The 255,782-nt window shown below is 40.8% G+C and overlaps 3 protein-coding genes and 1 non-coding gene across 13 annotated transcripts; 2 read left to right on the plus strand and 2 right to left on the minus strand.

Annotated features, from left to right (window-relative positions):
* Nucleotides 1-12,624: 12,624 nt before the first annotated feature.
* Nucleotides 12,625-101,110, minus strand: LOC136312099 (methylcrotonoyl-CoA carboxylase beta chain, mitochondrial). Of its 3 annotated transcripts, none has more exons than XM_066241555.1 (17): nt 100,852-101,110; nt 94,050-94,116; nt 87,270-87,354; nt 84,516-84,617; nt 79,358-79,485; nt 75,835-75,947; nt 66,039-66,152; nt 56,131-56,195; nt 54,914-55,013; nt 54,710-54,805; nt 50,249-50,321; nt 35,589-35,665; nt 25,476-25,542; nt 22,419-22,575; nt 21,472-21,586; nt 19,091-19,176; nt 12,625-14,932 (listed from the first exon to the last, which is right to left on the minus strand). In XM_066241555.1, exons 1-17 carry the CDS (start codon nt 100,978-100,980, stop codon nt 14,815-14,817), a joined length of 1,692 nt encoding a protein of 563 aa, XP_066097652.1. In that variant the 5' UTR covers nt 100,981-101,110; the 3' UTR covers nt 12,625-14,814. The 3 variants fall into 3 exon arrangements, with proteins under 3 accessions (XP_066097652.1, XP_066097662.1, XP_066097671.1); XM_066241565.1 differs by having other exon boundaries at nt 25,476-25,538; nt 35,585-35,665; XM_066241574.1 differs by lacking the exons at nt 35,589-35,665; nt 50,249-50,321.
* A 5,157-nt stretch (nt 101,111-106,267) lies between these two features.
* BDP1 (B double prime 1, subunit of RNA polymerase III transcription initiation factor IIIB) lies at nt 106,268-233,183 on the minus strand. 7 transcript variants are annotated; one of them, XR_010726895.1, is made up of 40 exons: nt 232,699-233,183; nt 228,327-228,603; nt 220,256-220,365; nt 212,231-212,290; nt 208,385-208,513; nt 207,094-207,227; nt 206,424-206,518; nt 200,737-200,791; nt 196,050-196,193; nt 192,115-192,402; nt 190,807-190,954; nt 179,740-179,899; nt 177,620-177,711; nt 175,517-175,712; nt 174,268-174,404; nt 167,692-169,930; nt 164,588-164,775; nt 163,535-163,754; nt 160,329-160,504; nt 159,198-159,405; nt 157,605-157,744; nt 152,264-152,465; nt 151,818-152,002; nt 149,932-150,316; nt 148,228-148,350; nt 143,510-143,546; nt 142,571-142,663; nt 140,920-141,148; nt 140,283-140,443; nt 138,513-138,663; nt 137,115-137,295; nt 134,018-134,081; nt 133,485-133,671; nt 132,519-132,723; nt 128,696-128,735; nt 122,346-122,610; nt 120,726-120,975; nt 118,926-118,960; nt 117,532-117,666; nt 108,755-108,889 (listed from the first exon to the last, which is right to left on the minus strand). XR_010726895.1 is itself a non-coding variant. In XM_066241625.1 (39 exons), the coding sequence occupies exons 1-39, from the start codon at nt 232,932-232,934 to the stop codon at nt 108,758-108,760; spliced, it is 8,244 nt and encodes a 2,747-aa protein (XP_066097722.1). In that variant the 5' UTR covers nt 232,935-233,183; the 3' UTR covers nt 106,268-108,757. The 7 variants fall into 7 exon arrangements, 6 of the variants coding, with proteins under 6 accessions (XP_066097722.1, XP_066097702.1, XP_066097710.1 ...); XM_066241625.1 differs by lacking the exons at nt 117,532-117,666; nt 118,926-118,960 and having other exon boundaries at nt 106,268-108,889; nt 167,692-169,398; nt 169,477-169,930; XM_066241605.1 differs by lacking the exons at nt 117,532-117,666; nt 118,926-118,960 and having other exon boundaries at nt 106,268-108,889; nt 220,256-220,362.
* Nucleotides 182,807-182,882, plus strand: TRNAA-AGC (transfer RNA alanine (anticodon AGC)). Its single transcript has one exon. It is a non-coding gene; the product is annotated as a tRNA-Ala (tRNA).
* Nucleotides 233,184-237,374: 4,191 nt separating the features above from the next.
* On the plus strand, nt 237,375-241,941 carry LOC136320382 (small EDRK-rich factor 1). 2 transcript variants are annotated; one of them, XM_066253579.1, is made up of 3 exons: nt 237,375-237,573; nt 238,309-238,417; nt 241,738-241,941. In XM_066253579.1, the coding sequence occupies exons 1-3, from the start codon at nt 237,567-237,569 to the stop codon at nt 241,808-241,810; spliced, it is 189 nt and encodes a 62-aa protein (XP_066109676.1). In that variant the 5' UTR covers nt 237,375-237,566; the 3' UTR covers nt 241,811-241,941. The 2 variants fall into 2 exon arrangements, with proteins under 2 accessions (XP_066109676.1, XP_066109675.1); XM_066253578.1 differs by lacking the exon at nt 237,375-237,573 and adding an exon at nt 237,590-237,781.
* Nucleotides 241,942-255,782: the final 13,841 nt, after the last annotated feature.

The raw sequence follows: 255,782 nt of genomic DNA on the forward strand, positions 1-255,782 counted from the left end.
GGGATTTTTCTGAAGTTGGAAATGGGGAGGCAGTCAGACAGACTCCCACATGCGCCCAACCGGGATCCACCCGGCACGCCCACCGGGGGCGATGCTCTGCCCATCCGAGACGTCGCTCTGTCGCGACCAGAGCCATTCTAGTGCCTGAGGCAGAGGCCACAGAGCCATCCTCAGCACCCCGGCCAACTTTGCTCCAATGGAGCCTTGACTGCAGGAGGGGAAGAGAGAGACAGAGAGGAAGGAGAAGGGGAGGGGTAGAGAAGCAGATGGGCACTTCTCCTGTGTGCCCTGCCCGGGAATCGAACCTGGGACTCCTGCACGCCAGGTCGACGCTCTACCACTGAGCCAACTGGCCAGGGCTTAAGGAAATTCTTTAAAGGAGATACTCGTGTAACAAAACTTTCTTACTCCCCTTCTACATCAGGTGCTCTTCTTCCGCTGGGGATGCAGTGTAGAACAAAGTGCCTTCTTTAATAAAGCGGAAAGATCATAAACAAGTGAGTGTAGCATCCACCGGGTACGAGAACAAACGGAGACTTTCAGGAGTTAAGATGTTACTTTATTGGCCAGTTTAACCTGCATAGGGGCGAACTCCCAAGATGTCTGGAGACACCGTGCCCACAAGGAGCTGCAAACGGAAGCTGCACCTGGAGCTTACAGCCAGGCCCTTATATATCCTAAGTGAGCAACATAGTACAGAAGCAGATGTGGCAGTTTAGCTATTGGCTAGGGAGGTCACACGCAGCATAGCAACAGGGGCCGGCATAGCAACAGGGGCCGGTTTTAGCTTAGTGGCGAATTTCAAACCTAAACTTCTGATAAGGGTCTCTGACCTTCTTTGTTCCCAGCCTTACAGGAGCCATATCAGCACTTACTGTTCCTTCAATAGTTACACTCTTTGCAGCACTCCCTGTTCCTTCAATAGTTACACTCTTTGGCAGCCCCAGTACTCCCTGAATCTAATAGTGACCAAAAATATAAATTTGAATTGTTATAGGCTGCAACTAAGAGGTACGATTTAAAGCACTTCAAAAATTTTGCCTATAACAGATCTGGGCTTTCTCACAATCCCTCACCCACTGGATAATGAAAAAAAAAATTATCTAGTCCAGTTAGGGCTTTTTTTTTTTTTTTTTTTTTTTAAGAGAGAGACAGAGAGAGTGACAGGGACAGAGAGGAGAGGAGAGAGATTAAAAGCATCAATTCTTCATTGCCTCACCTTAGTTCATTAATTGCTTTCTCAGAGGTGCCTTGACTGGGGTGGAGGACAAAGTGGAAGTGGGGGTGTGGGGTGCAGGCGTGCTCCAGCCCAGCTGGTGACCCCTTCCTCAAGCCAGCAACCTTGGGCTCAAGCCAGGGACCTCAGGGTTTTGAACTGGGTTCCTCTGCGTCCCAAGACCGCCCCACCCACTACACCACCTCTTGATCAGGGCCACTTAAGTCTTTGATTTAATTATTACATACAGTATTAGATAAGGGCCCAATTGTATTCTTTTGTAATTGTGTAGTCAATTTTCCTAACATCGCTGTTCAAATACTGCCCTTTCCACATTAATCGTCTTGGCTTCCCTGTCAAAAATCATTGACCACAGTATATGCAACAGTTTTTTTCTGGGCTTTATATTCTAGTATGTTGGCTTATGTGTCTGTCTGTATGCCAGATCCACACAGTGGTGATTACGGTAGCTTTGTGGTAAGTTTTGGAATCAGTAAACGTGAGTGTTCAAGCTTTTTTCTTTTTTTCAAGATTGTTTTTACTATCCAGGGTCTGTTGAGATTCCATACTTATTTTTGGATGGGTTTTCCTATTTCTGTAAAAAAATCTCATTGGATTCTGATAGGGATTGCATTAAATCTGTAGATTGCATTGGAAAGTACTGACATCTTAACAATACTGTCTTCTAGTCCATGAACAAGGGGTGTGTCTCCATTTATTTATGTCTTAATTTCTTTCATCAATGTTTTGTGGTTTTCATTGTGCCAGGCTTTCACCTCCTTGGTTAATTACTATTTTATTTTTTTTTATCTCTTTGATACCATTGTAAATGAAATTGGTTTTTGTGATTACTTCCTCAGCTTGTTATTAGTGTATAAAAACGCAACTATTTTTGTGACTTTGTATTTGTTACTTTGCTGAATTTATCTATTCGTTCTAACAGATCTTTCTGTGGGGAATCTTTCGAGTTTTCTACATGTATCATTTAGAACAGAGCTAATTTTATTATTCCTTTCTGATTTTCATGCCATTTCTTTCTTATTCTTGTCTAAATGGTCTGGCTAGAACTTCCAGTACTATATTGAATAGGAGTAGCAAAAGTGACCATCACCCTGGCTGGATAGCTCGCTTAGTTAGAGCATCATCCTGAAGCACAGAGGTTGCCAGTTCAATCCCTGATCAGGGCACATACAGGAACAGCTCAATGTTCCTGTTTCTCTTTCTTTCTCCCTTTCTCACTGAAATCAATAAAAATATTTTTTAAAAAAATTTTAAAGTTAAAAAAATAAAGTGGAAATTCTTACCTTGTTCCTGGTCAAGAACATGTCTAGAAAGGAAGGAAATAAGTTTCCATATTTAAAAAGCCCATGAAGTACTCAGGAGCATGAATGTGGGAGCAGGAAACACAAGCAGGCTTACACCAAGTCATTATTGCATAGAATATCAGGGTCAATAAATATGTAACTAGGCAGCCACATTCAAAGGATAGGGACTCAGAATGGCACCCAACTTAAATTCTGAAAAGTGGAAGACAACGGACCAGTGGTAGTCAACCAGGTCCCTACCGCCCACCAGTGGGCCTTCCAACGTTCATGGTGGGTGGTAGCGGAGTACCCAAAGTATAAATAAAAAGACAAATTTAACTATAGTAAGTTGTTTTATAAAGATTTATTCTGCCAAACTTGGTGAAAATCCAACATTAGATACTTGGTAAGTAATTATTATTATATGCTTTAACCTGCTATCACTCCGCTTTAGAAATTTTATAAAGTAAAGTTAGTTCCCTACTTTATAAATCACCATTACTGTGGAACCAGTGGGTGGTTAGAAAATTTTAGTACTAACAGAGATACAAAAGTGGGCGGTAGGTAATAAGCTGGTTGACTACTCCTATAATGGACCCTGCCTTCAAAATGATGCAGCAATTCTTTTCAAATATTCAAGAATTCTATTCAGAGCCCAACTAAAAGAGTAGAATAAAGAAACTTTCAGACATGTAAAGTGTCAAGTAATGGTATAATCCATGTACACTTTTCAGTAAACAATGGGACATGTAATTATTCAAACAGAAAATGCTGATGTGGCCTCGAGAAACAAGGTACCCAAACCAGAAAAGAGGGGTAGGGAATTGATAGACTAATGACAGAGGAAGTCCAGGACGACACCTGTACTGCACGTGGAGAGCAATGATTAAAGAGCTCCAGAAAGTTTTCTTCGGGAAAAAATAAACATTTTATCTGACAGTATAACCATATGGAAAATTAGAATCAGAGACATTTTACAGGCTTGGTGGAGGGTTTGGTATGTTTAATCATGGGTAACTTTCCAATGCAAAGAGAAAAGTGAAGCAATTACTTCAAGAAAAACAGAGTGCAGGCCCTGGCTGGTTGGCTCAGTGGTAGAGTGTCGGCCTGGTGTGCAGGAGTCCTGGGTTCGATTCCCAGCCAGGGCACACAGGAGAAGCGCCCATCTGCTTCTCCATCCCTCCCCCTCTCCTTCTTCTCTGTCTCTCTCTTCCCCTCCCGCAGCCGAGGCTCCATTGGAGCAAAGATGGCCCGGGCGCTGAGGATGGCTCTGTGGCCTCTGCCTCAGGCACTAGAATGGCTCTGGATGCAACAGAGCAACGCCCCAGAGGGGCAGAGCATTGCCCGCTGCTGGGCGTGCTGGGTGGATCCCGGTTGGGCACATGCAGGAGTCTGACTGCCTCCCCGTTTCCAGCTTTGGAAAAATGCAAAAACAAACAAACAAACAAAAAAACAGTGCATAATTCAAAAGCACAAAAGTTGCCAGTTCAATCCTCGGCCAGGGCACATACAATAGATTGAGGTTCGTGGCTCTCTCTCTCTCCCGCACTAAATCAATAAATAACTTTTAAAATGATTTTAATTATATCAGAAAGAAAGTATCTTAGTATATTATGTGATACAGCAGTGAATAATTACAATTATTCAATGAAAGTAGTAAATATAGTTTCACCCCAAATTGTGATTAACACAGTGGGAGAAAGCAGGAGGGAAGTGGGGAGCGGAGAGTTGTAAGAAAGCTAAAATTCTTACCATAAAAAAAAAATCAATTGACAATGTCTAAAGTTCATAAATTAGAAGTAGAATAATCAGTTTTAGAAATGTGTAACGGCCTGACCTGTGGTGGCGCAGTGGATAAAGTGTCGACCTGGAAATGCTGAGGTCGCCGGTTCGAAACCCTGGGCTTGCTTGGTCAAGGCACATATGGGAGTTGATGCTTCCAGCTCCTCCCCACCTTCTTTCTCTCTCCCTCTCTCCCTCTTTCTCTCTCCTCTCTAAAATGAATAAATAAAACTTAAAAAAAAAAAAAAAAGAAATGTGTAACACCACCACAGCTTAAGATCTTACAGCAATATTTACCATTTTTTAATGTTTATTTTTATTGATTTTAGAAACAAAAAGTTTATGTATCTAGAGAAATGACTAGATTACCCTTCAGGATAGTTTCCAAAAATATTTCTCCCAACTAATTTTTTTGATGATATTCTGTCAATATCCACTTCAGAAGTTCAGGATTGTAGAAAAAAAAAGTGGGACATAAAAAAGAATAAAGAGATTCTTATACCTCAAAAGTCATACAAGGAGTAAATAAAAAAGCAACTTTATAGAGGTCTCAAATATAGGAGAAAGTCTATTCTTTGTTTGCAAGATGAAAATAATATTCTCTGCATTCATGTAAGAAAAAAGATTAGTTCTTGCAGTTATACAGTTGGCCCTCCATATCCATGGGTTCCACATCTGCATTCAACCAAGTTCATATTCAACCAACCACAGATCCTAAATATTAAAAAAAAAAAAATAGTTACATTTTGCTGACATAGCTAGGCCTACCTACAATGGTTGTGTCTGTACTGAACATGTACAGACATTTTCTTGCCATTAGTTCCTAAATAACAATTATTTTTAGCATTTTCTATGTATTACAGATTATAAGTAATCTAGAGATCATTTAAAGTATACTGGAGGATGTGCATAAATTATAAGCAAATACAAGGACTTGGGCATCCACAGATTTTGGTACCCAGGTGGGTCCTGGAACCAAGCCCCACAAATACCAAGAGCTGTTGGTACTATATTTTTATGGAAGGAAGAAAGTAAGTATAAGCTGTAGTTGAAAAACTACCAGTTTTGCCTGGCCTTGGTGTCACAATGGATAGAGCATTGGCCTGGAACACTGAGGTTGCCGGTTCAAAACCCTGAGTCTGCCAGATCAAGGCACACACAACAAGCAGTCAATAAACAACTAAAGTGAAGTGAGTATGAGTCAATACTTGATGCTCCTCCCCCTTCTCCCATCTCTCTGTAAAATCAATAAATTAAAAAAAGAGAGAAAAAAGAAAAGAAACCAGTTTGGGTTATTGAAACATTAAGAAAACAAAACAAAAATAGTATAAAATATCTTTTATTTACATAATTTATATCTATAGAACATAACTGCTTTCTTTAGAACAAGAAAATTTACAAATGACAGATATTGATTTTTTCAGCGACTTCTTCAAGCAAGATAGTATGTACACATGGTCAGTTCTATTTTAGATCATATAGTGGTAAACAGTGGATATTCATATTTTTATCTGTGCCTTAATCATTTACCAACAAATCAGGCTTTTAATATTTCTTTGTGTCTGAGTTTACAAACATATTGCCCATCATTTTTTAAACATGGTTACAACATTTAACTTTTTTTTTTTTTACAGGGACAGAGAGAGAATCAGATAGAGGGATAGATAGGGACAGACAGACAGGAACGGAGAGAAATGAGAAGCATCAATCATCAGTTTTTCGTTGCAACACTGTAGTTGTTCATTGATTGCTTTCTCATATGTGCCATGACCGCGGGCCTTCAGCAGACTGAGTAACCCCTTGCTTGAGCCAGTAACCTTGGGACCATGCTAGCGAGCTTTTTGCTCAAGCCAGATGAGCCCGCGCTCAAGCTGGCAACCCCTGGGTCTCGAACCTGGGTCCTTCTGCATCCCAGTCCGACGCTCTATCCACTGCGCCACCGCCTGGTCAGGCCAAATCAGGCTTTTAAACCATCATGTTCACCATTTCCAAAGACAAATATTCAGGAGGAAAGGTCAAGAAAAAATAAAGACCTTGAATCATCTCTCCTTTAAAATTTATATAACACAAGTTCTTCCTAACGTCATCTTTACATGAGTTAAATTAAACACAGGTGTGAACAAATCTTTGCACTTTAAAAGGTAAATAAATACAATAATTTTCTTTTTCCCCAAGATTAGTTTTAAGAATATAACAGTAGAGTAATTGAGCTGGGTGACTTGATTCTCTAATACAACAGATGTCCAAAAGATAAAATTATTCTTTATACAGTAATAAATTACATCTTTCATAGAATTAATGCACTGTAGATGAGCAAAACAGACATTAACAAAGTTTAAACATATATTATACAAGAGATAAAATAATACTTTAATTGTGGCAACCTAACATCCAAATTAACATTAATCAAAAGAAACCTTTTCAGGCCCTGGCCGGTTGGCTCAGTGATAGAGCGTCGGCCTGGCGTGCAGGAGTCCCGGGTTCAATTCCCGGCCAGGGCACACAGGAGAAGCGCCCATCTGCTTCTCCACCCCTCCCCCTCTCCTTCTTCTCTGTCTCTCTCTTCCCCTCCCACAGCCGAGGCTCCATTGGAGCAAAGATGGCCTGGGCGCTGAGGATGGCTCTGTGGCCTCTGCCCCAGGCGCTAGAATGGCTCTGGATGCAACAGAGCGATGCCCCAGATGGGCAGAGCATCGCCCCCTGATGGGCATGCCGGGTGGATCCCGGTCGGGCGCATGCAGGAGTCTGTCTGGCAGCCTCCTGGTTTCCAACTTAAGAAAAATACAAAAAAAAAAAACAAAAAAAAGGAACCTTTTTAGAATGAGACTTTTAAAACTTTATAAAAACAGGGTATTAAAATACCAATGTGACTTACTACCATGATTCTTGTAATCACATGAAATACACACCTATAGAGAATTTCCACTGGGATTTATAGATCCTTATGACAAAAAAGTTCAACTGTAAATTTCATGATAAAACAATGGAGGGGGGAAATGCTCTAATATAAATTGTTTTAATAAATTAGCATTTCTATTGTACTTCCTCCTGAGCCATGTCTTATTTTACTAATGAACTTGAAAACTGCCCACCATTGTTTCTTCAATATGCAAACATAACTATCTAGAAAATAAAATATCTTCCCAATTGAAATACTGACCAACAGTTTTATTTTTTTTTACTTACAGAGACAGAGAGAGGGATAGACAGACAGGAATGGAGAAATGAGAAGCATCAATTATTAGTTTTTTGTTGCACGTTGCAACACCTTAGTTGTTCATTGATTCCTTTCTCATATGTGCCTTGACCGTGGGCCTTCAGCAGACCGAGTAACCCCCTGCTGGAGCCAGCGACCTTGGGTCCAAGCTGGAGAGCTTTGCTCAAACCAGATGAGCCCGCACTCAAGCTGGCGACCTGGGTCTCAAACCTGGGTCCTCCGCCTCCCAGTCCGACACTCTATCCACTGCGCCACTGCCTGGTCAGGCCTGATCAACAGTTTTAATTGTTAGGCACAACATATCACTTTGATGACAAATATCTCATAGATAAAGCATCAACACCTTAAGGTAAGAAAATTACTATCTCACGTTGAGGGTCAAACTAAAAGCACAGTTCGGCCACGTCCATCATTTAAGTGTAGTCTGTGGCGGTTTTCCACTGAAATGGCAGAGTTCAGTAGTTGCCACAGTGTCCAGCATCCATCTGCCCCAAAACTCAAAAATATTTCATAGAAAATGTTTCTGACTTCTAATGTAATGTGTTATCAACTCAGGATAAATCTTCCTTTGAGAAGTTTAATTTGAACCACATCAAAGATCTGCTTGGGTGAATAACAGAATTATATGTGTAAATCACAAAATTGAAAACAACTCTTAAATTCACATTGATAATCACTGACTTTAATAGTCTTATTTCCTGTTTTTAATATCACAATTATGTTCCATACTTAATGGCCTAAGTGTTCCTTAAGCAGAATTTAATGGGGATAAACTAACAAGAAATTGGTTCTTATAAAAAGGAATGTGTGTCTAAGTGTATGTGTGTGTAAAGGAGATTGAGTTTTGTATGGGTATGGTCTCATAAATGAAGGTAAGAGTTTTCCCCCATACAAATCCTGAGATTATCCAAGAAATAAGAAAAACAAAATATTCACAGTACAAAGTGAATATACTACACAATGAGGAAAAAAGTATTAAAACATGCACACTATCCAAATACTTTTAGTTATATCACTTTAAATATCTTTAAAATTAAAGAGGGAAAGGGGACAAACAAAATTGTTAATATCTTCTTTACCCATAATCTGAGGGATGAAAATAATTAAAACTGAATATTCTTTTAAATAAAAAAATTAAAAATAAATAAGCTTCTTGATGTTTCATCTTTATAAGTAAGTTCAAATACTAGTTCTTCAATTGGACTAATTTTAACATGAATTAGAAAAATACATATTTAAAGTCAAATAGCTGATAATAGAAAAGATTTTAACAATTCACTTTCATATACATAGAGGCAACTGAAATGGCCTTAATCACCCAAAGAAAAATCCAAACAAACAAACAAAAAACCTTTACAAAAGTAGTTGGCTAAGTGTTAAATAGAATCCACCTCCAAATACATCTGGCACTGTGATTTATACACACATGATCCAAAATTTCCAGGTGTTTTCAGCACGGGAAGAGTCAAAATGTTAACAAGATTTGCAGTTTCTGTGTGAGAAAGCAGTCTTAATTGCATGACATTTCCAAAATGCTGACTCAATCAGAATAAAAGGAACCTCAGCGATGTTTCCCACTGATTCTAAAACTTCAAGCTCATTAATATTCAAAATCAACATAAGAAAACCAGACATGACACTCTATTCTAAATACTCTTTTGTTGGTATAATCAACTGTAGAAATTCTAACTAAAACAAAAGACTTTCATTCTATTTCATCCACTTCGATAAAGATATTATTAAAGAATTATTCAGAAGCTGTGGTTGGCTCCTCTTCGAGTGCCTGCTTTTGGACACGTTTACCTCCTTCTTTTGATAAGGAACGATCACAAGAAACCTAAAAAGTTAATAAAAGTAAGTAATATAACATTTATATATTGGTAATGGTAATCTACATTGATATCTGTTTAAAAAGCAGTATAGCACAGGGGGGCTTTATATATATATGTTCATACTCACTGATCCAATAATTTCCATTCTATACTACTATTTTAAGGAAATAACCCAAAAGATGGTAAAAGTTTTATGAATATGATAACCCTTATAGAATTAGTTATAATAAAAATGGAATCAATGTTAGCAACACTAGACATATTAAGTTAACAATAGTGTATCCATGACCCATTAAATCACCCTAATTTCCCTGAAAAAAATTTTATCAATAAAAACATAACATTATTCAGTCTACAATGAAAATATTTTAGTAAGCAGTAAAAAAAACTGGTAGACACATGGAACAGAACAGTACCCAAAGAAATAATCAAAAAGTGAAATACAGAAAAGCTCTCAGCATGAGTAATTTTTGGCAGAACTTATTTCTCTAAAACAGAGAGACTTTGAGCAGAACTTACTTTTTCTAAAAAGACTCCCTACCCCTGGCCTTGAGGTTGATTTCCCAGGCTGTGGCATTGGATAGTTCCGCAAGGTTGCAGATGTTCCCAGAATGTTTCTCCCTGAATTAATCTTATAAACATTGTAAGAAAGCTTGTTTCACTGCTTTGTTTTACCGCTTGCTTCTCCTCCTCCCCATTCCCCAATCGGCATGTAATTTTGTCTTTAAAAGCTAACCCCAAACTGTGTTTGGGGGCGCTTGATTTGAAGACTTAGGTCTCCGTGCAGTTGCCAGCTTTAAAATGAAGACTCCTTAATTAGGTTACTTAATTGTGTGGCAAGACATCTGTTTCTCACTGTTCCAATACATTTTGGAAGCCCCAGAGAAATCATGTCCTCTGGACACATTTAGTTTATGCCACACATGGGCAACTGGCCTCCTCAGCCTGACTACTGGGAATGGAAACCCAGCAGGAGTGGCGCCACCTGAGATGTTCCAGGGCCCCACTGGCCTTTTCTGTCTGGCCGACAGCCGTGGACAATCGGCATGCCCATCCACTCATTTGGATTCATCAGGAAAGCCTTCGGAGGTAAGTAGAGCAAATTTGCAATTTGCTCAATCTGTAATCTGTCTGTGGCTAGCCAGTCTGAACTATTGTGACCAATGATCAGACATGATCACACTCACACAATAGGCTCTCCAGAGCCAAGACGTTGGCGGAGAGTAATCTCAAGTCTGTTTTGGCAGAAGAGTCCCAGGACACATTTAGATTTGCTCTCTCATATGTTTATCCCCTGCTTATCTTGTCGCCTTTATTTTTACAAGCTATCCTCAAGGACCTTTATTTTCAAGGGTCCCTCTCCGATTTTGCTCCTGCCGAGATCTCGTCCTTTGCTTTTGCTTTGTTATTTTGTCTCTACACCAAAAACCCAAGTGAATCGTGTGTGAATGAGGATCTCAGGTGCATGTGCCTGAGTTTCCAGTTTGTGGGTCCTCATGGGGCACTCTACATTGCCGATTGACTTTTAACAATAACATTTTTGCAAAAATACTCCTACAGATAGAAAAAAAGAATAGTATGCAAGAAAAAAAAATTTTTTTTTTTTTTTGCATTTTTCTGAAGCTGGAAACAGGGAGAGACAGACAGACTCCCGCATGCGCCCGACCAGGATCCACCCGGCACGCCCACCAGGGGGCGATGCTCTGCCCATCCTGGGCGTCGCCATGTTGCGACCCTCCTGGGTGTCGCCATGTTGCGACCAGAGCCACTCTAGCGCCTGGGGCAGAGGCCACAGAGCCATCCCCAGCGCCCGGGCCATCTTTGCTCCAATGGAGCCTTGGCTGCGGGAGGGGAAGAGAGAGAGGAAGGCGCGGCGGAGGGGTGGAGAAGCAAATGGGTGCTTCTCCTATGTGCCCTGGCCGGGAATCGAACCCGGGTCCTCCGCACGCTAGGCCGACGCTCTACCGCTGAGCCAACCGGCCAGGGCCAAGAAAATATTAATAACAGCAGTTATCTCTGGTTAGTGGGATTGTGGAGAATTTTTCTTTTATTTCCTTTACTCTCTTTAAAGTAAAATTGTTGGATTTTAAACTAAAAGTAATGTTTTAACAATAGTTGTTTTGAATGATCCTACAGTTCTAGAAATGTGATGAATGGAGCTGTGGTTAAAAAATATCAAATACGTTCTCTACAGAAACCTCTTATATTAGCCCAGTACAGAGTCCTCGCAATGGTTTAGTAGGTTCCTGGAAACCATGACCAGAAGCAAAATGACACAAAGGTGAACTGATATCACAGTTCCTCTGTACATTTCTGGTCACAAAAACATCACCAAATTGCTAAGCAAAGACCCAAAATACTTCTCATATTAATCATTTAAACAAAGATGAATTATGTAAGAATGATTAATACAAAGCAGTGACCATATTCCTACCTCTTATGCAGCTCAGGGTTCGGGCAGAGCCTGTGGACGCTGGAGCAAGGGCTCCCCTGCATGACCCGTCCTGCCCGACCCCCCTTGCTGACAACCAGGAACTATGGACCCTGCAGAAAACCAGGGCAGTCACCCTGGCCAGGAAGGAATTCCCTTTTTCTCTCAGCATGTCACAAGAACACAAACAAAAAGAGGTAAAGTGATGTAAAATTGTTATCCCAGGACCTGCCAATACTCCAAAATACTGACTTGTTCACTTCTTACAATTAAGAGTGGATTACACTTTTTCCCTCCAGTTTACCTCTAACAAGTAGTTCTGGTCATACTTTCCCTTCACTGAGTTCTCTATTAAATCCGCTCATTCAAAGACCCTGTTCTCCGTTGACACTCTTCTCCTTCAACACAGTAGAAGCACAAACCTGGGACTCCAAGTCACCTTTGAGAAAAAGCTGCCAGACACATCGGAATACTGGGTGCCCCAGGAAATAAAATCTCCCTTGCACTATGGTAAACTCTTCTCTAGAGTCAAGTAAATGGCTCTCTAGAGTGCTAACGCATATTATGTATTTGCTGTTATACTGAAATCTATAATAAAAGTTACACAGCAAAAAGGAGGCCTATAGAAGCTAAAAAAGGCAAAAAAATTAATTCCCCTTCAATGTCCAGAAGGAAAGCAGACTTGCAGAATGAAATTAAAACATTTTACATGCTCATGATGGCCTTCAACATCCTTCTAAAAATAAAACTTACCTCTGAATTGAAATTATCTATCTGTACACATCTCAAAACACTAAATTGACCCGATACACAAAGGCAGCCTAAAATGAACACCACACACAAATGTTTGAAATACTAATTTTATTGGGAAAGCATTTGATAATTATAGTAAGAGCACATAATCAATCACTTAATTTTAAAATAATGTGACCTAAGGATGTTAAAATAGTTTTCCATTCATTCCACAAACATATGAGCACCATCAAGTGTCAAAGATTGGAGATACAGGGTAACAGGAGGATCCTTGCTCTGATAGAGCGTACATTCTAGCAGGAGAGCAGTATTACAGAAATGTTTATATTTCCTATAAACATAAGACAGACAGAGGGAGTGTATGGTGCTTTACAAAGGCACACTGTAGGTGAGGTGACTGACCCAGCCCAGGGAAGTCAGAGAAACAAAGACACGTGTTTAAGAAGATGAGAGAGAAGAACAGTTCAGGCAGAGGGAAACTTATAGACCCTAAGGCGGAAAAGGACTCTGTAGAAGTCTAGAATGGCTGAAGGACCAAGGGTGTAAAGAGGAGCCAAAAAGACGAAACTAAAGAATGGTCATGTAGGCCATTAAGGGTCTGGCAATTCTATAGAGAACCAGTGAAAGATTTAAGTAAGGGAGTAGAAGGACCAAATATGCATTAAGAATGGTCATCCTAGCCTGGAAGTGGCACAGTGGATAGAGCATCGGACTGGGATGCCGAGGACTCAGGTTCGAGACCCCAAGGTTGCCAGTTTGAGCGCAGGTTCATCTGGTTTGAGCAAAGCTCACCAGCTTAAGCCCAGGGTCACTGGCTCGAGCAAGGGGTCACTCAGTCTGCTATAGCCCCACGGTCAAGGCACATATGAGAAATAAATCAATGAACAGCTAAGGTGCTGCAACGAAGAATTGATGCTTCTTATCTCTGTCCCTATCTGTCCCTCTCTCTGACTGTCTCTGTCACACACACAAAAAAGAATGGCCATCCTAATTCCAGAGTGATGGAGATTAGACCAGGTAAGACTGGAAGCAGGTAGACCGCTTCTAATGCCTGTGGCAGTGAAAGGAACATAACCGGGGAAACTCAAATAGGAGGAAGATCCATAGAGCTTGTTGACTGACTCTGCAGTTCCAGTTAGATCCTCAGTGCAGAACCCAGCATATCTGTCAGACACGCAGGTCTGATGGTCGGAGAACTGTGGTAGGAACTGTCAACGCCGGAAACATCCTCATTTAGATGTCAACTGAAGCTGTAAGAAGGGCTGAAATGATCCAGAAAGATTCAATGAAAAAATGAAAAACACGTACATTTAAGAATAAGGAGACAGGCCAGGGCTGGGAGTTGGAGAATGGGAGTTAACGTGTTAATGTTTAACAGAGTTTCAGTCTGGGACGATGAAGAGTTCTGGAGATGGATGGTGGTGATGGCCGTGCAACAATGTGAAGGCACTTAGTGCCACAGAACTGTACACTTGAAAATGGTAAAAATGGCAAACTTTATGTTAGGTATATTTACCACAATTTTTTTCAACGAGGACAAATGGTGAAGAGGGTTGGATCAGCAGAGGAAGAGGGGCCGGCAAAGAAAACTGAACAAATGGCCAAAGAGGTGGGTAGGAAGCCTACAGGATTATACCACGGAAGCTGGCACAGCATTTCTAGAGGAAGTGCTCAGGAGACCACAGAGAAATTAAATCAGATACAGTTTAAAAAGAACCCACCGGTTTCAGCAACACGGAGGCCAATGGTGACCCTAGCGAGGGCTGTTGGCAGTGGAAGCCAGCGAGGGGTTAGGTGAGGAGAAAATGGGTTGGAAATAGAGCCCCAAATGCAGACAGCAAGAGTCTGTAATGGGAAGAAAGGGGATGATGGCTAGAGGGAAAAGGAGGAGATACTTTTAAAAAATGTGTTACAATATCACCCATAATCAACAAAGCAACATTTCAGTGGTAATACAACTTTCTATTAAAAGTCTTGATGATACATGGATTTTATAGGTTATAGATCTTTCCGTTCCACTTGTGGGTTAGAAAGACTAACTGTAAATTATCTCTCCATTTTAAGGGTGGTAGAGCTGAGCCACAGAAAAATCTAAGAAAATTTATAAGTTCATGGAATAAATATCTTCATTGATTTTTTAAGGGAGAAAAGTACAATGCATTGTGTTAATGAAACTATTTTATTATACTAGTCAAATATGGAAAAAGTCTAAAAAATGTAATGCTACTGAAGTATCAAGTTCTGGTGCACGTCCCATGGAAGATGCTTTGACATTCCAGTTACATCCTAAAGATGCCGAAGTCAGTCTTCTGGATTGGGGCGTTGAGGGCCGCACTAATACTGAGACCCAGGACCAGTCTGGTGTCCGCTGGATCAATAATCCCATCATCCCACAGCCTGATGAAAGAACAAAATATGAGTTACTAGGAATCCGCCACCAAACTAGCATTTCTACAGTCCCTGCCCAGAAATGCTGAGCAGGTTTTTCTTCAGATAATACATGGATCTACTCATCAGCTTCCATGTAATATAATCTCACAACTGAAACCATGTTCAAGAGAGGGAGAAAAGGAAAAATGAAATGAGTTTCACCCCAGGCTCCCAGAGAACTTCATATTAAGCTTAGGATCAACTTGTTATAAGAAACCACAAAATAGCCTGACTGGGTAGTGATGCAGTTTATAGGGCAATGGACTGGGACATGGAGGACCCAGGTTTGAAACCCAGAGGGTACCAGCTTGAGCACAGGCTCACCAGCTTGAGTGCGGGGTTGCTGGCTTGAGTATGGGATCACAGACATGATCCCATGGTCACTGGCTTAAGCCCAAAGGTTGCTGGATTGAAGCCCAAGATTGCTGAATTGAGCAAGGGGTCCCTCGGTCTGCTGTAGCCCCCCCAGTCAAGGCACATATGAGAGAGCAATCAATGAACAACTAAGGTGACACAACAAAGAATTGATGCTTCTCATCTCTCTCCTTTCTGTCTGTTCCTATCTGTCTCTCTCTCTCTGATTCTCTACATCTCTGTAAAAAAATAAATAAAGAAAGAAAAAAAATTAAAGAAAAAAAACCCTGGAGAATTCTATTTTTTTTTTTTATAAAAGAAACCACAAAATAATACCTGGTTTAAAAATATTTTTACTTATTTCAGAAAAAACTTTCCTATCCCTCTTCTGCCCATACAAACATACAAATCAAGTTCATATATTCCTGTTTTTAAAATAAAAAACCAATTTACCCAAGTAATAGTCTCAAACTAAAGTTTCTACTTGAAAAGGCGGATCCCCAAAACTCCATCTCTTAAAAAACTATGAAAATTACTGAATAGACTTCAATACATTTTATTAATAAAACAGTACTTTCATATGTAGTTCTTTATTTTTTGCTAAAATAGAAGAAAACATAGCTTTAAACTTCTTTCAGAAGAAACTTTATTAAGTAGAGTTGGCTCTTGAGATCACAAGTTTAGAAAAATGAATGAGAAATATTGCTTCTTTAAAGATCATTGTTAGGTGGGACTTTTGCTTATTTAAACAAACTGCCTAACTACCTGGACACATAATCAATTATATATATATATTTTTTTAAATCAGGCAGGCATCTTTTTTTTTTTTTAAATTTATTTATTTATTCATTTTAGAGAGGAGAGAGGGGGGAGAGAGAGAGAGAGAGAGAGAGAGAGAGAGAGAGAGAGAAGGGGGAGGAGCAGGAAGCATCAACTCCCATATGTACCTTGACCAGGCAAGCCAGGGTTTTGAACCGGCAACCTCAGTGTTTCCAGGTTGACGCTTTATCCACTGTGCCACCACAGGTCAGGCTAATCAATTATATTTTTAATCAGAGAGAGGGACAGATAGGGACAGACAGGAAGGGAGAAAGATGAGAAGCATTAATTCTTCGTTGCAGCACTTTAGTTGTTCATTGTTTGCTTTTTCATATGTGCCTTCACTGAGGGGCTCCAGCGGAGCAAGTGACCCCTTGCTCAAGCCATAACACTGGGCTAAAGCAAGGAATCATGAACCATGGGGTCATGTCTATGATACCACACTCAAGTTGGTGAGTCTGCGCTCAAGCCAGCAACCTTGGGTTTCAAATCTGGGTCCTCTGCGTCCCAGTCCAATGCTCTATCCACTGTGCCACTGCCGGGTCATGCTCCCTTCCTCTTACTTAAAAAAATAAAGAAAAGACTGCTAAAAGTTCTTAATCAACTGCCTAGAAAGTGTGATTATAAAAACAACTCAGCAGAATAAAACTGACTTGCTGCATATGTAACATGTAAGGATTAAGAAAATCCTAGGTTACAAAAGCAAACAATAATAGCTTTCTCTGTAAAGACAGATTGAGCCATGTGAAAACCTAAACAGACCACAGAATTTTACTGTTAAGTAGAGATTTTTGTTGCTCTGGCCGGTTGGCTCAGTGGTAGAGAATTGCCTGACATTTAGAAGTCCTGGGTTCAATTCCTAGTCAGGAGACACAGGAGAAGCACCCATCTGCTTTTCCACAATTCCCCTCTTCTTTCTATCTTTCTCTTCCCCTCCCGCAGCCAAGGCTCCACTGGAGCAAGGTTGGCCTGGACGCTGAGGATGGCTCTATGGCCTCTGCCTCAGGCGCTAGAATGGCTCCCACGGCAATGGAGCAAGACACCAGATGGGCAGTGCATCACCCCCTGGTGGGCATGCCAGGTGGATCCAGGTTGGGCACATGCAGGAGTCTGACTGCCTCCCTGCTTCTAACTTCGGAAAAATACAAAGAAAAAAATTTTTTGTGTGTGAAACCCAAGAATGGTCCTATACACCACCTTGAAAACCCTTTTATCTTTGAAAGTTGCTGTCCCCGTGCCACACAAAGTAATAGAAAAACTCTCTTTCAATATTTATTTACACAGATAAGTCTTCCGGGCCATCCACTCCCCTACCTTAAATATAATTCATTAAAAAAATAATAATGTTAAGTATAAAAAAAATCAAGGATACTCTCTCAAAACGTGGCTTAGCCAGGGCTGAAATGATTCACACAAAATATACTATTTTTCAAATTTTAATATTTCAGCTGTCCTTGTGAATTTCAGTCAAATTATTATGTTAAAAAATATAAGTGTGCTAACAATATTTATTGTCTCTTAAACCGTTTAAATGGTTTTATATTTCCTCTTTGCTTCTACTGGCTACTTCAAAAAGAACATGTTTATTTCTCAAATCAAAGACTATAAAATAATTTGTTCTTTGTTCAATGAATCAATAACTCACCCAACCAAACTCTACCTTGGAAACTATTTATTAAAATATTCTTTTTTTACGTGTGATGAAAGAAGCACTGACTGGGATCCACCCGGCAATGCCATCTGGGGTCCATGCTTGAGCACAGAGCTATTTTTAGTGACTGAGTCTGATATGCTTCAGTGGAGTAATCCTCAGCAACCAAGGCCACATACTATTTGATCACTGCCTGCAGGATGGGAACAGGAAGAGAAGGAAGATGCTTTTCCTGTGTGCACTGACTGGGAATCGAACCCGGGACATCCATATGCCGGGCTAACATTCTATCCACACAGCCACCGATCAGGGCCAAAACAGGCTTTTTAAAAATCCCTAATGGCATCATCTGAATTCTGAGACTAATTGTGCTCTGGAAAATAAGCATGTTCACTCTCTGAACTTCCAGCACTAGAAGCAGTGCCTGCAACAAAAGATGTGCTCACATCTCTGAAATGGATTCTAACGTTTCATTTTCTTCTTTTCCTCCTCTCTAGTAAATGGCATAAATCACAACATAACCTAACTTTAAAAGACACAAATAGTTATTTTCTTTTTTCCCATCTGGACAAGGGATGAAATGAACCCATGAAGCTTATCCTTCAAATACAAAACATGAAAGTTGTTGACAACAGGAGACCTGCAAGCATGTGTCAGCAGGTCTCCAGCTGGGACAGGCCGGGATCACTTACCAGCTTATTCAGTGGCATGAGAAACAAGCAGAATAAGATCTGCACAGGAGTGTGAGGGGATTACTTGGGGGACACACGGGCTCTGGCTGTGCCTAATCACCTTCTCAATGAACAAGCACTTGTTAACAAGTGCCAAATAGTCTGCAATCGCATTCTTAAATGGGGTAAAAACAAAATAAACAAAGAGAGGGGGATAATCAAAGAGAGGGGGACCACAGGAGTCCACGGGTTTAAGCAAAAATTATAACAGAACTGATTCCGGAAAGTTACACAGCCAGGATTACAGCCCTTCACTTCCCTGCCCAGCCTGGCCCGCATCTGGCCGCGGTGCCCCTCTCGGACCCAGACACCTCAAGGAACAATGGGAAGAGGGCTGGAGGCTGGCAGAATCAGACCAGTGGCGCTGGATCCATAGCCCAGCCTGGGAGAAGGGACTGTGTTTCAGCAGCAGGCATTCCCATTACAGAGACAGCAGGACTAAATTGAGTCCTAATGTTATTTTTTGGTTCTCATAGTGGCTGGACCATCCTGGCTGCCCAACCCTGTGAAGCTGCTGCCCTGACTGCCAACACGCACGCAGCAAGGAGTTAGTCATTCTCTGGCTCCCACCTTGCACTGGAATAGTAAGGGTTGCCCTCCTCTTCAAACCTCTTAATGATGGGCTCTTTTAAAGCTGCTTCATCAGCACTGGAGAACTGAAAGAAAGGGACCATGAGTAAATACACTGCAGTGAACACGGATCCACCCAAGAGAACCTCAGAATAAAGGGATACAGGTGGCATGAATAATACTACAACCAACATCTCAGGGAGTACAGCTTACAGGTGATGCTTTAACAAGCGTCTCTCACCTGAGACACGGCTATCGAATTAGTGAAGCGTACATCTTCCTTATCAGGGACAACAGTCTGGGCTGTTGAATGATAGGTCAAAACCAAAGGTGTCATGTATTCCCGCACGGTCAGCCATACAAAGCAATTCTAATATATAACAAAAGGGCTACACAGCATTTAGCAGCTTTTCTTTAAAAAGGTGAAGAAATAAGGAATTTCTCTTCCAAAACAAACAAAATTTTAAACAATTTAAAGCCAAAGGGGAAAATATATCAACCACACCCAGAATAACCTCTTCAATTTCCTAAGTAGTTCAGATATTTTTCCCTAACATAAAATTTAATGGCTTGCCCATCAGTATTGCCACAAACAAGGAATAATCACTTCAAATGTAAAAATCTTTATGCAAATTGACTTTGAAACCCTAAAACATACTTTCAACTTAAAAAATATTCTACAACAAAACAAATGACTTATTTCAAATAAATTCAACCTTATGTTACATATTTTCCTAGTTTTTTTTTTTTTCTATTTTTTTTTTTTTTTTTCATTTTTCTGAAGCTGGAAACAGGGAGAGACAGTCAGACAGACTCCCGCATGCGCCCGACCGGGATCCACCCGGCACGCCCACCAGGGGCGACGCTCTGCCCACCAGGGGGCGATGCTCTGCCCATCCTGGGCGTCGCCATGTTGCGACCAGAGCCACTCTACTGCCTGAGGCAGAGGCCACAGAGCCATCCCCAGCGCCCGGGCCATCTTTGCTCCAATGGAGCCTTGGCTGCGGGAGGGGAAGAGAGAGACAGAGAGGAAAGCGCGGCGGAGGGGTGGAGAAGCAAATGGGCGCTTCTCCTGTGTGCCCTGGCCGGGAATCGAACCCGGGTCCTCCGCACACTAGGCCGACGCTCTACCGCTGAGCCAACCGGCCAGGGCCTTTTCCTAGTTTTGATATCATTTATAGGTCAAGAATTTAGAGGGAGAACCACTAAAACCCTGTACTTTCTTATGTAAAAACAGATGAATTCATGTATCTGTATCTCTACATAATCAAAAAACAACTATTTAGGAAGAGATAATCATGCTGGGATAGAATTTAACACACGTCTTCCAAATAACAGGTAGAACCATTTCCCCATCCTCCCCATTACCCCTCAACGCGCGTGTGCGCGCACGCACACACACACACACACACACGCAGGCACACACGCAGCTACAATACACACAGGTGTAAGCTTTCCTTTTACTTGGACACTGCTCAATACTCAGGTGAATCTGAAACCTCAGCTGGTCTTCAGAGTTCCTGCTGCTAGAAGACAACTGAGGGTGTGAGGCACGGCGGGATGCGTTCAGGGAGGCAGGAACCACCCTGGCTCTTTATTAGCTACACCACCAAGTAGGCGCTGGACCAGCTGCTCCCAAAAGGGCAGGACTGACAGCCTGAGCAAACTGGCCTCCTCCATGTTGCCCCTTGTTAGGAAACAGTGCACCTAGCATTCAGGAACATGCAATCATTTTCAGGTCTCGTGCTCACACAGAATAGTTAAAAGCTGTAACTAGTAAAAATTAATGCAAACTTTCAGGTGACTCTACGGAGACACAAACAAAAGAATTCACTTGAAAAGCGGCCACTTGCTGATCTCCTTTGCATCAGGCTTCCAGCCCCTTTCCATCTGACTTCATTTACACCCTCACCCTTTAATACTGCTGATCAATTCCCACCAGAACCGAGCCCTCCCACGCCAGGTTTCCTTAACAACAACCTAAAAGTGAAAGAGGAAAACCTATTCTGCTGCTTTAGGTCATAAAATCAAAGAAGAAAACCAAATTCTATTTAAAGCTCACTAACTGTGAAAGACTAAGAACCAAACATCTTGATGCCTTGGCACTCGCAGTTTCTGAAGAGTTTCTTTGGGATTCTGAAACATCTGCACATTGCCACAAGAAGGCACCTCAAATGAATTGGCGCTAAAAAAACAGACAGAGAATGCGAAAGTCTCAACTCCTGAAACACTTCCAGGGCAGCGTCTTCTAAAGAGGGACCCAGCACATTGGACCCTGGCGCCCGACACGGAGGGCCTCCAGATGCGGATGCGCTGCTCCCTGGTTCAGGGTGTGCGCTGGTGAAAGCCAGACCTGGGGACCGAGAAGAAATGGCATTTACCTCCTTCCCTTCCCGCGCTCTCTGGTCCTTGGCTACTGTTGCCAGCACAGTGGCCGCCTGCTCTCCGCCCATCACCGAGACACGAGCATTTGGCCACATGTAAAGAAATCTCGGGCTATGAGGGAAAACAATGAATGACCAAATTAATCAACTGTACAACACAGATTTTCAGGGGCCCATGCTTACCTTTTAAACTTCTAGCTGCACATGAAATCAGCCGGGAATTAAAAAGATGCCAACGCCTGGAACCCACCCCAGGCTATCTCCAGAGGTGGGGCCTCAGAACGGTGACAATTTCTCAGTTCTCTAGGTGATTCTGATGCTGTTTGCATAAACTGTTTTTTTCCATTTCAAGGAGATTTACTGGGTACAGAAGTATTCCAAGCATGCCCTGTTATCTGTGGTCACGTCCTACTGTCCTGTCTAGAGCTGCTCACTTGTGCCTTCTCACTTTATCTTTTAGTTTCACCAGGGGAGCATCGAGTTTGTCAGCCTTTCAAACAAAGCAACCTTGGGCTTTCCTGATTCTTCCATCTTATGTTTCTTCCTTATTATGTCCTATTTTCTATTTTTCTTGTGCTCAAAATGCTGTTCTTGATCTTCCTGAGCTAGCTGCTGGCTCATTGATTTTCAGCCTTACTTCTTTCCATGGCATATTTATGTCTACATGCCTTTCTCAAAACATCTGGCCACATCACCGTAGCTATGACAAGTAGCATTTCCATTATCAGCCATTTCAAAATGTTTCCTGATTTCCGTCAGGGATTTATTCCCAATAGTATCTTTAATATTAAATTCCATTTCGCTTCCCAGGATGATACAAATTACGGTATAATTGCTCAAGACCTATGAATGCCATTCTATATTTCAAATAAACTGGATAACTATTTATAATTGCAGCTGAGGGACGATGCTTTCCTTCAGAGAAAACTGTGACGATCACGTACCTATATGCTCTGCCACACATGCCGTAGTTGCCAGCCCCGTAGGATCCCCCAATGATGACAGTTATTTTAGGCACATTGGCACAGGCTACGGCAGTCACCATCTTGGCGCCATCCTTGGCAATTCCTTCAGCTTCATAGTCCCTACCAACCATAAATCCTACGAGAGAGAACAGAAAGACAGCTTCTGGCTGATGGATTAATGTGCAGAAGTCAATCCCACCAAGGCACTGGAAGGACAGGCACCTCGTCAGATTACAGTTTACTATAGGCCTCTCAGCCTAACTAAAGACTGATAACGTGAAATAAACCCCCAGAAAAGATTGCTTTAAAAATAAAATAAAATGTTCTTCAAATGGCCCGGCCAGTGGTGGCACAGTGGATAAACATCAACCTGGAATGCCGAGGTCAGCGGTTCAAAACCCTGGGCTTGCCCGGTCAAGGCACATAAAGCAAGCAATCAATGAACAACTAAGGTGAAGCAACTATGAGTGGATACTTCTTACTCCCCCACACCTTTCCTCTCTCCGTAAAGTCAGTATTTAAAATAATAAATACATTTTCTTAAAACGGTTTAAATGGATGCAGAGATCCTCCAATAAGGTAAGGGTTCAATTTAATTTATCTTTAAGGACTTATCTCAAACCAGTAGCTTGGTGATGACCGAATGTGACATGGCACACTAAGGAAAAATACTGTAGTCAGCCGAGCAGGGAAGGTTCAGTATTCAGTGACCTGGTTCAAAAATACAGAGTGTTCCTTCTGAAGTGCTGCTTAAACTTTGATGAAATAGAGATTAATGTTTCATAGAGCTGCTAAGAGTCCCTGTCACTGCCTCAACAGCAAAGTGAAAGAAGTTTTCATTGTAATTATGGGATCCTTCTGCTTCTTCAAGCTCCCATCTCTGCTAAAACTGGTCTGCAGCTGCACTGGCCTCCCAGCTGGGGGCTCCTCCCTCTTTGCCTCATGACCACCAAGTCAGGCTTCACGTGTCTCCCTCCCACCTGGAGACTCACAAGCCCACTTGACTGTGACTGTTCTTGCTTCACAAACCTCCAGCTTCAAATCATCCCATTCAATCCGACCCGTTTTTATGCAGCACCTGTACTGCTGTGGATACAAAGGTAGTGACCGGACAGCCCTTTTCTCATCGGGCACCGTCTGCTTCCACCAGCTACGCCTCCGAACCTGCTGGGCACTCAGAATATATCAAACCTCCTTAATCTCCACTCCTGCAATATTCCCCCAATAGCTCTCTCCAGTATCAGCATGCTAAGCTCTCACCCTGCACCAGCCACTGCCCTTTTATTTGTTTGTTTTCTTGTTTGTTTGGGTTTTTTTTTTTTGTATTTTTCTGAAGCTGGAAACGGGGAGGCAGTCAGACTCCCGCATGCGCCCGACCGGAATCCACCTGGCATGCCCACCAGGGGGCGATGCTCTGCCCATCCAGGGCTTCACTCTGTTGCGAACAGAGCCACTCTAGCGCCTGAGGCAGAGGCCATGGGGCCATTCCCAGCGCCCGGGCCATCTTTTGCTCCAATGGAGCCTCCAAGGGGAAGAGAGAGACAGAGAGGAAGGAGAGGGGGAGGGGTGGAGAAGCAGATGGGCACTTCTCCTGTGTGCCCTGGCCGGGAATCGAACCCGGGACTCCTGCACGCCAGGCTGACGCTCTACCACTGAGCCAACCGGCCAGGGCCCCACTGCCCTTTTAATACCTGTAGATGACTTCATCCTCAGAAACATAAAAAGACCCTGCATGAGCAGCTCAGGGTCTATTATAGCATCATCCCCACAACCCAAAGTTGTGGGTTCGATCCTCGGTAGGCCATACACAAGAATCAACTAATGAGTGCATAAATAAGTGGAACAACAAACTGATGCCTCTCTCTCTCCCTCCTTTTCTCTCTAAAATCAATAAATATATTAAAGAACAAGACTGAAGCCACTTCAACTGGCTTTTTCCTTCCTTCTCCCTTCCCCCGTACAAAACAACATAATCGTGCCCCGTTTCTCCTTTACTCTCATCTTTGTGAAAGAAAGCAGTTATTCACAGATTGTCCCTGAGCCCTCTTCTCTCTTCAAGGTATTCTCTATTTACATAGCTTCAAATTCCGTCTCCACATTCTGATGATCCCTCATTTCACCTCCAGCTAATACACCTCTTCCGTGCTCGAGATTTTTCAACTGCGTACTACATGTCTTCAAATGGATGTCACACAGGTCCCTCAAGTGCAATGTAGCGAAACCAAACTCAGTCTCGTTCTTCTGCCCCCAACCCAGCCAAAAATGGAAAAATACAACAAAACAAAAAGTTGGAGTCCTCCAAGCATACAGTTTAACTTATCGGCGGCTAATGAGTCACAGTTCATTATTAGACACAAGACCCTGCCCTAGTGAAGTTTCAGAATTTTTATGTGCTGTTTTTACAAGGTTTGCCACATAGGGCCCTCTCAGGCTGCGGTCTGGATGTAACTCCTCTCAAAACTCATCTAACCAAGGATCTTAAAGTTAAGATGAAGATGTTTTAGCACCAGTAATATTTAAAGCTCTGTTGACTCTCAAGAGCCAAACTCCTTTTCATGAGGGTTTGCCTGATCCGAACAGCTAATTAATAAGGCTCTTCTTCCTTTAAAATGGAGAAAATGATGGACGAGTTCGAAGACTGAAGAAAAAAAGTTTACAGCTAACCTGCTTATCTGAGTGTCTCCTGTATGTCAGGTACCATACAACACACAAGAAAGGGTAAACAGGAAAATCATGGAGTTCTACAAAAAAGAACTCCTGAACCACAAGGGACTTTAAATCATTTCATCCATCACGTTAAGATCATCTATAGAACATGAAATCCAGAGAGCTGTCAGAGATAACACCATTCTTCGGAGTCAAAGTCCCCCCTGGGGATGTAATGTACAGCATAGGAAATACAGTCAATAATATCGCAGTAACGATGGACAGAGACAGACGGTTCACTAGACTTACTGTGGTGATCACTTCTGAAGATATGCTGGACAGTGCAGCCCTCGAGTAAGTGTAACCAAACTGAATACACTATTTTCTTACCAGTAATGTTCTGAAGGAACAGCAGGGGGATCTTCTTTTGGCAGCATAACTGGATAAAGTGAGCTCCCTATAAGCAAGAAAGATCAAAGTCTTTTCAAAAGGGGGGTTAACCAATCTGGGTCATCATGCCTCCTACAAATGCCACACTTGGGTCAAAGAGAAGAATACCGCTATTTGGCTTTTCTGACTGTAGTAACAGTAACAATAATATGCAGTGCTACCCATTATCAATGGACATGTGACTGTGGTTATACAGCACATGTATTGCAGTCACCTGTGTCATTAGGGGCACATGGCTGTAGGAAGCTGCTGTGACACGGTTGAAGTCAATCACTAACGTTCCATAGAGGAAGTAAAATTTATGTAACAAAAAAGGACTGACTGCTTGTCTGTGAGACTTTCTGAGCCTCACTATGAGATAACTATCTAGTTCTCCACTTTAAAAAAGATAAAATATAAGCCCTGTAGGGAAATCTATGATATTTATATTTAATGCTCACCTGAAATTCTTTCATACACCAAGATTATATGTACTAAAGTACATCTCTCTTACCAATATACCCCAAATAAATGGGATTTTAGATGAAACTAGAGATCTAACCCTGAGATTAAGACATTTTTTTTTAATTTAGAAAATTAAATTTAACAGGGTGACAATGATCAACAGGAGTACATAGATTTCAGCTAAACATCTCCACATCATTTGAACTGTTCATTATATTGTATACCCATCATCCAAAGTCAAACCATTTTCCATCACCTTGTATTTGTCTCCTCTTTACACCCTTCCCACCACCCCTCCCCTACATGTCACTCCCCCTGGTAACCACTGCACTCTTATCTATATCCACAAGTCTGTTTTGTATTCCACCTATGTGTGAGAAATGATATACAAGAGTTTTTAGGCCCTGGCCGGTTGGCTCAGTGGTAGAGCGTCGGCCTGGCGTGCAGAAGTCCTGAGTTCGATTCCCGGCCGGGGCACACAGGAGAGGCGCCCATCTGCTTCTCCATCCCTCCCCCTCTCCTTCCTCTCTGTCTCTCTCTTCCCCTCCCACAGCCGAGGCTCCATTGGAGCAAAGGTGGCCCGGGTGCTGGGGATGGCTCCTTGGCCTCTGCCCCAGGCACTAGAGTGGCTCCGGTCGCAACAGAGTGATGCCCCAGAGGGGCAGAGCATCGCCCCCTGGTGGGCGTGCTGGGTGGATCCCGGTCAGGCGCATGCGGGAGTCTGTCTGACTGTCTCTCCCCGTTTCCAGCTTCAGAAAAATACAAAAAAAAAATTTTTTTAACTTTTTCTGGTTTACTTATTTCACTTAGTATAATGTTCTCAAGGTTATCCATGTTGTCATCAATGATCCGATGTCATCCTTTCTTATGGCTGAGTAGTATTCCATAGTATCTATGTACCACATCTTCTTTATCCAATCCTCTATAAAAGGACACTTTGGTTGTTTCCATTACTTCACCACTGTGAACAATGCTGCAATGAACACAGCGTTATATGTCTCCTTATGTACCAATGTTTTTGAGTTTTGGGGGTATATCCCCAGTAAAGCGATTGCTGGGTCATATGGTAGTTCTATTCTTAACTTTTAGAGAAACCACCATACTTTTTTTTCCATAATGGTTGTACTATTTACATTCCCACCAGCAGTAAATGAGGGTTCCTTTTTCTCCATACCCTCTCCAACACTTATTACCTCTCTTGTTGATAATAGCTAATCTAACAGGTGTGAGGTGGTATCTCATTGTAGTTTAGATTTGCATTTCTCAAATAGCTAGTGAAAATCAGCATTTTTTCATATATCTGTTGGTCATTCGTATTTGTTTAGTTTTTTTTGTGACAGAGACAGAGTGAGGAACAGATAGGGACAGACAGACAGGAAGGGCGAGAGATGAGAAGCATCAATTCGTTGTTGCGACACCTTACTTGTTCATTGATTGCTTTCTCATATGTGCCTTGACGGGGTGGGGGGCTACAGCAGAGCAAGTGACCCCTTGCTCAAGCCAGCCACCATGGGCTAAGGCCAATGACCTTTTGGCTCAGGCCAGTGACCTTTAGGCTCAAGCCAGCAACCCTAGGCTTAAGTTGGTAAGTCTGCCCTCAACCCATTATGAACTTGTGGTCAAGCCCATGACCTTGGGGTTTCGAACTTGGGTTGTCTATGTTCCAGTCCAAAGCTCTATCCACTGTGCCATCACCTGGTCAGGATGTATGCCCTCTTGGGGAAATTGTTTGTTCAGGTCCTCCCTCCATTTCTTAATTCGATTGCTTGCTTGTTTGTTGCTGAGTTTTGTGAGTTCTTTATGTGTTTTGGGTATTAACCCCCTATTAGAGCTGTTGTTTGCAAATATCATCTCCCATTTAGTTGGCTGTCTGTTTGTTTTGTAGTCAGTTTCTTTTTTTTTTTAACTGTTTTTTTTTTAATTTTATTTATTCATTTTTAGAGAGGAGAGGGAGAGGGAGAAAGAGAGACAGAGAGGGAGAGAGAGGAGAGAGAGACAGAGAGAGAGGAGGGGGGAGCTGGAAGCATCAACTCCCATATGTGCCTTGACCAGGCAAGCCCAGGGTTTCGAACCGGCGACCTCAGCATTTCCAGGTCGACGCTTTATCCACTGCGCCACCACAGGTCAGGCTGTAGTCAGTTTCTTTTACTGTGCAGAAGCTTTTTAATTTGATATACATTAGTCCCAATCATTTATTTTTGCCTTGACTTCCCTTTCCTCTGAGATCAAATTCATAAATTGTTTTCTACGGTCACAGCCTATGAGCTTAGCACTTATGTTTTCTTCTATGTAATTTACTGTTTCAGATCTTATATTTAGGTCTTTGATCCATTTTGAATTAATTTTTGTGCAGGGGGACAAACTGTGGTCAGCCAAATTTTTGTGCAGGGGGACAAACTGTGGTCAGCCAAATTTGAAAACTTGGCTTTCAAATTTTCCCAGCACCATTTACTGAAGAGCCTTTCTTTTCTCCATTGTGTGTTTTTGGCTCCTTTGTTAAAGATGATATATGTGGTTTTATTTCTGGGCTCTTGATCCTGTTCCATTGGTCAGTGTGTCTATTTTTCTGCCATTACCATGCTATTTCAATTACTGTGGCTGAGTAGTATAATTTGAGTCAAGTAGTGCAATACCTCTGGCTTCAATATTTTTTCCCAGTACTGCTTTGGCTATTAAGGATTATTTATAGTTAGTTCTATACGAACCTGGTTATTTTTTGTTCCATCTCATTAAAAAGTAATATTAGAATTTTGATGCAAATTCCATTAAATTTGTATCTTGCTTTGGGTGATATGGCCATTTTAACTATGTTTATCCTTCCTATCCACGAACATGGAATATTTTTCCATTTCATTGTGTCTTTTTCAACTTCCTTTAATAATGCTTTGTAGTTTCCAGTATATAGATCCTTTACATTCTTTGTTAAGTTTATTCCTAGGTATTTTTTGTTGAGGTTGTTGCAACTGTAAAAGGGATTATTTTTTTGACTTCATTTTCTGAAGTTTCATTGTTGGCATATATGAAATCAATAGATTTCTGTAAATTGGTTTTGTTTCCTGGGAGCTTACTGTATTGGTTTATTGTTTCTAATAGTTTTTCAAAAGTGGAGCCTTTAGAGGAGAGCAGAAAAAAAAAAGTGGAACCTTTAGGGTTTTCTATATACAGGATCATGTCATCTGCAAAAAGTGAAACCTTTACTTCTTCTTTTCCAATAGGAATACCTTTTTATTTCTTTCTCTTGTCTGATAGCTCTGCCTAGAACTTCTAGCACTATGTTGAATAAGAATGGAGAGAATGGGCAACCTTGTCTTGTTCTTGCTTTTAGAGGAAAAGCTTTCAGTTTTCACCATTTAGTATGATATTAGCTGACGGTCTGTCATATATGGCCTTTATTATGTTGAGGTACTTTCCTTCTATACCCATTTTATTGAGTGTTTTAAACATAAAGAGTGTTGTATCTTATCAAATGCCTTCTCAGCATCTATTGATAGGATCATATGATATTTGTTTTGTTGATATGATTTATTACATTGATTGATTTCCATATGTTGAACTATCCTTGTGCTCCTGGAATGAATCCCACTTGATTGTGATGTATTTTTTTTAATGTGTTGTTGTAATCAATTTGCTAGTATTTTGTTCAGGACTTTTGCATCTGTATTCATTATAGATACTGGTCTCTAGTTTTCTTTTTTTGGATTGTCCTTCCCTGGTTTTGGTATGAGGGTTATGTTGGGCTCACAAAAATCTGTTTGAAGTATTGCTTCTTCTTCAATTTTTTGGAAGATTTTGAGAAGGACTGGAACCAAGTTTTCTATGAATGGTAGCACTCACTAGTGTAGCCTTCTAGTAATGGACTTTTATTTTGGGGGAGGTTTTTAATAGTTGTTTCTATTTCCTCTCTGCTTATGGGTCTATTTACATTTTCTACTTCTTTGTGACTCAGTCTAGGGAAGACTGTATAGTTCTAGGAATTTTTCCTTTTTTTTTTTCTCCTTACAGAGGCAGAGAGGGATAGGTAGGGACAGACAAACAGGAAAGGAGAGAGATGAGAAGCATCAATCATCAGTTTTTCGTTGTGGCACCTTATTGCTTTCTCATATGTGCTTTGACCGTGGGGCTACAGCAGACCGAGTAACCCCTTGCTCAAGCCAGCAACCTTAGGTCCAAGCTGATGAGTTTTTGCTCAAACCAGATGAGCCTGTGCTCAAGCCAGCGACCTCAGGGTCTCGAAGTTGGGTCCTCTGCATCCCAGTCCAATGCTCCATCCACTGAGCCACCACCTGGTCAGGCATCCTTTTCTTGATTGTTGAATTTGGTGGCATATTCTTTTTCATAGTATTCTACAATGATCTTTCGTCTATCTATATCTGTGGTAATTTCTCCTCTTTCATTTCAGATTTTGTTTATGTGATTCCTTTCTCCTTTTTCCTTAATGAGTCTAGCCAATGCTTTGTCAATTTAATTGATCTTTTCAAAAAAACAGCTCTTTGTTATATTAATTTTTTCTATAGTTTTTCTGTTTTCTGTTTCATCTATTTCATATGCTAATTTTTACAGTTTCCTTTCTTCTGCTAATTTTGGGTTGGCTCTGTTCTTCTTTTTCTAGTTCCTTAAGATGTGATGTTAAGTTGTTTACTTGGGCTCTCTTGTTTCTTGATATAAGCCTGTAATGATATAAACTTCCCTTTTATTACTGCTTTTGCTGCATCCCAGAAATTTTGATATGTCGTATTGTCATTTTTGTTTCTCTGTATATAGCTTTTGACCTCTGCTTTTACTTCTTCTTTGATCCAGTCATTTTTTAGAAGTATGTTGTTTAATTTCCATATTTTTTGTGGGTTTCTTTACTTCCCTTTTGCTGTTGAATTCTAATTTCAAAGCCTTATTTTAAGAAAATGTGCTTGGTATAATTTCAATCTTCCTGAGTTTGTTGGTGTTATTTTTGTGGCCCAAAATATGTTCTATCCTTGAGAATGTTCCATGTACACTAGAGAAAAATGTACTCTGAAGTTCTGGGATAAAATGTCCTCTAATGTTTATTATGTCCATTTGATCTAGTGTGTCATTTAAGGCCAATATATCTTTATTTTTGTGTTTGGATGATCAACCTAAAGCCACCAATGGTATGTTGAGATCTCCAAGTATGATTATGTTGTTGTCTGCTTCTATTTTTAGATCAGTTAGGAGATGTATTCTTATATAGTTTGGTGCTCCCTGATTTGATGTATACATATTAAGAAGTGTTATGTCTTTATGATACAATGTCCCCTTTATCATTATGAAATGACCATCTTTGTCTCTGGTTAACTTTGTTGTCTTGGAGTCAGCATTGTCAGATGAGTATGGATACACCTGCTTTTCTTTTTGCATTATTTGCTTGGAGAATTTTTTCCAACCTTTCACTTTGAGTCTACTTTTGTCTTTACAGCTTAGATGTATCTCTTGAAGGCAGCATATGGTTGGCTATTACTTTTTGATCCGATCTGCTAAGCGGTGCCTCTACTGGTGAATTCAGTCCATTTACATTTAGGGTAATTATTGACACTTGAAAATTTCCTATAGCCATTTTATATACTGCTTTCTTATAGCTCTGTATTTCATTTGGTTCTTCTGTTTTTCTGTAAGTTGCTTTGTTTGCTGGTACTCCATACTTCATTCCTGTTTCTTCTCTTTTTAAGCTATGTGTTTCACTTGTGGCATTTTCAGGGGTTATTAAAAGAAAAATGATCATATTTACAAAAGTCCATTATCTTATGAGTGCTTCTGCTCTCCATCCTCCTTTGCTACAGTAGATCTTTATCTTCTCCCCTTTTATGTCATTGTTGCCACAGATTATCTTTCTTTTTATTGTGATCTTGCTGGAGCTTTTTACTTGTAGTTTTGTTTTGTTTTGTTATTTGTATCTTGTCAGATAACCCCCTTTAGTATTTCCTGCAGTGGGAGTTTCTGGTGATAAATTCACTCAGCTTCTGTATGTCTGTAAAATTTTTTTTTTTTGTATTTTTCTGAAGCTGGAAACGGGGAGAGACAGTCAGACAGACTCCCGCATGCGCCCGACCGGGATCCACCCGGCACGCCCACCAAGGGCGATGCTCTGCCCACCAGGGGGTGATGCTCTGCCCCTCCAGGGCGTCGCTCTGCTGCGACCAGAGCCACTCTAGAGCCTGGGGCAGAGGCCAAGGAGCCATCCCCAGCGCCCGGGCCATCTTTGCTCCAATGGAGCCTTGGCTGCGGGAGGGGAAGAGAGAGACAGAGAGGAAGGAGGGGTTGGGGGTGGAGAAGCAAATGGGCGCTTCTCCTATGTGCCCTGGCCGGGAATCGAACCCGGGTCCCCCGCACGCCAGGCTGACGCTCTACCGCTGAGCCAACTGGCCAGGGCCTGTCTGTAAAATTTTTGTTTCTTCTCCATATTTGAAGGGTAGCTTTCATAGATATTGTATTCTTAGATAGTAATTCCTTCCTTTCAGTATTTTGAATGTTTGGGTCCACTCTTCCACTTATAGGCTTCTGCTGAGAAATCAGGTGAGTATCTTACTTTATATATTATAGTCTTCTTTTCCCTAGCTGCCTTGAGAATTCTTTCTTCATCATGGATTTGTAAAAATTTCATTACAATGTACCTTGGAGTAGGTCTGTTTGGGTCAAGGTAACTCAATGTTCTGTTTGCTTATTGGATTCAAGGATCCAACTCTTTCCATAGGCTTGGGTAGTTCTCATCAATTATCTGTTTGAATAGGCTCTCCTTTTCCTTCTCTTCTTCTTCTGATATACCCATTATTCTTATATTAGTCTTTCTGATGGAGAGAGACAATTCTTGTACAGCTCTCTCATTTTTTTAAGTTCCTGAGTCTCTCTCTTCTTCTCTCTGTAATATTTCTAGTCACCAGTCTTCAGTATCACTGATTATCTCCTCTATCTGGCCTGTTCTATTAGCTAAACTTACTACCTCATTTTTCAGTTTATGTATTGAGTTTATTTCTGTTTGTTTCTTTTTTATAGTTTGAATCTACTTTGTGAAGTACTCTTTTTGTTCATTAATTTGTTTTTTGAGCTCATTAAATAATCTATCAGTGTTCTCTCGCATCTCACTGAGTATTTTTAGAACTTCAATTTGAATTCTCTGTCGCTTAACACCATGATTTCCATGTAATGGAGATTTTTTTTCTGGAGATTTTTTATTATGTATCTGAAGTACGTCTCTGTCTTCTGTATCCATATTTGATTTCCTCTTCCTTGATATCATTTGAGAGTGGTATTGTTAAGAACCCTAACAAGAGCCCTGGCCGGTTGGCTCAGTGGTAGAGTGTTGGCCTGGCGTGTAGGAGTCCTGGGTTCGATTCCCGGCCAGGGCACATAGGAGAAGCGCCCATCTGCTTCTCCACCCCTCCCCCTCTCCTTCCTCTCTGTCTCTCTCTTCCCCTCCCACAGCCAAGGCTTCATTGGAGCAAAGTTGGCCTGGGCGCTGAGGATGGCTCCATGGTCTCTGCCTCAGGTGCTAGAATGGCTCTGGTTACAACAGAGCGATGCCCCGGATGGGCAGAGCATTGCCCCCTGGTGGGCATGCCGGGTGGATCCCAGTCGGGCGCATGCGGGAGTCTGTCTGACTGCCTCCCCATTTCCAACTTCAGAAAAATACAAAAAAAAAAAAAAAAAAAAGAAGAACCCTAACAAGAGGCAACTAAAAATTGAAAAATAAAAACTGAAAAAATGCAATGAAAAAATAATTCTAAAAATAAGTAGGAAAAAGAAACTACAGAAAACAATGAGCAAGAACCAAGAAAAAAAGGAAAAAAGAATATAAAAAACACCACAAAAAAGAGTAAAATATATAAAAATTTGAAGAAAAATGATGTTAATCTGAGAAAGAGAAAAAAGTAAAGGAAGAAAAGGGAAAAAAGAAAAAAGAGTAAAAGAAAAGGTATCAAAAATAAAACACTAAAAGTAAGAATAAAAATTATAAAAACTAAGAATAATAAAATTCAAATGAGAAAAAAAGAAAGAAAATTAAAAAGACAAAAAACAAGAAAATGAATATTTTTTTCAGTTTTGAAAGGTTACTTTTTTCTTTTTCCAGTAGTTGTCACTGTATTAAAGTTTTGGCTCTGTGAAATTCTTGGGCAGAACTCTGCTGAGTCATTGCTATCGTAATGATGTATGCAAGGCAACAATATCCTTGGTGGGTGGGGTGTGATGTGACAGCTTTAGTTTCAGTTTTATGGCTTTGCAACTTTATGGCTTTGCAGTCTTATGGCTCTAGCAATGGCCGTTTCAGGTCTCTGAGCACTCCTCTTCACATCTCAACAGGCCAGGGGATCAGATGCAGAGCACCTATGCCTCTCAAGGGAGAAAATACACCCAGAGTCAGCTGTTGGGGGTCAACCATGGCCAATCTTTGTACTGTGCAGGGAAAGAGGCAGGATCTGGGAGGCTGAGGGGCCACACTTTGGTCTTCTTCAACACTGCACAGTGTGGGACAAGTGCACTTTAGTGCGTGCAGGCCAAACTCTGTCGGCTAAGCGTGTGTCGAGCACTGGCAGATGACAAGCGGAACCAAGTGATGTGGGTAGATCATGGGCACCTGGCCATGTACTTGGTTGCACCCACCTTAATTCAGCTATTTCCCCTCTGCCCCTCAATCTCTCTGTCTCTCCTGGCTCAACAAAAAACCCAAGCCAAATAAACCTCCCTCCCTCAGTCCATTCGCTCCTTTGGCTTCTCTCCTTTCCAAAGCCCACTGCAAAAGTATTTTATCTTCCACCCACTTTCAACCCATCCTACCCTCAGTCCCTTTGGTGCAAAGATCTTTAAGGCGCATGCTGCATTACAGTTGCAGAATTCGTTGAAATTTTAAGAGGAGAGACCAGAAGTATCTCTCACATTGCCATTTCTCTGACGTCACTCAGGAAATTGTTTGACACAAAAATATAATTATTCCTTTCCCTGTCCTCTAAACATGTGAGTAAGGACACTCTTATAAATCATTTCCTTTATATTTTGCCCTCTATGCACAGATCCCTTTAACTCTGCTGGAAATGCTTGGCAGGTACAAAATCTCAAAGCATTTGCTCAACCTCAAATACAAGAACGCTGAAATCACAGACCTTTGGGGCTTACTTCTACAAATTAAATGTCAGACTGAGCCAGGCATAACTCCTCCATGTTTATTTGTGCCAAGCCACCAAATATAGCTAGGTAGTGTGTGCTGGCCTCAGCCTAACAGTTCCTTTATTGAAATAAATGTTGTATATATTCATTAAAAGCCATTAGTTCAGAAATGTTTAATATATTAGGAGACATTCCCTATATATACCATTAAATAAAAACAAGCAATACCTTGTCAGCATGGTCCAACAGGGAGACCATGCCTGAACTTTTACTAGTGTTCAAGATAGTTCATTATGTTCGTGTAAACCTTCACAAAAACTGTTTCAAACACTAACACACACACATACATGATCGTGTGCACACACACATTGTTCCTTTTTCCAAAGGCATCTGGTTAAATATCTTAAAGCTTTTATGCAATAAATTTTCATGCATTATTTGGTCTTGAAAATTCATGAACTTAAAAACAGAAAATCTTGAAAAATGTTCATTAGTACTTGCCTTTTTTGCAGATTCAGAAAAGAGAACTCCATTATTTCCAATGATACCAATTGGGTAGCCAAATATTCTTGCAAATCCTAAAAAAATTTGAAATTTATGTTTATGTATTTCACAAGGCTTTTAATTCATAATGAGCAGATAGATATATTTAACATTCTTTAATTTCAAATCAAAGTTTAAAATGTAGATATTCTGCCTAGGGTACAAAACAGCTCACGCCACAATTTATTTCGAAACTCTGGGTTTTTTATTTTCTTGAAATGGTTGTGTCGCATGTAATGGGACCCATTTCTCTGACTGGTTAATATGGTTAGCATAATTGCTTAGTGTGTTATCCATTCATTCATGTAACATATATCTGAGTGCTCACATGTACCAGACCTGAAGGATATTCTAAAATAAATCAAAGACCTTTAAAGGCCGAGTCCAATTGGATTGGATACCAGATGACATCAGAGCAATCACAGCGTGAGAGATACTCCTGATCACTTCGCTTGAAATTTCAACAAATTGAACAACTATAACACAGCAAAGGAACCCCAGCTGGGCTTGCAGGTGCGCCTGAAAGATCTGCGCACCAAATGGACTTGAGGTGGGATGGGGTGAAAAGGCGGGCAGAAAATAAAACTCACTCATGGTCAGCTCTGGAGGAGACAAACCCAGAAGGACTGGGGTTTTTTTTTCTCTGCTGGATATGGGTAGGAAGGAAGCTCAGGCTGTTTGAAAATACCTGAAGGGTATATAGAGGGAAACCCAGAATAACTGGGTGGTCTTCTGCTGAGAGGAGTGGTGAGACAGAGGGATGAGGGGGAGATAACCAAAGCAGCCAGAATGCAGGGTCACAGTGATGTCTGCAGCCCAAACTTGGCAGACACAGAGACAACAAAAGTGTGGACCCTAGCCTCCTAGATCTCACCTCCCTCACCTCACAGTACAAAGGGTGGCATAGACAAACCACACGGCTAGCTCTCCAGAACCACTCTCTGCCCTGAAGAACAGAGGTGCTCACCATCTGATCCCCTGGTTGTTGAGACATGGGGAGGAGTGCCCAGAGGCCTAAGATCACCATTGCTAGAGTAAGAAAGCCTAGGCCATAAACCCAAACCCCTAAAGCCCTTACAACACACACTCCCACCAACATGACTGCGGCTGCACCTATGTCATTGCAACAGCAAAATCACAGCAGAGAACAGCTCACAAACATCACAGAGCTAAAAGTTATACTACAGTGACACCTACTGGAAGAAACTTCTCAAAACCAAAATTATTCCTTTTTTTATTCATTTCTTTCTTTTCCCCTTTTTTCTTATTCTTTTCTTCTTTTTCTCTTTTGAATTTCATCCCCTTTAATTTTTATATATTTTATTTTTATTTTTGAGCTTTTTGTTTTTTTCTTCTTTCCTTGTTATAATTTTTTTTAATTTTTCCTTTTTTTGGTATTTTTTAATTTTAATTTTTCATATCTTTAGTAGTTTCTTTTGGTTAGGATTCTTAACAATACCACTGTAAAATGCCATCAAGGAAGAAGAAATCAAACATCATGGCTACAAAAGACAGAGATGTAATTCAGAAAAAACTCCATAAAATATCTCAATCACATAGAAACCTTGGAGTTAAATGATAAAGAATTGAAAATTGAAGTTCTTAAATACTCAATGAGATGAAAGAAAACACCAATAGTGAACTTAATGAGCTCATAAAACAAATTAATGAACAAAATGAATACCTCACCAAAGAGATTGAAATTTTTAAAATACTGATGACCTCAATACATGAATTGAAAACTGAAGCAGCAAGTTTAGCTAACCAGGGGTCTCAAACTCGCGGCCCGCCAAACAATTTTGTGCAGCCCGCAGACTAATCCAGGGGCTTACTTAATTTTATCCAAAATATTTTGAACTTCGTGGATTAGTCTGCGGGCCGCACAAAATTGTTCAGCAGGCCGCGAGTTTGAGACCCCTGAGCTAGATAGAGGAAAGAATCAGTGACATCAAAGACAGGCAACTAGAGATGCTACAGACAGAAGAAGAGAGAGACTCATGAATTTAAAAAAAAGAGAGAGCTGTACAAAATTGTCTCTCTCTCCATTAGAAAGACTACTATGAGAATAATGGGTATATCAGAAAAAGAAGAAAGGGAGAAGGAAATGGGGAGCCTATTCAAACAAATAATTGATGAGAACTTCCTAAGCCTATGAAAAGAATGAGAGCCTTGAATCCAAGAGGCAAACAGAACGTCGAGTTGCCTCAACCCAAACAGACCTATTCTAAGGCACATTGTAATTAAACTGTCAAAAATTGATGACAAAGAAAGAATCCTCAAGGCAGCTAGGGAAAAGAAGACCATAACATATAAAGAAAAGCCCATTAGGTTATCATCAGACTTCTCAGAAGAAATTCGACAAGCCAGAAGAGAGTGGACCCAAACATTCAAAGTACTGAAAGAGAGAAATTACCAGCCAAGAATACTATATCCATCAAAGTTATTCTTCAAATATGAAGGAGAAGTAAAAACTTTTACAGACATACAGAAGTTGAGGGAATTTATGACCAGAAAACCCCCATGGCAGGAAATACTCAAGGGGGTTATTCAACCAGATACAAAGAACAAAACAAATCAAAACTACAAGTAAAATCTCCTACAAGGTCACAATAAAAACAAGGATAATCTGTGACAACAATAACACAAAATGAGAGAAGATAAAAGATTTGTAGTAGCAAAGGAGGATGGAGTGTAGAAGCACTAAGAAAAAGGATTCTTGTATATATGAACATTTTTCTCTTAATAACCTAATGGTAACCACACACAAAAAAGTCACTACTGGCCCTGGCCAGTTGGCTCAGCAGTAGAGCGTCGGCCTGGCATGCAGGGGACCCGGGTTCGATTCCTGGCCAGGGCACATAGGAGAAGCGCCCATTTGCTTCTCCACCCCCCACCGCCCTCCTTCCTCTCTGTCTCTCTCTTCCCCTCCCGCAGCCAAGGCTCCATTGGAGCAAAGATGGCCCCGGGCGCTGGGGATGACTCGGCCTCTGCCCCAGGCGCTAGAGTGGCTCTGGTCGCGGCAGAGTGACGCCCCGGAGGGGCAGAGCATCGCCCCCTGGTGGGCAGAGCGTTGCCCCTGGTGGGCGTGCCGGGTGGATCCCGGTCGGGCGCATGCGGGAGTCTGTCTGTCTCTCCCCATTTCCAGCTTCAGAAAAATACAAAAAAAATAATAATAAATAACATCAACAAACTGAGGAGAACTGAAATTATACAAAGCATTGTTTCTGACCATAAGGCTTCAAAATTAGAATTCAACAGCAAAAAGGAAGTCAAGAAACCCACAAAAATGTGGAAATTAAAAATATTTCTAAAAAATGACTGGTCAAAGAAGAAATAAAAGCAGAAATCAAAAGATACACACACACACACATACACACAAACAAATGAAAATGACAACACAACATATCAAAATTTCTGGGATGCAGTGAAAGCATAAGAAGAAAGTTACAGGCTTATATCAAGAAACAAGAGAGGGCCCAATTAAACAACCTAACATCACATCTTTTTTTTTCTTTTTTTTTTGTATTTTTCTGAAGCTGGAAACGGGGAGAGACAGTCAGACAGACTCCCGCATGCGCCCGACCGAGATCCACCCGGCACACCCACCAGGGGGTGACACTCTGCCCCTCCAGGGCGTCGCTCTGCTGCGACCAGAGCCACTCTAGCACCTGGGGCAGAGGCCAAGGAGCCAGCCCCAGCGCCCGGGCCATCTTTGCTCCAATGGAGTCTTGCTGCAGGAGGGGAAGAGAGAGACAGAGAGGAAGGAGAGGGGGAGGGTGGAGAAGCAGATGGGCGCTTCACCTGTGTGCCCTGGCCGGGAATTGAACCTGGGACTTCTGCACGCCAGGTCGATGCTCTACCACTGAGCCAACCGGCCAGGGCTAACATCACATCTTAAGGAACTAGAAAAAGAAGAACAAAAGCAACCCAAAGTCAGAAGAAAGGAAATAGTAAAAATTAGAGCAGAGCTAAATAAAAGAGAACAAAAAGAACTATAGAAAAGATTAATAGAGCAAACAGCTAGTTCTTTGAAAAGAGCAATAAAATCAAACCACTCGCTAGACTTACTAAGGAAAAATGAGGAAGGATTCATATATACAAAATCTAAAATGAAAGAGAAGAAATTACCACAGACATCATAGATATACAAAGGATCATAGCAGAATATCATGAAAGATCATATACCACCAAATTCAACAACCTAGTGGAAATGGATAAATTCCTAGAACTATATAATCTTCCTAGACTGAGTCACAAAGAAGAAGAAAACCAAAATAGACCAACAAGCAGGGAGGAAATAGAAATAACTATAAAAAACCTCCTTAGCCTGACCTGTGGTGGCACAGTGGATAAAGTGTTGACCTGGGAACACTGAGGTCACCAGTTCAAAACCCTGGGCTTGCCTGGTCATGGCACGTATGAGAGTTGATGCTTTCTGCTCCTCTCCCTTCTCTCTCTGTCTCTCTAAAAAAAACTGAATAAAGTTAAAAATAAAATATTTAAAAAAAAACCTCCTTAAAAAAACAAAAGTCTAGGACCAGATGGCTACACTAGGGAATTCTACCAAACATTCCAAGATTTGGTACCTATCCTTCTAACGTCTTCCAAAGTATAAAAGAATAATCAACACTCCCTAACACATTTTATGATCCAACATAACTTGCATACCAAAACCCAGTAAGAACAACACAAAAAAAGAAAACTACAGACCAATATCTCTAATGAATACAGATACAAAAATGCTAAACAAAATACTAGCAAATTAAATACAACAACACATTAAAAATAATACATCACGATCAAGTGGGATTCATTCCAGGAGCACAAGGATGGTTCAACATATGGAAATCTATTAACATAATAACCACACCAACAAAACAAAGAACAAGAATCATATGGTCCTATCAATAGATGGAGAAAAGTCATTCATACGATATAACATCACTTTATGTTTAAAACACTCAGTAAAGCCTGACCAGGTGGTGGCACAGTGGATAGAGCATGGGACTGGGATGCGGAGGACCCAGGTTCGAGACCCCAAGGTCGTCAGCTTGAGCACGAGCTTATCTGGTTTGAGCAAAGCTCACCAGCTTGGACCCAAGGTTGCTGGCTTGAGCAAGGGGTTACTCGGTCTGCTGAAGGCCCACGGTCAAAGCACATATGAGAAAGCAATCAAGGAACAACTAAATTGCCACAATGAAAAACTGATGATCGATCTTCTCATCTCTCTGCCCCTATCTATCCCTCTCTCCAACTCTCGCTCTATCTCTGTAAAAAAAAAAAAAAAAGATTTAAAACACTTTAGTAAAATTGGAATAGAAGGAAAGTACCTCAACAGAATAAAGGCCCTATATGACAAACCGTCAGCTATCATACTAAATGGTGGAAAAAATGAAGGCTTTTCCTCTAAAATCAGGAACAAGACAAGGCTGCCCACTCTCTCCACTCTTATTCAACATAGTTCTGGAAGTTTTAGCCAGAGAGATCAGGCAAGAGAAAGAAATAAAAGGCATCCATATTGGGAAAGAAGAAGTAAAGGTATCACTCTTTGCAGATGACATGATCCTTTATATAGAAAACCCCAAAGACTCCACCAAAAAAGTATTAGAAACAATAAACCAATACAGTAAAGTCAGGATACAAAAGCAATATGTAGAAGTCTATTGCTTTCATATATGCCAACGATGAAACTTTAGAAAATGAACTCAAAAATAAGAATTCCTTTTACAATTGCAAAAAAAATAAAATAAAATACCTAGGAATAAACTTATCAAAGAATATGAAGGGTCTATACACTGAAAACTACAAAACACTGAAAGAAATTGAAAATGACAGAATTAAATGGAAAAATATTCCATTCCAAGTACATGGATTGGAAAAATCAACAGTTATTAAAATGATCATACTACCCAAAGCAAAATATAAATTTAATGTAATCCCCATCAAAATCCCAATGTCATTTGTTGTTGTTTTTTTGTACTTTTCTGAAGCTGGAAACGGAGAGAGACAGTCAGACAGACTCCCGCATGCGTCCGACCGGGATCCACCCGGCACGCCCACCAGGGGGCGACGCTCTGCCCACCAGGGGGTGACGCTCTGCCCACCAGGGGGCGATGCTCTGCCCCTCCGGGGCGTCGCTCTGCCGCGACCAGAGCCACTCTAGCGCCTGGGGCAGAGGCCAAGGAGCCATCCCCTGCGCCCGGGCCATCTTTGCTCCAATGGAGCCTTGGCTGCGGGAGGGGAAGAGAGAGACAGAGAGGAAGGAGGGGGTGGGGGTAGAGAAGCAAATGGGCGCTTCTCCTATGTGCCCTGGCCGGGAATCGAACCCGGGTCCCCCGCACGCCAGGCCGACGCTCTACGGCTGAGCCAACCAGCCAGGGCCCAATGTCATTTTTTAAAGAAACAGTACAAAAAATCACCAGGTTTGTATGAAAACATAAAAAAAAACCCAAATAGCCAAAGCAATCCTGGGGAAAATGAATGAAGCCAGAGGTATCAGACTACCTGACTTCAAATTATACTATAAAGCCATGATAATCAAAACAGCATAGTATTGGCATAAAAACAAACATACAGACCAATGGAACATAACTGAGGTGCCCAGAAATAAAACCACATATATATGGGTAAATCATCTTTGACAAAGGAGCCAAAACACACAATGGAGAAAAGAAAACTTCTTCAATTAATAGTGCTGGGAAAATTGGAAAGCCACATGCAAAATGAATCTTGACTACAGTTTTTCCCCCACACAAAAATAATTCAAAATGGATCAAAGACCTAAATATAAGATTCAAAACAAAATATTACATAGAAGAAAACATAGGTACGTTGGCTGTAGAGAATAATTTATAAATTTGACCTCAGAGGCAAGGGAAGTCAAGGCAAAAATAAATGAATGGGACTACATCAAACTAAAAAGCTTCTGCACAGCAAAAGAAACTGACAACAAAACAAATAGGCAGCCAGCTAAATGGGAGATAATATTTGCAAACAACAGCTCAGATAAGAGGTTAATATTTAAAACACATAAAGAACTCACAAAGCTCAGCAACAAAAAAGCCAACAGTCCAATTAAAAAATGGGGACAGGACCTAAAGAGACACTTCTCCCAAGAGGACACACAAATGACCAACAGATATATGAAAAGATGTTCATCTTCACTAGCTATTAGAGAAATGCAAATCAAAACTACAATGAGATACCATCTCACACCTGTTAGATTAGCTATTATCAACAAGACAGATAATAACAAGTGTTGGAAAGGCTGTGGAGAAAAAGGAACCGTCATTCACTGCTGGTGGGAATGTAAAGTAGTACAACCATTATGGAAGAAAGTATGGTGGTTCCTCAAAAAATTAAGATACTATTCAGCCATAAACAATGATGACATGATGATATTTACAACATGGATAGACCTTGAGAACTGAGTGAAATAAGTAAATCAGAAAAAGCTAAGAATTGTATGATTTCACACACAGGTGGGATATAAAACTGAGACTCATGGACATAGATAAAAGTGAAGTGGTTATGGGGGGGACGTGGTGAAGGGGGACATGGAAGGGGGTAGGGGCAAGGGTGTAAAGAGGGACAAATATAAGGTGACAGAAAATAATATGACTTTGGGTGATTGGGTATACAACACAACTAACAGTTCAAATGCTATAGAAATGTTTACCTGAAACCTATGTACTCTCATTGATCAATGCCACCCTGTTAAAGTTAATTTTCTAAATAAAATTTGAAAATTAAAATGCAGTCATTCCTCGCCATATCACAGTTCACTTTCTACAGTCTCACTGTATCATGGATTTTAAAATTATATATATCTAATTTTGTATCGTGAACTTTTTGCTATATTGTAGCATTCTGCAGTATATAAGTATTTTTATATATCTATTATTTTAATTACTTTAGCAGTAAAATAAGCAAAATAAGTGTGGAGAAGGCTAATAACAATGTGGGGAAGGTTTATAAGAGTGGGGGAGGGTTTATAAAGCCTTAAAATATATATAAACAATAAAATAAATATAAGGTCATTACTTCACAGATTTTCGCCTATTGTGGGGGGGTTCTGGAATGTAACCCCCGTGCCAGACCAGGTTCCACTGTAAATAAATAAAGGCCAAGTCCTCTAAAAGTCAACTTTCAAAGCTGTTGACAACTTTCAGGTAACTAGCTTGCCTGAAAATGTAATAATAGGCCCTTGAGATAAAGGATATATTCAGCAAAGGCAATTAAAAAAAAAAAATCAGAACTGGCCTGGCCAGTTGTGACACAGTGGATAGAGCATCAACCTGGAATGCTTAGGTCACCAATTCGAAGACCTGGGTTTGCCCAGTCAAGGCACATATGACAAATAATCAATTAACAACTAAAGTGAAGAAACTGTGAGTTGATACTTCTCATTCCTGCTCCACCCCTTTCTCTTCTCTATGTAAAATCAATAAATAGAATCTTTATAAAAAGCAACAAACAAACAAAAAGGAATACTGTCAAGCCTGGTGGTAACCAAGTTTAAAGTAATAAATCCAGTTAAACCTAGAAGAATGAATTATTCCCCTTTCATTTTGTTTGCATCCTTTTCTTTCTCCTTTCCAAAGTTCTGTTTGTACCTCACCACCACTTCCACTAGCACTCTAAACACCCATTCTCCACACATACACACAAGAAAGAAAGAAGAAAAAGATGAGGGAAAACATTTTCTGAGGTAGACTCTTTGGATGATTTCAGGAGGTTAAGTATTTTGTGAACCTGAAGAACTTGACTGGAGAATCCTTCCCAAGAGTTATTCTCAACAAGTCTACTTGTGACTATTTATAGATGTCAAATACCTAGAACCTAAAAGTCAACAGCGGTGCTGGTTGAAGTGGGTCAAAGACAACGCGCTACCAAAGCTCCTAGAACTGCTCTGTCTTCAAGCTTAAGCTGGACAGGCTGCTACTCAGGCACTCATGGGTAATGCCTGACATACAGCAGGTGGTCAAAAAATTAATAAGAGAGAATGTCAACCTACTGATAGCAGAACACTTAATTTTTAAAAATTTATTTTTGTTCTTTACCCTGACCTTATCTTGATTTATCATTTTAAATTATGTTTATTTAATGTGAGAAAATGAAACACTGACTAGATGGTCACCTAGATTTCCCTTGGTGTTTCAGGCCTAAAATCCCACCTAAAGCTTTACTGCACACCCTCAGAGGCACTGCCACTTACAGAGTCAATCCAGACAGGGGTGAACTTTGGGAGACGTAGCAATCCAGAGTCCTGCCCACAAAAAGAGTTAGGACTCTCTCCCCTCTCTCAGCAGTAAGGTGCTGCCCCTCACGGTATCCTGCTCTCTTTGCTATTTTAATCCCTCTTGAGCCCTGTCTGGGATCCAGGCAACACGACCTGCTACAGGTCACATGCCCCACTATAACAGGGACACCCACGAAGGGAGTGTCTTCACCAGCTTCCTAGGGGCCAAACAGGAAAGTAAAATACCCAAGAAACTACTAGGGCAGACAATTGGCCAGTGCAGAGGTAGGAGGAAATCCTTAAGAGCTGCCAGGGACACCTGATCTTCAGAAAAATTGTTCTTCCACATTCCCTTCTTCCATATGACCCCCACTGTGTCAAGCTTCCTCCTGTTCTCCCTCTCACCCTCTCATGCTCACCCATACCCTCTATTCCTCTCTCCTTCTCACTCCCTTCTCTTTCCTGAACCTTATCTGAATTCTAGTAGAGTCAAGAACAGACGGAGGAAACAGGATATATCCCCAGTGTTGTAGGGAGCAAGGTTTGAAACCCCGAAGTCGTCAAATTCAGCATGGGCTCATCTGGCTTGAGCACAGGCTCACCAGCTGGAACTCAGCGTGACTGGTTTGAGAGCAGGATCACCAACATAATCCCGAGGTCACTGGCTTGAGCAAGGGGTCACTGGGTTGGCTTGAGGAACCCCTGCAGCCAGCATCAAGGCACTTATGAGAAGCAATCAATGAACTAAAGTGTTGCAATTATGAGTTGATGCTTCTCATCTCTCTCCCTTCCTATCTCTCTCTTTCTCTAGAAAAACAAAACAAAACAAAACAAAAAAATGATGAGGACAGCCCATCCACCTTTGAGAAAAAAGCAAAAACAGCTTTGACTTGCTTTAAACTGCTGCACAATGAGGGTTATATCCTGACCTAGTAAGTGACAAATCTTGTCCATGTATCAAACAAAAATTCTTAACACTGGGGAACAAAATTTTTGTAGCATCCACAAAAACACTTGTTCTTACCTAAATCAAGTGTGCTGATCTCAAATCTGACATTAGTTTTTCTCTGTAAGCCACAATTTTTTTTGCAATTCAAGATTTTAGATTTTCATCTTATTGTAAAATTTTCAACATTTAGTTTAACATAATGAAGTAGAATGTCTTCTTGGGCATCATCTTTGTGAAAATATAACTTATATAATGCAGTAAATACACTACTACACTAAAAGATATGATTGCATCAGAACTTGTCTACAATTTTGAAATAGAACATATTTTTTTTATTTTTTTAAGATTTTATTTATTATTCAATTTCAGAGAGGAGAGAGAGAGAGAGAGAGAGAGAGAAAGGGGAGGAGCAGGAAGCATCAACTCCCATATGTGACTTGACCAGGCAAGCCCAGGGTATCGAACAGGCGACCTCAGTGTTCCAGGTCGACACTTTATCCCACTGCACCACCACAGGTCAGGCTAAATAGAACATATTAAAACACTTATTTTAATCATAAAATTTGCGCAGAACTTATTTAAGTTCTATTCAGGCAAAAATCTGCATTTGTAGCTCTTGCATTTGTGTACTTGTTGAGGACAATCTTGATTGATACTCCAGCAGTAGTCTGCTTATCACTAACAGCTCCAAGATTTTCGGGAAACTTATCAAGGTGACTGTTCAGGAAGTGAATCTTAACACTCATGTTACATCCAATGTTGCAGAAAGCCAACAGCATCCTTTGAACCAGAAGTTCATAGTTTTCTGTTTTGTTGCCAAGGAAGTTCTTTGTAACTGCCACAAAAGACTGCCATGATGCTTTCTCCTTCTTATTCATCTTCCTGGCAAATTCTTAGTCAACTATGAGGGTTTGAATTTGAGGTCCATCGAATACACCTACTTTTATCTTTTCAAAAGACACGGCAGAGGCCCTGGCCAGCTGGCTCAGTGGTAGAGTGTCGAGCTGGCGTGCAGGAGTCCCGGGTTCAATTCCCGGCCAGGGCACACAGGAGAAGTGCCCATCTGCTTCTCCACCCCTCCCCCTCTCCTTCCTCTCTGTCTCTCTCTTCCCCTCCCATAGCAGAGGTTCCACTGGAGCAAAGTTGGCCCGGGCGCTGAGGATGGCTCTGTAGCCTCTGCCTCAGGCGCTAGAATGGCTCTACTGGCAACAGAGCAACGCCCCAGATGGGTGGAGCATTGCCCCCTGGTGGGCATGCCCGGTGGATCCCGGTCGGGCACATGCGGGAGTCTGTCCGATTGCCTCACCGTTTCCAACTTCGGAAAAATACAAAAAAAAAAAAAAAAAAGGACACAGCAGGAAAAGCAAAAATAATATGTTAAAAGCATTCACTTTCTCTATTCAAAGCCTGAATAAACTGCTTCATTAAGCCAAGTGTGATGTGAAGTGGGGAAAAAATGATCCTGCCTCGATTAACTATAGGTTCATTCATTTGCATCCCTACTTCCAGAGCTTCACGTTTCGGCCACTCCTTCTGTGTCCAGTGTTTCTCCCGAGCTTGGCTGTTCCACAAACACAGAAAGCAAGGATTCTTCGTGAAACCTCTGTTTTCCTAGCAGGAAATTTACCATTTTAAGATCCACACAAATGATCCAGTTATGCTCCTCATACTTCAGAAAGTCAAGGACAATTTTTATGTCATTATAATCTTCTCGCAGATGAGTTGAATAACCAATTGGAACCGCTGCATAAACATTACCATTGTGTAGGAGAACACATCTCAGACTTCGTTTAGAGCTGTCAGGAAATAGCCTCCATTCTGTTGGACTGTAAGTGGTAACATCATCTGGCTGAGAAGACTACTGATATCATGACAGTAAACAAAGTGTTTGTCTTCGGGAAAAAAGCCCACAAAAACTTGTTCACGCTTCCTGAAATGGGATACTTTAGCTGACCAGTGAAGTACATTCTTTTCTTTTTTTTTTTTTTCGTACTTTTCTGAAGTTGGAAATAGGGAGGCAGTCAGACTCCCGCATGCGCCCGACCGGGATCCACCTGGCATGCTCACCAGGGGGCAATGCTCTGCCCATCTCGGGCTTCGCTCTGCTGCAACCAGAGTCATTCCAGGGCCTGAGGCAGAGGCCACAGAGCCATCCTCAGTGCCTGGGCCAACCCTGCTCCAATGGAGCCCTGGCTGCGGGAGGGGTTAGAGAGAGACAGAGAGGAAGGAGAGAGGGAGGGGTGGAGAAGCAGATGAGCGCTTCTCCTGTATGCCCTGGCCGGGAATCGAACCCGGGACTTCTGCACGCCAGGCCGACGCTCTACCACTGAGCCAACCGGCCAGGGCTTACATTCTTTTCTTGAAGCCTGGAGGCTAATAACTCAGCTGCTTTCTTTGACAGGCCCAAATCTCTTACTAAGTCATTCAATTCAGGTTGGCTAAATTGCTGAGGGGTTAATGACTGCTTGGCATGAGGGGTTAATGACTGCTTGGCATCAGAAGAAGACCCTTCAGATTCTACAACCATTTCCTCATGCATCTTATCAAAATACACTTGATCACCATATTCACTTTCTTCATCCTTACAAGAAATAAAACCATTGAAAACTGGAACCGGGAGTGTCTCAAAGTGTGGGGTAGGTCGTATTGCTGAAGGAATATTAGGATATGTGATCATATGCCATTTTTTCTTGCCAATGCCCTTTGTATGGATCAGACAAATAATAGTCACTGCTGTGGTCATTAGGTTCACGCCAAATCATGGAATACCAAAAGATATTCCTTTGCGTTTTCCTTTTGTCCAGTCACGAAGCATTTCCTCCCAATTATGACACACAATATGAGGAGCCCAATTCTTGTCTTGATCACCAAGGGAAACTTGAAAATAGGCAATATATGCACGTGTCACAAATAATGAAATATTGCACCTTTGACATCGAAGTGTGTAACAGCCACATATTTAACAGAAGGTGTCAGGACTATGATTACATTTATGCCTACTCGAAGAAGCCATGATTCAATTTTAAAACAAAATAAGAGGGTGTTTTTATTAGATAATAATTTTTTACATTTAAAAACAATTACAATTATGTAAAAGTGATGTCTGTAAAACATTAATTGCCTTGTGGTTATGTTCAATCCAAGAGTCACTGCCCTTTAACTCCAATTTAAAAACCAATGCATGCCATTAACTGTAACAAAAAGAAATTAAAATTGCATAAAAACTAGAGCATGCATCAAAAAACGAATTTCAGATTTGGAATCAGCGATGCAGAAATATATAGAAACAGTTCTAAAACCTCATGCAACAGAACATAAGAAAGAAAAGTTGTTCCCCAGTGTAAATATAAAAACATAAATTCCACTCCCAGTGTGAGCCTTTCTCTTATTCATAAATCAAACCAGGAGAATCTTAAGCCCCAATGTATATTTGCAATTTGGATTTTTGCAGACAGTTTTTTTTCTACTCTGAAATGTTGTCTTCAGACTAACTACTACATTTGTAAGCTTGTATAAGACCAAATAAATGCCCACATTTGTTTTGTCATTTGTTCAAGATAGATTATGATGAGTCTAGCATCTATATTTCAAATACTTTTCTTTAAAAGGCCTATAATATTAACACTTGAGATGAATGAATTAACTTTCATAAATATCCCTCTTTTGTTCTTTCAGATGTGGTATTGTACAGCATTCTCAATCTAGTTTTGCAAAACTCAACATATAAGACCTACACAGAGGCAGTAAGAAGGTTTAATTCAGTCTACAACATCCTGGGAAGGTTAAACATACAAAATTTATCTGTTTATTTAAGAGATTAAATAATAAAAAAAAGTGCTGAAATTTTCAAAATAATTATAGTCATCCAGGGAAACAAAAAGAACTACAAATATTTCTGCTAATTTTACTATGATAAGAAACTTTTCATACAGCTAATGCTGCTAAGTCACCAGAGGTGGATTTAATGGTGGGTGCACCAGGCACACACCATGGGCTCAAACTTCTGAAAGGCCTCGCAAAACTCCAATTTTACACATTTTTCTAATGACACCCAGTTTGCTTTCATATGTGAAATTTTAACACTAATAGTATATAATATTTTTTATTTATTTAAAAATATGGTTAACATGTATTTTCATTTTCACTGTCTCTTTCCTTTTTTTAAGGGACCAGGGCCTCAACTGACCTTAATCTGCCTCTGTAAGGACCTACACCTCAGCATCGAGATATCATCATTTTAAACTCTGGGTCCATGAAGCCATTTAGCTACAAATGATCTTTACAAAACAGCTCCCTTTAAATATAAACTCACACATTTGTACTGCTCTAAATAACAAACCTCATGCCAAATGCATCAAAGCCTTGAGGTAAGACATCACTTATTTTCCAACATCAGATAATTTCATATTCAATTCTTCATCTGTATACCTGTAACTAATGTGTCTCCATATAAGGCTTTGAACTCATTGAATCTGCTCCCATCCACGATTCTAGCAATGACCTAAGAGGAAAAAATAACAGTGTCTCTCAGAAAATGTATTACAAAAGAACTGTTGCAGTAAAGTTATTTATAAGGAAAACAAATTTGTAATAAAGTCGTCACAAAAAATTTCATTCTACACACAAAAATCTTCTCACTAGAATTTCAATTTATACGCATGAAGTCACTCTGGACTCTGATTGTACACTTCACCATAAAGCAATAGCACCACGTTGCATACCAGAGAAGCAGAGACTCCATGGGCTGGTTGCTAGACTCAAAGCTTCACTGGCTGTTCAAATCTACCAGCCCAGGGTCAGGGATTCAATCAGAAAGCAAGGTATAGAGCTAGGAGTCAGAAGACTTAGTTAGGCGCCAACTTTAAGTATCACATGATTTGTGTACCTGGAGTAAGACACTTCAACCCTCTGATCTCAGCTCTCGCTTCTGCAAAGATGAGACAAAGCTATGAAGATGTGAAGACCTAGTAGTAAAGTAACCTAATAAAATAGTGCTAAGATGAAGAACAAGCTCTGAGTCTCAGCCCACCACTGAGCAATGAGTCACAGTCTGGTTATCCAAAATCCTCTAGGCCTCAATTTCCTTATCTGTTTTTTCAAAAAAGGGTAATACTTTAAAGTGCTAACTACAGCTCACTTTCGGGTTGTCATTAAAAGGTAGCTAGTATTATTAAACCTTTGAAGGGGTTCAGAACAGGCCTTCCCAAGATGTGCTATTTTCATTTGGAGGTTATTTTGAGCTAAAGAAAACCAAACCCTGCAGGCTCACAAGAAACTTGTACACCTCCACTGAATAATTGAGATTAGCAGCCTTGCCCACACTGAGAGTTATCACTGACCTACCTCCAAGACGGAGCAAAATTCTAATTACTGAACATCTGCTCTTGTTACCATCCCGCAAACGCTTTCCTCCCCTCTGAGGTTCCGAGACACCTTTCCTCATCCTGAGTTCCGAATGCCTTCCGTACCTAATTCTAACTTCCCGTCTCCGAACCTCTCGTGTCTTTGCGTCTCCCCCTCTCGTACATGAGGGGGGCCCATACACACACGCCTAATTAAATTTGGCTGCTCTCTCTTATTAATATAATCTGCCTTGTGTAGATTTAATTATTAGACCAGACTAAAGAACCCTGATGGGTGGAGGGAACTTTCTTCCTTCGCCATACCTCAATAAGGTTCACTGATTTTGAATCAGATATACTTAAAGAATCATCTCATAGATATGTGTGTGTGTATATTATGTGTGTGTGTGTAATTAACCTAAAGGGAACAGAAATTACTAAATAGTTCATTGTTGGGGATCATCATTATACATCAGGACTATTTCAAAGATTTCCAAACAAGAATAATATTCCAAATTGCTTCATGATACATGTCATTTTTCCCTCTAGTTCAAACTTTATTTTTCCTGTTTACCATATCAATCTAAGCCTCCTTTTGCAAGATGCAAGAGTTGAAAAAAATGAGTGAATGCTTGCTTCCCAATATCTTTATTTCCAAAAAGTAAAAGCTTACTTTGAATTATTTTTTAGTTATTTTCCTGAAAGATTCAATTATACAGTGGAACTATGACAGTCATTTGTTCTGAGTTTGTACCTACAAAATGGTACCTATTAAAAACAATCAACACATAATAGCTACCATTCTTCCATATGAAGATGAAGGCACTCAAAGGGCACAACAGCAGAGGGTCACTTAGTATGAAACTATCTTCTATTTGCTTGACGACGAACATCACCAGCCACATAAAATACAGAAACTCACCTTCACAAGGATTCAAACTTCAGAAAGCAGACCTGTCATGTATAGTAGTACTACTATTTTGTATCCAGAAACAGAAATCAGTGCTCCGAGTATCAACCCCAGAAGCACTGACTAGGGAAACAAGGGCTAGAACCTGGGTTTTCTAGTTCCTATTCCGTGGTCCTGTCCCACAGCTCTGTACACTGCAAAGACTTCCACACAGGCCACTTTGCTGTTATCAAAAAATATAATATTTTTTATATTATCACCACAATGATGAACATGAGGTAACAAAAGGTAGAAGTCCAGGATACTATTTCAGAAGGCAAAAGCCTATCTTATAAAATAATCTCATTAAAATGAAACAGAACTACCATGAAATCAAGGATTTGCATCTGTTTGGCTCTTTTCTGTGCTCCTGGTACCCGAAACAATACCTTCATAGAACAAGTACTGAATAAATACTGTTGAATAAATAAAAACGTGGTTATTCTTTAAAATAATAAATTCTTAACCACGTAGAAAACTTTGCTATCTAGAACAAATCGTTTGTCAAGCATATCAGATGATAAGTACCATTTTTTCTGTGCCTGTAATCAATGGAAAAGTCAAACTAAAATCAAAACTAATTCTAAAAGTCAAACTAATTCTAAAAGTTACGCTTAACTAATTCACCATGGTAAACAGGAACTCCATGCCTGATCAGGCGATGGCGCAGTATATGGAGCGTGAGACTTGGACACAAAGGACTGGGTTCGAAACCCTGAGGTCACTGGCTTCAAATGGGCTCACCAGCTTGAGTGTGCAATCATAGATATGAACCCATGGTTGTTGGTTTGAACCCATAGGTCACTGGCTTGAAGCCCAAGGTTGCTGGCTTGAGGACAAGGTCACTGGCTTGAGCAAGGGGTCACTTGCTCTGCTGCAGCCCCCCTCCATCATCAAGGCACATATGAGTAAGCAATCAATGAACAGCTAAGGAGACTAAGGAGCCGCATGAAGAATTGATGCTTCTCATCTCTCTCCCTTCCTGTCTGCTGTCCCTATCAGTCCCTCTCTCTGTCTCTGTCACACACACACACACACACACACACACACACACACACACAAAATTGGAGCTCCATAAAAATCCAAGATTTAAGACCCTCTAAAAAAACAAAACAAAACAAAAAAGACCCTTAACAACAATAGGTTATTTCCTAAATAAATAATTATATACAGCCTGTGGTGGCTGTGGATAGAGCGTCAGACTGGCGGTGGCACAGTGGATAGAGCGTCAGACTGGGATGCCGAGGACCCAGGTTCGAGACCCTCAGGTCACCAGCTTGAGCACAGGCTCATCTGGTTTGAGCAAAAAGCTCACCAGCTTGGACCTAAGGTCACTGGCTCAAGGAAGGGGTTATTCGGTCTGCTGAAGGCCCGTGGTCAAGGCACATAAGAGAAAGCAGTCAATGAACAACTAAGGTGTCACAATGCACAACGAAAAACTAATTATTGATGCTTCTCATCTCTCTCCATTCCTGTCTGTCTGTCCCTGTCTATCCCTCTCTCTCTGTCTCTTTAAAAAATAAATAAATAAATAATAATAATTATATACATCCATGAGAGGAATACTTACTGAGTACCTACCACATTGCCAGGTACTTTTATATAAAGAATTAGGATCTAGCCATGAAAAACGTCTCATGAGGAACCTTTAAACAATGGGGAAATGTTTGTAATGTAACTGGAAAAGTATACTATCTCAACCATATAAAAATGTATGTACATACATATTAAGCCAAAACACCAAAATATTGGCTGCTTTCTCTGGATGGTGAGATTATAAGCAATTATATTTTATGTTTTTCTATATTTCTACACTTTCACAATTAGTACAATAGTTTTATAGTCAAAAGTAAAAGTAACAAAATAGTAGGGAAGACAAGCTGGTATTACAAAGATATTATAGCTTAAAAAGTATTCTGCTAAAAAAAAAAAAGTATTCTGGCAGATACAGATACTGAACAAAATAAAAAAAATGACATGCTATATGCAGACACTAACAACTGTCACTCCAGACCATACAAGGTTATGTCGACAATCTATAACCAAAGAAACACCCTCACCTGTAATCAAAAGTCTAATCTTTGCTAATGTAATATTGATCTAAAAAGGTATGTTGTTTTCTTTCAAAGGCTTACTGACACTTCATACATTTCCTCAAAAAAGAATACTGAAAAGAAACAGCTGAAAATTATGAAGTTACCCAACATCAATCCTAATCTACACATTACAAAGTACTATTACAAACATATTCCCCTGGCTGGTTAGCTCAGTCAGTTAGGAGCGTCGTCCTGAAATGACAAGGTTGCGGGTTCAATCCCTGGTCAGGGCCCATACAGGAGCAGCTCAATGTTCCTATTTCTCTCTCCCTGCCCTGCTCAAAAAATAAAAAAAGGCATTGCCATTGTGCAATGAAAATTTTCAGTAATTAAGAGGTTTACCCCTCCCTTAGTATTTGCTGTGTGCCAATGATACCTACCCTATGGGAAGACCTTTCCCTTATATTCACTCCTTACTGAGACCCAAACCAGTTCCTAGGCATGAGCATTCTAAACAGACTCGGGCTTTGAAACCAGATACCCACAGCTCCATTTCACAAACCTCTCGGACATCAAAGTTCCTCTTAAGGTTGGCACCAACTATTCCGTACAATTCATCAGCAGGAAATAAAGGATCCTCAGAAGGCTCAATGGTAACCTGCAGAAAATAGAAGAACTCTATCAGCCATTTTAAAGAATTGTTTCAAGATGACACACATCAAAATGCTTTTCAGGAAAATGAGATATAAGAACACATCCAACTCACATCCAATTTTTTCTGATAATTTAGACTCCTCACAATCTTCCTAGTTAAGTGAAGGGCATGATTATCATCCAAAGCATAGTAGTCACTGACTCCAGACTTTCTACAGAGTAGAGCACATAAAATAATTAGAATATTGAAAGGGGAAATAATTCAATATCTTAACCCCCAAATATCTTCTTTCTTTCAGCTAAGGATGTCATCATTTTGACTTCCTAACCACTTTAAGAAATGTCATTTAATCTGATCTTCATAATGTCCCTGGCAAACATGGGCACGTACCTGGTATTATCCTTGTTTTACAAACAGGAAAAACTGAGGTATGTATTAGAACCTCGCCCACAACCACCAGCAGCTGCACATAAACCGTGCCCTCTGTTTCCCACGCTGACTTTCTCTACTAGAGCCTGGGGCCCTGTGGATAAGGACTTCCAGTTAATGGTCAGGCCATGCTCCTCAAACTATATTCTATGTGATAAAGATGGCATGCTTTTGTGATGCTGTTGACAACAAAAAGTGTTTGTGCCTAACTCAGCTCCCAAAGAAGATGCCAACTAAGGTCTCTCACTTCTGAAAGACTGCTGAGCCCCCTCCCTACAAAGTTACACCTAAGAGCAAGCTGTCACAGGGTAACAAACACAAACGTATGAGGATACCATCCCTCAGATCATGAGTAAAAAAGGTATTGATAAAATGAAGCCTAAAACAGCAGACAGAGAACAAAAAAACTGTGGCAATTTTAACACTTAAAATAATACTGTAAGCCCTGGGCGGTTGGCTCAGTGGTAGAGCGTCAGCCTGGCATGCAGGAGTCCCGGGTTTGATTCCCGGCCAGGGCACACAGGAGAGGCGCCCTTCTGCTTCTCCACCCCTCCCCCTCTCTTTCCTTTCTGTCTCTCTCTTCTCCTCCCGCAGCTGGGGCTCCACTGGAGCAAAGTTGGCACGGGCGCTGGGGATGGCTCTATGGCTTCTGCCTCAGGCGCTAGAATGGCTCTGGTTGCAACAGAGCGATGCCCCAGATGGGCAGAGCATCGCCCCCTGGTGGGCGTCCAGGTGGATCCCGGTCGGGCGCATGCAGGAGTCTGTCTGACTGCCTCCCCATTTCCAACTTCAGAAAAATACAAAAATACATATATATATATATAATAATAATACTGTAAACTTTTAAAAACAAACAAGCAACAATCAATCCTGAAAAGATACAACCACTTCTGTTTCACCTGCAGTGAAGGTCAGCACCTCCAAGGTCCTCAGCTGACACGTCTTCTCCAGTTGCTGCTTTAACCTACAAGAGGAAAGGCATGGTGACATCTGTCCATCTGGAACAGACAACTGTTTTCCTAACACGCACATCTCCTATACTGACTATACGCACTGCTCTTTCTTCCACAGAGCTAAAGAATATCTTGGTTTTACATTCAACTGCCTAGCAAACCTAGATAACATGGTCTCTAGTCTCCAAATGAAAACTCTGAACCCAGAGTCATTAACGCACTTGCCCACAGCCCCTGAACAAGTGATGGAACCCAGGCATTTCTTTTTTTTTTTTTTTTTTTTGTATTTTTCTGAAGCTGGAAACAGGGAGAGACAGTCAGACAGACTCCCGCATGCGCCCGACCGGGATCCACCCGGCATGCCCACCAGGGGCGACGCTCTGCCCACCAGGGGGCGATGCTCTGCCCATCCTGGGCGTTGCCATGTTGCGACCAGAGCCACTCTAGCGCCTGAGGCAGAGGCCACAGAGCCATCCCCAGCGCCAGGGCCATCCCTGCTCCAATGGAGCCTTGGCTGCGGGAGGGGAAGAGAGAGACAGAGAGGAAAGCGCAGCGGAGGGGTGGAGAAGCAAATGGGTGCTTCTCCTGTGTGCCCTGGCCAGGAATCGAACCCGGGTCCCCCGCACGCCAGCCCGACGCTGTACCGCTGAGCCAACCAGCCAGGGCGGAACCCAGGCATTTCTGGCCTGAAGCCGGCACTGTCCCCTCCGTTAGGCCCCTCCCTCCATGTGCACATGTCTGTGCCTTTGGGTCTGGGCCCGCCCAGCGCCGGGGTGCCCTTCTCCCTCTCTCACCGTCCTGGTGACTCCTTGCCTATCCATCAACCCGCCACCCCCACACTGTGTGGCTTCCCCTGACCCACCCAGGCCTCTTCATCATTAATGACACTGCATGGTAATAATACAGCAAAGCCTGCTTATCGGTGACCCCAGAGAATTCCTCTTATACCTGCAACATGGCACTAGCCAGACTGCATCTCGGTAATTTACATGGGTCTCTGTCGTCTCCTCTATACTGTGATTTCTTTGATGGCAGGAACTGTGACTTGTGCATCTTTGAACACTCAATAAATATATGAAAGTAAGGCCTTTTATTTTAACACCTATGCTAAAACCTCCAGTGATTATTACAAACTCTTTGACTGGTTTCTTTCAAATATAAAATACAGCATAAAAATGACATTATTTGCTACCTCAAAAACAGCCTTAAAAATAAAAACAGCCTTAAAATTATTTTTCCACATGGATAGGTAATTGAAATTTTCACCATCAATTATTACAAGCCTAGAACTAAAGTTTTGGTTCTCTTCCCAAAAAACTTCAGTGTAAAATAGCATTCAGACCAAACAATAAGTAATTATGAGAGGTGTCTGGATATTTAAAGTTGTGTAAAGGAACAAACAACCAATATACTATGTTTATTTTCAGAGCTCTGACTAAACAATAAGGATTTGTCATCAGAGGGAATAAAACCAAATTTCCCCAAAAGGCAGATAGATGTTGTTCACTGCGGTATACAGGAACGCTACAGGCCAGAACTGTTTTTGATACCAACATTCAAACGATTTCAAACAAGAAAACTGCCAAGCCTTGAAGTTTTAACGAGGGAATAGAAACGAGGATGGGCTGAAGCACTCCTGACTATGAGTGAAGAGAAAAGGCTTGACGGGAGATGAACCTGACAGGCTTAGGGAAAGAACAGAGCCTGATGCCAGAATCCCAAGTGTAAAATTCACACTCAAAGTAGAGTTAGCGGTAGTTGATTGAAATAGCACTGCTTCAGATCTAAGGACATCAGTAATGGCCTTGATGAAACTTAAGTAACTAGTTACAGCTGGTTACCACCTAAAGGGAAAAAATAAACAAAAAATTCAAGGAGTTACTGTATTTCCCCATGTATAAGAGACACCCGTTTTCTGAAAATTTGGGGTCTAAAACTTGGGTGCATCTTACACAGTGGTTGTATTTTTTTTACTTGCACTTCCCACGTTTTCGCACTTGTTGTCCGCGCTCATTTTTTCGCACTTGTTAATGCAATTATATGGTAGGTTACGTTTTGTCACATTCTACCCCTAACACCACAGCGCTGAATTCAAGTTAAAAGTTATCCAGTTTGCAAAAGTGAATGGAAATCGTGCTGCTAAACATAAATTTGGTCCTTCTCCAACTGAGAAATCAATCAGAGACTGGCTACGGAAAGAAGAAATTCTACTAAAAATGCCACGGCAGAAGAAGGCCATTAGAGGCAAGTCAGCAAAATGGTCTGATTTAGAGAGGGAATTGATGATATGGATTGAAGAGCAAAGGGCAATTGGATTTCCTGTGTCCATAAAGATGGCTCAGCATGAGGCAAGAACTGCTGATGAAAAGGAAGTCACTGATTTCAAAGAAGGACATAATTGGTGCTTCAGGTTCATGAAACAGAATGGACTAAGCATGTGTACACACATCAGACCTGCCCAAAAGATGCCTGAAAGCTATGAGCAGAAGGTCCTTGAATTTCATCGTTTTATCATTCACTGTCGGAAGACACACCAGTTTGAGTTGGGACAGACTGCAAATATGGACGAAGTCCCCCTTCAGTTTGATATCCCAAGTAACAGAACTATTGATAAGAATGAGGTGAAAACTGTTAACTGTGAAGACAAGTGGACATGGAAAGAGTCATTACACAGTTGTTCTAGCTTGTTGTGCCGACAGAACCAAGCTGCCTCCTGATTTTCAAATGCAAAACAATGCCTAAAGAAGACATTCCTCGAGGAGTGATTGTCCACGTTCATGACAAGGGTTGGATGGATCAGGATGAGATGAAGATCTAGTTTGAGAAAGTTCGGAGAAGGAGACCAGGTGGGCTCTTACGCAAACCTGCCCTATTGGTGCTTGATTGGTTCAGGGCACACATAACAAAAAACACAAGGAAGATTGCTGCAGAGTAGAAAACAAAACTTGCCATCATACCAGAAGACTTGACATCCCAGCTCCAACCACTTGATGTCAGCATTAACAAACCCTTCAAAGCTGCCATGAGAGAAGAATGGAACCCATGGATGAAGTCTTCTGGGGACAATTTGACACCAGCAAGAAGAGTGAAGAAACCAACTATAGGAGAAGTTTGTACCTGAGTGAAAAGATCCTGAAATAATATCAAGATTTAGATCATTGCATTGATAGGAGTGTGGTGGTTACGGGGGGGGGGGGGGGGGGGGAATGGGAGAGGGAAAGGGAGAGGGGGAGGGGCACAAAGAAAACAAGATAGAGGGTGACAGAGGACAATCTGACTTTGGGTGATGGGTATGCAGCATAATTGAACGACAAGATGACCTGGACTTGTTGTCTTTGAATATATGTATCCTGATTTATTGATGTCACCCATTAAAAAAAATAAAATTATTAAAAAAAAAAAAGATTGAGATCATTGGCAAATCCTTTAAGAAGTGTGGCATTTCAAATGCCATAGATGGAACTAAGGACGAGGCCATATATGAAGACAGTGATTCGTCATCAGAAACAGATGAGGACAAGCTAATGAATGGATGGGAGTTCTGACAGTGATGAGGAGTTGTATGAAATTTATGATGAATAAAACTTGAGTTCAATAAATTTATGTAAACATTTTTGTTCATATTTTGGGTCCCAAAATTAAGGTGTGTCCTATACATGAGAACATCTTATACATGGGGAAATACAGTAGCTCATTCCTGTTTGACCACATGGTGGTAGAGTGAATAGAGCGTTCACCTGGGACACTGAGGACCCAGTTTTTAAACCCTGAGGTTACCAGCTTGAGCGCCGGCTTAACCAGCTGGAGTTCTGGGTTGCCAGCTTGAGCATGGGATCATAGACATGAACCCACGATTACTGGCTTCAGACCAAAGGTCGCTGCCTTGAGCCCAAGGTCACTGGCTTGAATAAGAAATCACTGGTGCAGCTAGAGCCATCAAGTCTAGGCACATAGAGAAATAAATCAATGAACAACTAAAATGCCACAACTATGAGTTGATGCTTCTCATCTCTCTCCTTTCTACCTATCCCTGTCTGTCTCTTTTTCTCTCTCTCTCACTAGTTAAAATAAAATAAAATAGCTCATTCTACTAAATTACTAGTTCAGAAAGTAATCAAAAAACAGGAGAACAAAAAGCTCCTTCACACTCTTGTATTATCACTATGCATTTTCCAAACCACTTAAAGCTACTGAAAACTATAGCAACTCAATCCCATATTATGTGTGAAACCTACAAAGCCTTTCCTCAATTTTCATAAAACAAGTGTCAAAATTTAGGTAAGGACACTGCTGCTGCTTCTGCTACCTGTGAACAAGTCCTTGGATGGTAGACTCCTGAACGAGGTTCAGTCTGTGACAGAGTACTTGTTAAATCTGAATCCATCAGTAACTGCCGACCTTTAGACAAAGTCTTCTCTCGAAAATAGTTAGCATTATTCTAGTATCATGATGCTGCCTTCATTCCCAAAAAGATGTTTTCAAATTTAAGTCATATCGTTACTCATTCACTAATGAAGAAAAATAAGAACTACTCATGAAAGTCTGTACCCTTTCTAAACAAAGGTGAATTTTGAGGGAATTTTCCTTTAATTAAGTGATAACTGCTATCACATACAGCTACAGAAACGTTAAAGAATAATAAACACCACATGCCTTGAGGCTGTTGTTACACTTGAAATGGCAGGCTGATCTGATCCTCAATAAAAGTTATTAAAAATTAACACAGTCATTTGGAAAATGCACTTACTTCACAACAAAGCATAAGCTCTTATCACATTTTTTAAAAAAAAACTCGTGTTATTATTCCAAAAACAAAGATGATTCACTGACAGACTTTTGAAGCAACAAACTTACTTTTTGAGATACAATTCTCATAACATAAAGTTCACCATTTAAAGTATACAATTCAGGCCCTGGCTGGTTGGCTCAGTGGTAGAGCATCGGCCTGGCATGCAGAAGTCCCGGGTTCGATTCCCAGCCAGGGCACACAGGAGAAGCGCCCATCCGCTTCTCCACCCCTCCCCCTCTCCTTCCTCTCTGTCTCTCTCTTCCCCTACCGCAGCCGAGGCTCCACTGGAGCAAAGATGGCCCGGGCACTGGGGATGGCTCCTCGGCCTCTGCCCCAGGCGCTAAGAGTGGCTCTGGTCGCAACAGAGCGATGCCCCGGAGGGGCAGAGCATCGCCCCCTGGTGGGCGTGCCGGGTGGATCCCGGTCGGGCGCATGCGGGAGTCTGTCTGACTGTCTCTCCCCGTTTCCGGCTTCAGAAAAATACAGGAAAAAAAAAAACTAAACATCGTTCAGACTTAAATATAAATAAAACGGAAAAAATGTAAGTTAAAGTATACAATTCAGGGCCCTGGCTGGTTGGCTCAGCAGTAGAGCATCAGCCTAGCATGTGGAAGTCCCAGGTTCAATTCCCTGCCAGGGCACACAGGAGAAGCACCCATCTGCCTTTCCACTCTTCCCCCTCTCCTTCCTCTCTATCTCTCTCTTCCTCTCCCACAGCCAAGGCTCCACTGGAGCAAAGTTGGCCCGGGTGCTGAGGATGTCTTGATGGTCTCTGCCTCAGGCACTAGAATGGCTCCAGCTACAAAGGAGCAACACCCCAGATGAGCAGAGCATCGCCCCCTGGTGGACATGCTGAGTGGATCCCAGTTGGGCACATGTGGGAGGCTGTCTGACTGCCTCCCTGCTTCTATCTTTGGAAAAATACAAAATAAATAAATAAATAAAATATACAATTCAGTGTTTTTAGAGTATTTACAAACTTGTGCAACCAGTACTGCTGCCTGCCTCCCTGACATTCATCACTCCCAAAGGAAACCCTGTGTTCATTAGCAGTCACCCCCTTCCACCGGCCTGGTCCTGGCAACTACTGATCTACTTGCTATCTCTACAAATTTTGCTTTTCCAAATACAGTGGTACCTTGACACATGAGCACTTTAAATCACAAGCAATTTGAGATGAGCAATCACTCGTGGAATTTTTTGCTTTAAGTCATGAGCAGATATTTGAATCACAAGTGTTGGGCTAATGAGTTTGTAAAATTTGTGTATTTTTAGTTTGCTCACTTTTATTGTTAAAAATGGTGCTGGGCAGTCACGTGTGTGCTTGCCCTCAGAGCAGGAGGGTATATTGCAAATTGAGGATTACCTTCCTCCTTGGGAAGGTCCACTGTTATGCTAATGTTGGCTAGAGAAGAGGTATTGGTGCCAGAAAAGTTTTAAAAAGGAGAGAAGGAGGAGGAAGAGAAGAAGCCATGATGGCAGAGTGAGAGCAGAGAGGATGCAGACTGCTGAAGGAGGAGCCAAGATGGTAGGGAAAGTGAGAGAAGCCAAGATGGCAGGGTACTGAAGGAGAAGCCAGTTTGTACAGAGAGGAGAAGGAAGGGAGAAGGGAGAAGGAGTGCAGATGGGGAACCAGAGGTGACTGAGACTGCTGAGGGCCTTTGATTCTAGGAAAAACCGGAGAAGAATCTCCTGGTTGTGGAACTGGAGAATGTGTAAGTGGCTTTGGGAGCCCTGCATGTATTTGCTCATTGGCCGGTACGAGTCTTGAATAAAGGAACGGCGCACCTTTTGGCTCCACTGTTTCTTTACTGTCTTCCCGAATCTAATGGAAACCTGCATGTGTACGGCCATGACAGCCTCAACTAATGGCCATACATTTGGAGTAGTTTGCAGCAGGATTCGGATCAGATCGGTATGGAGCCGCCACTACCCTTGAGGGGTTGGGTAGAGGACTGGTTGTTGTATGGTTCCCCAAAACTGTCCTTTTGGGGACCGTGGGCTGGCTGATTTTTATAGCCCTGTGAGAGGAAACTGAGAGCTCTGTGCAAGAGGCTGCCCAGGACCTGCAAACCAAGCACTGGGAGGAGTTGGAATGGTCATGGGAGAAAGAGATGCAGATCCTGGAACTGGAGCAAGCGCTGGAGAAGGAGGCCAATCAGGTTCGCGAGTTGCACTTGGAAATGGAGCAGTCTCTAGAGAAGGAATTGCAGGTTCATGAGTTGCAGTTTTCCCTGGAAGCTGTGGAGAGCCAGCAGCCGCAGGAACCTAAGGTGGAACCATGCTGGAGGAGTGACTCTGAGTCAGCAGGAACAGGCATTTCCCGCTCCTCTTCTAAGAATGAGGAGACTGGAGCTGAAGTTGCCGTCCGAAGGTAAAAGCCCAGAAGCAAAGAGTACCTACTAAGCTCCTGTTAGGTTTGCTACAATTATGGGACACAAGAGTGGATGGCAGCATGCTCTCTGGAGCAGAGGTGGAAATGTTAGCTGCCATTGCCATGTGCTCCCCCTTGGGGCAGCGTCTTTAAGAGCTGCCTGGATGACAGGGATAAGGAGGGAGGGCTGAGGCCCCATGTTCATGGACTGACCCTTAGACTGAGACCAAAGGAGCCACCAGCTCCCTTGTTGGATGGACATGCGGCTTTTGGAATAGGTCTGGTTGAAATTGTATGACTTATGCTGTTGTTGTAATTTGTTTGTGTGATGTGCCTAATTCCTTGGCCGGGAATGCTGTGGTGTGAATTGCAAAGTGAGCAAAAGGGGTGGAATGTTGGCCAAATGAGTTTGTAAAATTTGTGCTTTTTGAGTTTGCTCCCTTTTATTGTTAAAAATGGCACTGGGAAGCTGTCTGAAAAATTGCTAATTACCTTCCTGCTTGGGAAGTGCCATTGTTAAGCTAATACATCCTCCTCCTCTGCTAGCATCATTGCCTGACCTTGAAGGTAAATACACTTCATAAACCAGTTTATGTCTTTACATTCTCTCTTATTATGTGTGTATATATTTATTAGTTATTTATACAGTACATTTTCTTACTTAAAAGCATATAAAACAAAAAATTCGTGTGGTTTTGGGAGGCTGGAACAGATTAATTGCATTCCCATTCATTTAAATGGGGAAATTCGATTTGACAAATGACAAATTAAGTCACAAGCTCGGCCACGAAACAAATAAAACTAGTGTCAAGGTACCACTGTATTTCACAGAAGTAAACCTATATAATCTTTGTCCTTTTGTGTCAACCATAAAGTTCACAAGGTTCATCCATGTTGTTTCATGTGTCAGAACTACATTTTTTATAGCTGTATAATACCCCACTGTACATAGATTATAGTTTCACAATATGACATCCTTCTTTTCACCTATTTAGTATTCTTTTTTTTTTTTTTTTTTTTTTACAGAGGCAGAGATAGACAGGGACAGACAGACAGGAACGGAGAGAGATGAGAAGCATCAATCATCAGTTTCTCGTTGCGCGTTGCGACTTCTTAGTTGTTCATTGATTGCTTTCTCACATGTGCCTTGAGCGCAGGCCTTCAGCAGACCGAGTAACCCCCTGCTGGAGCCAGCGACCTTGGGTCCAAGCTGGCGACCTCGGGGTCTTGAACTTGGGTCCTTCCACATCCCAGTCCGACGCTCTATCCACTGCACCACCACCTGGTCAGGTTCACCTATTTAGTATTCTTAAATTTCACTTATATAATGGGACATTACGTTGTAAGGTGTAGGTATTACCTGTACCTTCACCCACCCTCTATCACGTTCAAGCCCAGGGCCATGCTGTGACGTCAGCACAGCCAGTGATGACTGCATTATTGGAAATCACTGGAATGGAGCTGAACAAGGGGAGAGGAGAAAGAGCCAGAAGGATATAATCCAGGCCTCGGTGCTGCATCACCGGCAGGTGACCAGAGAGGTTACACAGGGTCCCTCTCTCAGAAGAGCCCTGCGCTTCAGGTTTAATGCACACTGGTGGTCACCCTATTGTAATTCTGATTTATCTTTGAACTTGTGTTCTGTAAAAAAAGCTCTGAGAGGACATGGAGAGTGTGTGTTGGGGTTTACAGCTTCAGCTCTTGACCAGTCTGCCTCCTGCCACTCTCAGGGATGGGTTCTTGGCTTCCTGGGTCCCTGCTAACTGCTGCCTAGGCCTTTGGCCCTGCCCTACCTTCTCTTCCCTGCCCCCTTCCTAATGACTATTACATGTGCGCAAGTGAGAGCCTGGCATGGCCTGGGATCAGCGCTCAGGCACTCAACCCACAGCATCTCGGGGTAACGCACAGCAGCACCGTCACTGTCCTGGGCTGGAAGTGCTGAACCGTGTTCTCCAGCAGATGACCCGGGGGCAGGGGGCATGAGCTGAGGGTTAGCTTTTCACCCACTTCCCATCCGGGTACCAGGCACATCCTAGGATGGAGGCTGCCCACCCTTGGGAGTCATGTATACACTGGGGTTGGTCTGGTAGGCTGCTGGAAGAAGAGATAGCTGAAAGGGAAAAGATGAGAAGGTTCTGGAGATAGATGGTGGTCATGGTTGCACAACAAAGTGAATACACTTAATGCCACTGAACTTTACATTTAAAAATGGTAGATTTTTTTTTTTTTTTTTTTTTTTTTTTGTATTTTTCTGAAGCTGGAAACGGGGAGAGACAGTCAAACAGACTCCCGCATACACCCGACCGGGATCCACCCGGCACGCCCACCAGGGGCGACGCTCTGCCCACCAGGGGGCGATGCTCTGCCCCTCCGGGGTGTCGCTCTGCCTCGATCAGAGCCAATCTAGCGCCTGGGGCAGAGGCCAAGGAGCCATCCCCAGCGCCCGGGCCATCTTTGCTCCAAAGGAGCCTTGGCTGCGGGAGGGGAAGAGAGAGACAGAGAGGAAGAAGGGGGTGGAGGGTGGAGAAGCAAATGGGCGCTTCTCCTATGTGCCCTGGCCGGGAATCGAACCTGGGTCCCCCGCACGCCAGACCAACGCTCCACCGATGAGCCAACCGGCCAGGGCCAAAATGGTAGATTTTATACTACATACATTTTACTTCAGTCAATCAATCAATAATATATTCTTACCAAGGGGGGTCCAGCCAAGAAAATGGTACCCTGCTTGCGTACAATAATGTTTTCATCAGCCATTGCAGGCACGTAAGCACCTCCTGCCGTGCAGGAACCCATGACAACCGCTATCTGGAATACAAGCATAGAAGAAACCGTCAGGAACAGCCAAGCAGGAAATTATATGGTCTGTGACTATATGGTCCCATAAACGCTGCTGTACCAGCGATACTACTTGCTGGGCCCTCTACTTCATTTTCTTTTTTTTTTTTAGAAAATTAAATTTAATGGGAGTGACACTAATCAACAAGAGTAGATAGGTTTCAGATAAGCATTTCTATAGCATTTTAACTTGAGTTCTCTAAACATCTGCATTAGGTTTCTAACTTTCCGTATCAAAGCATTTTGAAGAATTTATGTCACACTTTTACAAAGTTTGTGGACAATCTCACTGTCAGAGAACAGAATGGCCAGAGAGACCATTAGCCTAACAATTAATGAAGAAGAAACTCACAACCAAACCATAAATTACCAAAACTGGGTACTTTCAAGTCTAATAATATTAAATTCTCTAAGCAACTGCCACAGGAATACTGAAAATAATTCTCCAAATGAGTGTTAACACTGTGGGTTACCCTGGATATCATATATTCTAAATATAAAACTAATATTAGCGTCACAATTAGCAATCTTGCTCAAAAGAAAGTCAACTGTGTTGAAGCTGGCTGATACACAATGGAGGGTTCACCAAACTATTTTCTCTACTTTTATATGTATTAAATTTTCCATTATTTTTTTAAATTTTTTTATTTTTAAATTTTATTTATTTATTTATTTTACAGAAAGAAAATCAGAGAGAGGGATAGACAGGGACAGACAGACAGGAACAGAGAGATGAGAAGTATCAATCATTAGTTTTTCATTGCCCGTTGCAACACCTTAGTTGTTCATTGATTGCTTTCTCATATGTGCTTTGACCGCGGGCCTTCAGCAGACCGAGTAACACCTTGCTCAAGCCAGCGAGCTGGTGGGCTTGGGTTCAAGCTGGTGGGCTTTTGCTCAAACCAGATGAGCCCGTGCTCAAGCTGGCGACCTCGGGGTCTCGAACCTGGGTCCTCTGCATCCCAGTCCGACGCTCTATCCACAGCGCCACCATCTGGTCAGGCTTAAATTTTCCATTATTAAAGCTTAAAAGATACTCTTTCTTAGAGATCAGTATGACACAAAGAACAATAAATATGGGTTTGAAGGTTACACCGAGATAAAAATAAATATCAAAAAGAAAAATAAGTGTGTAATAGCTATTTTCTTAAATTATCATATTAAAGCAGTTTCTGCAAATAATTCAAATATTCCATTACTTTTCCATATGGTCATGCTAGTACCTGTTTTAGAAAAAAAATTCCACACTAGTTTTAATCCAAAAGTGGGAGGCAGCATAAGTCAACATTTTTCCATCAAAATGGCTGTCACAAACAATATTTGTCCCTATTTCATGTATTATTTAATATGGCACAATATTTCTGTTAACATATCACAGCAATGTTTACCACTTACATATTTCCACTCATTTTTGTTTTCATTTTACATTTATTTATTATTTAGTAAGAGAGACAGAGAAAGGGACAGATAGGGACAGACGAACAGATAGACAGAAAGGGAGAGAGACTAAAACCATCATCAGTTCTTCATTGCAGTACCCTAGTTCATTGATTGCTTTCTCATATGCGCTTGATGGGGGCTCCAACTGAGCCAGTGAGCCCTTGCTCAAGCCAGCAACATTGGGCTCAAGCCAGCGACCATGGAGCCACATCTATGATCCCACACTCAAGGCAGCAACCCTACGCCCAAGCTGGTGAGTCCACGCTCAAGTCAGTGACCTCAGGATTTTGACTGTGTCCTCTGCATCCCAGGCTGACACTCTATCCCCCTGCACTACTGCCTGCTCAGGCTATTTTTATTTTATTTTTATTGATTTGAAAGAGAGAAAAAAACCCACATATTTGTTGTTCCACTTATTTATGCATTCATTGGTTGATTATTGAATGTGCCCCTGATAAGGAATTGAATCCCAAACCTTGGTGTACTGGGGTGACAACTCTAATCAAGTGAGCAACCTGGACATGGTTATTAATTATGGTTCTTACTTAGCAATCACCCAGAAGATTGTCTTCAAAATATCTATTAGAAAACTCATGACCCTCTAACTTCAAATATCTTCATAAAACCATAATCTTCAAGTATTTTCTCCACTTAGGAAAGCATCACCAACTGGCTAAATTTGGTATTGCAGCTCAGTTCTAGTAAATGCCCAGTTCTAAAAGAAGCAAAAGAAGTAAAAAGGGAAATTATTTCAATCACAAAATAATTTCTAATTCCCCATTACACCATGTTCCAGAAGTTCAGCCATATTTAAAATCTTTATCTTCTCTCAATTTTTCCATATCATTTAACTGCAGCATTCTTCTCTCCAAAATGTTTTGCTCTTCTGAGACTGCCTTTGATATTATAACGGATGCTAATGGGGGAAATAACGTACAAAAAAAAGAAAGAAAATTCAGGCCCTGGCTGGTTGGCACAGTGCTAGAGCGTCAGCCCGGCATGTGGATGACCTGGTTTCAATTCCTAGTCAGGGCCCACAGGAGAAGCATCCATCTGCTTCTTAACCCCTCCCCTTCTCGCCTCTCTCTCTTTCTCTCTTTTCCCTTCCTGCAGACATGGCTTGATTGGAGCGAGTTAGCTCCAGGTGCTAAGGATGGCTCCATGGTCTCTGCTTCAGGTGTTAAGAAGAGCCCACTTGCTGAGTAATGGAGTAATGCCCCAGATAAACAGAGCATCGCCCCCTAGTGGGCTTGCCAGGTAGGTCACAGTCAGGGTGCATGCAGCAGTCTGTCTCTTTGCCTGCCTTCCTCTCACTGAACTAAAAAAAAAAAAAAATAGAAAAAAGAAAAGAAAATTCATCCCCACAAGCACAAAAACATTCATTGTAGCAGCGTTCATCATAGTGAAAATATGCAAAAAGCCAACATGTTCATCAATACAACATTTTGAAAGGATAAATTAATTATTGATAACTAAGTTCTTAAAATTTTTGAGGCAATAACACTGAAAATGTTAATACTTCATAATTTCGAGTTGAGGGTAGGTTTTGTTCTATTATTCCTGTACCTTCTGCATGTCTGAAACACTTAATGGGATTTCCTTTAAGGTTCTATCAGGAGTAAAGGACCAGATTTCACCTTGTAGCCTGTTCTCTGTTCCAGAACACCGGATTCCGCTTAAACTAGTTCAGTGCTAAAAGAAAGCCAGGAAGCAGAGAACAGGTACGATGATGTAAGAATCTGAAAGAAGACATTTTCCAAAAGTAAGACCTTTAGGACTCAGCAGGCACAGCAGGGTTTCATGAAAACAACCAGGGACAAAAGGAGAGAAAAGAGCAGCACTGCCAGCAAGTATTCAGACACCAGGGATGGCGAGGAGGTGGGGGTGGAGGAGACAAGGACAAAGGAAGGAATTAGTGGGCCAAAATGTGGCAAGAAAAATTTGAGGGGAAAGATCTACTAATTTAGTAGAAAGGTCACACAAGTAAATAGTACATCTATATCAGGGAATTTTACCACATTCTGAAGGACACAAGATGCATTCTCTACACATCACTGCTGAAACCAAGAAAATCAACAACACATTTGTCTGACACCAGCTAATAATATGCCCCAATAATCCGATTGGCACCACACCCTATGACATCTCATCCTCTTAAGTGTGTAGTGGATCTGGTCGTGTGCTTCTACCAAATGGCAAGTGTCATGTCTGTGATCAAGTTATGAGACACTGATTTGTCGTCTTGCTGACTCTCTCTCTTACCCACCTGCTTGCTCATTCTGATGAATACAGCCGGCCCATGGTGAGATACTCTATGGAGAAGCCCACATGGGAAGAAACCAAAGAAGCCTTACAACCAAAGAACTGAGTGAGGCCTGCAAAGAACTCAATCCTGCCAACAACCATGGGAGCGAGATAGGGGTCGGAGACTTCCCCCTCGAGCCCTGAGATGACAGCAGCCACAGGAGAGAGCCAGAGCTAGAGGATCCAGAGGACTGTGTTCAGATTCCTGACCCACAGAAATTGCAAGATAATTAATGCTGATGTAACAAATTGCTCAGTTCTGGGGTCACCTGTCCTGCAGCGATACTTAACTAGTACAGGGAGCCAAACTGTCCACCTTAAGACACTGCAACTAGCTCACATCTGAAGACTTAGCACAGTCATAAGTCATGAGAAAGACGTGGGTAAACCCTGAAGCCATTATGCCAAGAGAAACCAGTCACAAAATACCATTTATCCTATGGTTTTCTCCACTTGTATAAAATGTCCAGAATAGGCCAATCCATAGTCATACGGAGTGGAATAGTGGTTGCCAGGGACTGAGGAGACTGGATAGAAATGGAGAATAACTGCTAACGAATATGGCATTTCCTTTTGGGGAGACAACAATGTTCAACAGTGTAAATATTCTAAAAAACATTGAATGGTACATATAAAATTGGTAAACTGTATGGTATGTAAATTAAATCTTAAGAAAGCCGTTATAAAAATATTTTTAAAGCAAGACCTAGAGTTTCTAAGTATACAAGAATCAAAATTCTCAAATTTTTCATCAATAACAAAGGCCATTCCAGTCACACATATCCAACAGGAACAAAAGTTGATATCACTAAAGCCAATTCCAATTAACAGAAATAAAAGTTACTGCCCTGGACAGATAGCTCAGTTGGTTAGAGCATCATCCTGAAGCCTGGTCAGGGCACACACAAGAACATATCGATGTTCCTGTCTCTCTCTCTCTCCCTTCTTTTCTCTCTCAAGCTATCAATAAATAAATATGTTTTAGAAAGAAATAAAAATTAAACAAAGAAACACAGGTAGGTCGCCACAGTCACACAATTTTCTCTTCTCATCATTTAAATTGAGACATTCCCTCAGTCACAAAATAGAGTGAATGTGCACCAAGAACAGCCCTGCCTCTATCTGCTGCTGCTTCTCAAAACCTCACCGAGGACTTTGCAAGTCCCAAAGCACTGGTGTGTGGTACAACAAGATCTGACACTGGGCTACGCTGGACAAAGGATCTGGAACCCCAGAAAGGAAATGACGCCGCTTTCTATACTAAAAGGACATTAAAAGGACATAACATGCTTGGCCATAAACTCTTCTGACCACACTCAGTGTTGCGTGGGAGGCTCAGTGCAGGAGAGACATCACAGCGACCCTCGGTACAATGGAGCACTCCCAAGGACTGCACAGAGAGGCTACGTCCACCCACTCACCTGAGATGGGTCTGCTCTGTGACACGGACAAACCAAGAGTCTCTCTTGCAGGGTGAGGAAGTTCAAGGTAAATCCAAGACCTGAACCAACAGTAAGAAAGACAGCAGCAAGAAGGCTAAGAATGATGTGTAGCTGACAGTATGGTACCAGTCATCACCAGCACAGAAGGCACAAGCTAAACTTTTGAGTAAAAAGCAAGAAAGAGAGATGCTATAAAACTGAGGTAACAATCTTAAAGAAAAACAATCTTACACAGAATTTCATTACCCTCCACATCTTGCCTACACAGAGAATGGTTCTCATTGCCCTGGCTGGGTAGTTCAGTTGGTACAAGTGTCATCCCAGTATGCCAAGGTTGTGAGTTCACTCCCCGGTCAGTGCACATACAGGAGTTAACTGATGAATGTATAAATAAGAGGAACAAATCAATGTTTCTTTCTCTCTGTGTCTCTGTCAGTCCCTTACTCTCTCTCTTTCTAAAATTTAACTTTAAAAAATTGCAGGTACTGCTTGTTCAAAATATATGGATTTTAAAAAGACCTGGTTTTTAAAGCACCTCAAGCTTTAAGGTCCACAGGAACCAAGACTCTCTCTCTCCCGCTCTGATTACCACTACACCCTTTTCTTCCATCAAGGCCCTCTCCTTTACTCTCTCTCCCCTGGGCTCCAAGGGCCCTTCTTTTGCCTGTATAACTTGTTCTCTGAGCCCAACAGCCCAACAGCCTCCCTTTTCCTACCTCTATGACTCTCTAAATAAACTTTCACCTATATTTACCAAAAAAAAAAAAAAAAAAAAGACCTACATAGAGATTGGAATCATGTAGCCACTAGGTCAGGGAATGCCTGAAGCCCCTAGAAGCTCAAAGAAGCAAGGAACAGAATCTTCCTGAGAGCATGTGAGAGAGCATGGCCCTGCTGCTACCTTGATTTCAGACTTCCATCCTCTAGTCTAGAACTTGAGAAAATAAATTTCTGTTGTTTTAAGCCACCTACTTGGTTATCTGTTACAGCAGCCCTAGACACTAATGCAAGTTTAGTACAGGTATAGAAATTATGACATACATTAAATGGACTCATTTCCCTAAAAAACAAAAGCTCACATTAAGAATTTCATACCAGACAATGCAAGAGCCATCTATGCAAAATTATATATTTCAGTGACAGAGGGGGGGAAAGAGAGAAAAGGAGAGAGAAAGAGACAGAGAAAGAGAGAGAGAGAGAGAGAGAGAGAGAGAAACATCGATTTATTGTTACACTTATTTATGCATTCATTGTTTTTTCTTATATCTGCCCTAATCAGGAATCAAACCCACAACCATGGCATATTGAGACAAGACTCTAACCAACTGACCTTCTCGGACAGGGCCATGTTAAATTTTGTTTAGATAAATAAGCCATAAAAATAGCTTGAGTGGTGGTGGTGTAATGGATACAGCATTCAACCTAGAACACTGAGGTCGCTGGTTTGAAACCCCAGGCTTGCCTAGTCAAGGCACATACAAAGATTCAATCAATGAAAAACTAAAGTGAACATGCTTCTCACTCTGTCTCTCTCTCTCTATCTCTCTCTCTCCCTCTCTCTAAAAATCAATAAAATCTTTAAAAAAAATTTTAAATAGGCAAGGTTGCTACATGAGAGTAAAATATATAATAATAATAGCATACTCTATTGATAAAAAATAGAGAGATAACACTGGTAAGTGAAAATTGTTTGTAAAAATAGTACAAACGTAAGAAATACAATAAACCATAAACAAAGTAGAAGCATCAGTATTATAAAGTATTTCAAATATTCAAATAAGATTAGAGAATTATAAAGTAACCTTTCACCTAATTAATTCACCTAATTCACTAATTCTTAATAAATCTTGATATTTGGCTAAAATTAATTCATATTCTTTTTTTTTTCAAGTTTTTACTTATTGATTTTAGAGAGAGAAGAGAAAGGTAGGGGGGAGGCATGGGAAGCATCAAGTCATGGTTACTTCTCCTATGTGCCTTGACCAGGCAAGTCTGCGGTTTCAAACCCATGAACTCAGCATTCCAGGTCAACGGTTTATCTACTGCACCACCACAGGTCAGGAACTCAGATTCTTTTCTAAAGGAAGAAAATATTTCAGTAGCCCGGCCAGACAGCACAGTTGGTTAATGCATTGTCCCAAAGCGCAGAAGTGGCCCAGGTTCAATCCTGGGTTGTGGCACATACAGGAATAGATGATGTTCAGGTCTTTCTTTCTCTCTCTCTCTAATATCAATAAAATAAACATTAAAAAAATAAACAATAAACATCAAAATAATAAAAGAATAATATATTCAGATGTACTGAAGCCTCTATATATCTCCTGATACATTCTTCTATTTGATATATTTGTTTTGTTTTTTTTTCTTTTTTCTTTTTTCTGAAGCTGGAAACAGGGAGAGACAGTCAGACAGACTCCCGCATGCGCCCGACCGGGATCCACTCGGCACACCCACCATGGGGCGACGCTCTGCCCACGAGGGGGCGATGCTCTGCCCCTCCGGGGCGTCGCCATATTGCGACCAGAGCCACTCTAGCGCCTGAGGCAGAGGCCACAGAGCCATCGCCAGCGCCCGGGCCATCTTTGCTCCAATGGAGCCTTGGCTGCGGGAGGGGAAGAGAGAGACAGAGAGGAAAGTGTGGCAGAGGGGTGGAGAAGCAAATGGGCGCTTCTCCTGTGTGCCCTGGCCAGAAATCGAACCCGGGTCCTCCGCACGCTAGGCTGACGCTCTACCGCTGAGCCAACCGGCCAGGGCTGATATATTTGTTTTAAAAATTGGCTGTATATATATATTTTTTGTGTGTGTGTGTCTTTCTGTGACAGAGAGAGAGACAAACAGAGAGAGGAACTGATAGGGACAAAAAGACACGAAGGGAGAGAGATGAGAAGCATCAATTCTTCGTTGTAGCACCTTAGTTGTTCATTGACTGCTTTCCATACGTGCCTTGACCAGGGGCTCCAGCAGAGCAAGTAACCCTTTGCTCAAGCCAGCAAACTTGGGCTCAGGCCAGTGACCTTTTGTTTTTTACTCAAAAGTTTAGCTTGTACCTTCTGTGCTGGTTTTGACTGGTACCATACTGTCAGCTACACATCATTCTTAAGCCTTCTTGCTGCTGTCTTTCTTACTGTTGGTTCAGGTCTTGCATTTACCCTGAACTTCCTCACCCTGCAAGAGAGACTCTTGGTTTGTCCGTGTCATTGAGCAGACCCATCTCAGGTGAGTGGGTGGATTTAGCCTCTCTGTGCAGTCCTTGGGCTTCAAGCCAGCGACCATGGGGTCATGTCTATGATCCCACGCTCAAGCCAGTGACACTGCACTCAAGTTGGATGAGCCCACACTCAAGCCAGTGACCTCAGAGTTTCAAATCTGGGTCCTCTGTGCCATGGCCTCATCAAGGTCCACTAATTTTTTTAATTAAAATATTTTGAGCCCTGGCCGGTTGGGTCAGTGGTAGAGCGTTGGCCTGGCGTGCAGGAGTCCCGGGTTCGATTCCCGGCCAGGGCACACAGGAGAAGCGCCCATTTGCTTCTCCACCCCTCTCCCTCTCCTTCCTCTCTGACTCTCTCTTCCCCTCCTGCAGCCAGGGCTCCATTGGAGCAAAGGTGGCCCGGGTGCTGGGGGTGGCTCTATGGCCTCTGCCTCAGGTGCTAGAATGGCTCTGGTTGCAACAGAGCAATGCCCCAGATGGGTAGAGCATTGCCCCCTGGTGGGCATGCCGGGTGGATCCCGGTTGGGTGCATGTGGGAGTCTGTCTGACTGCCTCCCCGTTTCCAACTTCAGAAAAATACAAAAAAAAAAAATTTTTTTGAAACTTATGTTGATATAAGCAATTATACTTCATTCACCTCAACAGCTTAGAACTGTATTTTAAATCTTCCATTAATGATCTTTAGGTTGCTCTTTAACTTTTTTGTAACAAACATGCTACAACAAACTGTCTTGTACATGCCTCTTTTTTTCAGTAGAAGCATATTCCTATAATAGAAAAATCTGACTGGAGGTAACCTTAAGATACTTTCTGTGAAAAAAGCCTCAACTCTGCCTGACCAGGTGGTGGCACAGTGAATAGAGCATCGGACTGGGATGCAAAGGACCCAGGTTCGAGACCCCGAGGTTGCCAGCTTAAGTGCAGGCTCATCTGGTTTGAGCAAAAGCTCACCAGCTTGAGCCCAAGGTCGCTGGCACGAGCAAGGGGTCACTCGGTCTGATGAAGACCCGCAGTCCAGGCACATATGAGAAAGCAATCAATGAACAACTAAGGTGTTGTAACGCGCAACGAAAAACTAATAATTGATGCTTTTCATCTCTCCATTCCTGTCTGTCTGTCCCTCTCTCTGACTCTGTCTCTGTAAAAAAAAAAAAAAAAGCCTCAACTCTGAATTCACTAGTTTTAAGTCATCTCAGAGTGCCTATGTAGCAAAATCATTTATAACAAAAAGCAATATATCTCACTCATGAGAAATTACCTGTGCGATATTTTGAGAAGACATAATCGCTTGATGATAGAATATGCGGCCAAAGTGATCTCGATCTGGAAATATTTCTGCTTGTCGAGGTAAGTTTGCCCCTCCTGAATCAACTGAAGAGAACAGAAATGAAAAACAATAAGGACATCTCTATGAACAAAATACACTACACTCAGAAGAGTTTATCAATGACAGCATCATTTCTTAACCACATTCACAAAAATTTGCCCTGTCTTTCTAATTGTTCTACAGCATCTTCCTCCAATCCAATGCAGCCTAAAGGGCTCCCTGTTCCCTCAAATCCATTAGGCTCTCCTACCCCTATACAAAAGGCAACTTGAAATGTGTAGGGTATTCTCTCCTCTGAGAACCAGCTAAAGCCCCAGAAACAGTTTAAGTGCTTAACCCATTCAGCTAAAAAAAGTGTCTTCCCCTCTTTTTAACCAATACAAAAACTACCTATAGCCTGACCAGGCTGTGGCACAGTGGATTGCGCACTGGACTCGGACGTGGAGGACCCAGGCTCAAAACCCTGAAGTCACCAGCTTGAGCGTGGGCTCACCAGCCTGACCATGGGATTGCTGGCTTGAGTGTGGGATCATAGACATGACCCTATGGTCACTGGCTTGAAGTCCAAGGTTGTTGGCTTAGCCCAAGATTGCTGGCATGAGCAAGGGGTCACTCGTTCTGCTGCAGCCCCCAGGTCAAGGTACACATGAGAAAGCAATCAATGAACAACTAAGGTGCCGCAAAGAAATACTGATGCTTCTCATCTCTCCCTTCCTGCCTATCTGTTCCTATCTGTTCTTCTTTCTGTCTTTCTCTCTGTCTCTGTCACAAAAACAAAAATATACAGATTTTAGTGAAAATTTAGCACATATAGACTCTGGTACTGTTTTTACAGCAGTTTACAGTGGTGGATAAGAATACATGATGAGTTAAAAACAGCTTGGTTACTTCATAGTTTTTGGTCACAGGAGTGTTTCCTAGCCATTCTATGCTTCAATTCCCTCACCTTGAAATGAAGATAACAACAGTAGCTACCCTGACTGACCAGTGGTGGCACAGTGGATAAAGTGTTGAACTGGGACACAGAGGTGACGGGTATGAAACCCTGACCTTGCCTGGTCAAGGCACATACGGGAAGCAACTACAAATGGAGTTTTCCTGCTCTCCTCTGACCTTTCTCTCTAAAATGAATAACTAAAATCTTAAAAAAAAAAACAGTAGCTATACCACAGAATTCTTATTGGGATGACATGAAATAATGTGTGGCTGACCAGGTGGTGGTGCAGAGGATAGAGCATTGGACTAGGAAGCGGAGAACCCAGGTTCGAGACCCCGAGGTCCCCGGCTTGAGCGCAGACTCATCTGGTTTGAGCAAGGCTCACCAGCTAGAGGCCAAGGTCGCTGGCTTAAGCAAGGGGTCACTCACTCTGCTGAAGCCCCCCTGTCAATGCATATATGAGAAAGCAATCAATGAACAACTAAGGTGCCACAATGAAGAATTAAGGCTTCTTATTTGTTTCCCTTCCTGTCTCTCTGTCTCTGTCACAAAAAAAAAAAGTGTGACATACAGTACTTAGTTCAGCACATACTATGCACACAATCATACTACAAAGTTATTAGTACCATACCTATTATCCTTGCCTCCAACCATAAGTCATCTTTTGTTGTTTGATACATTATATCTTGTCTCCTATCATTATAAGTAGAATGAAGACAAGGATGCCATAAAACTCTTCACTGCACCCCCTCTATTGTGAGGCATAGCACATGTAAGCTCATTTGCTGTATTGTAGATATAGAACAGGGGTCCCTAAACTACGGCCTGTGGGCCACAGGTGGCTCCCTCAGGCCATTTATCCGGCCCCCGCTGCACTTCCAGAAGGGGCACCTCTTTCATTGGTGGTCAGTGATGCATCCTGTGCTCCTGGAGTACTGTATGTGGCGGCGCCGCAAAACGCAGTGTCACTCACGTACAGTACTACTTCCAGTGACGTGGGACACACACGTCAGGGCTCCAGAAGCGCGTCATATCACTTGTTATGGCTAGCAGTGACAAATATGGAACCGGACATTGACCATCTCATTAGCCAAAAGGAGGCCCATAGTTCCCATTGAAATACTGGTCAGTTTGTTGATTTAAATTTATTTGTTCTTTATTTTAAATATTGTATTTGCTCCCGTTTTGTATTTTTACTTTAAAATAATATATGTGCAGTGTGCATAGGGATTTGTTTATAGTTTTTTTTGTTTTGTTTTGTTTTGTTTTTTCATTTTTCTGAAGCTGGAAACAGGGAGAGACAGTCAGGCAGACTCCCGCATGCGCCCGACCGGGATCCACCCGGCACGCCCACCAGGGGCTACGCTCTGCCCACCAGGGGGCGATGCTCTGCCCATCCTGGGCGTCGCCATGTTGCGACCAGAGCCACTCTAGCGCCTGGGGCAGAGGCCACAGAGCCATCCCCAGCGCCCGGGCCATCTTTTGCTCCAATGGAGCCTTGGCTGCGGGAGGGGAAGAGAGAGACAGAGAGGAAAGCGCGGCGGAGGGGTGGAAAAGCAAATGGGCGCTTCTCCTGTGTGCCCTGGCCGGGAATCGAACCCGGGTCCTCCGCACGCTAGGCCGACGCTCTACCGCTGAGCCAACCAGCCAGGGCTCGTAGTTTTTTTTATAGTCCGGCCCTCCAACGGTCTGAGGGACAGTGAACTGGCCCCCTGTGTAAAAAATTTGGGGACCCCTTTTATAGAAAGTAGTCAACCAGGTAAACTTACCTTCCAGAAACAACAACAAAAACACCAACAAAAATCCTCTATGTCAGTACCTGTTCAAATACCCACATAAATGAATGATATATATTGGCTTTTTACCAAACAAAACCAATATCAAGAAAGTGGTGATTTTATACTGGCTTGCTTTTGTGATCTTTTGAAAAATCCTTAGATTTAAATGTATTTTAATTTTAAACATGAATTCATTTTCATTGAAAATTAAATTTCCCTATTAGACTTAATAGAGTGATACTTTGTAAGGTATATAAATGTCTAATCACTATGTTGTACACCTGAAAGCAATATAAAACATTTATCAACTGTAATTGAAAAATAAATTTTAAATAATTAAAATTAAGATCTTAAAATTTTCTCTGCTCAAATTATATACAAACTCAAGCATTTAACATAGTATCTGACACTGAAAAGATCCAAAATTATTAGCTCTATACTCTTTTATAGTTTGAACCCATACGGTTAACAGAACAATAACATATATAGAAGAAAAGAAGCACACACAAGTAGAGAAAAAACTGGCAAAACCAAAATACTGTCAGGGGTTATTTCTCAGTGAGGTTATTATGGGTAATTCTATTCTACTTTTTGTCTCAGAGTTCGAGCCAAGACCATGCATTTCTTTTGTAATTACGGAAGAAACTAATAGTTTTTTAAATACTCATTGATAATGTCCTATACAGCCTTCTAAGCCGTCATGTATTTTACCAGGTTGTTTCATAAGTCTGTGACTTGCCCAGGTAGATGCAGGGGAGCCGGTTTTGCAGTGCGATTTCTTGTGCCCGTAAATGTTTTTTCACAGTCACTGGGTAGTAGGTACCTCCTTTGACAGTAGCATCATTGGCAAAAATCATGCATTCTACTCTGAAAGGCACAAATTTCATTGGAAAGAGAAGATGAGAGATTTCTTCATAGTTAAAGCCAATTACATCGCATTCTAAGACACTCCAATGTCACCTTCAACTTCTAGTACAGATGACCAATGACAGATACTACTAGACAATCTTATGATATAAAAGAAAGATTGAATCACAGTTCACATACTCATTTCTATAATAGAAAATGATTACTTTTAATAAGAGTTATCAGTCCTACATTAGTAGCGAAAAACTAACAACCTACGCCACATTTCACAATTGTTATTTAAATGAAAGGGTCCTAACAAGATAATAATAATGCTGCTACTCCCTGACTCCCCCCCCCCCCCAATCCAAATCTCAAGGGTGAGGAAATCCCTCATAATTAACTTCAAGTTTCCATTTAGGGCCTGACCTGTGGTGGTGCAGTGGGATAAAGCATCGACCTGGAACACTGACGTTGCCGGTTCGAAACCCTAGGCTTGCCTGGTCAAGGCACATATGGGAGTTGATGCTTCCTGCTCCTTCCCCTTCTCTCTCTCTCTCCCCTCTCTCTAAAAATCAATTAAAAAATCAATAAATAAAATATTAAAAAAAAAGTTTCCATTTAGGAAGGCAATTTGTAAAAATAAAAACTGGCTCATCAACATTATATATTTTGTGCCTGTCCATGTAGTGGCACAGTGAATAGAGCATCAGACTGGGATGTGGAGAACCCAGGTTTGAAACCCTGAGGTCACTGGCTTGAGCGTAGGCTCACCAGCTTGAGCGCAGGGTCACTGGCTTGAATGTGGGATCACAGACATGACCCCAAGGTCGCTGGCTAAGAGTACGGGGTCACTTGCTCTGCTGCAGCCTCCCCATTCCCAGTCAAGGCATATATAAGAAAGCAATCAATGAACAACTAAGAAGACTAAGAAAACACAAAAAGGTCCTGGCCGGTTGGCTCAGTGGTAGAACGTTGGCCTGGCGTGCGGGGGACCCGGGTTCGATTCCCAGGCAGGGCACATAGGAGAAGCGCCCATTTGCTTCTCTACCCCCCCCCTCCTTCCTCTTTGTCTCTCTCTTCCCCTCCCGCAGCCAAGGCTCCATTGGAGCAAAGATGGCCCGGGCGCTCGGGCTGGCTCCTTGGCCTCTGCCCCAGGCGCTAGAGTGGCTCTGGTCGCGCAGAGTGATGCCCCAGAGGGGCAGAGCATCGCCCCCTGGTGGGCAGAGCGTCGTCCCTGGTGGGTGTGCCAGGTGGATCCCAGTCGGGCGCATGCGGGAGTCTGTTTGACTGTCTCTCCCCGCTTCCAGTTTCAGAAAAATACAAAAAAAAAAAACACACACACACAAAAAAGAATCGACACTTCTCATCTCTCTCCTTCCTGTCTCTGTCCCTATCTGTCCCTCTCTCAGTTTCTGTCAAAAAAAAAAAAGATCATATATTTTTTGTTTTCAAAAGTTCTTCAACATTGCTGCCATATGCTTTGCTAAAAGAAGTTTAAAATACAACATTCATCTAGCTTAAGAAAACAACAGATGCAATCTTAAAACAGCATATTAAAAATGTATCCTATGCAGGACCTGCGGTGGTGCAGTGAATTAGAGCATCGACGTGGAACACTGAGGTCACCGGTTTGAAACCCTGGGCTGCCTGGTCAAGGCACATATGGAAGTTGATGCTTCCTGCTTCTACCCCCTTCTCTCCCTCTCTCTCTCTCTCTCTCTAAAAAATGAATTAAAATCTTTAAAAAATAAAAAAAGGTATACAATGTCGAGTTGGTGTGTAGACATCCCAAGTTTGATCCCTGGTCAGGGCACATATGAGAAGTGACCATCTCTCTCTCCTCCCCTTTTGCAGCCAATAGCTCAACTGGTTAGAGCATCGCTCTGGGCACTAAGGATAGCTCGGCTGGGTCTGAGCATTAGCCCAGATAGGGGTTGCCTGGTGGATCCCTGCTGGAGTGCATGCAGAAGTTGGTCAATCTCCCTTCCTCTCACTTATTAAAAAAAAAAAAGTATTCTACGATGAGTCATCACTGGTACACTTTCTCAACAAAACCAGTTTGTTTGTTTGGTACCTCAGCCCACAACGAACACACAGAAACCAGGGTGGTGAACACAGGTGTGAGGTTGAGGAAAGTGCTTGGGACTGCCAAGAAACCTGGTGATTAGAGGTTCCACTTAAAACTTGATAGAACTGTGTGTTGCTTACAAAATAATCTTCATAAGTATGAAGTTTTTGATACCTCAACTCTATATTCTCTAGAATTCTAAGGTAACACGCATTGAACCCCTGTTGAACACAGAGAGCAGAACTGCACACACAGCCTCAGGTAGTGCTGGGGTAGATGGGCAGCAGTGCTCACAACATGATAGGGCTCCTCTCCCTTGAGCATCTGTTTTGTTCACCTACGTTTGTGGATGAAAAAAGTTCTAGGCCCTGGCCGGTTGGCTCAGCGGTAGAGCGTCGGCCTAGCGTGCAGAGGACCCGGGTTCGATTCCCGGCCAGGGCACATAGGAGAAGCGCCCATTTGCTTCTCCACCCCTCTGCCGCGCCTTCCTCTCTGTCTCTCTCTTCCCCTCCCGCAGCCGAGGCTCCATTGGAGCGGAGATGGCCCGGGCGCTGGGGATGGCTCTGTGGCCTCTGCCCCAGGCGCTAGAGCGGCTCTGGTCGCAACATGGCGACACCCAGGAGGGTCGCAACATGGCGACCCCCAGAATGGGCAGAGCATCGCCCCCTGGTGGGCAGAGCGTCGCCCCCTGGTGGGCGTGCCGGGTGTATCCCGGTCGGGCGCATGCGGGAGTCTGTCTGACTGTCTCTCCCCATTTCCAGCTTCAGAAAAATGCAAAAATGCAAAAATGCAAAAAAAAAAAAAAACAAGTTCTATGGAGCCTCACCAGGCGATAGTGCAGTGGATAGAGCGTTGAACTGGGATGCAGAGGACCCAGGTTTGAAACCCCAAGGTTATAGACTTGAGTGCAGGCTCACCAGCTTGAGCGAGGGGTCACTGGCTTGAGCATAGGATCACAGACATGACCTCATGGTCACTGGATTGAGCCCAATGGTTGCTGGCTTGAGCCCAAGGTCGCTGGATTGAGCAAGGGGTCAGTCACTCTGCTATAGCCCCCCTCACCAAGACACATATGAGAAAGCAATCAATGAACAACTTAGGAGCTTCAACAAAGAATTGATGCTTCTCATCTCTCTCCCTTCCTGTCTGTCTGTCCCTATCTGTCCCTCTCTCTCTCTCTCTCTCTGGTTCTGTCAGAAAAAAAAAAAAAAAGTTCTATGGAACATAACCTCACAGGGTGATCCAATCATAAATTTCAAAGTGGGAAGGTCATGGTGGGTAGTGGTGACCCAAACATTTAACTTTTTAGTAAAGGTTTATCTTTGCCTCAAGCAAGCTGCCGATTATTTCTATATATCTAGAAACAGTTGAAGCCATAAACTGAAACCAGCTCAGGAGAGCAGAGAATCTTATGATCCTGTAATTCAATCCCCACCTCGTTTTTTTTCCCTCTAAAAGTCATCTTCTTTAGTACCTTCCTTAATTTCAAATGCTTAAAAAAAGATGCAAAACTGTTACTTTTTGGAGCATTTGTGATCTTACTCCCAGACATGTGTCTTATGTCATCAGTTTGGCTCAAATAAACTCATTAGAATTCTCTACAGGTTTGGATGTTTCTTGCACAGATAGGTTAGACATATAAAACTTCGTAATTCCAGCCTGACCAGGCAGTGGTGCAGAGCATCAGACTGGGATGCAGAAGACCCAGGTTCGAAACTCTGAGGCACCAGCGCTTGAGCACGGGGTCGCTGGCATGAGAAAGGGGTCACTCGGTCTGCTGTAGCCCCCTGGTCAAGGCACATTATGAGAAAGCAGTCAATGAACAACTAAGGAGCTGCAATGAAGGATGGATGCTTCTCATCTCTCTGCTTTCTTATGTGTCTGTATCTGTTCCTCTTTCTGTCTCTCTCTGGATCTTCTCTAGTTTTAATAGTGGGACTGACTCCAAAGCCCATCTTCAAAGGTGGGCACCAGAACCAGAGCTTTATACTCAGAGCTACACCGTGACTCAGCAATGGGCTGGCACAAGGCCTGTCCCCACAGGGGCTCCCCTTCTACTGCAGCTGCTACACTTACAGAATAGGAACCAGGAAAGCCTGCGGCCAGCTCTGAAACAATGACCAATGGCTAGAGCTGCACCTCCCCTGTAGGCCTGAGCTCTGGAAAAGCGGAGGAGCACACACCAATAACCAGTGTTGGTGGTTATTGAATCCAATCTACTTGTATCGGCTCAGAATCCAAATGCCTGAGGTCAAATCTGACCTTTGCCATTGCCTTGATCTTGGGCAAGTAACTTAACTCTAATTCCTTTTCCTTATCTTCAGAATATTTATGACAATAATAATACCCACTCTCACTGATCTGTGGTGAAGATTAAGACAACTAATCAGTGCAAATGCTACAGTGTCTGGCAGGGTAACTTCTTAGAAAATGTGAGATCATATAAAAATAAATATATACAAAAACACTCATCTTCTAGCAATCTAGAATTCTCTAAATCTAAAGTATGTCTCCAATATTCGCACTTGAGAATACTGATTGCAGGATCCCACCCCCAGAGGACGATTTAGTACCTTTGGGAAACCTGATGACCTACATTTCTAACAAAGTCCTTAAGTGACACTGATGCTACCTGAGGACCACACTAGGCGAGCTACTCCTCTAAGACAGCGGTTTTCACCCTAGATGTGAGATCACCTGTGGAACCTGGAAAACCACACAAGCCAAGTCCACCTGGAGATTCTGATTAAGTAGGGAGATCTGGGTTGGCTCCTGGGATCTTTACTAGGGTTCCTTCCCTTCAATTTTTGTCCCTAAAACACCACAAATGTATCTAATACATTCCTGTATAGAAAGCTGCAGCCCTATAAAATATCAATAGCATAAAACTTGCATGCTAATATACAAAGCAGTGAGTGCTGGATGCCGTGCCTTGTCAGTCTTGCTGACTCTCGATGTAGAGTGTAAGTAGAATACTCACCCTGATACTCTCCCAATGCCCGTAATAATGCCACCTGCAGGGACCTCCTCATTTCCATATAACTGGTAACCGGCAAACTGGGATAACTCCAGAAATGGAGACCTGAGGGAAAGAAAGGATGTTGTCTGAAATAATGTCATTTTTTATAAAAAAGCATAAACAGTTACACATAAAAAAATTTCTCTTTAATAAACCAGGGTTTCAAATATGCATATTTTATGTAAAATCTATTAAAAAAATTCCAAAAAAAATCTAGCATCACTGTTTTAGGGAATTGTACGGTATAACCATATAATAACTAGGTACTATTTTAAAAGGTGTTTAAGAATGTGTTTACTAATATAGAAAGAGCATCGCACCTAAAACTTATGTAGCACTTACTGTGTGCCAGGCTCTCTTCTAGAACTTTTAGAAATCTAACTCATTACACCTAAGAACTACCTTCTCAGGTAGATCCTATTATAAATTCCATTGACTGATGAGAAAACTGAAACACAGAGACTGAGTCACTAGTAAGTAGCAGAGCTGGCTTTTTTTTTAACAATATTTTTTTATTATTAATTTTCATACAGTGACATTGATAAATCAGAGTACATATGTTCAGAGAAAACATCTCCAGATTATTCTGACATTTGATTAGAGCTGGCTTTTAATAAGCAATCTGGAACCAGGCTTTTAACCACTCATGTATTTTAGCTCTTTCTTAAATGTTCAAAATACAGTAAGAAAGAAAAAAAGAGGATTAGAATACCCATATATTGTATGATTCCATTTTTCTTTTAAAAAATTTTGTATTAATAATATACATACTAATGAAAATGGTCCAATGGTTTAGAAGGATATATACTAGGTGTTAGGAGACTTGCTCTCCATTTGGGAGTGTGTGCATGTCATGAAAAAATAATTTTGCAGTCTTTCTGTTCTCTCCAATCCTCCACATCCCGCTAATCCAGTCCTTCAAGAATTCCTATTGGGTTAGCTCTGTCATAACAACAGCCTCAGAACCTGACATTCTCATCATTTCCACTACTAGGAAGTAGTATCCTAGTCCAAGTCGCCATCATGTCTGTCCTGAAATACTGCCATAGCCCGCTAAGTGGTCTCGGTGCTCCCAGCCTTGCTGCCTGCAGTCTACTCACAACACAGCAGCCAGAATAACTCTTTTCAAATGTAAATTAGAGCCTTGGCTGGATAGCTCCATTGGTTAGAACATCGTACCAACACCCAGAGGTTGCTGGTTCAATCAGATTGATATCCCTCTCTCTCTCCCTCTCTCACTAAAAATCAATATATACAAATAAAATAAAAAGTCAGATAGAGCATAACAGGCTCCTGTTCAAAATGCCCCAAAAAATCTTCCTATTTCCCAAGGTAAGAGCCAAAGTTCTCCTGGACTAAAAGGTATTAGGGAGTTTGATCCCATTTCTACTACTCTCCTTTTCATGCCCTCTACCCCAACCATACCGGCCTCCTTGCTCCTTGAGCCCACGAGCACATCTGGCACATTCCCGCCTCGGGGCCTTTGCACCGGCCATTTCCTCTGCCTGCAAAACGTTACCCCCAGATATTCACAGGGTTATCTCTCTTTACTCATTCAAATCTAGGCTCAAATGTCACCTTTTCATTGAAGCCTAACCTAACCACCTCACTTAAAACAGCATCTTTACCTCCAACTTCTCCTGACTCTCCCTTTCTTCCTCATGGGACAGTTACTACTTTCTACATACTATAAAATACATGATGTTTGTCATTTATTTTCAATCTTCTCTACTACAATGTAAACTCCAGAGGGCAAGGATCTTTGTGTACACTGTCAACTGATGTATCAAAAGGACCTGGAACAGTGCCGGACACACAGTAGCGTCTCAATGAACATCTGTTACTGAAACTTAGGATAAGATTGAAACTTAGGATAAGATTGAACAGAAAGACTGCAGTGGTGGCGCAGTGGATAGAGCATTAACCACAGACCCTAAAGTCCCAGGTTCTAAGCCCCAAGGTCACTGGCTTGAATGAGGGCTCATCCGACTTGACTGAGGGGTTGGTACCCAGCCTGACTGCTGAATCATCAATGTGATCCCATGGTCACTGGCTTGAGCCCAAGGTTGCTGGCTTGACCAAGGGGTCACTGGCTTGGATAGACCACTCGGGTCAAGGCACATTAGAGAAGCAGTCAATGAACAACTAAAGTGAAGAAACTTTGAATTGATGCTTCACATTCTCTCTCCTTCTGCTCTGTCTCTCTAAAAAATAATAATAGGCCCTGGCCGGTAGGCTCAGTGGTAGAGCGTCGGCCTGGCGTGCAGAAGTCCCAGGTTCGATTCTCGGCCAGGGCACACAGGAGAAGCGTCCATCTGCTTCTCCACCCCTCCCCATCTCCCTCTCCTTCCTCTCTGTCTCTTTCTTCCTCTCCTGCAGCGAGGCTCCATTGGAGCAAAGATGGCCCGGGCGCTGGGGATGACTCCTTGGCCTCTGCCCCAGGCGCTAGAGTGGCTCTGGTCGCAACAGAGGGGGAGAGCATCGCCCCCTGGTGGGCAGAGCGTCTCCCCTGGTGGGTGTGCCGGGTGGATCCCGGTCGGGCGCATGCGGGAGTCTGTCTGACTATCTCTCCCCGTTTCCAGCTTCAGAAAAATACAAAAAAAATAAAAAATAAATAAATAAAATAATCATAATAAAATCATTTTTTTACAAAGCTCTCTGAGAAAAGTCCCATGGAATGGAGAACACTGAGTTAGCACTTGGGTAGATACCAACCCTGGGTCCAAAAGACCATCGACTCTTTCTCTGGCCAGCAGTTTTCCTCTTGATATGTGGAGCTGTCTGGCTTTCTCGCTACCTCCTATGATAAAAGCAAGATTAGATTAGACTGACATGCTATAAGGTGTCCTTTTAATGCCTGTAAAATATAACACTTAGTCCAAAATATAGAGCTTTTAGAAGTTAAACATATCTTGTAAAATAGCTAATTTTTCAGGTCATTCACTCAACTTACAAGCTGCCAGTTTTCTGAAGTAAACAAACAGGTGTTTTTCCTTTTTAAGTCAGTCTATCCCTATTATAATATTATTGGCTATAACTATGTATGGTGTCATGTGGGTACAACACTTTTAAAGAGGATCACTTCATAAGTTATATAAAAATTTAATCACTATGCTGTACACATGAAACTAATACAAAATTGAATGTCAAGCACAATTGGAATTTTTTTTAATTTAAAAGAAAAGCAAAAATAAAAAATAAACTAAAATGAATCTATTCCAAATTTCACAGCATTTTATACATTTTCTGAATTCACTAGTCATTACTTAAAGAAATAACATGTTTTCTCTACAGCTCATGCAATGCAAAGGCTGCCTCAACTGTACCACATGTATTAAACAGCTACAACAAATACCCAGCACTGTGCCACGTGAAATTTGAAAAATTCCTACCTTCACGTGGACCAGGTAAAAGTATTATTTTAGATATGACTTCCATGACAGCACAGTAAAACTTATCTAACGGTGCCATTAGTGACCCATGACTTTGTCTGCTGTCTCCAAACAGAAGAGAGTTAAACACCTTCCTTATACAGCAATTACAACATCCTCTTTTGTTAGTATCTTGACTCAGAGGTTGTATCTGGTGTTTCCTGATGTTGCTCCAGATAAAAAAAAAAAATACAATTATTTTATTTTATTTTTTTCTGCACCACCCCACACCCCAAAATCACAATTATTGAAGAGTCTGCTGAGCTAACCTGATGAGGCAGCTCGAGGTGGGCAGCGCACCAAACCTCACCCAGCCCGAGGGCTGCTGGGCTCCAGGTCTGAATAGCAAAGCAAACTCTCCCCAAACCAAGGCAACTGATCAGAAGGATCAGACTGTACTTCTACTATGCTGATTTTCACTGCTGCCCAAGAATTTCATCTTAACATATCCTTTGTCTAACGAAATGTTCAACTATTTAAGAAAGCTATTTCTTTGTTTCTTTGGGTATGAAAATAGTTCATATCTATTTCAAACAAGCTTCCAAGTATAGCCTTATTTTTCAAACCAGGACTCTTTCCTGTATCTAAGGAGATTATTTCTGCTAAAGAGATGGATTTTTTTTTTTTTCCTGAAGCTGGAAACGGGGAGGCAGTCAGACTCCCGAATGCGCCCGACCGGGATCCACCCGGAATGCCCACCATGGGGCGATGCACTGCCCATCTGGGGCGTCGCTCTGTTGCAACCAGAGCCATTCTAGTGCCTGAGGCAGAGGCCACGGAGCCATCCTAAGCACCCGGGCCAACTCTTTGCTCCAATGGAGCCTTGGCTGCGGGAGGGGAAGAGAGAGACAGAGAGGAAGGAGAGGGGGAGGGGTGGAGAAGCAGATGGGCGCTTCTCCTGTGTGCCCTGGCTGGGAATCGAACCTGGGACTCCTGCACGCCAGGCCGACGCTCTACCACTGAGCCAACCAGCCAGGGCAGAGGTGGATATTTTTAAGATTAAATCTGTCTTAAGGTTACAAAGGAAACATTACACATCTACTTTATAAAAATAAAAATAATTCTGAACAGAAGCAACTTAGTTACACATGGTAGAATTAAATCAAACCGTTTTTATCTTTTCTCTCAACCACAGGGAACTCAGAGTTCCCTACCAAGCTGGCTTTAGGGGTCTGAGGTGGGAAAGGAGGGAAGAAGGGGAGGAGGCAGGACTGCCAAGGGGCAGGAGAAACTTCTGGGATGGACATGTTCATTACGCTGATTGTGGTGATAGTTTCATGGGTATATACATATTGTAGTGGAATAATCCATTGCATGGCCTTGGATGGGAACACAGCCAACAAGAAAAGAATGTTTTGCCAAGAGAATTGTTTTGTGACTTGAAGGCAGGTCACTGAAACAGGTCTATGTGACTGAAGGCAGTTGCTGGGCTTTTTCTCAGTAAAACATTCTCATAAGATTTCTGTACCTTCCAAGGTTATCCCTTGAGATAAAGAGAGGAATGTTGTGGAAACCATAGAAACAATAGCAATTAATGCCTTTTGATATTATGTTGTTATTAAGCTATCATGCAGGTGTACTCCATGTATCTTTAAGTAAAAGTTACACTTGAAGTTATGCCGCCCTGGCCGGTTGGCTCAGCGGTAGAGCGTCGGCCTAGCGTGCGGAGGACCCGGGTTCGATTCCTGGCCAGGGCACATAGGAGAAGCGCTCATTTGCTTCTCCACCCCTCCGCCGCGCCTTCCTCTCTGTCTCTCTCTTCCCCTCCCGCAGCCAAGGCTCCATTGGAGCAAAGATGGCCCGGGCGCTGGGGATGGCTCTGTGGCCTCTGCCCCAGGCGCTAGAGTGGCTCTGGTCGCAACATGGCGACACCCAGGAGGGTCGCAACATGGCGACGCCCAGGATGGGCAGAGCATCGCCCCCTGGTGGGCAGAGCATCGCCCCCTGGTGGGCGTGCCGGGTGGATCCCGGTCGGGCGCATGCGGGAGTCTGTCTGAATGTCTCTCCCTGTTTCCAGCTTCAGAAAAAAAAAAAAAAAAAGAAGTTATGCCAATTTCTCAGTAAAAAGCTTTTTGAAGTCTTGTGAATAAAAATAGGACACAGCGCAAACTCAGGGCCATTTGCCTGAGTGAGCAGTGGTCCTTTGCTAGTCCTTGATGATTTCATCTGCTGATCTCTCTCTCTGTGCCCCCGACTCACAACAACAACATATATATATGTCAAGACTCAAATTGTACTCTTTAAATGATGTGGTTCATTGTATGTAACTTATACCTTAATAAAGCTGTTGAAAAATACAGAAACAGTGAAAGAAAAATGAACCTAAAGCATCACAAGGTTGGCCAGGCCTTGGTGAGGGTCTCTGGAGAGTCAGGTGACGTAGGTGCCCACTATGGGGCCAGCAGGGGTAGGGGTGGCAGGGGAGGGTAGGATCTCAAGACACGATAGAAATGTTTAAGCACTTAAGACAGCCCAGTTTCTTCTTAATTCTGCCTACAGTTGAATCTGCAATTTGGAACAGCTAGTGTGCAGGACAGTAGCTGGGAATTACACTGTTGTCCTGAGACAAGTCTGTTGTGGACTTTGGATTGGCAAGTCCTGCGGGGACAGAACACTGCCCCTGCAAGCACTGATAGGATTGTTTAAAGGCAACAGCTGACCCCTATGGTCTTTTCCCTACATACCTGAAAGGTATTAGTTAATTACCCTTCTCTGCACCTGAACCCAGGCTCTGCTGATTTGCTTGATGAGCAAAGAGACCAATAAATACGATGAGGCTGCAGAGAGCTGGGCTCTCAGTCCTAGAGGCTGGGAGTCTCCTGTACCCATCTTTTCTGTATGTTGTGTCTTGTGTGTTTTTTCAAAAGTACTGCAGCACCCTCCTTTTGAGCACACCCACTGCCAAGCTAGTTGCAGCAGTAGTGAATTCTAGTTTAATTAAGAAAATCCAGAAAGAGGGCTATCCTGATACAGAGTCTCAGATCACAGAATTAAGCTTCTCTGACATTTAAACTGACCGAGGATATACGACCACAAATAGCTCGACACAGGATATTAGTTTTCCAAGAATTATTCTGACAGATTTTGTGTTAATTATCTCCATTCCCACAGACTCAGAGCCAGAAAAGCCTGTTTCCTTCTCTCCCATTTACCATATTGCATCATTTTTTTTTGCATTTTTTTAAATAAATTTTTATTAATGTTAATGGGATGACATTAATAATTCAGGGTACATATATTCAAAGAAAACATGTCTAGGTTATCTTCTCATTAAATTATGTTGCATACCCCTCACCCAGAGTCAGATTGTCCTCCATCACCCTCTATCTAGTTTTCTCTGTGCCCCTCCCCCTCCCCCTAACTCTCTCCCTCCCTCCCTCCTGCGTCCTCCCTCCCCCCACCCCTGGTAACCACCACACTCTTGTCCATGTCTCTTAGTCTCGTTTTTATGTTCCACCAATATATGGAATCATGTAGTTCTTGTTTTTTTCTGATTTACTTATTTCACTCCTTATAATGTTATCAAGATCCCACCATTTTGCTGTAAATGATCTGATGTCATCATTTCTTATGGCTGAGTAGTATTCCATAGTGTATATGTGCCACATCTTCTTTATCCAGTCTTCTATTGAAGGGCTTTTTGGTTGTTTCCATGTCTTGGCCACTGTGAACAGTGCTGCAATGAACATGGGGCTACATGTGTCTTTACGTATCAATGATTCTGAGGTTTTGGGGTATATACCCAGTAGAGGGATTGCTGGGTCATAAGGTAGTTCTATTTGCAGTTTTTTGAGGAACCACCATACTTTCCTCCATAATGGTTGTACTACTTTACATTCCCACCAACAGTGTATGAGGGTTCCTTTTTCTCCACAGCCTCTCCAACACTTGCTATTACCCGTCTTGTTGATAATAGCTAATCTAGCAGGGGTGAGGTGGTATCTCATTGTAGTTTTGATTTGCATTTCTCTAATAACTAATGAAGATGAGCATCTTTTCATATATCTGTTGGCCATTTGTATTTCTTCCTGGGAGAAGTGTCTGTTCATGTCCTCTTCCCATTTTTTTATTGGATTGTTTGTTTGTTTGTTGTTGAGTTTTATGAGTTCTTTGTAAATTTTGGATATTAGGCCCTTATCTGAGCTATTGTTTGAAAATATCAGTTCCCATTTAGTTGGCTGTCTATTTTGATATTGGTTTCTCTTGCTGAGCAAAAACTTTTTATTCTGATGTAGTCCCATTCATTTATCTTTGCCTTCACTTCTCTTGCCATTGGAGTCAAGTTCATAAAATGTTCTTTAAAACCCAGGTCCATGAGTTTAGTACTTATGTCTTCTTCTATGTACTTTATTGTTTCAGATCTTATATTTAGGTCTTTGATCCATTTTGAATTAATTTTAGTACACGGGGACAGGCTGTAGTCGAGTTTCATTCTTTTGCATGTGGCTTTCCAGTTTTCCCAACACCATTTGTTGAAGAGGCTTTCTTTTCTCCATTTTGTGTTGTTGGCCCCCTTATCAAAGATTATTTGACCATATATGTGTGGTTTTATTTCTGGGCTTTCTATTCTGTTCCATTGGTCTGAGTGTCTATTTTTCTGGCAATACCATACAGTTTTGATTATTGTGGCCCTATAATATAGTTTAAAGTCAGGTATTGTAATGCCCCCAGCTTCATTCTTTTTCCTTAGGATTGCTTTAGCTATTCGGGGTTTTTTATAGTTCCATATAAATCTTATGATTTTTTGTTCCATTTCTTTAAAAAATGTCATAGGAATTTTGATGGGAATTCCATATTGCATCATTTTGATACATACGTTTTGTTCACATTTTAAGATCCCTGAAATCAGGACTCAGTTTACAGCATCTTTCTATCACTGTCAGCAGCGGGCGATCGAAACACCGCTAGCAGCCTCTGCGTGCACAGCGTGCTGCTGTGGCTGAAACAAATCTTAAGAAGCCTCAGTTCAACAATCAATGAATCTTAATTTCTACTTTTCCCCAAATAGCAGAAGTGCTACAGGAGCAGGGAAAGGGCCAATAGGAACCAAAATAAAATGTCTGCACACCACCAAATCCACAAAAGCTTGTCCCTGGCCGGTTGGCTCAGCGGTAGAGCGTCGGCCTGGTGTGCGGGGGGCCCGGGTTCAATTCCCGGCCAGGGCACAGAGGAGTAAGCGCCCATTTGCTTCTCCACCCCCTCCCCCTCCTTCCTCTCTGTCTCTCTCTTCCCCTCCCGCAGCCAAGGCTCCATTGGAGCAAAGATGGCCCGGGCGCTGGGGATGGCTCCTTGGCCTCTGCCCCAGGCGCTAGAGTGGCTCTGGTCTCGGCAGAGCGACGCCCCGGAGGGGCAGAGCATCGCCCCCTGGTGGGCAGAGCTTCGCCCCTGGTGGGTGTGCCGGGTGGATCCCCGTCGGGTGCATGCGGGAGTCTGTCTGACTGTCTATCCCCGTTTCCAGCTTCAGAAAAATACAAAAAAAAAAAAATCCACAAAAGCTTAATGCTACTAGTTTTTCCCAAAATCAGTAACTATGAAGGGATATCATAATGAAAAGTGTGAAAAATAATACAAATGGACCCACTACCAAAGGAAGTCAGAGCTGCCATTTCAGACAAACTGCCTTGCACATCTTATTCCTCAAACTTCAGAATGTTAAAACTGGACAAAACTACCTTGGACTGGACCTAAGGCAGCACTGTATTCCTAACAAGTATTTGCAAAACAATCGAGAAAGCAGACATGACTACTGGACTGAAAACTAAAAGCATTCTTTAGACTTATCATCAATCACTGTTAGCTTATCTACAGAAATTCCTTCCTTAGTGTATTAATACTCATAGAATTCCTTCACTTTCTATTCATGTAATTATTCCACCTAACTTTCCCATAAATATACTATCTTCACCTCCTAACTGGAACACTATAGTATTTGGGTTCTGGCCTGAATCAGTGCTTCCGGAATAGCTATTGTTTTGGATCTCAAATAAATGCTTGTTGCTTCTCACTCTGACCTTTTATTTTTAGGCTAACAGCTGCATAAACTGAAGAATAAATAAGGGTTTACCTCGTCTTATTTTCTGAGCTCGTTCATGCAGTTGCTTTACTAGTGCTTTCATCTGTTCATAGTTTTCCTAAAACAAAGAAAATTATATTAGAAAGCAATTATCTTTTTTAACAAAATAAGGGTTAAGAAGAATACCATGTGCCAGCCCCATGTGGCTGCCACAGTGGGCGGGCCACCCCATCCAGTGGTCTCCATGCTAGGCCATTCCGTTGTACGGAAAGATTAATTCCTGCCTTTAGCGTTGCTCAAGCTCTTCACTACGCCACCCCTCCCTGATCCATCTCCCCAAATTGTACCCACTTTTAAAGCCAAAGGTAGTTCCATCCCATCACCAACACCACTTCTGGTCACTCCTACTCATTTTAACACCTTTCTTCCTAAACATCTACTGAACTTAACTGATCTCTATTTGTTTTTCTATTTTTAGAAATACAAGCCATACAGTCATTAATTTTTAAGGGTTAGAATGACATCTTATTTTTTCTGTGCCCTCTATAACTATTTGAGGAGAGGGATTCTACCAACGTGGAATTACTTCCTTACTGACAAATTACACTTAAAAACAAAGCCCAGGAAAAAGGTGGGTCCTACTGACAAATTACATTTAAAAACAAAGCCCAGGAAAAAAGTGGATTCAATTTTATATTTAAAAAGAAATAGAACTCTGTGGTAACATGTTTAGAAATTTTCTACAGTAATAGGCAAGAAAATATAAACAATAAGAAGTGAAAAAAGAGCAGAGAAACTAAGTTTTCACCTTTTTTTTTTTTTACAGAAACAGAGAGAGTCAGAGAGAGGGATAGATAAAACAGACAGACAGGAACAGAGAGAGATGAGAAGCATCAATCATCAGTTTTTTGTTGTGACACCTTAGTTCACTGATTGCTTTCTCATATGTGCCTTGACCATGGGCCTTCAGCAGATCGAGTAACCCATTGCTCAAGCCAGCGACCTTGGGTCCAAGCTGGTGAGCTTTTGCTCAAACCAAATGAGCCCCTCCCCCCTCAAGCTTGCGACCTAGGGGTCTTGAACCTGGGTCCTCTATATCCTAGTCCGACGCTCTATCTACTGCGATGCTCTATCTAATAATGCACCACCACCTGGTCAGGCTCATCTATCATTTGTAAATTTTGTTTAATCAGCACATTACTTTAAAACAATATTTACTTAGCTAAATATTTTTGAAAATTCAGTTTTTCCTGTTAACACATTTTGTTCTCTATAATGGGATTAATATATCTGATGATTTAATTCCCTTCGCATGACCCCTTCCAGCTATTCAAATTTAGATGAATTCATCTGAATGATACAACTCCAATCCTACTTTGTTTAACATTGAGAAAGGGTTTTTTTCAGGGATATCATTTGGGTCTAATTCCCAAGTAAGCCCCTCCAATCACTGTAACATACTTCTCCTGCTCATTCCTGTTTGCTCAACAGCACTAGGGAGGGAAGGAATAGGCAGGCTGCATTAGAGCAATTAAAGAGGGGCGTTCAGCAACCTTTAGTGTGGTTTGTTGTCATTGCTGTTAACTTTCTTTCATGCAAATTATCAAACATATACAAAAGCAAAGCACTAGTATGATGAAATGTACCCAATGCACTTCTACAACTATCCAGACATGGCAAAAGTTGTTTCCTTTATGCCCCTAACCTCAATTATTTTGAAGAAAATCCTAGATATAACACTTGTCCTGTAAGTATTTCCAATTCTCCAAAAGATGAGGACCACTATCGCCTATCACTAATCTGTTAATATCCTCAAATATCCAATTAGTAAAAACTTTTTCACAACTATCAGATATATTTGTTTTTTAGTTTATTTGAATAGGATCCTTGGGGAGGTCTACATACCCACCACACTGGCTGATATGTTTCTGAAGGCTTTCCTAACTGTAACTTCTACCATCCTTTTTGTCTTGAAATATTCTATTCATCCCATAGAATTTTCCCACAGAGCTAAATGCATCCCCAGTGTCCTTTCCAAGTTCTTCCCTTGCAGATCTAGAGACAATGGGATTCTGGTGTGCCTTTAGTGTTTTATTCCTTCTCCCCCCACACCCATCCTGCATCCTACCTGCTGTCTCCTGCCAACTTTGCCAACCACAGCCCCAAAGTTCAGAGCTGATAAAAAACAATTCACATATAGAGAAAACAAGTAATTATTTAAAGAGTATATACACTGCAGGGTACAACCACTGCAGCCAAGACATTGCCCAATTTAGAAAGCAGCAATCAAAGCTAAAGCTGGTTATGCAAGAGATCTTTACCCTAGCCAAGCTAGCCTCCCATTAAAAAATAAGAAAACTGTCACTACCAAGCCTGTCTGAAGCACACAGTGGTCGGAGAAGTGAGGGCCAACATTACATTACTGGTCTAACATGAGTGACTAGGAACATTAGGCAGGGAGAAAGTGGATTGTGGTCACAGCCCCTTTGTGCCATCTTCCATCTAAGGCCATCTGTACCCCTTTTATGGGTTGTTTTTTCTTTTTGGGTTTTCTTTCATTGTGTTTATGTGTTTTGCATCAGTTTATCACTTGTAGCCGAAAGTCCCAGGAAATATGGGTGCATCTAAGTGAAATCTTTTAACATATAATATAATTTAAGAAGAACACACCTACTCTCCCATGCTGTTATTTATATTTGTGGCAGACTATATTAGCTGCTTATCCACATCCATTCTTCCAGTCTTCCTTGATAGAACCTCAATTTTACTCAAAAAGGCAACAAGCCTAGCTGGAAAATTAATATATATCCTGGACTTATGTAGACAGGTGTGGCTGTGTGACTAAATTCTAACCAATGAAAAATGGGCAGAAAGTAAGACTTCTAGAAAGGCTTTTTTAAAAGAGCACAAGAAAAAATATTTTTAAATAACCAAAAAAATATAATAAAAATATTTTTTAAATGGCATGCAGTCCTTGCCGGGGGACACAGTGAAGAAAGCATTGTCCTGGTGCACCAAGATCGCAGATTTGATCCCTAGGTCAGGGCATGTACGAGACGCAATCAATGAGAGCACAACTAAATGGAACATCCAGGTGGAACACCAAGGTCTCTCACTCTTTCTTTCTCTAAAAAATCAATAAATAAATTAAAAATAAAGAAAGAGGGCAAGTAGATGAGGTTGTCCTTTTGGAACGCAGACATAATAGTTGCGTTCCAAGTATTAACAGCTCAAGGAAACATCTGAGACCATAAGGAAAACTGTATTACTTGTTCAAAATTCTTCCTTCCCTACAACTCTTGTCAAAGTTCACTGTGAGATATCACCCCATCACACAATCCATGACTGTGTTCCTATTTCTTGTTTTGTTCAGTGGATTGTGGACAAATGTGACAGTGTACTAATTGCAAGCTGAGGCATTAAAAGTGACAAGGTGTTTCCATTCTCTCCTCTGCTGCCCTGGCTTTCCATTATGAGAGAAGCATTCCCCCAGTAGCCAATGCTCCTTCAGTTTGGTCCTGGAATAAGAAACAAGCAGAGCAGACCTGAATCCAACGCACTGCTTACCGTAACTGCTACCATGAGCTCACAGATTCAAGAGCAAAAAATAAATACTTGTTATTCTGGACAATAAAATCTTGGGACTGTTCAGTACATTGCATTATTGAAAGAAAAGTTAGTTAAGGCCCTGGACAGTTAGCTTAGTTCAGGGATTGGGAACCTATGGCTTGTGAGCCAGATGTGGCTCTTTTGATGGCTACATCTGGCTCACAGACAAATCTTTAATAAAAAAAATAATAACGTTAAAAATATAAAACATTTTCATGTTTTACAATCCATTTCCTACAGCTCATGTTCATGGTTGCGGGTGGTTAGAGCCAATCACAGCTGTCCTATGGGACAACACTAAATTTTTATTGGATAATGCCTAACATACACGGGTCGTTGTATGGCTCTCACGGAATTACATTTTAAAATATGTGGCATTCATGGCTCTCTCAGCCAAAAAAGTTCCCGACCCCTGGCTTAGTTGGTTAGGACATCGTACTGATACACCAAATTTGAGAGTTTAATCCCTGGTCAGAAGCACACACAAGAATCAACCAATGAATGCAAAAATAAGAACAAATCAGTATTTCTTTCTCTCTCCCCCTTCCTCTCTCTCTCTAAAACCAATAAAAATAAAATTTAACAAAAAGCTGGCTAGCTTGACCTGTGGTGGCACAGTGGATAAAGTGTTGACCTGGAATGCTGAGGTCGCTGGTTCAAAGCCCTGGGTTTGCCTGATCAAGGCAAATATGGGATGATGCTTCCTGCTCCTGACCCTACCCTTCTCTGTCTCTCTCCCCCCTATACCCCACCTCTCTAAAATGAATAAATAAAATTTTTTTAAAAAAGAAAAAGAAAAAGCTGGCAAAATACAGATCATGAGATGACTTTGCGGAGAGGAGGTAATCATCAGAGTTAGTATTTTTTGAGGGTTTATTTATTATTGATCTAAGTAGTAACTAACCATCCTGATAACTCTTTAAAATAACCACAATTACACTGCTCACAAAAATTAGGGGATATTTTATAGCTTCATATACGTTCTGAAATATCCCCTAATTTTTTGAGCAGTATATTAATGCTATTATACAGCTGAGGTAACTGTCAGAGAGACTAAGGATATACTCCAGGATCACTCAGCCAACAGGTGGTATAGCCAGGATTTAAACCAAAGGTCTCGACCTCCAGAAACCACATTCTACTCTGCCTCTTCTGCCCACTGATTGGGCCTCTGTTAACATTTAGCTTATTTCCCTTGAGGTTTTTCCCCTCTATGGAAACACATCGTTAGATTTTTTAACATACATAAAATACAGAGCAGTGCTTTTCCCACCACACCACGGAGCTACTTCCCCATTCTAATTACTGGTGCACAGACTGGACCAGGACATAAAACATCTACACAGAGAAAAAAGTTACATTCTCAGGCCCACATTCCTTAACCCCTAGCTAATAGCCACCTTCAAGAACGTGGGCCCGCACCTGATGTCAAAAAGGTGGCAGACCAGAAAGCTCTAGGCCAGGGGTCCCCAAACTTTTTACACAGGGGGCCAGTTCACTGTCCCTCAGACCACTGGAGGGCTGGACTATATAAAAACTATGAACAAATCCCTATGCACACTGCACATATCTTATTTTAAAGTAAAAAAACAAAACGGGAACAAATACAATATTTAAAATAAAGAACAAGTAAATTTAAATCAACAAACTGACCAGTATTTCAATGGGAACTATGGGCCTGCTTTTGGCTAATGAGATGGTCAATATGCTCCTCTCACTGACCACCAATGAAAAAGGTGCCCCTTCTGGAAGTGCGGCGGGGGCCGGATAAATGGCCTCAGGGGGCCGAATGCAGCCTGCAGGCCGTTGTTTGGGGACCCCTGCTCTAGGCCCTCATTCTTGAACAGAGACATCACAAAACAACCAAAAACTCGCTCAAGTTTTCCAGAGAAAACAGTCAAAGGCCTATAGAAACCAGAACATTCAGACAAGAAGCAGCCATATTTAAATGGCAGGAAGTCCAGCTGCCACAATGCTGCCACGCTGAGATTTTACAACGTCCACAGGATCCGGCCACTTCCCTACTTTCACACCTTACCAGATAGCCTGCAAAATGAAATCTAAATGTGCCTTCTGCTGGCAAGGTCCTCCTTTATCTGACCACATAATCTCATCAACTCCAGAAATCGACACCCTAGCCATGACTTACAAATCCTCGCACCCACTGTACATTTTCACAACTTAGTGCCTATGTTCCTGTAACTCCCTTATATTCTATAGTCTTTTCTCTCATTCTCTACTCTGACCTGCTCAGCTCTTACCCATCTAAGTCCAACTTATTCATTCTTTCCTGTCTGTACCTTTCTGTTATCACCTTTCCAAGCTTTCGACACCCCTTACCACCGTGCATTCTAAGTACCTTTCTTGTCCATCCTCCCCACAAGATTATGCTCCCATTTCCACACAGCTATACCAAATACCTAAAACAGTGCCTAGACCACAGTAACCACTTAATGTTCCTGAATTAAACATTCTCTCCTGACCTCAGGAAACCTAAAGACTTTTGGAAGTCTCCCATTGGATATTGTTTTTCAGTCTACTGATTTTCTTTCAATTTCCCTGTTTTACCAAGGGCAGAATGTCCTTAAAATGTCTTCTCTGGATGCTATTTACACAATTCAAATGTTATCTGTATGAACTTAGAAACCACTGGACAGAATAAAATGTTCCAGCTCTGACAGTTCAGAAACTGCAAGTTTTTTCTTTGACCTTATAACAACTCCTAGTTCCAAGAAAAGCCATTCAAAGATACTGTGGGAGAAGTATTTTCTATTAACAAAACCAAATACTTAACTAAAGTCTGATAAGCACAACTTCCAAGGTTACCTGTCCTGAGCCAGTGGTTCCCAAAACTGGCTGTCACCAGGCCCCGAGGACTTTATTAACCGCGTGAACACCGGACCTCACCCAGAGACCCAAAAGGTCCAGGCGGGGCCCGAGTTCCCCAGCGACAATGTTAAGCACGGTTTTGAGAACCACTGATTTCAAAGATACTAAAACAAACGAACGAACAAAAACAGTGCCAAAGCTAAAAGTAAACTAAAATGTATTTGATTGAGAATTTGTTTTCAATCTTCACGACCCTAGTGCATCCCAGAATCATGGCTGAAGCTCCAGCTCTTAAAACGTGTCCACCTGCCTCGTAGACCGGATACACCTAGTCCCGCGGGCGCGGCACGAGCGACGCGAGGGAGGAAACCAGACTCCGCTCGGGGCTCCCGGCCCGGCCGCTCGCCCGGCCTACCTGGTACACGGCCGAGCCCGAGTCCGGCTGGGTGCCCAGCGCCGCCACCGAGTCCCCGTGATAGGCGCGCGGCCGGGGCGCAGCAGCGCGGCCGCACCGCCACAGCGCCGACCTCAGGGCGGCCCACATGACGGCGGGCCCACAGCGAGGAGGAAGCACGAAAGAGCTGTCCTCCCACAGCCGGTACTGCTTCCTCTATCCCGGCTTCGGATACGGCTCAGCCAGAGGCCCGCAGCCCCACGCTGCTTTAAACACCCAGTTGTCAGGCCAGCCCTGGCACGTGCTGAGAACCTCGCCCGTGATTGGTGGGGACTACCCAACTCAGCCAATAAGGGACAGCGGGGCGGCCCGCGAGACCCGGTCCTGTCGCGAGTCCAGAGCTGAGGGTCGGGCCGTCCCGCCTCCTCTGGCACCTGGTGGGTTTTCTGCGGGTGAATTTTCTGGAGTTCTGTCTCAGTTCATTTTCTCTGAGGTTTCTTCATCCCCGCTAACAGAAGGGGTATTCCAAAACTTGAAAAAGTCCGTTTTTATTTAAGAGCTGGGAACTGAGCAGACATTCCGCTTCCCTAAGGAAACTCTTTAAAGGAGATACTCATATAACCTAACTTTCTTACTCCCCTTCTGCGTCAGGTGCTCTTCCTGTACTGAGGATGCGGTATAGAACAAAGTGCCTTCTTCATTAACGCGGAAAGATCATAAACAAGTGAGCAAAAATATAAATTCGAATTGTTATAGGCTGCAACTAAGAGATACGATTTAAAGCACTTGAAAATTTGCCTATAACAAATCTGGGCTTTCTCACAATCCCTCACCCACTGATTAATGAGAAAAAAATTATCTAGTCTAGTTAGGGCTTGCATTTTTTTTTTTTAAGAGAGCAGAGAGAGGGACAGATAGTGAAAGACAGAGAGGAAAGGAGAGAGATGAGAAGCTTCAATTCCTAGTTGTTCATTAATTGTTTTCTCGGAGGTGCCTTGAGTGGGGTGGAGGACTAAGTGGAAGTCGGGTTGTGGGGTGCAGGCGTGCTCTAGCCCAGCTAGTGACCCCTTCCTCAAGCCAGCAACCTTGGGCTCAAGCCAGGGACTTCAGGGTTTTGAACTGGGTTCCTCTGCGTCCCAGGACCGCCCCATCCACTACACCACCTCTTGATCAGGGCCACTTAAGTCTTGGATTTAATTTTTGCATACGGTATTAAATAAGGGCCCAATTGTATTCTTTTCTGATTGTATAGTCAATTTTCCTAACATCGTTGTTTGAATACTATCCTTTCCTCATTAATTGCCTTGGCTTCCCTGTCAAAAATCATTGACCATAGTATATGCAACAGTTTTTTTCCTGGGCTCTATATTCTAGTATGTTGGCTTATGTGTCTGTCTGTATGCCAGAACCACACAGTGGTGATTACCGTAGCTTTGTGGTAAGTTTTGGAATCAGTAAGCGTGAGTGTTCAAGATTTATTATTTTTCAAGATTGTTTTTACTATCCAGGGTCTTGAGATTCCATTTTTATTTTTGGATGGGTTTTCCTATTCTGTAAAAAATCTCATCGGGATTATGATAGTGATTGCATTAAATCTGTAGATCGCATTGGGGAGTACTGACATCTTAATACCGTCTTCCAGTCCATGAACAAGGGGTGTGTCTCCATTTATTTATGTCTTAATTTCTTTCAGCAATGTGTTGTAGTTTTCGTTGTACCAAGGCTTTCGCATTGGGGAGTACTGACATCTTAATACCGTCTTCTAGTCCATGAGCAAGGGGTGTGTCTCCATTTATTTATGTCTTAATTTCTTTCAGCAATGTGTTGTAGTTTTCGTTGTACCAGGCTTTCACCTACTTGGTTAATTACTATTTTATTCTTTTTGTATTTTCCTCTCTTTGATACCCTTGCATATGGAATAGTTTTTGTGATTACCTCCTCAGGTTATTAGTGTATAAAAATGAAACAATTTTTAGGCCCTGGCTGGTTTGCTCAGTGGTAGAGCGTCGGCCTGGAGTGCAGGAGTCCTGGGTTCGATTCCAGGCCAGGGCACACAGGAGAAGCGCCCATCTGCTTCTCCACCCCTCCCCCTCTCCTTCCTCTCTATCTCTCTCTTCCCCTCCCGCAGCCAGAGCTCCATTGGAGCAAAGTTGGCCCCGGGCGCTGGGGATGGCTCTGTGGCCTCTGCCTCAGGCACTAGAATGGCTCTGGTTGCAACAGATGGCTCTGGACACCCCAGATGGACAGAGCATCGCCCCCTGGTGGGCATGCCGGGCGGATCCCGGTCCGTCACATGCGGGAGTCTGTCTGACTGCCTCCCCGTTTCCAACTTCAGAAAAATACAAAAAAAAAACAACTATTTTTGTGTTTTTTATCTTGTTACTTTGCTGAATTCATCCATTTGTTCTAACAGATCTTTCTGAGGGGAATCTTTAGTTTTCTACATGTATCATTTAGAACAGAGCTAATTCTATTATTCCTTTCTGATTTTCATGCCATTTCTTTCTTATTCTTGTCTAAATGGTCTGGCTAGAACTTCCAGTACTATATTGAACAGGAGTAGCAAAAGTGAACATCACCTTGGCTGGATAGCTCACTTAGTTAGAGCATTGTCCTGAAGTACAGAGGTTGCTAGTTCAATCCCTGATCAGGACACATACAGGAACAGCTCAATGTTCCTGTTTCTGTCTTTCTCCCTTTCTCCCTCACTGAAATCAATAAAAAATAATTTTTTTAAAAGTTAAAAAAACAAAGTGGAAAACCTTACCTTATTCCTGATCAAGAACATGTCTAGAGGGAAGGAAGCTTCCATATTTAAAAAGCCCATGAAGTGCCTAGCAGCATGAATGTGGGAGCAGGAAACACGGGCAGGTTTACACCAAGTCATTATTGCATAGAATATCAGGGTCAATAAATATGTAACTAGGCAGCCACATTCAAAGGATAGGGACTCAGAATGGCACCCAACTTAAATTCTGAGAAGTGGAAGACCTCGGATCAGTGGTAGTCAACCAGGTCCCTACCGCCCACTAGTGGGCGTTCCAGCTTTCATGGTGGGCGGTGGCGGAGCAACCAAAGTATAAATAAAAAGATTTAACTATAGTAAGTTGTTTTATAAAGATTTATTCTGCCAAACTTAGTGAAAATCCAACATAAAGTACTTGGTAAGTAATTATTATTATATGCTTTAACTTGCTGTAACTCTGCTTTATAAATTTTATAAAGTTAGTTCCCTACTCTATAAATCACCATTACTGTGGAACCGGTGGGCGGTTAGAAAATTTTACTACTAACAGAGATACAAAAGTGGGCAGTAGGTATAAACTGGTTGACTACCCCTGCAATGGACCCTGCCTTCAAAATGATGCAGCAATTCTTTTCAAATACTCAAAAATTCTATTCAGAGCCCAACTAAGAGTAGAATAAACTTTCAGACATTTAAAGTGTCAAGTAATGTTATCATCCATGTACACTTTTCAGTAAACAATGGGACATGTGATTATCCAAATAGAAAATGCTGACATGGCCTCCAGAAACAGGGTACCGAAACCAGAAAAGAGGGGTAGGGAATTGATAGACTAATGACAGAGGAAGTCCAGGACGACACCTGTACTGCACGTGGAGAGCAATGATTAAAGAGCTCCAGAAAGTTTTCTTCGGGAAAAAATAAACATTTTATCTGACAGTATAACCATATGGAAAATTAGAATCAGAGACATTTTACAGGCTTGGTGGAGGGTTTGGAATGTTTAATCATGGGTAACTTTCCAAAGCAAAGAAAAAAGTGAATTAATTACTTCAAGAAAAACAAAGAGTTCATAGTTCCAAAGCACAAAAATTGCTGGTTTGATCCCCGGCCAGGGCACATACAGTAGATTGATGTCCGTGACTCTCTCTCTCTCTCTCCCTCTCTCCCTTAATCAATAATTTTAAAAATATTTTTAATTGTCAGAAAGGGAATATCTTAGTATATTGTGATATAGCAGTGAATAATTACAATTAATACAATGAAAATAGTAAAGATAGTTTCATCCCAACTTGTGATTAACACAGTGGGAGAAAGCAGGAGGGAAATGGGGACGGGAGAATTGTAAGAAAGCTAAAATTCTTACGTACCATAAAAAAAAGTCAATTGACAGTGTCTTAAACTCATAAATTAGAGGTAGAATAATCAGTTTTAGAAATGTGTAATACCAGAACAGCTTAAGATCTTATGGCAATACTTATCATTTTATAATGTTTATTTTTATTGATTTTAGTAACATAAAGTTTATGTATTTGGAGAAATGACTATACTACCCTTTAGGAAAGTTTCCACAAACATTTCTCCCAACTAATTTTTTTACTGATCTGTTAATATCTACTTCAGAAGCTCAGGATTATAGAAAAACAAAGTGGGACATAAAAAAGAATTAAAAGAGATTCTTATACCTCAAAAGTCATACAAGGAGCCTGGCCTGTGGTGGCGCAGTGGATAAAGCATCGACCTGGAACACTGAGGTTGCTGGTTTAAAACCCTGGGCTTGCCTGGTCAAGGCACATATGGGAGTTGATGCTTCCTGCTCCCCCCCTTTCTCTCTCTCTCTCTCCTCTAAAAATGAATAAAAATAATTTCAATAAAAAAAATCATACAAGGAGTAAATAAAAAACATCTTTATAGAGGTCTCAAATATGGAAGAAAGTCTATTGTTTGTTTGCAAGATGAAAATAATATTCTCTGCATGCATGTAAGAAAAAAGATTAGTTCTTGCAGTTATACAGTTGGCCCTCCATATCCATGGGTTCCACATCTGCATTCAACCAAGTTCATATTCAACCAACCACAGATCCCAAATATTAAAAAAAAATAGTTACGTTGTGCTGACGTAGCTAGGCCTACCTACAAAGGTTGTGTCTGTACTGAACATGTGCAGATATTTTCTTGTCGTTAGTTCTTAAAAACAATTATTTGCTTAGCATTTACTATGTATTATAGATTATAAGTAATCTAGAGATAATTTAAAGTATAATGGAGGATGTACATAAATTATAAGCAAATATAGGACTTGGGCATCCACAGATTTTGGTACCCAGGTGGGTCCTGGAACCAAGCCCCACACATACCAAGAAAGAGCTGTTGGTACTATATTTTTATGGAAGGAAGAAAGTAAGTATAAGCTGTAGTTGAAAAACTACCAGTTTTGCCTGGCCTTGGTGTCACAATGGGTAGAGCATTGGCCTGGAACACTGAGGTTGCCGGTTCAAAACCCTGAGCCTGCCAGATCAAGGCACACACAACAAGCAGTCAATAAACAACTAAAGTGAAGTGAGTATGAGTTAATACTTGATTTTCCTCCCCCTTCTCCCATCTCTCTGTAAAATCAATAAATTAAAAAAAAGAGAAAAAAGAAAAGAAACCAGTTTGGGTTATTGAAACATTTAGAAAACAAAACAAAAATAGTATAAAATATCTTTTATTTACATAATTTATATCTATAGAACATAACTGCTTTCTTTAGAACAAGAAAATTTACAAATGATAGATATTGCTTTTTTGTCAGAGACTTCTTCAAGCAAGATAGTATGTACACATGGTCAGTTCTATTTTAGATCACATAGTGGTAAACAGTGAATATTCATATTTTTATCTGTGCCTCAGTCATTTACCAACAAATCAGGCTTTTAAACCATCAAGTTCACCATTTCCAAAGACAATATTCAGGAGGAAAAGTCAAGAAAAAATGAAGACCTTGAATCATCTCTCCTTTAAAATTTATGTAACACAAGTTCTTCCTAACGTCATCTTTACATGAATTAGATTAAACACAGATGTGAACAAATCTTTGCACTTTAAAAGGTAAATAAATACAATAATTTATTTTCCCCAAGATTAGTTTTAAGAATATAACAGTAGGGTAATTGAGCTGGGTGACTTGATTCTCTAATACAACAGATGTCCGAAAGATAAAATTATTCTTTATACAGTAATAAATTACATCTTTCATAAAATTAATGCACTGTATAGATGAGTGAAGTAGACATTAACAAAGTTTAAACATATATTATAAAAGAGATAAAATAATACATTAATTGTGCCAACCTAACACTCAAATTAACATTAATCAAAAGAAACCTTTTCAGAATGTGACTTTTAAAAGTTTATAAAGACAGGGCATTAATATAGCAATGTGACTTACTACCATGACTCTTATAATCACATGAAATATACACCTACAGAGAATTCCACTGGGATTTATAGATCCTTATGATGAAAAATTTCAACTGTAAATTTCATGATAAGAAAATGGAGGGGAAATCCTCTAATATGAATTGTTTTAATAAATAAGCATGATTGGCAAAAAAAAAATTAGCATGATTGTTGTACTCCTCCTGAGCCATATGTTATTTTACTAATGACCTTTAAAACTGCCTACCATTTTTTCTTCAATATACAAACACAATTATCTAGACAATAAATTATCTTCCCAATTGAAATACTGATCGACAGTTTTAACTGTTAGGCACAACATATATCACTTTGAAGACAAATATCTCATAGATAAAACGTCAGCACCTTAAAGTAAGAAAATTACTTTCTCATGTTGAAGGTCAGACTGAAGGCACAGTCCGGCCACGTCCATCATTTAAGTGTAGTCTGTGGCAGTTTTCCACTGAAATGGCAGAGTTCAGTAGTTGCCACAGTGTCCAGCATCCATCTTGCCAAAAAACTCAAAAATATTTTATAGAAAATGTTTCTGACTTCTAACGTAATGTGTTATCAACTCAGGATAAATCTTCCTTTGAAAAGTTTAATTTGAACCACATCAAAGATCTGCTTGGAAGAATAATAAAATTACATGTGTAAATCACAAAATTGAAAACTCTTAAATTTACATTGATAATCACTGACTTTAATAGTCTTATTATCTTATTTCCTGTTTTTAATATCACAATTATGTTCCATACTTAATGGCCTAAGTATTCCTTAAGCAGAATTTAATGGGGGAAAAACTACCAAGAAATTCGTTCTTATAAAAAGGAATGTGTGTCTAAGTGTATGTGTGTGTAAAGGAGATTGAGTTTTGTATGGGTATGGTCTCATAAATGAAGGTAAGAGTTTTTTCCCCCCATACAAATCCTGAGATTATCCAAGAAATAAGAAAAACAAAATATTCACAGTACAAAGTGAATATACTACACAATGAGAAAAAAAGTATTAAAACATACACACTACCCAAATACTTTTAGTTATATCACTTTAAATATCTTTAAAATTAAAGAGGGAAAGGGGACAAACAAAATTGTTAATATCTTCTTTACCCATAATCTGAGGGATGAAAATAAAACTGAATATTCTTTTAAATAAAAAAATTAAAAATAAATAAGATTCTTGATGTTTCATCTTTAAATAATAAGTTTAAATACTAGTTCTTCAATTGGACTAATTTTAACATGAATTAGAAAAATACATATTTAAAGTCAGTCAAATAGCTGATAATAGAAAAGATTTTAACAATTCACTTTCATATACTTAGAGGCAACTGAAATGGCCCTAATCACCCAAAGAAAAATCCAAACAAAAAAACAAAAAAAACCTTTACAAAAGTAGTTCGCTAAGTGTTAAATAGAATCCACCTCCAAATACGTCTGGCACTGTGATTTATACACACATGATCCAAAATTTCCAGGTGTTTTCAGCACGGGAAGAGTCAAAATGTAAACAAAAGTTGCAATTTCTGTGTGAGAAAGCAGTCTTAATTGCATGATATTTCCAAAATGCTGACTCAGAATAAAAGGAACCTCAGCAATGTTTCCCACTGATTCTAAAACTTCAAACTCATTAATATTCAAAATCAAAATAAGAAAACCAGACATGACACTTTATTCTAAGTACTGTTTTGTTGGTATATTTGACTGTAGAAATTCTGACTAAAAAAACAAAACCCTTTCATTCTATTTCATCCACTTCGATAAAGATATCATTGAAGAAATATTCAGAGACTGTGGTTGGCTCCTTTTCAAGCGCCCTCTTTTGGACATGTTTACATTCTTCTTTCGGTAAGGAATGATCACAAGAAACCTAAAAAGGTAATAAAATAAGTATGTAATATAACATTTATATATTGGTAATGGTAGTCTAAATTGATAGCTGTTTAAAAAGCAATATAGCATAGAGGAGTTTTATATATGTTCATATTCACTGATCCAATAATTTCATTTCTATACTATTATTTTAAGAAAATAACCCTAGCCTGACCAGGTGGTGGTGCAGTGGACAGAGCGTCAGACTAGGATGCGGACGACCCAGGTTCAAGACCCCGAGGTCACCAGCTTGAGCATGGGCCCATCTGGTTTGAGCAAAAGCTCACCAGCTTGGACCCAAGGTCGCTGGCTCGAGCAAGGGGTTACTCAGTCTGCTGAAGGCCCACAGTCAAGGCACATATGAGAAAGCAATCAATGAACAACCTAGGTGTTGCAATGTGCAACGAAAAACTAATGATTGATGCTTTTCATCTCTCCTTTCCTGTCTATCTGTCCCTGTCTGTCCCTCTCTCTGACTCTCTCTGTCTCTGGGGGAAAAAAAAAAAAAGAAAAGAACCCTAAAGACAGTAAAAGTTTTATGAATATCAAAACCTTTGTAGAATTAATTATAATAATAAAAATGGAATCAACAAGTTAACACCAGATATATTAAGTTAACCGTAGTGTACCCATGATCCATTACATCACCCTAATTTCCATGAAAAAATTTTAATAAGCAGTAAAAAAATGGCAGACTCGTGGAACAGAACAGTACCCAAAGAAATCATCAAGAAACAATCCTATGAAGAATTAGCATACATATAAAGCTATAAAAAATTAAGAAAGCATAATATTGGCACAGTAACACATACATCAGGTAAAATAGAAAACTAGAAATATTCACAAGACATATGGGTGGAAATTTAGAACATGATAAAGGCTATATCTCCCCCCAAATTAAAGATGGATTATTCAATAAATGATGGACAACTGTATAACAATCTCAGGGAAAAAAGTAAGACCTATACTTCACCAAAATAAATTCTAAATGGATCTAAAGATTTAAATATAAAAATATTTTTTTTAATCTATAAAACACCACGGGAAAACTTTGAAAATCTGGATCAGGGGAGAAAGAGTGTCTTTTTAAATGACAGAAAAACCAGAAGCCATAAAAGACCGAGAAATTCACCTATGTAAAAATAAAAAATTAGACACTGGCTGGCTGACTCAGCGGATAGGGTGTCACCCTGGAGTGTGGATGTCCCAGGTTTGATTGTTGGTCAGGGCACAAAGGGGAAGCAATAGTCTGCTTTTCTCCTACTCCCTCTCTCCATTCTCTCCATCTTCCCCTCCCCCAAAGAGTGTTTGGATTCACTCTCTCAATATGTTTACCCTCTGCTTGTTTTGTCACTTTTGTTTATTTTTACAAACTATCCTAGAGGACATCTCCTGGTTTAGTCCCTCTTCCGGATCTCCCTTCTACATTCTCCACTGGGTAGAGAACTTTTATTTTCAAGGGTCCTTCTCTGACTTTGCTCCTACCGAGATCTCATTCTTTGCTTTTGCTTTGTTACTCTGTCTCTACACTGAAAAGCCCTGAGTGAATGGTGTGTGAAAGAGGATCTCAGGTGCATGTGCCTGAGTTTCCAATTTGTGGCTCCAAACATAAGCCACGGAGCCCAAGTGGGCCCTAACCTGTGCTTCCGTGGCGACCTCATACGACTCAGGGCAGTATTAGGCATGGCCTAATCCGAGTTGGATTTTTATACCGGCCTGCCAATGCTAAGAGGCACCTAAATTCCCATGAGAGACATGGCCAGGTGGGCATCTGTGTGGTCCCTTTTTTAAGGGGCACTCAACCTTTGTTTGTCCTTACTCTGTTTCCCATTTAGGACAGAGCGCAGTGACGGACTTCTTAATTGATCACTGAACATCACCACGGATTTTGATCCCATTCCTCCTGCTATCCATAGCTATTGTGACAGTCAGTTTTCAACGGGTGGAGGTTCTAGTACCCCACAGACACCCTTTCAGTGCATGCTTAAGAATTTTAAGTTGCGATTTTCTGATGATTATGGTGTAAAATTGTCTAAAGTTACATCAAAAACTCTGTGAATTAAAGTGGCCAATTCTTAGAGTAGACTGGCCCAGGCAGGGATCTCTAGACACAGGGAAGGTACGAGCAGTCTGGAATATTGTAACTGGGGATCCCGGGCACCCCAACCAATTCCCTTACATTGACCAATGGAGAGCTTTAATAACAAAACCCACCATCTTGGCTAAAAGGTTGTGCCATGCGCTCAGAGTAAAAGGTTTTGTTAGCCTGGGCTGCCAGAGGCATCTCAAAACAGCCGCCTGTACTTACTGCAGGCAACCTCTGAGGATTCTGAATTGCCACCCCCATACCCCCTCCAGCTCCAGCCCCCATATTCCCTCCTCACACTCACACTCAAACCCGGAGGGAAGACTCAGAGGAGGCATCAGCCCCTCCTGTCCCCGTTCTGCCTCTCAGAGAGGCCCCTCTGGGGGAGGGCCGTGAAAGGAAGCAGCCATTCCTAGTTTATGTCCCTTTCTCTTCAAGTGATTTGTATAATTAGAAAGCCTGAAATCCTCCTTTTTCTGAGAAACCTCATGCCTTCATTGGGTTATTAGAATCTTTCATATCCATTGCCCTATGTAGGATGATTGCCAACAACTCCTCGTAACCTTGTTCAATCAGAGGAACCAGAAAGAATTAGGACAGAAGCCAGGAGGGCAGCGCTTGGAACCAGAAGGGGCTCGCTAGAGGAAAACAAGGATCATGTTGAGAAAATGCTTCCCTCTGCAAGGACCCAATGAGACCCAAACACCTCTGATGGAAGGGAATCTTTGGACATTTTTACTGTTTTCTGTTAGCAGGGATAAGGCGGGCAGCTAGGAAGCCTATGAATTTGTCAAAAGTATCAGAAACCATACAAGGGCCACAAGAATCTCTGGCAGCTTATCTAGAAAGACTGCAGGAAGCATATTGGGTGTATACCTCTATAGACCCACACGCACCTGAGAATGCAAGGGTGATTAACGCAGCACTTGATTCAATATCAGCTCCAGACATCAGAAAGAAGCTACAAAAATTAGAGTTTTTCAGGGATGAACTTATTGCAGTTAGTTGAAATAGCGCAAAAGGTTTTTAACAGAGACCACAGGAGTCACCCGCAGCCTACTTAGAGAGACTACAAAAATTAGACGGCTTCCCTGGAATAAGCCTTTAAAAAGGTAGAAAGCCACAAAAGCATCGGCTGCTAAATAAAGCTAAATGCCTTAGAGGAGACATTGCTTCTTCCTCACTCACATCACCCTGTTTGGCCCCTAAGATGGCCAGTTATTCCTACTCCTAAAGGCAGGAATAATCTAAGACAGGCTCAGTCAAAAAGGGGCCATCAGGAGAAAACTTAAGAACCAATGCAGGGGCTTGCTCACCTGAAATAGTGGCCTTCATTCACTGTCCAGGGCAGCAACAGGGGAACTCCATAGGAGCCCAAGAAAACCGAGCAGCTGATGCTGCCACCAAAAAGGTAGCCCTAAAACCAGTAGGGCCTCTTGACATTCTATTGACTGTTTCAGACCTCCAGCTCCTTACTACCCCAGAATACACCAAGGACGACCGAGCCCTTGCAGCAGAAAAGGGAGCACACTTAAACTCTGAAGGGTGGCTAATCCTCCCAGACGAGAGACCTGAGGTCCTCGGAAGAATAACAGGAGATCAACTCCACCAGGCCACGCACCTTGGGTACACTAAGTTAGCTGAACTATTAAGGAAAAACTACTGTTTACCCAAATTAGACTCTATAGTAGACAGCATAGTATCTAAATGTTTAACTTGTGCTGAGGTAAATAATAAATAAGGAAAAAGACCTCCTATAGGTATAAGGGCTAAAGAAGCAAAACCAGGAGAGCACTAGGAAGTAGATTTCACTGAGGTTAAGCCCCCAGCAGCAGGGTACTGTTACCTCTGAGTTTTTGGAGACACCTTCTCTGGCTGGGTAGAGGCCTTTCCTACTAAAAAAGAGACTGCTGTCACAGTTGTTAAGAAGCTCTTACATGAAATTATACCCCAGCTTGGGGTGCCTTTAACCATAGGTTCTAATAATGGACCTGCTTTTATTTCTAAGATTTCACAATTAGCAGGAAAAATTTTAAATATCAACTGGAAATTACACTGTGTCTACAGGCCTCAAACCTCAGAACAGGTAAAAAAAACTGAATTGAACTTTAAAAGAAATTTAACTAAATTCATTCTAGAAACTGGTGAAAACTGGGCCAACCTACTACCCGTGGCTCTGCTGAAAGCTAGATGCACCCCCTGCAGGGCAGGATTCACCCCGTATAAAATTGTATTTGGCAGGGCAACACCCCTTCTCCCTAAGCTCCATGATGAGTTTCTTGCCAAAATCCACAACACTTCAACAACATGCCCTGCTCCAGCAGCTGGTCCACTTACAGCCTGAGGAACTTCACTGTAGGGCTCCTTATAATTGAACTTTGGGAAAAGAGGGAAACTAGAGTCCAAGGAAAGCCAGAACAAGTAATCTTAAGGTTCGATGCATGTGCCGTTATGAGTCATACTGAAAGGGGGTGTAGGTCCCTTGGCCAGGAGAGAAGCTACAAGATAAATGAAAAGTATATATTTGCTCATAGCTACCCCTGTAGAATAACTTGTGAATATTGGTCATATGTCCAATAGACTACTCTGAAAAAAGACACTTCCAAAAAGAAGAATATTTTACAAGAGAACTGCCTATTACTAACTTAGTTGTCACTGAAGGTTAAGGTTTTTAAAAATTAAGAATTCTTATTAATTAGAAAGGAATTATATAGTTAATGATAAAAGGTATAAGGTATAGAGATACTTTTGAAAGGTAAAAGAAAAGTAAGTTATTGTAAAAGCTAGTTATTTCTGAATAGTGAAGAGGATTTGTGTAAGTTGCAGAAGGTTTGTGCAGGTTATAGGAGATTTGTACAAAGGAAAAAAAATTAAGTAAAAAGAGAACTTCAAATAGGAGACTACAAAGATGATGAGTAGCCCCCAGAAATGATAATCCAATACTGTAAACCTGCCACCTGGGCAGAGGATGGCTTTTGGGGATACCATACCCCCATTTACATGTTAAACCAGATTATCCAACTGCAGGCAGTCTTAGAAACCATTACCAGTGAGACTGGGAGAGCCCTCCCAGTGCACATCAACAGACTCAGATGAGAAATGCCATCTACCAAAACAGGTTGGCAGAAGGAGTATGTGGGAAATTCAATCTCACCAATTACTGCCTACGAATAGAGGACCAAAGCCAGGCATTAAGGACCTTGTCCAAAAAAAAAAAAAAAAAGACAAGACTAGCATGTGTGCTTGTGCAACTTTAGCACAGATAGGACCCCAATAACCTTTCAGGGAAATAATATTCAGCTTTTAGTAGGTTTAAAACTTTAATAAGAATAGTTTTACACTATCAAGAAATCCTCCAGGAATTTAAAAAAAAAAAGGTAAGAGTCCAATATAATAAAAAGTTATAATTCTCAGAAGACAGTATAGCCCACAAGCTACTCAGGACCTAAACCCAGATCTAGAAGAATCAATGATTTGACTCTATGTACAGAAAACCAGTAGGGAATGAAATGAAACAATAAGACCTTTAGCAAAACTGACTTTCTTACTTTCTCTAAACAACTCCCTACTACTGGACTTGGGGCTAGTTTTACAGGTTGTGGCCTGGGGGTAGTTTTGCAAGGTTGCAGATGTGCCCAGAATGTTTCTCCCGGAATTAATTCTATAGATAACACTAGGAAACAATTTTTTTTTTCATTTTCTGTTGCATGAGGTTTTAGAACGTTTTCTATATATTTATGCAATTTTAATTTCTTTTTCTTTTTGTTACAGTTAATGGCATGCACTGGTTTTTAAATTGCAGTTAAAGGGCAACAACTCTTGGATTAAACATAACCACAAGGCAATTAATGTTTTACAAACATCACTTTTACACAATTGTAGTTGTTTTTAAATGTAAAAAATTATTATCTGATAAAAACACCCTCTTATTTTAAGATTGAATCATGGCTTCTTCGAGTAGGCGTAAATGTAAGAATAGTCCTGACACCTTCTGTTATATATGTGGCTGTTACACACTTCAATGTCAAAGGCGCAATATTTCATCATTTGTGACACGTGCATATATTGCCTATTTTCAAGTTCCCCTTGGTGATCAAGACAAGAATTGGGTTCCTCATATTGTGTGTCATGATTGTGAGAAAATGCTTCGTGACTGGACAAAAGGAAAACGCAAAGGAATGCCTTTAGGTATTCCCATGGTTTGGCGTGAACCTTAGGACCACAGCAGTGACTGTTATTCCTGTCTGATCCATACAAACGGCATCGGCAAGAAAAAACGGCATATGATCGCATATCCTAATATTCCTTCAGCAATATGACCTATATTGGTTTTATTTCTTCTAAGAACGAAAAGAGTGAACATGGTGATCAAGTGTATTTTGATAAGAGGCATGAGAAAATGGTTGTAGAATCTGAAGGGTCTTCTTCTGGTGCCAAGCAGTCATTAACCCCTCAGCAGGTTAGCTAACCTGAATTGAATGACGTAGTAAGAGATTTGGGCCTATCAAAAAAAGCAGCTGAGTTATTAGCCTCCAGGCTTCAAGAAAAGAATGCACTTCACTGGTCAGCTAAATTATACTGTTTCAGGAAGCATGAACAAGTTTTTGTGGACTTTTTTCCCGAAGACAAACACTTTGTTTACTGTCATGATATCAGTAGTCTTCTCAGCCAGCTAGTTGTTACCACTTATAGTCCAACAGAATGGCGGCTATTTCTTGACAGCTCTAAACGAAGTCTGAAATGTGTTCTCCTACACAACGGTCATGTTTATGCAGCAGTTCCAATTGGTTATTCAACTCATCTGCGAGATTATAATGACATAAAAATTGTCTTTGACTTTCTGAAGTATGAGGAGCATAACTGGATCATTTGTGTGGATCTTAAAATGGTAAATTTCCTGCTAGGACAACAGAGAGGTTTTACAAAGTATCCTTACTTTCTGTGTTTGTGGGACAGACAAGCTCGGGAGAAACACTGGACACAGAAGGAGTGGCCGAAACATGAAGCTCTGGAAGTAGGGATGCAAAATATTGGGAATGAACCTGTAGTTAATCAAGACAAGATCATTTTTCCCCTACTTCACATCAAACTTGGCTTAATAAAGCAGTCTGTTCAGGCTTTGAATAGAGAAAGTGAATGCTTTCAACATATTATTTCTGCTTTTCCTGCCTTGTCTCTGGAGAAGATAAAAGCAGGTGTATTCAATGGACCTCAAATTCGAACCCTCATATGTGACGAAGAATTTGCCAGGAAGATGAATAAGGAGGAGAAAGCAGCATGGCAGTCTTTTGTGGCAGTTACAAAGAACTTCCTTGGAAACAAAAAAGCAGAAAACTATGAACTTCTGGTTCAAAGGATGCTGTTGGCTTTCCGCAACATTGGATGTAACGTGAGCATTAAGATTCACTTCCTGAACAGTTACCTTGTAAGTTGCTCGAAAATCTTAGAGCTGTTAGTGATGAGCAGACTACTGCTGGAGCATCCAATGAGATTGTCCTCAACAAGTACACAAATGCAAGAGCTACAAATGCAAATTTTTGCCTGAATAGAATTTAAATAAGTTTTGGGCAAATTTTATGATTAAAATAAGTGTTTTAATATGTTCTATTTCAAAATTGTGGACAAATTCTGATGCAATCTTTTAGTGTATTAGTGTATTTTTTGCATTAAAAATATTATTATATTTTCACAAAGATGATGCCCAAGAAGACATTCTACTTTATTATGTTAAACTAAATGTTGAAAATTTTACAAGATGAAAACCTAAAATCTTGAATTGCAAAAAAACTGTAGCTGCAGAGAAAAACTAATGTCAGATTTGAGATCAGCACACTTGAATTAGGTAAGAAAATTTTGCAACAAAAATTTTGTTCCCCAGTGTATTGTAAATGAGTTTGTTTCACTGCTTTGTTTTACTGCTAGGCTTCCCCTCCTCCCCTTACCCTATTTTGCCTTTAAAAACCTGCTACTGAGTATGTTTGAGGCCGTGAGTTTTTTCGGGATGCTAGCTCCTTCGTTGCTCACTGGTTTTTGAAATAAAGACTCTTAAATTGATTACTTAATTGTGTGGCAAACATCTGTTTCTCACTGTTCAAGTATAACAGCATCAGTTGCAGGGTGGATCCCAGTCACGGCGCATGCAGGAGTCTGTCTCACTATCTCCCTTCCTCTCACTTAAAAGAAATAAAAAAATAAGCCTGACCAGGTGGTGGTGCTGTTGATAGAGCGTTGAACTGTGATGCGAAGGACCCAGGTTCAAAACCCTGAGGTCACAGATTAAGCGCCCGCTTATCTGGTTTGAGCAAGACTCACCAACTTGAACCCAAGGTTGCTAGTTTGAGCAAAGAGTCATTCAGTCTGCTGTAGCCCCCTGGTCAAGGCACATATGAGAAAGTAATCAGTGAACAATTAAGGTGCCACAACGAAGAAGTGATGCTTCTCATCTCTTTCCCTTCCAGTCAGTCTATCCCTATCTGTCCCTCTCTCTGTCTCTGTCACAAAAAATTAATTAATTAATTAAAATAAAATAAAAAATGTCTGCCCTAGCCAGATACCTCAGTTGGTTAAAGCGTCATCCCAAAGCACAGAGGTCGCTGGTTTGATCCCCAGTCAAGGCGCATGCAGGAACAGCTCAATGTTTCTGTTTCTCTCTCTCTCACTCTCTCTCTCCCTCTCTCCTTCCTCTCTCACTAAAATCAATAAAAACAAAATTCTTTTAAATGTCTATGCAAAAACCACCATAAACAAAATCAAAGGACAAATGACATAGAAGACAAAAAAATCTGCAATGTATAAATAAAGCTACAAATCAGTATGAGAAAAACTATAACCCAAGGCTTTATAAAGTCAAATGACATGAACAGATGGCTCACAGAAAAAGCAAAAATAACTTAAGTACATAAAAAGATGTTCAACCTTACACGTGTTCATCAAATTTATGATAAAACTAAAAAAAAAATTGTTAACATGTCTGTGAGAGGAAAACTCTCATCTCCTGAAAAGAATAAAAACTGATATAATCCCTATGGAGGACAATCAGCCAATATCTGTCCAAAGATTAATCAGTCCTTTTGACCAGCAATTCTATTTATAGGAAATTTAACCTGAAGATAAATATATAAAATGGCCCATTTATAAGTTATGTACATTGTTTGAAATAGCAAATAATTAAGATTAACCTCAGTATGAGACCAATATTACTTTATGGTATATATAAATAACAGAATAGTATGTCATCATTAAAAATAATGACAGCACTCTTGGACACTTATTCCTAAAAAGTGAAAACAAATACCTGTATATGAATGCTCATATCAGCTTTACTCGTTAATAGCCAAAACTGAAAACAAGCCAGATGTCCTACAATGAGTAAATGGATAAACAAACCTGATACATCCACATTCTGGAATATTATTCAGCAATAAAAAGGAATAAACTATAGATACACAAACCATATGGATGACTCTCTAGGAAATTACACTGAGTGAAAAGAGGCCAATTCCGAAAGCATATTCCATTTACACAACTGTATATTAAGATGCCCTTTACATTACTTTTTCAGAATTACAAATTTAATGGAGAACAGGCTTCCAGGAGTTAAGGAGAGAGTGGGAGGAGGTTGCGTGGGGAGTGGGGGTTGGAACTGGGTGTGTCTATGAAAGGGTAACACAAAGGTTCCCTGTGGTGACAAGACTGTTCAATATCTTTCCTTGTAGCAATGTCAGTATCCTGATTGTGACATTGTACCATAAGTTTTCAAGATGCTACCATAGGGGGAAAATGGATAAAGGGTATACTAGGATCTTTCTGTATTCATTTGCACAACTGATGTAAATATACAGTGATCTCAAAATAAAATGTAATTTAACTTTTTAAAAAGGAAGCAAGAGAAGGAGGAAGCTCTTCACTTAGTGTTTTGTAATCATCTTCAAGACAAATATGTACTTACTGTATGATGAAAGCAGCATGGAAGAGAACAGTGTACTATCATTCATATAAAAAAGAAGAAAAGTTTTTATATTTATGTATAAACCAAAAGACTGATAATTCTGTATACCTGTGGAAAGGGCAAATTAGAAAGCTAAAGGACAGATGTGGGGAACTTTTTACTGTAAACTCTTTGTTATACACTATGAATTTGAAGACATGGAATATGTTACTTATTTAAAAAATAGTAAAATTGCAATGTAAAAATAACATTTAGTTTAGATTCTTGCCCCTCACTATACACCTAAGTCAATAACCATGAATAGAATTCATTTTAAAACTGAATATTTTATGTCTCTGAATAAAAACTTCCTATTCAGAAAAGTAATCTAAGAAATTTCAAAGAGAATAATGGATTTGAGTAGACATTGAAAACTTATGTATATCAAAAAACCTCAAAAAAATGTAAAAAGGAAATAAACTGGGAAAACTGCTTCCAGCAAACAGCTAGAGAGTTGTGGCTGTTTTACACACATAAAAATCTCACACAAATCGGTAAGAAAACACTAAGATCCCAAAAGCTATAAATTGGCAAGATAGGAACAAAAAAGGAAAAAATAAAATATCTAGTAAATAGCCTGACCAGATGGTGGCGCAGTGGATAGAGCGTCGGACTGGGATGCGGAAGGACCCAGGTTCGAGACCCTGAGCTCACCAGCTTGAGCGCGGGCTCATCTGGCTTGAGCAAAGAGCTCACCAGCTTGGACCCAAGGTCGCTGGCTCCAGCAGGGGGTTACTCGGTCTGCTGAAGGCCCACGGTCAAGGCACATGTGAGAAAGCAATCAATGAACAACTAAGAAGTCGCAACGCTCAACGAGAAACTGATGATTGATGCTTCTCATCTCTCTCCGTTCCTGTCTGTCCCTGTCTATCTCTGCCTCTGTAAAAAAAAAAAAAAAAAATCTAGTAAATATATGAAAAAACAAGACTCTCGTAACTAAAAAAATACAAATTAAAAATATGAAATGACATGCCCACTGCTGTACCAGTATTGGAGCATTATTATCCAATGTTGGCAAGGCTGTCATTAGACTGCCACTGCGACGCCCCTGGTAATCACAGCACTGCACGCCAAAGCTATCTAGCTATGATAATAAAGACTCAGAAAATCTTGGTCTCAGAAGATAATTCTAGGAAATATTATAAAGTATATATTTTTTAACTTAAATTTTTTTTTACAAAAGTACTCCTTCTTTTGAGTCTCATGCTACCTGGGAGAGGTCACCAGCTTTTATTGAGATCTTAAGTCAACCAATGTTCTCAAGTCTTTAATACAAGTTCACAGATTTTTCCACCTAGAACGTCCAACATGGACTGCCTCAGAATGAATGGAAATTAAATATGCAAACAAATTCTAATTTTACCATTCCTAGAATTCTTGTGGATGTCAGGACATTTCTCTGAAAGCAATTAAGATGCAAGTAGCTGCATTGTTTTGCTTCCACAGGTCCGATGGGTTTTTGCTTGAAAAAAAAATAGCAATTAAAAAATAAAAGAAAATAAAAAATAAAGAAATGGCTGTTAAGTGTCCATTTACAGCTACTTCAGTGGCTCTGTACTAAACTAGCTGTAACCTCCTAACTCAACATCTTATCTTCTTCCAATATAGTGGGGCGATAGGTATAATGGGAAGGAGATGGAAAGATTTGTTCTGCAATGATTTCTGACATTCAAATGAAAATAACAATTGCCATATTTTTCCTGTTGAGCCTGATATCCAACCCACTCTATATAAACTATACACTAAGTAGTTATCACATACCTGAGTTGCTGAACTGCCAATATCCTCAGACTGAGTATTAACAACACTCGGAGATGGAGGCAGATCAGAGGTCTCCTTAATTTTTTTCTGTCCTTCACTGCCTGGCTTAGATCTTTTCGAATTCTGTCTTGATGCAGGTATGAGAGGTGTTAGGCGTTTCCTACTACGAACATGACGAGTGGGTTCATCAGACTCCAAACTACTCTTTGAACATATTAAAGACAAAAATCCCAGCGGTCTTCTGCCAGGTCTAAAAATGCAAACGTAAAATTAGTCAAGAATATCCTGGAAGACGCATTCTTAATAACAGATCCTTTCCATCAATCCTAATATGGCATGTGTGATTCCACATTAGCAGTATCAGCACATCTTCTTAATACTCATACCACTATGCCATGACATACTTGTGACAAAGATCAAAGCTTGCTCTAGAGCAGGACTTCTCAAGCTTAAAAGTGAATACAAGTCACCTAGGGATCTTACTAAAATGGAGATTCCGACTGAGTTAGTGGGGGACCTTAGTTCCGTATTTCTAACAAGTTATAAAATTATATTCATCTGCTGATCCCAGGACCAGAAGACTCTGAACAACAAGGCTCTATAGGTCAGCAAGCTACTGCCCACAGGCCAAATGCAGTCCACCACTTGATTCTATAAATAACTTCTACTGGAACACAGTCATACTCATCTGTTTAAACAGGATTGCTTTTGCACTGCAAATGCACAGCTGAGGAGTTGCAACACAGACATATGGGCCACAACGCCTAAAATATATACTACACGATTGTTTACCAAAAATTTTTGCTGATTCTTATTCTAGACTACAGCTTCTCAACCAGATTTTAACCAAAAATCTCACGATGCCACCCTCATTCTATAGTCAGCACATCTCTGAGATCAGAAAAGATACTGCTGAGCTTTTCTTTCTGTGGTTTCTATATCGAAAAATAGATTCATTAAATATGCCTTTTTAAGCTACATTGTCCTTTAGTGGAGGTGAGTACATGTCCTCTCCTCTTCAACTCATCAACACCATGTTAATGATTTTAGTACTGTTGATAAGTAAATAATTATCCATAACCCAGAAGGCTTGCTTCTAGAGTATAAGGAAAATAATGTGGCCTTGAGCTTCAATTCCACACTTACTCTCACAGGGAGAAAGCCATGGTTCACCTCTTTGGTGTACCACAAGGGAGAAAGAACACACATTTTGGGGTACTTCAGTAAAGCAACATCCATAGCCACTTCTGATGTTAGCTCTATGTCTCAGATAATCTACACCTGTATTAAGAGTTACTGTATGATAGAATAATGAGCAAAACAATATCCATTGGCAATATGGAAAACATAGTGTATAATACTAAACTCTAAAAAAGTCAATGATTCAGCACTTAATATTAAGCTCTTGATAGATGGGATGTATTATTTACCTGAAACAGTCCTACAAAAGTGTTTGACATTACTGTATTTCCTTTACATTGTCATCAGAGCACTATTTTCTGAAACACCATCCTTAGTATTGGGTTTAGTCTTTATATATGTATCTGTCCCATATAGGTTATATTTATGCCAAGAGAGAGAAATGGAGAGAGACAAACATTAGAGATTTTCTCAAGATACCTGGACAGTGGGGTTTTTGAAGATGATGTGATGTTATCCACTTGTTCAGACTTAGAAGCTGTGCATGTTGGTTCCTTATCAGACACAATCATCTTATTCTGAGGTAACTGGGGTACAGTCTTGTCTGTGTGAGTATCTATTATTTTAACAAGAGATGTATATCCTGCGCACTGTAAAGTTGGTTCAAGTTGTTCTTTCTGAGGTTCTGGAGTTGTATATGTGCTTCCTAAAGTAGCGAAGGTATCTTGGCCCTTGTAAGACTTCCCTTAAAAAAAAAAAAAAAGCAGATGGTAAGCACACATATTGATATTATTACATCCAACTGAACTGCAGTATCTGAAGAAAAACCCATGATATTCTGTCACAAATATGACCTAATAAAAATAAGCTAGATTATAAATTAATGGAGTTACTTGGACTCTGAAGAAAAACAGTCAAACCCAAAATCTCGGCAGGGACGAAAAACTTTTATTAATAAAAGCATGATTTTTAGAGAAAAGTGAGAAGGACTCTGTTCAATCCCAAATTTGAACAAGATGAATCAAAAATAACCAGGGGGCCCCTGGCCGGTTGGCTCAGCAGTAGAGTGTCATTGCAGCATGTGGATTCCCAGGTTCAATTCCTGGTCAGGGCACACAGGAGAAGCACCCATCTGCTTCTCTACCCCTCCACCCCTAGTGGGCTTGCCAGGTGGATCTTGATCGGGGAGCATGTAGTAGTCTGTCTCTCTGCCTCTCTCATTAAAAAAAAAGAAAACATCAGAAGTATGCCTTGGCCAGATAGCTCTGTTAGTTAGAGCATTGTCCCGAAGTGCAGAGGTTGCTAGTTTGATCCCATCAGGGCACACACAGGAACAAATCAATGTTCCTCTCATTCTTTTTTTCTCCCTCCCTTCCTCCCTCATTAAAACCAATACCTAAAATGTTAAAAAATAATAATTAATCAAGGGTACTTAGAAAAATTTAATCACCTTAAAATTTATTTCACTCATTGATCTAGAACAAATATTCCAAAATTTACATGGAACCAAGGAGACAAGATGGCGCTGGAGTAGGCGGACGTACCAACAACCACCTCCCAGAACCAAAGTGGATTACAAACTAATTTTAAGAACTATCATCTGGAAAAACCAACTTTGGACTAAACTAAGAGGACTCTTCAACCAAGGAACACTGAAGAAGCCAAACCGAGACTGGTAGGAAAAGCAGAAACGCAGAGAGGGCTGCCCAGCTCCCCGGAGTGAACGGCAGCCAGGAGAGACTCCTGTGGCGGGAAGTGAGTTTCGCAGAGAGGGGAGGGTCCTGAGTCCTAGGAACAAAGCCCCAGCTTGCAGCCCCAAAGCCTAAAAGAGGTATATGGACAGTATTTAGCTGGAAACAAGACAGGATACTGTTTGTGAGAAAGAGACTGACTTCTCAGACCCAGGATTCTTCTTAAAGGGACCACGCAGAACACCTCTCCCACAACCACTCACCTGGGGCTCCGGGGGACAGTGAGAGAGGAGAGGACCGGAGTGGCAGGAAGAGAGTACAGGGAGAATCATTTTGGGAGACAGCCACCCTAACCCCTGGATGAGTCACTCCCCAAATCTGAAGTGAATATTTCCCCCGGAAACAGCAATACCAGCAAAGGGAAGCAGGAGACCAGCCAAACAAGCTCTCCCGCAGCACTCAGAGCAGAGTCGCTTAGAAAGAGGGAACTTTTGGGGTTATAGTAGTGAGTGCTAGGGTCTGAGCTGCAGCCCCCCCACCCACATGGCTGAGGGTCGCCGGAGGGTGGCGGCGGTGGGACGAGGAAGCGCAGTTCTGTCGGCAGGGGCGGAAGTCAGCTGGCCGCCACTGGGCTCAGGTGTGAGCTCAGTCTTGCCCGGCTGGGGAGGAGTAGGCATGCAAAAGTGGTCAAGCCCAGCTGCTGGCAGCCTGTAATCCAGCCTGCAGGAGAAGGACGGGAACCCTGGAAGGGGTGGAGACCAGCCCTTGAGCAAGGGCGCAGGAGCACAGCCCTGCCCCGCCTGCGGAACTGAGGCTTGTGGCCTGATTTGGGAGCCAGCTCCTCCCGGGGGGTGGAGCCAAAACCCAGAACAGGCAGAGTCCCACTACTGAGCGTGGGCACGCAGTCCCTGCAAGGGTGGGGCGAAAGCCAGGAAACAGGCAGAGACCTGCAGCTGAGCAAGGTGCTTGCCACTGCCCTCAGAGCCAAGCATAACGCCACCCACGGGGGCGGGGCAAAGGCCAAGGCCAGCAAGGCTTGTGCACCCGAGCACGTGATCACAGCCACTCCTTCCGTGAAGGAGAGGTGGAAACCACAGCAACAGCCCCAGTGAGCAGGCACCGGCAACGCCCAAACCCAAAAGCCCTAGGCAGCAACAGAAGAGGGGGTGGCAGGCCTGCAGACAAACCATACCTAGGGAACAGAGGCCATACCCAGTGGACTCCAGAGGCCAAAACCTTCCTTTACACAGAGAAAATGCGAAGGCAGAGAAATGCAACACAAATGAACCAAGAGAAATACCCAGAAAAGGACCTGAATGAATCAGATATAACCAAATTACCAGATGCAGAGTTTAAAATAACGATTGTTAGGATACTCAAAGATATTAAAACAACAATAGATGGTCACTACGAAAACCTAAATAATGAGATAGCAAATATAAAAAAGGACATTGAAATAATAAAAAGGAATCAGTCAGAAATTAAAAATACAATATCTGAAATAAAGAACCCAAAGGAAGGATTTAAAAGCAGGATGGATGAAGCGGAGAATCGAATCAGCGAGTTAGAGGATACGATAAATAAAGGCATGGAAGCAGAGCAGAAAAAAGAAGAGAGACTCAAAAAGTCTGAAGAAACTCTAAGAGAGCTCTGTGACAACATGAAGAGAAATAACATCCGCATCATAGGGGTTCCTGAAGAAGAGAAAGAACAAGGGATAGAGACTTTGTTCAAGCATATCATAGCTAAAAACTTCCCTCAATTAAGGCAGGAAAACATCTCACATGTTCAAGAAGCACAGAGAACTCCATTAAGGAGAAACCCAAAGAAACCAACACCAAGACACATCATAATTAAAATACCAAAGCTAAGTGATAAAGAGAAAATATTAAAAGCTGCTAGAGAAAAAAAGACTATCACCTACAAAGGAGCCCCCATAAGGATGACTTCTGACTTCTCAACAGAAACACTTAAGGCCAGAAGGGAATGGCAAGAAATATTCAAAGTAATGCAGAACAAGAGCCTACAACCAAGACTACTTTATCCAGCAAGGCTATCATTTAAAATTAGAGAAATAAAAAGCTTTCCAGACAAAAAAAAACTCAAGGAATTCACTACAACCAAACCAAGGCTGCAAGAAATGCTAATGGGCCTGTTATAAATAGATCAAAGGAGAAAAAGAATATAGCAAAAGAGGAATACAGTTTTAAAGAATAAAATGGCAATATCAATAATAACCTTAAATGTAAATGGATTAAATGATCCGATCAAAACACATAGAGTAGCTGCGTGGATAAGAAAACAGGACCCATACATATGCTGTCTACAAGAAACACACCTTAAATCAAAAGATGCACATAGACTGAAGATAAAAGGATGGAAAAAAAAATATTTCACCCAAAATTTACATGGAACCAAAAAAAGATCCCAAATAACCTCAGCAATCTTGAGAAAAAAGAAGAAAGTTGGAAAGGTCACATTTCCTGATATCAAACTATTCTACAAGGCTACTGTAATGAAAACATGACCAGGCAGTGGCACAGTGGATAGAGCGTCAGACTGTGATGAGGAGGACCCAGGTTTGAAACCCCAAGGTCGCCAGCGTGAGCGCGGGCTCATCAGGCTTGAGTGCAGACTCACCAGCTTGAGTGTGGGGTTGCTAGCTCAAGCGTGGTATCACACATAGATATTATTACCCCATGGTTGCTGGCTTGAGCCCAAAGGTTGCTGGCTTGAGCAAGGGGTCACTCGCTCTGCTATAGCCCCCAAGTCAAGGCACATATGAGAAAGCAATCAAAGAACAACTAAGATGCCGCAATGAAGAATTGATGCTTCTCATCCTCTCTTCCTTCCTGTCTGTCTGTCCCTATCTGCTCCTCTCTCTGTTTCTCTCTCTGTCACACACACACACAAAAAAATTATTAAAAAAAAAAAAACCAAACAGCCTGGTACTGGCATAAGAACAGGCATATAGATCAATGGAATAGAACAGAAGGCCCAGAAATAAACCTACACCTTTATGATTAATATTTGACAAAGAATGCAAGAGCATATACAATGGAGTAAAGATAGTCTCTTTAATAAATGGTGTTCGGAAAACTAGACAGTTACGTGCAATAAACTGAAACTAGACCAGCAACTTACATCATATGCACAAGAATAAACTCAAAATAAATTAAAGATTTATATATAAGTAATGAAACCAGAAATATCCTAGAGGAAAACATAGACAGTAGATTTCAGACATCTCTCCTAGTAATATTTTTGCCAATCTAGCTGCTCAGGCAAGAAAAAAAAAGGAAAAAATAAACAAATGGAACTACATCAAACTAAAAAGCTTTTGCAAGGCAAAGAAAACTATCAACAAAATGAAAAGATAACCCAGTAAATGGGAGAAAATATCTGCTAATACATCTGATAAGGGGTTAATATCCAAACTTTATGAAGAACTTAAAAAACTCAACCTCAGGAATACAAACAATCCAATTAAAAATCGGGCAAAGGATCTGAATATACGCATCTCCAAAGAGGACATACAGATGGCCAACAGACATAAGAAGAAATGTTCAACATCACTGGTCATCAGAGAGATACGAATTAAAACCACAATGAGGCATCACCTCACACCTGTCAGAATGGCTATCATCAATAAATCAACAAATAAGTGCTGGCCAGGGTGTGGAAAAAAGGGAACCCTCCTGCAAAGCTGATGGGAATGCAGACTCATGCAGCCACTATGGAAACAGTGTGGAGAGTCCACAAAAAATGAAAAATGGAACTGCGTTTTGACCAAGCAATGCCACTTCTGGGAATATATCCTAAGAATCCCGAAACACTAATGTAAAGAATACATGCACCCTTATGTTCATTGCAGCGTTAAGCCACAATCTACAAACAGCCCAAGTGTCCATCAGTGGATGAGTCAATTTAAAGCTGTCTGACCAGGCAGTGGCACAGTGGGTACAGTGTTGGCCCGGGATGCGGAGGACCTAGGTTCAAAACCTCAAGGCCACCGGCTCGAGCACAGTCTAGCCAGCTTGAGCACAAGGTTGCCAGTTTGAGCACGGGATCATAGACATGACCTCATAGTCCCTGGCTTGAGCCCAAAGGTTGCTGGCTTGAGGCCCAAAGTCACTGGCTTCAGCAAGGGGTCACTGGCTCAGCTGAAGGCCCAGGTCAAGGTCCATAGGAGAAAGCAATCACTGAGCCACTAAGGTGCCACAACTATGAGTTGATGCTTCTAATCTTTCTCCCTTCCTGTCTCTCTCCACTTAAAAAAAAAAAAAAAGTTGTGGTAGCCTGACCCATGGTGGTGCAGTGGATAAAACATCAACCTGGAATGCTGAGATTGCTGGTTCAAATCCTCACTCACCCAGTCAAGGCACATACAAGAAGCAACTACGAGTGCTTCCCGCTCCTCCCTGACTGCCTTAATCACTACCTTTCTCTCTCTCTCTACTCTCTCTAAAATATCAATAAATAAAATCTTTTTTAAAAAGCACGCTGTGCTAGGTACACTGACACAATGGATTACTATGAGGCTATAAAAAAGAAGGACATCTTACCTTTTGCCAACAGCATGGACAGACCTGTAGTTTATTATGCTAAGTGAAAAAACCACTCACAGAAAGACAAGTACCATGATCTCACTTATATGTGGAATCTAACGAACAAAAGAGAGGATGAACAAAACAGAAGCAAAGCATGGACACACAGAACAGATTGAAAGCTGTCAGAGGAAGGGGTGTGAGGGGACTAGACCAGCGGTTCTCAACCTGTGGGTCACGACCCCGGCGGGGGTCGTTCAACCCCCAATGGGGTCGCGACCCACAGGTTGAGAACCGCTGGACTAGACGAAGAAAGGTGAAGGAATTAGCCAAAACACACAGACAACATATACATACATAATAACAGTGTGGTGATAGAGGAAAAAGGGGGAATGGGGGCTAGGTGGAGGTGGGCAAAGGGGGTAAAAATGGGGAAGAGACTTTGCTTAGTTTGGGGGGCATGTGATACAATGTGCAGATGGTGTCTGATTGAGTTGTACACTTCACTTAAAAACTGTATGGTTTTGTGAACCAATGTCATCACAATAAGTTCAATTAATAAAAAAATATAAATAAATTTTATTTCACTCACCTGTTTCCTCAAAAATATTTATTAATTCCTTTGAACACACCTGTTTTAAGAAAATTTACAAAAAAATTAGAAATCCATTTATTAAATAAAATAAATTTTCTTTCTTTTTTCCTTAAGTAAAGAAAACATGTATCTCCCAGAAAAACTCTATAGAGTCAGCATCTCTTATGGGAATTCTATCAAACATTTATAGAAAAGACATTATAACTGTTATTTGAATTGTTGCAGAGCAAAATAAATGAGTGAAAGCTTCCAAATACCTTTTATAAATCATGCATAATACTGATTCCAACTAACCATTCACACATCAGTGAAAAAATATCAAATGAAATATTACAAAAGACCTGAAAATAAAAAAACAAAATACTTTTTGTAGAAAAAGTGTCCAATAATACTCATTCTTGAAAAGAAAACTTAAAAATGAATAGACATTTTCTTAAAACCCTAAAATACGGCCCTGGCCGGTTGGCTCAGCGGTAGAGCATTGGCCTGGCGTGCGAGGGACCTGGGTTCGATTCCCGGCCAGGGCACATAGGAGAAGTGCCCATTTGCTTCTCCACCCCCCCCTCCTTCCTCTCTGTCTCTCTCTTCCCCTCCCGCAGCCAAGGCTCCATTGGAGCAAAGATGGCCCGGGCGCTGGGGATGGCTCCTTGGCCTCTGCCCCAGGCGCTAGAGTGGCTCTGGTCGCGGCAGAGCAACGCCCCAGAGGGGCAGAGCATCGCCCCCTGGTGGGCAGAGCATCGCCCCTGGTGGGCATGCCGGGTGGATCCCGGTCGGGCACATGCGGGAGTTTGTCTGTCTCTCCCCATTTCCAGCTTCAGGAAAAAAAAAAAAAAAAAAACCTAAAATACGCCTGACCAGGCAGTGGCACAGTGGATAGAGTGGCGAACTGGGATACCAAGGACCCAGGTTCGAGACCCCAAGGTCACCAGCTTGAGCACAGGCTCATCTGGTTTTAGCAAAGCTCGCCAGCTTGGACCCAAGGTCACTGGCTCGAGCAAGGGGCTACTCGGTCTGCTGAAGGCCCACAGTCAAGGCACATATGAGAAAGCAATCAATGAACAACTAAGGTGTCACAATGCGCAACGAAAAACTAATGATTAATGATTCTCATCTCTCCATTCCTGCCTGTCTGTCCCTATCTATATCCTCTGACTCTCTCGCTGTCTCTGTAAAAAACAAAAACAAAAACAAAACAAAACCTAAAATACAACTATGGCAAGCCAAAATCCAGCATCTTACTAAAAGTATTCCTATTAAAGTCAGGAATTTTTTTAAAAATCCAATATCACACCTATTTTCTGCTATCTCTTAATTATATTACTCAATATAATTAGAAAAAAGAAATTAAAGGTATAAAAACTTAGAGAAGAATTTTTAAAAAGAATCTTTTCAAGTTATATTTGCATATGACTGTTTACTTAAGACAATCCAAGATAATTAACTGAAAAATTACTGCATACAATGAGGGGAATTCAGTAAGCTCTCTAGATAGAAAAGACTCAATGATAAGAGCAACAACAACAAAAATTCTTAGGATAACATAATTAAAAATGTACCAGATTTATATGAAAAAGATCTTAAAATACCACTGAAACAGACCTATCATGTTTTTGCACGGGAATATTCATCATAATTGTGATGTCAATTTTCCCTACTTTAACCTGTCAAGTTTAAGTTCTGAAATAGATAAATCTAAAACTGACATGAACTTTAGAACATATAAGCAACTAAAAGAAACTTGAAAAAAAAAGATAACTTTTAGGTGGGGGGAGAAAGACCTGCCCTTGAAAATATTAAAGCACTTAAAAGCGACAATAATTAAAACAGTGTGATCCTAGCCCCAGAACAAATAGATGAATCAATGTAGGAGAAAAGAGAGTTTAGGAATATACACAAATGCATATGGAAATTAAATTTTTTTTTATTTAGTGATATTTAGAGAAAGAAAAACATCAAAACATCAATTTCTTTTATTTCTTTTTGAAACACTGGTTTTCATTTATGCATTAATGGGTTAATTCTTGTATGTGCCCTGACTAAAGACTGAACTCGCAACCTTGGCGTATTAGAACGATGATCTAACGAACTGAGCTATCTGGCCAGGGCTACATATGTGAATTTAATGTCTGATAAAAGACAAATTTTAAATGAGTAGAGAAAAAATGAATTAATTATTCAATAAATGATGCTGGGACAACTACATAGGCATCTGAGAATTAAGTTGGTTCCACTCTTCCTAACACCAAATAAATTTTAAACAAATCAATAATGTTAACTAAAGAATTTATATTAAATCTCAAGATGGATTTTCAACACACTGTATAACATAATCACCAGAAGCCATACAGAGACTAATAAATCTGATCACAAAAAAATTTTAAATGTTTGTATGTATGTCTAGCTGAAGGCAGTATGTGTGCATTCTAAAATTTAAAATTACAACTTTGGCCTTTATAGGCAATTTATTTTGTTAAAATGTAAAAGAAAAAACAAGTTAGCCCAACAAATAGTATACTTTTCATCAATGTAAAATCTATTTTTTAAACTATTTGTTTTGCACATAGTAATGCACTAAGATCTTTTTTCCATGTCATTAAGTATACTGTTAAAACAAAATAAAACAAAATACAATATCTGCATGAAATGCTAACTGTTGAAAATTGGGTGACTAGTACATAGGGATAAATTATACTAACCTGCCTACCTCTTTAAATGTTTGAAAATGTTCATATTAAAAAGTTAATGAAAAAAAAAGTCTGCATGAGAAAACCACATAAAATAGTCAAAAAATAACCAAATGGGAAAAGATATTTGTAACTCACATACATACTTAACAGTCCCTCCCAATCTATAAAAAAGAGATCAACAACCCAATTGAAAAGCAGATAAGGAATATATAATTATTTCACATAAAGAATATACAAATGGCTCTTAATATGAAAAGATGCCCAACCTTACTTATAATAAAAGAAATTAAAGCTATTCTGTTACCATTTTTCATTTTTCACCTATCAGATACACAAGGATACACTGCTTGTCTGCTATCATTTAAGGACTATTGGTCTTCAACTGTCACTTTGAGAATACAAATTATAAAGTAACCTTTCCAGGGTGATTACATAATGTAGTACATTATGACAAGTATGAAAAACAAAAACCAGAGGGTGCTAAGAACCATACAACAAAGTAGAGGTTGACTGTGTATAAGTACCTATATTATCAGGCTTCCCTAAAGTAGTGATGATTGAGCTAAAGAAGTCTATGTTTTGCAAGGGAGGGAATGTTTCAGAAAAGGAGACTGCAAAAGAAATGCCCTGGACAGTGAAAAAGTCCAGCTCTTTTGAGAAACTGAAAGATGGCCCATATGTTTAGAGTTAGGCAGACATTAGCACAAAATACGACTAAAGACAGATAAATAGAGGGCCTTACAGGTTCTGGTTTTATTTCTATTAGCAACGAGAAGTTTTAAGCATTATGATAATAGTGGTAGTGATATTACCATCATTATTTTACACAATAGGAAACTCAATCAAAGAGGTGAAGTATTTCTCCTAAGGTCCCACAGCTATTAAGTAGCAAGCCAAGATCCAGATCTATATGATGCTTTTGGCCTTATTTTTAGCTACCGACAGAGGTAGGAATGTATTTCCTGACTAATGTCCAACAGTTTTCACAAAGAACAGGTTGAAAGTGAAAATACAAAACAAGTTTTACCTGAATTATTTATGGTAAAAAGTATTAGAACTATCTTTATACAAAAAATCTAAAGGAAAAAATAGACCCATTGTAATATGGCCATCTTATTTAATGATTCTCTTACCTCAGAGGAGTACTTTTGACAATTGCCTCTTGAAGCGAGGAAACTTTTTTTGGCAAGAGGAACATGGTCACTTTCATCAAGCCTACAATGAAATCTCTTCCTAGATACAGGATCCATATTAATAGAAGGCTTTTCAGAATCATCATTTCCAGAATTAGATAAACATTCAGCATCCTGACCAACTGAAGTTACTGGAAAACTCATACTGCATAGAAAACATACATATTAAATCAGTAAATTAGAAGCTACTTAATGAGGTTAAAAGCTCAACTATTCCAATGTAAACTGTCCAAAACACTCAAAGAAACTAACATATAAATGGACATGGCCACAAAAATATTAGTTTTGTGCTTCATTAATACTTAAAAGGCTTGGAACTAAAATTCCATAATGTTGAAAATAAATATAAGGTATAAAAAAATGTTTTCCTTGTCTATAAAGTTATATTTTAATCTAAATGTCTCTTTCCAATATAAAGGGCTTTAATTTCTAACACTACTTAGTAGACATTTAAATATCTTAATTAATGACTGTTAAAATACAAATTAAGAATTCTACAGTAAAGAATTAAAATGAGTATCAAAAATATACAGAAATGTTACCGCTCTCCTATTTTTGCAACTTTCTGTGACTGTATAATCATTTCAGAATTTAAAATACATAGAAATGTTTACAAAGTAACCATTCCTCTAATAAATGCCATTTTATGATCCAGATTGCTAAGTGTTTTTAGCTTCCAAAATACATACAATACGAAACAAGCTGCATATAAAAGATTATGCATTTAAATGACATCTTTATCAGATATAAAATAAACGATTTCTTCTCTAATTTACCACATAATTACTGAACAAGATATCCAGGACAATTACAAATAATGTTGGTGAATGGCTCGTCCCAATCAATACTATTTGATTCATAAAGCACCTTTCCTCCTAGCAAAAAACAGTTTAGCTCATTCATTACCTCATGTCACCCTTTCCTTCTGCAGTCACTGATTTGACCAATATGGGAGCTGGCAGGAAAGGGTTTGGCATTAACTGTGTAGTGGTATCAGTAAATTCTTCTACTGCATTGGTTGGAATTTCCACCAGGGTTAAAATAAATGCTTGTTCATCCTCACCATCACGATGTACATTATCAACTAGATTCGCTGTCAAAATTTTAAAGTTAGTAATGAAAAACTGAACCATGAAGAAACAAAAAATCATTAATTTATTTCATTTCTAAAAAGTCTCAAAACAACTTAACACCAAGAGTAAAAAACTGAACTATACCCAAAAAACAAAAAAGTAATTTTAGAAAGGATAAAGATGTTTCACTATGGAGATAAAAATTTTAAGCAATAAAAGTAAAACACAAAATACAAGTTTTTTAAATTTAACTTAAAGCTATCACAGACCAAAAAAAAAAGGTTTGTTTATTCCACAGTCAAGTGGGGGATAAAAACCATACATACTACTACATTTTATGATACTTATTGAAGCAAATTTTCATACCTGCTAAATCTTGAGGATTGATTATACTCTCTGGTTGAACTTCTGGAATACTAGCTGGAGTACACTGCCATAAAAATTAAAATGAAAGAGGTTGAGCAAATCTGTTTTAACAAGTTTTCCTGACAGTTTGATACAGTGAACAGTTATTTCAAAACTCAATAATTTATCTAACCATATGCAATTTTTCATGTGCTTTGAAACTTTTAGTAATAACAATAAACTTTTAATTTAAATAAACACACATACACACAGGGATTACAATTAAACTGTTCAATATGTGTAGCCTATGAAATGATTGTTGAAGTAACAGGAAAGGGAGATCCAGACCCCTCAACCTTCTCTCTATCCTCATCACAGCAGCCATTGTACTATAAGCTGCTGACATCTGAATGAAGGCAAACTTGTCTCCTGGTCTCAGATATGGCTCTGTCCGATCTGTTTTCAATAAAACTGCAAACATTGTTTTCTCTAAAATACAATTCTGATTATAATTCTATACTGCTTAAAATCTTGAAATTTTCACTTTGCAACCAATAATGATGAACTCTGGCAAGAATCATCAATGTACACTAAAACTACCAGGTACAAGGCTGCTGGGTCTCATTTGACAAATTATTTATTAAGTGGAGAAGATGCTATTATAATAGAGAAATTTGGCAAGCATATTCTAGCCAAGTAATCAGTCAACATCACCAATAATGGGACAAATTGGTATTATATGCCTCCCAATGTGAAGCAAAAGGAATAATATCTTCTATGTACTACAAAAAAGTGTTTAACCTGAATCTAATAATGAGAAAGTATTTTAAAAATCTAGATGTAGACTAGCCTACACTCTTAGAAAATGTCAAGTTCACAAAAGAGAAAAAAGGACAAGGGAACTATTCTAGATTAAAAGAGAGTAAGAAGAAATGACAACTAAATGCAATGTAAAAGGCTTGACTGAAACTGTATACTACATAATATTATTAAATCAATGTTAGATAGTATATAGTAACACTGAGTGTGACAACAGATTGCCATTTGTCTGTAAGACATTCCTTGCTCTTATCAGATACAAGTTGAAGTGTTTGTAGGTGAAGGTTCATGTCTGCAACTTGAGTTTCAAATTGTTCGGCTTTTTATGAGGTTTTTTTTGGGGGGAGGGGTATTTTTCTGAAGTGAGAAGCAGGGAGGCAGAGAGACAGACTCCCACATGCACCTGACCAGGATCAACCCAGCAAGACCCCTAGGGGGCAATGCTCTGCCCATCTGGGGTGTTGCTCCATTGCAACTAGAGCCATTACAGTGCCTGAGGCGGAGGCCATGGAGCCATCCTCAGTACCCAGGCCAACTTTGCTCCAATGGAGCCTTGGTTGTGGGAGGGGAAGAGAGAGACAGAGAGAAAGCAGAGGGGGGAAGGGTGGAGAAGCTGAAGGGCACTTCTCCTGCATGCCATGGCCGGGATTCAAACCCGGGACTTCCACACACCTGGCTGACACTCTACCACTGAGTGAAGCGGCCAGGGCAACCATATTTTTAAGTAAATTAAAATATTATGTACTATTCATGTTAAAATTGCACATATGAAACCAAACCTGGTGTCATTAGAAAAAGGTGTAAAGTTGGGGTTTTGCGGGGCCCTTCAGAAGTCGGGGCTTGTTTGGCTTTTTAAAAAAGCACCTATCTTCAGCCAGACCAGATAGTGGCACAGTGGATAGAGCATCGACCTGGGACACAAAGGTCCCAGGTCTGAAGACCCAAGGTCACTGGCTTGAGCATGGGGTCACCAACTTGAGTGCAGGATCATAGACATGACCTCATGGCTTGAGCCCAAAAGTCACTGGCATGAAGCCCTATGTCACTGGCTTGAGCAAGAGGTCACTGACTCAGCTGGAGTCCCCCAGTCAAGGCACATATGAGAAACAATCAATGAACTAAAGTTATGCAACTATGAACTGATGCTTCTAATCTCTCTCCCTTCCAGTCTCTCTCAAAAAAACTTTTAAAAAAGACATTTAATTACGGAAATGGAGAGCAAAAGACAGACAAAAGAAAAAAAATAGAACCAATGAGCCAAAATGTTAATATTTTAATTCAAGTAAAGGGTATATAAGAGTTCTATGTAAGATTATGTAAGATTCTTACAACTTTTCCCCAAGTTTAAAATTATTTCAAAATAAAAAGGTGGCGGTGGGGGAGAAATCCCTTAACTTTGGATGTGTCCAAACTCCTCAGCAACTCATAATAAAAATTCCTTTTATGATCTATCCCCAGGCTACCCATCTAACTTCATCTCTATCCACTTTCTTCATTTCCCTTTCTCATAACTACTTGTAATCACTCAACATGTCATGATGTTTCACATTTGTTCTTTATACATGTTCCTCTCCCTTTAATTGGTTAATTCATACTTGTTTTGCCACATCAAGAATTCTCTCAGTCCTGGTTGCAAATTAGAATAACCTGTAGAACTTTTTTCTAAAAAATGCTAATACCTGGCCCCTACTATTCCTCCCAGAGACTGATTTCATTGGATTGGGCTAGGACCACTCACTCCTATGGAGCTACAGAGTCTTGTGCAATTCTCTTTCATAGCACCTGTCAGACTGAGTTTATTCATTTAATGTTTCCCACAATTTTGTATCTCTGTATCTCGCGGTGTTGGACATGCAGTCATAACATCTCAATAAACGCTGCTCTGTGAGTGAACTTCTCAGATACAAGGGCTAAGAAAAGGTGAGTTCTGTGTGTACAGAACACTTCCCTTTCAAAGCTTTTACAACAAAGCTAGGTATTGGCTTCTTTATCTCTATGCTCAGAGACTAAAAATGCAATAAAAATTCTATCAGTACATTCTTGCAAAAGGCAAAACAGATCAGTGGTTGCCATAGGCTGGGGGTGATGGGGGGATGACTCAAAATAAGAAATGAAGAATTTGGGGGGTGACAGCCTATTCATATATTAGTCACATGACTCTGTCAAAACTTATAAAATCGCACACTAAAGAGGTTAAAATTTACTTAAACCTCTTAAAATAAGTATTTATAGTATAACTTTTTTTTTCAAATGAGGAACAAATATTTAACCACCATTTGTTATATCCTTATTCTTTTACCTCTGGCACGTATAGTGTAAGCACAGTGTCTTCATTCAAGTCTTTTCTCCGAGTCTCGCCAATAGAGTTCTCACCAAGCTCCCTACCCGAACCAAGTGTGTGGGAACCTGTCTCAGAGGAAACAGTAGGAGCAAATGACAATAACTGAACTTCTTGAGATCCCTGTTCTTGATCTTCCTTTCTGAAAAAGAAATCAGTATGTATTAAGAGTTTCAATATGTATTTGTCTTTTTTCGTTGTTTTGTTTTACAGAAAGTGTAGAAGCAAAGAAAGGAAACTATTTGATTGGCTATAGCTTCAAGCCTAGTGGGCTGTTTGTGATTGTCCTTAGCATTGAGATTTCATAAGCTTGAGGCATACCTACATTTTGATTTGCTTAAGTAGGCTGTCAAAGCATTAGTACCACTGTTACTGGACAGGGGACCTAGCCCTTCAGGTATGTCTAGGGCCAGCCAGTAGTGTGTGGATTCTTGACTTCAATGCAGAAAAATTTCACAACATGAGTCTAATTGACTTTGAGAGTATGTTTAATAAAGCTGGGGACAGTGTAACAAAAAAAAGCCTCAAACAGAAGAAGCAACAGGAGAGCCCAGGTGGGGCTGCTTTGGCTCACTGGGAAGTCAGAGAAATGAGGGCCTTGAAGATAAGATCAAGGCTGGGAATCTGCCACTGCCTAATGCTCCTCTAGCACAGGGGTCCCCAAACTTTTTACACAGGGGGCCAGTTTACTGTCCCTCAGACCGTTGGAGGACCGGACTATAAAAAAAAACTATGAAAAAATCCCTATGCACACTGCACATTTCTTATTTTAAAGTAAAAAACAAACAAACAAAAAAAAAAACGGGAACAAATACAATATTTAAAATAAAGAACAAGTAAATTTAAATCAACAAACTGACCAGTATTTCAATGGGAACTATGGGCCTCCTTTTGGCTAATGAGATGGTCAATGTGCTCCTCTCACTGACCACCAATGAAAGAGGTGCCCCTTCCGGAAGTGCGGCAGGGGCCGGATAAATGGCCTCAGGGGGCCGCATGCGGCCCGCGGGCTGTAGTTTGGGGACCCCTGCTCTAGCGGAAAGTCTCATGAGAACCCTGAGGGTTTAAAAAATACATGCCTGTGGGGAAAGGAGAAGGGAAAGGTTTGGGCATGCTCCCAGGAGGGAGAGTGCCTCAATATGTATTTGAAATCAAACAGACAACCACAGAATAGAGAGCTAGGTATGTCAAATTCATCTAATTTAATATTTTTTAAATTTTCATGTTCTATTTTATGCAACAGAACCTGCTTTTTAGGGGGTTCTTTTGTTTGTTTTTAAATTAAATTCTTATAGCTACAGTGTATGACTATAGCTGAAACAGAAAAGAAATGATATCCCATAATCTCTCCTCTTTTACCTTTCAGTTAAGCTTGCTTCCTGCAAAATATTGGTCTCTTCAACACCATGTACATGTGCCAAACTGCTCTGCTCCTTCCTCTCTGCCGTTGTAACTGATCCAAGGTTTTCATCTTCTAATACTGTTGCTTTAAGAGCATTGTGCTCTGTTTCTTAAATAAAAAACACTTAAGATATAGTCCAAAACAGTACAGCTAAAATCTTCATATTAGAAACATATTCTCTCTTCTAAGACAGATCACCATATACTGGCTCTTCCAAACATCTCTTAACCCATTAACAAGCTTATTCATAGAGCAGAATGGCAGTCCTGACCAATGAGATTTTTGAAGAGTAAAACAGATGACTAATGAATCCTGCACTGCATATCTTTCACTACTGGCTGCCACAATAATTGTATCTCTACTTTATGTTAATAGCAGTATAATTAGAAATTCACAAACAAAAGAGGTTTGAGGTGGGTTCACAAGAGGTCTCCACCTTGGGAAAAGTTCTGGGGAGAGAGCTCTTCTACAAGGAATAATCTCACAAAGGGTAAGAAAATAACTTCTATCTAGAAAAGGTTCTTGAGCTTGCATAATGAGAGAGCTTCTGGGTACTGTTCAAACTAGAGTTAAGTAATGAATTAACTAACTGAACCACAGGCATTTCTGGTTGAAAAAGAAATCCTAGAAATCAGGAATCCCAAAACAGAAAAAAGATGATGCTAACATACAAGGTTTAATAGTCTTGGTAAATATACCAAACACTACTAAATTGTACATTTTAAATAGATGTATTGTTTGTATATGAATTATCTCAATAAAATTATTTTAAAAAGTGCTAAACAGGCCCTGGCCAGTTGGCTCAGCGGTAGAGCGTCGGCCTAGCGTGCGGAGGACCCGGGTTCAATTCCCGGCCAGGGCACACAGGAGAAGCACCCATTTGCTTCTCCACCCCTCCGCCGCGCCTTCCTCTCTGTCTCTCTCTTCCCCTCCCGCAGCCAAGGCTCCATTGGAGCAAAGATGGCTCGGGCGCTGGGGATGGCTCTGTGGCCTCTGCCTCAGGCGCTAGAGTGGCTCTGGTCCCAACATGGCGACGCCCAGGATGGGCAGAGCATCACCCTCTGGTGGGCAGAGCATCGCCCCATGGTGGGCATGCCAGGTGGATCCCGGTCGGGCACATGCGGGAGTCTGTCTGACTGTCTCTCCCTGTTTCCAGCTTCAGAAAAAAGCAAAAAAAAAAAAAAAGTGCTAAACAGTGTACAGTATGCAAATATTTTTATTCTTTCTGAAAGGACCCATATATATGAAATGCACATTGACACACACACCTCATTAAATGCTTATGTGTATAAAACATTTCTGGAAGTCTACAATAAAAACTGTTGGAGCAATCTGCTACTAGAAGTGGGTTTAGCAGGCTGGAAACCATAAGAAGGGAATTTTTAAACTGTATGCTTTTTGGGCCCTGTCTTATTTTTTGCAACATGCATGTATGCCTTTCTAAGAAATGTGTGCTTGAGTATTCTTGTGTACACACACATACACAGAAAAAAATATATACAAAGAGAAAGCTTGATCAAGTACAAAAAGCAAAAAAGTAATAATCACTAAAACTAGCTGGTGGATTTATGGGTATTTATTTCATAGCTCATTCTACATTTTGTACATTTGAAACATTTTAACAGTAAGTTAAAATAAGTTTAACAAGTGAATATTCCATTTGAAATGTTAATGCAATTTCTTATGTCAGAGTAATTGTGTACTTGCAAGGGAACAATAAAATTTACCTCTTTGAATTTCCACTTCTTTTCCTTTGGTTACAAACAAACTGGGAAGTTCCTGGTGAGCACCCATTCTGTTGGTCCCTAAAATCTTCCTAAGATTTGGCTTAGGCTTGACAAATCTACTTCTCATTCTCAAATTATTGGTCATTTCAGAAGTTGTATTCCTAGAAAAAGGGAAAAAAGAGAGAAATCTGTCAACCATGTAAGAATTCTCTCTCACATTAATACACTCTTTCTAGAACTGATATAGTTATATGCCACCTTCTAAGGAGCAATACTGTTTCTAAGTTTCATTTCTTAATGCTAAAATTACATGGTAATAACTTTACTAAATGTCTTGACAAGGGAAGAAAATCTGGACCATATTTATAAAACTGAGACTATTACATAAAACTATTCCATTAAAGCTTCAATGATGCATATATTGCAGTAATTTTAATATGTAAAATATTAAACTAAAATCAAAATCAGCCAATCACTACTTTAAAGAGTGAGAAATTAGCATTACCTAATTTACATTTATACAAGTATTACTCAAAGCTATTAACTAAATTGGTGGTTGGTTTCAATACATTTATTACTATAACTTATTTTTTAGTAAAACTCAAAAGAAATAATAATTTAATAAAGCAAGATAAACCTGGTTGATGTCGTCTTTTCCTTTACTTTCTCCATTAAAACAATTTCTTCTTTAGTACTTTGTTCCTCCAATACAATCTTGTTTTCTTCTAATGATGAAGGAGGTATACTAATGACAGGTGAAGAAAGCTCCTGACATTCATTAACAATTTTGTGATTGGCATTATCTGGGTTAAAAGGAATATGGCTTTTATGCTTGGAATTAACATCAGGAAGCACAGATACTCCTACTGCAGAAAAAAAAAAAATTAAAATTCATCCAATATAAATGTCAAAATAAACCCTTTAACATTCAGCAACCACAAAATTCTATATTGTTTTAAGTTTGCTCTTTTTGGCTCCAAAATTAAATTTATGATCTCATATTTCATGCCAGAGATTTGACCTTGAATAGCTTAATTTTTAGAGACTGAAATTTTTGTATTATAAGTAAAAATGAATCTTTGTTATTTTCAATAACTATATAACCTCAAATGAATTTTAAGATAGGACCACCTTTATTTATAATTTTTTAAGACCTGTATTTTATGTTCTTGAGATTTGTGACAAGCAGCCTCCCATGCAATTCTCTGCCATTAAGGCCCTGGCCGGTTGGCTCGGCGGTGGAGCGTTGACCTGGCGTGCGGGGGACCCGGGTTAGATTCTCGGCCAGGGCACATAGGAGAGGCGCCCATTTGCTTCTCCACCCCCCTCCCCTCCTTCCTCTCTGTCTCTCTCTTCCCCTCCCACAGCCAAGGCTCCACTGGAGCAAGGGATGGCCCGTGCGCTGGGGATGGCTCCTTGGCCTCTGCCCCAGGCGCTGGAGTGGCTCTGGTTGCAGCGGGGCGACGCCCCAGAGGGGCGGAGCGTCGCCCCCTGGTGGGCGTGCCGGGTGGATCCCGGTGGGGCGCATGTGGGAGTCTGTCTGGCTGTCTCTCCCCGTTTAAAAAAAAAAAAAGAAGCCCTACAGGGAACACAAATCAGAGATCATGATACACATACACACACACACACACACACACACACACACACACACACACAGAGTCATAGGCCTAAAAGTCTAATACTTAAACAGCAAGCTACTCATCACCAGTCAAAATAATTAACAAGAATTTAATTAATATAATTATACATTTAATATACTTAAAGTAAAAGGTACTTAGATAGTCAAGATCATGCTTCTCTGTAAGGTCAGCCTAAAATAATAAAACTCTGGGCTGATGTATCTTTTGGCTCGGTCTAATAACAACATTCTAAACCAAATGATCTCAGTGATGTCTACTACCCCTTTAGCTTGTATTTGACTGTCATGTAATTGTGAAAACTACCCTAAGAGGCAGCTCCTTTGCTAAAGAAACATGTATAAAGTAATCGGTGATAAATAAGCTCAGTTAACCAGTGATGTTTATGATGAGAAAGGTAACTATTTCACAAATACAAATTATTCTTAATAAACCAACTATACTATCTCAAAATGGTGGCTACTACATCTGAAGGGGCAGTGAAGTGGATCAATCAATGCACACATATTACCTTTTCAGGAAAAACAACCAAGTGATGCCAAACTCAAATGTCAAAAGCAGGTACTCATTTATTACTCAAATGAGGGTATAATTTCTTAAAAGTTGGTTTTTAAAAGTTTCTTTTTATGAGTACTTATTTTTCATTCTTACCATCACTCGATTCTGTGCTGATCTCTGACTGCAACACTAGATCTCCCATTGTAAGTAAAGTTATGGCTGCTTCAGTGCTTCCATCATTGGTATCTTGTGAGAAAATATACCAACATTAAAGAAGAGTGAATCTGGAAATTTGTTTATTCAGACGAGTTTTTAAATCCAGGTGTTTAGCCCTGGCCGGTTGGCTCAGCGGTAGAGCGTCGGCCTGGCGTGCGGGGGACCCGGGTTCGATTCCCGGCCCGGGCACATAGGAGAAGCGCCCATTTGCTTCTCCACCCCCACCCCATCCTTCCTCTCTGTCTCTCTCTTCCCCTCCCGCAGCCAAGGCTCCATTGGAGCAAAGATGGCCCGGGCCCTGGGGATGGCTCCTTGGCCTCTGCCCCAGGCGCTAGAGTGGCTCTGGTAGCAGCAGAGCGACGCCCCGGAGGGGCAGAGCATCGCCCCCTGGTGGACAGAGCGTTGCCCCTGGTGGGCGTGCCGGGTGGATCCCGGTCGGGCGCATGCGAGAGTCTGTCGGACTGTCTCTCCCCAGTTCCAGCTTCAGAAAAAAAAAAAATCCAGGTGTTTATCCTCTACTAACAAGTTTCAATATTCTCTATACCCCTAGTCCTTTACTAGGGTAATATTTGGTTCAGTTTGTATACTACAAATAAAGAAATCATCAACTGTTGGCTTTTACTCACTGCAAATGCCTCCCTCCCATTAAATAATTTAATATCTTCAAAAATACATTTGTGCAGAACAGAGAAAATAAACACTTATTTAACTCAACTCATTTTCTAAGTCATTAACATTTCAAGAATCCATGTTTCTCCTAGAGAAACATTCAAAAACTGAATCTTTTTGTTCAACTCTCCTGCACAATGGCTCATTCATGAACTACCCCCTGTATTAGTGTTAAGTCGTTTTTAACAGTTTCCCATTAACAGTTACCTGTTTCATCTTGGGTATGTACACCTATGGACATATCCTAAAAAAAAAAAAAATCTTATTATTTTCCAAAATATATGTTCTGTCTCTCAAAAAGTGCTATGCTGTACCTGACCAGGCAGTGGTGCAGTGGATAGAGTGATGACCTGGGATGCAGAGGACCCAGGTTCAAAACCCCAAAGTTACCAGCTTGAGCTTGGGCTCATCCAGCTTGAGCACAGGCTCACCTGGTTTGAGCGTGGGGTTGCTGGCTTGAGCATGGGATCATAGACATAACCCCTCGGTCGCTGGCTTGAAGCCCAAGGTCACTGACTTAAGCCCAAGTTTGCTGGCTTGAGCAAGGGGTCATTGGCTCAGTACATATGAGAAAGCAATCAGTGAACAACTAAAGGTGCCACAACAAAGAATTGATGCTTCTCATCTATCTCCCTTCCTGTCTGTCCCTATCTGTCTCTCTGTCACTCTAGCTAAAAAAAAAGTTTTTCTGTGTTTATTACAATGAAGTGGAAACTGGATTTTCCCCCTTATTTTATAATTATTTTATAAATAAGAACAGGAATAATTTAAAAGCTAAGTTCTTTTGTCTCTTGCTCCTTATTTTACCTTTTCCTTGTATTATATGCAAAATTTAACTGATTATATTGCAATGTGCATCTACCATTCTTATTTCACTTCTTCATTTTTATAATCCTTCAACTTGTCATAGCTGCTTCTAGATTTGAACCAATGGAAATCAAGGTCTGAAAAATACTGCAATTTTTTTACACTACTAGGTAGTATAGAACTTTTATGAATTTTAATAAATTGAGAAGTTACAGGACTAGTGTTCAGCATGAGCGCACGAGGAGCTCTGCTGACCCTCTCCCCATTGAAACAGGTGAAATTTATTTACAAACAACTATTAAAGCCTCTGGAAATGGTCCTAAAGGCATAGGAAAAAGAAACACCTATTCAAGAAAACTGCAAATTTGATAACAAAGGAGAGTCTGTGGTATTTGAACAAAGACTGCTCTCTTCTTCCTTCCCCTCAGCTCAGCGAGGCAGAGACCACCTCAAACTGCTGCAACCAAGAAGACTGAACCCCTTCTTACTGAGGTCTCAGCTGGAGGAATTTTGTCCCTAAAAGGAGCAGGACTTCAGCTTCTGACTCAAAAATCTAGTTTCAAAATCATAATAAACAGACCAATATCTAATATGAATATGAACACAAAAATCCTCAATAAAAAAACTAGCAAACTGAATCAAGCAACATAAAAATTACACATCATAACCAAGTAGAATTTATCCCAGAAATGCAATTTCTTTCTTAACATTGAAAATTAATCAATATATGTCAATGAAATAAAATATAAAAATCACATGATCATCTCAATAGATGCAGAAAAAGCATATGATAAATTCCAATACCCTTTTGCAATAAAATGCTCACACAAACTAGAAGTAGAATAAAATTCTTCAATTTGAGCCTGACCTGTGGTGGCACAGTGGATAAAGCGTCGACCTGGAAATGCTGAGGTCGCCAGTTTGAAACCCTGGGCTTGCCTGGTCAAGGCACATATGGGAGTTGATGCTTCCTGCTCCTCCCCCCTTCTCTCTCTCTGTCTCTCTCTCCTCTCTCTCCCTCTCTGTCTGTCTCTCTCTCCTCTCTAAAAAAATAAATAAATAAATTCTTCAATTTGATAAAGGGCATCTATGACAAAACCATAGTTAACATCACACTTAATGGTGAAAGACTAAGTGCTTTCCCTTAAGACCAGGAAGGAGACAAGAATGTCTGTTCTTTCCATTTGTATTCAACACTGTATTGGAAGTTCTAGCCAGAGCAATTAGGCTAGCAAAAAAAATAAAGGACATTCAGATTGGAAAATATTGTAAATTGAATTGTGTCCCCCAGAAAGAAAGAGACGCTCAAATCCTAATCTCAGTACGGTGAACATGACCTTATTTGGAAAGTCTTTGTAGACGTAATCAAGTTAAGATGAGGTCATACAGGGTTAGGGTTGGCCCTAACCAATATGTCTGGTGTCCTTATAAGAGAAGAAAAAACACAGACACACATACAGAAAGCCATAGCAATGGAGACAAAGGTTGGAACTGTGCTGCCACAAGCCAACCAATAACAAGGACCACAGGCAATTCCAGAAAGAAATGGAATGGTGTAGCCCTCAGAGCCGATGGATGGCTCTGTTCCCACCCTTCTTGCTTAAAAAAAAAAAAAAAAAAGACAACCCAGATTGGAAAAAAATACTTGCCAATCATATACCTGATATCTGATAAAAGACTTGTATCCAGAACACAGTAGTCCCTCTTATACAAAGTTTCACTTCCCATGGTTTCAGTTACCTGTAGTCAACCATGGTCAAAAACTATAAAATAAAATAATTCCAGAAAAAATTCATGTTTTAAATTGAACTCCATTCTGAGTAACATGAATCATCCCTTTGTCCAGCATATATATCAGGGGTCCCCCAAACTTTTTACACAGGGGGCCAGTTCACTGTCCCTCAGACCGTTGGAGGGCTGGAATATAAAAAAAACTATGAACAAATTCCTATGCACACTGCACATATCTTATTTTAAAGTAAAAAAACAAATCAGGAACAAATACAATATTTAAAATAAAGAACAAGTAAATTTAAATCAACAAACTGACCAGTATTTCAATGGGAACTATGGGCCTGCTTTTGGCTAATGAGCTGGTCAATGTCCAGTTCAGTATTTGTCACTGCTAGCCATAACAAGTGATATGACGGGCTTCCGGAGCACGCATGTGTCCCATATCACCGGAAGTAGTACTGTACATGAGCAACGCCTCTCACTGACCACCAATGAAAGATGTGCCCCTTCCAGAAATGCGGGGAGGACCAGATAAATGGCCTCAGGGGGCCGCATGCAGCCCGCGGACCGTAGTTCGGGGACCCCTGATATATTCTGTACATACAACAGTACAATAGATATTTTGAGAGGCCACATTCACATGACTTTTATTACAGTATAGTGTCATAATTGTCCTAGTTTATTATTGTTGTTGTTAATCTGTTACTGTGCCTAATTTATAATCAAATTTTATCATAGGTATGTGTATAAAAAAACACGTAATATATTAAGATTTAATACTACCCATGGTTTCAAGCATCCACGGGGTATGTTGGAACATATACCCTGTGGATAAGAGGGGACTTCTATATATAAAAAATTCTACAACTCAATATAGACAAATAGGCCCATAATTTTAAAAATGGGAAATGGCTCTGAATAGACTTTTTTCCAAAAAAAGATTTAAAAACAGCCAATAAGCGCATGAGAAGATGTTCAATCTCATTAATCATTAGGGAAAGCAAATCAAAACCACAGTAAGGTACAATTTCATAGCCACTAGATGGCGTAATCCAAAAAGTCAGATAACAAATACCAACAAAGATGTGAAGAAACTGGAACCCTCATACAATGCTGGTGGGAACATAAAATGGTGGAGCAGCACTAGAAAAGTTTGCTAATTTCTCAAATGACTAAACACAGTGTCATCCTATGACACAGCAATTATACTCCTAGGAATGTACCCAGGAGAAATGAGAATATATGTCTATATGGAAACTTGTACACAAATGTTCATAGCTCATTATTTAAAATAGTCAAAAGATAGAAATAATCTGTCCATAAACAGATGAATGGATAAACAAAATGTAGTATATCCATATGTAATATTATTTGACCACAAAAAGAAATGATTCATGCTACTATAACGAACTTTAAAAACATTTTGCTAAGAAGCCAGACACAAAAGATCATATTATATGAGTATATTTATACAAAATGTCCAGAATAAAATCTATAGAATCTATAGAAACAGAAAGTGAATTATTGGCTAGCTAGGCCTGGAAAAGAATGGGAGGAAGTGGGGAGCAACTGTTAATGAGCATGCGCTTTCTGAACTGATGAAAATGTTCTAAAAGTAACTGTGATGATGTTTGCACATATCTGTATATTAAAAACAACTGGACTGTATACTTTAAATGCATAAACCATATGGTGTGTGAATTGTACTTTAATAATGATGTTTTTAAAAAGTTGTAATTCCAAGTCTTCATATGCAAAAATAAGATAAATACTAAGCAAATAAGAATAAATGCCAAGCAAAATGCAATTAAATATATTCCAAATAATTTATATATAGAATAGTTTTAATGCAACATAAGTCTATAGGGATGTTAGGAGCTGTACCCACAAACATACACAAAGATCACTGCTTTTCTGGGTTGGTTTTTTTATTTTGAGAGAGAGACTAGAAAGGAGAGAGATGAGAAACATTAACTCATAACTGCAGCACTTTAGTTCTTCATTGATTGCTTTCCATATGTGCCTTGACCGCGGGGCTCAAGACAAGCCAGTCTCCTCTTGCTCAAGCAAGCATCCTCATGCTCAAGCTGGTGAGCCTGCACTCAAGCCAGCTTAAGCCAGCAACCTCGAGGTTCTGAGCCTGGGTAATCAGCATCCCAGATCGACACTCTATCCACTGCACCACCACCAGTCAGGCAAAGATCACTGCTTCAAGTAAATATAAAGCCTATGAATTATTCACTAATTATACTATTCATATTTACAGCTCACTACATGACAGAGATTAATGAAGAACTGCTTGTAAATATAAAGTATTCAAAATGAGCTTCCAGTTTTTTGAAAGAAAACAATTAAAACCAAAACATATTAAAACAGATACTTACAACTGATAATGCATTAAAATTTTCTCCTTGTTTCATTTCCTGAGAGGTCACATCTGTGTTTGAGAGCTGATGTTCATCAACAGTTATGAATCCTATATCTGGGGCATTCACGGTTATTTCAAGCTGTCAAAATGAAGTTTCATTATTTCATTTTAGCATACTATATACAACGAAACAAGTAAAATAAAATGTTAAATTGAGAAAATAATTCACATCTATACATGATAAAAAACTGAAATATAGCCATTTTTAAACCAATTTGACATCAACTTGGCAAAAGTAAAACATTTAAGGTTTCTGAGGGGCTGTGATTCTTATGACCAGTAAGCAAAATTTCCAAAGCTAATCTTCCTAGTTCCTAGCATTTAACTTTCCATTATTCCCTCTTTGTCCCTACTTCCCATAATTTCTCTCATCAGACTGTTAACATTTACAGTGTTTCCTAAAAACTTGAGCACTGTAGGTACAAGGATACAAAGCTGATTAATATAACTTTGGTCCCTGATCTCAAGGAACTCACAATCTAAGAAAAACAGATACATAATCAACGAACTAGATTGCCCTAAGTACTATAATGAGATGAGATGAGATGAAAGCACTTAGATATATTACCACCACCCCCACCCAGACAACTACCTTCTCCCACAACCCCAAACCTGTATCATTCTCGATAGCCATGGCAATGGCTATGTAAAATAATGGGTTCACTAACATTTACTAATCTTATTGGTCAAAGATCCCTATAAATCTGGGGGCTAAAAAGACTAAGATTTATCTCCTAGACCAGTGTTTTTAACTGCCAGTCCACCAGAAATTTTGTGCTGTCCGTGAAAGAGTTAACCACCCTGATGTTGTATGACCATTATCATACAACAACAGGATGATTAACTTTTTGAGGACAGCATAAAATTTCTGCTACCAGTCCACAGACCAGGGATTTAAAAACACTGTCCTACAACATGATCTCTATTAGTAACACAAAGATAAGTATAAAAGACTGTGATTCAGTAGAAACTGAGTGCAGAGTCAAGTATGAAAATATTCTCTTGAGATACTTATGATAATAAAACCTGTGTGTTCTGTGTGTTTTCTCAGATGCAAAATTAGAGAAAAATCTTTGCTAATATTTTAAAGGTCTGGGATGATTGAAAAGTTCAAGTGAGCCCTGGCCAGTTAACTCAGTGGATAGAGCATTGGCCTGGCATGCAGATGTCCCAGGTTTGATCCCCGGTCAGAGTATACATGAATGAGAAGCGACCATCTGCTTCTCTCCCCCTCGCAGCCAGTGGCTCGATTACTTCAAGAGTCAGCCCCAGGTGCTGAAGACAGCTCAGCTGATTTGAGCATTGGCCCCAGACAAGGTTGCTGGGTGGATCCCCTTTGGGGTGCATGAGGGAGTCTATCTCCCCTCCCCTCTCTTAAAAAAAAAAAGTTCAAGTGATTTGAAAAGACAAACTATTTTCTGAAAGTTCGGTGAAAAATGGGAATATTCCATTTACCACAATTGAGAATATATAGACATATGTACCTTCTACCTTCACCAACCAGAGCTCAGCCTGGGCCTATAGAAATTACATTTGGTAGAGGTAATTTAGAGAATGAATTCTATAAACCCTAATAATCACTAAGAAAAGAAAAAGTGATCATCCACTAAAAGAAAAATACAAGTAAGATAAAGTTCTAAGCATCTGAAAAACAAATTACCTCTTCCATTGTTTCCTCAATCTGAGCAGAAACAGGTTCAGGAGATCTGAGACCAACAGGAACAAATACTGGAGCTTTGTTTACTTCTTCTGGAGCAAGGTGATAGGTTTCTTCTTCATAGTCAGACTCAAAATCTTCAACATCATCTTCGTACTCTTCCTGGGAAGCCCGAAGAGTCACCAACGTGGTCCTGGAAGCTCTAGGTTCCTTCTTAGAAGTCTTACTACGAATCCGTTTTGCTCCACGGCCTTTGTTAACATTTGGTTTGTTTCGATGCATTCTTCTTTCACTACGATGTATCACACATCCGGAGGTGGAAGAGTTAGCTGTTCTTCGATTTGGGGCAATTTTAAAGTAATTTGATTGTTTTAACAGTTGTAAATGGCTGCAGGTTTAATCAAAATAATAGTCACTAAATGCACAAGGATAATTTTAATGAAAACCAAACTTTCAGAGTGTAACTCCAATTCAAGCCATTAAAATAAAAACTCATTCTGTCAAAAATATATACTATTAAAAGAAGAAACTTACTATTAGTTTCTTATTCAAAGTTAATTCTTAGTTATCTATACATAATTTTTCACAGTAAGTTTTCATTTCTGGGACATTTTCCCCCTCGCTATATAGGTGGAAGAGAAATACAAGACTTGAAATTATCAAAAGAAAAAATAAAGTTCGATGGGCCGCCTGACCAGGTAGTGGCACAACAGATAGAGCGTCGGACTGGGATGCGGGAGGACCCAGGTTCGAGACCCCGAGGTCGCCAGCTTGAGCGTGGGCTCATCTGGTTTGAACAAAAGCTCATCAGCTTGGACCCAAGGTCACTGGCTCGAGCAAGGGGTTACTTGGTCTGCTGAAGGCCCGTGGTCAAGGCACATATGAGAAAGCAATCAATGAACAACTAAGGTGTCACAATGCGCAACGAAAAACTAATGATTGATGCTTCTCATCTCTCTGTTTCTGTCTGTCTCTGTCTATCCCTCTCTCTGTCTCTGTTAAAAAAAAAAAAAAAAGGTTTGATGGGCCAATAAATACAGGATATGGGGTTAAAAAGAGATACTGATTTGTCCTATTAAATAAAAAAAATTAGGTAAAAAGAAAAAAAGAGGCAGAAAATCCATTAGAACAATGTTGTTTTTTAGAACTTAGGTTCCCTTTCACTTTTCTAGAAAATTATGGAAAAAGGGTACCCTTTACTTGTGTTTGTGATTCCATTTGAACTAGTACCCTAATGATTTAGGTACTACATACTACTTTTTGGTCAGGCTTATGCTCATGTCTAATATACACAATACTCAGAGATTTTAAAAATAGGTAAAAGAAAATGTTCTTAAAAAGATCAGGAAAAGGTTAATTTTAGTAATTAAAAATGAAAAGAGGGAAAGAAATAAACCTGTCAATAAAAAACTTATTTTACAAGCCATCTTTTATTCTATCAATAAATTAAGGTACACCTGACCAGGCGGTGGCGCAGTAGATAAAGCATCGGACTGGGATGCAGAGGACCCAGGTTCGAGACCCCGAGGTCGCCAGCTTGAGTGCGGGCTCATCTGGTTTGAGCAAAAATCCCACCAGCTTGAACCCAAGGTCGCTGGCTCCAGCAAGGGGTTACTCAGTCTACTGAAGGCCCACGGTCAAGGCACATATGAGAAAGCAATCAATGAACAACTAAGGTGTTGCAATGTGCAATGAAAAACTAATGATTGATGCTTCTCATCTCTCTCCGTTCCTGTCTGTCTGTCCCTGTCTATCGCTCTCTCTGACTCACTGTCTCTGTAAAAAAAAAAAAAAAAAAAAAAGTTATCAATAAATTAAGGTACAACATTAAAAAAGAATAAGTTCTTATTTCCTCTTCTGAAAGTATGGTATGTTGCATAAAATTTTACCTTGCTAGTTTACCAAGATGCTGCTCTTCAACAACTGAAGACAGAGAATTATCCCCCACAGTTTTCGGTCCAACACTTCCTGATGGTCCAACTTCTGACTGACCATCTTTCTTGGCCAAACCAGCCTCTTTGGAAACTACATAATCTTTTCTTGCTGGAACCTCCAGAGATGTCTCTTCTTTTCCCTTAAATTTAAGAACAGTTAATATGACCATAAAAACAATCTCATGTAATTTGATTTGATAGTTTGGCCTACAGTTCCAAGCTTGCGCGCGCGCATTCATGCATGCAGGACTGGTTTCTAAATTTTATAATACTGGAAAGTCATTCAATTTTCTTGAAAATAATAATATAAAAAAGGCAAAACTACATATTTTTTAATGCTCTCATTCATGATCCTGATAAAATATAGCCCATAGATAAAAATTATATTTTTTCAAACTTACTTTTTGAAGGAGCTGGGTGACAGAATCTCCTTGCTGTAGCAAATTATCTTCTGGCTTCCTTGCCTCACTCTGATTTGCTCTGTCTTTTTCTATACCTTGTTCCTCTTTCTTATCATGTGCTCTTCCCAAATTTGGCTTAGCCTCTTGGTATTGCCTTCTTATCAACTGTGCTGGACTACGAACATATACATTATCTTCATGTCTAGAATGAAGACAAAAATCAGATTTTTTTCTCAATATACCTGCTGTTTAAATTAAACTACTTTTGACACAAACCAATCGTACGTTTGAAGGACTATATATAAAAAGGCTATAAAACCAAGCATATAAAATGAAACCACACATGCTGATACGAAAGGAAAAATGTAAAATCTTTTATAACTTCCATTTTCTGTACAACCTAAAGACTTGTTTTTTGGGGTGTTTTTGTGTTTGTCTTGTTTTAATTGATTTTAGAGAGAGAAAGGGAGAGAGAGAGAGACAGGAACATCACTCTGTTCCTGTGTGTGCCCTGACTGAGGATCAAACTGGCACCCTCTGTACCTTGGGATAATGCTCTATCTAACCAACTGAGCTATCTGGTCAGGGTTGGGGAATGTTTTAAAATATTAATCTTTTTTACTTTCATTAATTCTGGCTTGTAGTTTCATGCTACTTTAATTTTTCAGAGTAATAACTAGAAATAAACAACCAAAAAACTAACAGTGGAAGATGGATTTCTTAATGGCACTTTAAACAAATGCTTCAACTGGTCTCTGAAGCATGAAAAAATATACAATGATCACAACCATGGTCCTACTGGTTCAAAAGCAGGCTTGCAAGCTAAAGTCTGTTCTCCCTCCACATGGCTATCAGCTTATAGAAAAGGATTTGATAGCCAGTGTTATAAGAATCTCATTATAACCCATTTTGTCTGCAAAAACATAGAAAGGCCTGACTTTCACATTCATTAGAACAGCCATAGCCTCCAAGGGAACCCAAACAGTTGTCTTAAGGTTTCCTGGGAAGAAATAATCAGCAAATATGTGAATTCTGAATTAGAAAGCTTAAAACCAATATAAAAGTAGAGATTTATAAAGAATAACTGGATATGTATTTCTCATTAATTCTCTAAAAGATCTGTATTACAGTAGTATTTCTAATAATTCTCCAGAAGAAAAAGTACTTATATTTTCTTCTTTTTTGTTTGTTTATTTTATTGGTTTTAGAGCTAGAGGAAGGGAGAGAGAGAGAAACAGGGACATTGAGCCATTCTTCTATATGCCCTGACCTGGGATTGAACCAGCAACCTCTGTGCTTCAGGACAATGCTCTAATCAATCAAGTTATCCAGCTAGGGCTAGTTACATTTTCAAATGTTTCATCTTGACTAAGCTCTTCTGGCAGTGAAACACCAAAGAAGTTCACAGAAGAGCTAACAAGGCTATGATGCTAACTAATACATCTAGTGTAGGCGAATGAATTTGGGAAAACATATTTAACTTAAATATAAGCCATTTATAATCAAGTGTGATTCTACAAAGGTATTTAAGAATAAAATATATACATAAACCACTATGTGCTACTGAAGTCAAAAGGGAAAAGAAAATGCTATACATAATAAGGTAACTTTAAAACTTTAGAATATGCACTCTGAAGAAAGTCAAGATACAGCTGATAGAATAAACTACATGAACATGGAAGGTTAAAAGGAGGAGGGGATTTAGGTGGGGAATAAGTTTCCATATAGGAAATTTAAAAACTAGATCTCTCGCCCTGGCCAGACAGCTCAGTTGGTTAGAACATTGTCCCAAAGTGTAGAGGTTGACAGTTCGGTCCCCAGTCAGGGCACATACAGGAATAGATTGATGTTCCTGTTTCTCTCTCCCTCTCCCTTCCTCTCTATAAAATCAATAAAATAAACATTTAAAAAAGAAATAAAAACTAGATCTCTCTTCTTAAAAGATGCAAAGGCTGAACATAAAATCTCTTGGCATATGGAAAGCTTCTTTCAGAAACCTCTGCCTATATAACTAGAAATTTGCCAGTCTAAAAGTCATAAATCCTGCCTGACCTTTGGTGGCGCAGTGGATAAAGCGTCGACCTGGAAATGCTGAGGTCGCCGGTTCGAAACCCTGGGCTTGCCTGGTCAAGGCACATATGGGAATTGATGCTTCCAGCTCCTCCCCCTTCTCTCTCACTGTCTCTCTCTCCTCTCTCTCTCTCTCTCTCTCCTCTCTAAAAATGATGAATAAATAAATAAAAAATAAAAAAAATTAAAAAAAATAAATAAATAAGTCATAAATCCTAAAAACTTAAATTTATATACTAAATTGCCAATATTACTTTGAAAGCCATTTAAATCCTCCAGATATAATTATTCAATTATAGATGAGAACATTGAGAAAGATGGATCTCAAAAGTCACTAGTCCTTAAAGGCTCACTTAGAATTAGAATCCAAAATCCATACAAAGGTCCTATATAATCTGCCCTTCTCCCTACCCAGTCTTTACCTTTCTTTCACCTACTATTCTTCCTCTCCCTGTGTTTCACTCAAACACTCCATGCCTGTTCTTCTCTATTTTTTTCTTTTTTTTACAGAGACAGATAGGGACAGACAGGGACAGAGAGGAAGAGGGAGAGATGAGAAGCATCAATCCTTCGCTGCACCTCCTTAGTTATTCATTGATTGCTTTCTCATATGTGCTTTGACTAGGGGGCTACAGCAAAATGAGTGATCTTCAAGCCAGTGACCTTGGGCTCAAGCCAGCAACCTCAAGCTTCAAGCTAGCGACCTTTGGGCTCAAGCCAGCAGCCATGCGGTCATGTGTATGATATGATGTTCAAGCCGACGGTCTCAAGGTTTCAAACCTGGGTCCTCCGTGTCCCAGTCCGATGCTCTATCCACTGTGCCACTGCCTGGTCAGGAAGGCATTTTCTTCTCTTAAGTGCTTCTGAACTGCTGTTCCTGCTTCCCCTACAAATCCCCTTAACTTTCTCCTTCAATTCTCTCTTTCTCTTTTTTTTTTTTAAAGTGACAGAGATACAGAAAGGGAGAGAGATGAGAAGAATAAATTCATAGTTGCAGCTCTTTAATTGTTCATTGACTGCTTCTCATACATGCCTGGGGGGAAGGGGAACTCCAGCCAAGCTAGTTACACCTTGCTCAAGCCAGTGACCTTGGCCTCAAGCCAGCAATCTCGGGCTCAAGCCAGCGACCATGGGATCATATCTATGATCCCATGCTCAAGCTGGTGAGCCTGCATTCAAGCGAGATGAGGCCACACTCAAGCCTGCGGCCTCTGGGTTTCAAACCAGGGACTTTACCTAGTGTCCCAGGTCAATACTCTATTCACTGTGCCACCACCAGTCAGGAACTCCTTCCTACCAGTGGAGCATTCTCTGATCACTGCTAGTTGAAAAGTAAATACCCAATCATGATACTCCCTATTCCCCCATCTGCTTTATTCTTCTCTACTTATTTATTACTGATTTATTCAACTTATTTGTTTATAATCTGTTAACCCAATTAGAATATAACCAAGACAAGGACAGGATTTTTTTGTTTGTTCCTGTATTGTCAGCACCTAGAACATTGCTTGGCACATAAAACATTAACATGTTTTGTAAATAAACGAATGTATAAGGCTCTTTTCAGTGGCAAAATTATGTAATTCTATAAGACCAAAAAGGGATTAAATTATACATCAACAAAAAATCCATAAACAGTAATTATGAAAAGCCAGCGATGAAAACAAGTTCATCTTTAATGTTTGGGCATGAAAATCATTTTTAGAGATGAATTACCCAATGGGACCAGTCATCAATCTAATTCAAAAAGCATTTGCAATATAAATGTTATCTATGATACTTTTTAATGAAAATACTTCTCAGGACCATTTATATAAACAGCTAATTTAAAGAAATTAAAAAAATGACTTAAAGAAAATTTGATATTAATGTAAAGAAAAAACAGGCCTTAGTTTTAAAATAAAAACAATATGAAAAGGCTTCTCGTCACACATGTGCACACACACAGAGAGAAACAAACCTAATGAAGAAATTTATACTAAAACAATAAAAGCTTCATATAAGAACCTGCCAAAGTAAAGCAAGCTGTTTAAAGTCATCCAAAATTAATAGCACTACTCATGCATTCAGATGATCTAAAAAGACCAAATTCTATCTCTATGGCTCCACAGAGGGTAAAAAAGGGATACACTAACATCTCTTCTGTATTGACCAAAAAAACAAGTTAATTCCATATAATTAAAGGAAGCTAGAATGTTCAAAGTAAATTTGTATGTATTGAAGATATCCTGGAAGAAAATTAATAGATATTTCACTGAAACATATCTTAATTACAAAGATTGCAAAAAGATTACAAAATTGCAAAGATTACAAAAGTAAATTAAATGGACCTAGACTATATTCAGAAAAGGAAAGGTGTTCTTATTTTCCATATAATAAAAAAGAAGAACCTAACACATCTTGCTTTAATATCTGTAACAATAAAGCAGACTGCAAGTAATAAGTGTGGTAATGCTGATACATCTTCACTGTTCTAGCATAGCCCATTTAAAAGCCCTCATTCTTATCATTAGATTTGGGACACAGCTCCAAATGTAGCATATAGTAAATACTTTATAGCACTTCCTCTTCATGAATTTTAGTGAGTAATATAAATTTCTAAAAATACAAGGAACGTAAAAACCCGTCTACTATAATAGTTGTTTTAAAATAAAAAATGAGCATGCTTGCCAAATTTTTCAGAGAACTTACAAATTAAGAGAACAGCTGTCACATATCTCTTGCAGTATTTGAAGAAGTAGATTTAAAATACTCCAGTTTCATAATTATTGCTTTATCCTCTTCATAAAAATTTCAAGGTGTATATATATAAAATCAATTATGTAAAAACCCAACCTTTACCTTTGGAAAGTTTGATGTTTTCCTGCTTTAAAAGCACACTTACCACCTGACCAGGCAGTGGTACAATGGATAGAGTGTAGGACTGGAACACAGAGGACACAGGTTCAAAACCCAGGACACAGGTTCAAAACCCAAAGGTCGCCAGCTTGAGCAGAGGCTCACTAGCTTGAGCGAGAGGTCGCTGGCTTGAGCCCAAGGTCAATGACTTGAGCAAGGGGTCAGTTGCTCTGCTGTACCGATGCCCCCCTCCAATACCCCTCCCTCCAACACCCTCCCTCCGCGTCAAGGCATATATGAGAAAACAATCAATGAACAACTAAGGTGCTGCAACAAAGAATTGATGCTTCTCATCTCTCTACTTTCCTGTCCATCTGTCCCTATCTGTCCCTCTCCCTGACTCTGTCAAATAAATAAATAAAAGCACACTTACCTCATCTTTTTATCTAAAACATTAATTTTGTTAACATGAAGGTTTTCTACGAGAGCAACATGATTCTGATTTTTATACATTCTTCCTTCAGGAACTTTGGAGGATACAACTTCAATTTCAGTTCCAATTTCAGAATTTTCCTGAAATGACAAAACCATACTTGTATATTTTTTAAATAAAATATACCTCCCAAAATACTTCTGTCATTAAGAAAAGTACTTGGTTTTATATATATATATATATATATATTTTTTTTTTTTATTTATTGATCTTTAGGGAGAGGACAGGAGAGGAGAGGAGAGAGAAAAGTGGGAAGCATCAATTCCTAGTAGTTGCTTCTCATATGTGCCATGACCAAGCAAGCCCAGGGTTTTGAACCAGGGACCTCAGTGTTATAGGTTGACATTTTATCCACTGAGCTACCACAGATCAAGGGTATCTGGTTTTTTAAAATGAAGACACGAACTGGATATATTCATGTTTTGCTGCCCAAAATACAACTGCCTAATTCAGAGTTTCAAAGATTGTCGCAATAATATGTTTAAATGATGCTTTAAAAACTACAATAGCTATCTGCTGTTAAAAAAAAAAAAAGTTTAATGATTTCTCTTTAAAAAGAGTCAACAGGTTGAAATAAGGATTACAATCACTTAAATCTAGATTTTCCCATAAGAGATAGAGAAAATGACAGAAAAACAAGAACTGTTGAAATGGGCGTTATACTACTTAATTTTTTTCTAATATCAAAAGACCTATCAGTACGAAATAGATAAAATCTCATTCAAAAGAGCAGAATGTTGGCCTTGGCCAGTTGGCTCAGTGGTAGAGTGTCAGCCCAGCATGTGGAAGTCCTAGGTTCAATTCCTGACCAAGGTACATAGGGGAAGTGCTCATCTGCTTCTCTACCTTTCACTCTCTCTCTCTCTCTTCCCCTCCCACAGCCAAGGTTCCATTGGAGCAAGTTTGGCCCGGGTGCTGAGGATGGCTCCATGGCCTCTGCCTCAGTCGTTAGAATGGCTCCAGTGGCAACAAAGCAACTCCCCAGATGGGCAGAGCATCGCCCCCTAGTGGGCATGCCAGGTGGATCCCGGTAGGCCTCCCCACTCCTCACTTCAGAAAAAAAAAAAAAAGGAGGAAAGAGCAGAATGTTATGTAGCAGTTAAAAATTAAGTCTTTTCATATTCTCCAACCAGAAAGTCAAGTTAATATATTAAATGAAAAATAAATCACAAAATAATAAGTATACAATGATTTTTGGTACTTAAAATTACATTGTGTCCACATATGAATGCAAGAGGATATGTATATCTGGTAACATATGTCAAATGGTTTTCAGTGGTTATCTCAGGATGGTGAAATCTAGGGTGGTTATTATATTAGTTTGTGTTGATTAAAGATTTTCACAATGACCGTGTATATTAGTTAGAAAAAAGGTTATATTCACTGTTTACAAAATTCAGAATGGTAAATCTGAAACAAAACTAGACACATTATGTATTGATTAAGTAGAGAAAGTATCATATTATGTAAGATAAGTCTGAGCTATCATCTGATACTTTAATATGCACTAAAAGGCTCAACATAATAACTCACCACAGTCATGAATTTCTTAGCTTCATCTTTCTGTAGTATTGTTTTTTCTTCCTTACTTATGCCTTTGGCTTCACCTTTTTCTATCATTTGTCTCTGTCCTGCCTTTCTTATGTTTGGTCTGGGTCTCTGAAGTCGGCCCCTCACTGGTCGAGAAGTTTGGGTAACACTTTCCTTCCTTTCTTGTTGAAAAGTATCTATATTAAGAGTCCTAGACAGAGGGAAAGGAAAGAATAGAAGAACTTAACTGTAAAAATATGAAAACGACTACAAACATACAAAATTTGAGTATTCTCTTATAAAAATATCCTCTCTATAAAAATATTTTATACCATTAAAGGTAAACTGTATTACTTTCAGATTATAAATACATCTTATTTCATAGTTCTTTCAATTATAAAAAATAAATTTATATGAAGTATCTATTATATTCAAATTCATAAATGTACAATCGTGATTGCCAAGAACTAGAGGGGGTGGATAGAGGGTACTATTTAATGGGTACAAACTTTTAGTTTGGGAAGATAAGAGTTCTGGAGATGGGTGGTGTGGTGATGGTGGCACAATGTGAATGTACTTAATGCCACTAAACTGTACACTTAAAGATGGTTAAAAGGTAAATGTCATGTTATATGTATTTTACCACAATTTTTGAAAAGACAAATAATACCTATATACATATATTTTTAATGCACTGCTTTGTGTAAGATCTTTTTTGTTTTGTTTTTTGATTTTTTAGAGAGAGGACAGAGATGAGGAGGAAGTAGCGGAAAGCATCAACTCTTAATAGCCGCTTCCCGTATGTGCCTTGGCTGGGCAAGCCTGGGGTTTCAAACTGGTGATCTCTGCACTGCAGGTCAGTGCTTATTCACTGTGCCACCACAGCCAGGCTGCTTTGTGTATGTTCTTAAGCAGTGAACAGTGAATATAGGCAGACAAGCATTAAAAGCTGTTGAACTCAATTTGACTTTCAATTTTATAAGCAGTCTGCCACATGAATAAAAAAAAATCAAGTATAGTATTCTTTATATTCACTTATAAAATACATTAACACATCTTAATAAAAATGGAAAAGTATTTGAAAGAATTCTTGCTTGTCTTAATTTAGATTTTCAAATGACTATCACTGTTTACCCCACAGAAACAAGTGATTCCTTTTCCTGGTCGAGTGTAGACTGAGACTCGTTAGCTTCACAAGAACTTGAAGGTGAAAGGATCTTTTCTGTCTGTACACATGATAATATCACAGCCTCCTCCTGCCTGTGACTTGATTTGTCTTTTCCCCTTGATGTCATTAAGGAAGATACATCCTAGAAAGAAATTTTAAATTTTTGATTAAGGGTTGGAAAAAGTCTAGGAAAATAAGAACTTTTAATATATTATTAGAAAAATAAATCAGCATAGTCTTTGTAGAGAACAATAGGCCTGATCTCTTAAGAATTTTCTCAGCTACTCCACTCCTAGAAATATCTTCTAAAATGGCTCAAATAAGTACATAGAAAATTATATGTGATAATATTTATTATGGCAATTTCATTGCTCCCCTCCAAAAAAACTGGGCATTACACTAAAGAAAAACACAAATAAAAAATTGGAAACAAGACAAATCAGTAGGGAACTGAATAAATAGATTATAATTTCTTTATAATGCATAAGTACAACCTGACCAGGTGGTGGCGTAGTAAACAGAGTCAGCCTGGGACGCTAAGGACCTAGTTTCGAAACCCTGAGGTCAGCAGCTTGACCATGGACTCATCCAGCCTGAGCGCAGGGTCGCTGACTTGAGTGTGGGATCACAGACATGACCCCATGTTTGCTGGCTTGAGCTCAAAATACCTTGCTTGAGCAAGTGGTTACTGTCTCAGCTGGAGTCCCCTGGTCCAGGCATGAATGAGAAAAAATCAGTGAACAACTAAAGTGATGCAACTATGAGTTGATGCTTCTCATCTCTCTGCCTTCCTATCCATATGTCCCTGTCTCTCTTCCCCAATCTCTCTTTCTCTAATTTTGCTCTCCCTAAAAATAAATAAATAAATAAATAAATAAATAATGCAACGCTACAGAACCACTTAAAAGATAAATTTCTATATACTTTTTTTTCCTTTTTTTTTTTAAGTTGGAAACGGGGAGGCAATCAGACAGACTACCGCATGTGCCTGGCCAGATCTACCCGGCATGCCCACCAGGGGGCAATGCTCTGCCCATCTGGGGCATTGCTCTGTTGCAACCAGGGCCATTCTAGCACCTGAGACAGAGGCCATGGAGCCATCCTCAGCGCCCAGGCCAACTTTGCTCCAATGGAGCCTTGGCTGCGGGAAGGGAAGAGAGAGAGAAAGTAGAGGGGAAAGGGTGAAGAAGCAGATGGGCGCTTCTCCATGGCCAGGAATTGAACCTGGGACTGCCACACGCTGCACTGACTTATCCAAAAAATATGTTCACAATATTACGTTAAGTGAAAAACAAACAAACAAAAAAGCTGGCTAAGATGTCATTTTTATTTACTTATTTATTTTTGTATTTTTCTAAAGTGAGAAGCAGGGAGGCAGAGAGACAGACTTCCACATGCGCCCAACTGGGATTCACCCAGCATGCCCACCAGGGGGCGATGCTCTGCCCATCTGGGGCACTGCTCCATTGCAACCAGAGGTATTTCAGCACCTGAGGTGGAAGCCACAGAGCCATCCTCAGCACCTGGGCCAACTTTGTACCAATGGGGCCTTAGCTGCTGGAAGGGAAGAGAGAGATAAAGTAGAGGGGAAAGGGTAAAGAAGGAGATGGGCGCTTCTCCATGGCCAGGAATTGAACCTGGGACTGCCACACGCTGCGCTGATGCTCTAACACTGAGCGAGCCATCCAGGGCTGTCATTTTTAAAAAACAATAAAAATAACCTCACATTTTATTATTTATGTAAGTATCTATATTTTCATCTACGTGGATACATTCAAAATTGCTATTTGGGAGGGAAAGATGAGACATTATAAAGGACTTTCACTTTTTAGAGTCTATATTTTTTCCAATTTAAACTTTTTATCATTAGATAAAATAACCAATAAAAAATTATTTATCTTTTTTTAAATATAAGATGAGAAGAAAAAAGTACAAGTGTTCAAGCACAATAAGAACTAAGCTAAGAGCATTTTAGATCTTGCTTCCTAACATATTGTCAGTTTGGGCTTAAGAGAACTCTTATAAAAATTTAAATAAAAACAAAAAACCCACTAATCTATTTTAAGGTGTAAAATGTTAATTATTTTTTAAGTGAAGGAGAGACAGAAATACAGACAGACAGGAAGGGAAGATGAGAAGCATCAATTCATAGTTGTGGCACCTTAGTTGTTCATTGATTGCTCTCTCATATGTGCCTTGACGGGGGTTGGCGAGGGTTATAGCCAAGCCAGAAACCTATGGGCTCAAGCCAGTGACAATAGGATCACATAGATCAGTGGTCTCCAACCTTTTTTGGGCCACGGACCAGTTTAATGTCAGAAATATTTTCACGGACCGGCCATTAGGGTGGGACGGATAAATGTATCACATGACCGAGACAAGTGTCAAGAGTGAGTCTTAGACGAATGTAACAGAGGCAATCCGGTCTTTTTTTTTTTTTTGTATTTTTCTGAAGCTGGAAACAGGGAGAGACAGTCAGACAGACTCCCACATGCGCCTGACCGGGATCCACCCGGCACGCCCACCAGGGGGCGACGCTCTGCCCACCAGGAGGCGATGCTCTGCCCCTGGGGGCGTCGCTCTGTTGGGACCAGAGCCACTCTAGCGCCTGGGGAGAAGCCAAGGAGCCATCCCCAGCGCCCCGGCCATCTTTGCTCGAATGGAGCCTCGCTGAGGGAGGGGAAGAGAGAGACAGAGAGGAAGGAGAGGGGGAGGGGTGGAGAAGCAGATGGGCGCTTCTCCTGTATGCCCTGGCCGGTAATTGAACCCGGGACTTCTGCACGCCAGGCCGACGACCTACCGAGCCAACCGGCCAGGGCCAATCTGGTCATTTTTTAAAAATAAAACATTGTTCAGACTTAAATATAAATAAAATGGAAATAATGTAAGTTACTTATTCTTTCTCTGCGGACCGGTACCACATGGCCCATGGACCGGTACCGGTCTGCGGCCTGGGGGTTGGGGACCACTGACATAGATGATCCCACACACAAGCCAGTGACCCCTCACTCAAGCTGGTGAGCCTGTGCTCAAGCTAATGACCTCGGGGCTTAAACCTGGGACTGCAGCGACCCAGGTTCAACACTTTATGTACTGCGCCACCATCAGTCAGGCTCTACGAGTTTTACTTTATTAACTAAAATGAAAAACCTCCCTCTTAAATATCACTCACACGTTGAAAAGAGAGAGTGTTCATCTGTTCATCATCCTGCTGTATCACAGTACTCACCACTTCATCCATTTCCAATTTCTTCCCAGGTACATGTTTCTCTGCATCTGTAGTTACTCTCTTTACAGCTGCTCTTGATAAATTTGGTTTTGGTTTTTTGAATCGACTTCTCACAAAAGGTGCTGGCTTAACCTCAGATGGCTTCTGTTCTTGATGAGATTTGCTTTTGGAACAAGGATTAGTAAGCTTTAGAACGAACTGTAGGGGCAGTGGGAGTGGAGTCTTAGGACAACCTTAGAGATTGACAGTAAACATTTAATTCTAATTCTTTTTTTGGTATTTTTCTAAAGTGAGAAGAAGGGAGGCAGAGACTCCCACATGCGCCCAACCAGGATCTACCTGATCTACTCAGGAAGTTCACTAGAGGGCAATGTTCTGCCCATCTGGGGCGTTGCTCTGTTGCAACAGGAGCCATTCTAGTGCCTGAGGTGGGCACCATGGAGCCATCCTTAGCACCCAGGCCAACTTTGCTCCAATGGAGCCTTGGCTGTGGGAGGGGAAGCGAGAGATAGAAAGAAAGGAGAGGGTGAAGGGTAGAGAAGCAGATAGGCACTTCTCCTGTGTACCCTGGCCAGGAATCAAACCCAGGACTTCCACACGTGGGGTCAACGCTCTACCACTAGGCCAACCAGCCAGGGCTTAATTCTAATTATTAACAGGAAAATAAATCAGACTATTTGGTAGATCCTGAAAACTATGAGTAATATATTCAAGATATAAGCCTAGGAATTACATCATATTTGCACAAAGAAAATACAGGTCTGTCACACCCATACTAACTTAGAGTACGTGTTATAATTCTCTATGCTAGTAATTCTACATAGTCAAATGTCAGAATAACCTCAATCCTCTCTCCCAGTCTTCCCAAAACTAGCTTAAAATCTCTAACAGTATGCTATAGATTATTATATGTCTTGAAATCTCACTTAAACATAATCTGCCAATGTAACTTTATATGCTTTGTCTTTAAAAGCACACAGACCTATATACTTGTACCTTAAATTAATATCTGAAAACTGCTCTGGAACACCTGTAGATCGTGTCCCCTGGTCTTCTATTTTATCAATTTCAGAAGTCTGCAAAGAAGTCTTCAAATGACTCAACGAGCTTGAGGGTTTCATTTCAGAATTTCTTTTTTCTTCGACAGTTGTATGCACCACGGATAGTACTTCACTGCTAATGTTCTAGAAGAAGTCACAGTAAATCAGCACATATACAAGACTCCTTAGCATCTCAAACAAAAACCTACTATATTCCAAACACTTTTCTTTAAAAATCTTAAAGTTGGCCTGACCAAGCACTGGCTCAATGGATAGCGTGTTGGACTAGGATGCAGAGAACCCATGTTTGAAACCCCAAGGTCGCCAGCTTGAGTGCAGGCTCATCTGGTTTGTGCAGGGCTCGCCAGCTTCAATCCCAGGTCGCTGGCTTGAGCAAGGAGTTACTCAGTCTGCTGTAGCTCCCCCCCGCCCCCCGGCCGAGTCAAGGCACATATCAGAAAGCAATCAATGAACAACAAAAGTGCTGCAACTACCAGTTGATGTTTCTCATCTCTCCCTTCCTGTCTGTCTGTCCCTATCTGTCCCTCTCTATGTCTCTTGTCACACACACAAAAAAAATCTAGACGTTTTCCCTGGCCAGTTTGCTCAGTGGTAGAGCGTTGGCCCGGCATGTGGATGTCCTGGGTTCGATTCCCAGCCAGGGGACACAGAAGAAGCACCCATCTGTTTCTTCAACCCTCCCCCTCTTGCTTCTTTCTCTCTCTTTCTCTGCCCTCCTACACCCCTGCAACCAAGGCTCCATTAGAACAAGTTGGCCCCAGGTTCTGAGAATGGCTCCATGGCCTCTGCCTCAGGTGCTAAAAAATTACTCCAGCTGCAATGGAGGAAGGGTCCTAGGTGGGGAGAGCATCACCCCCTAGTGGGTTTGCCAGGTAGATCCAGGTCAGAGCGCATAAGGAGTATGTCTCTCTGCCTCCCATCCTCTCACTAAAATAAAAATTTCTTTTAAAAATCTAGAAGTTTGTTTTACTCTTTAAATAAAATTTACAAATGTTAAAAACAAAACTCAGTTAACTCTTCTTTTTATATTGCTTATTATCTTTCCAAGCCACAAATGCCACTATTATCTATCAAAAAAAAAAAAAAAGTTTAGGAAAGAGCCCTGGAAAACGTAAGAATAGGAAGAACTTCAAATAACTAAAACCTTTTAATAAAAAGAACTTTTAAAAGTGGAGTAAGACCTGACCTGTGGTGAAGCAGTGGATAATGCATTGACCTAGAATACTGTGGTCACTGGTTCAAAACCCTGGGCTTCCCTGGTCAAGGCACATGCAAGAAGCAACTACTAGAGTTGATGCTTCGCGCTCCTCTCCATCCCCCATCTTTCTCTCTCTTCTCTGTAAAATCAATAAAATCTTTTTTTTTTAGAGAGAGAGAGGAATAGAGACAGATAAGAACAGAGAGACAGGAAGGCAGAGATGACAAGCATCAACTCATAATTGCATCCTTAATCTCCTATGTACCTTAATCAAGGGATTCCTGCTGAGCCAGTGACACCTTGCTCAAGCCAGTGACCTTTGTGCTCAAGTCAGTGACTATGGGGTCATGTCTATGATCCCATGCTCAAGCTGGTGAGTCAGCACTCAGGCCAGAGACTGCACACTCAAGCTGGTGAGCCCATGTTCAAGCAAGATGAGCCTACACATGCTAACAAGCTCGGGGTTTCCAAGCTGGGTCCTCAGTGTCCCAGGTCGATGCACTATCCACTGAACCACTGCCTGGTCAGGTAATAAAATCTTTAAAAAAAAAAAAAAAAAGGTGAAGTAAAATAGAGTAGGGCAGGAAAATAGAGAAAAATCAATACATTTATAGTCAAAAGAATTTCAATATTTATTTATACTAGAGTTAACACGAATTCAGTCCAATTTTGCTTATTCCTTGTAAATCTAAAAAAGTAGAATAATGACATTAATAGTAACTTTTTGCCTGACCAGGTGGTGGCGCAGTGACTAGAGCATCGGACTGGGACATGGAGGACCCAGGTTCAAAACCCCAAGGTCACCAGCTTGAATGAGGACTAATTTGGTTTGAGCAAGGCTCATCAGCTTGAGCCCAAAGTCACTGGCTTGAGCAAGGGGTCACTCAGTCTGCTGTAGCCCCCCTGGTCAAGGCACAAATAAGAAAGCAACCAATGAGAAACTATGGTGCCACAACGAAGAATTGATGCTTCTCATCTCTCTCCTTTCCAGTCTATCTGTCCATATCTGTCCCTCCCTCTGTCTCTGTCACACACACACAAAAAAAAGAATAGTAACTTTTGCCTGGGACAGGTAGCTTGGTTGCTTACAGCATCATCCCAAAATGCAGAGGTTGCCAGTTTGATCCCTGGTCAAGGCACACAGAGGAATAGACTGATGCTCCTGTCTCTCTCTCTCTCTCTCTCAAATCAATAAAATAAATATTTAATAATAATAATAATAATAATAATAATAAAAGAATAGGCCTTGGCCAATTGGCTCAGTGGTAGAGCACAGCCCGGTGTATGGAAGTCCCAGGTTTGATTCCCGGTCAAGGCACACAGGAGAAATGACCATCTGCTTCTCCACCCTTCCCTTCCCCCTCTTTCTCTCTCTTTCTCTCCCTTTATCTCTCTCTTTGCCTCCCACAGCCATGGCTCAAATGGTTCAAGCAAAGTTGGTTTCAGACACTGAGGATGGCTCCATGGCCTCGCCTCAGGTGCTAAAATAAAATAGTTCAGTTGCCAAGCAACAGAGCAGTAGCCCAGATGCGCAGAGCATCGCCTGACAGGAGGCTTGCCAAGTGGATCCTGGTCAGGGTGCATGCAAGGAGTCTGTCTCTCTGTCTCTCTCTCACTTAATAGGAAAAAAAATTGTAACGTTTCCACACTTAAATTTTTTTAAATTAAAAAAAAAAAGACACTATTATCTTCAAGGTCAAAATACACAGACTTTAGGGCTAAGATGTTAGGCTTTAGAGATTTTAAACATTGTTGGGCTTGGTAATTATCATGGGATTATTTTGATAATGTTTCTCTGAAAGAGCATTTTAAAAATGTTTTAAGAACAGAAAAATACATACTTGGATATTTAGTGAAGGCACAGTGCTGCAGTCAGCACCACTGCTCTGAATTAAATCTGTCTCAGTTTGTAGTGAGGTCCCAGTCTTCTTTGGTTCATTTTCCCTTAAACAAATGTCTGTTCCAGTTTTTTTCAAATCTGCCACCATTTCCTCAGTAGCACTGATCTCTTCTGATCCACTTTTATGCAAGGAAATTCTTCTTCCAGTTTCTTTCAAATCTGTCTCTGTTACCCTAATGGCAGCCATCTTTTCTGATACCTTTTCCATCAGAGAAATGTCTCTTTTTCCATTTTCTTTCAAATTAATCTCCCTTTCCTGTATGGCACTGATCCCCACTAGTACGTTTTGCCTTGAGGGAATTTCTTTTTCAATTTCTTTCAAATCTTTCTTCACTTCTCCTGCAGTGCTGACCTCCTTTGGGGCACTCTCCTGTAGGGATAGTTCATTTCTTTCAGTTTCTGCCAAATCTGTCTGTATTTCCTCAGTGGCACCAGTCACCTCTGGAATCTTCTCCCTTGGAGAAATCTCTCTGCCAGTTTCTTTCAAATCTGACTCCACTTCCCCTGCAGTGCTGATCTCTGGGGCACTTTCCTGAAGGGATAGTTCATTTCTTTCCGTTTCTGCCAAATCTGTCTGTATTTCCTCAATGGTACCAGTCACCTCTGGAATCTTCTCCCTTGGAGAAATCTCTCTTCCCGTTTCTGCCAAATCTGACTCCACTTCCCCTGCAGTGCTGACCTCTGGGGCACTTTCCTGTAGGGATAGCTCATTTCTTTCCGTTTCTGCCAAATCTGACTCCACTTCCTCTGCAGTGCTGACCTCTGGGGCATTTTCCTGTAGGGATAGTTCATTTCTTTCCGTTTCTGCCAAATCTGACTCCACTTCCCCTGCAGTGCTGACCTCTGGGGCACTTTCCTGAAGGGATAGTTCATTTCTTTCAGTTTCTGCCAAATCTGACTCCACTTCCCCTGCAGTGCTGACCTCTGGGGCACTTTCCTGAAGGGATAGTTCATTTCTTTCAGTTTCTGCCAAATCTGACTCCACTTCCCCTGCAGTGCTGACCTCTGGGGCACTTTCCTGAAGGGATAGTTCATTTCTTTCAGTTTCTGCCAAATCTGACTCCACTTCCCCTGCAGTGCTGACCTCTGGGGTACTTTCCTGAAGGGATAGTTCATTTCTTTCCGTTTCTGCCAAATGTGACTCCACTTCCCCTGCAGTGCTGACCTCTGGGGCACTTTCCTGTAGGGATAGCTCATTTCTTTCCGTTTCTGACAAATCTGACTCCACTTCCCCTGCAGTGCTGACCTCTAGGGCACTTTCCTGTAGGGATAGCTCATTTCTTTCCGTTTCTGCCAAATCTGACTCCACTTCCCCTGCAGTGCTGACCTCTGGGGCACTTTCCTGTAGGGATAGCTCATTTCTTTCCGTTTCTGCCAAATGTGACTCCACTTCCCCTGCAGTGCTGACCTCTGGGGCACTTTCCTGTAGGGATAGCTCATTTCTTCCCGTTTCTGCCAAATCTGACTCCACTTCTCCTGCAGTGCTGACCTTTGGGGCACTTTCCTGTAGGGAGAGTTCACTTCCAGTTTCTGCCAAATCTGTTTGTATTTCCTCAATGGCACCAGTCACCTCTGGAATCTCATCCCTTGGAGAAATCTCTCTTCCAGTTTCTTTCAAACCTGTCTCCACCTCCCCTGCAGTGCTGACCTCTGGGGCACTTTCCTGAAGGGATAGCTTGTTTCTTTCCGTTTCTGCCAAATCTGACTCCACTTCTGCAGTGCTGACCTCCTCTGGGGCACTTTCCTGTAAGGATATTTCACTTCCAGTTTCTGCCAAATCTGTTTGTATTTCCTCAATGGCACCAGTCACCCCTGGAATCTCATCCCTTGGAGAAATCTTTCTTTCAGTTTCTTTCAAATCTGTCTCTATTCCCACTGTGATATCAACCAGAGCTGGAATCTTCTCCCTGGGAGAGCTGTCTCCTCTTCCAGTTTCTTTAGACTCTGACTCGACCTCCTTAGTTGAGTTAGCCTCCCCTGGTACCTTCTCCTTTGGTGAGGTTTCTACTCTTGCTGCTGTCTTTTCCCCAGAGGCAAGAAGAATAACCTCTGGTACCTCTTCCTTTGAGGAAATCCCTCTTCTTCTAGTTCTTCTTCCTATATTTGGCTTTGGTTTCTGAAATCGACTCTTTAGAACTGGAACTGGTTTGAGTATATTTGCTTTATTATCCTCTTGAGTACTGTAAAAAAAAGACACAATCAAATTTTAAACTAGTCTGCCAGTTGAAGAGATGATGGATGAGAACTCACTACTGAAACACTAGAAACTCTCAAGTCAAATAAAATAATAATAAACATTAAGAAAGCCTGAAAAATCTCTGGGTAAAATTTAAAAATTCAAAGAGAGAAAATTCTCTTTTGAAATTATGATAAAACTTTTAAATAATGAAATATATCTATTTATACAGAGACACATAAAAAAACCCATCAGTAAGGTCAATTAGAGTAGCAGCTAATTGGCCATGAATAGTTTCTTCCTACTTCTCATCCACACCATTCCTCACAAACACTGGCTGAGAAAAATTCAGTAGGCTCTGCAGTGAAGCTAGCCAGTGTCTGCTATTCCTACATCTTTGCCCCTACTATCCTTCACACAGACATATGCCTTCCATAAGGGTGAAGAAACTTATTTATATGACCAGACTTGACTGGCACCTCAAACAGCTGGATGAATGGATGATTTGAACAAGATATAGCCTATGACTATGAACTCGGTTCACACCTCCTCATTTTTAAAAAACAATTTAAAATGGTATTTCCTATACTAACATTTCTCTAAGAACTATGATTTCATAATACAAATTGGGAATAAAAGGAAAGATTAAACTAACAATAGTTTGCAGTTTGCTGAATGATATTGGGCATATAGTAATCAGTATCTAGAACAAGCACCTTGTTCTCCAAAACAGCAGCAGTACTTAGGTTTGTTTTATCATAGCACTGCATGGTAAAAAACCAACAAAGGGCCCTGGCCAGTTGGCTCAGTGGTACCAGTGTGTAGATCTCCCAGGTTCAATTCCTGGTCAGGGCACACAGGGGAAGTGACCATCTGCTTCTCCACCCCTCCTCCATCCCCTTCTCTCATTCTCTCTCTCTCTTCCCCGCCAGCAGTCATGGCTCAGTTGGTTTGAGCACATTAGCCCTGGGTACTGAGGACAGCTCTGTGGAGCCTCTGCCTCAGGTGCTAAAAACAGCTTGGTTGCAAGCATGGCTCCAGATGAGCAGAGCTTCAGTCCCAGACGGGGGCTGCCAGGTGGATCCAAGTTGGGGCTCATGCAGGAGTCTATCTCCCCTACTCTCACTTGAGAAAGAAGGAAAAATAAATAAAAATACATAAATATATAAATGAATGAAAGAGCTCTTAGTGACTAGTTAAGAAAGGTCATTAATGTCAGGCAAAAGTTAGATCAAATGAAACACAAGATTTATTCAGCAACATTAATCTAAACAAGTGTATACAATTTAACTTTTAAAGAAAGATTAAAAAGACAACTTTTTAATTGTATTTTTCTGAAGTGAGAAGCAAGGAGACAGAGAGACAGACTCCCGCATGCACCTGACCCGGATTTACTTCAGCATGCCCACCAGGGGGCGATGCTCTGACCATCTGGGGTGTTGCTCCATTGCAACCAGAGCCATTCTAGCGCCTGAGGTGGAGGCCATGGAGCCATCCTCAGTGCCCGGGCCAACTTTGCTCCAATGGAGCCTTGGCTGCGGGAGGGGAAGAGAGAGACAGAGAGGAAGGAGAGGGGGAGGAGAATAGAAGCAGATGGGCGCTTCTCCTGTGTGCCCTGGCCGGGAATCAAACCTGAGACTTCTGCACACCAGGCCAATGCTCTACCACTGAGCCAACTGGCCAAGGACAAAAACACAATCTTTTCTAAAAAGATTAAAAATTGAATACTTGTTTGAACTTGTCTCAGTCCTAACCTATCTTTCTTTATTGAAACAACTGTTTTTTATAATGCAATTTTTGATAACATAAGGCAGTTTCTTAGAAACAAGAGGCTTTTCAAATTGTACTTGCTTATATAACTGCAGTGTTTGGTTTTTTTCCTTAACTATCATTAACTTTAATAATAGAAGTTTATAGAGAGAAGGGCAGTGTCTTGAGACTAGAAATCCGATATGCAATTGTACTTGATTATTTTCCAACTGAAAACATACAATGGGCTCACAACTCTCTCCTCAGATTATAGAATTTAAGGGAAAAAAAATAATTACAATTGGAGATGGTAGGAGAAAAAATGTGTACAAAACTATCTGTTCCATGGTCCACATATCTGTTTTTCTAAAATACAGAGTTTAAGAATCAAGAAAATATTTATAAAATTCTATAAGATAATCATCAATCATGGTATTAACCTCAAAATATTTACATGAAGTATACAGGATGCAAAATTAGCCTAGAGAAATAAGTTTCAAACATATATTTGCTAATTTATCTAAGCAAGAAGAATTTTTAATGCATTCTTCATCTCAGAGCCTCTTTCTCTATTTTCTCTTTCTTTCACATAGCATCTTGAATAGTTCAAAGTGTTTGGGAAGCAGGGACAACTGCCATAAAGATGCACATATCTTGATAAAACACAAAATCTTAGAATTGTTTTTAAGGATGCTGGAGATTCAAAAGACCAGAAAGACCACATGATAAAACTGAAAGGCCAATGTCTTGAAAAGGAAAGTTGTATCAGACTAGATATTAGTTATAAACTAGGGTTCTAAAACCCAAAGACCACTAAGAGAAAAGCTTAACTTTCTACCAAGCCACACAAACTATTAAATGGAGTCTGATTTAAACTAAAAAATAAATAAAAAATCCAAACACTCATATATCTGTATCAGAGATATGAACAAGAAATGTCGTACAAAATTCTACCCAGAGATTCTGTGGCAACGTAGTGAAGTAGGGGAGGCGGTACAGGAAGGGAAGAAAGAAACGAAAGAATATAGGAAGAAATGAGGAATAGAAGAATACTTCTGTCTTCTAAAAATGATCTTTAAAGTAGTTCAAGAAACCAAGCTTTTACTCTCAGTTAAGGTAATCTTTAAACAAGCTAAAACAGTTGTAAGAGGGTATAGAATAGGCCAGACATTAAATGGAAAGACTGGAAAATATTAATAATTGCTGAAATTAATAATAGGTACATGTAAGTACATTATTCTGTTTTCACTGCTTTTGTGCACATTCATTATTCCCAAAAGAAAAAAAAATTAAAATATATTAATTTCATCAACCTGGTTTTATGCCTTCCTGAGGGGAAATAACAAATATAAAGAGCACTGGCTGGGAGAAGTATGGGATTATTTTTTATTTTTTCTCCTCATACATTTCTCATTTATATATGAGAAGTATGGGGTTTACATGTGGTTTTACATAAAACTTACACAATCCTTAAATAAAGGCAATTATGTGATCAATCTAACCCCAAAGAACCAAATATTAAACAAATTAGCAGCGTTTTCACATTTGGACATAAACATCTGATTTAACATGCATGTTAAATTATAACACTATCCCTGTTAACTCAAGGTCTAATTTATGATGAGTAGCTCTTTTCAAATCACCCATAACCAAGAAATCGTCATGAAGGTTACAAAATAAACAGCCTCGAAAAAATGAAGTTATATTTCTAAATATTATATAACTTGATATACAGAATACAAATCAGTCTGATTTGCTTGTTTTTAAAAATTAACAATTTATGCCCTGGTCAGATAGCTCCACTGGTTACAGTGTCATCCTGATGGCTATGGCTGCTGGTTCCATCCCCAGTCAGGGCACACACAGAAACAAACTGATGTCTATTTCTCTCCCTTCCTTTCTTTCTAAAATCAGTTTAAGGTTTTTTTAAGTTTAAAAATATTTCAACTAAAATTTTTTTTAAAACCTAACGATTTTGCCTAACCAGGCGGTGGCACAGTGAATAGAGCGTCGAACTGGGACACAGAGGACCCAGGTTTGAAACCCCGAGGTTGCCAGCTTGAGCGCAGGCTCACCAACTTGAGTGTGGTGTCGCTGGCTTGAGCGTGGGATCATAGACATTACCCCATGGTCAGGTCAGTGGCTTGAATCCAAAGGGCGCTCTGACGCCCAAGGTCACTGCTTGAGCCCAAGGTTGCTGGCTTGAGCAAGGAGTCACTCGCTCTGCTGCAGCCCCCCCCCCCGGTCAAGGCACATAAGAGAAAGCAATCAATGAACAACTAAGGTGCCACAACAAAGACTTGATGCTTCTTATCTCTCTCCCTTCCTGTCTGTCTGTCCCTATCTGTCTCTGTCAAAAATAAATAAACAATTTCTAGCCTGACCTATGGTGGCACAGTGAATAAGTTTCTACCTAGAATGCTGAGGTCGCCAGTTCAAAACCCCAAGCTTGCCCAATAAAGGCATATATGAAAACCAATTACTACAAGTTGATATTTCCCATTCCTCGACCCTACCATCCTTTCTTACTCTAAAATCAATAAATGAAATCTTTTCAAAAGAAAATTATATAATCAATTAGATGGTCCTTACCTTAGACATTCATTCACACACTTGGGCTCATCAGGTTGCATAGTTTGAAAAGAAGTATAATTTTCTTCTGACTGTGATATGATGATGCCTTCACACTCAAAACTGTTACATGACAGATCTTCTATTTGTCTAGGAGTCTTAATAACAAACACATTTTTAAATAATAAACACATGTTTGAAGGTTTATAAACACAAAGTGTAACAATAATTTATAAAAAAATCTCATTGAAAATTGTGTACAGTCTGAGTATGAAAAAAACAATAAACACTTCAAAATTCTAAGATAATATTCAAGGGACACTTTTTAATGTTTTTTCCTTTAGATATCTGAGAAAATGTCATAAGCCACAACTTTTACCTTATCTCAAAGCCATTTTTCCTCCAATCGTAAATCAAGTAACTGCTTCAGTCTCACCTGTAAGAATTATACTCTGGGGTCCGTCTTATTATTATAATCACACTACAGACCTTGGGAATTATAAGAAATTGAAATCTCAAATTATGCTAACTGTTGCCTTTACCACAAAGACTAGTTATTATGTAAATAATCTAAAATAGATAATCGTGTTCTTAGAATTATATTTTAGTGCAGATTTTTTACTATTTTGTTTAAGCTAGTGTTAAAATTTGCATATCTAACAATATTTTCAAAAGGGAAGTGTAATTCAAACACATACACAATGGTGAAAAGCAAGTCCAAATATGAGGTAAGGTGAAAGATGATGATTCACATCACATAAATGCCCAAAATCCAGAGAGCTGAGTCACGTTGCTTTACAATTAGTCAAGCAACAGGCTATGAAATTTTGGCCTTATATTTAATGAACAATGTACATAATCATATAGCATTACTGTTTTAAAAGGAGGGTGCCTGACCAGGTGGTGGCACAGTGGACAGCACGTCGGACTGGGATGTGGAGAACACAGGTTCGAGACCCCGAGGTCGCCAGCTTGAGTGCAGACTCATCTGGTTTGAGCAAAAATTCACCAGCTTGAGCCCAAGGTCGCTGGCTTGAGCAAGGGGTCACTCAGTCTGCTGTAGCCCCCCAATCAAGGCACATATGAGAAAGTAATCAATGAACAACTAAGGTGTCACAATGAAGAACTGAGGCTTCTCACCTCTCTCCCTTCCTGTCTGTCCCTACCTGTTCCTCTCTCTGACTCTCTGTCTCTGCACAAAAAAGGGGGTGTGTAAAAGGAGACTTATGTACTTGTTTAACAAAAAACTGGGAGGAATCAGCATACTCACATCTCTATCACTACAGGATTCACTTTCATTCTTTTCTACATTGGCGCCAATTTCTTCCTGTGATGCAAGAATTTCTTTTCTTTCAGCAACTTGACCTACATTTGGCTGTAGCCTCTGCTGTCGGCTGCTCATTAGTCGTGATGGTCTGAAAGCCTTCAGTGGATCATCTTTCTGCAGACTTACTTGTTCACTCAAACTAGAACAATCACAAAGATTATACTGAAGTCACATACTTGCTGTTTACAGTATTGCCTTCTCTCAGTTAGAAATAAATAAACCATTTGTAACATAAAATAATTCATAAGTGCGTCTTCAAGAACATCCATCAAAGATGCTCATACTTCTACACTTTGATTCTCTGGAACCCAAGACATAATCCTGGAAGTCTGAGTATAAAAAGCATTTTAAATTAAATTTTCATCACAAAACTGGAAAAATCTACAGCTGATAAGCATGTAACACAATTCTCCACTAAGGATACTATCGTGTAATGTACACCTTCAGGGAATGGAAACAAATTACAGCTAAATGTACAGTCCATACCCACTGGTTCATATTCATAGTTGAGCAATGCCTATTCTAGACCTCAACTGCAAGTTAAATATTCCCTTTTAAAACTCCTTGCTATAAATAAATTACCTAGAAACATACATCTTATCCATTAACTTACCTTACAAAACTTTAATAATCTTGTTAATAAATTGAGGGAGAAATGTAATTGCTAATTCAAAGAATCTATATCATAATTTATTTCTACAACATGCATTAAACATAAAGAACATTATTAAATGTTTTAACAGCCCTGGTTGGTATTTCAGGTAGTCAGTCCATCATCCCAATATGCCAACGTTGTGGGTTCAATCCCCAGTCAAGGCACATACAAGAATCAATCAATGAATGCATAAATAACTAGAACAACAAATTGATATGTCTCTCTTTCTCTCTCTCTCCTCTCATCGCTTCCTCTCTCTCTAAAAATCAATATTAATTTTTTTACTCTTTTATGTTGCAAGAAAGAGACACAGACTGACAGGCAGGTTGCTCAAGCCGGCGACCTTGAAGTTTCGAACCTGGGTCTTCAGCGTCCCTGGTCGACACCCTTTAATCCACTGTACCACCACTGGTCAGGCAAAAAAAACACCCTTAAATAAAATAGTTTCAATAACACTTATAGTTATGCCTGACCTGTGGTGACACAGTGGATAAAGCATCAATCTGGAACAGAGGTTGCTGGTTCAAAATGCTGGGCTTGCCTGGTCAGGGCACATATGGGAGTTGATGCTTCCTGCTCTTCCCCACCTTCTCTCTTTCTCTCTCTCTCTCCCCACTAAAATGAGTAAATAAAAATCTGAAAAATAAATAAGTAATACTTATAAGTTAAAAATGTGCTTAAAAATCCTGACAGGCGCCTGACCAGGCGATGGCGCAGTGGATAGAGCGTCGGACTGGGATGCAGAGGACCCAGGTTCAAGACCTCGAGGTCGCCAGCTTGAGCGCGGGCTCACCTGGTTTGAGCAAAGCTCACCAGCTTGGACCCAAGGTCACTGGCTTGAGCGAGGGGTTACTCGGTCTGCTAAAGGCCCACAGTCAAGGCACATATGAGAAAGCAATCAATGAACAACTAATGTGTTGCAACGAAAAACTGATGATTGATGCTTCTCATCTCTCTCCGTTCCTGTCTGTCTGTCCCTATCTATCCCTCTCTCTGACTCTCTATCCCTGTAAAAAAAAAAAAATCCTGACAGGCTTGAGTGTGGGTTCACCAGCTTGAGCAGACAGGGTCACTGACTTGAGCATGGATCATAGATATGACCCCATCCCTGGTCTCTGGCTTTGATCCCAAGGTCATTGGCTTGAGCAAGGGTTCACTGGCTCAGCTGAAGCCCCCTAGTTAAGGCAAGAAACTATCGATGAATAATTAATGTGCTGCAACCATGAGTTAATGCTTCTCATCTCTCTCCTTTATCTCTTTCCCTAAAAAATTTTTAAAAAGGACTTTAAGTACATAGCTGAAAGTAAACTTCATAGAGTATCAAGTAGAAAACAAGTTATTACAATCACTCCCAAGAGTTACTACTTTTATTCCACTTTCTAAATACTTACTTAGATACAGTATCAGCTTCTGAGTTCTTGCTTTGTGAATTCTCCATTTCAGAAATGTCAAATGAATCCATTCTTTCCTTTTCCATGTGAACCTATGAATTCAGTGTTTTACATTTAATCTACTTAACATAAAAAAGTTCAAACTTTGTTATAAAATAAGTGAAAATTAAAACAACAAAATTTATTTTGTACTTCTATTTTGAAAAGTTTTTAAAGTCATACACACAAATAAAAGTATAAAACATACAGGATGGGCAAAAGTAGCAGGTTTACAGCTGTTCAAACAAAAAATAATACAATAATCAATCAATAATAATACAAAAATAAAGTCTGTGTTTTGTGTAGTCATAACTGTAAACTACTTTGCCAAACCCTACATAACCTCATACAGTATTGACAAAAGCACAAATCAGTGTATCCTTTCTGGAAAGACTTTTTCCAGTATGAATCAAGAGCCTTAAAAACGTTCATATTTCTAACCCAGCAGTATGATTTCTAAGTTTCTTCTCTAAAATATTTAAAGACTTAAGCACAAAAATATTCACTGGAATATTATGCTAAATAACAAACACTGCAAATAAACAAAATATTCAATAATGAGTAAATGGTTAAATAAATTCAGTCACACCCATTAATAGAATATCATGAAATCACTAAATTAAAATTTTAAATCGTATTTTCAAAAGATGTTTAATAATATGGAAAAATATTTATAAAATGGTAAGTACCAAAGGATACCAAACTGATTTACTTCTATTCAATTTTGTAAAAGAAAAGCTGAAAGAATTAGATGTTTAAAAGTTGGTTGCATCTGGATAATAAAATTACAAGTAGTATTTGTTTTAATTTTTACATGAATCTATATTTCCCCAATTTTCTAGAATTTAAAAACGTAAGATTATAATATACCTATATATAAAAGTATGATAAGTTATTTCACCTAAGAGGAAAAAAGGCAGACTAACATTTTAAAAACTATTTTAGTAAAAAAAAAAAAAAAAAAGTATAGCAATATAATGCTGGCAAAAACATGAGAAAACAAGAATATTTATTTGAGACTTCCAGCAATGTAAATAGAGTCACAGGCCCCTGGGTAGCTCACTTGGTTAGAGCATCATCCCTTGGTTAGGCCAAGGTTGCAGGTTCGATCCTCGGTCAGGGCACATATAAAATCAACCAACAAATGCATAAATAAGTGGAACAACAAATCAATGTTTCTCTCTCTCTCTCTCTCTTCCTCTCAAAAATCAATAAGTAAATTTAAAATAAATTAACAGCATGTTTTTGTCAATTGAACAATGCACAAGAGCTATTCAATATACTGACCCGTTAATCAACCACCTCTGGAAATTTATCCTTTGCTTTATCCTTAAGACAGCCCTATCTACAAAATTTGTTTGCTTTTATTTCAAAAGTTTAAAAAATTGGGAATAACCAAAACATCCACCATTAGAGAAATGGCTAGGTAAATGAGTAAGTTAACTTGATGCAACTATTAAAAAATATCAGTCAATCCCAAAAAGTATAAAGAGTTTCAGAGAAAAAAGTTTTAAATCTTGTTATGATTAAAAACTACAGGAATGTTTACATACATAAAAAAATATAAAATTTATAAGGGACAAAGAGAGGAATGTATCTACGTTTAGATGAAAGAGTTGTGGATATAATTTATGTATAGCTAGTTTAAAAGATATTTTGAGTACAAATTTTATGTAAGAAAAGCCAGATTTTCCCTGGCCAGATAGATCAGTTGGTTAGAGCATTGTCCCTAAGCAGAGAAGCTGCTGGTTCGACCCCTGGTCAGGGCACATACCAGACAGATTGGTGTTCATGTCTCTCTCTGTCTCTCCCTCCCCCTTCCTCTCTCACTAAAATCAATAAATAAATTTTTTTTTTAAAAAGCCAGATTTGTCATTACTGAGGATGTCTGAAATTTGTCCTAGGTTCTAAATAAAATGCATAATCTGACTAGTAAAACAAACTTAATATTAATGTGTGACTTCTCATATCTTTATTTTAGTATCAGTAACATTACTTTGAAATTACAATTAAACATTTTATACCCAACTATTTAGAAAAAACTTTAATAATTTTAATTTCCATAGTCTCTTATTCCATACCTTTTCAACTGAAGTTTCTGGATGTAAACTCTTGCTCCTTGTATCTGTTTTACCTTGTGAAAGAACCAATTTCTTCCCAACAGTCCTTGATAAATTGTGCTTAGGTCTCTGGAGTTGTTCTCTTGCCATTGGTTTAATATTTTCTGTTTGATCAGTTTTCCTAAAAAATAAACATTATTTATATCACTAACATGCAAGCATATCAAATAAAATTCTTTAGCCCTGGCCAGGTAGCTCAGTTGGTTATAGTGTCAACTCAATACATCAAGGCTGTGGGGTTCAATACCCAGTCAGGAGCACATACATGAATCAACCAATGAATGCATAAATAAATGGAACAACAAATCGATGTTTCTCTCTCTTGCTCTCTCCTTTTTCCTCTCTAAAATCAATTTTTTTTTAATTAAAAAGAATATTTGGCCCTGGCTGACTGGCTCAGTGGTAGAGCACTGACTGGGCGTGTAAAAGTTCTGGGTTCAATTCCTGGTCAGGGCACACAGAAAAAGTGACCATCTGATTTTCCTCCCTTCCCTCTCCCACATCCATGGCTCAAATGATTCAAGAGCGTTGGCTCCAGGTGCTAAATATAGCTCAGTTGTGAGCATGGGCCCAGATGGGCAGAGAACATCAGCTCCTGATGAGGGTCGCCAGTGGATCCTGGTTAGGGCGCATGCGGGAGTCTAACTCTCCTCCTCTCACTTTGAATGAATAAAAAAATTTTTTTGAGAAGATACAAGAACCGAGAGAGATTATGAGAGAAGTCAAGTAGCATCAACTCAAAACTGCTTTCACTGTAGGGGTGTAGTGAAAGCTTCTAAGAGGGAGAAGAGAGACAGAGCAAAAAGCATCAATGTAGTTGCTTTCACTTTAGCTACGCATTGAGCTCATACATGTATTGACTGGGACTGAGTCAGTGTGCCCTTGCTCAAGCCAGTGACCTTAGGTTTTCCATGCCAGTAACCTTTGGGCTCAAGCTGTCAAACTTTGGAATAGTGTGGACAACCCCCCATTCAAGCCAGTAACCCCACATTGATGAGTCCTCATTCAGAGCCAGCAACCTTGGAGAGTTGAACCTGCAACTTCAGCATTCTGGGTCAATGCTTTATCTACCACACCACCAATGGGCAGGCTAAAAATGAAATTCTTTAAAAATCCACTCACAGCCTGGCCAGGTGATAGCACAGGGATAAAGCGTCAACCTGAGACACTGAGGACACAGGTCCGAAATCCCAAGGTTGCCAGCTTGAGCATGGGCTCACCAGTTTGAGTGTAGGGTTGCCAGCTTGAGCACAAGGTCATCAAAATGAGCATGGGATCACAGACGTGATCCAGGGTCACTGGCTTAAAGTCAAAGATCAATGACTTGAGCCCAAGATAACTGGCTTGAGAAAGGGGTCATTGGCTTGGCTGGAGCCCCTGCCCACCCCCCACCATTAAGGTATGTACGAGAAGCAATCAATGAATAACTAAAATGACACAACTATGAGTTAATACTTCTCATTTCTCTCCCTTCCTATCTGTCTCTCTCTTTCTCTCTCTCACAAAAAAATCCACTCAGAGCCAATAAAGAACTCATTTAAGCTCACTTATAAGAACAGCAAAGAAAACTAAAATAGAAGACCAATGAGGAAATAACCAATTTAGTCTATCAAAAGATGTCAAAAATACAGTATTCAGTATCGATAATTAAAACATTGTGGTACTGATATATGGAGAAACAGATAAACACAAAAGAAAACTGAGATGACCCTAAAATACACAAGTATAGTATAAAATAAAGGTAGGATTTAATAACAGTGAGGGTAAGATAAAACACAAAATAATATATATATTTTATATATTTATACATTATATAAAAATAATGAAGAAACTGGTAACAATTGAGAATAAAATAAAACTAGCTCCATTCCTTGCACAGCACTCACAATATATTCCAAATAGAGCAAAGCTTTAAATGAAACCATAAAGAGAAAATGGATAAGTATTCTTGAGATACTTAACATCACTGATTATCAAAGAAATACAAATCAAACCACAATGGTTGCCAGAAGCTGAGAGTAAGAAAGAAATAAGAAGTTGCTGTTCAATGCACACAGACTTTCAAGATTCAGAAGATGGTGACAGAGTAGGGGGAAGTTCCAATATCCACCTCTCAGAATCAAATTGGATTACAACTTAATTTGAGAACAATCATCTTGAAAAACCAACTTTGGACTACACTAAGAGGAATTTATAACCAAGGATCACCGAAGAACCCACACCGAGACTGGTAGGAAGAGCAGAGATGGAGAAAGGGCTGCCCCACCCCCAGGAACGAGCTGTGGCCAGGAGAAACTCTCACAAAGGGGTGGTTTGCTGTGAGAGGTGTGGGTCCTCAGCTCCAGGACTGGAACCCCAGCCTAGAGCCACAGAGCCTAGAAGAGGCACCCTAACAGTATTTAGCTAAGAAAAGAGCCGGGTTACTGTTGCGCGAAAGAGACAGACTTCTCAGACCAAGATTTAGAAACAACACATCTGGAAGCTGGAGGCAGACAACACAAACCCTAGACACAGCTAGATACACAAAAAGCAAACCCAAAGGAGGAGTCTATACACAGACAAATGGGAAGATAGAAATGCAATCCTAATGAATCAACAAGAGAAATCCCCAGAAAAAGAAATGAATTAAGAGCCTGACCGGGCAGTGGCACAGTGGACAGAGCATCAAAATGGGATGCAGAGGACCAAGGTTCAAGACCCCGAGGTCACCAGCTTGAGCACAGCCTCATCTTGTTTGAACAAGGCTCACCAGCTTGAGCCCAAGGTCACTGGCTCAAGCAAAGGGTCAGTCTGCTGTAGCCCCTTATTCAAGGTACATATGAGAAAGCAATCAACAAACAACTAAGGTGCTGCAATGAAGAATTGATGCTTCTCATCTTTCTCCCTTCCTGTCTGTCCCTCTCTCTGACTCTCTGTCACAAAATAAATAAATAAATGAATGAAATTAACATGCTTTAAGAGAGAAAAAAGAACTAAATGAGAAGGAAATAACCAAACTACAAGATGCAGAGTTTAAAACAATGATTTAGCCCTGGCCGGTTGGCTCAGTGGTAGAGCGTCGGCCTAGCATGCAGAGGGCCCGGGTTCGATTCCCGGCCAGGGCACACAGGAGAAGCGCCCATTTGCTTCTCCACCCCTCCGCCGCGCTTTCCTCTCTGTCTCTCTCGTCCCCTGCCGCAGCCAAGGCTCCATTGGAGCAAAGATGGCCCAGGCGCTGGGGATGGCTCTGTGGCCTCTGCCTCAGGCACTAGAGTGGCTCTGGTCGCAACATGGCGATGCCCAGGATGGGCAGAGCATCGCCCCCTGGTGGGCAGAGCGTCGCCCCTGGTGGGCGTGCCGGGTGGATCCCGGTCGGGCGCATGCGGGAGTCTGTCTGACTGTCTCTCCCTGTTTCCAGCTTCAGAAAATTGAAAAAAAAAAAACAACGATTTTTAGGATGCTCAAGGATCATAGAGCAACAATGGATAGACATAATGAGCAATTAAATCAATTAAATAAGAAGATAGCAAGCATCAAAAAGGACATTGAGATTATAAAAAAAAATCAGAAATGACAAATACAATATCGGAAAAGAAGACTACACCAGAAAGAATTAACAGCAGTCTGGATGAAGCAGAGGACCAAATCAGCAATTTAGAGGACAAGATAAACAAAAGCACAGAAGCAGAGCAGCAAAACGAAAAGAGGCTCAAAAAGTCAGAGGAAACTCTAAGAGAGCTCTGTGACAACATGAAGAGAAACAACATCCACATCATAGGGGTTCCTGGAGTAGAAGAAAAGAACAAGGGATAGAGAACCTGTTTGAAAAAATTATAGCTGAAAACTTCCCTAAATTGGTGAAGAAAAAGGTCACACAATTTCAAGCAGCACAGATAGTCTCATTAAAGAGGAACCCAAGGAGGCATACACCAAGATACATCATAATTAAAGTGCCAAACTTAAGAGTAAAGAAAGAAAATGAAAAGCTGCAAGAGAAAAGCAGTTAACTACCTACAGAGGAGCCCCCATAAGAATGACATCCAGCCTGACCAGGCGGTAAAGCAGTGGATAGAGCGTCGGACTGGGATGCAGAGGACCCCGGTTCGAGACCCCGAGGTTGCCAGCTTGAGCGCAGGCTCATCTGGTTTGAGCAAAAGCTCACCAGCTTGAACCCAAGATTGCTGGCTCCAGCAAGGGGTTACTCAGTCTGCTGAAGGTCCGCAGTCAAGGCACGTTTGAGAAGGCAATCAATGAACAACTAAGGTGTTGCAACGCGCAATGAAAAACTAATGATTGATGCTTCTCATCTCTCTCCATTCCTGTCTGTCTGTCCCTGTCTATCCCTCTCTCTGACTCACTCTGTCTCTGTAAAAAATAAAAATAAATAAAATAAAATATTTAAAAAAAAGAATGATATCCAATTCTCAACAGAAACACTTGAGACCAGAAGGGATTAGCAAGAAATATTCAGAGAGATGCAAAACAAGAACCTACAACCAAGACTTCTTTATCTAGCAAGGCTATCTTCAAAACTGAAGGAGAAATAAAAAGCTTCCCAGATAAAAAAAAAACTCAAGGAATTCATTATAACCAAATAAATACTACAAAAATGTTAAGGGGCTTTGTAAACACAAAGGAAATGAAAATCTAGAAAAAGAGAAACGTAAATTTAAAGAATAAAATGAAAATAAACTACATATCAATAATAACCTTAAATGTAAATGGATTAAATGCTCCAATCACAAGACATAGAGTAGCTGTGTGAATAAGAAAACAGAACCGTACATATGCTGCCTACAAGAGACTCACCTCAAAACAAAAAATATACATAGACTAAAAGGGATGGGATGGAAAAAAATATTTCACACAAATGGAAACAAACAAAAAAAAAGCTGGGGTAGCAATACTTTTATGTGACAAAATAGACTTTAAAACAAAGGCTTGCCTGACCTGTGGTGGTGCAGTGGATAAAGCGTCGACCTGGAATGCTGAGGTTGCCGGTTCAAAACCCTGGCCTTGCCCAGTCAAGGCACATATGGGAGTTGAAGCTTCCTGCTCCTCCTCCCCTTCTCTGTCTCTCTCTTTCTCTCTCCCCCTCCCTCCTCAAATGAATAAATAAATAAATATAATTTAAAAAAAATAAAACAAAGGCTATAGTAAGGGATAAAGAAAGTCACTACAGGCCTGACCCCTGTGGTGGCACAGTGGATAAAGCGTCAACCTGGAAACGCTGAGTTTGCCGGTTCAAAACCCTGGGCTTTGGCACATATGGGAGTTGATACTTCCTGCTCCTCCCGCCCCTTCCTCTCTATAATGAATAAATAAAAATTAAAAAAAAAAAAAGTCACTACATAATGATAAAGGGAACAACCTAACAGGAGAATATAACCATTGTAAATATCTATACACCTAATATATGAACACCTAAATATATAAAGGAGATTTTGATGAACATAAAGGGTGAGATCAACAGCAATACTTTAACAGTAGTGGACTTTAATACCCCAGTAACATCAAGGGATACATCCTCCAGACAGAAAATTAACAAAGAAACAGTGGCCTTAAATGACACATTAGATCAACTGGATTTAATATAAATACCTTCAAAACCTTTCATCCCAAAGAAGCAGAACACACATTCTTTTCAAGTGCTCATAGTAAATTCTCTAGGATAGACTACATCTTAGGACACAAAACAAGTCTCAATAAAGTTAAAAGATTGAAATCATATCAGGCATCTTCTCTGATCAAAATGGCATAAAACTAGCCTGACCAGGTGGTGGCGCAGTGGATAGAGCTTCGGACTGGGATGCGGAAGGACCCAGGTTCGAGACCCCGAGGTCGCCAGCTTGAGCGCGGGCTCATCTGGCTTGAGCAAAGAGCTCGCCAGCTTGGACCCAAGGTCGCTGGCTCCAGCAGGGGGTTGCTCGGTCTGCTGAAGGCCCACGGTCAAGGCACATGTGAGAAAGCAATCAATGAACAACTAAGAAGTCGCAACGCGCAACGAGAAACTGATGACTGATGCTTCTCATCTCTCTCCATTCCTGTCTGTCTGTCCCTGTCTATCTCTGCCTCTGTAAAAAAAAAAATAAAAAAAAATAAAAATAAATTAAAAAAAAATGGCATAAAACTAGAAATCAACTACAATAGAAAAACTAAAAGACATTCAAACACTTAGAAGCTAAATAGCATGTTATTAATTAACAAATGAATTAGCAATGAGATCAAGGAAGAAATCAAAAATTTCCTTGAAAAAAATGAAAATGACCATACAACAACTCAAATTCTATGGGACACAGCAAAAGCAGTCTGAGAGGGAAGTTCATAGCATTACAGGCATACCTTAAGTAGCAAGAAAAAGCTGAAATAGCATGGGCTCATCTGGTTTGAGCAAAGCTCACCAGCTTGGACCCAAGGTCGCTGGCTCCAGCAAGGGGTTACTCAGTCTGCTGAAGGCCCACGGTCAAGGCACGTATGAGAAAGCAACCAATGAACAACTAAGGTGTTGCAATGCACAATGAGAAACTAATAATTGATGCTTCTCATCTCTCCGTTCCTGTCTGTCTGTTCCTATCTATCCCTCTCTCTAACTCTGTCTCTGTAAAAAAAAAAGAAAAAAAGAAAAAAAGCTCAAATAAACAACTTAACCCTACATTTAAAAGAACTAGAAAAAGAAGAACAAATAAAGCCCAGAGGAAGTAGAAAGAAGGAAATAATAAAGATCAGAGCAGAAATAAATGACATAGAAGCTAAAAAAAAATACAAACGATCAACAAAACCAAGAGCTGGTTCTTTGAAAAGGTAAACAAGATTGATGAACCTTTAACCAGACTCACCAAGAAAAAAAGAAAGAAGACTCATATAAATAAAATGAAAAATGAAAGTGGAGAAGTAACAACTGACACTGCAGAAATACAAAGGATTGTAACAAAATACTATGAAGATCTGTATGCCAAAAAACTGGAAAACCTAGGCGAAACGGATAAATTCCTTGAAACATACAATCTTCCAAAAACCCATCTGGAAGAATCAGAAAACCTAAACAGGCCAATAACGACAAATGGAATTGAAACAGTTATCAAAAAACTCCCAACAAACAAAAGTCCTGGACCAGATGACTTCATAGGCGAATTTTACCAAATCTTCAAAGAACTAACACCTATCCTTCTCAAGCTATTTTAACAATTCAAACTCCTTTTATGAGAAGGGAAGACTTCCAAACTCCTTTTATGTGGCAAGCATGAGCCTCATTCCAAAACCAGGTAAAGACACTAAAAAGAAAGAAAACTATAGGCCAATATCCCTGATGAACCTAGATGCTAAAATTCTCAACAAAATATTAGCAAACCGAATCCAGCAATAGATGAAATAAATCATAAATAATGATCAAGTGGGTTTTATTCTGGGGAGGTAAGGCTGGTACGATATTCATAAATCAATCAATGTGATTCATCACATAAGCAAAGATAAAAATCACATATAAATAGATGCAGAAAAAGTATTTGATAAAATCCAGCACCCATTTATGATAAAAACTCTCAGCAAAGTGGAAATAAAGGGAACATACCTCAACACGATAAAGGCCATCTACAATAGACCCACAGCCAACATCATACTCAATGAGCAAACATCAAAAGCAATCCCTTTAAGATCAGGAACAAAGGCCCAGGCCGGTTGGCTCAGTGGTAGAGCGTCGGCCTGGCGTGCAGAAGTCCTGGGTTCGATTTCCGGCCAGGGCACACAGGAGAGGCACCATCTGCTTCTCCACCCCTTCCCCTCTCCTTCTTCTCTGTCTCTCTCTTCCCCTCCCGCAGCAAGGGCTCCATTGGAGCAAAGATGGCCCGGGCGCTGGGGATGGCTCCTTGGCCTCTGCCCCAGGCGCTAGAGTGGCTCTGGTTGCGACAGAGTGACGCCCCGGAGGGGCAGAGCATCACCCCCTGGTGGGCAGAGCGTCGCCCCCTGGTGGGCGTGCCAGGTGGATCCCGGTTGGGCGCATGCGGGAGTCTGTCTGTCTCTCCCCGTTTCCAGCTTCAGAAAAATACAAAAAAAAAAAAAAAGATCAGAAACAAGGCAAGGGTGCCCCCTTTTACTACTCTTATTCAACATAGTTCTGGAAGTCCTAGCCACAGCAATCAGACAAGAAGAAGAAATAAAAGGCATCCAAATTGAAAAGAAAATAGAAAACTATCATTATTTGCTAATGACATGATACCATACATAGAATACTCTAAAATCTCAGTCAAAATACTACTAGATCTAATAAACAAATTTGGCAAGATGGCAGAATATAAAATTAATATTCAGAAATCAGTGGCATTTTTATACACCAACAATAAACTGTCTGAAAAAGAAATTAAGGAAACAATCCCCTTCACTATTGTAACAAAAAAAATAAAGTACCTAGGAGTAAATTTATCCAATGAAGTAAAAGACCCGTACTTGGAGAATTATAAAACACTGATAAAAGAAATAAAAGAAGATAAAAACAAGTGGAAGCATATACCATGTTCATGGATAGAAAGAATAAACATCATTAAAATGTCTATATTACCCAATGCAATCTACAATTTCAATGTAATTCCTATTAAAATACCAATGGCATACTTCAAAGATATAGAACAAATATTCCAAAAATTTATATGAAACCAAGAAAGAACACGAATAACCTCAGCAATCTTGAAAAAGAATAAAGTAGGAAGTATCACACTTCCTGATATCAACTTATACTACAAGGCCATTGTACTCAAAACAGCATGGTACTGGCATTAAGAACAGGCATACAGATCAATGGAACAGAACAGAAAACCCAGAAATAAACCCACACCTTTATGGCCAATTGATATTTGACAAAGGAGGTAAGAGCATACAATGGAGTAAAGACAGTCTCTTTAACAAATGGTGTTGGGAAAACTGGTCAGGTAAACATGTAAAAAATGAAACTAGACCACCAACTAACACCATACACAAAAATAAACTCAAAATGGATAAAAGACTTAAATGTTAAGTCATGACACCATAAACATCTTGGAAGAAAACATAGGAAGTAAGCTCTCCAACATCTCTTGTAGCAATATCTTTGCTGATTTATCTCCACGGGCAAGTAAAATATCAAGCTAAAAAGCTTTTGCACAGCAAAAGACAATATGAACAAAATAAAAAGACAACCCACACAATGGGAGAACATATTCACCAATATGTCTGATAAAAGGTTAATAACCAAAATTTATAAAGAACTTCTAACACTTAACACCAGGAAGGTAAACAATTCAATTTAAAAATGGGAAAAATAACTGAACAGACACTTCTCCAAAGAAGACATACAAATGGCCAATAGGCATATGAAAAAATGTTCAATATCACTAATCATTAGAGAAATGCAAATTTAAACCACAATGAGATACAACCTCACACCTGTCAGAATGATGCTCATTAATAAAACAACACACAATAATTGCTGGCAAGGGTGTGGAGTAAAGGGAATCCTCTTGCACTACTGGTGGGAATGCAGACTGCTGCAGCCACTGTGCAGAAGTGTATGGGGATTCCTCAAAAAATTAAAAATGGAACTATCTTTTGACCTAGTTATCCCACTTTTAGGAATATATCCTAAGAACACCAAATCACTGATTGAAAAGAAGATATGCACCCTCATGTTTATTGCAGCATTGTTTACAATAGTCAAGAGCTGGAAACAGCCCAAGTGTCCATCAGTGGACAAGTGGATTAAAAAGCCTTGGTACATATACACAATGGAATACTATGCGGCCGTAAAAAAGGAAATCTTACCTTTTGTGACAGCACTGATGGACCTGGAGATTATTATGCTAAGTGAAATAAGCCAGGCAGAGAAAGACAAATATCATATGACCTCACTCAGTTGAGGAATCCAATGAATAAAGTGAACTGAGGAACGGAATAGAGGCAAAGGCGAGATCACAGGGACAAGAACAGTGTTCAGGGGGAAGGGGCATGAGGGGAAGGGATCAGAGAAGGTAAAGGGATTAGTGACATTATATATACATAACACAGAAATATAGATAGCAGGACAGCAAATCCTAGAAGGAAGGGGGAGGGTGTTTAGGGGAGGGCCAACAAAAGGGGTATAAGGGAAGACATGGGGGTAGGGGTGAGAGAGTTATATTCGGTGGGACACTTGAATCCATGTAAACACAATAAGTTAAAATTAATAAAAATAAAAAAGTGGACATAAGATTTCAGTCATGTAAAATGGAAAAGTTCTAGAGATGTGCTCTACAACACTATGCTTATAGTTAACCCTGTACTATATAAACTTAAATATTTGGTAAGAGAGATTTCATATTATGTTTTTTTCTATCAAAATTAAAAAAGAATTCAATAGCAGGATATATATCATATCAAACAGCTAAAAAACAGAAATAAAGAGAAAATCTTTATAGAAAATGAGAGAGAGGCCCTGGCCAGTTGGTTCAGTGTAGAACATTGGCCCAGCATGTGGATGTCCTGGTCAGGGCACACAGGAGAAGCGCCCATTTGCTTCCCCATGCCTCCCCCTCCTCTTTCTCTCTTTTTTCCTCCCATAGCCATGGCTCAATTGTTTCAAGGGAGTTGGCCCTGGGCACTGAGGATGGCTCCAGTGGCCTCCACCTCAGGGGCTTAAAATAGCTCGTTTGCCAAGCAACAGAGTAACACCTTATAGGGGACTTGTCCAGTGGATCCCAGTCGGGGACCATGTGGGAGTCCGTCTCTCTGCCTCTCCTCCTCTCACTTTGTATGAAAAAAAATGCGAGAGTTGCAGTGGCAAAGTAAGCATTGGAACAACAGGCAATACCAGAATGATATCACACAATGATAAAAGAGCGATTTCACCAAGAGGAGACAACGATCCAAGATATGCATGCAACTAACAACAGAGCCTGAAATAGTTTCCCCAAAACTCAATATAACAGGGGAAAAACATATAGAAATGAAAGGATAAATAGGCCAACTCACAATTATAGTTGGAGACTTTTACACTCCCCTCTGAGAAACTGACAGAAAAGGCAAACTCAAAAAAGATATTTAAGCTACCTTGATGAAAGAACAGGGTCAGAACTGTTTACAACTTCGTCACTGGAGGATACATCCACAAGTTCACTGATGTTCTGTGCACAAGAAAGTTTCTGTTTGGTATTGCCTTCATCTTCATTTACCTCAAGCCTTAAAGACTGAGATTTATCTACAAATACAAAATGAATGTTATTCTAAAAACGGACAGCAAAAACATCTATATTTTAAAGTTCAAAGGAATTCACATATAACACCATCTTTTCTTATAAATCACTAATCCATTTAAAACTCAAGTTCTTATATGCAAAGGGACAGATCTCATTTTTTAGAACTCTTAAGACACCAAGACTTCCCTAAATTCTTAGCCCTCATTCCCTAACAATTTCAATGTTTGCATTCTAAGGAAGTATAAAAATGAACAATGGGAGAATTATTTATTCCAGTAGCTCTTTTATAGAAATTAAATCACTTATTGTGTGTTCACAGAGATGCTCTGAAAAGTTATCATGAACACCTCTGATTAACAGACACAAGCAATATACACTTAACTACAGTAAGTCCTCACCTTACATTGTCAATGTGTACTTGAAACTGAGGAAAAAATGACATATAACAAAACCAATTTTACCAGGAGTTAATTGATATAAACAAGATTTAAGTTTCTACAGACCCTCATCAAGTTGTAACACAATGATGTTGAATGAAAAGACATTATTTAAGGATCCGCATAAATATATACATGTGACTGCTTATTATTAATGGGAGTACATAGGAGGTACTACACCTTAGAGACAAACTTCAGAGAAAAATGTTCCCATTTGGCTTTTTTTCTTTTTACAACTCTTTTTCTACTAAATTAAAATATAGGGTTTAACACAGCACATAAATACAGAACCAAATAGGCTCTGGCCGGTTTACTCAGCTAAAAGCGTTGTTCCGAAATGACAAAGTTGCAGGTTCAATCCCAGATCAGGGCACACATAGGAAGTAACCAGTGAATGCACGACTGAGGGGAACAACAAATGAATGCTTCCCTTCTCCCTCCCCTCTCTCTCCTTTCCTCTCTCTGTCTCTCTTAAAAAAAAAATCAATCAATAAATAAAAATTAAGCCCTCGCCGGAAAGCTCAGTTGGTTGGAACGTCATCCAGAGGTTGCCTGTTCAATTTCCCTGGGGTCCCTCTCTCAAAAAAAAGATAAATAAATAAACCAAATAATAAGCATTATTAATTGCTACCATCCAAAAAGAAGGCATTTAAGATAGATACCCTATTATTTGTACATATGTCCTCAAATAATACAGGGGCTATTAAAATATGAAAGAAACTTACTTTTCTGTTTTTCTCCTTTAGAAGGGCCTGGCTGAACAGTGGCATTTTCTGTAAAATTCTTTATTTCTTCCTTACCAACTTCATCTCGATTTTTCCTTCTCCTTTTCTTTTGACTTAGTTCTGGTTCTAATGCAATCTGTTCTGAATCCTCTCCTGATAACATCAGAGGCTGCTCTTGTTCTTCTTGTACTGTCTGAGCATCATTCTGAGATTCTTCTGTGTCTGAAATATTAGCACTCACAGACTCATCTGGATTATCATTCACTCCTTCAGTAGCAACGTTTTTCACTGAAAGTAAGAGAAATGGTTCTAAATATGATATATAAACAACCTACAGAAAAATTCTTAAAGATGGGGTAGATAAATACTCAAGTATGTCTTTTGTAGTATTATTTGTATGAGCAAATTTTGAGGATAACATAAAATGCCCAACAGAGAACTAAGTTATAATGCTACATGTGTGCTATAAAAATCCATGCAGTAAAAAATGATGTAGGCTCATATGTAGTGATGTGAAAGATTTCAAAAAATATTGTTACACATAAAAAACCACGTTGCAAAATAGTATATATAGTATGAGCTCATTTTTATTAAACAAAATAATTACATATACTCTAAGACCCACAAACATATATATGCATAGAAAAGACTTTAGTAATAGTTATCCCTAGGAAACCTAAAGAATCTGATTCCGGCCCTGGCTGGTTGGTTCAGTGGTGGAGGGTTGGCATGGCATGCAGGGGTCCCGGGTTCGATTCCCGGTCAGGGCACACAGGAGGGGCACCCATCTGCTTCTCCACCCCTCCTCCTCTCATTCCTCTCTGTCTCTCTCTTCCCCTCCCGCAGCTGAGGCTCCACTGGAGCAGGGATGGCCCGGGCGCTGGGGATGGCTCCTTGGCCTCTGCCCCAGGCGCTGGAGTGGCTCTGGTCGCAACAGAGCGACACCCCGGAGGGGCAGAGCGTGCCCCTGGTGGGCGTGCCGGGTAGATCCCGGTCAGGCGCATGCGGGAGTCTTTCCAGCTTCAGAAAAATACAAAAAAAAAAAAAAAAAAGAATCTGATTCCAAGGTACGACAGAGTTCAAGAATTTTACTTCCTATGTCACTTTCCAATGAACAATCTTTTTAACATATATTTTTAAACAATTTCTAGTGCCTTTTCCTTGGAGATATATTAACCCTTTGAGTAGTATGAACGTTCATGTACATCCTCACTCAAAAGGTTAACAAAAAACTCACTACTCAAAGGGATAATAGTCAACTGTATCAAAAGATGAAAACAAAAAAATTTAAAAACCAAAATTAGAGATCACCATGGAAACAGCATTTTTACTGTTTCTTACATATTTTAATAGCCCCTGTATTATTTGAGGACATATATACAAAAGCAAACTTCACAACTACAGCTGATCAGACATCTCTAAAAATATCTTAATCTTAAAAAAGTAAAATAAAATTCAATGTCATTTATTTTTTTAAGAGTCAAAACAAGATTTTAAAACTAAGAAAAAGCCCTGGCTGGCTGGCTCAGTGGTAGAGCATCAGTCCAACATGTGGATGTCCTAAATTCAATTCCCAGTCAGGGCACACAGGGGAAGCGACCATCTGCTTCTTGACCCCATCCACCCTCCCTTCTCTCTCTCTCTTCCCTTCCTGCAGCCATGGCTCAACCGGTTCAAGCAAGTTGGCCCCAGGCACTGAGAATGGCTCCATGGCCTCATCTCAGGCGCTAAAATACTTTAGTTTCTGAGCAATGGAGCGATGGCCCAGATGGGCAGAGCATCACCCAGAAGGGGGCTTACTGGGTGGATCCCGGTTGGGACACACGCAGGAGTCTGTCTCTCTGCCCCCTCCCTTTCATTTAAATGAATGAATGAATGAATAAATAAATAATAAAACTAAGAAAATAATACTTGATTTATTTTCTATCAGAATAACAGCAATTTTTAAATTCTGAGACTTGTAATGACACATCAAAAAATTTCTCACATTAGTAAGATATAGTGAGTTACTAGTGCTATTCAACCATAATGTGAATATCACAAGCTTAATGCACGTATTTTAATCTTCTAGTGCTACGTATAGTAAGTTAAAAAAATGATTAGCCTGACCTGTGATGGCACAGTGGATAAAGTGTCAACCTGGGAACACTGAGGTCACTGGTTCGAAACCCTGGGCTTGCCTGGTCAAGGCACACATGGGAATTGATACTTCCTGCTCCTGCCCCCTTTTCTCTCTCTCTCTCTCTCTCTCCCACCTCTCTAAAATGAATAAATAAAATCTTTTAAAAAAAAATGAATAAATAATGAAATAACTTTGCAGTCATCAATAACATCTTTTAAAAATATGACTAAATAATGAAATAACTTTGCAGTCATCAATACTACTCTTTAAAAGATGTAGGCACAGCCTGACCAAGCAGTGGCACAGTGGATAGAGCGTTGGACTGAAATGTGGAGGACTCAGGTTCAAGACCCCGAGATCACCAGCTTGAGCGCGAGCTCATCTGGTTTGAGCAAGGCTCACCAGGTTGAGCACAAGATCGCTGGCTCGAGCAAGGGAGCACTCCGTCTGCTGTAGCCCCCTGGTCAAGGCAATATGAGAAATCAATCAATGAACAACTAAGAAGCGGCAACAAAGAATTGATGCTTCTCATCACTCTCCCTTCCTGTCTGTCCCTATCTGACTCTCTCTGTCTCTGCCACAATAAATAAATAAATATTTTAAAATAAATAAATAAATAAAAGATGCAGGCACATACTTCAGAAAGGGAAATTCTAGATTGGCTCTGTGAAGAAAACAGTTAACACAGCAGCTTATCCTTTGAAAGGTCTACTTTAAAAGGTTGGCCTGTTGGCTTTGTCTAGACACTTCAGTTTGGGGAGAGTTCCCATCTGCCTGACAAAAGTGACTCACTGCACCAAAACTGTTTGTACTGAACAACTGCCTTCCTTCTGGAAATCTTAAATTCTGGTAGATGCCAGTCAGAGGGTATGACCAGCCTCCAATAAAATCCTTGGGCACTGGTTCTAACAAGCTTCCCTGGCAGACCACGTTTTACATACTTGGTGATAGTGAAATTAAGCATATCCTATGTGACTCCACTGGACGAGAACTCCTAAAGGCTTATACCTGGGTTCCCCTAGATGTTGACCCATATGCTTTTTCCCTTTGCTAATTTTGCTCAGTATCCTGTTACTGTAATAAATCTCAGCTGTTAGTACAACTACATGCAAATAATTAAACTTGGAGGTGATCTTGGGAACCCCCAACATAGGCTCTCACAGTGCTATATTTGAATCCTGCCTCTGCCACTACTAACACTGTGAGACCTTATAAAAAAGTGACTAGGATGACTATTTCTGGGAGATTAAAACAAACGGAGGCCATAATATGAACTAGCTAACATAAGATTGATTCCCTGTAGGCCTAACACTCCTTACGTTACGTGATCACAGCTAAACATTGTCCTCAAAGATCAGAGTTTAAATAGTTAAGAAAATATAAGACTAAAAATTTTAACCACCTACATATAATTTTCTACCAAATACAAGTCAACATTAACCCTCAGAAATAAGTTATGCTCAAACAATCCAATTTAGTCACAAGTTCAAAGTATAAGAGTTCTATTATTTTAAATGTTAGAATTTTGTGCCAGATGTTTTACAGAAGAAAATGATAATAACTAACCAAACATGACACTCCAAAATTCTGATAACACTTTCATTAGCTACAACAATACACCAGATGCAAGAAAGATGTCAAATAGCCCAGCCATGAAAATTAGAAAACTTAAAAGAGAGCTGCTATTGGGGGCTAGGTACCTGGAATGCCCAGATGATCTCAACCACCTGAACTACAGGTGAATGTTCAAAGACTTGAGGAATAATACTGCGAGTCTATTAAGTAAAAAAAAATTTTCCTTTAAAATAAATACCTTTTACAGTTTTCTGTGCTTTAGAAGATTTCTTCTCCTTTAAACTCTGATTTTTAATGGATTTTTGTTTTCTTTTCTCTTCTTCAGCAAGAACTTTCTGAAGCAAATGAGCAAAAAAATCGAAGTCAAAAGGGCGCTTTTCCTCTGTTTAAAAAAAAGAAAAAAAAACCTTCAAGTTTTTATTTAAATATCATAACATCAAAAGCAAATGGGATTATCAATAGGAGAATGGATAAACAACTCTAGTTACTATGGTGCAGTTACATAAGAGACCACTGAGTGATAGGAAAAAACTATTTTAGTTTTATTAAACAAGAAACTGCTAATAAGAACAATAATTCACGCCTGACCTGTGGTGGCGCAGTGGACAGAGTGTTGACCAGAAATGCTAAGGTCACCAGTCAAAAACCCCAGGCTTGCCTGGGCAAGACATATACAAAAAACAACTACTATGAATTGATGCTTCTGGCCTCCTTATGCCCTTTCTCTATCTAAAAATATCAATAAATAAAATCTTTAAAAAAAAAAAAACAACACCCCACCAATTCAAGTGAATCTCAAAAACATGATGAGTAAAAAAGCCAAACACAAAGGAGTACAGAATGTACGGTTTCATTTATAAGACATTCTGGAACAAGTAACTAATCTATAATGATTCAAATGAAAGTACTGGTTGCCTGGGTCAGGATAGCTGTGGAGACTGACTAGAAAGGGAAATAAGGGGCCTTTCTGGAAAGATGAAAATGTCCCATATCTTGCTTTGGGTGGTAGTTACACTACCAATTCTTCGTCAAAGCTCAAAGTACAAATTCCATTGTGTGTAAAATATGAATAAACTTTTAGAAAAACCTAGAACTAAGAAGCCCTCAAAAGTCTATGGGCCCTGGCCGGTTGGCTCAGCGGTAGAGCGTCGGCCTAGCGTGCGGAGGACCTGGGTTCGATTCCCGGCCAGGGCACACAGGAGAAGCACCCATTTGCTTCTCCACCCCTCCGCCGCGCTTTCCTCTCTGTCTCTCTCTTCCCCTCCCACAGCCAAGGCTCCATTGGAGCAAAGATGGCCCGGGCGCTGGGGATGGCTCTGTGGCCTCTACCTCAGGCGCTAGAGTGGCTCTGGTCGCAACATGGCGACATCCAGGATGGGCAGAGCATCGCCCCCTGGTGGGCAGAGCGTCGCCCCATAGTGGGCGTGCCGGGTGGATCCCGGTCAGGCGCATGCTGGAGTCTGTCTGACTGTCTCTCCCTGTTTCCAGCTTCAGAAAAAAGAAAATAAAATAAAATAAAAATAAAAAATAAAAAAGTCTATGCAGACCTTGCCGGTTGGCTCAGTGGTAGAGCGTCCGCCCGGTGTGTGAAAGTCCTGGGTTCAATTTCCATCAGGGAACAGAGGAGAAGAGCCCATCTGCTTTTCCGCCCTTCCCCCTCTCCTTACTCTCTCTCTCTCTTCCCCTCCCACAGCAAAGACTCCATTGGTGCAAAGCTGGCCCAGGCGCTGAGGACAGCTCCATGGATTCCACCTCAGGCACTAGAATGGCTCCAGCGGCAGCGGAGCAATGCCCCAGATGGGCAGAGCATCGCCCCCTAGTGCATGCAGGAGTTGGTCTGACTGCCTTCCGCTCCTAACTTTGAAAAAATAAAAAAGTCTATGCACCACCATATGCTGTTGTGGACCGTTAATGGCAAAAAGCCATTATAGATTCGAGGCTTGGCAGGGGGCTAAGTTCTCCCCCCTCCATCTCCTTATTTGGCTTTGATGCTGAGTGTTTGCACCCACTCCACTTCCTTCCTTGGGTTGCAGGAAGCCATATTCATGCCCTTCCTCTGACTCTTTGTTTGTTTCAGATGTTTGTAAATTTCACTAATGTATCCTGTTTTTGCCTTGGGAGAATTCCTGTCTTAGCCTTTGATGTGCAACTTTGTATCAGGGTCCTTGATTTGCATAGGTCTATATAATAAAGCGAACTGGGGCTGTGAGGCACTCAGATGCTGCCAGGAAGTTTGAAGAGTCCTCCCGGTCCCATCGGTTTTGTTTTGACAAGTGTGTTTCCTCAATTCCGCACCATTATTTGGAGCCGCGCTGGTCCGCGGCAATATGCCTTCTCTTTATTACTATTAACTCCACTCCTCCAAATATTAGCAAAGAAGAAAGCAAATGAATATTGATCAGGACCACTCTCGCTAAATTCCCATCAACAGCACTATATCAGAAAGAGCAATCTGTGAACAAATCAGGAATAAATAAATCCACTATAGGAGTTAAATCCTTGACTAAGCTGTACTCTAAAAATTTATCAAATGTAGACAAATGATGGTGTCTATATATAAGCTCCAAGATTGGCTTGATTATGATTATAAGATAGCCTAAGTAAAGAGGTATATACCAACACAAAAATAAATTAGCCTCAGTAAACCAAGCCCAAACCTGGGATTCCTGAAGGCCCTGTGTTATTGTGGACCCCAGCCTTTAATCTGTTCTGACCTTCCAGAACAACAATGACAAAAAAAATATACAGCACTAAAATAATCCATAAAGATTCTCAGAGGAATTCAAAATATAATTTTAAGTTCTAGAAAACACCATTTAGGTTTTAATTTTAATTTTCCACTACAAAGCACCAAAATCAGTGAAGTTTTAAGGTATCTATTATAATAATTTTAACAGTGGTTCCACACCCCATAAAAGACTATTTACACGTTTAAAAATTCTGATTATAATACATAAAACATCATGAAAAGTTTCAGGAATACTTCTCTAAAATGGAGAGGGTTGAGGACAACGGTATTCAAAATCTTCCTGGAAGTGATTTCCCTAAGGATGCAATATAACATGGGGTGTAGGGCCCACTTATCTCCCTTAGTATTTACTCATCACATAAATGTTCATGCACCCTGGCCCAGTAACTCAGTTGGTTAGATCATCATCCCGACACCAAGATTGCAGGGTTCATCCCCAGTCAGGGCACATAAAAGAATGAACCAGTGAATGCATAAATAAGTAGAACAACAAATCAATCAATCTGTCTCTCTATTCCTCTCTCTAAAAATAAATATAATAGACACATACATGCTCCAAACCCTAAGTCTTCTCTTTAGTTTTCTAAGATAAGCACTATGACAAATAGAAATTGAATACATTTATATTAATCATGAAACATTAATAAAATTATCTTCCAAATAGCAATGCCCTGGCCAGTTGGATCAGTGGTAGAGCACTGGCCCGGCGTATGGATGTCCTAGGTTTGATTCCTGGTCAGGGTACACAGGAGAAGTGACCATCTGCTTCTCCACTCCTCCCTCTCTCGCTTTTCTCTCTCTCTCTCTCTCTCTCTCTCTCTCTCTCTCCACCTCCTGCAGCCATGGCTCAATTGAAGAGAGTTGGCCCTGGGCATTGAGGATGGCTCCATGGCCTCTGCCTCAGGTGCTAAGAAGAGCTCGGTTGCTGAGCAACAGTCCAAGATGGACAGAGCATCACCCCCTAGTGGCTTGCCAGGTGGATCCTGGTCGGGGCACATGCGGGAGTCTGTCTCTACCTCTTCTCTTCTTACTGAATTAAAAATAAAAAAGACCCTGGCCAGTTGCTCTGCGGTAGAGCATCAGCCTGGGGTGTGGAAGTCCCGAATTTGATTCCCTGCCAGGGCACACAGGAGAAGGTTCTCCACCTCTCCCCCTCTCGCTTCTCTCTCTCTCTCTCTGTCTCTCTCTCTCTCCCTTTCCCACAGCCAGGGCTCAAATGGTTCTAACAAGTTGGCCCCAGGCACTGAGGATGGCTCCATGGCCTTGCCTCAGGCGCTGAGATGGCTCAGTGACAAACTACAGAGCAGCAGCCCCAGATGGGCAGAGAATCGCCTGGTAGGGGGCTTGCCGGGTGGACCCAGGTTGGAGTACATGTGGGAGTCTGTCTCTCTGTCTCCCTGCCTCTCATTTAATAAAATAAAATAAAAATAAAAATAAAAAGAAATAGCAACTACTTTATATATTTCATTTTCTTTACAGATCATCTGATGTCCTTCTCTGCATTTTAGAAGAAAACATGTTAACTTTAATGAGGCTATTACTTAGAAGCTGAAAGGTATACATCATTTCTTCAAATCAAGTGTAAATTCAAATATCATTTCTTCAAACAGCACTTTCCTGACCAATCTAAATATCCATCTACCTCTCTCTTTTTCCTTCATCTCAGAGATTAATCAATATCTGAAATTATCATGCTTATAGATTATATCCTTTCCCCCACCCTATTAGACTGAAGGCTATAAAAAAGCAGGATTCTCATCTGGCCTGTCACCAGTATATGCTCAATGCATAAACAGTGACTAGCACACAGCAGGTGATCAGTATTGCTGACTGACCACTGGACAGAAACATTTATAATATAGTATCTTCTAGAAACAACTCCTTCAATACAAGTTCTTCAGAATAAAGAGCACTTAGAAATGGTATCTTCAGACCATCTGTGACCCCTTAGAATCAGAATTCTGCTTGCTTGCTTCTTGATATTTTAGCTAATCCATTACCTATAGATCTATTTAAGCAGCCAGATCTGCACTGCTAAGGAGAAAAATATCCAGTCTTACTCTTCCTATGACAATATAAGACCAAACATATCTAAAACATACTAGAACCAAAGAGAAGGTTGGTCATTTTTTAGGATCTCCAAATGATACATTATAAAAGCAGTCTTAATACTTACGAAATGCTTTGTCTATTCTCCAACCATTTGTTTTCTCTTCACGTTTAAATTTATTCTGTTAACAAAACAAAAAATGCTATAGTAATCTTCTCCCATTAAATGAGTAAGGATTACGTTGTTTTTAAAAACAAAAAACAATAATAAGTATTAAAATGAAACTCTTACAGTAACATATAATTCCCAAATAAATAAAAATGTCTTGCCCTGACTGGGTTGCTCAGTTGGTTAGACTCTGGCAGTCCAGTCCACCAGAAAGTTCGTGCCAGTCCATGAAAGAGTTAATCATCCTGATGCAGTATGAAGACTATAGACCCAATGATCTTAGTCAAAATCGATAATGCTCAGGGTGATTTCTACCCTAGCAGTCCTCAAAAAAATTCTAGTTTCACCAGACCCCAAATGTAAAAAGGTTGAAAACCACGGGGTTAGAGCATCATCCTAATACACCAAGGTTGTGGGTTCAATCCCCAGTAAGGAAACATACAAAAATCAACCAATAAAAGCACAAATAAGGCCCTGGCCGGTTGGCTCAGTGGTAGAGTGTCGGCCTGGCGTGCAGAAGTCCCGGGTTCAATTCCCAGCCAGGGCACACAGGAGAAGCGCCCATCTGCTTCTCCACCCCTCCCCCTCTCCTTCCTCTCTGTCTCTCTCTTTCCCTCCCGCATCCAAGGCTCCATTGGAGCAAAGATGGCCCGGGCGCTGGGGATGGCTCCTTGGCCTCTGCCCCAGGCGCTAGAGTGGCTCTGGTCGCAACAGAGCATGGCCCCCTGATGAGCAGAGCGTCACCCCCTGGTGGGCACACCGGTGGATCCCGGTCGGGCGCATGCGGGAGTCTGACTGTCTCTCCCCGTTTCCAGCTTCAGAAAAATACAAAAAACAAAAAAAATAAATAAATAAAAAGCACAAATAAGTGGAATAACAAATCTCTCCCTCCCTCTCTCTCTCCTTCCTTCTTCCATTCTCTCTCTCTCAAATCAACTTTTTTTTCTTTTTTTAATTATTATTAATTTTAATGGGGTGACATTGATAAATCAGGGTACATATGTTCAGTGACAACATCTCCAGGTTATTATGACATTTGGTTATGTTGCACACCTATCACCCAAAGTTAAATTGTCTTCCGTCACCTTCTATCTGGTTTGCTTTGTGCCCCTCCTTTCTCCCCCCAATAAAACATTTTTAATAAAAATAAAAATGTCTTGGCCAATAGGCAAGTTACCTTAACCTTTAGCTTTTTAAAAATAAAAATGATTTATACTGAGTTTCCTGAGACTCTATATAATCAATAGCATGAATCATCAATCAAAGCTGGATTTACAGATAAAAAAATAAAGTCCATCAGCACAGAAACAGATCAAACCTGTAATCAATTAAGCTAACCAGTACTAATTCTTTTTTTCTTTTATTTTTAGCAAGAGAGACAGACAAAGAGCATGCAAGCTTGTGACAGGAAGGAGAGATGAGAAGCATCAACTCATAGTTGTGGCACTTTAGTAGTTCATTGATTGCTTCTTATACATGCCTTGCCCGGGGGTCCAGGCAAGCCAGTGACCCCTTGCTCAACTCAGCAACCTTGGGCTCATGTCAGTGACCTTGGGCTCAAGCCAGCAACCTTTGGGTTCAAGCCAACAACCATGGGATCATGTCAATAATTCCACGCTCAAGCCAGGGACCCTGCACTCAAGCCAGTGAACCTGCACTCAAGCTGGCAACCCTGGGGTTCTAAACCTGTGACCTCAGCATCCCAAGCCAGTGCTCTATCCACGGCACCACCTGGTCAGCGCTCACTCATTTTTTTCTTTTAAATTTATTTTTTTTTGACAGAAAGACAAGAAGAGAGAGAGAGAGAAGAATCAACCTGTAGTTGCTTCACCTTAGTTGTGTATTGATTGCTTCTTATATGTGCTTTGACCAGGGATCAGAGAAGCAAACTCAGAGTGACCTCTTGCTCAAGCTGGCAATCTTGCACTCAAGCTAGTAACCTTGGTTTCAAGCCAGTGACCTCAGGTTTTGAATTGGCAACCTCAGCACTCCAGGTGGATGCTCTATCCACTGTGCAACCATTAGTCAGACACCAGTACTAACTCTTTAAAAACTAATATATGCATATCAAGTTAAACCTATTATATTATTATTCTAATATGTTTTTAATGGCATGGAGGGGAGACCATAAAGAAACACCTAAGCAAAAATTAGAGGCAGACCAATTTATCCTTATACTCTATAAGTTTTTACGGGCCCATTTTTAGGACACTTCTTATAACTTTAACATCTTTAAATCTACAAATACCCCTCATTACCATTCTTTATTTTTCTTCATAAAATTTACCAAGTAATATAAAATTTTTCAAAGATGATAATCTTTCTCCCTTAAAAGATCAGCTCAAAAATTAACAAAAGTTACATCGATAAAAAGTCACAAGCTGCCTGACCAGGCAATAAGTGGATAGAGTGTCGGACTGGGACGCTGAGGACCCAAGTTTGAAACTCCAAGGTCACTGGTTTGAGCATAGGCCCATCTGGCTTGAGCAAGAGCTCACCAGCTTGAGCGCGGCCTCACCAGCTTGAGCTCGAGGTCACTGGCTTGAGCATGGGATCACAGACATGACCCCATAGTCACTAGCTTGAGCCCAAACGTCGCTGGACTGACGCCCTAGGTCGTTGGCTTGAGTCCAAGTTCGCTGGATTGAGCAAGGGGTCACTCAATTCTGCTGGAGCTCCCCAGTCAAGGCACATATGAGAAAGCAATCACTGAACAACTAAAATGCTGCAACGAAGAACTGATACTTCTCATCTCTCTTCCTTCCTGTTCTGTCTGTCCCTCTCTCTCTCTCTCTCTCTCTCTCTCTGTCTATCACAAAATATATATATAATTACACAGAAATGTGAAACACACATTTTGTTTTATTTTTATCAATGGTCAATATAAGAAAATGAACATTTTCTCATCTCTCACACAAATAAAATTTTAAAAAGGCAGATTGTCAGACTAAATATAAAAGCATTACCCAAATGTAAATCTAAACTGCAATGAGGTATCACTCATACCTGTTTAAACTCTCATTATCAAAAGGAAAGACGTGTAGGCAAGGATGTGGGGAAAAAAGGGAACCTTTGTACATTGTTGGCAAAAATGTAAACTGGTACAGCTGCTTTGGAAAACAGATGGAGGGAACTTCAAAAATTAAAAGTAGAATTGCCATATGATCCAGCAATTCCGCTTTGGGTATTTACCAGAAGAAAATGAAAACACTAACTCAAAAAGATAGCTGTACCCCTATGTTCAATACAGCATTATTTACAATAGCCAACACACAAAAACAACTAAGTGTCCATCAATGTACGAATGGATAAAGAAATTATCGTTCAGCCATAAAAAAGAATGAAATCTTCCTCCTTGCAACATGAATGGACTCAGAGGGTAGTATGCTAAGTGAAATAAATCACACAGAAAAAGAATACTATATATCTCCTATACTGGAATCTAATCTTTAAAAGAAACAAAAACCGAAGCTTATAGATACAGAGAAGATTGGTGGTTGCTGGAGGTGGGGTGGGGTGAAATGAATGAAGTCAAAGGATAAAATATTAAAGAAAAAAATAAGAAAGAGCCTGACCAGGTGGTGGCGCAGTGGATAGAGCGTCAGACTGGGATGCGGAAGGACCCAGGTTCGAGACCCCGAGGTCGCCAGCTTGAGCGCGGGCTCATCTGGCTTGAGCAAAGAGCTCACCAGCTTGGACCCAAGGTCACTGGCTCCAGCAAGGTGTTACTCGGTCTGCTGAAGGCCCGCGGTCAAGGCACATATGAGAAAGCAATCAATGAACAACTAAGAAGTCGCAACGCGCAATGAAAAACTAATGATTGATGCTTCTCATCTCTCTCCGTTCCTGTCTGTCTGTCCCTGTCTATCTCTGCCTCTGTAAAAAAAAAAAAAAGAAAGAAAGAAATCTAACCTGTGCTATGATGGTATTAAGAGATGAGGCATTTGGAATGTAAATAGTTCATGAAGGTAGAGATCTCCTGAATGGGATTAGTGTCCTTATTAAAGGAACCCTAGAAAGCTTTTTTTCCTCTTTCCTCCTGGTAGGATACAATGAGAATCCTGCAGCCCAGAAGAGAGACCACACCAGACCCTGATTATGATGGCAACCTGATTTTGAACTTTCAGCCTCCAGAGCTGTTATATATTAAAAACAAACAAATATTCCTCATGAACAAAGATACAAAAAATTCTCAAGAAAATATAACAAAATTTAGCAAAATATAAAGCAAATACTACAGTTAGACTAAATGAAATTTATCCCTGGAATGCAAGGTTTGTTTTGTGGTGGTGCAGTAGATAAAGCCTCGACCTGGAATGCTGAGGTTGCCAGTTCAAAACCCTGGGCTTGCCTGGTCAAGGCATATATGGGAGTTAATGCTTCCTGCTCCTCTGCTCTCTAAAATGAATAAATAAAGTCTTTTAAAAAAATCACTGTAATTCACTAGTCTATTTTCATTTTTCTATACTGTGCCCAAAGACCTGCTGGAACTACACAACATTTTTAGGGAAAATAGTCTAAACAATTTTTTAGAGAAATAGTCTAGGGACAAATAAATCATTAATTACTCAGACCAGCTCCTCTAGACAATTTCTAGCCATCACAGAATTTTAACATTTTGTTTTCCTTATATCAAAAATCATCATCAGAAAAGGAACATTAGCCTAGCCTGTGGTGGCTCAGTAGATAGAGCATCGACCTGGAACGCTGGTATCGCCAGTCCGAGACTCTGGGCTTGCCTGGTCAAGACACATACGACAAGCAACAAGCAAGCAATGAACAACTAAAGTGAAGCAACTATGAGTTGATACTTCTCACTGCCCATCCCTTTCTCTCCTCTGTAAAATCTAGGGGGGGGGGGGGGGGAGAAAAGGAACATTAAAAATATAAACACTTTATCATCTCTTGTAGAAATACAGTGACCATTACACTCTATAGTGCTCCTCAGGTGATCAATTCATGCCTAGTTCAAAAAAAAAATCTATCTTTCCTAATAGTCCCTTTAATTGATGAAGAGAAAAGCCCATGGTGGGATAAAGATCTATCAACTAGAAATGCATCACAGCAACACAGTGTGCGTATACTCAAATGCACTCCAACCCAGGGAATTTGTAATGAGGTTTCTCAACAAAAGAAACTATAAAACAGAGAATGCTCATCCTTTTAGACATATTAATCACTGGCTGTCTCATAGTTAGGTGGCCCTAGGAAAGCAATGGTTAGCTCAGATAATGAGAATTACGCAATTCAGCATACTTCTCTTCATGCCTTCCTAGAAAATATAGAAATACATTTTGTGATCATAAAGCTATCCTTAACCCAAATATTCTAGTGCATTTATCTTCCCTCTTCATTACCTAACTCTCCTTTTATCTTAATTTCAGTGGGTTTACTGGCATTCCCTCAAAGACATTTTAGAAGTGGGCAAGATACAAATAAGAAAATACAATACTAAAGTTAAGGAAATTGTATTCACAATAGAATTGAGAAATAGTACATTACTTTTTAAGCTATAAAAAGAAACAAGATTACCAAAAACATAACACATAGTGAAAAAGAGTGGACTGAGATTTAAATGAAAGGCTAAAAAAAATTAGTAGTTTTTAGTCTCTTTTCAGTCAACAAACATAATGGGTTTACTTTACCTTAATTTCTATCCTTGCTCTGTGAGGAAAAAGCTGTCCAATCATAGAGAAGTCAGTTCCAACCATGCTGATGGCCAAAAAAAACATATCCGTTTCTGTAAAAATAAGATTTAGAAAGACCAAAAATTAAGCTTCTCAATATTTCAGAGAAAAGAAAAGCTAACCTAATTATATATTTTGAGTTAAAATTAATTTTACAGTACTTAGTTTATTACAATCCAGTAAATCTTCATAGAAGTATGTCTATGTACAAAATTATAGAAATCTCCATTTTGTTGCAAATAATCTCATGGATCTAAAAATATCTTCCTTAAACACTTTATATTAGAAACATGTAAAAAAAATTTGCATGCTCATACCAAAACAGCTGAAATTTAAAAATAAGACATACTGCCTACCTGGTCTCAAAATCAGTCATAGCCAATACAATATTACCATAATGTAAACAACTAAGATTGCTTAATAATATGTAAAAGTAGCTAGAAAAAGACAGAAGAAACTGTTAACAGAATTCAAGAGAATAGGACTATGAAAGTCAGAAAAGGGAAGTACAGAATCTTCCTTTTTCATTTTTATTTACTGAGAGGAGAGCTGTTTTAATTCAGAAAAAGAGAAAATAATTCACTTCACTTCAATTAATGACCTACAATTTAAAATGAAAATCAGTTACCTTTATTTGACCATGGTTTAGAGTAATAGTTTTTCCTAAAGCTGGAATATGTAGTTGTAGAACCACGCTCAAATATGGGGTCATTGTCCTCAACAACACAGGAACCTTTTGTCCTTAAAACTTCTACAGTTAAACTGAAAGAAACACATTTTTAAATAGATCCACACTAAAAACAAGTAAGGAAACATATAGCAAATGATATTTAATAGTGATATTTTAAAATTTACCATGACAGTCATATCAAAAGTACAATATATATTTCAGATATGCATATTTTATAAGAATCTAATTTTCATTTAAAATGTGATTACCAGAAATTAAAAATAAATGCCAACTGTTTTTCAAAATCCTTAAAAGCAATATAAAATTTAGAAACTTTCTGTGGACCACCTAAAAAGTTATTTGTTTTATTGACTTCTTCTGCATATTTCTGATATTTAAGCCATGTTAATCTTGTAACTAAGAAATTAAACCAGAATATTCATTAAACCTCATCATAACAGAAGTCAGAAAATATGTTAAACCTATGTTTCATTGCAATTTCACTAGTTCACTATATACCAGAATATCATATTGTTAATAATATGAAAACTTGAATACTGACTTCAAGACAGGTCTTGGAATTCTGAGGATGTGGCCCTAGCTGGTTTGATCAGTGGTAGAGCATCAACCTGGTGTGTGGATGTCCTGGGTTCTATTTCCAGTCAGGGCACACAAGAGAAGCAACCATCTGCTTCTCTTTTCCTCCTCCATCTCTCTTTCTCTCTATTTCTCTTCCCCTCCTGCAGCCATGGCTTGACAGGTTCAAGCACATCGATGAGCCTCTGCCGCAGGTGCTAAAAATAGCTCAGTTGCGAGCATCAGCCCAAAATGGGCAGAGCATTGGCCCTAGATGGGGGTCGTCAGGTAGATCCCAGTTGGGACAAATGTGTGAGCCTCTCTCACTATCTTCCCTTCTCTCACTAAAAAGAGAATAAAAAAGAAATCTACTCAGTAGAGGACAGCATATGATTAGCTCACAGCTCATTCCACTCACCAGAAAAGTTAGTCAAACAATGGTATGTTAATGGATGATAAATAAAACAGTACCATTTTCTGATACAAAATACAGAATTATGAAAACTGCTAAAAATTATAAATGAATCTAACAAACCTTGCTATTTACAATATCCATTATGCAAATATAAACATCAGAGTCTAAATGACTATGACAACTCAATCTCTTTCATTTGACAAAGCACTTTTGTATTCTCATGAAATCACAATCTCTGGCTTTCTTTTTTTAACTTACCTTTCTTCATCCAAAATTATAGAACCATCCTCTGCAACTTTTACTCGGGGAACCAGCAACGGCCCATCATCCATCTCTTCTTCTAGTTCTTCATTATCTTCAGGATCAGAAGTACTCCTATCTTCTTGCCTACCAAAGGTAAAGACAGGTTAATTTATATATCCATGAAAAGTGTTTCTAATATGAATTTCTAAAAAAAAATTATAAATTCAACCTTCTAGCTATTTACAACTTTCCCTATAACCTTATTGAAAATACTATGTGTTGTTAAGTACATCATTATAAGATATTCTAAAATTTATGGTGGCAGAGTGGATAAAGCAACAACTCACAAGACTGAGGTCGCTGATTAAAGTCCCAAGGTCACTCACTGGCTCTAAGTGTGGGTTCATCAGTGTACAGTCACTGGATTAAGTGAGGGAATCATCTGCACGATCCCAAAGCTCACCAGCTTGAACCTAAAATTCACTGCCTTAAGCAAGGGGACCCTGGTTTGGCCCTAGTCAAGGTATACATGAGAAGCAATCAGTGTCCAACTAAAGTGAAAGCAACTACTAGTCAATGCTTCTCACCCTCTCTCTCCTTTCCAGTCTCTCTTTCAAAAAAGTTTTTCTTATTTCTGGTAGCATTTAATAAGAAGCCTTACTCTCTTCGAAAATAAAGAAAAATAAGCCCTGGCAGTTTGGCTCAGTGGTAGAGCATCGGCCCAGCATGTGGAAGTCCCAGGTTCGATTCCTGGTCAGGGTACACAGGAGAAGCAACCATCAGCTTCTCCACTCCTCCCCCCTACTCTCTCTCTCTCTCTCTCTTCCCCAACCACGGCTTGATTGGCTCAAGCAAGTTGGCCCCAGGTGCTGAGGATGGCTCCATGGCCTCCACCTCAGGTGCTAATAAGAGCTCGAACAACGCCCCAGAAGGGCAGAGCATCGCCCCATAATGGGCTTGCCAGGTGGATCCTAGTTGGGGTGCATGCAGGAGTCTGCCTCTCTGCCTGCCCTCCTCTCACTAAAACAAATTAAAAAAAAAGAAAAGAAAGAAAATAAAGAGAAATAAATGCTCATCTTTTCTGTCTCAGTAGAGTTGTAGAGTAAATCATCCTGGTATTATAGATGTAACAAAAACAATCCACATAGTTAAATAGTATTAGTTTCCAAATCATATTAATTCTCAGAACAACAGTTTGGGGTATTTTCATACCTATTTAAGGCCTGGAGAAGGTAAGTAACTTTTGCTATATATTACACAAACAGTAAAGGTAGAACAAGAAGCCAAATATGATTTTCCAAATAATGATTCCAAATCCTGTATACTTTCCATTTAATTACATTTTCTCCTTAAGGTTTTACTGAAGCAAACATACCTATATATCTATAAAAACATAACCTATGTTATGTAAAGCTTAATAGTTCTGCTTTAAAACACTGGATTCTAAGCAAAACAGTAATCATTACTTTATAAGCCTTAAAGTACCAAACCCAAAATCCCAATGTTTCTGCTAATTAGCTACAACCCCCTACCATGAATTACAAAGCTATAATAACTTCCTGTGAGGTATCTTGGAGAGATTTCTTTGTAGTAAACTAACATGACATTGCAACATGAAAAGCAACAGGAGCTTGTACAAAAAAAGACTCTCAGTGGCATCAAAACTGTACCTACTGCAGGACAGCATACATAGAGTGCTAAAAAAGAAAAAGAAATAAAACAAAAGGGAAAGAAAGGGGGAAGGGAGAAGTGAAAAGAAAGGAAAAATGAAAATACTATACATGCTTGCTTGAATAATCATAGAATAGAATTAGAATGATACATTAAAATTTTTTTAACATGCTATCTCCAGGGAAAGGAACCAGATGCAGAAAACAGAGTTGGAAGACCCTTTTCAGTATATTTTTGTTCTTTTTAATTTTGTACCATATGAATATATTATTTTTCTACAGCAAAAGAGAACCCCTTTTAATTCTAAAAGCATTAATTTAAAATCATAACATCGGTCATTTATATATGTCATACACAAAAAGTGTGGGGCCTTCTTTTTTACTTATTTATTTTTGTATTTTTCTGAAGTGAGAAGCAGGGAGGCAGAGAATGGGCTCCATTACATGCCCAACCAGGATCCACCTGGCAAACCTACTAACGCAGTGGTTCTCAAACGTTTTGAAATTGGAGCGCATTTAAAAATTCTACAAATATTGTAGGAGCACTATGTACAAATTTCTGAGAAATATGTTATAATAATGAAGTCAAATATTAAAGAAAAAAATAAAGTCCAAGCATGCTTTTATGGTAATTAAACTAAATACAACAAAATTAAATTTATTCTGACATTAAAAAACATTTTTATGTTACATTTTTTGAGTTGTGCTTTTTAGAATTTATAAAAAAGAGGGGTTAAAAAAATTAGAAAAACAAAAAAGTTATCTTTTTATATATATATAGATACATTCTTAGTAAGATTTAGTAAATTCAGCAGGTCCTGGCACGAATGTGTTAAGTTTTTTCATTCTTGTGTTTATGAGAAACATGAGCCTGATGTGTCCTAGAGATTTCTTCAATGTTTGGGCATATATTTGAAAAGCAAACTCATTTCCTTGTCAATACATTGAAGAATTTCTCTCTTTTTACTTTTAATTGTGTTGAGTGCAGAAAACCCCCAACACACATATCATCTTAACTTTACACCAAACAAAGGATAGAGGAAACTCGCCTCCAGTCTTTCCAGGGAACGTGGGGGGTAGTGTAAACAATCCAGCACCACAGTTTAACAGCCTTTTGCAACCTCAAGCAAGTGAGGTAGAGGGTTGGGCAGACTGTCAGCTTACAGCCAATTTCCCACAGCTCTGTTCCCCAAAAATCTAAACTCCAAAACCCTGTTTGTTTTTTGGTCCCCAACAGGCACATATTTCTCTGAAATACCATAGGGCGCACCTGGAAATCTTCTAGAGCGCACCAGTGCACCCTGGCGCAACCTTTGAGAACCACTGCACTAAAGGGTGATGCCCTGCCTGTCAGAGGCATTGCTCCATTGCAATTGGAGCCATTCTAGTGCCTGAGGTGGAAGTCATGGAGCCATCCTCAGCACCTGGGCCAACTTTGCTCCAAGGGAGCCTCAGCTGCAGGAAGGGGAGAGAGAGAGAGAGAGAGAGAGAGAGAGAGAGAGAGAGAGAGAGAGAGAGAGAAAGAAGAGGGAGAAGAGTGGAGAAGCAGAGCACTTCTCCTGTGTGCCCTGTCCAGGAATCAAACCTGGGACTTCCACACACCGGGCCAACGTTCTACCACTGAGCCAACCAGTCAAGGTCTTTATTTTTTTTTAATTCTTTTTATTTTATTTTATTAAGTCCGAGGTGGGGAGGCAGAGAGACAGACTCCCACATGCAACCTGATGAAGGATCCACCCAGCAAGTCCTCTACCAGGCGATGCTTGGCCCATCTAGGGTCATTGCTCTGTTACTCAGCAACTGAGCTATTTTAGCTCCTGAGATGAGGTCATAGAGCCATCCTCAGTGCCAGAGCCAGCTTGCTTAACCTTTCGAGCAATGACTGCATGAGGAGAAGAGAGAGCAAGCGTGAGAGAGAAAGAAAAAGAGAAAGAGACAGAGGAGGGAGAGATGTGGAAAAGCAGATGGTCTCTTCTCCTGTGTCTTGAATGGAAATTGAACCCTGGACATCCAGTGTGGGGCCTTCTTATAGATTAAAATCAGGCAGTAACTTAATTCTTGTCAGTAAATCTATTTTAAAATTCCAAGTTACATGTGTAACTTGACTATAACTGGAAGTATCATTTGATTTCATTATTTTTAATGTACCCACACCAGAATATATTCAAAAAAGAATAAATGAGATCCTTACTCTCTTGTCTGGACAGGTATCAATGATTTTTCAGTTTTCTTTTCTTGCTCCAGTGAAGAACTATTAAACACAAATAACAGAACACTTCTTAATAAAAAATATATTTATCTCTTATCAATTCTATCTGTAGACAAGAAGAAAAGTATTTTAACTTGTATTTTTTTAATGATATGTCATAATACTACCCTTAATGGTGTGTCTCAGTCAAATTTTCAATCAAAAATTTTTGTCATCAAATATAAATAATTTGTTTGGTCCTAAGTAGAGAACTCTCTTACCCTTTAATTCCTCAGTAAAAGAAGGTCCCCAGTTCCCAGGACTGAATCAAAATAGTGGCTTATCAAACAACTCAAAACCTAGGTTCCTGGTTTCAACAATGACAAAGACAGAGTGAATCTGAAAAAGATTATACTGAAAATATGCCATTACTCCTATATCTACCTGCTAAACCATCAACAATACAACAATACAACAATCATAAACCCTCTACTTGCTCAGGTTAACTTTGATTAAAAAAGCTTTGTTTTGGAGGATTTGTTAATCAAATGAATTTAATTAAGAGATAAATCATAAAATTAGATCACCCTTTTAGATAAAGAAATAGAAATTATAATCATGATTACAGAAAAATTTAGTTTTACTACATCTTAGTAATACAGCAAAGGAAATTTATTTTTAATCTCAGAGATAATGAGCATCATTTATGATCCAAAAAAGCAGTAACCTGAAATTCCATTAATTTTTGTTGTAAAATTCTATTTAAAAGGAAATCAGTACCACCAACAAAAACGACAGAAACACAAAGGAAAAGAGCCAATGGAGGCACAGAGCTACCAGAAATGCAAGATGAAATAGCTATAGGAAGTCTTCATACCTCAATAATTACCCTAAACGTAAATCGATTAAATTCACCAATAAAGAGGATCAGAGTAGTAGATTAAATAAAAAAACAAAACCCAATCATATACTGCCTTCAGAAGACACATCTAAACTGCAAAGACTAAGTTCGGCTAAGTGTGTAAGATTGAATAATGATTGTCCAAGAAAATAACATCCAGAGAAAAGCAGGTATACACCATACCTGACAAAACAGATTTCAAAATAACAACGGTAACAAGAGACAAAGATGCACATTTTATAACAATAAAGGAGACACAAATCAAGAACACATACACTTTTTTTGTGGGGATGAAGAGAGAGATGAGAAGCATCAACTCATGGTTGTTTCACTTCAGTTATTGATTACTTTTCATACATGCCTTGACCAGGACGCTGAACCTTGAGCCAGTGATTCCTTGCTCAAGTCAGCAAGCAACCTACGACTTCAAGCTAGCGACCTCTGGAATCAAGCCAGTGACCTAGGGATGATGTGGATGATCCTACACTCAAGCCAGTGATCCGGCGCTCAAACCGGCAAGTCCACGATCAAGCCAACAAGCCAATACTTTAGCCAGTGACCTTGAGGTTTCAAACCGGGCCCCTCAGGCATTCTAGGCCAACGCTTTACCACCACTGATCAGTCAACACTTCTTAATATATATGCATTAAATCAGGGATCACCAAAATATATAAAGCAACTAACTGAACTAAAGGGTCGGACCTGTGGTGGTGCAGTGGATAAAGCATCAACCTAGGATGCTAAGGTCGCCAGTTCAAAACCCTCGGGTTGCCTGGTCAAGGCACACATGGGAGTTGATGCTTCCTGCTCCTTCCACCCCCTTCTCTCTATCCTCTCTAAAATAAATAAATAAAAATCTTTTTTTTTAAATTAACAAAAAAAATAAAAACACAATCATAGTTGGGGAACTTAATACTCCATTGACAGTATAGCTAAATCATTCAAATTTCAAAGAGAAAAATCAATAAAAAAATATCAGACTAGCCTGACCAGGTGGTGGCACAGTGGATAGAGCATCAGACTGAGACACAGAGGACCCAGGTTCGAAACCCCAAGGGCACCGGCTTGAGCACAGGCTCACCAGCTTGAGTGCAGGATCACCGGCTTGAGCGTGGGATCATCATAGACATGACCCCATGGTCGCTAGCTTGAGCCTGAAAGTCGCTGGCTTGAAGCCCAAGGTTGCAGGCTTGAGCAAGGGGTCACTCGCTCTGTCTGCTTAACCCCTCCACCCCCATCAAGGCACATATTAGAAAGCAATCAATGAACTAAGGCGCCACAATGAAGAATTGATGCTTCTCATCTCTCCCCTTACTGTCTGTCTGTCCCTCTCTCTCTGCCAAAAATAAAAAGAAACATTGGCCTTAAATGACACATCAGATCAAATGGACATAATTGACATTTACAGAGACTTATTTATTTGTGAGAGTAGGGGAGATACAAAGACAGACTCACTCCCGCATTAGCCCGACCAGAATCCACCCAGCAACCCCTATCTGGGAATGATGCTATGTCCATCCTGGGCCCATGCTTACAACTGAGCTATTTTTAGCACCTGAGGGAGAGGCTCCAGAGCCTTCCTCAGCACCCGGAGCTCTCATGTTTGAATCAATCAAGCCATGGCTGCAGAGAAGTGGGGTAAGGGAGAGGCAGAGAAGCAGATGGTCGCCTATCCTATGTGCCCTGACCAGGAATTAAACCTGGAACTTCCATATGTCAGGTCAATGCTCTACCAGAGTCAACCGGCCAGGGCCTTACAGAGTCTTTCATCCTAGAACATCAAGTTATATATTCTTCTCCACTGCACATGGAACGTTGTTTTTATTTTTTTAACTAATTTTGAGAGAGATATGAAGGAGGAAACAGACAGACAGAAACATCTAATCTGTTTCTGTATGTACCCTGAATAGGGTTCAAACCAGCAACCCTTGCATACTGGGATGATGCTCTTGGTTGGTTAGAGTCTAACCAACCAAGCTATCCTGCCATGGCCACATGGAACATTTTCAAGGACAAACCACATATTGGGTCACAAAACCAGCCTCAACAAACTCAAGAAGATTATAATTATACCAAGCATATTCTCTGAACAAAATACTTTGAAATTGAAATCAAGTGCAAGAAAGTATTAAAGAAACCCAGAAATATGTAGAAATTAAACATAAATATTACAAAACTATGACTGGGTCAAAGAAGAAATAAAAGGTGATCTCAATAGAGACAAACATGAATGACAATACAACATATTAAACTTTTTCGGATGCTGCAAAATCAGGACTAAGAGGGAAATTTATATTATTACAGGTCTGTTTCAAGAAACAAGAGAGATCCCAAGAAAACAGCCTAATATTACATGCTTCTTTTTTTTTTTTTTAAGAGATGGAGGAAGGAAGAAAAAGAGAGAAACACTGATTTGTTGTTATACTTATTTAGGTATTCACTGGTTGATTTTTGTATGTGTTCTGACCAGGGATCAAACCTGCAACCTTGGCATATCAGGACAATGCTCTAACCCAGTGGTCCCCAACCATTTTTGGGCCACGGACCGGTTTAATGTCAGAAAATATTTTCACGGACCAGCCTTTAGGGTGGGATGGATAAACGTATCATGTGACCGAGATAAGTATCACGAGTGAGTCTTAGACAGATGTAACAGAGGGAATCTGGTCATTTTAAAAAAATAAAACATAGTTCAGACTTAAATATAAATAAAACAAAAATAATGTAAGTTATTTACTCTTTCTCTGCAGACTGGTACCAAATGGCCCACGGACTAGTACCGGTCCGTGGCCCAAGGGTTGGGGACCACTGCTCTAACCAATTGAGCTACCCAGCCTGGACTCTAACATTACATCTTAACAACTAGAAAAACAAAAACACATGCAATGGAAAGTGAGCAAAAGAAAGGAAATGATAAAAATTAGAGCACAAGTGAATAAGAAAGAGAACAAAAAAGACTATAGCCTGACCAGGCGGTAGAGCAGAGGATAGAGCATCGGACTCGCATGCGGAGGACCCAGGTTCAAGACCCCGAGGTCGCCAGCTTGAGCGCGGGCTCATCTGGTTTGAGCAAAGCTCACCAGCTTGGACCCAAGGTCACTGGCTTGAGCAAGGGGTTACTCAGTCTGCTGTAGCCCCATGGTCAAGGCACATATGAGAAAGCAATCAATGAACTAAGGTGTCGCAAAGAAAAACTAATTATTGATGCTTCTCATCTCTCTCCATTCCTATCTGTCTGCCCCTACCTATCCCTCTCTCTGACTCTCTCTCTGTCAAAAAAAAAAAAAAAGACTATACAAGAAATTAATACAACAAAGCTTGTCTCTGAAAAGATTAATGAAATTGGCAAACCCTTGCCTAGACCCATTAAGGAAAAAACAGAAAAGACTCACATAAACAAAATCAGAAATGAAAAAGAATTTACCACAGACATCCCAGATATACCAAGGATCATACAAGAATACTATGAAAAACTATATGCCACCAAATTTAATAACCTAGAAGAAATATATAAGTTCCTAGAAATATATAACCTTCTTAGACTGATTCATGGTAAATTGGAAAATCTAAATAGGCTGATAAAAAGTGAAAAATTGAAACAAACATCAAAAACTTCTCCAAACCTAAAAGATGGCTTCACTAGTGAATTCTACCAAACATTCAAAGATTTGGTACCTATCCTTCTCAAATTCTTCCAAAAAAAATCAAAGACAAGGCAATGATTCCTAAAACATTTTATGAGGTCAACATACCCTGATACTAAAACCTAGCAAGGACAACACAAAAAAAGACAACTACAAAACCAATGTCACTAATTGATACAGATTCAAATATCTTTAACAAGCCTGACCAGGCGGTGGCATAGTGGATAGAGCACTGGACTGGGATACAGAAGACTCAGCTTCAAAACTCCAAGGTCAACACTTGAGTGCAGGCTCATCCAGCTGGAGCACAGGCTCACCAGCTCGCGCATGGGGTTGCTGGCTTGAGCATGAGATCATAGACATGAACACATGGTTTGCCAGCTTGAGCCCAATGCTGGCTTGGAGCCTAAGGTCCTAGCTTGAGCCCAAGGTAGCTGACATGAGCAAGGGGTCACTTGCTCTGCTGCAGCCCCCCGGTCAAGGCACATATTAGAAAGCAATCAATGAACAACTAAAGTGCTGCAACAAAGAATTCATGCTTCTCATCCCTCTCCCTTCCTGTCTGTCTGTCCCTATCTGTCCTTCTCTCTGACTCTATCTCTGTCTCTGTCAAAAAGAAACGGAAAAAAACACATAATATTAACAACTCAAATACAACAATACATGAGAAAATAATCACAATCAAGTAAAGTTCATTCCAAGAGCAAAAGGTTGGTTCAACATACCCAAACTGATCAATGTAATACACCACATTAAAATGCAAAGGATAAAAATCATATGATCTGATAAACATGCAGAAAAAACATTTGCTGAGATATAACATCCATTTGTGGTTAAAAACTCAATAAAATGGGTACAGAAGAAAAGTACCTCAAACTAATAAAGGCCATACATGACAAACTCTGAGCCAATATCATAATCAATGGTTAAAACTAAAAGCTTTTCCTCTGAAATCAGGAACAAGACAAGGATGTCCACTCTCACCACTCTTATTCACTGTGGTTCAGAAAGTTATAGCAATCAAGCAAGCAAAAGAAATAAAAGGCATCCAAATTGGGAAGAAAGAAATAAAAGCGTCACTTTTTCCAGATAACATAGTTCTATATATAGAGAACCCTAAAGATGTCAACAAAAAACTATTTAAAACAACGAGAAGCAGTCAATGAACATCTAAAGTGCCACAAGGAGTTGATGAGTCTCATCTCTATCCCTTCCTGCCTCTCTCTCTCTCTCTTTCTAAAACAGTAAATAAAAACAACAAATACAGTATACTTGTAGAATACAAAAATCAATGTACAAAAATCCACTGCTTTCCTATATATACGGCTCACAAAAATTAGAGGATATTTCAAAAATGAATATGAAGCGATAAAATATTCCTTTAAATAAAATCTAAAAAAAAAAAGCCTGACCTGTGGTGGCGCAGTGGATAGGGCATCAACCTGGAATGCTGAGGTCACTGGTTCAAAAACCCTGGGCTTGCCTGGTCAAGGCACATATGGGAGTTGATGCTTCCTGCTCCTCCCCCTGTTCTCTCTCTATCTCTCCCTCTCTCTCTCTCCCCTCGCTCTCTAATAAAAATAAATAAATAAAATCTAAAAAAAAAAAAAAAATTCCCTAACTTTTGTGAGCCATATATATTAACAATGAAACTTAAGTAGAAAAAAATATTTTTTTTTGTAATTTCACCCAAAAGAATACTTAGGAATAAACTTAACAAAGAACATAAAAGACCCATATGTATACTGAAAACTACAAAGCATTAAGATTGAAAAAGACTCTGACCAGGCGGTGGCACAGTGGATAGAGCTTCAGCCTGAATCAACCCAGGTTCAAAACCCAGCAGTCATGGGCTTGAGTGCAGGCTCATCAGCTTGAGCACTGGGATGCTGGCTTAAGCATGGGATCATAGACATGACCCCATGGTCGCTGGCCTGAGCCCAAAGGTTGTTGGCTTGAATCCCAAGGTCGCTGGCATATGCCCAGGGTCCCTGGCTTGAGCCCATGGTCGCGGGCTTAAGCAAGGGGTCACTCACTCTACTGTAGCAACCCCAGCCAAGGTACACATGAGAAAGCAATCAATGAACAACTAAGGTGCCATAACAAAGAACTGATGCTTCTCATCTTTCTCACTTCCTTTCTGTCCCTATTTGTCCCTCTCTCTGTTTCTGTCACACAAAAAAAAAAAACTACAATGAGATACCACCTCACACTTGTTACAACGGCATTATGAACAACACAGGTAATAACCAGTGTTAGAAAGGTTGTGAAGGTAAAGGAACCCTCATTCATTGCTAGTGGGAATGTAAACTGGTACAGCATGGCAATTACTCAAAAAAATTTAGAATAGAGTTATTATATGACCCAGCAATCCCTCTTCTGCTTATCTACTCAAAAACATTTATTCCCAAAGATATACACACCTCTATGCTCACCGCAGCCAAGACACAATGACAACCAAAGTGTTCTTCGATAAAGGATTGGATAAAGAACATATGATACGTGTATACTAAAGACTACTACTCAGTGATAAGAAAAGATAAAATACTGCTATTTGCAACAACATGAATGAACTTAAGAATATTATGCTAAGCAAAATAATTCTGTCAGAAAAAAACAAGAACCATACAATTTCAGTAACATGTAGGATACAAAACTGAAAATCATAGACACAGACAATACAATGGTAGTTACCAGGGATAAGGAGATGGGGGTGTAGTGTAGAGTAAAGGTGGCCAAATGTATGGTGACAGATGATTTGACTTTGGGTAGTGGGAACACAGTGCAATTTACAGATCACGTGTCACAGAAACATACACCTGAAACTATATGATTCTATTAACCAATGTCACCCCAATAAATTTATCTATATTTAAAAAAAATAAAGGACATTAAACAGTACCTGGGAAACCTGAGAAGCTTACCTATAACTACCTGTTACTAAATTTGATTAAATTCTTGAAAAATAAAAAAAGGACATTAGATGTGCTACAAATTTTGTCAACATGCTTTTGGAAAACATAAAACTGAACTCTATAGATGATACTTAAAACATTACATACTCAGCCCTCGTCGGTTGGTTCAGCAGTAGAGCGTCAGCCCAGCGTGTGGAAGTCCTGAGTTCTGTTTCCAGTCTAGGCACACAGGAGAAGCACCCATCTGCTTCTCCACCCTTCCCCCTCTCCTTTCTATCTCTCTCTTCCCCTCCCACAGTCATGGCTCCACTGGAGCATAGTTGGCCTGGGAGCTGAGGATGGCTCCATGGCCTCCACCTCAGGTGCTAGAATGGTTCCAGCCACAACGGAGAAACACCCGAGATGGGCAGAGCATCGCCCCTTGGTGGGCATGCCGGGTGGATCCTGGTAGGTGGGGTGCATGCAGGAGTCTGTCTGACTATCTCCCCGCTTCTCACTTCGGAAAAATACAAAAAGAAAAAAAAACATTACATACTCAAAGAAAGTAAAACAAAAATAGCTTACTTACGTCATTGGATTTTTATCTGGCAGGTAATATATGAAGTCTCTCATAGTCATTTTTGAACGATCTTGTGGCCTCTGGCTTTCATTTATGGCATATTTGTTTTTCCACTGCTTCTAAATTCAGACAGAGAAAGACAGACAGAGAAAGATCCACTATTATTTTATAAATATAAAAGAACTTCAAATGTATTATATTTATATATGCAGTCCACTGTTGAATTTATTGCAAGTGCTTGAATACTACTCCTACCACAATTATGTCTAACTTTAGGGAAAAGCTTATAAAGTGAACATTAAAAAGTCACAAATATCATATTAACCTCACTTATATGTGGACTGTAATGAACAAGTGAACTGAGGAATGGAATAGAGGCAGAGGCAGAATCACAGGGAGCAGAGGGACAGCTGTCAGAGGGAAGGGGAAGAGAGGATGGGATCAGAGAAGGTGAAGGGATTAGAGAAAATATATATACATAACACAGAGATATAGATAACAGGACAGCAAACCCCAGAGGGAAGAGGGGAGGGAGGGCAATGGGGAACAAAGGGGTAGGGGTGAGGGTGTTATATTGAGTGGGACACTTGAATTCATGTTAACACAATAAATTAAAATTAATTAAAAAAATTTAAAAAGCCTGACCAGGAGGTGGCGCAGTGGATAGAGCATCGGACTGGGATTCCAAGGACTCAGGTTTGAGACCCAAGGTCACCAGCTTGAGCACGGGCTCATCTGGTTTGAGCAAAGTTCACCAGCTTGACCCAAGGTCACTGGCTTGAGCAAGGGGTTACTCGGTCTGCTGAAGGCCCGCAGTCAAGGCACATATGAGAAAGCAATCAATGAACAACTAAGGTGTCCCAACAAAAAACTAATGATTGATGCTTCTCATCTCTCTCTATTCCTGTCTGTCCCTGTCTATCCCTCTGATTCTCTGTCTCTGTAAAAAAATAAAATTAAATTAAATTAAATTAAATTAAAAAAAAGAAAAAGTTAAAAAAAATTTATTCATTAAGAAATTTTAAAAAGTAAAGTGGCCCTGGCTGGTACCTAAGTGGATAGAACATCAGCCTGAAGTATGGACATCCTAGGTTCAAGTCCCAGTCAGGGAACACAGGAAAAGTAACCATCTGCTTCTCTCCTCCTCCCTCCCCACCTTTTCTCCATTTTCCCCTCCTGCAGCCAGTGGCTCTTTGGTTCAAATACGACCCCAGGTGCTGAGGATAGCTTGGTTGGTCTGAGCACATCAGCCTTAGGCACTAAAAATAGCTCAGTACTCAAGCATCTGCCTACGACGGGGTTGCCAGGTGGATCCTATTTGGGGTGCTAGTAGGAGTCTGCCTGTCTCCCCTTCTCTCATCTAAAAAGAAAAAAAAAACCAAAATCCTAAAGTAACTGAGACTAGATAAAAGCCCAGTGTATAAAATCATGCTTACTGATTTCTTCTAACTACAATAATTTACTGAAAATTTATAAATACATAACTTATCTTTAATTGCCCAAAATAAATCTAAATTCCATAAAACAGATTTTTTTTTTTTGCATTTTTCCAAAGCTGGAAACGGGGAGGCAGACAGACTCCCGCATGCGCCCAACCAGGATCCACCCGGCATGCCCACCAGGGGGCGATGCTCTGCCCCTCTGGGGTGTTGCTCTGTTGCGACCAGAACCATTCTAGCGCCTGAGGCAGAGGCCACAGAGCCATTCTCAGCGCCCAGGCCATCTTTGCTCCAATAGAGCCTCAGCTGCGGGAGGGGAAGAGAGAGACAGAGAGGAAGGAGAGGGGGAGGGGTGGAGAAGCAGATGGGCACCTCTCCTGTGTGCCCTGGCTGGGAATCAAACACGGGACTCCTGAACGCCAGGCCAGCACTCTACCACTGAGCCAACCGGCCAGGGCCAAAACAGAAAATTTTTAGACTTAGATCTTAGAGCAGGCGTCCCCAAACTGCGGCCCCGAGGCCATTTATCCAGCCCCTACCGCACTTCCGAAAGGGGCACCTCTTTCATTGGTGGTCAGTGAGAGGAGCACTGTATGTGGTGGCCCTCCAACGGTCTGAGGGATAGTGAACTGGCCCCCTGTGTAAAAAGTTTGGGGACCCGTCTTAGAGCATATGAATCCAAATACCATATCCTTCAATGATGTGTGACATAAAGCAAATACCCTCTCTGAGCTTGCTTCTTCCAATGTAAAATAGTGATGTATACTTCACACAGGTCAATTAAATGAGATAACAGATACAAAGTGCCAAGCTAAATGCCTTCCTCTTACTTTAAAAAAAAAAAAGGAGAGAATTCTCTAGCCCTGGCAAAATAGCTCAGCTGGTTATAGCGTCATCCCAAAGGACAGAAGTTGCCAATTCAATCCCCATTTATGGCACATACAGGAATAGATTAATGTTCATGCCTATCTCTCTCCACCCCCTTCCTCTTTCACTAAAATCAATAAATAAAAAATTAAAAAAAGAAATTCTATAATAATGAACTGATATTTGTTTTCTTTTTGGTTTTTTTTTTTTTCAACAGAGACAGAGAGAGGGACAGATAGGGACAGGCAGACAGGAAGGGAGAGCGAAGAGAAGCATCAAGTCTTTGTTGCGGCACCTTAGTTGTTCAGCTGTTCATTGATTGCTTTCTCATATGTGCCTTAAGGTGGGGGGGGGAATACAGCAGAGCACGTGACCCCTTCCCCAAGCCAGTAACCTTGGGTTCAAGCCAGCAACTTTAGCCCTGGCCGGTTGGCTCAGCAGTAGAGCGTCGGCCTAGCGTGTGGAGGACCCGGGTTCGATTCCCGGCCAGGGCACACAGGAGAAGCGCCCATTTGCTTCTCCACCCCTCCGCCGCACTTTCCTCTCTGTCTCTCTCTTCCCCTCCCGCAGCCAAGGCTCCATTGGAGCAAAGACGGCCCGGGCGCTGGGGATGGTTCTGTGGTCTCTGCCTCAGGCGCTAGAGTGGCTCTGGTCGCAACATGGCGACGCCCAGGATGGGCAGAGCATCGCCCCATGGTGGGCGTGCCGGGTGGATCCTGGTCGGGCGCATGCGGGAGTCTGTCTGACTGTCTCTCCCTGTTTCCAGCTTCAGAAAAATGAAAAAAAAAAAAAAAAAAAAAAAAGCCAGCAACTTTGGGTTTCGAACTAGCAACCTCTGAGCTCAAGCCAGCAACCATGAGGTCATGTCTATGATCCCATGCTCAAGCCAGCAAACCCACACTCAAGCCAGCGACCTCTGGCTTTCCAACCTGCATCCTCTATGTCCCAGTCCTTCCAGTCCAACACTCTATCCACTGCACCTGTGCCTGGTCAGGCTGATATTTGGAATTTTTTTTAACTTTTAAATTTATTGATTTAAAGAGAAAAGGGAGAAAGAGAAACATCAATTTGTTGTTCCATTTATTTATGCATTCAATGGTTGATTCTTGTATGTGCTCTGACTAGAGATGGAACCCACAACCTTGGTTTATCAGGATGATGCTCTAACCAACCTGGCCAGGGCAAGAGCTGACATTTGCTAAGCTTTTATTATTTCTCAGACAATAATCTAAATGAGTTTTACATGTATTAACAAATTTAATCTTCACAACTCTCCAATTATGTAGGTAATAGCATTAGTCCTATTTTACAGATGAGGAAATACACACATAAAGATTAAATTGTCCTAGCCTGACCAGGCGGTGGCACAGTAGATGGAATGTGGAGGACCCAGGTTCGAGACCCTGAGGTTGCCAGCTTGAGCGTGGGCTCATCTGGTTGTTGTTTTTGTTTGTTTGTTTGTTTGTTTAATTTCTCTGAGGTTGGAAACGGGGAGGCAGTCAGACAGACTCCCGCATGCGCCCAACTGAGATCCACCCGGCATGCCCACCAGGGGACGATGCTCTGCCCATCTTGGGGCCTCGCTCTGCCGCAATCAGAGCCATTCTAGCGCCTGAGGCAGAGGCCAGAGAGCCATCCCCAGCACCCGGGCCATATTTGCTCCAATGGAGCCTTGGCTGCGGGAGGGGAAGAGAGAGACAGAGAGGAAGGAGAGGGGAGGGGTAGAGAAGCAGAGCTTTGGCCCGGTGTATGAATGTTCCAGGTTTGATTCTTCACCAGGGTACACAGGAGAAGCGACCATCTGCTTCTCCACCCCTTGCCTTCCTCTCTCTCTCTCTCTCTCTCTCTCTCTTTCTCTCTTTCTCTCGAGGTTCCAGTACATTGACCACAGGAGCAGAGGATGGCTCCATGGAGCCTCTGTCCCAGGTGCTAAAAATAGGTCAGTTGCAAGCACTGTCCCAAACAGGGAGTGCTTCATCCCGACAGGGGTTGCCAGTTGGATCTCAGTCAGGGCATATTCTGGAGTCTGTCTCTCTATCTCCCCTCCTCTCACTTGGAAAAGAAGAAGAAAATAAAAACCTTATTTGAAGTTATAAATATGCAGGTATGTGTATCTGTGATTCTATGTGTATGTGATTCTTCTATTTGTGGCCTTCACCAAAAGCAATCAAATATATAGATGATGCACACAAAAAAAAGAAACCATCAACAAAATGAAAAGGCATCCACTGAATAAGAGAACATATTTTCCAATAATAAATCTGACAAGGGATTAATGTTCAAAATATATAGAGAACTTATACAACACAAAGAATCCAATAAAAAAAATGGGCAAAGGGCCCTGGCCGGTTGGCTCAGCGATAGAGCGTCGGCCTGGCGTGTAGAAGTCCCGGGTTCGATTCCCAGCCAGGGCACACAGGAGAAGCGCCCATCTGCTTCTCCACCCCTCCCCCTCTCCTTCCTCTCTGTCTCTCTCCTCCCCTCCCGCAGCGGGGCTCCATTGGAGCAAAAATGGCCCGGGCGCTGGGGATGGCTCCTTGGCCTCTGCCCCAGGCACTAGAGTGGCTCTGGTCGCAACAGAGCGACGTCCCGGAGGGGCAGAGCATCGCCCCCTGGTGGGCAGAGCGTCACCCCCTGGTGGGCATACCCAGTGGATCCCGGTCGGGCGCATGCGGGAGTCTGTCTGACCGTCTCTCCCCGTTTCCAGCTTCAGAAAAATACAAAAAAAAAAAAAAAGGGCAAAGAACCTGAATAGACACTTCTCCAAAGAAGACATAAAGATGGCTAACAGGGATGTGAGGGCGATCTGGCTGCGACATCTGTCACCCCATTGATCGCCAGGGTTGATTCAGCTGATCTGGCTGGCTAGGCGGGTGTCCCCTTCCTCCCTCACCACTCCATGTGTGTCCCTCCCGAAGCTGCGCGCTCAGTCGAAGAGGACGACCTTCCCCGCTAGAGAAGAGGACCGTTCTTCAGTCAAGGGTATACAAGTAGCTGCGCTCCCCTGCTAGAACCTCCAAACAAGATGGCTAACAGATATTTTTCCCCCAAGATTTTATTTATTGATTTTCTAGAAAGAGGACAGAGAGAAAGAGAAAGAGAAAGAGAAAGGGGGGGAGGAGAGGAACAGGAAACATGAACTGATAGTAGCTGCTTCTAGTATGTGCCTCGACCAGGCAAGCCCAGAGTTTCAAGCCAGTGACCTCAGCATTCCAGGTCGATGCTTTATCCACAGTGCCACCACAGGTCAGGCACAACAGACATATTAAAAGCTGTTCAAAATCACTAATCATCAAAGAAATGCAAAGTAAAACCAAAATGAGATACCACCTCACACCTGTCAGAATGGCTATCATCAATAAATCAGAAAAAATAAGTGCTGGTGAAGATGTAGAGAAAAGGGAACCCTCATGCACCATTGGTGGAAATGCAGGCTTGTGCAGCCACTGTGGAAAGCAGTATAGAGATTCCTCAAAAAGTTAAAAATAGAACTTCCTTTGACCAGCAAATCAACTTCTGGGAAGATATCCAAAGAAATCTGAAACACTCATTAAAAGGATATACACAGACCTGTGGTGGTGCAGTGGATAAGTGTCGACCTGGAATGCTGAAGTCGCTGGTTCGAAACCCTGGGCTGCCTGGTCAAGGCACATATGGGAGTTGATGCTTCCTCCTCTTCTCCTACTTCTCTCTCTCTCTCTTTCTCTCTCTCTCTCCCCTCTCTAAAATGAATAAAGTCTTAAAAAACATTATAAAAAAGAAAAAATATACACACCCTTATGTTCATTGCAGCATTATTTACAATAGCCAAGATCTGGAAATAGCCCAAGTACCCATCATCAGCAGATGAGTGGATAAAAAAGCTGTGGTACAGCCTGACCTGTGGTGGTACAGTGGATAAAGCATCAACCTGGAATGCTAAGGTTGCAGTACGAAACCCCAGGCTTGCCCATTAAGACATATATGAGAGCCTGACCAGGTGGTGGCGCAGTGGATAGAGCGTCGGACTGGGATGCGGAGGACCCAGGTTCGAGACCCCAAGGTCGCCAGCTTGAGCGCAGGCTCATCTGGTTTGAGCAAAGCACTCCAACTTGGACCCAAGGTTGCTGGCTCCAGCAAGGGGTTACTCAGTCTGCTGAAGGCCCGCGGTCAAGGCACATATGAGAAAGCAATCAGTGAACAACTACGGTGCCACAACGAAAAACTGATGATTGATGCTTCTCATCTCTCTGCGTTCCTGTCTGTCTGTCCCTATCTATCCCTTTCTCTGACTCTTTCTCCATCTGTTAAAAATAAAAGACATATATGAGAAGCAACAACTAACAATTGATGCTTCCTGCTCCTCCTACCCCACTTTCTTTCTCTCCTTTCTCTAAAATCAATAATTAAGGCCCTGGCTGGTTGGCTCAGCGGTAGAGCAGCAGCCCGGCATGTGGCAGTCTTGAGTTCGATTCCTGGCCAGGGCACAGAGGAGAAGCGTCCATCTGCTTCTCTGCCTCCCCCCTCTATTTTCTTTCTATTTCTCTCTTCCCCTTCCACAGCCAAGGCTCCATTGGAGCAAAGTTGGCCTGGTGCTGAGGACGGCTCCATGGCCTCCACCTCAGGTGCTAGAATGGCTCCAGTTGCAATGGAGCAACACCCTAGATAAGCAGAGCATCACTCCCTAGTGGGTTTGCCAGAGGGATCCCAGTTGGACGCAAGCAAGAGTCTGTCTCTCGGCCTCCTTGCTTCTCACTTCAGAAAAGCACAAATAAGCCTGACCTGTGGTGGCGCAGTGGATAAAGCATCGACCTGGAAATGCTGAGGTCGCCGGTTCGAAACCCTGGGCTTGCCTCGTCAAGGCACATATGGGAGTTGATGCTTCCAGCTCCTCCCCCTTCTCTCTCTGTCTCTCTCTCCTCTCTCTCCCTCTCTCTCTCCTCTCTAAAAATGAATAAATAAAATTTTTTTTAAAAAAAAGTACAAATAAATAAATAAATAAAATCTTTTTAAAAAATAAAAATTTTAAAAAGCTATGATACATTTATATGATGCAATACTATTCGGCCATAAAGAAGAAACTCTTAACTTGAAGGACAACATGGATAGACATGGAGATTACTATGCTAGATGAAATAAGAGAGAAAGACAAATATCATAGATGTCACTTACATGTGAAGTCTAATAAACAAAATAATTTAACAAACAAAATAGAAATAGAAGCACAGATACAGAGAACAGACTGACAGCTCTCAGAGAAGAGGAGTGGTGGGGGAGCTGGGTGAAAAAAAGTGAAGGGATTAAGCAAAAAAAAACCAAAACCATTTATATATATATAAAACACACATAGACACAGAAAACAGTATGGTGATAGCTGAGGAAAAGAGGGGTGGGTGGGCTGAGGTGGGCAAAGGGGGGATAAACGGGGACAAAAAGAAACTTTATTTTTGGGCAATGGGCACATTGTGCAGTGTGATGTTTTGTTGAGCTGTAGACTAGAAACCTGTATGCTTTTAACCAATGCCACCCCAATTAATTCAATTAAATAGAAATAGCAATATAAAAGATATAACTGTATAAAATATATAAATATATCATGAAATAAAAGCTTAAATCTGTAGTGTTTCTTAATCGTTCTGTTAAGAAAAAGGGATACTCTATTAACATGAAGAATATTATTTGGTTTTGTTTCCCAATAAAAATGCTACACATGCTTACTTTTCCTCCAAATGATGTGACTAACATAAAAACAAATCTAGCAGACAACAGTCAAAATTTTGATTTTCCTCTCTTACCTTCTCTCTTCTTAATTCTTCTTTTAGCATTTCTCTCAGTTTCTGTGCTTTATATATTCGGTGTCTGTCTGAGTATGGTCGTTTCTCTTTTGTTGGAATTGGGATTGGCTGTGGAGCTTCTTGATTAACTGTAGATAAGGGGTGAGGCTCTGAAGGAACATTGATACTAGGTTTAACCAGAGTAGGAGTACTTGATATTCGCTTTCTTCTCTGTGAAACACTAGAGGAAAATTTACTGGATTCTTCAACATCATTCTCACCATCAGTCTTTTCATCACTATTGAAATTCAAAAAGAAAATAAAAAGGGCATCATGGATGTTCTTTTAAGTATTCTAGTTGTTTTTCTTTTAATGATCATCATATCTATCTTATTTTTTTTATTTATTGATTTTAGAGAGGAGACAGAGAAAGAGAGAGAGAGAGAGAGAGAGAGAGAGAAAGGGGGGAGGGGCATGAAGCCTCAACTCCCACATGTGCCTTGACCAGACAAAAGACACAGGTTTTTGTTTTTTGTTTTTCTGAAGTTGGAAACGGGGAGGCAGACAAACTCCCGCATGCGCCTGACCAGGATCCACCAGGGGGCGACGCTCTGCCCATCTGGGGCGTCACTCTGTCGCAACCAGAGCCATTCTAGTGCCTGAGACAGAGGCCACAGAGCCATCCTCAGCGCCCAGGCCAACTTTGCTCCAATGGAGCCTTGGCTGCAGGAGGGGAAGAGAGAGACAGAGAGGAAGGAGAGGGGGAGGGGTGGAGAAGCAGATGGGCGCTTCTCCTGTGTGCCCTGGCCGGAAATCGAACCCGGGACTCCTGCACGCCAGGCCGACGCTCTACCACTGAGCCATCCAGCCAGGACCCAAAAGCAGGGTTTTGAACTGGTGACCTCAGCATTCCAGGTTGACGCTTTATCCACTGAACCACCACAGGTCAGGTCTTAGTATTCTAGTTTTAGCTTCAATCTTGAATAGTGAGGTTGCTAGATCAAAACCCTGGGCTTGTCTGACTTGTGGTGGCGCAGTGGATAAAGCGTCAACCTGGAATGCTGAGGTCGCTGGTTCAAAAACCTGCACTTGTCTGGTCGAGGCACATATGGGAGTTGATGCTTCCTGCTCCTCCTCTTTCTCTTTCTCTCTCTCTCTCTCTCTCGCTCTGTCTCCTCTCTAAAAAATGAATTTAAAAAACCCAAAAAACAAAACAAAACAAAAAAAACCCTGGGCTTGCCTGGTAAGGCACATGCAAGAAGGAACTTCTATTAGTTGATGCATTCCACCACCCCTCACTCTCCATTTATCTATCTTCTCTCTCTAAAATTAATAAATAAAAACTTTATCTGGTAGCCCTGGCTGGATAGTTCAACTGGTTAGAGCATTATCCCGAAGCACAGAGGCTGCTGCTTCCATCCCGTCAAAGCACATATAACAGGGGTCGGGAACCTTTTTGGCTGAGAGAGCCATGAATGCCACATTTTTTTTTTTTTTTTTTTCAGACAGACTCCCGCATGCACCTGACCGGGATCCACCCGGCACGCCCACCAGGGGGCGATGCTCTGCCCATACAGGGCGTCGCTCTGTCGTGACCAGAGCCACTCTAGCACCTGGGACAGAGGCCAAGGAGCCATCCCCAGCACCCGGGCCATCTTTTTGCTCCAATGGAGCCTCAGCTGCGGGAGGGGAAGAGAGAAACAGAGAGGAAGGAGAGGGGGAGGGGTGGAGAAGCAGATGGGCGCTTCTCCTATGTGCCCTGGCCGGGAATCGAAGCCGGGATTCCTGCACGCCAGGCCAATGCTCTATCACTGAGCCAACCAGCCAGGGCCAACACCACATATTTTAAAATGTAATTCTGTGAGAGCCATACAACTACCCATGTACGTTGGGCATTATCCAATAAAAATGTGGTGTTGTCCCAGAGGACAGCTGTGATTTGCTCCAGCCACCTGCAACCATGAACATGAGCGGTAGGAAATGAATGGATTGTAATACATGAGAATGTTCTATATTTTTAACATTTTTTTTTTATTAAAAATTTATCTGCAAGCCAGATACAGCCATCAAAAGAGCCACATATGGTTCACGAGCTATAGTTCCTAACCCTTGACAGATCGAGCTTGACCAGGAAGTGGCACAGTAAACAGAACATCAACCTGGGACCTTGAGGTCAGTGGCCTGAGTGCAGGCTCATCCAGCTTGAGGGTGGACTCATCCAGCTTGAGTACGAGGTGGCAGGCTTAAGTGTGGATCAGAGACATGACCCCCATGGTTGCTGGCTTGAACAAAGGGTCACTGGCTCAGGTGGAGCCTCACCCCTCTCTGATCAAGGCACATATGAGAAAGCAATCAATGAACAACTAAAGTGCCACAATGAGTTTTTGCTTCTCATCTCTCTCCCTTCCTGTCTGTCTGACCCTGTCTGTCCCTCTATCTCTCTCTCTCTCCCTTTTCCAAAATCAATAAATGTTAAAAATAAATCAATGATTTATTTATGATTGCCATAAAAATGTTAGTAATTATAGAAAAAATTAAATTAAGTATTTTATTAATCTTTATTTATTGATTGATTTTAAAGAGAGAAGGGAAAGCAGGAGAGAAACATCAATTTATTGTTCTACTTATTTATGCACTCATTGGTTGATTCTTTGTGGAGTATTCAGACGACATGCTAACCAACCAAGCTATCTGTCCAGAGCATTATAATAAATCTTTTTAACTGATATGTAAATTCTGATGAAGACTATTGATCTTACTCAAATTTCAAGTTCTTATGCACATCACAGCATATCATTTTATGCTCATGCTAGGTCCGTCAAAAAAAAAAAATACCAAATTTTCAAATACAAAGCTTAATTAGCTTAATATGACTCACTACTTATGCACATCACAGCATATCATTTTATGCTCATGCTAGGTCCGTCAAAAAAAAAAAATACCAAATTTTCAAATACAAAGCTTAATTAGCTTAATATGACTCACTAGATAACTGCGAGAGGTTTTTTTTCATTTTTTTGTTTTCTTTATTGAGCTTAGAGAGAGAGGAATAGGGAGAGAAAGAAAGAGAAACATTGATTTGTTGTCCTGACAGGGATCGAACCTGCAACCATACATACAGCGGGGCAACGCTATAATTAACTCACTGGCTTGAGCGTGGGATCATAGACATGACCCCACAGTTGCTGGCTTGACCCCAAAGGTCACTGGCTTGAACAAAGGGTCACTGGCTCAGGTGGAGCCTCACCCCTCTCTGATCAAAGCACATATGAGAAAGCAATCAATGAACAAATAAAGTGCCACGAGTTGATGCTTCTCATCTCTCTTCCTTCCTGTCTGTCCCTTTCTGTCCCTCTCTGTCTAAAAAAAAAAAAAAAAAAAAAAAAAAAAAAAAAAAAAAAAATTAAAAGCAGTCTACTTTTTTCATATTTATGGTTAGTTGTATATAAAAGTAAAAAAAATCTATGCCTATAACCTTTCCAAAAAGTCCCTAATTTAAATTCTTATATCAGCCCTTATAATGTGATATGTGCACCATATGCACTTCACCCAATTATGTTGAATGCGTAAGGACAGAATATACACCCTATAGATTTTTATAACTAGCAAGAACCTATAAAAAAGAAAGACACATGATAAAAAACAAAATACTTTCTAAATGTCAAGTCTAAGAATTCAATACCCTCCAGTTTAAAGGTCAAGACTATATAGACTCAGTGATTTATCAATCATCATGCATTATACGTATATATTAACAAGATCTCTGTGATTTTTATTAATTTAACAGTACCTTCCCTGAGGCTAGCTCAATTGGTTCGAGTGTAGCCCACCTAGTCCCCATATGCCAACGTAGTGGAGTTCAATCTCAGGTCAGGACACATACAAGAATCAACCAATGCCTGGCCTGTGGTGGCTGCAGTGGATGAAGCGTGAATCTGGAAGGCTGCGTTTGCTGAGATCCGCAGTTGGAAACCCCGGGCTTGCCAGGTAAAGGCACACGGAAGAAACTACTATGATTTGATGCCTTCCGCTCTCTCTCCCCCCTTCTCTCCTTCTGTCTCCCTCCCTCTCCCCCATAAAACAAATAAAGTTAAAAAAAATCAACCAATGAATGCACAAATAAGTGGAACACACATCGATGTTTCTCTCTATTCCCCCCCCTTCCTCTCTCTCCAAAAATCAGTAAGTTGGAAAAAAAAACAACAACAAACGTTAGACCTGGATGCCTTCCACGACGACTTAAAAACAAGACGTGGTCCTCTCCCTGAAAATCTGTATCATCCGACCTCAACCGTAAGACTTGGTGCAAGAGAGGGGAGTTACTCCTACGGTAAATCAAGTTCATCTACTCAGCTTTTAGCTGATGAAAATGCTCCTCTCTTCAAGCACTTACCTGCTCCTGGGAGCCTCTTTTTGGGGCTCTGCTCTCCCGATATCCACCAGGGGCACATTTGTGGGCTCCGCTGGCTTTGGGTCACAGGTCGCTGCAGGCTCTGGCGGTCTGAGAGCATCTTTTCCACGCTGAGGATGAGACACTTTTCCACGCTGAGGATTGGGGGCGGTGGAGCACCTAGCGCCCACACCAGGCCTGACATTCGGCTTCACGCTAAGGCGTGCCCTGCGGAACATGGCGGAGCCAGGGGGCCCGGGGAGGCGGCCGCAGGGCCGCTCTCAGCCCCGAGCCCCGGCAGCTGCCCAAAGAGCGGGTTAGGAAATACGCCCTTCTCACAAAGCCACAAACCAGCCCAGTGGGCAGCTATCGTAGATTCACGCCCCCGCCGCCTCCTCCGGTCTCTCGCCGCCGCCTCTTCTTCATGACCCTGTTACATTAAGGGCTAAGTTTCCCCCTACACCTTGCTCCTCGCCCTCAGACGGTGCTTGAACTAATTGCGTCATCAGGGAGCGCTGCGGAATGACGTAAGACGTAGAGCGCCCGGAACCATGGTAACTGTCAAACTTCCGAGTCTGGTTTAAGAGTGAACATAAAGAGAAATGTGCCCCCCAGCTCAGTTGGTTAGGGCATTCTCCCTATATGCTAAAGTTGAGGGTTTGATTCCCCATCCAGGGCACATATAAGAATCAATCAGTGAAAGTATAAACAAGTGAAACAAGAAGTTGATGTCTCTCTCCGTCTCTCTCAAATCAGTAACAATTAAAAAAAAAATAGAGATGCAAGGTGCTTTCCAGGCCTTCTTAGGACTTGTTGAAAAGAGGGGAAGCAGTCAACTGCTTATTCCAAAGGTTAATAGGAACTATTAAAGTCGCTGGCCGATTTTTTTAATTTTTAATACTTTTTTTTTTTTTTTTTTTTTTTTTTTTGTATTTTTCTGAAGCTGGAAACGGAGAGACAGTCAGACAGACTCCTGCATGCACCTGACCGGGATCCACCCGGCACGCCCACCAGGGGGCGACGTTCTGACCAGGGGGCGATGCTCTACCCCTCCCAAGCATCACTCTGTTGCGACCAGAGCCACTCTAGCGCCTGGGGCAGAGGCCAAGGAGCCATCCCCAGCGCCTGGGCCATCCTTGCTCCAATGGAGCCTCGGCTGCGGGAGGGGAAGAGAGAGACAGAGAGGAGGGAGAGGGGGAGGGGTGGAGAAGCAGATGGGCGCTTCTCCTGTGTGCCCTGGCCGGGAATCGAACCCGGGACTTCTACACACCAGGCCGACGCTCTACCACTGAGCCAACCGGCCAGGGCCTCTCTTTCCTCTTTAAAAATTAATTTTAAAAAATGTAACATAATAATGTTTTTTAAAGTCCAAATAAATTTAATTTTGTCATATTTATTTAGTTTAATTACCATAAAAGTACACTTGGACTTTATTTTTTTTCATTAATATTTGACTTAATTCTTATAACATATTTCTCAGAAATTTGTATATAGTGCGCCTACAATTATTTGTAGGATTTTAAATGTGCCCTGACTTCAAAAAGTTTGAGAACCACTGCTCTAACCAAATGTGCTACCAGCCAGGGCAATGTGGGTATTCTTAATCTGCTTTAGGAGGTTGCAATAGAGCAATAAACAAGGCATTCTAGGTGGGGGAGGTAAAAATACACCAAATAAAAATTAACAGGAAAACTTAAGACTGCATTAAATACCATAAAAGAAATATAACAAAATGATGGAGATTAATAGAAGACTGGCTTGCTTTAGGTAGGATGGTTAGAAAAGGGCTCTATGATAGAGGATTGGTCAGAAAGGAAGTCAACTCTCCAGAGTATGGGCCAGTGTTTTAACCTGCAATACAAGTCCCCTGATTTGCCTGACCAGGCGGTGGCACAGTGGAAAGAGCATTGGACTGGGACTCGGAGGACTCAGTTTTAAAATCCCAAGGTTGCCAGCTTTAGCACAGGCTCACCAGCCTGAGCACGGGGTCGCTGGCATGAGCATGGGATCATAGACATGACCTCATGGTCTCTGGCTTGAACCCAAGGTCGCTGGCTTGAGCAAGGGGTCACTCGGTCTGCTGTAGCCCCCAGTCAAGGCACATATGAGAAAGCAATCAATGAACTAAGGTGCTGCAATGAAAAATTGATGCTTCTCATCTCTTTCCCTTCCTGTCTGTCTGTCCCTATCTGTCCCTCTCTCTGTCTCTCTGTCACCATAAAGAAAAAAATGTCAAAGGAGTAAAATCCTGAACTAACTGAAGAGATTGCTAGGTCATCCAGAAAAAGAAAAAAAGAGGCAAGTGCTTTTGACAGTAGGAAGGCAAGGCTGAAAGCACAGAGGAATAAAAGAGATTTCTCCAAGATTGGAGGGGGGGGGGATGGAGGTTAATGTGTCTGTGCACTCCCTCCAGTACTCTAGGGAGGCAGTAGAATCTCAGACACACCTGAGGAAGCTCAAGAAATCAACAAAGGCCTGACCTGTGGTGGTTGGTGCAGTGGATAAAGCATCGACCTGGAACACTGAGATTATGGGTTCGAAACCTTGGGCTGCCTAGTCAAGGCACATACGGGAGTTGATGCTTCATGCTACTCTCCCCCTTCTCTCTTTCTCACTCTCTTTTTCCCTCTCCCTATCTCCTCTCTAAAATGAAAAGAAAAAGAAAAAGAAAGTACAAGGGATTTTTTAAACAAAAAGAAAGAGAGAGAGAAAGAGAGAAAGAAAGAAAGAAAGAAAGAAAGAAAGAGAGAGAGAGAGAGAGAGAGAGGGAGGGAGGGAGGGAGGGAGGGAAGGGAGGGAGGGAGGGAGGGAGGGAGGGAGGGAGGGAGGAAGGAAGGAAGGAAGGAAGGAAGGAAGGAAGGAAGGAAGGAAGGGAGGAAGGAAGGAGAGAAGGGGAAATCAACAAAGAAAACCATGCTGTAGGTGTCTCAAGAACCTTGGAGCCACTGCCAAGACCATATATATAGCTTTGGACAGCATATTCTGGTATAAACTAAAGACACAAGGCCTTTCCTCAATGTTCTGTTCCGCATAAGTGTCTAGGGTATTTCCACAATTCTGCAAGTAAGAAAGTCAATAATGACTAAGATTTAAGTTCCTATTAGTAAAGGGATGAGAACAGAGTCAAGAATTAATTTTATTAAGTCAAAATATGTGTTACACACCCAAATTTATAGAGTATATTCTTACTGGCATCACAGTAATTTAAAAGTCTCCAGTTCTCTCTGGCAGACACACATAACATTTCTCATGTACACGTTATACATCATATGTATCCCTACAACTCAAAAATTGTGTTTTCAGCCTGACCTGTGGTGGCGCAGTGGATAAAGCGTCCACCTGGAAATGCTGAGGTCGCCGGTTCGAAACCCTGGGCTTGCCTGGTCAAGGCACATATGGGAGTTGATGCTTCCAGCTCCTCCCCCACTTCTCTCTCTCTCTCTGTCTCTCCTCTCTCTCTCTCTCTCTCTCTGTCTCTCCCTCTCCTCTCTAAAATGAATAAAAAAATCATTAATTTATAAATAAATAAAAATTTAAAAAAAATTGTGTTTTCAGCTGCAAATAAAAAGCTCAACTAGACAGTAAATTAAGACTGTGTACAGAAAGAATAACTCTATCACTTACCTTCCAATCCCAAATTCCTTACCTCCATTCCTCATGATGTCTTTATCTCCATAAAGATCCTGGCCTGAAAGTCGATCTTTTTTCACCCCTGCTCAAGTTATTCCAGAAGAGGTTTGCTAAGTGAAAATAGATACCTGGTCTGTAAACTGTATTGAGGAGGAGGGATGGCATGTGGAGCATGATACAGCTTTCAGCGTTTGAGAGAATCACAATAATAGCTAACATTTTGAGGGCTGATTGAGGGTAATTTTAAGGCATTCAGACTAATTCTACACATTTGTCAATTTGCCATGATTAATGGAAGATAAAGAAAATAACTACCAACCAAAGAAACTACCAAACATCTTTACACATCTGTTTCTAGCAATGGCAGATGCTCCGAAGCTTTTACGTAGGTTCCAAGGTTGTTCTGGGCTATTCTAAGACTATCCTATGCCATCCTCCCCATCACGCAGACCCAAACACAAAGCCATTCACCTAAAACTACTAAAGTGCCGTACACCGTGACAAGGTGACTGGAATAAAATGAGAAATGAATAGTCTTTAGAGTCCATCTTACATCTGAATCTCACTTCTACCAGTCCCTACCTGTTAGGTTAGTAGCTTTCGGTAAGAGTCTTGTCTCCTCTTGAGTAAACTGAGAACAATAAAGCCTGCCTACTTTGCAGGGTTGGTGCGAGATTAAGGAAGGAAATCAAGGGCCAGACACTGTCTTTCGTAGTTAACCCTCAATCTCTTCTGTCCCGTTCATCCCCTTCCCGCCGATGCAAGGAAATGAATGAAGAAAGCTAACATTCTTTGTCGAAAACGTAGATATTATATAGTGTTTATTGTCATTTCTGTCGTTTCCAAAAAATGGGGCTGGTCAAACCCCAGTGCCTTGTACACAGTGGGGGAAATCCACAGATGCCTATCCCTCTCTGAGACACAGAACTTGTTTTGGGAACTCGACCCAACTTGCAAGGCTCAGGAGACGACCGGGACGAGTATGTTTCCGCTCGCAGCTGCCCCAGAGCCCCCGTGGCGCCCCGCCCGCCCAGCCGCGCATGCGCAGGGACTCGCCATCCACGCGGGTCGCCGTGGTCCGGTCACGGTGGGCGGGGCGGTGGACCCGGCTAGGCGTCGCCCCTCGGAGGGCCGGCGCTGGCTCTCCCTTCCAGATCAACTGGTGGGGACGTTCTCTGGGCGTACGGGAGAGCCGTTGCTTTTCCGAGTGGCTCTCTTCCAGGCTCGGTCTGGTAGTCAGCATGGCCCGTGAGTGTGCGGACGGGTAGGGGGAGCGGCGGGGAGCGTTGGAAGAGGAAGCCAATGGGTCGCCGAGGCGCGGCTGGCGGGGCGGGGGCTGGCTGGTGGAACCCCTTAGGTCATCGGGGCGGGGACCCCGTTTACAATCAGCGGAGAGAAGGGGACCTTTTGCTCAGGTCCGGCCTGAAAGGGTGCCTTTCAGGTGCGAGTTTACACGGTAAGGAGCACCTCCCCGGAGGTGAGGTGTGTGGAGAGGGCCGCCCCGGGAGGGGTCTTGGTCTGGAGCTGGGTTATAGCTGGTACTTTCAATCATAAGGCCTAATAAAACTGGGAGCTCCTGCTGAGTCTGCTCCCTCGTTCTTTTGTTTGTCCCTCTCAGGTAGTTTCACAGCCATCTGCATTTGCTCAATTAACAGGTGGCTTGTGATGGACCAACTTGTGCGAAGTGGGATCTCTCTCTATGTCTTAACTCTCTCCACCCACACCCCGCAAAAACTGGAACTTATTTTGGAATACTGGCCCCTTATATACAGACAATTGGAATGCCCGTCTGAAGAGAACACCTTGATTAGGATAATAGTCAAGACCTTAAGTGTTTACCTTTAAGTTTCCTCCTTGTGGTCAGATCTGGGAACACACTCAGTGCAGTACTCCACCGGTTTGTCTATTAAAAAGTAAACTTCAGATGCACTTAAATAAGAGCCTTGAAGATAAGAAAAGAAGCATGACTGTTTCTCTTTGTAGGTGGAAATCAACGAGAACTTGCCCGCCAGAAAAACATGAAGAAAGCGCAAGAAATTAACAAAGGAAAAAGAAAAGGGGATAGCTTGACCACCTCTCAGAGAAAACAGAGGTCGGTGATAACTAATGAAATTCTCAAGTCACTTAAGTTTCATTGTGAAAAATGGAAAACACTTAAATTTTTTTTATTTTATGATTTTAGGGGGGGGTGGCGAGAGAGAGAGAAAAGAAACATTCATTTTTTGTTCCATGTAGTTGTGCATTCATTTGTTGAGTCCCATATGTCCTCTGACCAGGGATCAAACCCACAACCTTGGCATTTTGGGACAATGCTCAAACCAACGCCTAACAGACCAGAGCCAGTTAAAACTGGCTTTAAAAACACTCCCCTGGTGATTCTGATGCACAGCCACACTTAAGGATCATTGTTTAATGAGATTGAAGCCTTTAAATATCACTTCACGCGCCTGACCAGGAGGTGGCGCAGTGGATAGAGCGTCGGACTGGGATGTGGAAGGACCCAGGTTCGAGACCCCGAGGTCGCCAGCTTGAGTGCAGACTCATCTGGTTTGAGCAAAGCTCACCAGCTTGGACCCAAGGTCGCTAGCTCAAGCAAGGGGTTACTCGATCTGCTGAAGGCCCGCGGTCAAGGCACATATGAGAAAGCAATCAATGAACAACTAAGGTGTTGCAACACGCAATGAAAAACTAATGATTGATGCTTCTCATCTCTCTCCGTTCCTGTCTGTCTGTTCCTGTCTATCCCTCTCTCTGATTCACTCACTGTCTCTGTAAAAAAATAAATAAATAAATAAATAAAAATTAAAAAAAAAAATTTTAAATATCACTTCACGCTTGCTATGACATTTTTATTAAAATAAGTTTTTCCTTATATTTCAGTTTACTCACTTTGGAATAAAAGTGAAAGTGGCACGGAACAGTGACCCTGAAATTTATAGTATTTTTATTGTAGAACTTAGTCTAGCTTGGCTCAGTAATAGCCACTGTTTAATAAACTCCTACTTTTTTATTGTTGTTCTGATCTTTTATCTGGCTTTCTTTCTTTTTTTATTTATTTTTTTATTTTTTTATTAGTTTTTGGAAAGAGGGAAGGAGAGAGAGACAGCAACATCGATCTCTCCTATGTGTTTTTTTGTTGTTGTTGTTGTTTTGTTTTTTGTGTTTTTTTTACAGGGACAGAGAGAGGAATAGATAGGGACAGACAGGAACAGAGAGAGATGAGAAGCATCAATCATCAGTTTCTTACTGCGACACCTTAGTTGTTCATTGATTGCTTTCTCATGTGTGCCTTGACCACGAGCCTTCAGCAGACTGAGTGACCCCTTGCTTGAGGCAGCAACCTTGGGTCCAAGCTGGTAAGCTTTTTGCTCAAGCCAGATGAGCCCACGCTCAAGCTCGCAACTTCGGGGTCTCGAACCTGGGTCTTCTGCATCCCTGTCCGATGCTCTATCCACTGTGCCACCGCCTGGTCAGGCTCTCCTATGTGTTTTAACTGGGGATCAAACCAGCAACCTCTGTACTTCGAGACAATGCTCGAACCACTTTTTTTTTTTTGAGAGGGAGAGAGGGAAACATCAACTCATTATTCCACTTAGTTGTGCCATTGATTGCTTCTCATATGTCCCCTGACCAGGGCTCAAACCAACCATGCGTTCCAGCTGGTGCTCTATCCACTGTGCCACAAGCCAGGGCTCAAATTCCTACTACTTATAAAGCTCTGTGTTGGATGTCCTATATGTACTTTATTTTCTTTTCTTAGTAAGGGAGAGAGAGAGACAGGAAGGGAAAGAGATGAGAAGCATCAACTCATAGTTGTATCACTTTAGTTGTTCATTAACTGCTTCTCATATGTGCTTTGATGGGACTGGGGAGGCCTCCAGCCAAGCCAGTGACCCCTTGTTCAAGCCAACAATGTTGGGCTTCAAGCCAGTAACCATGTGATCAGGTTGATGATTCCACACTCAAGCTGGTGAGCCCGCATTCACATTAGATGAGCCTGTACTCAAGCCAGCAACCTTGGCGTTTGAACCTGGGACCTCAGCGTCCCAGGCTGATGCTCTATCCACTGTGCCACCACCGGTCAGGCAGTGTATTATCTCTAATCATCACAGCCCTGAGAAGTGGTATTGGGCTCAATGCATAGAATGGGAAACTGAGGCTCTGAATTGAGTAACAAATGCTAAAGTCATATAGTAAGCACAGCAGAGTTTGGATTCAAACAGAAAACTATCACTCTTCTTTTCTATGATACTCCATTTCTTTGTAGCTGTCTTGTTTTTTCTTCCTTCTATTTCCTTGTTTTTTCTATCAGCTTTGCAGAAATGTCTTACTGTTAGCCCTAGCCTGGTAGCTCAGTTGTTTAGATACTCCAAGGTTGCAGGTTTGATCCCCAGTCGGGGGATCAACCAGTGAATGCCTAAATAAGTGAAACAACAAATCAATGTTTCTTTCTCTCTCCCTCTCTAAAATCAGTAAATTAAAATAAAAAATTTCAATGTCTTATCATGAACAGATCTTATCCTGAGTTAAAATATACTACTAAATTTATGCAATAACAAGATATCAAAGAGCCTGAACTTTGAAATTGGACAAACCTTGGTTTTTATGTGTTTTGGGACAAATTACTTAGCTCTAAGCCTTTAAATTATTTTTCCTGTTGTTTCCTTAAAAATAAATTTATTTTAAATCTGAAACATGGGTCTAACTCAAAGTTGTCATGGGACTTAATCTAGAGCCAATAAAATGCCTAGCACACAATAGGTGTTAACATTTTTTTTAATATAGGTCACTTGAACCATCCAGCCCAGGTAGTCTGGTTGTAGTTCACACTTAATATGGCATGTGGAGTTTAGTCAGAGACACAAAGAGTTAAGAAAAATGTCCTAATATCCTGCTTTTCTTTATCGTAACCCATTTTTAATCACTACTGGGCATTTCAGCTTGTAAGAAACTGAATTGCTTCATACATCTTTATTCTAACCCTAGGTACCAGTTAGGATATCTGGAATTCTTAAATACCTCATTATTCTAGGAAAAAATTTAGAGTGAATTAATTTTGTTGACAACAAAGACTAATTGCCATTATTTCTTCATATACCTAGCTTATGTCAGATGCTTTTGTATGTATTCATAAATATTCCTCAGAACAACCCTGATGTGTACTGCTCTGATTTTGAAAGGCTTTGAGGTTATTTGCCCAACGGTAGAGATGGCATTCAAAATAAGATCTGACATCAGAGCCTTTCCATCCTCTGCCTTCACATTCTTGTCTCTGTCCATGAAAATGGAAAGACATGAATGTTTACATCTTTTAAATGGTCTTTTAATATACTGATTGGGTTATATAGAGAAAACAAGTGAGAAAATAATCAGCTTTTCGGAAACAACTTACAATCTTTTCTCCCATTATAGGGACTCTGAGATCATGCAGCAAAAGCAGAAAGCAGCTAATGAGAAGAAGTCTATACAGACAGGAGGAAAATGATGATCAACTCTTTGGAAAACCTGGGTGCTACTGCCAACTAAGTGTATCATAAGCTATGATCAAGATTTTGTAGAGTGAACAGTCATTACATATGTTATAACATATCCTTATAAATACTATTTTAAACTTTACCTATCAGCCTGACTTAGTGTGATGTTTCAGAACCATTCTTCAAAGAATAAAACAACCATGCATGTGAAATATTGGTGGACATTATTTTTTTTATCAGCAGTGAGCATGAATATAATTAATTAGAGAGGTAATGTGATAAGTAATAGGATGTCTTAAATAAATCTAGTATCTTTGTCTTAAACTTTGTTAAAGTAGATCTTTATTTAGGGGGTTACATTTTTTTCTTTTTTGTTAAAGTAGATTTTAAAGTCACCTTTACTGTATAATAAAATTTAAGAGGCCCTGGCCAGTTGGCTCAGTGGTAGAGCATCGGCCTGGCGTACAGGAGTCCCGGGTTCGATTCCTGGCCAGAGCACACAGGAGAAGCGCCCATCTGCTTCTCCACCCCTCCCCCTCTCCTTCCTCTCTGTCTCTCTCTTCCCCTCCAGCAGCCAAGACTCCATTGGAGCAAAGTTGGCCCCGGCACTGGGGATGGCTCTATGGCCTCTGCCTCAGGTGCTAGAATGGCTCTGGTTGCAACTGAGCAACGCCCCAGATGGGCAGAGCATCGCCCCCTGGTGGGCATGCCGGGTGGATCCCAGTCAGGCGCATGCAGGAGTCTGTCTGACTGGTTCCCCGTTTCCAACTTCAGAAAAATACAAAAAAAATAAAAATAAAATTTAAGGTGCGTTTATCTGATTTTGCTTTGTAATCAACTGGTTTGCTTACAGACTTTACAATAGATAATACAGATGACCTGGAATAGCAGCTAAATGACCATAAACTAAATGAGGTCTCAATAAGAGTTTTTTTGTTTTGTTTTTTGACAGAGACAGACAGGAAGGGAGAGAGATGAGAAGCATCAATTCTTCGTTGCAGCTCTTAAGTCTCCCTTAGTTGCTCATTGATTGGTTTCTCATATATGCCTTGACTGAGGGGCTGCAGCAGAGCAAGTGACCACTTGCTCAAGCCAGCGACCCTGGGCTCAAGCTGGTGAACCTGTGCTAAAACCGGTGACCTTAGGGTTTCAAACCTGGGTCCTCCGTGTCCTAGTACAACGATCTATCCACTACGCCACCACCTACCTGGTCAGGCAGTAAAAGTTTTACTTACATCTTTAACATTTTGGGGATAAGTGCCTGATTTTTAATAGCCTTTATTTTTTAGAACAGAATTATTTTTACAACAAAATTGAGGTTTCCCATATATTTCTTGCCCCTTCACAAATCCCCTGCATAGCCTCCCCTGTCATGAACATCCCCCACCAGAGTGATAAGTTTGTTGCAATTGATGAACCTATACTGACACATCATTATCACGCAAGTACATAGCTTACATTCGGATTCACTTTTTGTATTGTAAGAGTGCCATTTCTTAGTCTGTTCTGAGCTCTTTAAGAAGTTGTGGCGTGCCCTGGCGTGCAGAAGTCCTGGGTTCGATTCCCGGCCAGGGCACACAGGAGAGGTGCCCATCTGCTTCTCCACCCCTTCCCCTCTCCTTCCTCTCTGTCTCTCTCTTCCCCTCCCGCAGCCGAGGCTCCACTGGAGCAAAGATGGCCTGGGCACTGGGGATGGCTCCTTGGCCTCTGCCCCAGGCGCTGGAGTGGCTCTGGTCGCCCCCTGGTGGGATCCCCGTTGGGCGCATGCGGGAGTCTATCTGACTGTCTATCCCCGTTTCCAGCTTCAGAAAAATACAAAAAAAAAAAAAAAAAAAAAAAAGAAGTTGTGGCGTAATGATGGTTATAAATTTTAAAATAGCCTGACCAGGCGGTGGCGCAGTGGATAGAGCGTCGGACTGGGATGCAGAGGACCCAGGTTCGAGACCTCAAGGTCGCCAGCTTGAGCGTGGGCTCATCTGGTTTGAGCAAAAGTCTACCAGCTTGAACCCAAGGTCGCTGGGTCCAACAAGGGGTTACTCGGTCTGCTGAAGACCCGCAGTCAAGGCACATAGAGAAAGCAATTAATGAACAACTAAGGTGTTGCAAGCGCAATGAAAAACTAATGATTGATGCTTCTCATCTCTCTCCGTTCCTGTCTGTCTGTCCCTGTCTATCCCTCGCTCTGACTCACTTTCTGTCTCTGAAATAAATAAATAAATAAAAAATAAAGATTTAAAAAATACTTTAATAAATTTTAAAATATAACTAGAGAAACTAAGATTTGGACCTTGTTCTTTCTGAAGTAAATATGCATAATTATTGCAAAGAGAATAAAAATACCATTGAAGTAGTAAAATAAGTTTTTTAAGTGCTATTAAAATACTTGATTTTTCACAGCATACAAATCAAGTTTTCTCTGATCATCTGATATGTCTACTTCTATCCTAATGGACAGATCTTCAAGCGTTCTAGTATTTTTTTTGTTGGTTTTTTGGTTTTTTGTTTTTAATTTTATTTATTTATTTTACAGAGACAGAGAGAGAGAGTCAGAGTGAGGGATAGACAGGGACAGACAGACAGGAATGGAGAGATGAGAAGCATCAATCATTAGTTTTTCATTGCACATTGCGACACCTTAGTTGTTCATTGATTGCTTTCTCATATGTGCCTTGACCGTGGGCCTTCAGCAGACTGAATAACCCCTTGCTCGAGCCAGCGACCTTGGATCCAAGCTGGCGAGCTTTTTGCTCAAGCCAGATGAGCCCACGCTCAAACTGGCAACCTCGGGGTCTCAAACCTGGGTCTTCCGCATCCCAGTCCGATGCTCTATCCACTGCGCCACCGCCTGGTCAGGCGCGTTCTAGTATTTTAATGAAGGTTCTGGTAATCTTTTAATAGGTCACTAACCAATGTTACTACCCATAAATAGAATAGAATTTTAAGTCTCTCATACTGAATGAGACAAACATGACATTTTTTTAGCCTGAGTTTATCTTCATATTAGCACAGATTTTCAGTTAAAGGTTTGTTCTATCTCTAAAGTTAACTTCAATCTTCAAAACATTGTATGATGGTAGTCACAAGGGCAAAAGGAATATAACAGCTTAGGTTACATTCTAATAAAAAAGATAATGAAGAAGTCTGATTGCACCACAAAGATTCTTTATGGGTCTGATATCTGTAATTCTATCTAGAATTTCTACATGGAGTGATAGCCGTGAATACAAAGAGCATTTTATTCTTTAAGCCATATCCTTTATTTGCTTTCTTAATGAATAATTTCATGTCTAAAATATCTCATGTAGTAGAATAACTTTGGACTTTTAAAGTTAATTCTTACAAATCTAGGGGAAACTACAGTTCCAAATGAACATGGATAGTAGGATAAAGATCTCTGGATTGTAATTATTAAGATATATCCAAACTGAATTTTATTGATTAATTTTTATGGTATTTACTTAAATAAATTCATTGTTAAGATAAAGAGTTTTTTATAAAGAGTATTTATATATTAAAGCTGAGGGTTTGATTTTTTTTAGTTTTTTACTTGTTAGCGAGAGACAGAAAGGGGGAGAGATGAGAAGCATCAACTTGTAGTTGTGTCACTTTAGTTGTTCATCAATTGCTTCTCCTACGTGCCTTGATCAGGAGACTCTAGTTGAGCCAGTAACCCATTGCTCAAGCCAGAGACCTTGGGCTTCAAGCCAACGACCATGGGATCATGGTGATGGTCCCTCATTCAAGCCAGCAACTTCAGTGTTTTGAACCTGGGACCTCAGCATCCCAGGTTGCTCTATCCACTGCACAACCACAGGCTGAGGGTTTGATTTTTAACTTCAACATTACCAGACATCACTATATAGAAAAGAGGAAGAAAATTAAGTGTAATTGCTGAAATATATTAACACTTTAGTTTCTTTTCATGTAGTATATTTAAATAAGATAACTAAAGAAGGAAACTGATTAATTGCAAAATATTAAAGGGAAACAAGCCTGACCTGTGGTGGCGCAGTGGATAAAGCGTCGACCTGGAAATGCTGAGGTCGCCGGTTCGAAACCCTGGGCTTGCCTGGTCAAGGCACATATGGGAGTTGATGCTTCCAGCTCCTCCCCCCTGTCTCTCTCTCCTCTCTGTCTCTCTCTGTCTCTCCTCTCTAAAAAATGAATAAATTAAAAAAATTAAAAAAAAAAAAGGGAAACAACAGGTGAATCATTGTAATAAGTTAATAAAGTTTGTCCCAGTAAAGCCCAAGCTCTACGTTGATCAGGTGTCCCTGACTCGACTTCCCCGTGCAGTGGGACACTCCTGCTTATCAGCAGGGCTTGGCAGCCTCTTCGAGACTACTCTAGAGGCAGCTATGAGGATGCTACTGATCAGTGCCGACACTAACTGCCACCACAGGAAATACACGACCGACACACAAGTTAGTTGCAAGAAGCACACAGGCAATTTGTTACTCACAAATCCTTTTGGCGTGCCTCGGTACAGTTTAAGGGGGCCCCGTCGTCGTGCTCCTCTCGGCTGTCTTTGGTCAGAGCTCAGAACAGCATGGAGACAGTCCATATTCACGTTGGAGTCTGGGCGACTACTTCAGCAGGGGGGGGCCTTCAGCTTTAGTACCTTTTCTGGCCAATGCCTTCTAACAGGTGTCAATCTACAGGATTATCACCTCAAACCACCTTTTTGGAAATTCCTTGCAGAGAGCCCTTTTTATGTTAATCTCCTGTCACATCAAGCCACTTTTAAGATGCTCCTAGGGAAGCTTCTTGTTTATGTTAATTCACAGAGTTATGACATCAAGCCACTTCTTATCTATGTATAACTTCACACACACACTAATGGCCTTGCTCAGAGTCTATTGATCACAAATGCACACACTATATTAATTCCTATCCAGATGGCATAACTTTGATTTCCTTAAATAATTTTAATATTATATCTTAATTACTTTTGTATATCTTCCATATTTTTTATATTTCTATATATTTAATTACTATAACATTATATTACTACAACAAAGTTAATCCATGTACCAACTTTAGATATTTCTTTGAATTGTTGCCAAAGCAAGATAAAATTTATTTAGACAAAGTAGTACCAAGTTTACAATGTAATTTGAAAAATACCAGAATTTCTGAAACATCCTTATAAACTTTAAAAATACTGTCTTACAGGCCCTGGCCGGTTGGCTCAGCGGTAGAGCGTCGGCCTGGCGTGCGGGGGACCCAGGTTCGATTCCCGGCCAGGGCACATAGGAGAAGCGCCCATTTGCTTCTCCACCCCACCCCTCCTTCCTCTCTGTCTCTCTCTTCCCCTCCTGCAGCCAAGGCTCCATTGGAGCAAAGATGGCCCGGGCACTGGGGATGGCTCCTTGGCCCCTGCCCCAGGCGCTAGAGTGGCTCTGGTCTCGGCAGAGTGACGCCCCGGAGGGGCAGAGCATCGCCCCCTGGCGGGCAGAGCATCCCCTCTGGTGGGCGTGCTGGGTGGATCCCGGTTGGGTCGGGCACATGCGGGAGTCTGTCTGTCTCTCCCCGTTTCCAGCTTCAGAAAAAAAAAATACTGTCTTACATCATCCTTAACAGAAGGTAGTGCATTATTATTAGCAATCTTTGTAATTCCTGCTGAAAATAAGAGGGAGCAGCTGCTACTGCCCAAGGTAGTATACTGAGGTCAGTTTCATCAGTTACTTGATTCCCTTTGAATGCCTTTTTCTATTAGTGACAGAATTGTTATCCATTTATCAAACTAGATTGTTTTTGAAAATTGAGCTAAAAGGGAATATTGATAACTGGCATTATTTTCCTAATTTTTTTTTTTTTTTTTTTTTTTTTTTTTACAGAGGCAGAGATAGACAGGGACAGACAGACAGGAACGGAGAGAGATGAGAAGCATCAATCATCAGTTTCTCGTTGTGCGCGTTGCGACTTCTTAGTTGTTCATTGATTGCTTTCTCACATGTGCCTTGACCGTGGGCCTTCAGCAGACCGAGTAACCCCCTGCTGGAGCCAGCGACCCTGGGTCCAAGCTGGTGAGCTCTTTGCTCAAGCCAGATGAGCCCGCGCTCAAGCTGGCGACCTCGGGGTCTCGAACCTGGGTCCTTCCGCATCCCAGTCCGACGCTCTATCCACTGCGCCACCACCTGGTCAGGCTATTTTCCTAATTTTTAAAAAATATATATTTGGCCTGACCTGTGGTGGCGCAGTGGATAAAGCGTTGACCTGGAAATGCTGAGGTCGCCGGTTCAAAACCCTGGGCTTGCCTGGTCAAGGCACATATGGGAGTTGATGCTTCCTGCTCCTCCCTCCCCCTTCTCTCTCTCTTTCTCACTCTCTCTCCTTTCTAAAATGAATTAATATATATATATATATATATTTTGGCCCTGGCCAGGTAGCTCAGTTGGGCATTGTCCTCATATGCCAAGATTGTGGGTTTGACCCCCAGTCAGAGCACATACAGGAATCAACCAATGAATGCATAAATAAGTGGAACAACAAATTGATGTTTTTCTCTTCCCCACCCTGACCCCCCCTCACTAAAATTATTAATTTGTGTGTGTGTGTGTGTGTGTGTGTGTGTGTGACACAGAGAGAGAAACAGAGGGAGGGACAGACAGGCAAAAAGGGAGAGAGATGAGAAGCATCAATTCTTCGTTGCGGCTCCTTAGTCTCCGTAGTTGTTCATGGATTGCTTTCTTATTCATATGTGCCTTAACCAGGGGGCTACAGCAGAGCAAGTAACCCCTTGCTCAAGCCAGCGACCTTGGGCTTCAAGCCAGTGACCTTGGACTCATGCCAGCGACCATGAGGTCATATCTATAATCCCATGCTCAAGCTAACAACCCTGTGGTCAAGCTGGTGAGCCCACACTCAAGCCAGATGAGCCCATGCTCAAGCTGGCATCCTTAAGGTTTCATTTGGGGGGGGGGCTCATCCAGGATTCCTTAGGGTTTCAAATCTGGATCCTCTGTGTCCCAGTCCAACGCTCTATCCACTGCACCAGGCTTTTTAAAAGTTTTTAAGAAAATAGCCTGACCTGTGGTGGCGCAGTGGATAAAGCATCGACCCGAAATGCTGAGGTCGCCAGTTCAAAACCCTGGGTTTGCCCGGTCAAGGCACATATGGGAGTTGATGCTTCCTGCTCCTCCCCACTTCTATCTCTCTCTCTCTCCTCTAAAAAATGAATAAATAAATAAAAATAATTTTAAAAAATAAAGTTTTTAAGAAAATAAACTTTAGGCTCTGGTGAGGAGTTCAGTTGGTTCAAGTTTTATCCTAACATGACAAGGTTGCAGGTTCAGTCCTTAGGATACATACAAGAATCAACCAATGAAGGCATGAATAAGTGTAACAATAAAAATGATGTTTTTCTCTGTCCCTGTCTCTCTCCCTTCTCTTTCTAAAAGTAAATAAATAAAGCCTGACCAGTAGTATCACAGTGGATAAGGTGTCAACCTGGCATGCTGAGGACCCAGGTTCAAGACCCAAGGTCATTGGTTTGAGCACAGGTTCACCAGGTTGAGTGCAGGGCCATTGGATTGAGCATGGGATCATACATGATCCCATTGTCGCTGGCTTGAGCCCAAAGGTCACTGTTCTGAAGCTCAAGGTCACTGATTTGAGCCTAAGGTCGCTGACTTGGATGGAGCCTGCCCCCACCCAATCAACAAACAACCAAAGAGCCACAACTACATGTTGATTCTTCTCATATCTTTTCCTTCCTGTTACTCTGTCTCTCTGTTTCTCTCTCTCAAATGAAAAAAATCAATAAATAAAAATTTTAAATAAAAAGAATAAACCTTATAATATATATATATATATATATATATATATATATATATGCGCCCAGGGTGGGCAAAAGTAGGTTCACAGTTATACTACAAATAATACAATAATTAGTAATATACAAGAATAAGCTGTTTTGCACATGCACAAGTGTAAACCTACTTTTGCCCACTCTTGTATCTATTTCGCTCTTTTTCCCTACGTTTTTATTGATGGCAAGAGTTTACCCACTTCTAGAAAATGACAGTCTATTTTTGTATTTTCAAGTTTCACCTTATAAAAGGAGCTTTGCTTTTTTTTTTTTTTTTTTGTATTTTTGTATTTTTCCGAAGCTGGAAACGGGGAGGCAGTCAGACAGAGTCCCATATGCGCCCGACCGGGATTCACCCTGCACGCCCACCAGGGGGCTATGCTCTGCCCATCTGGGGTGTCGCTCTGCTGCAATCAGAGCCATTCTAGCGCCTGAGGCAGAGGCCATAGAGCCATCCTCAGTGCCCCGGTCAAATTTGCTCCATGGAGCCTTGGCTGCGGGAGGGGAAGAGAGAAACAGAGAGGAAGGAGAGGGGGAGGGGTGGAAAAGCAGATGGGCACTTTTCCTGTGTGCCCTGGCCGGGAATCGAACCTGGGACTCCTGCACCCCAGGCCAACGCTCTACCACTGAGCCAACCGGCCAGGGCCAGGAGCTTTGCTTTTTAAGGCAGATGCACCACTGCTATTAGTTTTGAGTCTAAAATCTGTTTTAAAACTATTGAATTTTAAAAAGCATACCTGGCCAGACAGCTCAGTTGTTTAGAGCAGTCGTCCTGAAGCACAGAGGTTGCTGCTTTGATCCAGGTCAGGGTACATAGAGGAACAGATTGCTGTTTCTGTCTGTCTGTCTCTCTCTCTCTCTCTTTCTCTCTCTAAATATATACAATTTTCATTTGTCAATTATACCTCTAAGGCTGATGAGGGACAAAAACATATCCCTAAAGTAAAAACTTGATATAAAATTGGCTCTGGCAATCAGATGATGAGATTTGTACATTTTTCCATTTGTGTCATAGTTTTAACATATATCAAAATAAGCAGGAAGTATGTCAACTTCTTTAGGTAAATTCCTAATTGCCTTTGGTAATGAAGATCTATTAACACCAAAAGTCAATTAAAGATTGAATTATTAGGCTCTGGCCGGTTGGCTCAGTGGTAGAGCATCGGCCTGGCGTGCAGGAGTCCCGGGTTTGATTTCTGGCCAGGGCACACAGGAGAGGCGCCCATCTGCTTCTCCACCCCTCCCCCTCTCCTTCTTCTCTGTCTCTCTCTTCCCCTCCCGCAGCCAAGGCTCCATTGGAGCAAAAAGTTGGCCTGGGCGCTGAGGATGGCTCCAAGGCCGCTGCCTCAGGCGCTAGAATGGCTCTGCTTGCAACAGAGCAATGCCCCAGATGGGCAGAGCATCGCCCCCTGGTGGGCGTGCCGGGTGAATCTTGGTCAGGTGCATGCGGGAGCCTGTCTGACTGCCTCCCCGTTTCCAACTTCAGAAAAATACAAAAAAAATTTTTTGAATTATTTTTGTGATTGTCAATCATAGTTTTCCATTAGATCAAAACTGAATAAGAACATTTTAAAACTGCCTCCTACAGCTTCCTCTGCTAAAGTACTTGCTATATAATAATAATGTATTGAAAAATGTTCTTTCCAAATGGCCAAGTCATGAAAATGTCACCGAGATAAGAAGAATGACAAGAAGTTGCTCATATGCACTTCCCTATGAATTACAGAAAGATTTAAAATTTAGAGGCTTTAAAAATTATTTTTTCCATTGATTCGAAGGGGGGGGGAGAGAGAGAAAAGCATCAATTTGTTAATTGTTTCATTTAGTTGTGCACTTATTGATTGCTTCCCATACATACCCTGACCAGGAATCCAACCCACAACCTTTGAGCAGTATGACAACACTCTACCCACTGAGCCACCCCACCAGGGCCACAACTTTGCTTCTTAAAAACAAAAACTTTTTACAAAGTGCTCATTAGCTAATAGTACACATTGAAAGTTCACAGGTAGCCTGCTCTTGCACCATTTGCCCAGGAAAATTGAGATTTAAATTTTTTATTATAATATAGCTTTTATAGAAGTATTTTCCATGTCACATACTACTCTTGCTACTTTATCAGTTGGACGTGACTTAGCTTATTGGTATATGAGTGCAGGAACATTTCCCTGCAGTATAGTTTGTTGCAGCCATTCTCCACAGTTGTGAGTTTGTAAGAAATTGTCTACTGGACCTGACCAAGTGGTAGTGCAGTGGATAGAGTGTTGACGTGGGACACTGAGGTCCCAGGTTCAAATCCCCAAGGTAGCCGACTTGAGCACGGGCTCATCTAGCTTGACAGCAGACTCACTAGATTGAGCATGGGATCATCAACATAATCCCAAGGTCACTGGTTTAAGCAAGAGGTCACTGGCTCAGCTGGAGCTCCTCGGTCAAGGCACGTAGGAGAAGCAATCAATGAACAACTCAAGTGTCACAAGTGCAAGCTAATGCTTCTCATCACTCTTCCTTCCTCTCTCTCTCTCTCTCTAAAAAAAGAAATTGAGATTCTGCTTAAGGAATCTTCCCAAGGTTACCAGCTAGTAAATGGCAAGTTAAGGATATGAACCCAGCAGACTGAATACAGAGCTTCCAGAGTTTATTTTCATACTTATTGGCATCTTTGTTTTTTCCTCTATGAATAACTTGTTTTTACCTTTGCCTGTCTTACTGTTTTTACTGTTAATTTGACAACACTTTTTTTATAATATGTAAGGAATATTAATATTTTCTTACATGTTACAAATATTTTCTAAACTTTCTGTTTATTTATATTGCTTTTGTCGAAATTTTTAACTGTGTAATCAAATGTCTAGTTTCTTTATAAGTGAGAATGCAGATTAGACAGCCAGCAGACTTATACAGTGTGACATGGTAAGAAAAAATTTAACATGTTAAAAAAATCTTTTTTAAACAAATACTTATTTTTCACAGTTCTAGAGGCTGGGAAGCCCAAGATCAAGGTACCAGCTTGGTTGAGTTTGTTGAAGGCCCTCTTCTGGGTTGCAGACTGCTAACTTCTTGCTGTGTCCTCACATAGTGGATCTAAAATTTTAAATGTGAACTTGAATGTCGTTATTTGGGTGAAATAGGTGGAATGAGTGGTGGTGGTGGTAGTGGAGGAGGAATACTCTCGAATTAACTGATTACAGTATCCATCTCCTTTATTGCTTACTCCTCAACTCATTTACATTACCTGCCTGACCTACAAAAGGTATTTAATTTTCACTTCTTGCATGGTTTCTTGTTTCTATCTTAAGATCTCACCTATTCCGAGTTTATAAAAATCACCTAGAATGTATTAGATGCATGATTTGAGGGTAGGAAGTCCAAACTTCACATACTAGATGACTAATTATATCTAGGTTGTTTATGAATTATAAATTATACTGCCATTTGTCCATTGCATCATTCAAATATTCTTCCAAAATATCATTTGGCGTTGTTTTTTTTAATAAATTTTATTTTTATTTTATTTATTCATTTTTAGAGAGGAGAGAGAGAAGGGGGGAGGAGCTGGAAGCATCAACTCCCATATGTGCCTTAACCAGGCAAGCCCAGGGTTTCGAACCGGCGACCTCAGCATTTCCAGGTCAACGCTTTATCCACTGCGCCACCACAGGTCAGGCTCATTTGGCGTTTTTAACTTTCGGCTGCTCTACCAGTTTGGTGTGCATTTTTACATGCAAATTACTGACACGTCTCTGATCTCTTGACCCTAGATCCTGAAGAAAGGTAAAATTAAGGAACTAATTGGTTTTGCCCTTGTCTTTGGTTTATTCACTATTTCACAAGACAATTCCAATATATGTTACTCAAATTGGAAATCTGATCACTAATTATTTGAATTCTTTATATGATAATGGGCAAGAGTCATTAAAGATAGGTTTTTTTTGTTTGTTATAAATTGCATTTGCGCCCTGGCCTGTTGGCTCAGTAGTAGAATATCAACCTGCTGTGTGAAAGTCCCAGGTTTGATTCCTTGTCAGGGCACACAGGAAAGGCAACTATTTGCTTCTCCCCACCCCCCTACCCCCAGTCACCCTGCGCTGAAGATGGCTCCCTGGTGCCTCTATCTCAGGTGCTGAAAGTAGCTCTGTTGCCAACAGCACCAGATGGGCAGAGCATCTGCCCCAGACTGGGTCGTGCAGTGGATCCCGGTGGATGTGCACGCAAAGTCTGTATCTGTATCTCCCCAATGGTAACCCTGACAGGCTTCAGTTTAAGAAATGCAGGCCTATGGGGGAAGAAGAGGGGAGGGAAAGATGAGGCTGTGCTCTTGGAGGGAGAGTGTACCCATAAAACTCTTTCATTACTTTTTAAATTTTATTTACTGACATTAGCAAGTGCAGAGAGGGAAAGGCAGAGGAGGAGGAGCAGAAAGCACCAACTGGTAGTTGCTTCTCACATGTGCCTGGACTTGGCAAGCCCAAGCTCTCCAACTTTGACCTCAGCTTTATCCACTGTGCCACTACAGGTTAGGCCAGTGGTTCTCAAACATTTTGAAGTCAGGGTGCACTTAAAATCCTACAAATAATTGTAGGCTCACTACATACAAATTTCTGAGAAATATGTTACAATTAAGTCAAATATTAAAGAAAAGAAAATAAAGTCCAAGCGTGCTTTTATGGCAATTAAACAAAATAAATACAACAAAATTAAATTTATTTGAACATTAAAAAACATTTTTGTTACATTTTTTGAGTTATGCTTTTTAGAATTTGTAAAAAAGAGGGGTAAAAAAATGACAAAAAGTTATCTTTTTATATATCATATATAGATTCTTTCTTTCTTTCTTTCTTTCTTTCTTTCTTTCTCTTTCTTTGTATTTTTCTGAAGTTGGAAATGGGAAGACAGTCAGACAGACTCCCTCATGTGCCCGACCGGGATGCTCTGCCCATCTAGGGTTTGCTCTGTTGAGACCAGAGCCATTCTAGTGCCTGAGGCAGAGGCCATGGAGCCATTCTCAGTGCCCAGGCCAACTTTGCTCCAATGGAGCCTTGGCTGCGGGAGGGGAAGAGAGAGACAGAGAGGAAGGAGAGGGGAAGGGATGGAGAAGCAGATGGGCGCTTCTCCTGTGTGCCCTGGCCGGGAGTCAAACCCGGGACTCCTGCACGCCAGGCCGATGCTCTACCACTGAGCCAACTGGCCAGGGCCTATATAGATACATTCTTAGTAAGATTTAGTAAATTCAGCAGGTCCCGGCACGAATGTGTTAAGTTTTTTCATTCTTGTGTTTATGAGAAACATGAATCTGATGTGTCCTAGCGATTTCTTCAATGTTTGGGCATATATTTTAAAGGCAAATTCTCATTTCCTCATCAATATATTGAAGAATTCCTCTTGTTTTTCTCGTGTTGAGTGCAGAAAACCTCCACCATACATATCATCTTAACTTTACACCAAACAAAGGATAGAAGAAACTTGCCTCCAGTCTTTCCCAGGAACATGGGCAGTGGCGTAAACAATCCAGCACCACAGCTTAACAGCCTTTTGCAACCTAATCAGGCAAGTTAGGTGGGGGTTGGGCAGACTGTCAGTTTACAGCCAATTCCCCACACCTCTGTCCCCCCAAAATCTAAACTCCAAACACCCTGTTGGTTTTTTGGTCCCCAACAAGCACATATTTCTCTGAAAATATGGTGCACCTGGAAATCTTCTAGGGCGCACACTTTGAGAACCACTGGGTTAGGCAATCACTTTTAAAATATATAATTGGTTACCTCTGAACTGATTTTTTTATGGCATTTTTATTTTAATTTTTTTTAACTTTTTTTATTTTATTGATTTTAGAGAGAGAGAGGAATGAGAGAGAGAGAGAGACAGAGAGAGAGAGAAGGGGGAGGAGCAGGAAGCATCAACTCCCATATGTGCCTTGACCAGGCAAGCCCAAGGTTTCAAACCGGCGACCTCAGTGTTCCAGATCGACGCTTTATCCCACTGCGCCACCACAGGTCAGGTTATTTTAATTTTTAAAATTTTTTAATTTTTAAATTTTTTAGAGAGAGGAAGGGAGAGAGCGAGAAAGAGACAGGAACAGCAATCTGTTCCTGTGCATGCCTGTTGGGGATGGAACTTGCAACCTCTGTGCTTCCAGACAATCCAACTATCCGACCAGGGCTGGACTGACT

Source organism: Saccopteryx bilineata, chromosome 1 (assembly GCF_036850765.1).
Source record: "Saccopteryx bilineata isolate mSacBil1 chromosome 1, mSacBil1_pri_phased_curated, whole genome shotgun sequence".
Taxonomy (NCBI): Eukaryota; Metazoa; Chordata; class Mammalia; order Chiroptera; family Emballonuridae; genus Saccopteryx; species Saccopteryx bilineata.

Bases quoted from the DNA above. Each gene is read 5' to 3' on its own strand.
- LOC136312099 (XM_066241555.1), bottom strand. From the start codon at position 100,980: ATGTGGGCCGCCCTGAGGTCGGCGCTGTGGCGGTGCGGCCGCGCTGCT. The intron at 87,355-94,049 runs GTAAACCCTTAT...CTTTTATCATAG, and splicing joins AGCTCAGAAAATAAGACGAG to GAGGTAGCGAGAAAGCCAGA. The intron at 84,618-87,269 runs GTTGGTATCTAC...TCTTTCCCTCAG, and splicing joins GATGGTCTTTTGGACCCAGG to GTCTCCATTTCTGGAGTTAT.
- BDP1 (XM_066241599.1), bottom strand. From the start codon at position 232,934: ATGTTCCGCAGGGCACGCCTTAGCGTGAAGCCGAATGTCAGGCCTGGT. The intron at 206,519-207,093 runs GTAACTGATTTT...TTATTTTTACAG, and splicing joins TAAACCATGGTCAAATAAAG to AAACGGATATGTTTTTTTTG. The intron at 128,736-132,518 runs GTAAGAGAATCA...TTCTTAAAACAG, and splicing joins GTCAAAAGTACTCCTCTGAG to GTGTGTTCAAAGGAATTAAT.
- LOC136320382 (XM_066253578.1), top strand. From the start codon at position 237,628: ATGGGTCGCCGAGGCGCGGCTGGCGGGGCGGGGGCTGGCTGGTGGAAC. The intron at 237,782-238,308 runs GTAAGGAGCACC...TTCTCTTTGTAG, and splicing joins TTCAGGTGCGAGTTTACACG to GTGGAAATCAACGAGAACTT. The intron at 238,418-241,737 runs GTCGGTGATAAC...CTCCCATTATAG, and splicing joins ACCTCTCAGAGAAAACAGAG to GGACTCTGAGATCATGCAGC.